This window comes from Hyla sarda, chromosome 1 (genome assembly GCF_029499605.1).
Source record: "Hyla sarda isolate aHylSar1 chromosome 1, aHylSar1.hap1, whole genome shotgun sequence".
NCBI classification, from domain to species: Eukaryota; Metazoa; Chordata; class Amphibia; order Anura; family Hylidae; genus Hyla; species Hyla sarda.
Window position 1 is genome coordinate 597,579,521 of NC_079189.1, and position 288,358 is coordinate 597,867,878.

The window sequence follows — 288,358 nt, forward strand, 5'->3', positions numbered from 1 at the left end:
GTTGTCACGGGATGCCTGCTGAATGACTTCAACAGGCATCCTGCTCCGCTCCTTGCACGTCACGCGGTGGGAACCAAAATTCCCATGGGCGTACAGGTATGCCCTGGGTCCTTAAGTACCACGGCATCAGGGCGTACCTGTATGCCCTTGGTCCCTAAATGGTTAAAGATCGTGGTTTATACACTGCAGCTCTATGTACGCATGCGCAGACACGGCGCAATACGTTACCATAGATACATAGAGAGGCTTCTTACTGCAAATGCGCTATGTGCTAATGCTGGGATATTGGATCACATCACTATGGTTACCAAGACTCTCCTACTCCCGTGTATTCAACTCGGTACGACGCACTTCCAGCGCGCATGCGCTGTATAACATACTCATGCTACTTTCCTCCATTACAGGTTCGGGGGAGTGATTACTCCCTTCTGACTGTAAGATATTGCTTTTATGTGTTTTTAATCACTGCACTGATGTCCTGAGTTATAATCAGGACCCTAGGAAGGGTGTTGGTTATTTTGTATGGGTATTGACTGTATTATATGTTTGATAATTATGCAAATGGACTGTTTATGTATAATGGAGTTTCGATTTACACTTTATTTGTTAATTGGATAGGAGATTGATACTCTTATCTAATGTTTGAAATTCACCATTTGTACTGAGCTTGAGAAAGACCCGGAGAGCTGGTGGAAACGTTGCTGTGCGACATTCACTTTTTTTGATGGAATAAATCTTGACGTTTTTTCATGTATTGGAGTGCTGCGGATATCCTACATTCTGTTAATATATGGACTCCTGACCCGGGTCTGGGCTCTGCGTGCACCTAGCATTAGTTTTTGGATTTTCTCTGGATAAAGTGAGTGCTGTTTTTTCTTGTCATTATACACTGCTCAAAAAAAATAAAGGGAACACTAAGATAACACATGAATGAATGAACTAATTGTATGAAATACTTTCGTCTTTACATAGTTGAATGTGCTGACAACAAAATCACACAAAAATTATCAATGGAAATCAAATGTATCAACCCATGGAGGTCTGGATATGGAGTCACACTCAAAATCAAAGTGGAAAACCGCACTACAGGCTGATCCAACTTTATGTAATGTCCTTATAACAAGACAAAATGAGGCTCAGTAGTGTGTGTGGCCTCCACGTGCCCGTATGACCTCCCTACAACGCCTGGGCATGCTCCTGATGAGGTGACGGATGGTCTCCTGAGGGATGTCCTCCCAGACCTGGACTAAAGCATCCGCCAACTCCTGGACAGTCTGTGGTGCAACGTGGCATTGGTGGATGGAGCGAGACATGATGTCCCAGATGTGCTCAATCGGATTCAGGTCTGGGGAACGAGCGGCCCAGACCATAGCACCAATGCCTTCCTCTTGTAGGAACTGCTGACACACTCCAGCTACAGGAGGTCTAGAATTGTATTGCATTAGGAGGAACCCAGGGCCAACCGCACCAGCATATGGTCTCACAAGGGGTCTGAGGATCTCATCTCGGTACCTAATGGCAGTCAGGCTACCTCTGGCAAGGACATGGAGGGCTGTGCGGACCCCAAAGAAATGCCACCCCACACCATTACAGACCCACCGCCAAACCGGTCATGCTGGAGCATGTTTCAGGCAGCAGATCATTCTCCACAGCGTCTCCAGACACTGTCACGTCTGTCACATGTGCTCAGTGTGAACCTGCACAGGACGCCAGTGGCGAATTTGCCAATCTTGTTGTTCTCTGGCAAAAACAACTAGGCAAAAACAAGGAGCTTTGAGATGTTCTCTGGCAAATGCCAAATGTGGATTTCGGGCCCTCAGACTCCCCTCATGAAGTCTGTTTCTGACTGTTTGAGTGGACACATGTACATTTGTGGCCTGCTGGAGGTCATTTTGCAGGGCTCTGCCAGTGCTCCTCCTTGCACAAAGGTGGAGGTAGCGGTCCTGCTGCTGGGTTGTTGCCCTCCTACCGCCTCCTCCACGTCTCCTGATGTACTGGCCTGTCTCCTGGTAGCACCTCCATACTCTGGACACTACGCTGACAGACACAGCAAACCTTCTTACCACAGCTGGCATTGATTTGCCATCCTGGATGAGCTGCACTACCTGAGCCACTTGTGTGGGTTGTAGACTCCATCTCATACTACCACTAGAGTGAAAGCACCGCCAGCATTCAAAAGTGACCAAAACATCAGCCAGGAAGCATAGGAACTAAAAAGTAGTCTGGGGTCAGCACCTGCAGAACCACTCCTTTATTAGGGGGTGTCTTGATAATTGCCTACAATTTCCACCTGTTGTCTGTTCCATTTGCACAACAGCATGTGACATTGAATGTCAATCAGTGTTCTTCCTGAGTGGACAGTGTGATTTCACAGAAGTGTCATTGACTTGGAGTTACATTGTGTTGTTTTAGTGTTCCCTTTATTATTTTGAGCAGTGTAGTCATATAGATAGATAGATAGATAGATGATAGATAGATATTAGATAGATAAATAGATAGATAGATAGATAGGAGATAGATAGATATGAGATAGATAGATGATAGATAGAGAGATATTAGATAGATAAATAGATACATATGAGATAGATAGATAGATAGATATGAGATAGATAGGAAATAGATAGATAAATAAATAGATATGAGAGATAGATAGATAGATAGATAGATAGGAGATAGATAGATAGATATGAGATACAGCAACAGAAGAATACAGCAGCACACTGCCAGCACAAGGATATAGGTGAAACATGAACATGCAGATAAAACATGAAGAGCTATACAGCTATGGTGTAATAGATGCAAATGTGAAACTATGAAATAGTGAGGCACTTAGCTCTCAAATTTGTCTCCGCCCAAGGAGGCTACCTTATCGCGGTGGGACGGTCCAAGCTATTTGACCGCCGGCGGAGACAAATTTGCGAGCTAAGTGCCTCACTATTTTATAGTTTCACATTTGCATCTATTACACCATAGCTGTATAGCTCTCCATGTTTTATCTGCATGTTCATGTTTCACCTATATCCTTGTGCTGGCAGTGTGCTGCTGTATTCTTCTGTTGCTGTATATCTAGCCTAGTAGCGTGCACCTGCAGGCCAGGTCCATATAATAGTTTGGTATCAACTAAAGTGCTGGCTGACTTATTCTTTGTCTGTATTGCACATACGGGGGAGTGGCTACCTCCATGTTGGCCTTGCACCCCACCCACCTCTATCAGGTGTATATAAGGTGTCTTGGATGTTCCAGATCCTGCCATGCTTACTGAACTGTTCACACAGAGGCATATTCACAGTGTAGGGTCCGTCCCAGGAGGCCACCTTATCGCGGTGGGACGGTCCAAGCTATTTGACCGCCGGCGGATACAAATTTGCGAGCTAAGTGCCTCACTATTTCATAGTTTCACATTTGCATCTATTACACCATAGCTGTATAGCTCTCCATGTTTTATCTGCATATTCATGTTTCACCTATATCCTTGTGCTGGCAGTGTGCTGCTGTATTCTTCTGTTGCTGTATACCTAGCCTAGTAGCGTGCACCTGTAGGCCAGGTCCATATAATAGTTTGGTATCAACTAAAGTGCTGGCTGACTTATTCTTTGTCTAGATATGAGATAGATAGATAAATAGATAGATATGAGATATATAGATGGATAGATATGAGATAGATAGATATGAGATAGATAAATAGATAGATATGAGATAGATGGATAGATATGAGATAGATAGATAGATAGATATGAGATAGATATGAGATAGATATGAGATAGATAGATATGAGATAGATAGATGGATAGATATGAGATAGATAGATAGATAGATATGAGATAGATAGATAGATAGATATGAGATAGATAGATAGATAGATGGATAGATATGAGATAGATAGATAGATGGATAGATATGAGATAGATAGATACCATAGACATTATATATTATATATAGAAGATACATATCAGATGGAAAGACTGACACCAGAGAAATGTACCATAGATAGATAGATATGAGATAGATAGATATGAGATAGATAGATGGATAGATATGAGATAGATAGATAGATGGATAGATATGAGATAGATAGATAGATAGAAAGATATGAGATAGATAGATAGATGGATAGATATGAGATAGATAGATAGATAGATAGATGGATAGATATGAGATAGATAGATAGATAGATAGATACCATAGACATTATATATTATATATAGAAGATACATATCAGATGGAAAGACTGACACCAGAGAAATGTACCACAGGTAAAGACCTTAGATGAGGTAAAATGTAGCAGAACTGAGAATGTCACCTGTTGCTGGGTTTGTCGGCTCTGCTCAGTTAGTCTCTAGTTGGACCCATTTCTGTTTGCTACCAATGTACTGTTCCATTGTTAACCCTTAGCGTTCATTCACACTTCACAGTTTTGTTTAAAAGAACTGGGCTTTTATTTATGTTGAATAAGGTTTCAGTCAGTAACTGCTCCACACTGCCCCTGTGTGACTGAGGCCTTACAATAGTGCCCCTGCCAGTCAGCACACCCTCCCATACTGAGTGTGCAATATAATCCAAGATAACAACATATTATACACTGGAATACACACGATACAGCTGTGCAGACAACATGCGTGAGAAATTACAAACTCAGCACTGCTACATCTGCAGAGAGGTATAGACAGCAGGGATCATACAGAGTGTGTGCTCAGGGCTGTCCATGGTGCTGAATCCAGGACTGTGACCACTGTATACTACAGACAGCTGCACATCACATACTGGGCCGGACTGGCCTACTGCGATAGCGGGAAAATTCCGGTAGGCTGCCCGTGCTTCGCTTCCCAATGCAAAAAATAGCCCAGGCTGGCCGCTGCCTGCTTCATTTCAACATACAAGGTCCTGACATTGGTATCAGGACCTTGTGTGCAGCGACCAGGGGCTGACTGAACTGCCGATCTGTTCAGACGTGGTCCGAGGGCAAAGGGTCCGACGCAACCGCCGCTGCTACTGAAGATCCAGGACACTTGTCCCGGATCCCCAGGCAGACAGCGCTTCCTCTCAGTGTGAGCCGCATCTGCAGCCTACACAAAGAGGAGACATGACCTCTGCCCCCCGTAGTGCAGGCGCTGATGATGTCACTCATTGATGCCTGCACTGTGAAGGATAGAAGACGCGGATCCCTGCTGCCTGAGATCGCTGCGTGGGACATCATCAGGCAGGGCCGGACTGGGGATAAAAACCAGTCCTTATTGCATTCCAGCCCCACAACATTGTGCCAGCCAATGGCCACTGAGCGCAGGCGTATCACTGTATGTCGCTATATGTATATATATATATATATATATATATATATATATATATATAAACAATATATACAAACACACACATACCTATATTACCTATATTAATGTATTTGAATATACATATATATATATATATATGTATATATATATATATATATATATTTAGATAGATAGATATATACATACAGGTATGTTATACCAAACTACCAATTAGTTTGGTAGTTTGTCCACATATTAGCTAGGCAGGACATAGTAGATAGTCCCTCACATTAGGTGTAGGCTGCAGAGTTCCTCCAAATTAGATGTACGCAGCAGAGTTCCCCCACATTTGGTGTAGGCAGTAGAGTTCCCCCCACAGTAGGTGTAGGCAGCAGAGTTCCCCCCCACGGTAGGTGTAGGCAACAGAGTTCCTCCCCAGTAGGTGTAGGCAGCAAAGTTTCCCCACATTAGCGAGGCAGCAATATAACTGCACATTAGGTGTAGGTAGCACAGTTCACAAGACATATGATACAGTATGGAGGTTACTGTGTATACATACAACCAATCCATTACTATATACAAGATACATGGTACAGTATGGAGGTTACTGTGTATACATACAACCAATCCATTACTATATACAAGATACATGGTACAGTATGGAGGTTACTGTGTATACATACAACCAATCCATTACTATATACAATATACATTGTACAGTATGGAGGTTACTGTGTATACATACAACCAATCCCTTACTATATACAATATACATGGTACAGTATGGAGGTTACTGTGTATACATACAACCAATCCCTTACTATATACAATATACATGGTACAGTATGGAGGTTACTGTGTATACATACAACCAATCCCTTACTATATACAATATACATGGTACAGTATGGAGGTTACTGTGTATACATCCAGACAATCCATTACAATACACAAGATACATGATACAGTATGGAGGTTACTGTGTATACATACAACCAATCCATTACTATATACAATATACATGGTACAGTGTGGAGGTTACTGTGTATACATCCAGACAATCCATTACAATATACAAGATACATGATACAGTATGGAGGTTACTGTGTATACATACAGACAAACCATTACTATATACAAGATACATGGTACAGTAAGGAGGTTATTGTGTATTCAGCCAATCCATTACTATATACAAAATACATGGTACAGTATGGAGGTTATTGTGTATACATACAGCCAGCAATGTTATACTATTATACAGGTTACATGGTGTTTACAGTGTAAATTTGCTGCCCGCAGTCTGTAATATACAAGCACTTGACCTGGTTACTAGAGGAATGACTGGGGGCGCCGCAGCCTCCTAAAGGAACATCTCCCATAAACAGGGAGAGGAGACACAAGGAATAGGAGGAGCCCTGACAATGACTGGAAAAGGTGGGGTGAGCCCGTAGAGGAGGAGGCTGTGAGGGAGGGGGAGCCCTGCAATATTGGTACTTTCCATCTAACGTCAACCAGCTTAACCCTTCCTATCATCAAGCAGGTTGAGGAACGTCTCCAAGTGCTCCTGCAGGTCTTCTGCTCCTGAAGGGGTTAATTGAGCACAAGGGATGGAGGGGGGGTCTGTAATGCATTGAAGAAGCAGCAGCTGGTACCAAAGCAGCCCCCGAGGGCACAGCAGTGGGCTCCATCATTAGCATCGGGCAGCATCCTTCTCCTTATCATTCAAGTGCCCGCTGCTACCAGGGATGGAGTAGAGAGGAGTTGGGTGGTAGTGGTGGTGGAGGGGGCATCGGCTGGAGACAAGAAGGTTGGCATCTTGGAAGGACAATCTAATGGCATTGAGAAGACTGAGCTGGTACAAGTAGTAGCTGCAGAAGTCAACAAGGGTGAGTGACTTGTGCCCGCATCACCACCACCTATGTCTTCTGCTGCACCTCTTGAATTTTGCAGAACTTGGTCTATAAACTGCGGTCCTCCAGCTGTTGCAAAACTACAACTCCCAGCATGCCCGGACAGCCGTTGGCTGTCCGGGCATGCTGGGAGTTGCAGTTCTGCAACAGCTGGAGGAAGTCCACCATTTGAAGACCACTGGTCTTTAGTGTCCAGATGTGGTTATAGGGTCTGAGATACCTGGATCTTCACTCTCCTGTCTCCGTTACATGCTGGGAGTTGTAGTGTTACAACAGCTGGAGGTCCTCAATTTTAAAACCACTTATTTATAATATGAAGATATGGAACCCTAAACCATTGGAATCTTCCTTCATGTAGTAGGAGTTATAGGGTTGGGTGCATGTGTGAGATACCAGGACGTTCCCTCTTCTGTCTCCGTTACATGCTGGGAGTTGTAGTGTTACAACAGCTGGAGGTCCTCAATTTGAAGACCACTTGTTTTTAGTATGAAGATATGGAACCCTAAACCATTGGAATCGCCCTTCATGTAATAGAGGTTGTAGGGTTTGGTGAAATGTGTAAGATGCCTGGATGTTCAGTTTCCTATATCCGTTACATGCTGGGAGTTGTAGTGCTGCAACAGCTGGAGGTCCACCATTTGAAGACCACTGGTCTATAGTATGAAGATATAGACCCTTAAACCATTGAAGTCTTGGTTATTGGGTTGGGTACATGTCTGAGATTCCTGGAGTTCCCTCTTCTATCTCCGTTACATGCTGGGAGTTGTAGTGTTACAACAGCTGGAGGTCCTCAATTTGAAGACCACTTGTTTTTAGTATGAAGATATGGAACCTTAAACCATTGGAATCGCCCTTCATGTAGTAGGAGTTATTTGGTTGGATGCATGTCTGAGGTACCTGGACATTTCCCCTTTTGGGTCTGTTACATGCTGGGAGTTGTAGTGCTGCAACAGCTGGAGGTCCACTATTTGAAAACCACTAGTCTATAGTATGAAGATGTGGGACCTTAATCCATTGAACTCTTCATTCATGTAGGAGAGGTTATAGGGTTTGAGATACTAGGACATTCCCTCTTCTGTCTCCGTTACATGCTGGGAGTTGTAGTGTTACAACAGCTGGAGGTCCTCAATTTGAAGACCACTTGTTTTTAGTATGAAGATATGGAACCCTAAACCATTGGAATCTTACATCATGTAGTAGGAGTTATATAGTTGGGTGCGTGTGTGAGATACCTAGACATTTCCCCTTTTGTCTCCGTTACATGCTGGGAGTGGTAGTGTTGCAACAGCTGGAGGTCCACAGTTTGAAGACCACTGTTCTATAATATCCATTTATAGAACCCTAAACCATTGGAATCTTCCTTCAAGTAGTAGGAGTTATAGGGTTGGGTGCATGTGTGAGATACTTGGACATTCAGTCTCCTGTCTCCTTTACATGCTGGGAGTTGTAGTGTTACAACAGCTGGAGGTCCTCAATTTGAAGACCCCTTTTTTTTAGTATGAAGATAGGGAACCCTAAATCATTGGAATTGTCCTTCGTGTAATAGAAGTTGTAGGGTTTGGTGAAATGTGTGAGATATCTGGACGTTCAGTCTCCTATATCCGTTACATGCTGGGAGTTGTAGTGCTGCAACAGCTGGAGGTCCACCATTTGAAAACCACTGGTCTATAGTATGAAGATATAGAACCTTAAACCATTGAAATCTTCCTTGATGCAGAAGAGGTTATTGGGTTGGGTACTTGTCTGAGATTCCTGGACGTTCCCTCTTCTGTCTCCGTTACATGCTGGGAGTTGTAGTGTTACAACAGCTGGAGGTCCACCATTTGAAGACCACTGGTCTATGGTATGAAGATATGGAACCCTAAATCATTGAAGCCCTCCTAGATATGTAGTAGGGGTTATTTGGTTTGGTGCATGCCTGAGATACCTGGACCTTCCCTCTTCTGTCTCCATTACATGCTGGGAGTTGTAGTTATACAACAGCTGGAGGAAGTCCACCATTTGGAGACAACTGGTCTTTAGTGTCCAGATGTGGAACCTTAAACCATTGAAGTCTTTCTTTATGTAGCGGGGTTATAGGGTTGGGTGCATGTCTGAGATACCAGGACCTTCCCTCTTCTGTCTCCATTACATGCTGGGAGTTGTAGTGTTACAACAGCTGGAGGTCCACCATTTGAAGACCACTTGTTTATAGTTTAAAGATAGGGAACCCTAAACCATTGGAATCTTCTCTCATGTAGTAGGAGTTATATGGATGGGTGCATGAGTGAGATATCTGGATGTTTTCTTTTCTGTCTCAGTTACATGCTGGGAGTTGTAGTGTTGCAACAGCTGGAGGTCCACAGTTTGAAGACCACTGGTCTATAGTATCCATATATGGAACCCTAAACCATTGAAGTCGTCCTTTATGTAGTAGGGGTTGTAGGGTTTGGCATATGTCTGAGATACCTGGACATTCAGTCTCCTGTCTCCGTTACATGCTGGGAGTTGTAGTGCTGCAACAGCTGGAGGTCCTCAATTTGAAGACTACTTGTTTATAGTATGAGAATATGGAAGCCTAAACCATTGGAATCACCCTTCATGTAGTAGGACTTATATGGTGGGGTGCATGTGTGAGATACCTGGACCTTCCCTCTTCTGTCTCTGTTACATGCTGGGAGTTGTAGTGTTTCAGCAGCTGGAGGTCCTCGATTTGAAGACCACTTGTTTTTATGACGATAGGTAACCCTAAACCATTGGAATTGTCCTTCATGTATTAGAAGTTGTTACATTTGGTGAAATGTGTGAGATACCTGGATGTTCAGTCTCCTGTCTCCATTACATGCTGGGAGTTACAGTGCTGCAACAGCTGGAGGTCCTCCATTTGAAGACCACTGGTCTATAGTATGAAGATATAGAACCATTCAAGCCTTATTTGGTGCAGTAGGAGTTATCGGGTTGGGCACATGTCTGAGATACCTGGACATTCCCTTTTCCTTCTTGGCTACATGCTAGGAGTTGTAGTGTTAAAACAGCTGGAGGTCTTCAATTTGAAGACCACTGGTCTATAGTATGAAGATATGGAAACACTAAATATGTAGTAGGGGTTATTTGGTTTGGTGCATGCCTGAGATACCTTTCCCCTTTTGTTTCTGTTACATGCTGGGAGTTGTAGTGTTGCAACAGCTGGAGGAGGTCCACCATTTGAAGACAACTGTCTATAGCAGTGGTCTTCAACTTGCAGACCTCCAGATGTTTCAAAACTACAACTCACAGCATGCCCGGACAGCCGATGGCTGTCCGGGCATGCTGGGAGTTGTAGTTTTGCAACATCTGGAGGTCTGCAAGTTGAAGACCACTGCTATAGACAGTTGTCTTCAAATGGTGGACCTCCTCCAGCTGTTGCAACACTACAACTCCCAGCATGTAACAGAAACAAAAGGGGAAAGGTATCCAGATGTGTGAACCTTAACCCATTGAAGTCTTTCTTTATGTAGTAGGGATTGTTGAATTGTGTTCATGTCTGAGATACCTGGACCTTCCCTTTTCTGTCTCTGTTACATTGTAGTGTCCAACAGCTGGAGGTCCTCAATTTGAAGACCCCTGATTTATAGTATCAAGATATGAAACCCTAAATCATAAAAGTCTTCCATCGTATGTAGTAAGGTTTGGTAAAGTAAAGGTTTGGCGCTTGTCTGAGTTATCTAGACGTTCCCTCTTCTGTCTCTGTTACATGCTGGGAGTTGTAGTGCTGCAACAGTTGGAGGTCCACCATTTGGTCTATAGTATCCAGATATGGAACCCAAAAACCATTGAAGTCCATTGAGGTTTATTAAGTTGGGTGCATCTCTGAGATACCTGGACGTTCCCTCTTTTGTCCCCTTACATTAAAGGGTTAAGTACCGTATGGACTCTATAAGTGCAGGGACTGCGGTCATTATTAGGATTTGGCGCACGTCCTTTCATAGGGGATTATTATTCTGATTGACGGGGAATTTACATTGTGAGCCCCAAAGATGGTTATGAAAAGCTGTAATGCGATGCTACAGTATATGTTGGTGATATACAAATGAGTGAGGCGTAGAGAAGTCACTGAGCTGTATGGGAGGGGGGGGGGGGGGGGGTTGTTAAAATGTGAAAAGTCTCAGCTACTCCCTGGACTTCTGACGGTGTCTTGTGATGGGAGAACGAGCAGGAATACTTGGTGCTGTAAAGATGGAAAAACTGCGCAACTAGATACTGTGGTCAATTGGCCAGAAGAGCTGACAATCTAATAGACGTCTACTGAAGTAATGAGATGGGGGCGGGCGGGTATTGTCTGCAACATGTTTTATTCTAGATGTTTGAAAGATGATAGATAAATAGATAGATATATATGAGATAGATAGAGAGATAGATAGATAGATGGATGGGAGATAGATAGATATTAGATAGATAGATATGAGATAGATAGATAGGAGATAGATAGGCGATAGATATATGATAGATAGATATGAAATAGATAGGAGATAGATAGATATGAGATAGATAGATATGAGATAGATAGATATGAGATAGATAGATAGAGAGATAGATAGATAGATAGATAGATAGATAGATATGAGATAGATAGATAGATATATGATAGATAGATATGAAATAGATAGGAGATAGATATGAGATAGATAGATATGAGATAGATAGATATGAGATAGATAGATAGATAGATAGATATGAGATAGATAGATAGATATGAGATAGATAGATAAATATATGATAGATAGATATGAGATAGATAGATATGAGATAGATAGATATGAGATAGATAGATATGAGATAGATAGATAGATAGATATGAGATAGATAGATAGATATGAGATAGATAGATAGATAGATATATGATACATAGATATGAAATAGATAGGAGATAGATATGAGATAGATAGATAGATAGATAGATAGATATGAGATAGATAGATATGAGATAGATAGATATGAGATAGATAGATAAATTTATGATAGATAGATAGATATGAGATAGATAGATATGAGATAGATATGAGATAGATAAATAGAAGATAGATAGATATGAGATAGATAGATATGAGATAGATAGATAGGGGATAGATAGATAGATGATAGATAGATAGATAGATAGATAGATAGGAGATAGATAGATATGAGATAGATATGAGATAGATAGATAGGAGATAGATAGATAGATATGAGATAGATATGAGATAGATAGATATGAGATAGATAAATAGAAGATAGATAGATATGAGATAGATAGATAGATAGATAGATAGATAGGGGATAGATAGATAGATAGATAGATAGATGATAGATAGATAGATATGAGATAGATAGATAGATAGATAGATAGATATGAGATAGATAGATATGAGATAGATAGGGGATAGATAGATAGATAGATAGATAGATAGATGATAGATAGATAGATAGATAGATATAAATTGAAAGGAGAGCAGCACCCGAGCAAACAGGAATTGGTGCACGCAGAGTCCAGACCCGGGTCAGGGATCCATATATAAACAAAAATTGGAAATATCCGCAGCACACTGAATGATAAAGTCCAAAAAAAGGTTTTATTCCATCACAGTGAGGGTGTCCAGAACAACGTTTCAACCAGCTCAACCAGCTGAGCTTGAAAAAGACCAGGGAGCTGGTTGAAACGTTGTTCTGGACACCCTCACTGTGATGGAATAAAACCTTTTTTTGGACTTTATCATTCAGTGTGCTGCGGATATTTCCAATTTTAGATAGATAGATAGATATGAGATAGATAGATATGAGATAGATAGATAGATATGAGATAGATAGATAGATAGATAGATAGATAGATAGGAGATAGATAGATATGAGATAGATAGATATGAGATAGATAGATAGATAGATAGATAGGAGATAGATAGATATGAGATAGATAGATATGAGATAGATAGATAGATAGATAGATAGATATGAGATAGATAGATAGATAGATAGACAGATAGATATTAGGTAGATAGATAGATATGAGATAGATAGATAGATAGATAGACAGATAGATATTAGGTAGATAGATAGATATGAGATAGATAGATAGACATAAGTTAGATAAATAGAAAAAGAAGGACAACCACAAAATATGAGTTTTGCCTGTGCTATCACATGATGCAGTGTTGAAGATTCTGTCCCCATTATAAATGTAGCAGAGCTGAGATTGTTGCTCAGATATTCACATGTTTTCATCCTGGTGCTGTATAATAGTGCAGATAAAGCTATTGTTCAATGACAAATTCAGCTCTGCTACATCTGTAGGTGAGGATTCTGGTGAAGATGAAGGAGGCAGCAGAGACATAGGGAGTAGTGTGGATTGTAAATCTCAGGGGGTGAGTGAGATCCTTCATACTGGGTGAATTATTGATGTCATCGCCTTTGTCGGTGGAGACATCAGTCCTATATTCTCCTGTAATATATGAGGGGGGTCTGGAGCGCCGTGATGTCATGAGCCGCACATGGATTCACTGGGGTGATGGACCCTGTAACCCCGGAGGGAAAAGAGAATCATTACAGGAGTTTATTCAGAAAAAAATATTTTATATCTATTTATCTATCTATCTCATATCCATCAATCTATCTATCTCATATCTATCTATCTATCTATCTATCTCTCTCATATCCATCAATCTATCTATCTCATATCTATCTATATATCTATCTATCTATCTCATATCTATCTATCTATCTCATATCTATCTCATATCTATCTATCTATCTATCTCATATTTATTTATCTATCTATCTATCTCATATCTATCTATCTATCTCATATCTATCTATCTCATATCTATCTATCTCATATCTATCTATCTCATATCTATCTATCTATCTATCTATCTCATATTTATTTATCTATCTATCTATCTCATATCTATCTATCTATCTATCTATCTCATATCTATCTATCTCATATCTATCTATCTCATATCTATCTATCTATCTATCTATCTATCTCATATTTATTTATCTATCTATCTATCTATCTCATATCTATCTATCTATCTATCTATCTCATATCTATCTATCTCATATCTATCTATCTATCTATCTCATATCTATTTATCTATCTATCTTTCTATCTATCTCATATCTATCTATCTCATATTTATTTATCTATCTATCTCATATCTATCTATCTATCTCATATCTATCTATCTCATATTTATTTATCTATCTATCTCATATCTATCTATCTATCTCATATCTATCTATCTCATATCTATACTTCTCGGCTCGGCAGTTGATGACTTATCCTGCATAAATTAGTTCAGCTTTCAGGTGCTCCGGTGGGCTGGAAAAGGTGGATACATTCCTAGGAAAGAGTCTCTTAGGAATGTATCCACCTTTTCCAGCCCACCGGAGCACCTGAAAGCTGAACTCATTTATGCAGGAAAAGACATCAACTGCCGAGCCGAGAAGTTCGTGACGAATCGAATTTACTGTAAGTTCGCTCATCTCTAGTGCTAATGTATTGGTCTAAGTGCATGATCGTAAGAAATGTACAGGCCCAGATATACCAAACTGTGTGAGAGACAAAATAGACTGATTTTCCCACAACAACCAATCACGGCTCAGCTAACTAGCTCTGCTAAAGTGAAAGCTGAGCTGTGATTGGTTGTTGTAGGGAAATCTCTCCACTTTTTCTCTCACACAGTTTGATAAATCTGGGCCATAGAATGTGTGTTAAATAAAACAATCCAGGTTATCTAGGTGCAGGGCTCAAGTCCTGCAGGAACGCGTGGGAACTGAGTTCCTGCACTTTTTCCGCAGCAGGAACACCATTCCCATTAGCAGGAGTCTTGCAGGACCAGCCCTTAAGTGGAAATCTTGGGTGAGTTCCCTCACTTTATTTCCCAGGACTTGACCCCTGTCTAGGTGTATGTATGAATGTATATGGACTAAGTAAAAGGGGTACTCTGGCCCTAAGACATCTTATCCCCAATCCAAAGGATGACCTCGGGGGTCCCGCCACTGGGGACCCCCGCAATCTTGCATTCGGCACCCACCTCTTTGAGCTGCACGCCACGCTGCCAGCTCACAAACTGCCGGGTGCCGACCACGGGGCCCCCCCGCACCAGCTATGCAAGTCTATGGGAGGGGGCGTGACGGCCGTCACGCCCCCTCCCATAGACTTGCATAGCGGGGGCGGGGCGTGACGTCACACGGCGGCGGGATAAACGGTGTAATGTGTGAAAGTAAAATGGAGACCTATGTCAAATAAATGAAACGTAGACAAATAACCACCAATGAGCTAATGTGAGTATTAGGTGCATGGGCACTAATCTACACCAAGGAATACAAGGACATGGAAATGTGATACAACTTGTTTTATTTAAAGGGGTACTCCGGCCCCAAGACATCTTATCCCCTATCCAAAGGATAGGGGATAAGATGTCTGATCACGGGGGTCCTGACGCTGGGGACCCGTGCAATCTAGCATGCAGCACCCACCAGTAAGTGCTGGAGGTTCTCACTGTTATGCCTCCCGACCACAGGGATGGAGTATCGTGACGTCACGCCTTGCCCCCTCAATGCAAGTCTATGGGAGGGGGCGTGGCGCCCCCTCCCATAGGCTTGAATTGAGGGGGTGGGGTGTGACATCACATGGGGGCAGAGTCGTGATGTCACGATACTCCACACTGAGAGTCTCCAGTGCTTCCTGCAGTGCTTACAGGTGGGTGCTGCATGCTAGATTGCAGGGGTCCCCAGCGGCGGGACCCCCGCAATCAGACATCTCATAAGATGTCTTGGGGCTGGAGTACCCTTTTAAATTGTACAAAAATAAAGCAAAATAGCGTGGTGAATGGTGAAGCTTGATCAAGGCCCCCACTACGAATCTGCATGAAAAAAAAACAATATCAGCATAGGTTGAGTTTACGTCACTTATAACATATACATAATAGTGAGATCACAGGATAAAATAATCAAATAAATTGATCTAAACAATTCATAAATCCCTGGTGTGACAGTGAAATCCACATTAAGCCCCTGTGGGCGATGGGAACCCAGTTTGTGGATCCATCTCAATTCGCATCGTTTGAGTTTGCTCACTCTATCGTCCCCCCCCCCCTCTTGGACATGGGAACATAGTCCAAGAGAGTAAATCTCAAGTCATGTTCATTGTGACCTACCTCTGAAAACAGTTTTGAAACTGGTAAATCCATCCGCTTCTTGCAGTTGGAGTACCGATGTTGGTTGAACCTCGTACGGAAATCCAATGTAGTTTCCCCTACATAGAGTTGGTTGAACCGATCTTGGTTGAACCTCGTACGGAAATCCAATGTAGTTTCCGCTACATAGAGTTTGTTGAACCGATCGATGTTGGTTGAACCCCGTACGGAAATCCAATGTAGTTTCCACTACATAGAGTTGGTTGAACCGATCGTTGTTGGTTGAACCCCGTACGGAAATCCTATGTAGTTTACTCCTACATAGAGTTGGTTGAACCGATGTTGGTTGAACCTCGTATGGAAATCCAATGTAATTTCCCCTACATAGAGTTGGTTGAACCGATGTTGGTTGAACCTCGTATGGAAATACAATGTAGTTTCCCCTACATAGAGTTGGTTGAACCGATGTTGGTTGAACCCCGTACGGAAATCCAATGTAGTTTCCCCTACATAGAGTTGGTTGAACCGATGGATGTTGGTTGAACCCCGTACGGAAATCCAATGTAGTTTCCCCTACATAGAGTTGGTTAAACCAATCAATGTTGGTTGAACCTCGTATGGAAATCCAATGTAGTTTCCCCTACATAGAGTTGGTTGAACCGATGTTGGTTGAACCTAGTACGGAAATCCAATGTAGTTTCCCCCACATAGAGTAGATGGCAAGGACAGGTAAGTACATAAACTACAAACTCAGATGTACAAGTCAGGTACCATCTAATCTTATACATTGTGTTTGTGGTAAAATGTTTGAAATTTGGACCATCAACAGGGCGCTCTAGGCGTCTACCTATTTTGCCTATAGGTAGCCTTTGGTGCTGGGACACCACGTTATTGTTTTCAATGGGATTCTGTTGCACTACCGAAAGAATTAACATATTCATTCTTTTGGCAGAATCCACTCGAAACTTCATTGCCGTCTATGGAGACTGCACATTTCCGAGCGGTCCTAGTGCAGGCAGAACATGCTATTTGCAGAATGTCCGCCCTACAGAAGAGGCAAATTACATCCATGACCCTGCTGTCTCCTACAGGCAGAGAGACGTTCAGACATCACGTTGTACAGTTTAGGGAACACGGCCTTACAACGTGACGCCGATCTCAACGCTTTCATGTTAAATGTCAGGAGACCCAGGCTACGACCACATAGAGCTGGAGACCTCCGGATGATTCACCGTCCTGGTGTCCATTGTCACATCGCTCGTGTCTCCTGTAGGGCTTTACCCTGTGGACACCATTAAAGCTTCGAGTCTTTAGATTCGCTTCCTTTCATGTTGTATCTGGCGGAGGCTGACGTGACAATGATGTGCGCCGCTCGTAAGGGACAAAGCTTCATGTCACCGACAATAATGTATCCACAGGACCTAACGTAACAACTGGGGGAGCAGGAGCACGCTTGGGGCTGAAACTGTTTTTAGTATTTTTTTTTTTACCTTTAATTTGTTTCACCAGTTTATGTTATTTACATCATTTCCATTTTGGTCTTGATATATTTTTTTAGAGGTGGTTAGAGGAACCTTTTATAGGGCTCGTAAACATGGCATTAATATAGCTCTATTATATATATTAAATATTATTAGATATTTATTTATAGTTTTTTAATTACCGTATTTTTCGCCATATAAGATGCTCCGGCATATAAGACACACCCAATTTTAAAGGGTGAAAATGTAGAAAAAAAAGATTCTGAACCTTCAACCTGCGGACCTCCAGATGTTGAAAAACTACAACTTCAGGCAAGCCCGGACAGCCGTTGGCTGTCCGGGCATGCCAGGAGTTGTAGTTTTGCAACATCTGGAGGTCCGCAGGTTGAAGACCACTGGTATAGGAGGTAATACTCACGTGTCCCCGCCGCTCCGGACCCGTCACCGCTGCCCTAAATGTCGCCCTCCATCGCTGACGCCGCTTCCCCGGGGTGTCCCCGTCTCTCCGTAACGTCTCTGCTGCCGGGTATCCTCGCTCTCTGTTGCTGCCATCACGTCGCTATGCACGCCACTACGCACGCCGCTCCTATTGGATGATGGGACGGCGTGCGTGACGACGTGATGACGACGAAGGAGAGCGTCGGCCATGCAGGGGATCCCGTCACGGAGCAGACACCGAGGAGGCAGGTAAGGTCCCTCCCAGTGTCCTGTAAGCTGTTCGGGACGCCGAGATTTCACCACGGTGGTCCCGAACAGCACAACTGAACAGCCGGGTTAGTGTCACTTTCGCTTCAGACGTGGTGGTCAGCTTTGATCGCCGCGTCTGAAGGGTTAATACAGGGCATCACCGCGATCGTTGATGTCCTGTATCAGCCATGGGTGCATGGCCGCAGGGACGGCTGCGATAGGACAGGTTTTAATGTGTATTTGCCGTATAAGATTGCCTATTAGTGTTGAGCGCGAATATTCGAAATATGTATTTTTACCACGAATATCGGCACTTCCCGATTTCTTGAATATTTAGAATATAGTGATAGTGACGAATATTCTTTTTTTTTCTTATGCAAATTTATGCAAATATCGGCACTTCCAGACTGGACACTGATCCCTCCCTTCTTTTAGGTGAAAGATATAATTGCGCATGCATTTAGATAGATCTCGCATTTCGCATGGATTAATAAACGCAAAACAAATAGATAATTATTATTTTTTTTATATGTTATTAAGAAATTAAAGGGGTACTCCGGCACTAAGACATCTTATCCCCTATCCAAATGATAGGGGATAAGATTCCTGATAGTGGGGGTCCCGCCGCTGGGGACCCCCCGTGATCTTTCACGCAGCACCCTGTTACCATCAACCCCTGGAGCATGTTCGCTCCGGGTCTGATGACTGCCAATCACGGGGCCGGAGTATTGTGATGTCACGGCTCCGCCCCCGTGTGACGTCACGCTCCGCCCCCTCAATGCAAGCCTAAGGGAGGGGGCGTGACAGCTGTGATCAGGCATCTTATCCCCTATCCTTTGGATAGGGGATAAGATGTCTTAGCGCCGGAGTACCCCTTTAAATACTTCTCTGTTTTTAATAAATGTATTAATGTCAAAATAATCTCTGCTCTTGCCCCATGCAAGTCTATGGGACTTCTTGTACATCTCCTGATCACAATACTCTTGGGCAGCGGAGATTGCCCGGGAATTTCAAACATCCTGCCGCTTGACCGTTGTCATGGCAAAGTATGATTTAACTGTCCGGCAGGCAGGTGCAGAGATCAGTTTGTGCGGGGGGGGGGGGGAGAGGGAGGGGAGAGGATGAATGGGGGAGAGAAGATTTATTGTGGCCTGAGAGAAGAGTGAGGGGGAAGGGAAGAGAAGACATCATTGTGGGGGCAGGAAGAGGGGATAGGACATATTGTACTGTGGCTACTTCTCAGCAATGTTTTATGGGGCAGCCGATACTTTTTGAAAGTGGTACTCAAACAGCAGTTAAAAAACATAAAAAAAATAAAAAAATATATATATATATTTACACCTCTTCCTGTCAGGAGAGAGGGAGGAGTCGGGGAGCTGCTGAGACAACACCACACTGACAGGACTATACTACTACTGCATTGTTGTTGCTTTCTTGCATTTTAAAGGCCGAAGAAATACACCAGAGATTTACGGTTATTTGCAAAACAGTTTAACCGATGAATCACATTTTATTTAAAAGACGGAATTGTCATTCGGTCTTTACTATTTTTTATTTGCTCACTTTCTAAACGCCTTCAGGGAAAACGAAGAAATAAAATGCAGAGCGTGAGTTCCGGGCAACCGTATCGATTCATCCTACAGCTGCTTCTGCATTAGACCCAGGAGTGTAGGCTCATCTGTATTACTTCCATCTATTGTGGACTGCGGCTTATGTTAATCTTTCGGGACATTCCCTAAAATTTAAGGGATCCAAGTACAAATGTTCTATAAGTGTTCTATATTGCACCAATATGTCAGCAGCATTGCCATCTATATTGTGTTTTTCAGTGGGATTCCGCTTCACAGTTCACACTGCGGAATTTCCGCCGACAACATTTTTAAAGGGGTATTCCACATCCCCAGAGTTCGGAATATTCCATTCCGAACGCTGGGTGCGGGCTACGAGGGTCGTGACGTCACCCCCCCCCCCCCCAATGCAAGTCTATGGGAGGGGGCGTGGCAGCCGCCACGACCCCTCCCATAGACTTGCATTGAGGGGGCGTGGCCGTGACATCACAACCCCCGCACCCATCGTTTGGAACAAAATGTTCCGAACGCCGGGGCAGTGGAGTACACCTTTAATTTGGACGTTCATTCTCTAAGTGGAATCCTATTTGGGACTTTTTTTTGGTCTTGATGCTCATTTCTGCTGTTAAAGAAACAGACAGGCTGTTTTTCCCGCTTATGCAATGCAGCATAGGCTATTATAGAAGAATAATGTAGAGGTTCTTGTGTATGTCTTGTGCTTACCTGTTTTAGCTAATGTATATAGAGATAAAGCTGGAGAAGAGGTATATAAATAATGTAAATCCTGATCCTGTACAGATAGCAGCAGTATACAGATAGAGCTGGAGGGAAGATGTATAACTACTATATATCCTGATCCCATAGAGATTGTAGCAGCAGTATACCGATAGAGCTAGAAGGGAAGGAGTATAACTACTATATAACCCGATCCCATAGAGATAGCAGCAGCAGTATACAGATAGAGCTGGAGGGGAGGTGTATAACTACTATATATCCTGATCCCATAGAGATTCCAGCAGCAGTATACCGATAGAGCTAGGAGGGGAGGTAGATAGCTACTATATATCCTGATCCCATAGAGACAGCAACAGCAGTATACAGATAGAGCTAGGAGAGGAGGTGTATAACTGCTATATAACCTTGATCCCATAGAGATAGCAGCTGTAGTATACAGATAGGGCTGGAGGGGAGGTATATAACTACTATAAATTCTGATCCCATTGAGATAGCAGCAGCAGTATACAGATAGAGCTGGAGGGGAGGTATATAACCACTATAAATTCTGATCCCATTGAGATAGCAGCAGCAGTATACAGATAGAGCTAGGAGGGGAGGTGTATAACTACTGTATATCCTGATCCCATAGAGATAGCAGCAGTAGTAGTATACTAATAGAGCTGGGAGGGGAGGTATATAACTACTGTATATCCTGATCCCATAGAGATAGCAGCAGTAGTAGTATACTAATAGAGCTGGGAGAGTAGGATCTGAGACCTAGTAGGAGGGGATCTGGTAAGTGATAATGCCATCCTGTAGTTTACAAGAAGTCAGAATCCAGGATTGACATCCTTCTCTCACTCATTAAGCACTGGAAGGTTTGGAGAGTTGGACTGGTGATCACATGACCCAGTTTCTGTAATGAAACACATGGATGCAGCTGTGCTGGAATAAAAAAGATAGGTCTGTATGCCTTGTTATAGTGAGTGTGCATGATATGGGAAAAAATAAAAAAAACACCAGAGCGCTCCTTTAAATTCCATTTGAAATAAGCGTCCATTTTGCAAGGATAACTCCATTCGGAATAAGTCAAAGTGAAAATTCCTTTGTATGAACAGGGCCCTGAGTGTGAAGACACAAGATCAGGTTATGATGTAATTGTACAATGATTAGTAAGTGCATCACGTCAGTAAGTAAAGGAAGCATTTCAGTGCAGTATAAAATCTCAATGCAACCTGCTTGTGCTTTATTACTGCAATATATCCATATTTCGGACTGTATTATGGGTGTTTACCAATACACTGGATGCTGAGCGATCACACAACTGAGACTCCTGAATTATAGCCAAATTCTGTCAGATCTTGCAGGTAGCATACTCTGGTTGTCATCCCTCCGGGTTCACTGAAGCGTTGAGACAATTAACGAGTGACAAGAACTGTCATTAATAATCATAGAAATGCCCTCAAATTAGCATCAGCTATACAGCATGTGATCTGCTCCAATGAGTTCAGTCTGCTCAGCATAATGTCCCCAGGAGCCATGTTGAAGTCCTGACAGCTTGAGAAAACACGTATTTCCCTAGATTTGCATTTTGTGCCGAGAGTCTGAGGTGTCACAGATGTGTTGTAGTAGACATGGTATCTGGGTGAACTGTCAGCTAGCTCACAGAGGATTGTCGACATGGTATCTGGGCGAACTGTCAGCTACCTCACAGAGGATTGTCGACATGGTATCTGGGCGAACTGTCAGCTACCTCAAAGATTATGACATGGTATCTGGGCGAACTGTCATCTACCTCACAGATGATTGTAGACATGGTATCTGGGCGAACTGTCAGCTACCTCAAAGATTATGACATGGTATCTGGGCGAACTGTCATCTACCTCACAGATGATTGTAGACATGGTATCTGGCGAACTGTCATCTACCTCACAGATGATTGTAGACATGGTATCTGGGCGAACTGTCAGCTACCTCAAAGATTATGACATGGTATCTGGGCGACCTGTCAGCTACCTCACAGATAGGCGAACTGTCATCATATCACAGATATGTTGTAGACATGGTATCTGGGTGAATTGTCATCTACCTCCAAGATGATTGTAGACATGGTATCTGGGCGAACTGTCAGCTACCTCCAAGATGGTTGTAGACATGGTAACCGGGGCAAACTGTCAGCTACCTTACAGATGGGCGAACTGTCATCATCTCACAGATATGTTGTAGACATGGTATCTGGGCGAACTGTCAGCTACCTCCAAGATGATTGTAGACATGGTATCTGGGCGAACTGTCAGCTACCTCCAAGATGATTGTAGACATGGTATCTGGGCGAACTTTCAGCTACCTCACAGATGGTTGTAGACATGATATCTGGGCAAGCTGCTTTCTTCCTCACAGATGGGCGAACTGTCATCATCTCACAGATCATTGGAGATATGGTGTCTGGGCGAACTGTCATCATGTTGCAGATAGGCGAACTTACATCAACTCGCAGATATGTTATAGACATGGTATCTGGGCGAACTGATATGATCTTACAGATATGCATACTGTCATCATCTCGCAGATACTGTATGTTGTAGACATGGTATCTGGACAAACTGTCATCTACCTCACAGATGGGCGAACTGTCATGATCTCGCAGATATGTTGCAGACATGCTTTCTGGGCAAACTGTCATCATCTCACCGATATGTTGTAGACATGGTATCTGGGCGAACTGTCATCATCTCACAGATATGTTGTAGACATGGTATCTGGGCGAACTGTCATCACCTCACCGATATGTTGTAGACATGTTATCTTGGTGAACTTTCATCATCTCACAGATATGTTGTAGACATGGTATCTGGGTGAACTGTCATCATCTCATGTTATAGACATGGTATCTGGGCGAACTGTCATCTACCTCAAAGATGATTGTAGACATGGTATCTGGGCAAACTGTCATCATCTTACAGATAGGCATACTGTCATCATCTCGCAGATATGTTGTAGACCTGGTTTCTGTGCGACCCGTCATCATTAGGGATGAGCTCATTGAATCTGACAAATCTTAATTTGTTACGAATGTCAGGAAAAATTTGCTTCGCAACAAATCAGAATATTGCCGCGATTCGATCGCACAAATCGCTTCATTAAAGGGGTACTCCGCTGTTAGACATATTATCCCCTATCCAAAGTATAGGGGGTAAGATGTCTGATCGTGGGGGACCCACTGCTGGGGACCCACGCAATCCCCCCTGCAGTAGCTCAGGAGCCCGGAGCTAAGTTTTTTCCGAGGCTTGTGACGAGCGTGGCAGGGGGCATCGGGACGTCAAGCTCCGCCCCTCATGACGTCATGCCATGCCCCTCAATACAACAAGTTTATGGGAGGGGGGTGATGCCCCTTCCATAGACTTGCATTGACGGGGGCGGACATGATGTCACAAAGGGGCGGGCCGTGACATCACGATGCCCTGTCCCCTGCACCGCCTGTCATCAGCCTCAGAACCTGAGGAGGACATCAGTGATGTGAAGACACAACTCGATTATGATGAAGCCGATCGCACTTGGGAGCTGGGTGCAGAAGGGGCTTTATCATCATCAGGAGAAGAGGGCTCTGAGAGGCAGGGGCTGGAACAGGCGGTAGCTCATCTTGTGGCAGACCGCCAGCTCGATGCTTACCAGAACGGGTCCTCAAAAAAGGATTTAAATATTTTTTTTATAAATTTAAATAAAATAAAATAAAAATTACATAAAAGAATCTTTTTAATCCCTTCAATTGTGACCCCATATGTTCTCCTGACCCTGTTGCCACATCCAGACGCTCTGCGGAAGTGATTTGCGATGCCTGTAATCTGCATGTCATACTGAATAACAGTATTATATCACTAACACAGTACACTCCCTATGCACGTTACGGCGAGGCAAAGTGTTCTGCACCCCTATTAAGGCTCTCTGTAGGCCAGAAATAGCTGTTTTTAGTAGCGATTCGCCACAAATAAATTCGGACCAAACCAAAATTTTTGGGAAAATTCGGCAAATCATCCTAATCGAATTTTTCAAAAATTCGCTCATCTCTAGTCATCATCTCACAGATATGTTGTAGACATGGTATCTGGGTGAACTGTCATCATCTCACAGATATGTTGTAGACATGGTATCTTGGCGAGCTGCCATCTACCTGAGCTTCTGCCCCTGACCCAGATCCTACAGTGCTAACCAAAACCAAAACCCTGGTGAGGAACATCAATTCTGGTTGTAGATGTCTTCTGAGGATTCCCACATGGTGAAGGCAGCGTAGCCCCTAGGCAAGGATTGTTCTTCAGAAAGCATCTTCTCTAGATACATCACTTGACTTTGGTCAATGACTCCGCATTATAGAAAGCGGCTGTAAATTCACAGTGAGGTTGTTCTTAGATCTGATCAGATACCAGCCAACAATGGTAGCACTGTCCCATCTAGATGCCCATCCTCTTCTCTGGGTGCAAGGACTGGGACCAGCGGGAGTTATGTCAGTGAGTCCCATACAGTCGCTGCTGCGAAAGATGGAAACAACAGAAACGCAAAGGGGGGAATTCATCGTGGCGCGCTTCTGCTAAATTGCGTGCATAATGAGTTGCAGGTTTTTATTGTGTTTGAGTGTCGGCACAACTGCGATGCTGGTCGTAGTAGGGGTACAGACAGTATACATTTCGGCGCAGCAGGCCTATGAGTAAAAAAATATCCATGTTTACACACTTTTTTATTATTGTGCTGCTTTAAAAAAAGTTTTTAACTAAATTATTATGTTGGAAATCGCACTATTCTGACCCCTAAAACTTTCTAAGTTCTCCGTATACGGGGTTGTGTGAGGGTCCTTTTTTGTGCGGTGATCTGTAGTTTTTATCGGTATCACTTTTGTGATGAGTTTTTCAGCACTCTTTGTTCCTCTTTTTGGCGTGTGATGAGACCAATGAGACCCGATCAGCGACTTGACATGCGACTTTCTGCGATCACCGACATGGGGGGGTCTCAGGACCCCCCTCGGCAATATGCCGGGATGCCTGCTGGGGGGGACCGGAATTCCCACGGGCATATACATACGCCCCACGTCCTTAAGGACATGGGATGCAGGACGTATGCATACGCCCGGCGTCCTGAAGAGGTTAAGGACCCACAGAGGACAAATTTATTGCAATCTTTAGATTGTTAATACTGTTCAGTGCTATACATAGGCATAGCAATGATCAGTTCAATCTGCAATCTACTTCTTTGGTCTGCCAGAAGACAGACCAGCGAAGAAGATTGCAGGAGCTTCTCCAGAGGCATGTAAGGAGACCATCAGATGCCATCTTGACTCATTGGACCCCAAGAATGCGCTGCGGGGGGTCCTATGAGTCTCTGTATGCCCTCTTAATACTTCAGGTGCCGTGATCGGTATTGATCATGACATCTCTAGCATAGGCGTGCGCAGCCTAGTGCATTAGGGTGTGCACCCTAAAGCACAAACTCACGCCGCGCGCGTGCATATATGTGTGTGTGTATATATATATATATATATATATATATATATATATATACGCACACATACACACAATTAGTATAGTTCCCCCACATTAGGTGCAGTATAAGTCCCCCCACATTAGGTGCAGTATAAGTCCTGCCACATTAGCTGCCGTAATTGACCACTGGCCCCTGTTCTGCTTATCAAGCACAGGTAGGATTAGCGTTGGGTCTCGCACCAATTTGAGAAACCTTGGTGTTGGTGTGCGGGCTCTGGTGTGTCCTTCATATAAGGATACACTGGATAATGTCTCAATTTTAACATCAGTGTTGAGGGATAAACAATGTCACTGTATACATCTACCACAGTAGTGCACCCATATTCCTGTATTGTATTCCTATTGTTACACATCCACACCGTTTATCTGGTGTAGGATTCTATTGTGGCACTTGTAGTCCGCTGCAGGCATCCTCCATTGTATGCATTTTTATGCTGGGGATCGCCCCTAGCAATGGACTACAAGGGCAGGATCTGCTCCCCCAGTATAAATGCACAACCGCATTTGGGGTTGAGCACCTCCAGCCATTTGAGACCACGTTTTTTGTTGTTTGTATATATATATATATATATATATATATATATATATATATATATATATATGTAATTAGTATAGTTCCCCCACATTAAGTGCAGTATAGTTCCCCCACATTAGGTGCAGTATAAGTCCCCCCACATTAGGTGCAGTATAAGTCCTGCCACATTAGGTGCAGTATAGTTCCCCCACATTAGGTGCAGTATAAGTCCCACCACATTAGGTTGGCAGTACAGTTCCCCCACATTAGGTTGGCAGTACAGTTCCCCCACATTAGGTTGGCAGTACAGTTCCCCCACATTAGGTGCAGTTCAGTTCCCCCACATTAGGTGCCACCTAATGTGGGGGAACTGTACTGCACCTAATGTGGGGGAACTGTACTGCACCTAATGTGGGGGAACTGTACTACACCTAATGAAGGGGAACTGTACTGCACCTAATGCGAGGGAACTGTACTGCACCTAATGCGGGGGAACTGTACTGCACCTAATGTGGGGGAACTGTACTGCACCAGTACAGTTCCCCCACATTAAGTGCAGTACAGTTCCCCCACATTAAGTGCAGTACAGTTACCCCACATTAAGTGCAGTACAGTTCCCCCACATTAGGTGCAGTACAGTTCCCCCACATTAGGTGCAGTACAGTTCCCCCACATTAGGTGCAGTACAGTTCCCCCACATTAGGTGCAGTACAGTTCCCCCACATTAGGTGCAGTATAGTTCCCCCACATTAGGTGCAGTATAGTTCCCCCACATTAGGTGCAGTATAGTTCCCCCACATTAGGTGCAGTATAGTTCCCCCACATTAGGTGCAGTATAGTTCCCCCACATTAGGTGCAGTATAGTTCCCCCACATTAGGTGCAGTATAGTTCCCCCACATTAGGTGCAGTATAGTTCCCCCACATTAGGTGCAGTATAGTTCCCCCACATTAGGTGCAGTATAGTTCCCCCACATTAGGTGCAGTATAGTTCCCCCACATTAGGTGCAGTATAGTTCCCCCACATTAGGTTCAGTATAGTTCCCCCACATTAGGTTCAGTATAGTTCCCCCACATTAGGTGCAGTATAGTTCCCCCACATTAGGTGCAGTATAGTTCCCCCACATTAGGTGCAGTATAGTTCCCCCACATTAAGTGCAGTATAGTTCCCCCACATTAGGTGCAGTATAGCTCCCCACAATAGGTGCAGTATAGTTCCCCACATTAGGTGCAGTATATCTTTCCACATTAGGTGCTGTACAGTTCCCCCACATTAGGTGCAGTATAGTTCCCCCACATTAGGTGCAGTATAGTTCTCCACATTAGGTACAGTATATCTTTCCACATTAGGTGCAGTACAGTTCCCCCACATTAGGTGCAGATAGTTCCCCCACATTTGGTGCAGTATAGTTCCCCCACATTAGGCGCAGTATAGTTCCCCCACATTAGGTGCAGTATAGTTTCCCCCACATTAGGTGCAGTATAGTTTCCCCCACATTAGGTGCAGTATAGTTTCCCTCACATTAGGTGCAGTATAGTTTCCCCCACATTAGGTGCAGTATAGTTTCCCCCACATTAGGTGCAGTACAGTTTCCCCCACATTAGGTGCAGTATAGTTTCCCCCACATTAGGTGCAGTATAGTTTCCCCCACATAGTTTCCCCCACATTAGGTGCAGTATAGTTTCCCCCACATTAGGTGCAGTATAGTTTCCCCCACATTAGGTGCAGTATAGTTTCCCCCACATTAGGTGCAGTATAGTTTCCCCTACATTAGGTGCAGTATAGTTCCCCCACATTAGGTGCAGTATAGTTTCCCCCACTTTAGGTGCAGTACAGTTCCCCCACATTAGGTGCAGTATAGTTTCCCCCACTTTAGGTGCAGTATAGTTTCCCCCACATTAGGTGCAGTATAGTTTCCCCCACATTAGGTGCAGTATAGTTTCCCCCACATTAGGTGCAGTATAGTTTCCCCCACATTAGGTGCAGTATAGTTTTCCCCACATTAGGTGCAGTATAGTTTCCCCCACATAGTTTCCCCCACACCAGCTCGTGTTGGTCACTTACTATTCCGGCCGGCGCGCGCATCCTCTTCCTGGAATCTCCGCTCCTCTGTTGCTATGGGCGCACGCACGGGACGTCAATGACGTCCCTGCGTGCGCTACTTCCCGGCGGCCCCTGTGTTTTGAAAGTTAACACGGGGGCCGCTGTAGAAAGGTTACTGGGACATCCTTGTGTCCCGAAAAGATCTTTCGGGACACAGGGATGTCCCGAATGTGACGGGGGGGGTCCTATGCGGGCTGCTCAGTGGTGGCGTCGGATGCCTTCCTGGGCTTGATTAGGGTTTGCCTGGGCACACCCGGCACACCCCGTGCGCACGCCTATGATCTCTAGACTTAATGATAGGCATCAATGTGATTGCTTATGTCCGCCATTACCAGCTCCTGTGCTCATTTTCATTTCATAGCCCGGACGGGACCCAGGATGTACATGTACGTCCTGGTGCGCAGGTACAAGGTAGCCGGGGCATCCAGGAAGATCCTATGTCCTCTAGATGTTATTTAAAGGGGTACTCTGCTGGAAAACTTTTTTTTTTATCAACTGTTGCCAGAAAGTTAAAAAGATTTGTAAATGACTTCTATTTAAACTTTTAAACAGGTTCAGATACTGTGGTATAAAGGTTAACACTGCAGGTTCACTTATATTTCATCGGCTTGTAAGCCTAAAACACGACAATACATATCAGTATCTGACCACAATTTTAATCACTTGGATTTTAACCTATCACAACAAAAGTGAAGTTTTAGTGGTGGGATTCAATAGGGTTTTTTTTGTACCCCGAGCTTCTGCCCGTAGGTTTGGTTGTATTCATATTGTCCCCTTACTCACCTAGGGGTTAAAAGTGTAATTGTGTTTAAATCCCCATAGCAAATCACTCCTGCTCTGGACAGTTCCTGACACGGACAGAGGTGTCAGCAGAGAGCACTGTGGTCAGACTGAAAAGAAATGCAGAAAGAAAAGAACTTCCTCTGTAGTTATTACATTATTTATATCAAGATTAGCCAATCATTGCTCACAGTACTAATATCCCACCTGTTGTGTCTGTATTGTTTGGCCGAGTCAGGGCATTAACCCCAGCAATCCCATGCTTATAAAAGCTGCCCTGACTCTGAGCTGATCATTTGTCTGTAGTGCACATGAGCAGGTCCGCCGGCCGGGCTCTTCCGGATCTGTATCCGACGGCCGGTCATGTGGTGTGGTCATGTGATAACGCCGTGTGACGCAGCCGGGGACGCAGGTTCGGAAGTAGTCTCGGCCGGACGTGTCCGAGCGGCAAGCGCCAAACAATACAGATGCAACAGGTGGGATATTAGTACTGTGAGCAATGATTGGTTACTCTTGTTATAAATAATGTGCTCTGCTGTGAGGACGCCACCCCCAGGACGAAGGACATCCCGAAACGTGCGTTGGGGTGGCGTCGCTCCAGCAGACCCTCAATATACTGATTGTTTTATACTTGGTATGTATATGTATCCTGGTACCAGCTCTATTGTAGTTATGTTATGGGAACGATCCATGGTCCCCACTATATATTGAGCATGTTTGTATGGATACTTACCTCCATTTATTTATAATAATCTTATGTGGGTCTGTGTTGGAGTGACGTCTATTCACTGTCCATCCAGTGGAAGTGTTTGTTTTCCCTCTATATACATATATACTTTTTCTAATAAATATTTTAATGTATATCAATAAAATTATATATTTTCTTCTTGTAACAAGTGTCTCCAATCTCATTTTTTTAACCTCTTAAGGACTCAGGGCGTACCTGTACGCCCTGAGCCCGGTCCCGGTGTGAAAAAGCATCACACCGGGTCGGTCTCGGCTGCTAATCATAGCCAGGACCCTGGGCTAACAGCGCGCGGCATCGATCGTTGTGCCGCGCGCTGTTAACCCTTCAGACACGGCGATCAAATTTGATCGCCGCGTCAGAAAACGAAAGTAAACGCTTTCCGGCAGCTCAGTCGGGCTTTCTGGCAGTTCCAATCAGCTGGGACGCAGGCGGAGGTCTCCTTACCTCTCTCCGCGGGCGTCCGATTGGGGTTTGATTGCTCCAAGCCTGAGCTACTACAGGCTTTAGCAATCGAGCCCCTATCTGACTGATCCGTGCAAAGCTATGGCTTTGCAGGGATCAGCATAAGAGATCAGTGTGTGCAGTGTTATAGGTCCCTATGGGAGCTATAACACTGCAAAAAAAAATTGAAAAAAAAAGTTAACATAGGTCATTTAACCCCTTCCCTATTAAAAGTTTGAATCACCCCCCTTTTCCCATAAAAAAAGAACTGTGTAAATAAAAATAAAAATGAACATATGTGGTATTGCCTCGTGCAAAAATGTCCGAACTATATAAATATATCATTCATTAAATCGCACGGTCAATGGCGTGCGCGCAAAAAAATTCCAAAGTCCAAAATAGTGTATTTTTGGTCACTTTTTATATCATGAAAAAATGAATAAAAAGCGATCAAAAAGTCCAATCAATACAAAAATGGTACCGATAAAAACTTCAGATCACGGTGCAAAAAAATGAGTCCTCATACCGGCCCGTACTCGGAAAAATAAAAAAGTTATAGGGGTCAGAAGATGAGAATTTTTAACATATACATTTTCCTGCATGTAGTTATGATTTTTTTTCCGAAGTACGACAAAATCAAACCTATATAAGTAGGGTATCATTTTAATCGTATGGACCTACAGAATAAATATAAGATGCACTGCGTAGAGACTGAAGCCCCCAAAAGTTACAAAATGAAATTTTTTCTTTAATTTTGTCACTGCAAAGTAGAAGTGGCGCAAAAAATAAGCCATCATATGGAATTTTAGGTGCAAAATTTAAAGCGTTATGGTTTTTAGAAGGTGATGAGGAAAAAATGAAAATGCAAAAACGGAAAAACGCTGAGTCCTTAAAGGGGTATTTCAGGCAAAACCTTTTTTTATATGTATCAACTGGCTCCGGAAAGTTAAACAGATTTGTAAATTACTTACTTACTTACTAGGAGCTGCACAGCTCCCGGGATGTGAGTCATCAGTGAGCAGTTAGACAGAAAACAACAACTCAACTTCAGAAGCTAATAACTATTGGAAGGATTTAAATTTTTTAATAGAAGTAATTTACAAATCTGTTTAACTTTCCGGAGCCAGTTGATATATAAAAAAAAGTTTTGGCCTGGAATTCCCCTTTAATTTTGTTTAGGAGTACACTTTATTAGGTCATTATGCCAGTATACACTTATTAATATAGGCAATTATTATTAATACTGAGCTTTATATCTTTTTTTATGTAGTAGTAAAAAAAAGGGAAAATATTTAATTTATTATTATTTTGTTTATTATTTTTTTTTATTCATTAATTTATTATTTTTTTTATTATTATTTTTATTTTCATTATTATTTAAAAAAAAAAAAAAAATGTTTAGATTCATTGCAGAACAACACCAAAGCCCCAGTTTTTGGAGGGGTGGGGTTGGGCAGGGCAGTCCCTGCAGGATCCCTTACCGATCCTTTCAATGCTATCTGTTACTTGGCTTTATAATATATTTTAGTATAACTTATTTTTATTAGTCCCCCAATAGCTGCTATTAGCATTAAGATGAGTTATGGAGTCAGTGCCCTCTATGGCAGACTAGTAACATAATTGTATGTAATTGGGTACATCTCGTAACATATCAATGGGAGCCTTTCATTCTGATTTGTGACAACGTTTCCCGCTTCTTTGACTTTCGATACAAAGCGTACGGGGCTGTTTTGTAATGTCTGTCACCGAAATCACATATGAGTGATGTAGACAATCCCGCATGTCTTCTACAAGGTCCAACTGGGAGGATTTATGGTCACAAAAAGCCTGTGGGAAAAAAAATTATAACTATTCTTCTAACAATCTGTTTCCGCTAAGGTATTTGGGTAATTTATATGTCCTTTTTTTTTTTTTTTTTTTTTTTTTAATGCTTCGGTGTTTAAAAAAAAAAGAAGTAACATGTAACAGTGATGAAATTCATTGTTCTGAAATAGGATAACGAAATGCGTTGAAATTTAGATGTAAACTGAGGATGGATGTGAATTGCTTGTCTAATAGTATATAGGATAATTCCGCTGGAGTTGAAATTATGGCAAAATAGGTAGATAATACCATGGTGCCCCCAGCTGTTGCAAAACTACAACTCCTAGCATGCCCGGACAGCCGACGGCTGTCCGGGCATGCTAGAAGTTGTAGTTTTGCAAAAGCTGTAGGCACACTGGTTGGGAAACACTGTTCTAGAAGCTAAATTGTTACTGTAATACTCATCTTTAGTATCCAGTAGGAAGCATTGGGGAAAAGTAACCAATAGCAGCTCATAGGGACCCATTTCAACCTTTAATTTGCCTAATTTCAAAGTGCATATCGTGGCGGTCGCATTTTCTCCACTCCCTGAGGTGAAATGAGTATCTCGCCTCAGGTGGCAGAATTCGGCTCCAAAGGACTACTCTTCTTCTGTACTGTTTGCTTCATTGACCCCATGACCTGCAAATGATGGCTGGACAGATGTGGAATGCTAAGTCATTATCACAACTCATTCCATATGAGTCCCAGGGTAATAGTCCAATTATCTTTAACCCTTTTGGAGGACCCCCCTCCCCTCTGGGAAAAAAAGCCCTATTGCTAGGGACTCACTAAAATATATCTTTTATTAGTGTGCATTAAAAACTCAATCATAGAACACACGTGAGGGGTTAAAAGGACCAATGATCTCTCTAATATTTCTTTAACTCTGAAATGGCTGTTATTCCCAGCTCTAGTAGGTGTCTAAGTAGTAAGATGATACAATAATCGCCTAGGTGGAGGTTTCTCACACAATCCTTTACCCTTGGCGGGTTTCTAACTCCATCTCCTATTGTTAGCGCCTTGTAAGCTTAACTACCTTCTATATATCTAATTTATTAGAGAGATCACTGCCTAAAACCAATCAACAGCCTCCCCGACGTTTCGCCAGATCCCTGGCTTTGTCAAGGGTTTGTGAGGCTAATGACCTCCAAGGGGTTATTGATAATTGGAATGCTGAGGCAGTCAGGAGTGGGGATGCAGTGTATATTTGGTAACTGTTTAACCAAATTTTATAGAGAATTTAAGCCTTTCTTACTTATGATTTTCATGGGGGCGGAGGAACACCATTTAAGCTTTTGCCTCAAACAGCAAAAAAATAAAATAAAACTAGAATTGCCCTTGTCTGACATCTGTGTTGGTGAAATATCCTTTCACAACCTGTGCAGAATACGTCTGCAGAATTGTCTATCCTTGAAGGGATGACAGGGTCTTTGGAACAAAGGCTTACAACAGTGGAATCAGAACTTTACAGTTGTATCATTCCCCCTACCAGCTGGAACCTACGGTAGAGGAGAGGTTTTCTTTATCAGGATACAATGGAGTGGCTTTCTTTATCTAAAGGCAGTGGAGTGCCCTGTTTTAAGGCAGTGGAGTGGTTTTCATAATCTGAAGGCAGTGGAGTGGCTTTCTTTATCTGAAGGCACTGGAGTGACTTTCTTTATCTGAAGCCAGTGGATTGGCTTTCTTTATCTGAAGGCACTGGAGTGACTTTGTTTATCTGAAGGCAGTGGAGTGGTTTTCTTTATCTGAAGGCAGTGGTGTGACTTTCTTTATCTGAAGGCAGTGGAGTGGCTTTCTTCATCTGAAGGCAGTGGAGTGGTTTTCTTTATCTGAAGGCAGTAGAGTGACTTTCCTTATCTGAAGACAGTAGAATGACTTTCCTTATCTGAAGGCAGTGGAGTGACTTTCTTTATCTGAAGGCAGTGGAGTGACTTTCTTCATCTGAAGGCAGTGGATTGGCGTTCTTTATCTGAAGGCAGTGGAGTGGTTTTCTTCATCTGAAGGCAGTGGATTGGCTTTCTTTATCTGAAGGCCGTGGAGTGGTTTTCTTCATCTGAAGGCAGTGGATTGGCTTTCTTCATATGAAGGCAGTGGAATGACTTTCTTTATCTGAAGCCAGTGGAGTGGTTTTCTTCATCTGAAGGCAGTGGAGTGGCTTTCTTTATCTGAAGGCAGTGGAGTGGCTTTCTTTTTTCTGAAGGCAGTGGACTGGCTTTTTTCATCTGAAGGCAGTGGATTGGCTTTTTTTTTAATCTGAAGGCAGTGGAGTGGTTTTCTTCATCTGGAGGCAGTGGAGTGGCTTTCTTCATCTGAAGGCAGTGGAATGTCTTTCTTCATCTGAAGGAAGTGGAATGGTTTTCTTCATCTGAAGGCAGTGGAGTGGCTTTCTTTATGTGAAGGCAGTGGAATGACTTTCTTTATCTGAAGGCAGTGGAGTGGCTTTCTTTATGTGAAGGCAGTGGAATGACTTCCTTTATCTGAAGGCAGTGGAGTGGCTTTTTATCTGAAGGCAGTGGAGTGGCTTTTTATCTGAAGGCAGTGGAGTGGCTTTCTTTATGTAAAGGCAGTGGAGTGGCTTTTTATCTGAAGGCAGTGGAATGTCTTTCTTCATCTGAAGGAAGTGGAATGGTTTTCTTCATCTGAAGGCAGTGGAGTGGCTTTCTTTATGTGAAAGCAGTGGAATGACTTTCTTTATCTGAAGGCAGTGGAGTGGCTTTCTTTATGTGAAAGCAGTGGAATGACTTTCTTTATCTGAAGGCAGTGGAGTGGCTTTTTATCTGAAGGCAGTGGAGTGGCTTTCTTCCCCCTGAGGCATTGCAGTGGCATAGTTTTCTTCACCTGGGGCATTGGAGTGGAGTAGCTGTTCTCCATACCCAGAACATTACTTATATCCAAAGATGAGGGATCTAACATGCAACTAGTGATGGGCGGCAGGAGCCATATTCGAATTTGTGATATTTCTTGAATATATGGACGAATATTCATCCTGTTTGCGAAATTTGCATATTCGCTATGTTCATTCCCTTTTTTCCAATGGGAAATTCTTAATGAAATTCGCATAGTGCGCATGAGCAATTATATCTTTCACCTAAAAGAAGGGAGGGATCAGTGTCCTGTGGAAGTGGCAATATTCACGGTAAAAATTTGCAATTGGAATATTCGTGCTTAACACTACATGCGACCCAACACAATCTGACACAACTAATCAGAATAATGAAGCCCCCATTGTGCTAATAGGCAACTATATCTCTGTTACCTCTCAATTCCTGTATTCTCTAGCAGGGGCATCTGTTGTTATCTCATTGTGTGATTTTCAGTATCACAATGTGTCGCTCCAAAGATAATCAAGATGTGACATTGTGTCAGTCCCTAATGATCTCTTCTTATCAGTTGGCAATGTATCATTGAGATGCCAGGGAACACCTGCTAATACATCCTCAATGGTGTGTTGTACCAGCTGATACTACAAGCTGGTGGATTTTATAGTCTGAGAAAAAAAATCAAATAACAATAGTTCACAAGGTCTACAGCATCAAGGGAATTGTCAGCGATGAGGAAAATTATTTTTCTATCTCTTCCGCAGACTAAGGTCATAACCAAGAACTGTCTTAGCTTGAAGCAGTTTTTTTGAGCTGATAAGAAATATAGAGAACTATCTATAGATGATGCCACCATGGATCAGAACTAGTTATTTTTATAATCTTGCTGTCAAGAACACGTTATGTAGGGCAGACAAGAAGTGCGCCCAGACTTTTCCTAAAGCTTCTTTCCCTTTCTATTGCACATCTGCCCTATGCGACGGGTCTACAACCACGAAAATGGTCCATACACTGCACTTATATGCTGGGGCGTCAGAGTCAAGATAATAAACGGAAACTGTACAAAGTTGGGGTCAATGTCAAGAACACAAGGGGTTAACACAATCACCAACAAACAGGAATATCAAGGCAAGATAAAGCATACGGACATTCAGTTTAGGAACCAGAGACAAGATAAAAGGTAGACATGAAAATATAAACAGGACTGAATAACAGAATAAATATAACACGGACTAAACAGGACCAGGATATGCAGGGGATGAAAGGGTTAACTGATGGTCAGACACCATACAGGTCAGAACACAATTCACACTAGACAGATATAAGAAAAGCTTCAAAAGCCAAACTCCATAACATGGAGGAATACAGATTAAGATATTAAACAGGAATACTAAATAATGATCAATGGACTGAGAACAAGAACTATACAGGACTGATACAATAACTAAAACAGATCTAACCACAGTACATTAAATATATACATAGCATAATACTAAAACACCAAGCAAAGTCCAAAACATAACAAGGCTTAGAGGGGTACTCTGGTGCTTACACATCTTATCCCCTATCCAAAGGATAGGGGATAAGATGCCTGATCGCGGGAGTCCCGCAGCTGGGGACGCCCGTGATCATGCATGCGGCACCCCGTTTGTAATCAGTCCCCGGAGCGTGTTCGCTCCGGGTCTGATTACGCTCGACCGCAGGCTGATTACGCTCGCCCCCTCCCGTAGGCTTGCATTGAGGGGCGGAGCGTGACGTTACACGGGGGCGGAGGCGTGACGTCACACGCCGCCGGCCCTGCGATTGAGCGAAATTAGACCCGGAGCAAACACGCTCCGGGGACTGATTACAAACGGGTTGCTGCGTGCATGATCGCGGGAGTCCCGCAGCTGGCTAGGGGATAAGATGTGTAAGCACCGGTGTACCCCTTTAAATCTAGATACACAGATACAAGATAAAAAGCCATTACTATACATGAACACAGACAAAGGTGCTATGTCAAACATTGGGCAAACATAGTGTAATTAGCAGCAAGCAATACCAGCAGAGCTGGGATCAATATAACCCCATCCGGGGGCCTATTGGCTGCAAACAATAACACTATCCTGACCAAATCACACAACATGAAAAAACTGGTCAGGCATAAAAAGCAGGTGTGAATTTAGTGTTTCTTCCATTTGGGAATAATCACACCACTTGTTGTTAACCTTTCACCAAGGTGTATGGCGATGGTCTTGTAGCCCATTCCAGCCTTCTGTAGTTCTACAGTCTTGTCCCTGACATCCTTGGACAGCTCTTTGGTCTTGGTCATGGTGAAGAGCTTGGAATCTGATGCATTATTTTTGTGGACAGGTGTCTATTATACAGGTAACAAGCTGAGATTAGGAGCACTTCCTTTAGGGAGTGCTCCTAATCTAAGCTTGTTACCTGTATTAAAGAAAGCTGAGAGCCAGAAATCTTGCTTATTGATAGGAGATTCTGTCTCTCACTGTTCAAATAAACCGACCATTAAAATTATAGACCGATCGTTTCTTAGTAAGTAGGAAAATGTGCAATAATAGCAGGGGATCAAATAATGTTTTCCTTCACGTTCCTAGTACTTTATATCAGCACAGGCTCCGGCTAATCAAAATTTTTGTGATGTCACACTGGATAATCGTATGGCTGTATGTGATAATATTATATACTTACCAATAATGGCTGCTTTATATACACAGATCATTATACAATCATTATATATCATCTAATCCTCTCCTCTGGTGTACACAGCATTTACCCAGAACTTGTAAAGGACTGATTTAATAGGACTATTAGACATCCTTTAGCCATTTCCCACTCACACACTATTGTATCCCTATAGGACAGCTGTAATTACAGTCTTATTCCTTTAATGAGAGGATTTCTTCTAATTGCTTTCCAGCTATTTTCCCCCTCGTGGTATTAATCTCAATGAGCCCCAGAGGATGTCTGCCGGGCCCGAGCCGCTCATGTCAGATACTAAAATAATTGTAAAAAACTCTCAGAATACAGGGCTCTATCTATCTATCTATCTATCTCATATCTATCTATCTATCTATCTATCTCATATCTATCTATCAATCTCATATCTATCTATCTATCTATCTATCTATCTCATATCTATCTCTCTATCTATCTCATATCTATCTATCTATCTATCTATCTCATATCTATCTCATATCTATCTATCTCATACCTATCTATCTCATATCTATCTATCTATCTATCTATCTATCTCATATCTATCTATCTCATATCTATCTATCTATCTATCTCATATCTATCTATCTATCTCTCTCATATCAATCTATCTATCTATCTATATCTGTCCCATTCTTATATAACACTCTGTTTATTATTATTATTATTATTATTATTATTTTTTTTTTTTTATTGTAAAAGTGAGTGTAAATTGAATCTTTTAATCTGCAGACACCATTGGATAGCATTTAGGGTATAAAAGCTAATTTTACTTATCCTGGAGCTGATGTTGGCTGAAAAACCTTTATAATCAATTTTTTTTCCAGCAAAGTGTCAAGGAGGTGGAGCTGAGCTGCTCAAGTGCCACAGCCTGCCCCGCCTCCTCACTCCTGATCACTTTTCAGTTCCTCCTTGATAAACCTTCCCAGCCTGAACTTCAGAAAAGGAGGTGCTGGGAAGTAAGTGGAAGCCAGGAGGCATGGCACCTGAACGGCTCAGCTCCACCTCCTTGACATCTCAGCTGAAGGAATCCCTTTAATGCTTGGCTCTATGCAGTTGGGGTGATAAGGAAGCTGAGGGGGCATGAATCGGTATTTCTGTCTCCCAGGTGTTTTTTATACACGAAACAAGCTGGGATTAGGAGCACTCTCTTAAAGGGAAAGATTCAGATGTTCATTAGCACACTTCAGTCGGGCCTGTACCGGTTTGTTCTTGAGCAGGGGGACCTTGCAGGATTTCCGTCCTTCACGGTGTAGCGTGTTACCAATTGTTTTCTTGGTGACTATGGTCCCAGCTGCCTTGAGATCATTGATAAGATCCTCCTGTGTAGTTCTGGGCTGATTATTCACAGTTTTTAATGGTTATTGACACTCCACAAGGTGAGATCCTAGATGGATCCCCCGACCGAGTCAGTTTTGTGTTTCTTCCATTTGCAAAATGACTCACCAACTATAGTAAACTTTTCCCAAAGCTGCTTGGCGATGGTCTTGTAGCCCATTCCGGCCTTGTGTAGGTCTAAAATTTTGTCCCTGACATCCTTGGACAGCTCTTTGGTCTTGGCCATGAAGGAGAGTTTGGATTCTGATCGATTGCTTCTGTCAACAGGTGTCTTTTATACAGGTAACAAGCTGAGATTAGGAGCACTCCCTTTAAACCAATGCTCCTAATCTCAGCTCGTTACCTGTATAAAAGACACCCGCGAGCCAGATATCTTGCTTATTGATAGCGGATCAAATACTTATTTCACTGAGTAAAATGCTAACAAATTCATAACTTATTTAAACTGCATTTTTCTGGATTCTTGTTTTTCTGTCTCTCACTGTCCAAATAAACCGACCATTAAAATTATAGACGGAACATTTCTCAGTCAGTAGGCAAATGTATAATAACAGCAGGGGATCAAATAATGTTTTCCTTCGCTGTAGAAGACTCTGAGGTCCCCAAGGACTGCGTCACCCCTTCTCCAGGGAATCGGAAGCACTCCTACTGTAGACTCGCTCCCCTCTGTTCTTTAGTCATCTACTGTAGCTTTGTACACATGGATATCCCTGGAAAATAACTATTTATAGAGCTGCGGATGATCACACTTCACGCTCTGAAAATATCCGTCCTGTGGCTTCCAGAGCGGTATTGGCTATGGGGAGGTTTATGTGGATGACTAATACGACTTTTGGACTGTGAATATATAGAGTCATCAGATTTTTTTTTTTTTATATATCCCAGTAAGCTCCACTACCCGAAATCCCTGCAGGGGGATATTAAAGAGGAAAAGTAATAAAATTGCACCCGTATTCGCTTTCCTCCATAACATAAATCCAAGATAAACACATTAACAAAATATAAGCAACCCAGCACATACTAGCAGCCGCTCATGCCATTATGGCATGAGCGGCTGCTAGTATGTGCTGGGTTGCTAACATCCTTCCTTAACATCTTTCCTCTGGTAACATCTCCATGTATACTTTTTGTACTTTTATAGGTATCATTCCCATGTGTCCCCTTTGTACTTTTCCCATCCGGTTAAGTATTGCTTAAAATTTATTGTCTTGTTCTTTTAAGTCCCCTGATGAAGCCTAACATCAGTTTTATGGGATGAAACACGTTGGGACGTATGTTTTCTTTGGCTAACAGGAACTTAACTCTGGGGGGGGGGGGGGGGGGGAAGCACAAAAAATTTGTAATTTAGATTGACCATATTTATCATATGGCATAACTGTCTACTTATTCCTTACTGTATATTCATTTACGGTATCTTCAAGTACAGTGTGGCACCTTTCTTTTATTTTTATTGTTTGGTTAATGTTGGATAATGAGATATGCACCTCTGTGTTTTAGGACTATTCTCTCTTGTATATCTAATGAATGTTAAAGGGGTACTCCGGAGGGGAAAAATGTTTTCAAATCAACCGATGCCAGAAAATTATACAGATTTTTAATTTGCTTCTTTATAAAAGTCTTAATCCTTCCAGTACTTATCAGCTGATGTATGTTCCAGAGGAAGTTGTGTAGTTCTTTCCAGTCTGACCACAGTGCTCTCGGCTGCCACCTCTGTCCGTGCCAGGAACTGTCCAGAACAAGAGCAAATCCCATAGTAAACCTCTCCTGCACTGGAAAGTTCCTGACAAGAACAGAGGTGGCAGCAGAGAGCACTGTGGTTAGACAGAAAAGAACTATGCAACTTCCTCTGGAGCATATAGCAGCTGATCAGTACTGGAAGGATTAAGATTTTTATATAGAAGTAATTTATAAATCTGTATAATTTTCTGGCATCGGTTGATTTGAAAAAAAAAATAAAAAATTCCCTCCAGAGTACCCCTTTAAGTTTTAAACTAATGGAGCTATTTGTCTGTGATACAATCCAGCACATAAAGTGCAAAGAAGAAATGAAGCAGAGCTGAGTGCGTTTTTTTTTGTATCAGGGATGTATCTATTATTGTGGATTTCACTCATTGATAGAGTCAGTGTTATTCATATATACGGAGGGCATCAAAGTGTCATCTGACACCACTAATGTTACGCCGAGCGCTCCGGGTCCCCGTTCCTCCCCGGAGCGCTCGCCTCATCCTCGTTGCTGCAGCGCCCCGGTCAGATCCACTGACCGGGTGCGCTGCGGTACCGCCTCCAGCCGGGATGCGATTCGCGATGCGGGTGGCGCCCGCTCGCGATGCGCACCCCGGCTCCCGTACCTGACTCGCTCTCCGTCGGTCCTGTCCCGGCGCGCGCGGCCCCGCTCCCTAGGGCGCGCGCGCGCCGGGTCTCTGCGATTTAAAGGGCCACTGCGCCGCTGATTGGCGCAGTGGTTCTAATTAGTGTGTTCACCTGTGCACTCCTTATATATACCTCACTTCCCCTGCACTCCCTCGCCGGATCTTGTTGCCCTTGTGCCTAGTGAAAGCGTTCCCTTGTTTGTTCCTAGCCTGTGTTCCAGACCTCCTGCCGTTGCCCCTGACTACGATCCTTGCTACCTGCCCCGACCTTCTGCTACGTCCGACCTTGCTTCTGTCTACTCCCTTGTACCGCGCCTATCTTCAGCAGTCAGAGAGGTTGAGCCGTTGCTAGTGGATACGACCTGGTCACTACCGCCGCAGCAAGACCATCCCGCTTTGCGGCGGGCTCTGGTGAATACCAGTAGTGACTTAGAACCGGTCCACTAGCACGGTCCACGCCAATCCCTCTCTGGCACAGAGGATCCACCTCCTGCCAGCCGGCATCGTGACAACTAATTTATATTCCATGATGAAAATAACAAGACCCATGAGAAGAATAGAAAACATCAAGTTAGATAATTACTATGTGCGAACAAGTTCACTTACTTATCCTAAGGCAGTGTAAAACTGTCATTAGGTGGTGATATCCTTTAACAGCACTCCATGTGGTTGGGTCTGGTATTGCAAGTTAGGAGCTGTTCACATCACGATTTTGCTATTTGTAAATGTCTTAACGAACCCATAAACTTGATTGCACACTTTAGATTTTGTTTTGTCTTGTTTGCACCTATGTTTTTCCTTTTGTATGATGAAATAACATACCGTGCTTTTAAAAGGAACGTAAAAACATGCATGCAAAAGTATAGAAAAATTGTTTGATATAGATTAAACTTATATGCAAAAAAAAAAAAAGCGGAACACGCATAAAGTTGCATATGTATGTATGTGTTTTTTTAAGGGGTTATCAAGGGCTAGAAAAAACAGCACCAAACCTATGCTCAGGTTGTATGTGGTATTACAATTGCCTCTATTCACTTTAATGCAACTGAGCAGCAGTTTTAAAAAGAGCGCTAAACCTGTCCTCAGGTTGTGTGCAGTATTACAACTTGGCTCCATTTACTTCCATGCAACTGAGCTGCAATACCACACACAACCTGAGGACAGGTGTGGTGCTGTTTTCTTTTTTTAAGAATTAAAGTGGTTATCCCGGATTACAATACCAGAATTGATTTTTATTTTTCAAAAACAGTGCCACCCCTGTCCTCAGGTTTTTGAGTGGTATTGCAGTTTAGTTCCATCCGACAATTTTTTTTCTCACACATATTTATCAATGTTTCGCACATGTCGGTAACATTCTGTATCATGATATAAAATGATGTTGCATGTGGAAATAAAAGTGTAAAGCAATTAAATGAAGCAAAGTAACTCCGCACCAGGACATAGCTTTACATTCATGGTTGTTAATGGGTTAACAAACAAAAAGTAAAAAAGAAAAAAAAAAAACAATGAAATGAAAGCCAAGATTTATAAAAAGAAAAAAGAAAAATTCCAAAAAATAAAATAAATGAATAAAATGTAATATAAAAAGCTACTAAGGGGACAAAATAACAGACAGCTCAGGGCAGTCGGGTTTTCAAGTTCAGTATTTCACTATTATTCTGGTGGGTTTTTAAATACAACTGTCGGGTTTTCAGGAAAATGTCGGGAACACGCCCCTAATTATGCAAACCACGCCCCTTTGGTCGGGTTAAAAGGGCCGTGTTTTTACCAGTAAAAGGTGTCGCACACAGTGTCGCAGAGGACGTGCGACACAAATTGCGTCACATTGAAAAACAACCCAATAAAAAGAGTCGGGATCAAGTTAGTAAATCAGGGCCACCATAGTCTGAGGACAGGGGGGGGTTCAGTTTTTTTTGGAAGAAATCAGCTCTAGTTTCCAAGCTCATCCGCTATCCACAGGATAGGGGAGAAAATGTCTGATTGCGGGGGTCCTGCCGCTGGGGCCCACCGCGATCTCGGCTGCGGCATCCCAGACATCCGGTGCACGGATCGAACTTTGATCCGTGCCAGTGTCTGGGGTGGAGGCTCATGATGGCACGGCCACGCCCCGCTCGTGACATCACGGCCACGCCCCCTGCAAGTCTATGGGAGGAGTCTGACAGCCGTCACACCCCTCTATAGGCTTGCATTGACTGGGCGTGGCCGTGACGTCACGGGCCTCCGATGCTGCACCCGGTGCTCTAAACAAACGTCGGGTGCAGCAGGGAGATCGGGGGGGGGGGGGGGGGGGGGTTAGAGGGGGAGGGGGGGTTGTCCCCATAGCAGGACCCTTCAATTCCTCAATAGACACCCCCACTCCTGTCTAAGGTTGTTAACGGTGAAGACGGGAGCAGTAGCAATCGGTTGTGTTTTAGCATGCCATGTGACTTTGCCTTGCAAGGGAAGGTGCCTATCATATGTCCTTTTTAGGTAATTTGATAAATAAAGTCTAAAAAAAAAAAAAAAACTTTTTGAATTTCCGTCATATGATATTGAAAGGGCAGCAAAAGTATGTCCATAAGGGGGAGAATTATCAAAACCTGTGCAAAGGAAAAGTGAAACGGTTGCCCATAGCAACCACTCAGATCGCTTCTTTCATTTTTCACAGGCCTTTTTTAAAAACGAAAGAAGCGATCTGATTGGTTGCTATGGGCAATTGCTCCACTTTTGCTCTTACCACAGAAGTGCTTAGGGAGTGACATCTAAATCGTCCGTCATCCTATACATGTTCAGGGGGCCCTTTTGGAGATGGGCCCCTTCCAATGCCGGCCTTGAGCACACCACATGGTGGAATTTGGTATTACAGTTATCAGCTATGTAAAGCACATATGACAGTGGTCTCCAAACTGTGGCCCTACAGCTGTTGCAGAACTACAACTCCCAGCATGCCCAGACATTCAAAGGCATTTTTTTTTGAAAGGCCTCTAAAAAATGAAAGAAGTAGTCTGATTGGTTGCTAAGGGCAACTGCTCTACATTTTCTCTCCCCAATTGTGCTTAAGGAGTGACATCTAAATCACCCGTGGTCCTATAGTTGTTGAAGGGGCCCTTTTGGAGTTGGGCTCCCACCAGCGCCAGCCTTGAGCACACCACATGGTTGGGTTTGGTATTGCAGTTATTCATGTGAATATGCAAGCTATGTGAAGCACATATGGCAGTGGTCAAAGGGTGTCTGGGCATGCTCAGAGTTGTATTTTTGCAACAGCTGGAGGGTTACAGTTTGGAGACCCCTGATGAACGATGACAAGAATTAACCCATAGGTCATAAAAGTCCATATAATACAACATAAAAGTAAATTGTACATTTCTCCCTATGCCGCATATGCTCCTCTGTATGCACCCATATACTGCTCCCTATGCCCCTTATATACTGCTTCCTATGCCCCTCTACACTACTAGTTATGCCCCTTATACTATATATTGCCCCCTAGCACCCCATATACTACTCTGTATGCCCCCTATATACTGCTCCCTATGCCCCCCATATACTGCTCCATATGTCCCCCATGTACTCATCCCAATGACCCCCTATTTATTTCTCCCTATGCCCCCCTATACTGCTCTCTTCCTCCCTATTTACTGTACCCCATACCCCCAACAGTTGTAGTTTTACAACAGCTGGGGGGCCACAGTTTGGAGACCACCAATGTACGATGACAAATAATAATCCAAAAGGTCAAAAAAGTCCATATAAAAACAACGCAAAAGTTTTTTTATGAAATGCATCAACAAAGGTGAACGGTATGAGAAAAATCAGAAACTTACGTGTTTGTGACGATAGAGACTGAAGGGGGATCTGGTAGATTGTGTCCCAGTGTTACAGGATACATTAGTGGGCAGCGCGGAGATGAATGACAGCCCACACTTAGGGGCCTCAATACATCTGCGGGGGACTTAATTAGTACATGAAGCACAATGGAGGGTTGGGAAATTGCGCAGATACCTGACTCTAATAGAAAGGATTGCTTACGCTTTTCCCCGTCTTCCTTTGTTAGGGAGTCACATGTGAAATGTCGACTCAAAGAGAAATATGTGAAAAACGAGAGGGTTCGTGTTATTGTGACGAGCGAAAAAGATGTGAAGGTCTGTGACATCAAGTGAAGCAGCTCTCCAAATTGTGTGTCCTATTCTGTCATCCTACAAAAGAGCCCACAGGGTTCACTGTGGGGTGAAGGACTGAGCTGTCCCTGGGAGTCAGAATCTGTTCTGTATTGTACATCCCTCCATATACTGCTCCGTATGCCCCCTATACATCTCATTCTATACTGCTCCATGTGCCCCCTATATACTGCTCCATATGCCCCCTATATACACTGCTCAAAAAAAATAAAGGGAACACTAAGATAATACATCCTAGATCTGAATGAACTAATGGTATGAAATACTTTCGTCTTTACATGGTTGAATGCGCTGTCAACAAAATCCCACAAAAATTATCAATGGAAATCACATTTATCAACCCATGGAGGTCTGGATATGGAGTCACACTCAAAATCACAGTGGAAAACCCGACTACAGGCCGATCCTACTTTATGTAATGTCCTTAAAACAAGACAAAATGAGGCTCAGAAGTGTGTGTGGCCTCCACGTGACCTCCCTACAATGTCTGGCCATGCTCCTGATGAGGTGGCGGATGGTCTCCTGAGGGATGTCCTCCCATACATGGACTAAAGCATCCGCCAACTCCCGGACAGTCTGTTGGTGAATGGAGCGAGACATGATGTCCCAGATGTGTTCAATTGGATTCAGGTCTGGGGAACAGGCGGGCTAGTCCATAGCATCAATGCCTTCCTCTTGCAGGAACTGCTGACACACTCCAGCCACATGAGGTCTAGCATTGTATTGCATTAGGAGGAACCCAGGGCCAACCGCACCAGCATATGGTCTCACAAGGGGCTGAGGATCTCATCTCGGTACCTAATGGCAGTCAGGCTACCTCTGGCAAGTACATGGAGGGCTGTGCGGTCCCCCAAAGAAATTCCCCCTCCCCCACACCATTACTGACCCACCGCCAAACCGGTCATGCTGGAGGATGTTGCAGGCAGCAGAACGTTCTCCACGGCATCTCCAGACTCTGTCACGTCTGTCACATGTGCTCAGTCATCTGTGAAGAGCACAGGGTGCCAGTGCCCTTGCCAATCTTGGTGTTCTCTGGCAAATGTTAAACGTCCTGCATGGTGTTGGGCTGTAAGCACAACCCCCATCTGTGGACGTCGGGCCCTCAAACCACCCTCATGGAGTCTGTTTCTGACAGTTTGAGTGGACAAATACACATTTGTGGCCTGCTGGAGGTAATTTTGCAGGGCTCTGGCAGTGCTCCTCCTGCTCCTCCTTGCACAAAGGCGGAGGTAGCGGTCCTGCTGCTGGGTTGTTGCCCTCCTACCGCCTCCTCCACGTCTCCTGATGTTCTGGCCTGTCTCCTGGTAGCACCTCCATGCTCCGGACACTACGCTGACAGACACAGCAAACCTTCTTGCCACAGCTCACATTGATGTACCATCCTGGATGAGCTGCACTACCTGAGCCACTTGTGTGGGTTGTAGACTCCATCTCATGCTACCACTAGAGTGAAAGCACTGCCAGCATTCAAAAGTGACCAAAACATCAGCAAGGAAACATAGGAACTGAGAAGTGGTCTGTGGTCACCACCTGAAGAATTACTCCTTTATTGGGGGTGTCTTGCTAATTGCCTATAATTTCCACCTGTTGTCTGTTCCATTTGCTCAACAGCATGTGAAATTGATTGTCAATCAGTGTTGTTTCCTGAGTGTGATTTCACAGAAGTGTCATTGACTTGGAGTTACATTGTGTTGTTTAAGTGTTCCCTTTATTATTTTGAGCAGTGTATCTCATTCTATACTGCTCCATATGCCTCCTATATACTGCGCCCTTTGCCGCCTAAATACTGCTCCCTTTTCCCCCTATAGATTGATGCCTATCCCCAGTACACTGCTCCATATGCCCCCATGTACTAATCCCCTATTGCTTCCTATACTCCCAATTTAAAGGGGTATTCCAGGAAAAACTTTTTTTTATATATATATATATCAACTGGTTCCAGAAAGTTAAACAGATTTGTAAATTACTTCTATTAAAAAATCTTAATCCTTTCAGTACTTATGAGCTTCTGAAGTTAAGGTTGTTCTTTTCTTTCTAAGTAATCTCTGATGACACGTGTCTCGGGAAACGCCCAGTTTAGAAGCAAATTCCCATAGCAAACCTCTTCTAAACTGGGCGTTTCCCGAGACACGTGTCATCAGAGATTACTTAGACAGAAAAGAACAACCTAAACTTCAGAAGCTCATAAGTACTGAAAGGATTAAGATTTTTTAATAGAAGTAATTTACAAATCTGTTTAACTTTCTGGAGCCAGTTGATGTATAAAAAAAAGTTTTTTTTTCCTGGATAACCCCTTTAACCCCTTAAGGACGCAGGACGTAAATGTACGTCCTGGTGAGGTGGTACTTAACGCACCAGGACGTACATTTACGTCCTAAGCATAACCGCGGGCATCGGAGCGATGCCCGTGTCATGCGCGGCTGATCCCGGCTGCTAATCGCAGCCAGGGACCCGCCGGCAATGGCCGACGCCCGCGATCTCGCGGGCGTCCGCCATTAACCCCTCAGGTGCCGGGATCAATACAGATCCCGGCATCTGCGGCGGTTCGCGATTTAAATGAACGATCGGATCGCCCGCAGCGCTGCTGCGGGGATCCGATCATTCATAACGCCGCACGGAGGTCCCCTCTCCTTCCTCCGTGCGGCTCCCGGCGTCTCCTGCTCTGGTCTGTGATCGAGCAGACCAGAGCAGGAGATGACCGATAATACTGATCTGTTCTATGTCCTATACATAGAACAGATCAGTATTAGCAATCATGGTATTGCTATGAATAGTCCCCTATGGGGACTATTCAAGTGTAAAAAAAAATGTAAAAAAATGTAAAAGTAAAAGTAAAAAAAAAGTGAAAAATCCCCTCCCCCGATAAAAAAGTAAAACGTCCGTTTTTTCCTATTTTACCCCCAAAAAGCGTAAAAAACTTTTTTTATAGACATATTTGGTATCGCCGCGTGCGTAAATGTCCGAACTATTAAAATAAAATGTTAATGATCCCGTACGGTGAACGGCGTGAACGAAAAAAAATTTAAAAAGTCCAAAATTCCTACTTTTTTAATACATTTTATTAAAAAAAAATTATAAAAAATGTATTAAAAGTTTTTTATATGCAAATGTGGTATCCAAAAAAATTACAGATCATGGCGCAAAAAATGAGCCCCCATACCGCCACTTATACGGAAAAATAAAAAAGTTAGAGGTCATCAAAATAAAGGGATTATAAACGTACTAATTTGGTTAAAAAGTTTGTGATTTTTTTTAAGCGCAACAATAATATAAAAGTATATAATAATGGGTATCATTTTAATCGTATTGACCCTCAGAATAAAGAACACACGCCATTTTTACCATAAATTGTACGGCGTGAAAACAAAACCTTCCAAAATTAGCAAAATTGCGTTTTTCGTTTTAATTTCCCCACAAAAATAGTGTTTTTTGGTTGCGCCATACATTTTATGATGAGTTATGTCATTACAAAGGACAACTGGTCGCGCAAAAAACAAGCCCTCATACTAGTCTGTGGATGAAAATATAAAAGAGTTATGATTTTTAGAAGGCGAGGAGGAAAAAATGAAAACGTAAAAATGTAATTGTCTGAGTCCTTAAGGCCAAAATGGGCTGAGTCCTTAAGGGGTTAATACTCTCTATGGGGGCATTTATCAATGTTGGTGTAAGGTAGAATAGATTTTACCCTTGTTTGCATAGTTGCTCAAAATTTACAAAAAAGTTGTACAGGACTTGATAAATTTTGCTCAACCATAGAAACTAGTGAGCTGCAGAGATTGGTTTAAGCTTAGTGATTTAGCATCTGACACTTTTGCACGTTTCCTATTAGATAGTGTACTAAACTAAAACACTTCTAAATTTATTTGCGCAAATAATAAATATAGCTCCACTGCATAAAGTGGGGTACGGTGCACCAAACAGTAGACAACTTTGAAAGATGTTCTACCAAAAATTGTGCAAAAAAAGTGTGCAAAAAATGCGACTGCGCAAAATTTGGAGGGACAAGCTTCTATGTTCCTGATGGCCGGAGAAACTGGTGGTGGGGGGAGTGGGGTTCCCAGTGGCGGGACCCCCGCGATCAGACGTCTTCTCCCCTATCCTTTGTATAGGGGATAAGATGTTTTTCGGCAGAGTACACCTTTAAGACAATAAAAAAAAAAAATATATATATATATATATATATATATTCCCCCTAAACATAGACATTTGTTGAAAAGCAATAGACATAATGCAGAACAGGAGTATAATGCATCATGCAGTGACATTCCTGAGATATTCAGAGATAAAATAAGTAACTCTCAAATCTATTAGAAAGAAGGAAACCATACCATTCCAATTATAATAGGGGGAGGTAGTTCCTAACTTCAGGTCAGATCCATACACTGCGGCGCCCAGAGATATCACCAGCTGCAGCAAGTGCTCTGCTGAGAACGTCAGGCGTGGATGTGACTGAGATACAGATGAGTATTGTAGGTCCAGTTGGTATCTCAGGAAGGCCGGAGTACCTGGGAGGGAGAAGACAGAGACAAGGTAAAGCCAAGGTGAATGTCAGAGAAACAGACCTGAGAAATCCGAAGCGTCATCTGATTTTTTTTTACGCAAAAAAAAAAAAACTCAGATGAAAATCTATAGGCATGCAGAGCTTCTACATAGCAGCAGATGTCTGGGTTCAAAGGATAGGGTATAAGATGTCTGATCGCGGGGGAACCCCCGCGATCTCCCTGATGCACCCGGCGTTCGTTTAGAGCAGAGACTCATGACGTCACGGCCACGGCCCCTCAATGCAAGTCGAAGGGAGGGGGCGTCACACCCCTCCCATAGACTTGCACTGAGGGGGCATGCCCGTGACTTCACAAGCGGGGCGTGACCGTGATGTAACGAGCCTCTGCCCTGCATCATCAGTCACCCGGCACGGAGTTCACTCCACGCACCTGATGTCCGGGGTGCCGCAGCCAAGATCTTTAGATGGGGATACGGTGTCTAGGGGCGGAGTACCCCTTTAACAGATTCCCTGCTAGCATAATAGGGTCTAAAGGGGAAATAAGACCTAAACGAGACCCTGCATTTTCGTGAGGGCCCATAGATGAACCTACACCTTCAACCCTCCTCTGATACAGGACCAATTCCCATAATAAGCATACTGTACATTCATTGTTTGCTGTGCAGAAGCCCAGATGTTGCAGCAGGGGAAACCTTTTGGGCCTATGCCCCTCAGGGTTACTGTCACGCTGATCACATTCGCATAAGGGCTTTTGGGCCTATGCCCCTCAGGGTTACTGTCACGCTGATCACATTGCCATAAGGGCTTTTGGGCCTATGCCCCTCAGGGTTACTGTCAAGCTGATCACATTGGCATAAGGGCTTTTGGGCCTATGCCCCTCAGGGTTACTGTCACGCTGATCACATTGGCATAAGGGCTTTTGGGCCTATGCCCCTCAGGGTTACTGTCACGCTGATCACATTGGCATAAGGGCTTTTGGGCCTATGCCCCTCAGGGTTACTGTCACGCTGATCACATTGGCATAAGGGCTTTTACAGGGTTGCCTCATTATTTGGACCAATTCTCTAAAAAAAATGTATAAAAAGTTTATTGTTTGGCCATATTAGTCCGATAATGGATGCCTTATTCGCCGGTTTGCGCCATCCTACACAACCGTTCTTTACGGGGTTCTTCGGAACTTCCACCACTGCTGTTCATACTGTACGTCTTAAAGGGGTGTCCCAGGATTTATGCTTCTTTGAATGTAGGACAGGGGCAGCAAACTTAGTCTAATTACTAATTTACTTCCCTTACCATATTTTTCGCCCTATAGGACGCACCGGCGTATAAGACGCACCCTATTTTTAGGTGCAAAATCAAAAAAATTTAAGATTTTGAACCCAATAGTGGTCTTTAACATGCGGACCTCCAGATGTTGCAAATCTACAACTCCCAGCATGCCCGTACAGCCGTTGGCTGTCCGGGCATACTGGGAGTTGTAGTTTTGCAACATCTGGAGATCCGCAGATTGAAGACCACTGCATAGGAGGTAATACTCACGTGTCCCTGCCGTTCCGGACCCGTCACGGCTGCCCTGGATGTCGCTCCATCGCGGTCGCCATGTCCCCATCGCTCTGCTGCCGGCCGGGTATCCTCGCTCTCCGTCGCCGTCATCACGTCTTTCCGCACGCCGACGCACGTACGCGACGACGTGATGACGAGGAAGGAGAGTGCCGGCCATACAGGGGAGCCCTGAATGGAGAAGACACTGAGGAGGCAGGTAAGGTCCCTCCCCGGTGTCCTGTAAGCACTAACCCGGCTATTCAGTCGGGCTGTTCGGGACCGCCGCGGTGAAATCGCGGCGGTCCCGAACAGCCCGACTGAACAGCCGGGTTAGTGTCACTTTCCCTTCAGACGCGGCGGTCAGCTTTGATCGCCGAGTCTGAAGAGTTAATACAGGGCATCACCGCGATCGGTGATGTCCTGTATTAGCCGCGGGTCCCGGACGTATTCGCCGTATAAGACGCACCGACTTTTTCCCCCCAGTTTTGAGGAAGAAAAAGTGCGTCTTATAAGGCGAAAAATACGGTACCTGTATTTGGTGGCTGGTATTGCATTTCTTTATTTTTCCAGGAAGTTCATTTTCTGCAGCCCACAAAATGAATGTTGCTCTGTGGCCCGAGACAATACATCACGAGTCAGGAGTTGAAAGGGGGCTTTGCTGTTTTGTCTGTTGTGTGTGAAGCCGCCTGATGATGTTACCAGTGCACATGTGCGTGCATTTATCATCACACAGATCCACAGCTTGTGTGTCTGGGGATGTGGGGCAAGTCATGGGATCAAAGGGAATGTGGCTGTGCTGCAATGAGTTGGGCGACCGATGTGTAAGAGAGAAATAAGCCACCTCCCAGCTTGAAACAAAGGATCCTGGGGATTGTATTCTGAGGGAGGCCACAGAAACAGGAAGTAGCCAGTTCCCAAAAACATGCCAGCAGCGTACTGGGGGATATAGGACACTGCCATTTACCCCAAACAAAAGCACAGATCCTTGGTAAGTATGTCCATTACTGTATGACATTTAACTACTAAAGTTGACTTATGTTGGATAACCCCTTTAACTAAGGTCTAAAAGTGACCCTACAGAACACAATCAAAGTTGGCTCAAAAGGTGGACCATTTTTTAACGTAAATGTTTGTATGAAATAACAAAAAACTCTATAATAATAAGACAGAAAGAAGACACACGCAGAGACTTGAAGCAGAAGCTGGTTGGCCAGATTGTCTTGTCATCCCGTAGACATCAGCGTCTGTCTGATCCAAGAGAGAAGTACAGATGCGCAATTCCATAATGATCAAATTAAAGTTGAGCCGCGCGCAGTAAGGTGGAGAAGACATTGTTTATTTATTGGACACTTTTCACAATATCTCATGGCTTGGCGGTGACAGGTCCTACTTCACCGGTCACAGAATGTAATTACAGGATAGAACACGTCTTTCTGTCTCATCCAGGATGACAATTCTGACAGCATTGGGGATTAGAGAACTACTACCGTGCGACATTGACAGACTCTAATATCTATGTATGAAGATGTGACGGGGACAATGAAAACCTTTCATGGAGTCCAAGTGCAAACGCTTGTCTGCCGATACAAGAGCTGCCATTTTAACAGGGCCCCCATCTGCCAGACCACGTTGTGTGGGAGGACTCTGGATGAAGTTTGCAGTTGGAAGTAGCAGAACCATCTGCTGATCTGACAGGATCTTGGCGCCGACATTCACTCAATCTTGGAAAATAAAGCGACACATGCAGAGGAGCTTGTCAAGGGTGTGTATTTATTCTGGGGTTAAAAATCACAATCAATAGGATCCTCCGGTGCTCTTCACTGTCTACACGGCATCTAGGACGGGAATGCTAAATAAGCATAGGTTTACAGAAAGAATACTAAGTATATGGAAGAATACTGTAGCATTCCTTCAGAATAGCTTTAAAGGGGTACTCCGCCCCTAGATAAAATGTATGATTGTGGGGTCCCACCGCTTGATCATGGGGGTCCCAAGTTCAATTAGAGCGTTGGGTGCAGCGCCGTAGGCTTGTGACGTCACGGCCGTGCCCCGCTGGTGATGTCACGGCCATGCCCCCTCAATGCAAGTCTATGGGAGGGGGTCATGCCCCCTCCCATAGACTTGCATTGAGAGGGCATGGCCGTGACGTCACGAGCAGGGTGTGACCGTGACACCACGAGCCTCTGCCCCGCATCGCCATTCATCCAGCACAGAGTGAAGTTTGCTCCGTGCACCGTATGCCTGGGTTCTGCAGCCAAGATTGCGGGGGTCCCCAATGGCGGTACCCCCTCGATCAGACATCTTATCCCCCATCCTTTGGATAGGGGTTAAGATGTCTAGACTCGGAGTACCCCTTTAAGATTAGTAGCAGCATACGCTGACTTGAAAGACTTAACTTGACTGACTGAAGTAGAGATTATCCTAAAGAGCTTTGCTTGCCGCCAGGCTTTGAAAATTCACTTGAGCGCCGGGGTCTTTTCCTGCAGCAGTGGGACCCCCGCGATCAGACATCTTATCCCCTATCCTTTGGATAGGGGATAAGATGTCTAGGGGCGGAGTACCCCTTTAAGGTTTTTTTTTTCTTAGAAAATTTTTAGAAGCCAACAAGAAGATGTAGTCTCCTCTGCCAAGTCCCAAATCCAAGATGTCGTGGAGCACTACATAACAAAGACTGGAAAAGAAAAATACAAGCCTAACGCTTAATAGAGGAATAGTAATGGTGTCGATACAACAGGTAGACAGTTATGTAAGGCTAACTTCATCACCTTGGCATCCCTTGTGGTGGAAGCTCTTGTGGTTTCTTAATATGGCGACGCCATTGCAGAAAATAAACATATATCAAGAAAAGCTTAAAAAATTTCTATTGGTTGACCTGATATCGGATGCAACGGACAATTTGCACTATAGATGTGTTCAACTGTAACTTCATGTGCAAACTATTTAAAAAACGATGACCTATTCCTTGAACAGCTTCTGTATTTGGCTGACTGTTCTGCTGCTCACTCATTCTGACATCCACTGCTCAGGAAAGGGCGTGTCTGAGGCAAGCACTGAGCCCGCCCTTACACGCCCTCACATGCATTCACTTCCACCCTGAATCTGCTGTGCTGGGTCTCTTCATCCAATCACTGCAGGCTGCTCTGTAAGCCCCTCCTCTCTGTTCTCATGCTGCAGTCTGACAGGACTTGAGTGAACACAGAGGAGTGCTAGTCCCCACCCTTACTTACTGGAATTCGTCCAGCCTGAGATTCCGCTGGGACAAAGATGATGCTGCAGCTGGACAGGATTATGTTCTGGATGGTATGGGGACCCCTAGTGGTCTTTGTTTATAAGCCATGATTTCTATAAAAAAGAGAAACATTTTTTTTATGACGTATATTAGAAAAGTTAATGTTTTGCCAAGATGTACAACATATAAAAAGTTTTGGATTCCAACAGTGACCATTTAGAAGCTTTGTCTATGTTTTATTTTTAATCTTAAAAAAGTCTGTTTTAAGAACTAATTCATATGAAGTAAGGAACTGAAAATATCAAAGGAAATTATCGAACATTAGTTTCTATGTTGAAATTATTAGCCAACAGTGTGTATTCTGTAAATGGGCTTTATGAAGAGTGCTGTATTGTGGAGCGGCACAGTTACCATATGGACCTCCCAGATGTCCTACTGTGACAGGGCTCATTGAGCATGTAGCGAAGCAATAACCTCCAGTGATACTTCACATTCTGCATTCAAGGGCATCATACTTAGACAAATATACAGTAAATGAAAAATGTATTTGCCCCCCACCCCCCCTGTTGGTTTTGTACATTTGCCCACTGTCTAAGAAATTATCCGTCTATAATTTCAATGGTCGGTTTATTTGAACAGTGAGAGACAGAAAAACAACAAAAATAAATAAAAAATCATTTCAAATAAGTCATTAATTGATTTGCATTTTACTCAGTGAAATAAGTATTTGACCCCCTATCAACCATATCAATTATATATAGGTGATTAGCTGAGATTAGGAGCACTCTCTTAACCTCTTAAGGATGTAGGGCGTACCTGTTTAAAACACTGGGTCGTTCCCGGCTGCTGTTTATAGCCGGGACCCTGGGATAACAACAACCGATCGTTGTGCCGCACGCTATTAACCCTTCAGACGCGGCGATCAAAGTTGACCGCCACATCTGAAAGTGAAAGTAAACACTTGCCGGCAGCTCAGTCGGGCTGATCGGGACATTGCGATAAAATCGCGATGTCCCGATCAGCTGGGACGCAGGCGGAGGTCTCCTTACCTGTCTCCGCGGCGTCTGATCTGGGTTTGATTGCTCCAAGCCTGAGCTACAGACTTGAGCAATGGAGCCCCTATCTAGCTGATCCATGCAAATCTATGTCTTTGCAGGGATCAGCAAAAGAGATCAGTGTGTGCAGTGTTATAGGTCCCTATGATAGCTATAACACTGCAAAAAAAAAAAAAGTGAACAAAAAAAGTTAACAAAGGTCATTTAACCCCTTCCCTAATAAAAGTTTGAATCACCCCCCTTTTCCCATAAAAAAAACAAAAAAAAAACTGTGTAAATAAAAATAAACATATGTGGTATCGCTGCGTGCGGAAATGTCCGGACTATAAAAATATATAATTAATTAATTTGCACGGTCAATGGTGTACGCGCAAAAAAATTCCAAAATAGCGTATTTTTGGTCACTTTTTATATCATGAAAAAATGAATAAAAAGCGATCAAAAAGTCTGATCAATACAAAAATGATACCGCTAAAAACTTCAGAACACGGCGCAAAAAATGCGTCCTCATACCGGCCCGTACGCGGAAAAATAAATAGTTATAGTGGTTAGAAGATGAGAATTTTTAACAAATAAATTTTCCTGCATGTAGTTATAATTTTTCCGAAGTACGACAATATCCAACCTATATAAGTAGGGTATAATTTTAACCGTATGGACCTACAGAATAAAGATAAGGTGTCATTTTTACCGAAAAATGCACTGCGTAGAAACGGAAGCCCTCAAAAGTTACAAAATAAAAAATTTTCTTACATTTTTTCCGTTTCGCCGTGGATTTTTGGGTAAAATGACTAATGTCACTGCAAAGTAGAATTGGTGGCGCAAAGAATAAGCCATCATATGGAATTTTATGTGCAAAATTGAAAAAGTTATGATTTTTATAAGGTGATGAGGAAAAAATGAATATTCAAAAACAGAAAAACCCTGCGTCTTTAAGGGGTTAAAGGGAATGATTTAGGCTGGGTTCACACAACGTTTTGGCTATACCATGGTTTTAGGTCTGGTCAGAAAACTGGGCAAAAATGAGCCGACCGGAGTCACTATCTGATCAAATGAATGAGATGGGGTCCGGGTCCAGCTGGGATAGGGGAGCGCCTGGTTTTCACTCCAGCCGAATCCAGTCCCCGTATAGCCAAAATGTAGTGTGAACCCAGCCTTAAATGTTCATTAGCAAACTTCAGACAGGCCTGTACATGCGATTTCTAGAACAGGGGGGACCTTGCGGACACTGCAAGCTTTTAGTCCTTTATGGTGTAGTGTGTTACCAATTGTTCTCTTGGTGACTATGTTCCCAGCTGCCTTGAGATCATTGACAAGATCCTCCTCTCGTGTAGTTCTGGGCTGATTCCTCACCGTTCTCATGACCATTAAAACTCCAAAAGGTGAGATCTTACATGGCGCCCTCGAACCGAGGAAGATTGACAGTCATTTTGTGTTTCATCCATCTGGGAATAATGGCACCAATTGTAGTAAACTTCTCACCAAGCTGCTTGGTGATGGTCTTGTAGCCCATTCCGGCCTTGTGTAGGTCTATAATCTTGTCCCTGACATCCTTGGACAGCTCTTTGGTCTTGGACATGGTGGAAAGTTCGGAATCTGATCGCTGAGATTGGGAGAGTTCTCTTTAAGAGAGTGCTCCTAATCTCAGCTTGTTACCTATATAACAGACACCTGGGAGCCAGAAATCTTTCTGATTAATAGGGGATCAAATACTTAGTAAAAAACAATCAATTCATAACTGATATGAAATGTGTTTTTCTGGGTTGTTTTGTTGTTATTTTGTCTCTCACTGTTCATATAAACCAGTGTTTCCCAACCAGGGTGCCTCCAGATGTTGCACAACTACATCTCCCAGCATGCCCGGACAGCCAAAGGCTGTCCGGGCATGCTGGGAGTTGTAGTTTTGCAACAGCTGGGGGCACCCTGGTTTGGAAACACTGATATAAACCGACCATTAAAATTATAGAAGCAAAAGAAAGTCAATATAGGAAAAAACAGCTCACCGCCATATGTAGACTTGTATAGGAAGACTTCAGTAGTTTGAAGGAAGCACGGAATAGACATCCAACTGCATGCTTGGAGTGAACAATACTTGACAAGAAAAAAAAGGAAAAAATCCAGCTCCCAAAAGGAAAAATTAAAAGTCCAAAATGTAATTCACATGTTTAAAAATAGGTGAAAACCAAAAAGATAAAAGCATAGCAGAAACGCCGACGTGTTTCAAACCATATGGTTCTTAATCATGGCAATGATTAAGAACCATATGGTTCGAAATGCGTCGGTGTTTCTGCTATGCTTTTATCTTTTTGGTTTTCACCTATTTTTAAACATGTGAATTAAATTTTGGACTTTTCATTTTTCCTTTTTTTTTTTTTGTCAAGTATTAAAATTATAGACTGATCATTTCTTTGGCAAATGTACAAAATCAGGGAGTCAAATACTTTTTTCCTTCACTGTATATTAGAGAGAATAGAAAATACTGTAGCAAACTAAGGGGTAAAGTTTTTTTTTCTTTTTAAAGGGGTATTCCAGGCAAAACCTTTATATATATATATATATATATATATATATATATATATATATATATATATATATATATATCAACCGGCTCTGGAAAGTTAAACAGATTTGTAAATTACTTCTATTAAAAAATCTTAATCCTTCCAATAGTTATAAGCTTCTGAAGTTTTCTGTCTAACTGCTCAGTGATGATGTCACGTCCCGGGAGCTGTGCATGATGGGAGAATATCCCCATAGGAACTGCACAGCTCCCGGGACGTGAGTCATCAGAGAGCAGTTAGATAGGAAACAACAACTCAACTTCAGAAGCTAATAACTATTGGAAGGATTAATATTTTTTAATAGAAGTAATTTACAAATCTGTTTAACTTTCCGGAGCCAGTTGATATATGAAAAAAACGTTTTGGCCTGGAATACCCCTTAAAACTCGACTCTAGTACAAAAAGCTTTGAAATTTCAAGGAAGCTTGAATTGAGGCTTCTTTAAAAAAATGAAAACATTTTCTAAAAAAAATAATATAAAATAAATAAATAAATAATAGAACAATCAAGACAAGTAGATAATAGAGCAGGAAGGGGATTTCTAGGTGGGTACGGAGAAGACATTACCGCGTTTCCCCGAAAATAGTACCTACCCCGAAAATAGGCCCTAGCCGGATTATCGGGGTGGGCTGCAATATAAGCCCTACCCCGATAATAAGACCTAGACCAGTGGTCTCCAACCTGCGGACCTCCAGATGTTGCAAATGTTTGCAACATCTGGAGGTCCGCAGGTTGAAGACCACTGACCTAGACAATGCCCGGGCTGCAAATATTAAAAAGCAATCTTTAACTTACCTTTGTCCTCCGTTCCCCCGTTGCTAAGGAACCGGCCTCACTGTCCTCCGCTGTTCTCGCTCGCCGGCCGGCTTCTTACATGACAGTCGGCTCAGCCTATCATCGGCAGAGGCGGGACATCGCTGCGGCCGGTGATAGGCTGAAGGCTCTGAGACGTCACAACACCAGGAAGCAGCAAGAACAGTGGAGGGACCATGAGGCCGGTGTCTTATCAACCGGGGAACGGAGGACGAAGGTAAGTTAAAGATTGCTTTTTAATATTTGCAGCCCGGGCACAGGAATAGATACAGCGCAGCGGCTGATAATTATTTGGCAGGGGGGCGAGAGAAGCTGCGCTCGCGGGTGACAAATGATCAGTACCCCGATGTGGGGATTGTGGGGTGCAGCGCTGGGCTGATAAACCGGTGGGGGTGGGGGGGTTAGGGACGTTGGGAGGCATTTACAACCCCCCCCATTATCATCATGTGATATGCGCATGATGATAATGGGGGGGGGGGGGGTAAATACCGTGGAACCGCCATGTTGTTCAATGTGCATACCATAGATAAATAAGCCCTACCCTGAAAATTAGCCCTAGTGTGTTTTTTGGGGCTAAAATTTATATAAGACCCGGTCCTATTTTTGGAGAAACACGGTACAGTATGAGCATAATGTCATATCTTTCCTCTGGAGCGCCATGCTGAGTTGGCATTTTGGTATGTAAATGTGATTAAAATAAAAGCTTCTGGTTGCACACGACGGCGTCGCTCAGAATAAAAGCTGTTTATGCCACGCATGGTTTTTACACGGTCTCGGGGATTGAGGCGGCCATCAGGGTAAATAGCAGAGATGCAGATATAATCTGTGGAGCATTAGACAATATCCCTGAGCCGATCTCATTCCGGAGTATTTATATGGAACAGGATATTGGTTCTTTAGGGTTTTTTTGTTCATTATCTCCTTGTAAATATCAGGTTCCGGGATTTAGCTTGATCTTTAGAGATGAGATTTATTTAGTCCGGGTAATAATATTCATGTGTAGGATCTTAATTATTGTAATGTTATTCACAATGGGAAAGTGAGGGGGAGGGGACATCAAGCAGCAAGTCCATAGGGGACCCTGACGTTGGATGTGATGGATTCCACAGTGCCATATTGTCAATGTGGTAGGGGTCAAATGGTGATTTCTAACAAGTTCCCTACAATATACGTGTAGGGTCTCTGTACCTTTGCACAGAAGGTTCAGTAAAGTTTTAAAATTGTTTCCAAGTCTCTGTCCCTCCCTCCACACTACAGGGACATCTTATTTGACACAGGGGAACATTTGGGTAAGCAATTTCACCCTGCTACTTTATATCACTTTCTACATTCCTGCACTGTAACCAACCCCCCCATGTGCTACATGATGTAAAGCACCCTAAGGGTGGGTTCACACGGAATAAATCAAGAGTAATTCACGCCGAAAAATTTACGGGCGGAAAAAAATATTTTATTTTCATGTGAAATTCACGTGCAATTTGCGCGGAATTGTGAGCGAAATTGGGCACGGAAATGGGGGAGAAAGAAGTGAAGGGTTTTTCAGCCATTTCTGCATGAGTTCCGCGCGAATTCCATGCAAATTGCACGCGAATTCTGCGTGAAAACAATGTCGGGCGGAATCTTTTTTTTACCATTGACTTCTATTGATTTCTGCTAGCGGATTCCGCTTGAAGACTGAACATGTTCTTTCTTCAAGAGGAACGGAATTCAGCGTCGGAATTCCGCTAGCAGAATTTCAACAGTGTGAACAGGAAAGCGGAAAAAACATTAAAGTCAATGGGCAGAGGAGATGGGCATTAATTTGGAGCGGAGAATTCAAGAGGAAATACTCAAGTAAATTCCTCTTGAATTGCTCCGTGTGAACGCACCTTAAAGGAGTAGTCCAGTGGTGATTCAGTGGTGAGCAACTTATCCCCTATCCTAAGGATAGGGGATAAGTTGCAGATCGCGGGGGGTCCGACCGCTGGGGCCCCCCGCGATCTCCTGTACGGAGCCCCGACAGCCCGCGGGAAGGGGGCGTGTCGACCTCCGCACGAGGCGGCGGCCGACACGCCCCCTCAATACAACTCTATGGCAGAGCCGAAGCGCTGCCTTCGGCAATCTCCGGCTCTGCCATAGAGATGTATTGAGGGGGCGTGTCGGCCACCGCCTCGTGCGGGGGTCGACACCCGCTATCTCGGCAGAGAGCCGGGGCCCCGTACAGAGAGATCGCAGGGGGCCCCAGCGGTCGGACCCCCCGCGATCTCAAACTTATCCCCTATCCTTAGGATAGGGGATAAGTTTTTCACCACTGGACTACCCCTTTAAGGCAGAGCAAAGTTATGACTAGTTTACCTTGTAACTTATAAATGGGTGAGGGTAGGCCACAGCATTTATTTAAATATTTATGTGGTATCCCGGTACATGACCTTGTCGTGTCCCTGTCTAAAGTCCCCTTAGCTAGAGTCCCTCCATTTCCACAGAGCTCTCCTGCAGGGCTTACCCCTTGTACGACTCAGGACCAGCAGCCACTAAAACCTACAAATCCTTTGTGACTACTATTCCACTAAAATCTTATAATTAGTAGCACAGTGGCCCGCATAAAGCTAAAAACAAGTCCCAGCAAAGCCTGTGAGGAACCTGCATCCCGGTTACCTCAAGAGAAACTGTACAGACTGCTTGCATAAAGTTCAAGTAAAAGTTTCCAGTTATCTCATAAAATCTGCTGTGGACATTATGTTTATTATCCCTGCCGTCTGTGTGCCGGTTGGCGGCAGGACCTTCAATACTAAGCAAACCTCACCCTGGCGTCACGACAAGTAAGGGTTAATACCACCAGACCCTGTTACACCATTGCCTCACCCAGCTCACCAGATATAAATAACTCGTATAAAGGCACTCAAAAACTGTAAACTCTCTATTGAATAGACGAAGGGTTATGCCTGAAACGCGTCCACACTGTCTTTCTGTTGCTATTTTAATGACTGCCCCTCGTATTCTGCGGTTTTTATTGGGATCCAAATAATGCATTCATCATCTACCATTGGCATTTCTGCATTTTGTCCATTTTCCTTTGGAGTCAAGCCGTGTTGGGATCGAGTGAGAGGACCTCCTTCCTTTAAAGGGTACCTCTCATCAAATAAACTTTTGATATATTTTAGATTAATGAATGTTGAATAACTTTCCAATAGCATGTTAATGAAAAATATGCTTCTTCCTATTGTATTTTTCCCGATCAGTCCTGTCAGCAAGCATTTTCGACTCATGCTGGAGTCCTAAATACTCAGAGCTGGCAGCCTGCTTTGTTCACAGCCAAACAGGCTGTGAACAGAGCAAGCTGGCAGCTCTGAGTGTTCTCCTTTGTGAACAAAGCAGACTGGCAGCTCGAAGTGTTTAGGACTCCAGCATGAGTCTGAAATGCTTGCTGCCAGGACTGGTAGGGAGACCCCTAGTGGTCATTTCTTCAAAGTGGAAAATTAAGTAGAAAGAAGCAGATTTTTTAATAACATGCAATTGTAAAGTTATTCTGCATACATTAATCTATAATATATCCAAAGTTTTTTTGATGAGAGGTACCCTTTAATTTACAAATCTGTATAACTTTCTGGCCCCAGTTGATTTAAGAAAAAAAAAATTCCCTTCAGGGTTCCCTTCAAAGTACCCTTTAGGTTTTTGTTTTTCACCAGAGTACCCCTTTTATGCACCAGAATTAAATTTTAATACATAAATACGGCAGAAGAGCCAAGTAGTACAGAGATCTACTGCAAAGCCAGGTTAACCCCTGCCATATAGGTCTGTACTGCATTAAACTCCATCTCCCACTATGATTTTAATCGAGAGTTGTTGTAGAAACAAGAATGCTACCACCCATCGTCATGACCGACTACATGAGAGGAAGGACTGGGATATGGCGGTGTACCGAGCACCATCGTACTGCAGGAAACAGAGTACCGTATTTTTCGCCGTATAAGCGAATACACCCCTATCGCGGCGGTCCCTGCGGCCATCAATGGCCGGGACCCACGGCTAATACGGGACATCACTGATCGCGGTGATGCCCTGTATTAACCCTTCAGACGCGGCGATCAAAGCTGACCGCCGCGTCTGAAGGGAAAGTGACACTAACCCGGCTGTTCAGTCGGGCTGTTCGGGACCGCCGTGATTTCACCGCGGCGTTCCCGAACAGCCCGACTGAATAGCCGGGTTAGTGCTTACAGGACACCGGGGGGGACCTTACCTGCCTCCTCAGTGTCTTCTCCGTTCAGGGATCCCCTGTATGCCGGCGCTCTCCTTCCTTGTCATCACGTCGTCGCGTACGTGCGTCGGCGTGCGTAACGACGTGATGGCGGCGACGGAGAGCGAGGATACCCGGCCGGCAGCAGAGACGTTCCGGAGCGACGGGGACAATGCAACAGCGATGGAGCAACATCCAGGGCAGCGGTGACGGGTCCGGAGCGGCGGGGACACGTGAGTATTACCTCCTATGCAGTGGTCTTCAACCTGCGGACCTCCAGATGTTGCAAAACTACAACTCCCAGCATGCCCGGACAGCCAACGGCTGTCCGGGCATGCTGGGAGTTGTAGTTTTGCAACATCTGGAGGTCCGCAGGTTGAAGACCACTAATGGGTTCAAAATCTTTATTTTTTTCGATTTTGCCCCTAAAAATTGGATGCGTCTTATACGCCGGTGCGTCCTATAGGACGAAAAATACGGTACCTACAGTTTCGCAGTACAGAGTCCCAGGGGAGCCATATGTCTTCATACAAGTCCTGTACATCTGGCGCTGCAGTGAGTATGAGGCCAATGTGTGGGTACATACAAGTGTCACATCTTTGCAGAGAATTGCATTTTCCTATCATCCGGTTTAATCAACATATGTCTGGAGTCTATTTCTACAGCAGCTGAGCTGGAAGAAAACAATTAAAGGACAAAACACCTGGGGACCCCCATAGCCCCCTCCCCGACACCCTCTAAGACATCCCCCGCCTTCGCCTCGCCATAATCAGGAGGCGCCAGATGCCTCTGCTGGAGGACGGAGCTTCATTATCAGGTGTTCATCCCAGATCCAGCTCTAATTGTTGCGCTAATTCTATATAGAGAATTTCCCACAATGCAACAAGTCTCTGACAATTTCTTTCTCCTGAGAGATGAGATCACTTCAATTTAGCAGAAGAAAAGGAGATAAAAAAAAAAAAAAATGAGCAAAAGACTTTACTTGAAAAGAGATTTCTGTATATACGCAGGGAGCGGGGGTGGGGGAAGCACTGGGTAAGGGGCACAAATTGGTTCACACACAGTCGGGGGGCCAAGAGGGGGATGGATTTTGGTGTTTTTGTGTCTGTGCTAAGAACCGGGAATGAATACATTGTTGGACAGAATGAGGCTCAGACGGGATAATGATGAAATGAGGCCAAAAAAAGCATCCAGGAAGGATTCCAGAACATACAAGAAGTTATAAGCATTTGTCTTCTACCAAGTTGGCTTCAAGGGTTTAGACATAGCTGGATTAAAGGGGTACTCCGCTGCTAGACATGTTATCCCCTATACAAAGATAACATGTCTGATGGTGGAGGTCCCGCTGCTGGGGCCCCCCGTAGCACCCGGCGTTCAAAACAAACGGCGGGTTCCTGCAGCAGTGGTCGTGACATCGCGGCCACGCCCCCTCCATTCATGTCTATGCGAGGGGGCGTGTCAGCCGACACGCCCCCTACCATAGACATGAATGGAGGGAGCGTGGTGTGAAGTCACGAGGGGGAGTGGCCATGACGACAAGATCTCGGCCTTAGGCTCCGAGTGTTCGGACCTAAATGTTCAGAACGCTGGAGCACCGGAGTACCCCTTTAAGATCGGTTGAAGAACCCATTGCTCCCACAGCTTTGGCTACTGCTGGAGATGTCTCTTGCTGGAGATGTCAGTCAGCGCCTCCAGTGCTGCACTTGACGCTCTAAACGAACGCCGGGTGCAGCAGGGAGATCACGGGGGTCCCCAGCGGTGGGACCCCTCACAATCAGACATCTTATCCCCTATCCTTTGGATAGGGGATAAGATGTCAAGGGGTGGAGTACCCATTTAAGTCTGTGTGGGCAGTCAGTGAGTGTGAACAGCAGTCTGGAAAACTTAGGCGTCAAGAGCACCCTGGGCCTATTTGGAGCTATACCCCAGGGAAGACCTGAAGTACCTCATCCTGTAGCCGAAAAGGCTATACGTTTTCTTGTCAAGAGAGTACTACATCTTCTTCAGCCAGTGAGAAGAAGATATACAAGTACCTTGATGCCATCTAGGACCTGTTAGGCTTTAGGCCAGGCCTAGTCAATCCTGAGAGAGCCACCCCCCAAGTGCCTGCACCCTACAGTGTTTAGTATTGTAGAGCATCGGGAATGCTACTAGTGTCAGGATACCCACCTGGAGCCAACCTGTGGGCAGTGACCCCCTTTGGTGAGGCAGAGTGAATGGACTGTGATTACTTGAATTTTCGGAGAAAGACAGGGACCCCCACCTCACATTCCAGTCTTTTCTCAGGGTACCCCCATGCTCTGTCCATCTAGCACCAATGAATTGGAATATATTGGCTCCATATATTGTAGCTGTCACATCATCAGAGCATCAAACCCTCCTTACTTACTCTCAACTCCATGTTCCTTAACATTTCTTCCTACTTCATCCTCTCTTTCTCGTTCCTTTTTAAAAGGGTATTCTGGCCGAAGACACCTTATAGGGCAGGCATAGGCAACCTTTGGCACTGCAGATATTTTGGACTACAACTCCCATGATGCTTTGTCAGCATTTTGGCTGTAAGAGAATCATGGGAGATGTAGTCCAAAACATCTGCAGTACTGAAGATTGCCTATGCCTATTATAGGGGATAAGATGTCTGATCGTAGGGGCCTGCCACTGGGACCCCCCGCGATCTCTGCGCAGCACCAGCATTCTATGCGGGGCTGCTGCTTCAGTCTCGGAAACCTGTGTTTCCGGGACTGGAGATGGGACATCACGCCACACCCCCTCCATTCATGTCTATGGGAGGGGGCGTGACGACAGTCACGCCCCCTCCCATAGACATGAATGGAGGGGGTGTTACATCACAAGGGGGCGTGGCATAATGTCAAGTCTCCAGTCCCGGAAACACAGAGGTTTCTGAGACTGGAGCAGAAGCCTGGCATAGAATGTGGGTGCTGCACAGAGATCGCAGGGGGTCCCAGCGGTGAGCCCCGCAATCAGACATTCTTCTAAACTGCAATGGATTTTTCCAGCCTTTATCAATTTCCAAGATATAGATTTAAAAAAATTATAGTTACAGTAAAATCGCTATTATTTTTGCCCAATTTCTATGTATATGCTTTATTTTTTGGGCTGCAAGAGACCTCTCTATTATTTCTTCTCAATCCTCTAATGATAATTTTCCATCCACAGATAAGGACAAAAGATTTGCTTATTCAGCATAACAGATTCTCCAAAACAAGAACAACTTTATATATTTCTTTCTAATAGTCCTGAGCATATTTCCTAATAAGGGTATGTTCACACTACGGAATTCCCGCGGGCGGAGTGCATTTAACATTAGTGTGAATGGGTCTCCGCAAGACCTGTTCACACTGCGGAATTTCAGCGGCGGACAATTCCGTCGCTGAAATAGTTCAGCGCAAAGAAAGTACATGTTCATTCTTTGCGCGGAAGTCCGCGAGAACTGCATAGCCGTCAATGGTGACGGCGCAGTGTCGTGTAGTCCTAACGCCGCCATCGGCTGCCAGACTGAATATCCGCTTGCGGAATTCTGCGAGCAGAAATTCCGTTCACACTCTGTAGTGCGAACATACCCTTAACAGGTTTGAATTGAGATTGCGCAAAGAGGATATGTATCCCGTACGGTATTCCGCACACATTCTTTTGGTGGAAGAATTTCAGAAGCAGTAAACTTTCTGCTGCTGAAATTCCGTAGTGTGCACTTTGAAGTGGAATCCCATAGACAGCAATAGGATTCTGCTGCACCAAAATTTCCAAGCAAATTTTCAAAGCTAAATTCCGCTCTGAATTTTCATAGTGTGAACCCCACCTTACCCTCGGCCGCCTCCACCTGACCAAAGAGCACCCATGTAACATTTTAGTGCATGGACCAAACAAATAAAATCCTGGGGTCCAGAACCACCACCAGGAGGCCCACTCAAGCTGGTAAATAACTGCCCCTCCATTTAGTTTCCATACTTCTAATACCTCCAAGGACTCTTTTACCTGCCAAAACACACCCCAACAACCCCACGGCCAAAAGGACCACCCATCAAGGAAAACCAAAAATACTCCAACCCACAAATAAGGTAGGGTAGGAGGGATTTTCCTGGATTGCTACACCTCCCCTGCCATAGCGTAGCATTGTTCAGTGGTATCGCCACTCTGCTTCTCCAGCCAGCCTGACATGGAGGAAGGTGAGGGCCCTCCGGCCATCATGTCAGCTGATTGGGAACCCCATGATCGCACTGTGTATGTCATGATCAGCCACATTGTCCATGTCCTGCATTAGCGGTGAGTCCTGGCCAGTTCTCAACGGCTTTGAAGCGAGCTCGGCTCCTGAGCTCGCTTCAAAGTCCCATTGCAGGAACAGTTAGGTCCCGGGAGTTAAAGGGGTACTCCGCCCACAGACATCTTTTCCCCTATCCCTGATCTCCGTGCAGCACCTGGCATTTTAAACAGTATGTTTAGAGTGCTGGGTTTTGGTGACCGGAGACGTGATGCCACACCCCCGCCATTCATGTCATATGGGATGGCCTTCACGCTCCCTCTCATAGACATGAATGTAGGGGGCATGGTGTGGCATTATGAGGGGGCATGGAGTGACGTTACATCTCTGGCCGCCCAAACCGGTGTTCTAAACATGCTGTTTAGAATGCCGGGTGCGGGATGGGTGCTGCACGGAGATCGCGAGTACCCATTTAAGAGTTAAAGGGCCCGGGCCTAAACAACTCTGCTTAGCACCCAAAAAGGGGACCTGTTGCCTCTTTGCACTATGGGGTCCCGCTACTCCACTAGGATTCCCTGTTGGCTCTCCTTCTAGCGAAGTCCAATGATACTCCTCAATGTCACATCACATTATCAGAACCATTTTTCCCTTCTCTAATTCCAACGGCCATCATTGGCATCTAAAGGAAAGTAATTTCCCTCTGGCAATATATCATCTCTTCCTTTAAACGCCATCAGGTTTCCTATTACCTGATCTTTCTGTATGGCCTCAATTACCGGGGGTGATTGGCACCGGCTGTAAACCTACCGCCGGTAAGTGCTATCAGGGGAAATACTGCGGTAATACAGCTCAGGTAGGAGGTGAGGCTCAACTATATTACAGTAATATGATGTTATTGCTGCTCTTTCCTGCCTTTAGTTCTCCATTAAGAATTGGAATATTTATTTGATAACTAGTTGCCATATATTTATTTTTCTTCATTATCTCAGAGCGACAAATTGAAAATAAGGATTAGAGCCGGTCCCGGTAGAAATGTCTCCGTGCGGCTCGGGAAGATAATAAAAGTGTTTTATTGTATCGGTTTTCGATGGTTTCACCAGGCGAATACCTTGTTCCATGCAGATTTCCAATGACTTCAGCGCATTATAAACAGTTGTGCTAAAGCTGATGGAGCCCGCGTGTAAAAGCTCCTGTATTATTTATGTAGATGCCCTGGATTTCTATTTATTTTGTCTGCGAAATAAAACTAGAAGAGATGGGAAAAACCACAGCTCCAAACCTACAGCACAGCGTCTGGGCGGAGGAGGAGGGATATATATATATATATATATATATATATATATATATACATACATACAGCTGGTATAAGTTATATGTACAGCTGGTATAAGTTATATATCTCCTGTATATAATGATATAGACCATGCTGGTATAACCTGGTATATACTGTATATAATATATATATGTACAACTGGTATAAGTTATATATCTCCTGTATGTAGTGATATGGACCATGCTGGTATAAACTGGGTATATTCTGTATATAATATATATGTACAGCTGGTATAAGTTATCTATCTCCTGTATATAGGGATATGGACCAAGCTGGTATAACCTGAGTATATACAGTGTATAATTATATATGTACAGCTGGTATAAGTTATATATCTCCTGTATATAGTGATATGGACCATGCTGATATAACCTGTGTATATACTGTATATAATTATATATGTACAGCTGGTATAAGTTATATATCTCCTGTATATAGTGATATGGACCATGCTGGTATAACCTGGGTATATACTGTATATAATTATATATGTACAGCTGGTATAAGTTATATATCTCCTGTATATAATGATATGGACCATGCTGGTATAACCTGGGTATATACTGTATATAATTATATATGTACAGCTGGTATAAGTTATATATCTCCTGTATATAGTGATATGGACCATGCTGATATAACCTGGGTATATACTGTATATAATTATATATGTACAGCTGGTATAAGTTATATATCTTCTTGTATATAGTGATATGGACCATGCTGGTATAACCTGGGTATATACTGTATATAATTATATATGTACAGCTGGTATAAGTTATATATCTCCTGTATATAGTGATATTTACCATGCTGGTATAACCTGGGTATATTCTGTATATAATATATATGCACAGCTGGTATAAGTTATATATCTCCTGTATATAGTGATATAGACCATGCTGGTATAACCTGGGTATATACTTTATATAATATATATATATGTACAACTGGTATAAGTTATATATCTCCTGTATATAGTGATATGGACCATGCTGGTACAACCTGTGTATATCATGTATATAATTAGATATGTATGTGGTAGGCCTCAGGGGTAGGGGTAGTACAGTCAGGGTATTGCTTTGGTAAATCAGGGGTTAAGGTTAACCCTATAGTTCGTGATGCCAGGCTGAGGGCTAGTATGCTGAGGTAATTCTCCGGCCTATCGCCGCCCTTCCCAGTAACGATAGGTGCATGCATAAAATGACTGAAGGTCCACAAGGTACTTGAACTTGAATAAACTTTACTTAAAGGCTTGCGGTACATCCAATGAATAATAACAGTCTCTTAAATACAGTCTCTATACACTTCAGAGACTGACAGTTGTTGCGGACCTTGACTTTAGATATAAGTCTTTGAATTTAGGGTAATTTGCGAAGATCCGTCCGGATTTAGGGGATAGATAAGTTCCGGTGATCATAGGGATTGTTACACTCATGGTTTGGTAATGATCAGCCGTTGCCGCAAGGCTCAGGCCTAAACTCACTGATGACAGCAGCGCAGATCCTTCTATCACAACAGCCCAGGAGGAAAGAGAGTGAGCAATGGCCGCCGCTCCCTTTTATGGGTAGGGGCAGGGCCGCCTTGATTGGTCCGAATAACTGTCACTCACCATTACAAGGAACGATGGGTGAAAAACGTCATAGGGACCTCCAAAGGTCCTCTAGCAAAAACCATAGAGTTTACCTGACCACGTGACCCGCAGGTCCTGCTACGCTCCCTACAGGTAATAAACCACTTATATACATTTGTACAATTAGTTCTATAGAAATCTTGAGTAAACTGTTAGTTTAATGACTATCTAGATGAGAGGTGACCAGGGGTGGACTAAATATGAAGGACCCCGACGTCCTAGGGACTCTGGCTATGGGGACCTATATACAGGTACCGTATAGGATGCGGTACCGGGACACCACAAAGCCCCTTACTTAAGATAAGTCAACCTCGATGTCTGTCCCCTAAGACAGAGGGACTAGGACTAGAACAGGATGATCTACAAATTTGCTATACAGCCTAAGTAGACATTGAACACATTTACATTTCTCTGATACTCTTACTAGTATCTGAACTAGACAATAGAAATCTATCTAGACATTGGTACTATCTAGACATTAATGCTATCTAGACATTAATGCTATCTAGACATTAACAAAGCTATCTAACTTTTAGTTTCTAGCTTCTAAGACATTTTATTAAAATTACTATACAATTAGGCAGCTATCTGATATCTAGTTATTAGCTCCCAAGACATTTTATTAGCTCTCTACACATCTTTATGAGGCTAACTAGGCATTAGTACAGCTCTATATACCTTTAGCTTCAAGCTGACTAAACTTTTTTATTATCTCACACATTTTATTCTTTTTGCCAACAATGAGTTACCTGTTAGTACACGAAAGTTATACTGGCTAGCCGGAAGCTAGGTCACAGTAAGGTTGGCTGCTAGGGTCTATCGGCTACACGCTACTTACCCCTAGAGCACTTCACATAACCTAACTAGGTTACTTTAAGAATTATGTGTCTAATTCTATATTTGCAAGAGCACCTACTGGCCAGGCAGAGCATCTCACACACGCAAAGAAGGAGAAGAAGTATGAGTGTACCTAACAGTGGCAGGAATTGGGAATCAATATGCTACAATTCCTAAGTGTTACTTGAATATGAGAAGTATTTTGTTTTGGTGTATGTACTGGAGAAACTTGAGGTAGTACATTTAAGTCAGTAATCTAGAGTACTGAAAAGTTATAGGCAGAGCATTGAAGTGGGTTATCAAAGGTACTATGTGTGCAGGTACTAAATGTGAGTCTTGGTACCTTATGGGTAGTTTGCCCTGGGTAGTCCTTTGAGACCGCCGCAACACCACCTCCGAGTCGTCAGGAGTCCCCTCATTTGGAGATTCTTCAAGAACTTCAGTCCCCGAGGGACCAGCTGGAGGGCTGGAAACAGAAGCAACATCTTCGATTGGACTGGGGGGTTCTCTGAAGACCGATGGAGTAGGGGCATCAAGAACTGGAGCAGTCACAAGAACAGGACTGATGTTTGGTGTAGCAACCAATGGTAGTTGACAGGGAGCAACAGCTATTGGCAACTGGTTAGGTGGAACGGCTACTGGCAACTGTCTGGATGGAGCAACCAGTGGCAGATGGCTGGATGGAGCTGGAAACGGTATACCCCAATACATAGTAAGCTGTTGAGATGGGAATCAAGGAACGTCCATAGTGGGATGGATCCCTTCTCCCGGCACATATTCTCTCACTGGCCTTGTTAGAGGTGGAGCAGGAGCAGCAGGAGGAGTAGAAGGAGATGGGCCAAGCATATCTTCTTTCAGGCACACTTTTATCCTATTTCTGTAGCCCACCTGTGGCTCAAACCTGTCTTTCTGTACCTCGTACATGTCCGTTTCAGGATAAGGGACTGCAGTAATGGTGTACGGTTCCGTTTCCCACAATGAGTCCAATTTATGGGTCCTAGGGAATTTTCGGAGCCACACTTTATCTCCAAGCTGCAAGGGCTGAGCCGAAGCATGTCGATTATAATCTTTCTGCTGGCACTCATGAACTTTACCCATCTTCTTTTCAACAATGTCTTTGGCTTCCTTAATTCTTCGTTGATGCTCTGACACCCAAACTTGGGAAGCCTGAAGGGAATTGTTGAAAGGTGCCTGTAGCCCGAAGGTCCGATCCTCTGGCAATTGGCCGTGTTGGCCCATCATCAGGAAAAAAGGCGTATACCCCGTATAGCAGTGGACAGTGTTGTTGTAAATTTCTCGGAGTTTGGGCAACAGCTCACTCTTTGCGCTTTGAGACAGAGGCAGCTCTTAGCATTTGGATGAACACTTGATTGATCCTCTCGCAAGCCCATTCCCTTGGGGATGGTAGGCCGTCGTCTGGAGCTTCTTGCAGTCATGCAACCGGCAAAGTTCTTGGAACAACTGGGCTTTAAAGGCGGTTCCCCGATCTGTGAGGACCGATTCGGGACACCCCAAAGGTTGGATCCAATGATGATAGAAGAGCTGAGCAGCAGTCTTGGCGGTAAGATCCTTGACAGGGACCACGACCACCCACTTGGAATAATGATCCACCTTGGTTAGACAATAGCCAGATCGAGTGGGGGCCAGCTTCTGGTTCGGCCTCTCTGTACAGATGGGATGTAAAGGGGCTCTTGCGTCCCTTCGGGGATTCTTGATCACATTGCACACGGAGCATTCGGCACACCATTTCTCGATGTCTCCCCGCATCCCAATCCAGTAAAATCTCCTTCTCCTTCTGTCTTATGGACCCCGAAGTGTCCAGATTGATCATGATAAGCATTCAGGACCATGGCTGTATCTCTTCTGGGAACCACAATCTGGTGTATGCGGTCTCTGGAGACTGGGTCCAGGGAATTTCAGTAGACCAACCCCTTGTGCAGGAACAGGCAATTCCTCTGTTGCCACAGCCGCTTCAATTCAAAGTCCCCTTGTGTCTTGTGCACCCGAGTGGGCACTTTCTTGTGAAGGTGTCTAGGAGGTCCCCGATAACCCGGCTTTCATCCAGAAGTATCTTCCATGTAGACAAATCTTCAGGGACTTTGGGAGATTCAGGTCCGTCACCCGCCTGGGCAGTTAGAGCACTCTGGCTCACCAACCTTTGGTAGAAGGGAGGCATTTCCACATCTTCCCACACATCTTCAGCAGGAGGCACTTCTCCCAGGGCCATGCGAGAAAGTACATCCGCATTGACATTGGTTTTCCCGCTGCGGTACTTAATATTGAAATCATAGTTAGCCAACCGAGAGGCCCAGCGCTGTTCGAGAGCTCCCAACTTAGCAGTGTTCAAATGAGCCAAGGGGTTGTTATCAGTGTAGACCGTGAAGGGAGTAGCAGCCAGATAGTCTTTAAACTTCTCAGTAATGGCCCAGACCAGGGCCAGGAGCTCCAGTTTGAAGGAGCTATAATTGGCGTCATTCTTTTCAGCACCTCGGACATGTCAACTGGCATAGGCAATCACCCTTTCCTTGCCATCTTGCACCTGAGATAAGACTGCCCCCAGACCTTCGAAGCTAGCGTCTGCGTATAAACGGAACGGCAGGCTGTAGTCAGGATTAGTGTTGAGCGGCATAGGCCATATTCGAATTTGCGATATTTCGCGAATATATGGACGAATATTCGTCATATACTCGCAAAATTCGCATAGTCGTAATATTCGCGGTTTATTTTCGCATATGCGAAAATTCGCGTATGCCAAAATTTGCATATGCTAATTTACGCATATGCGAAAATTCTAACGCCAGTCACACACAGTAGTATTAGAGCCTTCTTTACACCACACAAGCTGGAAGCAGAGAGGGGTGATCACTGTGATGTGTACAGGCATCTTCTTGTTCTTCAGCCCACTGTATGGGGAGCCTCCCCTTATAATTGTCCCGGGCAGTCCCTCTCAGTAATTCGGTTGAGGGTCCAGCAATTTGAGCAAAATGGGGGATAAAGCGTCGGTAATAACCAGCAAATCCCAGGAAACTTCGGACATCCCGTACCGTCCTGGGTGTAGGCCACTCTTTCACAGCACTCACTTTGTCTAGATCAGGTTGGACTCCTTGAGCACTGACGACATGTCCCAGATAGTGTACTTGTGGCTTTAGCAAGTGACATTTGGAAGGTTTAACCTTGAGTCCATGTTGGATAAGGACTTGGAAAACTTCTTTCAGGTGATCCAGTTGTTCCTGATATGTTCGGGAATAGACGATGACGTCATCTAAATACAACAGAACACTCTGGAAGTTAAGATGCCCCAAACATCGCTCCATTAAGCGTTGGAAAGTAGCCGGTGCATTGCATAGTCCAAAGGGCCTGCTTTTGAACTCGAAGAGACCCATGGGGGTCACAAATGCGGTCTTCTCTCGGTCTTCTTCCGCCATTGGCACCTGCCAGTAACCGCTCGTCAGATCCAGTGTGGAAAAGTAGGCGGCAGACCCCAATGCAGTCAAGGATTCTTCAATACGGGGGAGAGGATAGGCATCCTTATGAGTTATGCCGTTCAACTTCCGGTAGTCCACGCAGAAGCGGATAGTTCCATCTTTTTTTTTCACCAGGACCAAAGGTGCAGCCCAAGGACTCTGGCTTTCCTGGATGACATCAGCTTCTTTCATCTCCCTGAGCATCTTCTTTATGGTCTGATACATCCCAGGAGCCAGGGGGCGATGTCTCTCCTTAATGGGTGGATTGTCCCCAGTGAGAATCCTATGTTTGATCATGGTGGTCCTGCCAAAGTCTGTAGGGAACTTGCTGAAAGCTTCTTGATATTTCTTAGCTATCTGGATGACTCCTTCCACCTGTTCCTTGGGGGTATCTTCGCCTCCTATTTGTAGTTGGCTCCACCAAGATTCCGCAGGATTCTGGTCAGGTCCTCGTTTAACCACTTGTGACTTCGAGACCACATCTCTGACATCTAAATGGTGCAGGGTAGCCACCGGGGTATACTTGGGTAGTCGGACGGCAACTTGAGAGAGATTAATAAGTCTCATCGGGACTTTTCCATTGCATACTGTTACCAGGCTTCTAGCAGCTCGCGCCAAGGGGCAATCTTCCAGTAGGATGGGTTCCAAGAGTGCTTGATAATCTTGATTTTTCACCCCGGGTCAGGCACGACACCAAATAACCGTCTCTGTCTGTGACTGTAGACTAACGGCTCGTATATCTTGAATCCTTACTCGACAGATTTCTCCTTGATGAGTCACGAACTTCTGTTCTGCTTGGAGTATTTTGAGGTGGTGTTGGGCAACTCGCCGGCTTGGGGGTGACAAGTGAGGGAGAGATGCATGCAGTGCACAGACAATATCATCAAAACAGTGCCTCATAATATTCATGCCTAAGATGAAATCAGCTGCTCCTTCATCACTAACATTGGTGACAATCACACCCTGCCTTTCTAACACATGCTTTCCCACCTGCACCGTGGGCTCCCAGTAGCCATGCCTGGGTACTGTTTTCCCATTCCCCGCAATTACTCTAAACTCCGCTTCCTGAGGTTCACACAACCTTTCTGGGCCCCAATACTTATAGAAAATCCCCTGTGGAATAGTGGACACCTTAGACCCCGTATCTATCAGAGCTTGTAACCGGACACCTTCAACTATCACCTGTACGTCTGACCACTGTCACTTTAAACATTAATAACTCTGGGATGCTTTTACCTTTCATTCTGATTCCGAGATTGTTTCTTCGGGACATATTCTACTTTATGTTAGTGGCAAAATTTTGTCGATACTTGCATCATTTCTTGGTGAAAAATTCCAAAATGTGATGAAAAAATTGAAAATTGTGAATTTTTTTTTACTTTGAAGCTCTCTGCTTATAAGGAAAACGAATATTCCAAATAAATTATATATTGATTCACATATACAATATGTCTACTTTATGTTTCCATCATAAAGTTGACATGTTTTTACTTTTGGAAGACATGAGAGGGCTTCAAATTATAGCAGCAATTTTCCAATTTTTTGCAAAATTTTCAAAATCAAAATTTTTCAGGGACCAGTTCTGTTTTAAAGTGGATTTAAAAGGCCTTCTTATTAGAAATACCCCACAAATGACCCCATTATAAAAACTGCACCCCTCAAAGTATTCAAAATGACATTCAAAAGGTTTGTTAACCCTTTAGGTGTTTCACAGGAATAGCAGCAAATTGAAGGAGAAAATTCAAAATCTTCATTTTTTACACTCGCATGTTCTTGTAGACTCAGTTATTGAATTTTTACAAGGGGTAAAAGGAGAGAAATCTTCCTAAAATGTGTAACCCAATTTCTCTCGAGTAAGAAAATACCTCATATGTGTATGTCAAGTGTTCGGCGGGCGCAGTAGAGGGCTCAGAAGCGAAGGAGCGACAGTGGGATTTTGGAGAGTGAGTTTTTCTGAAATGGTTTTTGGGGGCATGTCACATTTCGGAAACCCCTATGGTGCCAGAACAGCAAAAAAAAAAAACACATGGCATACTATTTTCGACGACTATTGACGACTTTTCGTTAAAGTTGGATGTGAAAATGATTTTTTTTTTCACTAAAATGCTAGTTTTCCCTCAAATTTTAAAGGGATAATAGGACAAAATGACCCCCATAATTTGTAACCCCATCTCTTCTGAGTATAGAAATACCCCATTTTAGGACATAAAATGCTTTGCGGGCGAACTACAATGCTCAGAAGAGAAGGAGCGCCATTGAGCTTTTGGGAAAAAAACTGTTTGGAATGGAAGTCAGGGGCCATGTGCATTTACAAAGCCCCACGTGGTGCCAGAACAGTGGACCCCCCCACATGTGACCCTATTTTGGAAACTACACCCCTCACAGAATTTAATAAGGGGTGCAGTGAGTATTTACACCCCACTGGCGTTTGTCAGATCTTTGGAACAGTGGGCAGTGCAAATGAAAAATAAAATTTTTCATTTTCACAGACCACTGTTCCAAAAATCTGCCAGACCCCTGTGGGGCGTAAATACTCACTGTACCCCTTACATTACGTGAGGGGTGTAGTTTCCAAAATGGGTCACATGTGGGTATTTATTTTTTTGCGTTTATGTCAGAACCGCTTTAAAATCGGCCACCCCTGTGCAAATCACCAATTTAGGCCTCAAATGTACATAGTGCACTCTCACTCTTGAGCCTTGTTGTGCGCCCACAGAGCATTTTACGCCCACATATGGGGTATTCCCGTACTCAGGAGAAATTGCGTTACAAATTTTGGGGGTCTTTTTTTCCTTTTAACGCTTGTGAAAATAAAAAGTATGGGGCAACACCAGCATGTTAGTGTACATTTTTTTATTTTTTTACACTAACAAGCTGGTGTAGACCCCAACTTTTCCTTTTCATGAGGGGTAAAAGGAGAAAAAGCCCCCCAAAATTTGTAGTGCAATTTCTCCCGAGTACGGAGATACCCCATATGTGGCCCTAAACTGTTTCCTTCAAATACGACAGGGCTCTGAAGTGAGAGAGCGCCATGCGCATTTGAGGACTAAATTAGGGATTGCATAGGGGTGGACATAGGAGTATTCTACGCCAGTGATTCCCAAACAGGTTGCCTCCAGCTGTTGCTAAATTCCCAGCATGCCTGGACAGTCAGTGGCTGTCCGGAAATGCTGGGAGTTGTTGTTTTGCAAAAGCTGGAGGCTCCGTTTTGGAAACACTGCCATACAATACGTTTTTCCTTTTTATTGGGGGGACAGTGTAAGGGGGTGTATATGTAGTGTTTTACCATTTATTATGTGTTAGTGGAGTGTAGTGTTTTTAGGGTACATTCGCACTGGCGTGTTACGGTGAGTTTCCTGCTAGGAGTTTGCGCTGCGGTGAAAAATTTGCCGCAGCCCAAACTTGAAGCAGGAATCTTACTGTAAGCCTGCCCCTGTGAATGTACCCTCCAGCTGTTTCAAAACTACAACTCCCAGCATGTACTGACAGACCGTGCTTGCTGGGAGTTGTACTTTTGCAACAGCTGGAGACACACTGGTTGGGAAACCTTCAGTTAGGTTCTGTTACCTAACTCAGTATTTTCCAACCAGTGTGCCTCCAGCTGTTGCAAAACTACAAATTCCAGCATGCCCTGACAGCAAACAGTTTTTTGGGCATGCTAGGAGTTGTTGTTTTGCAAGATCTGGAGGGCTACAGTTTAGGGACCACTATATAGTGGTCTCAAACTGTAGCCCTCCAGCTGTTGCGAAACTACAACTCCCAGCATGCCCAAACAGCTGTCTGGGCATGCTGGGAGTCGTAGTTTTGCAACATCTGGAGGGCTACAGTTAGAGACCACTGTATAAGGGTCTCAAACTGTACCCTCCAGATGTTGCAAGGCAACTCACCGGCCTCCGTCGGATCCAGCCGCACGTCATCGCCGCCCGCCGATCTCCGTCGCCTGCAGCCTCCGTCGCCCGCCCGGATCGGTAAGTGGATCTTCGCCGCCGATCCACGTTGTTTCCCATCCTGCCAGCCTTTTGTGGGTGGGCAGGATGGGGAAAACGAAAGTTAACCCCCCCCGCCCCCGATCTGCTATTGGTGGTCGCGTCTAGACCCCCAATAGCAGGGATAGGAGGGGTGGCACCCCTGCCACCTCACTCCTATGCCTTCAGGGGGATCGTGGGTGTCTTAGACAACCGCAATCCCCCTTATATTCCAGGTCACCGGGTCACTTTAGACCCGTAATGACCCGGAATCACACAAATCGCAAATGTGAATTCACTTGCAATTTGCCGCAATCGCCGACATGGGGGGGTCTGATGACCCCCCTGGGGTGTGCGGCGGGGGCCGGAATTCTCCATGACGTATGCGTACGTCATGGGTCCTTAAGTACCAGGGTGTCATGACGTACGCGTACGTCAAGGGTCCTTAAGGGGTTAAAGGCCTTGGCTAACTGCTCAATGTCCTGTTTAATATCTTGTAGGTCAGCTGTCCAAGGACTAGAAGAAGGTGTTGGCGGGGCAGACTGAGAAGGGACAGGTGGCTGGGGTGAGGGCCCGGCGTTTCTGTAGCGGGAACATTAGCCTCCTCCGCCTGAGGTCCGGATTCTGTCACTTTAACCGCTAGTCTCTTTAAAGCTGGGAAAGCCATATTGGGATTTTGCACAGTCAGCATCCCAAGTTGGGCCTTGTCCCATTTGTTCAGTGCCCCTTCTATAAAACGGTCCATCAGTACTCGATTGCCCTGATTGGGCGTGATGCCATCCAACTTCTGTACCGCCTCTAATGCACTCTGTAAAGCTACTGCATATGCTCTGAGAGTCTCACCTGGCTTCTGGCGCCGTTCATACAGTCGGAGGCGTACCTCCGAGGGAGAATGAGATTCAAACACTTGAGAAAGTCCTTCAAAAATCTGTCCCACTGTGGCTTTATCAGCTGCCGGCCAGGTGCGAAGTTCTTGCAAGGCGGGTCCCTGGAGCTGTCCCAGAAGCAGCTGTATCTGTTGATGAGGGGGTAATGCATAAAATCCAAAGAGGATGTAGAACTTTTCTTTAAAGTCTCTCAATGTAAAAGCTTCACCATTGTAGGTGGGAAGCACAGGATTCCCCAAGAAGACAGGTGCAGCAACAGGAGCTCCCAACACATAGGGAGAGACTGAAGGTGGACTTGCTGGGTCCTGCTCCGCCGGTGATGGAGGTCTTGCTGGAATCGCAGGTAGAGCACGTCTTTGTGAGGTAGAAAGTGTTGGTGAAGGCGGCAACACCCTTCTGACTTGGGGTGGAGACCCCATTGGTGGGGCCACCGGAGCATCGCCCCCTTGCTGTTCAGATGGGGACTGTGGGGCTGCAGGTTCTGACATCTCTGTATTTGGTATGCTGGCCCTTTAAATAGATCTTGAATTCCTAGGTCCCAAGAAGATACGCAGTTGTTCTCTAATCTGGAACTTGAGGGCGTAGATTTCAAATTTGAGAGCGGTGAGTCGAAACTCAATAGCTTTTAATAGAAATTTGAGCGCATTGATCGGCAGCTGAAGTGACTCTATATAGGACTTCAATTCGGCAATCTGGTGTCTCAGACTCCCGTTCTGTTCCGGCTCCTTACAGCTTCCAACCCGTTGTCGAACTCTGCGCCTTTTCCCGCACTGAACCGTCTCTCTTCGTTGGTTTCTGGAACTAGATGCCAACAAAATGGCCGCCGCGGCACCGAGGGCTTCGGTGGGTGGGGTCTCTGGAACACGTGCGGAGGGAGGTCCCGCGCTAACTTCAGTTCTTCCTTTCACAGTTTGTAGCTCCGCTGTACTGTTCGCCTCCCCTCTTACTTTACATGCGCACTTCCTCCACACAGCACAGTGTGCGCAACCCCTTACTCCGGAGTATAAGTCACAGTACATGAATAAAGTTCGTTTTCTGGGGGGGAGTACACTTTCACTAGTGGCGACTGTAGTAGGCACACACCTGAATCCTGTTTGTGCGACGCCAAAAAGGCTTTGTGGTAGGCCTCAGGGGTAGGGGTAGTACAGTCAGGGTATTGCTTTGGTAAATCAGGGGTAAAGGTTAACCCTATAGTTTGTGACGCCAGGCTGAGGGCTAGTATGCTGAGGTAATTCTCTGGCCTATCGCCGCCCTTCCCAGTAACGATAGGTGCGTGCATAAAATGACTGAAGGTCCACAAGGTACTTGAACTTGAATAAACTTTACTTAAAGGCTTGCGGTACATCCAATGAATAATAACAGTCTCTTAAATACAGTCTCTATACACTTCAGTGACTGACAGTTGTTGCGGACCTTGACTTTTGATATAAGTCTTTGAATTTAGGGTAATTTGCGAAGATCCGTCCGGATTTAGGGGATAGATAAGGTCCGGTGATCTTAGGGATTGATACACTCACGGTTTGGTAATGATCAGCCGTTGCCGCAAGGCTCAGGCCTAAACTCACTGATGACAGCAGCGCAGATCCTTCTCTCACAACAGCCCATGAGGAAAGAGAGTGAGCAATGGCTGCAGCTCCCTTATATGGGCAGGGGCAGGGACGCCCCGATTGGTCCGAACAACCGTCACTCACCGTTACAAGGAACGATGGGTGAAAAACGTCATAGGGACCTCCAAAGGTCCTCAAGCAAAAACCACAGAGTTCACCTGACCACGTGACCCACAGGTCCTGCCACGCTCCGCACAGGCAATCAACCACCTATATACACCTGCACAATCAGTTCCACAGAAATCCCGAGCAAACTGTTAGTTTAATGACTATCTAGATGAGAGGTGACCAGGGGTGGACTAAACAAGAAGGACCCCGACGTCCCAGGGACTCTGGCTATGGGGACCTATATACAGGTACCGTATAGGATGCGGTATTGGGACACCACATATATATATATATATATATATATATATATATATATATGATGTAGCAGCAGTTATAGTAAGTTTTCTCTCAGACCAAATAATAGGGAATTTTACATCTAGATCTTTGAAGGAAAAAATTGTAACAGAGAAATGATCTAAAGCAGTAGAATATGTTATGATAGAATTGCACAGAATCTCTTATAATGTCATGCAGAACACTTAGGAGCATTTCTCCGGATGATGAATGAGTCATTAGACATAAGCACTAAACATCTCCGCCATATTGACTAGAAACAAGCAGTCAGATTGCATGAATTTCCTTCATTTGCATTCGATATTTTAAAATGTTAGATAAAAATAGATGTATCAAAGCAGATAAGGAACTGTGGCTCGTCCAAGGTGGAAGCGGCAGCTGAATAGTAACCAATGAGTCCAAAACTGAGCCCACGGCACCACTATTGTCCATAGTGTCCTTGGGGCGGTCCTCTGCCTAGTCTTAGTAGAGTCCAAATAATACTAGAATTACCAAATGGCTTGACAGAATTTTAGATGTGCAATAAATGCAACGTTTTACACCATTACGGGGACTTGGATTCTCATGTTAGTCAAAAATAAGACACTGTTCATCAATGTGATTTGCACTTAACCCTTCATTTGGATATATTGGTTAAACAACTAGAAGTTGGCTTGGTTAGTTTCTTGCTGGCAGTCTGGTGGACCACATGAATAGAAATATTGAATATAGAAATGTTTTTATGTACCTAAGAAAGTTCTAATAGAATTCCGAATGTTTGACTACTGCATTGGTCCTTTTGTTTACAAGAACTCATTCCCTGATGCTTGTTGAGCTGCAATTTTAGAGCTCAGTGGATCTTTTCTGCTTGTGGAGCTGGCGGTTCAGGGCTTAGTGGGTTTTCTCTGCTTGTGGAGCTTGTGCCCCTAGACATCTTATCCCCTATCCAATGGATAGGGGATAAGATGCCTGATTGTGGGGGTCCCGCCGCTGGGGACCCCGCGATCTCGGCCGTGGAACCCCAGATATACGGTGCACGGAGCGAACTTCGCTCCATGCCGGCTGACAGGCGATGCGAGGTGGAAGCACGAGTGGGGTGCGGCCGTGACATTACGTGCTCCGGTGCTGCACCCAATACTCTAAACGAACACCGGGTGCAGCAGGGAGATCGTGGGGGACCCCGGCAAGCGAGACATATTAGCCCATATCCTTTGGTAAGGGGATAAGATGTCTAGGGGTGGAGTACCCCTTTAAGTTTGTTCTCTGTGCTTGTGGTTCAGTGAATATTCTGAGCTTTTGGTACTGCTGGTTCAGAGCTCAGTGAATGCTCTCTGTTTGTGGAGCTCCTGGTTCACACCTAAGTGGATGTTCCCTGCTTGTGGAGCTGCAGGTGCAAAACTCAATGGATATAATGGGTATTTCCTGCTTTTGGTGCTACAGTTTCAGAGTGGATGTCCCCTGCATGGAGAATCAAAGGTTTAGAGCTCAGTGGGTGTTCCCTGTTTGTGGAGATGCAGGTTCAGAACTCAGTGGATGTTATCTGTTTGTGGAGCTGCAGGTTCAGCGCTCAGTGTGTGTTTCCTGCTTGTGGAGCTGTAGGTTCAGAGCTCAGTGTGTGTTCCTTGCTTGTGGAGCTGCAGGTTCAGAGCTCAGTGGGTGTCCCCTGCTTGTGGAGCTGCAGGATCAGAGCTCAGTGGGTGCTCTCTGCTTGTGGAGCTGCAGGATCAGGGCTCAGTGGGTTTTCCCTGCTTGTGGAGCTGCAGGATCAGAGCTAAGTGGATGTTCTCTGCTTGTGGAGCTGCAGGTTCATAGCTCAGTGGATGTTCTCTGCTTGTGGAACTTCAGGTCCAGAGCTCAGTTTTCTGCTTTTGGAGCTATAATGTCTGACCTCAGTGGGTATTCTCCAAATGTTTTTTTGCAATCTCTCTCTTCCTTCAATGCTCTATGTCTGTCTCAAGCTGGCATGGATGTGAAAGCTCTTATTCTGACAGCTCTGACTCCTCAGGCTTACATAACTTGTGTGTGACTAATGCTGACTTGCTTTATTCATAGAGGCTTCTCTGCTGCTCAGCAGGAGGTTACAAGGTTTACTCATAGTTTAAACCCATAAGGCAGCAGTTGCATGGACCTAGTCTGCATAAGGGCTGAATACATAAAACAACAGATTTTTAATCGAGAATATTTGCAGTTATTCCTCATTCAGATTTTCATATTTGCCTCTGAATTCTGTCCATATGTCAGTGTTAGCCTATTCAGTGTTTCACTTCCGTAGTTTGTTTACACGCTTTGTGTTCTTCATAGAAACACAGTAGAAATATTGTGCATTATACAATAAAACTATTCTAACTGCAATACAATGCACAAACATTTCAAGTACAAATGTGAATGATGCCTTACTTAATTTTAGCATTGGAAAAACAAAGAGATCACAACGCTCCAAAAGATCCGGTGAACAAATGTGTACTTATGGATCGAGGATTCACCTTGCTGGCACACATCTTCTGGTTCTTTGTATGTATTATTTTGTATAATATACCGTATTTATCGGGGTATACCACGCACCGGCCTATAACACGCACCCTCATTTTACCAAGGATATTTGGGTAAAAAAAGTTTTTTACCCAAATATCCATGGTAAAATGAGGGTGCGTGTGTGTGCGCGTGTATACCCCAATACACCCCCAGAAAAGGCAGGGGGAAAGAGGCCGTCGCCACCCGCTTCTCTCCCCCTGCCTTTCCTGGGGTCTAGAGCCCTGCTGCCGACCCTTCTCTCCCCCTGGCTATCGGCGCCGCTGCCCGTTCTGTCCCCCTGACTATCGGTGCCGGCGCCAACAGCCAGGGGGAGAGAAGGGGCAGCGGCACCCATTGCCGGCGCCGCTGCCCCGTTGCCTCCCCCCATCCCCGGTGGCATAATTACCTGTTGCCGGGGTCGGGTCCGCGCTGCTGCAGGCCTCCGGCGTGCGTCCCCTGCGTCGTTGCTATGCACGGCGCGGCGCACTGACATCATGCGCCGTGCCGTGCAGCGCATAGCAACGGCAATGGGGCGCCGGCACAGATAGTCAGGGGGACAGAACGGGCAGCGGCGCCGATAGCCAGGGGGAGAGAAGGGCCAGCAGCAGGGCTCTAGACCCCAGGAAAGGCAGGGGGAGAGAAGCGGGCAGCGACGGCCTCTCTCCCCCTGCCTTTCCTGGGGGTGTATCGGCGTATAACACGCACATAGACTTTAGGCTAAAAATTTTAGCCTAAAAAGTGCGTGTTATACGCTGATAAATACGGTATGTGTAGGAGGGTGGATTTTGCTCTTTTGCCAAATGCTGTTTCTATGTACAACATTCCGTATGGTGTGCTGCATCGAGTTTTAATGTGTTATAATGGTTGTAATGTTTTGTCATTGGTTCTGTTTCACCCTTGATTCCAATGTCTGTAGGATCTGCTGACTAGTGTTGGGCGTGAATATTCGCATTTCGAATTTTTATCGCGAATATCGCATATTCGTGAATATTGCGACTATATTCGCTATATATTCGAAATTGTGAATATTCGCTTTTTTCCGCATATGCGCATATTCCTTCTTTTCACTTGTGGGCCAATTAGAATGATGCAAATACACTTGTCAGAGGTTATCAACAACATCCCTAGCAACCAATAGTAATGTTGCCCATCCCCTCACTGTTTTCTTCATCCAATACTCGAATATGCAAATATTCATATATGTGAATATAACGAATATGCGAAATTCGCGAATATAGGACGAATATTCATCTATATATTCACGACATATCGCGAATTCCAATATGGGCAATGCCGCTCATCATTACTGCTGACTGCCAGTTGGTGCTGCTTCAGCTACCTGCTTTGGAAGGGCAGTGAGAGTGCAGCTCTTTTTTGATTAGTGATTTTCCTAGGGCGGGATGCCTTGGAACCAAGTCTACATCATAGGAAATGATGCAGTGCTTCTTTGGTACCACGGGTGGTGTAGGTAAATACCTTATCACTTTGTGACGCCAGGGCACCGTTATCCTATACACGGTCCGAGGTTATAGACAGCTTCTTCTGGGCCAGACACGGAGAGTAAATGAGCACACCAACATCAGGTTACGGATAACTGTCTTTACTGAGCAGGGTGCAGATGGTAAAACACTGACAGTATAGTGCAGAGTGAGAGTATGCAAACTAACCCTTTGGGTGCCCTGTTGCCTTGCTGGGACTTGTGGTGCTTTCACCCAATAAATTGATACTGACTTGAAAGAATTGAAGATTGATCCAGGACGCTAGGGTTCTGTCAAGGTCTTGTAGCTTTATCTGCCAGGGCATGAATTTCCACCGTGCGGGTGATCCTTGCAGAATGACTGGATGAAGTAGATTTTTAAGTCTTAAACCAAGAGAGAAAAAAAGGAGAGAGGAGAATCCCTTCTTTAGAAGCACAGCGTGAACTGAAACTACTGGGAACAAGAGGCCTTTTGTAGGGTATGAAACACAACTTGTGTCCTGTGGACATCCTAGTGTTGTTGAACTCTGCAAGAGGTGGTATCTCTGAAAGAGTACCACATAGTACAGGACCTCAGACTGGCCTGGAGCCAATTGCTGACCAAAGCCCTTAACCTTGGAGGTGGACAATACCTATGGGAAGGACCCTGACAGAAAGCACCGCCCCTGAGGATGAGGAAAAAACTGTCCAAATGCCAAACCTGTAAGAGAAACCAAGGTGTTGGTTGTGCAGAAGAGTCAAGTTCACAACTTGTATTTGAGGGAGAAGAGGAGACTATCCTTGCTTCTATTGACTCAGGTCAGGAGCTAGAGAAGTCACTTTGGCCCTCTTAATATATACACAAAAAAATGAGAAGCAATAATGATTTTAACAGTGGGCACTGAGGGTCATTTTCTGTGCTGTGATCTGTAGTTTTTAATGGTTCCACAATTGGGTATAGGTGACTTTTTTTTTTATATAACTTTTTATTTTACTTGTTTTTTTTATTTATTTATTTTTTTTTTTCATGTGGTGTGACCAAATATCAACTATTTTTGGAATTTGATATTGCTTTGTTTTTAAGCCATTCACTGTACAGGACCATTAACACCATTTTTTTAATAGTTTGAACAGTCTTGCATGCGGCTAATGTTTGTGTTTTTTTTTTTTTTTGCTTTAAAAAAACTAAATGGCAAAATGTGGTAATTTTAAATAGGGGAGGGGTTTTTTTTATTTTTATTTTTACACTTTTTAAGTCCCCATAGGAGACTATTGTATGCAATTGTTAGATTGCCAACACTGATAATCCTATACTATTGTATAGCATTGATCAGTGTGATCGGCGATCTACTGATAGAGTCTTGCATGGGCAGACTATCAGCCATGGGACCAGATAGGATAAGGCGAGAGCTCCTTCTGCCAGGAAACGGATCGGACCCCCTATATGATGACGAGGGTAATGATTGGGGGAGGGGACAATTATCGATGCTCTTAAGTGCCATGATAAATATTGATCACTTAAGAGATTATGGCGGACAGTGACTGTGTGCCCATACTAGATGAACCCTCACAGTTTCTCCTCAGCCATCAGTGCTGGTTTTTAGACCTCTCAGTGATGGTTTACAGACCTTTCAGTGATGGTTTATAGACCACTCAGTGATGGTTTATAGACCTCTCAGTGATGGTTTATAGACCTCTCAGTGATGGTTTATAGACCTCTCAGTGATGGTTTTTAGACCTCTCAGTGATGGTTAGTAGACCTCTCAGTGATGGTTTATAGACCTCTCAGTGATGGTTTATAGACCTCTCAGTGATGGTTAGTAGACCTCTCAGTGATGGTTTATAGACCTCTCAGTGATGGTTAATAGATCTCTCAGTGATTGTTCATAGACCACTCAGTGATGGTTTTAAGACCTCTCAGTGATGATTAATAGATCTCTCAGTGATGGTTAGTAGACCTCTCAGTGTTGGTTTTTAGACCTCTCATTGATGGTTTAAAGACCTCTCAGTGATGGTTTATAGACCTCTCAGTGATAGTTAGTAGACCTCTCAGTGATGGATTATAAACCTCTCAGTCATAGTTAGTAGACCTCTCAGTTATGGATTATAGACCTCTCTGTGATGGATTATAGACCTCTCAGTGATTGTTAGTAGACCTCTCAGTGATGGTCTATAGACCTCTCAGTGATGGTTTACAGACCTTTACAGACCTCTCAGTGATGGTTTACAGACCTTTCAGTGATGGTTTATAGACCTCTCAGTGATGGCTTATAGACCTCTCATTTATGGTTTATAGACCTCTCAGTCAGGGTTTATTGACCTCTCAGTGATGGCTTATAGATCTCTCTGTGATCATTTATAGACCTCTCAGTGATGGTTTATAGATCTCTCAGTGATGGTTTACTGACCCCTCAGTGATGGATTACAGACCTATCAGTGATGGTTTATAGACCTCTCAGTGATGGTTTACAGACCTCTCAGTTATGGTTTATAGACCTCTCAGTGATGGTTAGTAGACCTCTCAGTGATGGTTTTTAGACCTCTCAGTGTTGGTTTATAGACCTCTCAGTGGTGGTTAGTAGATCTCTCAGTGATGGTTAGTAGACCTCTCAGTGATGGTTAGTAGACCTCTCAGTGATGGTCTAGAGAGCTCTCAGTGATGGTTTATAGACCTCTTAGTGATGGTTTATAGACCTCTCAGTGATGGTTAGTAGACCTCTCAGTGATGGTCTAGAGAGCTCTCAGTGATGGTTTATAGACCTCTTAGTGATGGTTTATAGACCTCTCAGTGATGGTAGTAGATCTCTCAGTGATGGTTTATAGACCTCTCAGTGATGGTTTATAGACCTATCAGTGATGGTTTATAGACTACTCCAGGCTCTTCACAAATAGTATATCTTTCCTTGTTGACAGGACGTCTGCTGCTCCACATTGTGACACAGACGCTTGAAGTCTCTCCCGCCTTCGCTCATACAAGATTCATCCCTTTCTTCTGAATAAGCTTTGAAGCCTACAGGCCATTAGTGAAGACAGATCTTCTGAGAGGATTATTCTTCAGTGTCTGTGTTTATGTGTCACAGTCTTATCCATCATTCTGTCCGTCCTCCTCATCTGTCCTCCCCCCGTCCATTGTTATTTCTATGGGGAGGCATATGAGGGTGTCTTCCTGACAGGTCCTATTTATGTAAAGGTCCCCGATTCTCGTCTTTTTCTGATATCATCTTCAAGGAAACAAACATCACAAATTCCTTTCTTTTATAGTATTTTTCGGAGCACGAAATCCTGTCAGCTTAACAAGATGCTGTCAGCTTTGCTGGTGCCCATGATTTTATTTTTAGGTATTTTAAAAGAAATAAGATTTTTTAAGATATTGAGGTTATTGTTCAGGATCTTCATCTCTCGGTCATCATAAAGAACACCTACAAAGATCATCTCTGTCCCTGAAGGACTTATTCTTTCCTTCATTACACAGACAACTAATACCTGCAGTCCTATGTAACACCACAGATAACACAGTGATCACTCCCTGAGTACAGATAATGTAGTAGATGTTACCTGCAGTCCTATGTAACAACACAGATAACACAGGGGTCACTTTCTGAGTACAGATATTATAGTAGATGTTACCTGCAGTCCTATGTAACACCACAGATAACACAGGGGTCACTTTCTGAGTACAGATAATATAGTAGATGTTACATGCAGTCCTATGTAACACCACAGATAACACAGGGATCACTTTCTGAGTACAGATAATGTTGTAAATTTGACCTGAAGTCCTATGTAACACCACAGATAACACACAGTGATCACTCTCTCAGTACAAATAATGTAGTAGAGGTGACCTGCAGTCCTATGTAACACCACAGGTGACAAGTAGTGATAACTTTCTGAGTACAGATAATGTAACAGGTGTTACGTGCAGTCCTATGTAACACCAAAGATAACGCTGTGGGAACTCCGAGAACAGATGATGTAGTAGATGTTACCTGCAGTCCTATGTAACACCACAGATAACACAGTGATAACTCTATAAATACAAATAATGTAGTAGATGTTACTTGCAGTCCTATGTAACACGACAGATAACAGTGATAACACACGAATAATATAGTAGATGGTTTCTTCAGTGATAAGTCTCTAAGTAAATAGATAATCTTGTAAAACTTGGTTGCAGTCCTATGTAAAGTGACATATTACCATAAACGGTGCCAAATGAAAAACTCATCTCTGCTACATCTATATATCTCAATTATACTTGTCCTGAGCGGAGAGTTCAGCTGACATACAATAATTCCGTGTAATAGGATCATAGTCAGAACTTCTTCTCCCCGTCTCTTCCTTATTCTCTGTAATGGATTTTGGCTGGCGGCAGGACGCTTAGTAGTTATAAATTAAGGAAACAATGTAATAGTTCTTGGCATAATCGTTCATCATTTTAAACGACTGTGAGTTGGATCATCTCACCAGGAGACGACTGACTGAACACCTGACTAATGGCTCGGGAAGCCATGTCTTCGGCAAATCATTGTCCCAGGTAAACTCAGCAGGAGAAACTTCTCCCTAGTATTGTGCATCTCGCCCCGGGGTACTGACCACCCAACTAGACCTGTGAACAGCCCTGGGAATACAAGTGTGGGCACTCACCCAAGATTTCCACTCAAGGGCTGGTCCTGCCGGACTCCTGCTAATGGGAATGGTTTTCCTGCTGTGAAAAAAGTGCAGGAACTCAGTCCCCATGCGTTCCAGAACCCTGGTTGCCACCTTTCTTGAAAAAAAAATACCGAACCAGGTGACACCAACCCTAGCTACACCACTGGCCATGCTAATTGTCATTATTAATTACATATGCATGACATCACAGGAAGTGACATACAACACATATGCCGGTGAAATCTTGTCCTCTTCTGACCCCTATAACTCTTATTTTTCTGTATACAGGGCTGTACAAGGGTCATTTTTTTTTTGCGCTGTGATCTGTAGTTTTTAACGGTATCATTTTTTTTTTTTTATGGGATTATTTGATTGCTTATTGTTAAATTTGGGAGTTGCAGTTAGCTACGAAGTACAACTCCCAGCATGCCCTGGCACAGCCTATGGCTCTGCAGCTCTTTAGTGATATTCTTAAGGTAATAATAGCGGTTCCCTTTAGTGACTCCCTGTATGTAGTAATAGCAGTTCCCTTTAGTGACCCCCTGTAGGTAGTAATAGCAGTTCCCTTTAGTGACCCCCTGTAGGTAGTAATAGCAGTTCTCTTTAGTGACCCCCTGTAGGTAGTAATAGCGGTTCCCTTTAGTGACCCCCTGTAGGTAGTAATAGCAGTTCTCTTTAGTGACCCCCTGTAGGTAGTAATAGCGGTTCCCTTTAGTGACCCCCTGTAGGTAGTAATAGCAGTTCTCTTTAGTGACCCCCTGTAGGTAGTAATAGCAGTTCCCTTTAGTGACCCCCTGAAGGTAGTAATAGCAGTTCCCTTTAGTGACCCCCTGTAGGTAGTAATAGCAGTTCCCTTTAGTGACCCCCTGTAGGTAGTAATAGCAGTTCCCTTTAGTGACCCCCTGTACGTAGTAATAGCAGTTCCCTTTAGTGACCCCCTGTAGGTAGTAATAGCAGTTCCCTTATAGTGACCCCCTGTAGGTAGTAATAGCAGTTCCCTTTAGTGACCCCCTGTAGGTAGTAATAGCAGTTCCCTTTAGTGACCCCTTGTAGGTAGTAATAGCAGTTCTCTTTAGTGACCCCCTGTAGGTAGTAATAGCAGTTCCCTTTAGTGACCCCCTGTATGTAGTAATAGCAGTTCCCTTTAGTGACCCCCTGTAGGTAGTAATAGCAGTTCCCTTATAGTGACCCCCTGTATGTAGTAATAGCAGTTCCCTTTAGTGACCCCCTGTAGGTAATAATAGCAGTTCCCTTTAGTGACCCCCTGTAGGTAATAATAGCAGTTCTCTTTAGTGACCCCCTGTAGGTAGTAATAGCAGTTCTCTTTAGTGACCCCTGTAGGTAGTAATAGCAGTTCTCTTTAGTGACCCCCTGTAGGTAATAATAGCGGTTCCCTTTAGTGACCCCCTGTAGGTAGTAATAGCAGTTCTCTTTAGTGACCCCCTGTAGGTAGTAATAGCAGTTCCCTTTAGTGACCCCCTGTAGGTAGTAATAGCAGTTCCCTTTAGTGACCCCCTGTAGGTAGTAATAGCAGTTCCCTTTAGTGACCCCCTGTAGGTAGTAATAGCAGTTCCCTTTAGTGACCCCCTGCATGTAGTAATAGCAGTTCCCTTTAGTGACCCCCTGTAGGTAGTAATAGCAGTTCTCTTTAGTGACCCCCCTGTAGGTAATAATAGCAGTTCTCTTTAGTGACCCCCTGTAGGTAGTAATAGCAGTTCTCTTTAGTGACCCCCTGTAGGTAATAATAGCAGTTCCCTTTAGTGACCCCCTGTAGGTAGTAATAGCAGTTCCCTTTAGTGACTCCCTGTAGGTAGTAATAGCAGTTCCCTTTAGTGACCCCCTGTAGGTAATAATAGCAGTTCCCTTTAGTGACCCCCTGTAGGTAATAATAGCAGTTCTCTTTAGTGACTCCCTGTAGGTAGTAATAGCAGTTCTCTTTAGTGACTCCCTGTAGGTAGTAATAGCAGTTCCCTTTAGTGACCCCCTGTAGGTAATAATAGCAGTTCTCTTTAGTGACCCCCTGTAGGTAGTAATAGCAGTTCTCTTTAGTGACCCCCTGTAGGTAGTAATAGCAGTTCCCTTTAGTGACCCCCTGTAGGTAATAATAGCAGTTCTCTTTAGTGACCCCCTGTAGGTAGTAATAGCAGTTCTCTTTAGTGACCCCCTGTAGGTAGTAATAGCAGTTCTCTTTAGTGACCCCCTGTAGGTAATAATAGCAGTTCTCTTTAGTGACCCCCTGTAGGTAATAATAGCAGTTCTCTTTAGTGACCCCCTGTAGGTAGTAATAGCAGTTCCCTTTAGTGACCCCCTGTATGTAGTAATAGCAGTTCCCTTTAGTGACCCCCTGTATGTAGTAATAGCAGTTCCCTTTAGTGACCCCCTGTAGGTAATAATAGCAGTTCTCTTTAGTGACCCCCTGTAGGTAGTAATAGCAGTTCCCTTTAGTGACCCCCTGTAGGTAGTAATAGCAGTTCCCTTTAGTGACCCCCTGTATGTAGTAATAGCAGTTCCCTTTAGTAACCCCCTGTATGTAGTAATAGCAGTTCCCTTTAGTGACCCCCTGTAGGTAATAATAGCAGTTCCCTTTAGTGACCCCCTGTAGGTAATAATAGCAGTTCTCTTTAGTGACCCCCTGTAGGTAATAATAGCAGTTCCCTTTAGTAACCCCCTGTATGTAGTAATAGCAGTTCTCTTTAGTGACCCCCTGTAGGTAGTAATAGCAGTTCCCTTTAGTGACCCCCTGTAGGTAGTAATAGCAGTTCCCTTTAGTGACCCCCTTTAGGTAGTAATATCAGTTCCCTTTAGTGACCCCTTTTAGGTAGTTATAGCAGTTCCCTTTACTGACCCCCTTTGGGTAGTATTAGCAGTTTCTTTTAGTGACAGCCTATAGGTAATAATAACAGATCCCCTTTAGTGACCCCCTTTAGGTAATAATAGAATTGCCCTTTAGTGACCTCTTTTAGATAGTAATAGAATTACCCTTTAGTGACCCCCTTTAGAGAGTAATAGCAGTTCAGGTAGTAATAGCAGTTCCCTTATAGTGCCCCCCCCCCCTCTATAGGTAAAAATAGCAGTTCACCTTTAGTGACCCCCTTTGGGAAGTAATAGAATATCCCTTTAGTGACCCCCTTTAGGTGGCAATAGAATTGCCCTTTAGTGACCCCCTTTGGGTAGTAATAGAATTGCCCTTTAGTGACCCCCTTTAGGTAGTAATAGCAGTTCAGGTAGTGAAAGCGGTTCCCCTTTAGTGGCCCCTATAGGTAATAATATCAATTTCCCTTTAGTGACCCCTTTAGGTGGTACAGTAATAGAATTGCCTTTTAGTGACCCCTTTAGATACTCCTTTTAAGGGTATCTGGCACAAAGATGTTGGCAGTGGGTCTGGTAAGTTATGAGGTGTGGTCTCCATGGATCAAGCACCTCCCATAAGGTGCCTTTTGCCGTCCAATTTGTCTCCTTGCCATAGTGCCGTGGTCTCAAACTGTGGCCCTCCAGATATTGCAAAACTTCAACTCTCAGCATGCCCGGACAGCCAACGGCTGTCCGGGCATGTTGGGAGTTGAAGTTCTGCGACATCTGCAGGGCCACAGTTTGTGACGACCGCCATAGTGCATTCTGGTGCCATCTCTTCCCCAGACAAGTCATGCCCACCAGCCGCCTACATGACGTGAAAGAAAAATATGAAGTTAGTGGGTATCCATCTTTCTGACACTCCTCCAGATGACTTATCAGAAGGAGAAGGACTCGCTCTCTTTTTACACTCTTTTACTAGTGCCAACATCACAGAGAGTCACAGAGCATAGTGATGTGGCGGCCTGACGAAGGTCTAAGTGGGGACCAGCTAGGGACCGGCCTGGTGAGAATAAGATTTGGTAGGCCTTGGTTTAAGTGGAGAGGCCTGGGTTGGTGGGGTTAATTGAGTTAGCAGAAGGAGGAGCTAACTATGCTGGTGGGGAGATAGGGGGAGAGGTTAACTTGGAGAAGGGAGGAGCCTCACATTTGGTTAGAGAGCGGTGAGGATTCTTATATTTGATGTGACAGAGGGAAAGAGCCTGATATCTTGTGAAAGAGCAGCGCAGAGCTTCACAATCAGCCAAGAGTCTCTCATTTGGAGAGAAAGTATCCAGAATCTCTGTAGGTCCCGTACTACAATACTGTATATAGAAGAGAAGGAAAAAATCTATAAAAAAAATCTTTTCCATCTTGCACAACTAACAAGAGTCTCTCCATGGGTGGCATGGCCTGGTTACTTCTCGCCCTTCCTCTGTTGGCATAAACTTATCAGATTCATAGATTTCTTGTACTGAAGGATCAGAGGTATATCTTTAGCCACTAAAAGTCTAGCCACAAAAAATACATTTCTGTGGGCCATTGCAGCTTTCGTTACTGGGGGTCTGCACATTAGGTGGTAGTCCTTGCCTCAACAATGCACTTTGATGTGGTGTCTGGGAGTGTTCCCGTGGTGGTGTGCGCTAGGTAACTACTCGAGACAAGGGGTTATTTGGGAGGAGAAAAGGGGATATGTGTCTGATCTTGGGTGTCCGACTTCTAAGACCCCCTATGATCTCCAGTACGGGGACGGATCTCCCTGAGAACTCCAGCCCCAGAGATGAGCAGTACAGCTCAGCAGAACATACATTTGGTCACTGTCCCTTTTACTGAATGCTTCTTTAGTAGATATACGGAAGGAATAAATCTTTAGTGCTTTCTTAGTATATGTATGTAAGAATCAAGGCTTTCTAGCTGTAAAGTTATCAAGCCCACTATAGCTACTAGACAAGGATGTCCCCTTCACTCTTTGGTGGCAATCTGTGACACGAGACTCAGAGAAGCATATTCAGTGAAGTCATCCCTGACTTTGACAGACAGGCTGGCACTGGTACCACCAGAAGTCCAAAATAAGCCAGTGAATTTCAGAAAGGTCCTTGTTTAGCTCAATCCTTTCTGGAAATATTCTTCTCTTGGAGGCTTAAGCAATGTACAAGTGAATCTAGGCTTAAAGGGGTACTCCGGTGAAATTTTTATGTTTTTTAAATCAACTGGTGCCAGAAGGTTGAACAGATTTGTAAATGACTTCTATTTAAAATTATTAACCCTTCCAGTATTTATCAGCTGCTGTATGCTCCAGAGGAAGTTCTTTTCTTTTTACATTTCTAGTCTAAGCACAGTGCTCTCTGCTGACTTCTCTGTCTATCTCGAGAACTGTCAAGAGCAGGAGCAAATCCCCATAGCAAACCTCTCCTGCTCTGGACAGTTCCTGAGACAGACAGAGGTGTCAGCAGAGAACACTGTGGTCAGACAGAAAATAAATTAGAAAATAACTTCCTCTAAACTATACAGCAGTTGCTAAGTACTGGAATGATTAAGATTTTTAAATAGAAGTAATTTACAAAACTGTTTAACATTCTGGCACCAGTTGATCTAAAAAAAATAGTTTTTCACCAGAGTACTCCTTTAACCATTTAGAGACATTAGGTGTACATATTCACACTACCCCCTCTTCCACTGCTGCTGAGCATGCTGCATACCCAGTGGGTCTTAACTGCTATTTGCAGCCAGGACCCACGGCTAATGTCGGACATTGCCAATCATGGCGATTTCCAAGAATAACCCCTCAGATGCAAAGATCACAGTTGCCTGCGGCATCTGAACGACATCAGGATAAAACACTGCCAGCTAGCTCAGGGAGCTGATTGGGACCACTGCGTTGAAATCACGGGGTCCCAATCAGCTGAGAGGATGGACGAAGGGTCCCAACCTGCCTCTATCCTGTCCGATTGGTGCTCCAATGCTCCAGGAAGCCATGACGGCCTACACTAATGGAGTGCTGATAACACTGATCAAGGCTGTGCAATTACCCAGCATATACAATCGCAATACCCTCCTATGGGGGCAGGCGTTAGCTGTGCGGGGATGAAGTTTTGCTGGGGGATGAAGGGATGCTGGGGGATGAAGTTTTGCAACCTCAGGAGTTTGAGACCACTGACATAGACCTTGTTTTATTCAAAAGCAATATAATTTGTTAAACTATAAAACCCATAACTTCCATCTTTAGATCAAGTAAACCCTTTGTCTCTTTTCTTGACAGGAAGATGGGTGTGCTAATGTCCAAGAGGCAGACCGTGGAGCAAGTACAAAAGGTTAGCATTGCCGTCTCCGCGTTCAAGGATGGACTGAAGGACAGACCGCCCAGTAAAAGGAAATCTGAGGCCTGCATCAGAAAAGGGAGTAAAGCAGATGTGCTGGACCAAGTGCTGGAGGAAGAGAAAGATGAGAACGAATCCAGGCCCGATTCACCTTGTCAGTCTCAGCCACGGCAAGAAAACCCTACAAACCGGGCAGCTTGGGAAAGACTAAGAGACGGGAAAGGAGTAGAACCTGATGAGTTTTATAAGTCCAAACGTTTCGCCCCTCCGGCCTTTATCAGGCCAACCCGTGCTCTCAATGATGATGAACCTATGGAGATGAAGCTGGACCAGCGGGAAGAAGTGGGTAAAGTCAACAATAAAGTTAAAGGGGGTTATCCAGGAATCGGAAAACAGATAATTTCTTTCAAAAACAGCTTCCTGTGTGTCCCCAGGTTGTGTGCGGTATTACAACTTGGCTCCATTCACTTCAATGGAACTGAGCTGCAGAACCACACCCAACCTGGAGACGGACAAGGAGCGGTTTTTGAAAGAAATTAGCTGTGTTTTTTTAAATTCCTGGATGACCCCTTTAGGCTGTCAAATTTTAAAGAAAAATTTAGGTTATAATAGAGTTCTAAAATTCTGGTAAATCCAAAGCCCCATAACTATGAGTGAATCCACAAAATCCAGAAAAACGCATTTCAAATAAGTTATGAATTGATTTGCCTTTTGCCCAATGAAATAAGTATTTCATCACTTTGCCAAACATCACTTGGTGGCAAAACCCTTGTTGGCAATCACAGAGGTCAGACGCTTCTTGTAGTTAGCCACCAGGGTGGCAGACATCTCAGGAGGGATTTTGTCCCACTCTTCTATGCAGTTCCTCTCCAAGCCTTTAAAGGGGTACTCTGCCCCTAGATATCTAATCCGCTATCCAAAGTATAAAGGAAAAAATGTCTGATTGTGGGGATCCCGCTGTTGGGAACCCCCGTGGTCTCCCTGATGCACTTGGCGTCACAGCCCCTCCCATACACTTGCATTGAGGGGGCATGGCAGCGACGTCACAAGCGGGGCGTTACCGTGACATCACGAGCCTCCACCCCGCATCATCATTCATCCGGCATGGAGCGAAGTTTGCTCCATGCACCGGATGTCTGGGATGCAGCAGCTGAGAACGAGTCCCCAGCGGCGGGACCCCCACGATCAGACATCCTATCCCCTATTTGGATAGGGGATAAGATGTCTAGGGGTGGAGTACCCCTTTAAGGCTTTGAGGCTGATGTTGCCACTTCAGCACCATAATGTACTCCTTCTTGAGTCACTCCTTTGTTGCTTTGGCCATGTGTTTTGAGTCATTGTCATGCTATAATACCCATACGTGATCCATTCCCAATGCCCTGGCTGAGGAAAGGAGGTTCTCACCCACTATTTGATGGTACATGGCCCCCTCTATCGTCCCTTTGATGTGTAAAGTTGTCCTGTCCCCTTAGTAGAAAAACATCCCCAAAACAAAATGTTTCCACCTCCATGTTTGACAGTGGGATGGTGTTTTTGGGGTCATAGGCTACATTCTTCCTCTTCCAAATACTAAGAGTTGAGCTGATGCCAAAGAGCAAGATATTGGTCTCATATGACTACAACACTTTCACCCAGTTCTCCTCTGAATGATTCAGATGTTCATTGATTAATTTCAGACAGGCCTGTTCATGAGTTTACCTGAGCAGGGGGGCCTTGCAGACACTGCAGGATTTCAGTCCTTCTTGGTGTAGTGTGCTACCAATGGTTTTCTTGGTGATTATGGTCCCAGCTGCCTTGAGATCATTGATAAGATCCTTCTGTGTAGTTCTGGGGTGATTCCTCATTGTTCTCATGATCATTGAGACTCGACGAGGTGAGATCTTACATGGAGCCCCTGACCGAGGGAGATTGACAGATATTTTTCTTCAGTTTCTTTGGGGAATTGGGGAATAATGGCACCGACTGTTGTAAAATTCTCCCCAAGCTGCCTGGCAATGGTTATGTAGCCCATTCCAGCCTTGTGTTGGTCTACAGTCTTGTCCCTGACATCCTTGGACAGCTCTTTGGTTTTGGCCATAGTGGAGAGTTTGGAATCTGATTGAAGCTTCTGTTGACAGGTGTCTTTTATACAGGTAACTAGCTGAGATTAGGAGCACTCCCATTAGGAGAGTGCTCCTAATCTGAGCCTGTTATCTATAAGACACTTGAGAGACGGAAATCTTGCTGATTGAAGTTAATCAAAAAGGCAATGCTAATAGATATTGGTTTTGGTCTAATTCATCAACCCCTGCCACCAAGTGTCATGCATACACTGATCGGTGACGCATACAGTGAGTACATGTCTACTCACTTCACATTTGCTCGGGCAGTTGGTCTCGAAAGCACTTTGCTATACCGGTGATTGGTGACCCATACAGTGTATGCATCACTGATCACTACAGTACATGAGCTGGGACTACAGGCATATGCAGGAGTATGTGCTCTTGTACATACTTTCCACAGTGCACTACGCTCAAAGGGTAATGCTTCATGGAAACAAAGCAGTGTGCAGCCTATCAAGTTGGCAGACACTATGTAGGAAAAGATTTTACATGGATTTTCTACGTCAAGGGGTTGCCAAGTCCGAAACCCCTGCAATGTGAAAAGGTTAAGTGTACCATCATACAGTGACCAAGTAGCACCTATATACATAGTAATCTGATAGCAGTGTTGTACAAGTGCTGTGCCAAGATAGCTGTGACGCTCACGAGGGCAACTGTGGAGCTACAATGCCGACAGAATGCACTAGAGCAGTGGTCTTCAACCTATGGCTCTCCATATTTTCCAGTATGCCTTAGCAGTTACATGTTCTAGCTTCAAAAAACCAAGTGAGCCCCAGATTGAAGACCACTGACCCAAAAGAAGTAGATTAAAGGGGTAGTTCGGTGGAAATTTTTTTTTTTTTTTTATCAACTGGTGCCAGAAAGTTAAAAAGATTTGTAAATTACTTTACTATTAAAATATCTTAATCCTTCCAGTACTTTTCAGCTGCTGTATGCTCCACAGGAAGTTGTGAATTTCTTTTCAGTCTGACCACAATGCTATCTGCTTACACCTCTGCCCATGTCAGGAACTGTCGAGAAGAGAAGCAAATCCCCATAGAAAACCTTTCCTGCTCTGGACAGTTCCTGATACGGACAGAGGTGGCAGCAGAGAGCACTGTGGTCAGACTAGAAAGAACAACTCAACTTCCTGTGGAGCATACAGCAGCTGAAAAGTACTGGAAGGATAAAGATTTTTCAATAGAAGTAATTTACAAATCTGTTTGACTTTCTGGCACCAGTTGATTTAAAAAAAAAAATGTTTCCCATTGGAGTACCCCTTTAAGCTTTACCACTAGAAAGAGGATATCTCTAGGCCTGAGCAGACACTTACATAGCAAAGCAAGTATATTACCATATGATATGTGAGGCCAGGGAGTATATTATTTCATTCTGGTGCATTTTTAACTCTAGAAACAGGGTGACATATACCAGCTGCCATGGTGCCCCTATTGTTTGCCATGCTGATTTTTCCTGAATTGCTGTTTAATGTATGTGAGTTCCTGAGGCCTTAAATCTCTGCTCCAGTGATTCCTTTATTCTTTTTGTTCCGCTGTAGAGAGGTTCTTGAAATGCATCATACCCCGGAAAGTAATTCGGTTTTTCAAATTCTTGATTTGGGTGATAGCAAAGAGCCAATAAATCAGCACATGACCGCTGCAGCACGCCGCCTCTCCAAATATATTATCCATAGCCCAGCACTTAGCTGTCGGAGACTGCCGGGATCAATACCATAACAATTTGGATCAGTATTTCAAAGCTCAATACATCAGCTCAACTCTACAGACCTGGCAGAACTAGAATGTTGAATGTTGATTCTTTAACCCCATTCTTCACTCAAGGTCCTATCTGAATGAAGAGTTTTATGTCGTGTAGAGCAGAGGTGCCCAACCTAGTCCTCATGGCCCAGCGACAGTCCTGATTTTTAAGTTACTCCATTGGAATAGAACAGGAAAAATAAGGACGACAGAAATGATCTGTCTTCCTAATTTTTGACTTGATCCAGCGTTGCTAAAACACTAGTATTATTAGGATTCCATAAAATCAATGTACATGAAGGTGATCAAGGGCGTGCACACGCTCAAAACATGTCCGTCTAGTCTGGTGATCAAGGGCGTACACACGCTCAAAACATGTCCATCTAGTCTGGTAATCAAGGGCTTGCACACGCTCAAAACATGTCCACTTAGTCTGGTGATCAAGGGCGTGCACATGCTCAAAACATGTCCGCCTAGTCTGGTAATCAAGGGCGTGCACATGCTCAAAACATGTCCGCCTAGTCTGGTGATCAAGGGCATGCACACGCTCAAAAGATGTCCATCTAGTCTGGTGATCAAGGGCATACACATGCCCAAAACAAGTCCGTGTAGTCTGGTGATCAAGGGCGTGCACACGCTCAAAACATGTCCGTCTAGTAAGGTGATCAAGGGTGTGCACACGCTCAAAACATGTCCGTGTAGTCTGGTGATCAAGGGTGTGCACACGCTCAAAAGATGTCCATCTAGTCTGTTAATCAAGGGCGTACACATGCTCGAAACATGTCCGTCTAGTCTGATGTTTGTGCAGCATGGTGGTGTGTCGTAGTGATGAGCAGCATAGGCCATATTCGAATTCGCGATATTTTGCAAATATTTGGACAAATATTCATTCTATATTGGTGAATTTTGCATAATCGCTATGTTTGTTCTGTTTTTTTTTTCATGAGAAAATTTGTAATGAAATTCGCAAAGTGTGCATGCACAATTATATCTTTCACTTAAAAAAAGGTAGGGATCAGTGTCCAGTCTGGAAGTGCCAATATTTGCATAAATATTCACATAAACGTTGGCATAAATTCACATAAAAAAACAAAATAAAATTAATATTCGTCACTACAAATATATATCACTATATTCTAAATATTCACAAAATCGCGAAGTGCCGATATTCGCGGTAAAAATTTGCACAACACTGTGTTGTCCTTCGTTTACATGGATTTCATGGAATCCAATAAAGACTATTGTTTTAACCTAATGTTTTAACCTGGACTGTTGGTGAATCCTTGTAGAGTGGGTTGGGGACCTCTACTCTACACAACATCAAACTCTTAAATGGACACTCTCATTAAAATTAATTGTTGCTATTGCACTCCTTATGGTAAATAAAACATTTTTCTAATGTACTTTGCTTAAATTTTTATAGTTTTCTATGTTTTATTTGTGTTTAAAAAAGCTGCCACTAGGTGTCTCCCTACTTGTCCAGAGCACATTCCCTCCTCCCCCCCCCCCCCCCCCCCCCCATCTTTTGCACAGACTTTGGACTCCTGCTGGCCTGGCAGAAGTCCAAAATCAGGAAATGCAGTTTGGAGTGCTGAAGGCGGATGTGTGCAGCCTTAGCCAATCATAGCTCGTCTCACACTGAACTGCTCTGGGCTGTATGTAGCAGAGTGATAACGCGGTGACGCAGCAGCGATCCCGGGGCTCCCCAGCAGCGGGACCCCAACGATCTGACATCTTATCCCCTATCCTTTGGATAGGGGATAAGATGTCTAGGGGCGGAGTACCCCTTTAAAGCTAGGGGCGGAGTACACCTTTAAAGAACTAACAATTGTAATGGGAAAACATGGTGCTTAAAGTACACTCTGGTAATTTTGGGTGGAAAGATTGTCCACCCTAGTGACCATTGTTTTTTTACTTGACTTGTACCCAAGAAATGATCCTGTGGTGAGCAGGAGAAATTTCCAAGAGATGGAGCTAACATGATTCCGGCGCCTCCCTCCTTATAGATGAACCTCAGAATCCCTAGGCATGGCTTCATGGCATTCATCCCCGTGATAGTAAAGATGTATGTTATTGGGTGTAATCTATTGTTTAATCTCTGCAGATCACCAATGATGAGATGTGTGAGATCTGCGAGGTCTGGACAGCGGAGAGCCTCTACCCATGCAGAATTTGTTTCCGTGTTTTCCATGATGGCTGCCTTCACCGTATGGGATACCTGCACGATGACAATGCACTGGAGGTGACAGAAATGGCTCATACAGAAACAGGCTGGAGCTGTTATTACTGTGTAAGTGAACCATATTTCACTGTTGGGTGCCTGCTAGGGTTCTGATGAAATCTCAGGGCGCCAATGGGTTGCTGTGGCAGCTGGTGGCCTTCTCTGTGACTCCAGTGTAACAAAGTTTAAAATACATTTTTATGTTCATCCAGCACTGAGTGCACTTCTGGGACCCACAGCTAATGCTGGACATTACCGATCAGGCTGATGTCGGGCATTAACCCTATAGATGCTGTGATAAAACGTGGTCAACCACTATTTTCCATCCGACAAAAAAATGAAAACGTGAATTGACCAAAACGGGTGAAAGTGTTGGATACAATTTGTGAATGTAAATTGGATATGTCTTGTTATACGATTCTAAATGATTGGTAAATAGAATTCAATGGATACATCTAGATATACAATTCTATATGATTTATGTATAGAAGTCAATGGATACAACTAGATATACAATTCTATGTGATTTATGACTAGAAGTCAATGGATACGACTAGATATAAAATTCTATGTGATTTATGAATAGAAGTCAATGGATGCGACTAGATATACAATTCTAGGTGATTTATGAATAGAGGTCAATGGATACGACTAGATATACAATTCTATGTGATTTATGAATAGAAGTCAATGGATACGACTAGATATACAATTCTGTGTGATTTATGAATAGAAGTCAATGAATACGACTAGATATACAATTCTATGTGATTTATGAATAGAGGTCAATGGATACATCTAGTTATACACTTCTATATGATTTGTGAGTAGAAGTCAATGGACACGTCTAGATGTAAAATTCAATACGATTTGTGAATAGAAGTCAATGGATACATCTAGATATACAATTCTATTCGATTTGTGCAGAGAAGTCAATGGATATGTCTCGATATATGATTCTATAATATAGAATCTATATGATATAGAATCTATATATAATATAATATAGAATCTATATGATTTTTGTATAGAAGTCATTGGATGTGTCTCGATATAGGATCCTGTATGATTTGTGAATAGAAGTCAATGGATATGTCTAGATATACAGTTCTCAATCAATTTAGGATAAAATCATATGAACTCGACGGATGTATGTGAATGCATTCTTATTTAAACATCAGATTTACAATTCCTACTGTAAACTACAAACCTGTGAAAATGTAAATGAGTGATCATAGATACCGAACCAGCAGGGATTGCCGGTTGCTAAGAAGAACCAACATGAATTGTGACTTCATCCCTCCCTGTCGGTGACTATTATTCAGTGTTATATATAGACATTACACGTAAAGCCATCTTTAAAGTTAAAACTAGTTTAATCATTATGATGGATGTTGGATTTCTCAGTCAAAGTAACCGCAGGGGGAAAAAAGGAGAAAAAATGATCACTAAAGTGTAATGTATGAAAGCAACAATTGTTATTTCCATCACAAACAGCCAATAAAAGAGGATTAACTACAAAGGCCCCCATTGATCACCTACATGAGATGCCGAGATCCAGGCCTCCGCTTTCAAGTCTTATAAAAAGATACCGTATGTTCTCTGCCTATTTTTATATTCCCCAAAGCGTCTGATAAGATAAGAGAGAATAGACCGATAGAGAGAGAATCAGCTGGGATTCCTCCCGGGGAAGAGCCGCTCATCTAGGGCAGCGGAGGGTAATGTGCAGAAAGACGGTGAAAGAAAACTCCTCTGCAGGTCACCGAGCCAAGGAACTGAGGCCTCAGCAAAAACATTCATTAAAGGAGAATTGCGGTGAAAAAAAAGGTATACCCTATCCCCAGGATAGGGGATAAGTGGCTGGTGGGACCCCTGCACTCTCACTGAGGAGCACGTCAAGTCTACTGGAAGACGCCACGCCCTCCATTCATTCCTATGGGAGCGCCGATGATTCCCCAGTGCTGTACGCGGGGAGCTCCCATAGATATTTGAGTGCGTGCTGGCTGAAGCGCGCCTCTCACTGAGTGCGGGGTCCCGTCCCAGTGATCACGGGGGGGGGGGGTCCCAGCACTCAGACGTCCGAGCGCTGGTAATTTGGTAATATTGTGACAGGGTTGTCTGTCCAGGGCTCTGTACCTATAGGCAAAATAGGCAGCCGCCTAGGGCGCCCTCTTGATGGGGGGCGCCGCTCTGCCTGCCACAAGAAAGTTAAACAACCAACATCTGAACCACTCCCTCAGCCAGCAGCATAAGGAGGAAGTTTGTTTCAGTGTGTCACCCCAGTAGTAAGAAGATTACACGAGGAGGGGGCTTGTTACAGTGTGTCACACCAGATGTAAGGTTGGGCGTGTCAAAGTGTGGTCCAATGGGTGGAGTCAAGGGGGAGGCAAAATGGCAAAATTAGCTTTTGCCTAGGGTGGCAAAAATCCTTGCAGCGGACCTGGTCAGGGAGCTAAAGTTAGTCGGTGTGTATTGGCAGGTGTCATTTCTGAGGCCCGCTGTAAGAGTTATTGTCGGGGGAAGCGTCCCGCCATGCGTTTCACTCCTCAACGGCTGCCTGATCTAACTGAAAGCGGGAGACAGGCTTCAATCATAGCCCATTATTGTCTGTGTCTGTATTCTGATATCAGTTAAAGGGGTACTCTGCTGCTTAGCATTTGGAACAAACTGTTCCGAACGCTGGAGAGAGCACCATGCCCCCTCATGACGTCACCCCCCGCCCCCTCAATACAAGTCTATGGGAGAGGATGTGATGGCTATCACGCCCCCTCCCACAAACTTGCATTGAGGGGGCGGGGCTATGACATCACGAGCTCCCGATGCCGGCTCCAGCACGTTTTCTTCCAAACGTTGAGCAGCGGAGTACTCCTTTAAGTTGGAAGTCCAGCCCTGAAGTGAAGTGCGTTGCTGTGTGCTTTACCCTGCTATACCATATGATTGCAGCCGGTCTCAGGACCAAATGACAAAAAAGCATCTCTGATGCTCTCATTTTCTGGTTGCTGGGGGTAAATGCATCAATTGCCACTGACTGGCAACAGCAAGGTCCCATTGACATTTTGGGCCCAGCCCTATTCTCAGCCACATTCCTCTTTATAGCACTGGGGCTCAATATGTACCATTAACACTCAGCCAATCACTGAGTGGGGGGGGGGGGGGGCAAAGCTGTAGCCAGTGATTGGTTGATTGGTTGAGCAGCAGTTGACGTGTTAACCCCTAGCACCTGAAAGAGGAGAGCACCTGGGACCAGGAGCAGTGAATAAATTTGGATTCTGTAAAAATTTCACAAAAAATTGGATTAGTTAAAATACTGTACGGTCATGCTGGGAGTGTTCATGATCACTGAGGGGCTCAGAGGTTAGCGGCAATGCTGTAGGCATCTCAGCTCCAACTCACTACATTCTCTAAACTGGAGCTAAGCACCTGGCCCAGCCACACAGTGTATTGCACAAGAGCGGGGACTCCCAACATTGACAAATGTCCTTTTTCCTCTACATACTTCACAATTGTGACACTCCCCGATCTGAATCCGAAACAAATCTAGACAGTCGAAATGAAACTCGGAAGACTTGCTTATCTCTAATTCGGACAATTAAGGAACAAGTGTGTGTGATGTCCCAGTATGGGATATAGTCCCCTACAGTACTTAGGCCCTGTCAGGTTGAGTCCCCCTGTGTTCTAGGGGCTCTCCTGCAGCGTCTCCCCCATAGTAATATATATATTATGTATAAAGGACCTTTGAGTTAATCACATGATACTTTTGTCACATGTTCAAGTCACATGTTTTGTTACCCAGAGAGCACCAGCTAACCAGGTGACCTGTAGCTAGCCAATGGGCTCCTTGTTCAGCTCCCCTTTATAAGGAAGAGAGGAGCTGCAATCTGCCTCTTTTGCTCTTGCGATTCATTCTCTGCTGAGGTCCAGTCCAGTCCAGACATCTTAGAGCCAGTGTCCAGCACATCTGGAGGACTCAAGCCTAAATTAAAACCACATGTCAGTAAGTCAAGTCATCTCTGTCTGTCGTCACTATCTTCAGTCAAGTAAAGCGTGGCTGTGCCAAAGTCTGTCAAAGTCACTGTAAGTCCTAGCAAGCTGTGAGGTTCCCTGTGTAACTGGTCACCTCTCTGGGATCCTGGCCTAGGTGTAAAGACTGTACCATCTGTCTACCTCAGTAAAGCTACCGTTAACCCTGAGCTGGCCTTGGACTCTTATTTGCCCTGCCTAACTAGGACTAGCGGAGCTACCTTCGGGTGGTTATATAGGCAAACACACACATTGGCGTCACAAACATTTAGGGGTGAATACCATCTGCCCCTAGGCTACAACATCTGCCCCATACACCTCACATCGCACCCCCTTGGCACACCACATGTGGTCCTCATAAATCTTGGTTGTTTTGGGTACTGTCAGTGTCATGTTGTAAAGAGCTGTGAGATGAAGACAGTACTGAGAGCTATAAGCTCGGGATCACATGGCTAAAAATGTCTCCAATGTCCGCCCGGCTCCGGTGGATGCTAGTGCTGCTAGGAAATGCATTGTCTCATAGAAACCGCAGAAAGAATTGGGATTTTTGTGGCAGAAACATGCTGCAGAAATTACACTGTGTTCACAGTGCAGCAGAATCCTATTAAAATCAGTGGGACTCTGCTGCAGAATGTCCGTGCGGAAATTCCGCCATGTGAACATACCCTAAGGGTCCGTATATGAAATGCCGCCATTGTTCTAGTAGTGATTTCTACAAACTGCCTGCGTGCAGCAGAACCATCAACATGAGGCCGTGGTCCCGCTCACTCCCGATTTTTTTTTTTACCAATCCCGCCCACTTCCGTAGGGTGTTTGCTCCCGCAACATTTGTGTCCAATCCCGCCCGATCCCGCTAAAATGTTTATCCAATCCCTCCAACTCCCGCTAACATAGGAATGTACAGACACTAGGGTGCAATGCTCTGCACATACTCCTCATTCATAGCAGTACTCCCATAGGGGGAGATTAATCAAAACCTGTCCAGAGGAAAAGTTGCTGAGTTGCCCATAGCAACCAATCAGATCGCTTCTTTCATCTTTCAGAGGCCTTGTTAAAAATGAAAGAAGCGATCTGATTGGTTGCTATGGGCAACTCAGCAACTTTTCCTTCCTCTCGACAGGTTTTGATAACTCTCCCCCATAGGGTATAATCTCATAGGGTATGTGCAGACTGCAGAGCATTGCACTCTAGGGTCTGTAGAAGACCCTACAAAATGGCGGGGGGAGCGGTGGCATGGGGAGGAGACAGTACTGGGAGGGGCACTGTGAGTGTCAGACAGTCAGTCACTGTCTCATTTCGAGTTATATTGAGGCTGATGTGTGATATTGTGGGACCCACAGGCATAGTGCCTGACTGCCCGCGCCCACCCGCCCACAGCAGCCTGCTGACCACCGACGCCCGCACGTTTTCGGTTTGGTCCCGCAGTTCCCGCGGGATCCCAATCCCAATGCAGGCCTCTAGTCCAGAGGACTAGAGACATCAGACATCAGTGGCGCTGATACAGGTCCTGAATTGGGGCTTGGACCTTAACCTTTAAGGGGTTGGAGCCACCCCCTTATAAGTGTGGGGGGGGGGGGGTATAATGTAGATGGTTAGCGAGTTTCTCCTCTTACCCGCTTCCCCTTTTACAGTGATTGCAGTCTGCATAACAAAGAGCTAAATTCACATCTGCATTTTCCGAGTAGACATGATGATGATGAGGAAGAGGAAGTTGAAGATGATGATAAGGATTATGATGATGATTATAATTATCCTTTATTAATATAAAACATACTCAATGTTTTCCAGTGTTGCACATGAAGTGAGAGAAAAAAAATCATTAATTCAAGTAACTTTGAAAGCGAATTAGTGCATGCGACACTGCTCAAAAAAATAAGTGAACACTTAAACACCACAATGTAACTCCAAGTCAATGACACTTCTGTGAAATCACACTGTCCACTCAGGAAGCAACACTGATTGACAATCAATTTCACATGCTATTGTGCAAATGGAACAGACAACAGGTGGAAATTATAGGCAATTATAAAGACACCCCCAATAAAGGAGTGGTTCTGCCGGTGGTGACCACAGACCACTTCTCGCTTCCTATGCTTCCTGGCTGATGTTTTGGTCACTTTTGAATGCTGGCGGTGCTATCACTCTAGTGGTAGCATGAAATGGAGTCTACAACCCACACAAGTGGCTCAGGTAGTGCAGCTCATCCAGGATGGTACATCAACGCGAGCTGTGGCAAGAAGGTTTGCTGTGTCTGTCAGCGTAGTGTCCGGAGCATGGAGGTGCTACCAGGAGACAGGCCAGTACATCAGGAGATGTGGAGGAGGCTGTAGGAGGGCAACAACCCAGCAGCAGGACCGCTACCTCTGCCTTTGTGCAAGGAGGAGCAGGAGGAGCACTGCCAGAGCCATGCAAAATGACCTCCAGCAGGCCACAAATGTGCATGTATCCACTCAAACGGTCAGAAACAGACTCCATGAGGGTGGTATCCACAGGTGGGGGTTGTGCTTACAGCCCAACAGCGTGCAGGACATTTGCCATTTGCCAGAGAACACCAAAATTGGCAAATTTGCCACTGGCATCCTGTGCTCTTCACAGATGAAAGCAGGTTCACACTGAGCACATGTGACAGATGTGACAGAGTCTGAAGATGCTGTGGAAAACATTCTACTGCCTGCAACATCCTCCAGCATGACCGGTTTGGCGGTGGGTCAGTAATGCTGTGGGGTGGCATTTCTTTGGGGGGGCCGCACAGCCCTCCATGTGCTTGCCAGAGGTAGCCTGACTGCCATTAGGTACAGAGATGAGATCCTCAGACCCCTTGTGAGACCATGTGCTGGTGCGGTTGGCCCTGGGTTCCTCCTAATGCAAGACAATGCTAGACCTCATGTGGCTGCAGTGTGTCAGCAGTTCCTGTAAGAGGAAGGCATTGATGCTATGGACTGGCCCGCCGGTTCCCCAGACCTGAATCCGATCGAGCACATCTGGGACATCATGTCTCACTCCATCCACCAACACCACGTTGCACCACAGACTGTCCAGGAGTTGGCAGATGCTTTAGTCCAGGTCTGGGAGGACATCCCTCAGGAGACCATCCACCACCTCATCAGGAGCATGCCCAGGCATTGTAGGGAGGTCATACAGGCACGTGAAGGCCACACACACTACTGAGCCTCATTGTGACTTGTTTTAAGGACATTACACCGTAAAGTTGTATCAGCCTGTAGGGTGGTTCTCCACTTTGATTTTGAGTGTGACTCCATATCCAGACCTCCATGGGTTGATAAATTATATTTTTATTGATAATTTTTGTGTGATTTTGTTGTCAGCACATTCAACTATGTAAAGACGAAAGTATTTCATACGATTAGACCATTTACACAGATCCAGGGTGTGTTATCTTAGTGTTCCCTTTATTTTTTCGAGCAGTGTATAATGGAGTTCTACACTAGGGGGATGGGAGTAGTAGTTATCCCCTATCCTCTGGAATTGGTGTCTAATCATGGAGGTCCCTCTGTGGGCCCCTGTTATCTCCCGCAGCACCTGGCGTTCTAAACAAACACAGTGGTTGAGGGGGCAGTGGTCGAGGGGGCATCACGATCATGGCCTCCGGCTCCGAGCTTTCTGAACAAAATGTTCAGAATGCTGGAGCACCAAAGTACCCCTTTAAAGACACAGTACATCCTGAGCTTGCTCCCACAGTTAAAAGCATGCTGACATAAGGGAGTGTCAAAGCAATGTGGTGTCGGGTGAGGGTATTGTGTGAATTAACCTTTTTGTGGTGCCAGGGCGTGGTTGACCTATACACCAACCGAGGTAGACCAGCTTCTCCTGTGCCAGGCACAGGTAAATAATTACTCTGACGCAAGGTTACGGATAACTGGATTTACTGAGGTTGGAAAGATGGTACAATGCATTACAGCTCAGAGTAGTATGCAGGAGATGCAGGGTGAACTTTGGGAAGCTTATCGGCTTGCTGGGACTTATAGCTGATTGTGCTGTATATGACTGACTTGACTTGTATGCAGCCCACGCTAGACTTTTGTTTCTTGGACTTTACTAGCTTGACTGACTTAAATTGATCCCCGGACTGTAGTGCTTACCGCAAGGCTTTGACTTTCACCTGGGTACTTTGGTTAAATGGTAGTGGATGTGTGGTTGCTGCACTAGGCCTCAGGCCTCCTTCAGGATCACCTCACAGACAGTCTCCACACTTCTCTCAACTGTACCTCAGCAACTCTACTGAACTGAACTCTGACCCCACTATATATGGGAGCAATTTAGGGAGATCCCATTGACCGAATAAGTCACCTGGTTCACCTTTGCATACTCTCCAAACAACAAGATTAAAATAACAAGTGCATCGAAAATACCAATACATTAACCATTGCATAGCTTTGTATTATTACTGAGTTCTTACTGAGTTCTGAGCATAGTGAGCCCAAGACGGACACACCAGATGGGCGGGAGTACAGGAGAACACGTGGTTCTGTACTGGGTCACCACAGCAATACAGCATGTTACTCACGATTAACTCACATACCCAGGCAGGAATAAACTGGCAGGAGTCTACAGCTGCACTGCAACCTATATCCTTCAGCAGCTTACAGATGGGAACCAGGACACTGCAGTAGAACACCCTGAGATGTGGCATGACCTATCAAGAGGGGAGTCGGAAAGCCAGAGAGCCCTATCCATTTCCCTATTGGGGAGATAAATCTGTGTAGAGATGAACCAGGGAGTGGAGATTCAGTAGGGTTAAACCTTATGATCCATGTTCATTTTGCCTCTTACCTTGTGAGAAGAGGAGCAGTATGTTATCATTTTTATGGAGTATGGTCAAGAAGGGTTAACCTCAAAGACGTCATCATTGGTGACTGACATACTATTGAAGAGCAGCACATCTGTGTGTGTCGGGGGTGATGATCCATGGCGTTCTGTCTCTAGCTGCCATCTGTCAACCGCAATGTCACAAAATCTATATCTATAGAAAACCTGTGCTGCAAAGTCCCAACAGCTGAGGTCTTCAGAGGGGCATTCATATGATACTGCTTGTTAAAATACGGCTGCTGGTCCTCCACATTCCAGTTAATTAGAAACTCATAATATCCTCATAGAACAAAGTAGCTCATGCAGATCAAGTTCCTATGCTGGCAACCTGCAAAACCATACACCCTGATATAGGGGACCATAGTGTTTATCATAAGGTAGACAGTGTTATCTCTTCTCCATTCATATTTACAGTGCCTCGTTGATTTATTCACCCCCTTGGACTTTTTACCCATTTTGGAATCCAAATAGATTTGAATAGACTTATACTATGTGATCAACACAACCGAGTCAATACTTGGTAGAACCAACTTTTGCTGCAATTACAGCTGTAAGTCTTTTGGGGGTATGTCTCTACCAGCTTTGCACATCTAGAGATGAAATGCTTTTCCATTCTTCTTGTGAAAAAGACTGAAGCTTGGTCAGATTGGATGGCGACCATCTGTGAACAGCAATTTTTGAGTCTTGCCATAGATTGTCAATTGGATTCAGGTCTGGGCTGTGACTGGGTCATTTTAAGATATTATCATGCATTGATCAAAACCATACCATTGTAGCTCTGGCTGTATGTTTTTGGTCATTGTCCTACTAAAAGATGAACCTCCGTCCAAGGCTCAAGTCTTTTGCAGATGGGATCAGATTTTCTTCAAGAATGACCCTGTTTTTTGCTCCATCCATCTTTCCATCAATTATGACCAGTTTCCCTGTACCTACTGAAGAGCACCACCGCATGGTGCTACCATGACCATGTGTTACTGTGGGGATGGTGTGCTCAAGGTTATGGGCAGTGTTGGGTTATGATGGTGTGCTCAGGGTGATGGGCAGTGTTGTGTTATGAAGGTGTGTTTAGGGTGATGGGCAGTGTTGGGTGTGATGGTGTGCTCAGGGTGATGGGCAGTGTTGGGTGTGATGGTGTGCTCAGGGTGATGGGCAGTATTGGGTTATGATGGTGAGCTCAGGGTAATGGGCAGGGTTGGGTTATAATGGTGTGCTCATGGTGATGGGCAGTGTTGGGTTAGGATGGTATGATCAGGGTGATGGGCAGTGTTGGGTTAGGATGGTATGCTCAGGATGATGGGCAGTGTTGGGTGTGATGGTTTGCTTAGGGTGAAGGGCAGGGTTGGGTGTGATGTGGGCTCAGGGTGATGGGCAGTATTGGGTTATGATGATGAGCTCAGGGTAATGGGCAGTGCTGGGTGTGATGGTGTGCTCAGGGTGATGGGCAGGGTTGGGTGTGATGGTGAGCTCAGGGTGATGAGCAGTGTTGGGTTATGATCGTGAGTTCAGGGTGATGGGCAAGGTTGTGTGTGATGGTGTGCTCAGGGTGATGGGCAGTGTTAGGTGTGATGGTGTGCTCAGGATGATGGGCAGTGTTGGGTGTGATGGCGAGCTCAGGGTGATGGGCAGTGTTGGGTTATGATGGTGAGTTCAGGGTGATGGGCAGTCTTGGGTGTGATGGTGAGCTCAGGGTGATGGGCAGTCTTGGGTGTGATGGTGTGCTCAGGGTAATGGACAGTGTTGGGTTATGATCGTGAGTTCAGGGTGATGGGCAAGGTTGTGTGTGATGGTATGCTCAGGGTGATGGGCAGTGTTGGGATATGATGGTGAGCTCAGGGTGATGGGCAGTGCTGGGTGTGATGGTGTGCTCTGGGAGATGGGCAGTGCTGGGTGTGATGGTGTGCTCAGGGTGATGGGCAGTGTTGGGTGTGATGGTGTACTCAGATTGATAGGTAGTGTTAGGTGTGATGATGTGCTCAGGGTGAAGGGCAGTGCTGGGTGTGATGGCGTGCTCAGGGAGATGGGCAGTGCTGGGTGTGATGGTGTGCTCAGGGTGATGGGTAGTGTTGGGTGTGATGATGAGCTCAGGGTGATGTGCAGTGTTAGGTGTGATGGTGTGCTCAGGATGATGGGCAGTGTTGGGTGTGATGTGAGCTCAGGGTGATGGGAAGTCTTGGGTGTGATGGTGTGCTCAGGGTGATGGGCAGTGTTGGGTTATGATGGTGAGCTCAGGGTGATGGGCAGTCTTAGGTGTGATGGTGTGCTCAGGGTGATGGGCAGTGTTGGCATATGATGGTGAGCTCAGGGTGATGGGTAGTGTTGGGTGTGATGGTGAGCTCAGGGTGATGGTCAGTGTTGGGTGTGATGGTGTACTCAGGGTGATGGGCAGGGTTGGGTGTGATGGTGTGCTCAGGGTGATGGGCAGGGTTGGGTGTGATGGTGTACTCAGGGTGATGGGCAGGGTTGGGTGTGATGGTGTGCTCAGGGTGATGGGCAGTGTTGGGTGTGATGGTGTGATCAGGGTGATGGGCAGGGTTGGGTGTGATGGTGTGCTCAGGATGATGGGCAGTGTTGGGTGTGATGGTGTGCTCAGGGTGATGGGCAGTGTTGGGTGTGATGGAGTGCTCAGGTGATGGGCAGTGTTGGATGTGGTTTCCTCAGGGTGAGGGGCAGGGCTGGGTGTGATGGTGTGCTCATGGTGATGGGCGGTGTTGGGTTTCTGCCACACATAGCATTTTGCACCAAGGTCAAAAAGTTACCTTTTAGTCACATCTGACCAGAGCACCTTGTTCCACATTTTTACCGTGCTTCCCACATGGCTTGTAGAAAAAGGTCAACAATTGTTAAATTGTTCTACCAGATTCTTTCCATTTTCTGATTATAGATTCTCAAAGCTTGGGATATTTTTTTTTCTACACCCTAACTCTGCTTTGTACTTTATCCCTGACCTGTTTGGTGAGCTCCTTGGTCTTCGTGCTGCTGTTTGTTCAATAATGCTCTCTAACAAGCTCTGAGGCATTCACAGAGCAGGTATATTTGTACTGAGATTAATTTGCAGACAAGTGAGCCCTATTTACGATTTGCGAAGGTAATTGGTGGCACCAGATCATTGTTGGGGTGGGGTGACAACATATGTACCCAATACTTTTCACATTTTTTACTTTTAACAAATTTTGAAATCGCTATAAAAAAAACAGAGGTCCTGATGTTAGAAAGATAAAATATTAAGAATATTAATCAACGCAGAATGTTAGACCGATAAAACCTGATGGTGGTAAAAGGGGGCCATTCTCTTTAAAGGGGTACTCTGCCCCTAGACATCTTATCCCCTATGCAAAGGATAGGGGATAAGATGTCGCCGCTGGGAACCCCTCCAATCTCGGCTTCCGCACCCCATACATCCGGTGCACAGAGAGAACGTTGCTCTGTGCCGGATGACTGGTGATGCCTGGCGGAAGTTTGAAACGTCACTGTCATGCCGCGGTCGTGACGTCACGGCCACACCACCTCAATGCAAGTCTATGGGAGGGGGCGTGATGGCCCTCACGCCCCCTCCCATAGACTTGCATTGAGGGGGCGTGACCATGACATCACGAGCGGGGCATGGCCGTAACATCACCAGCCTCCGGAGCTATACTCGACGCTCTAAACGAACGCCGGGTGCAGTAGGGAGATCGCAGGGGTCCTCAGCGGTAGAAGCCCCGAGATCAGACATCTTATCCCCTATCCTTTAGAGGCAGAGTACCCCTTTAAGCAATGGACGCCAATATTGACTTTTGTTGGGGGTGGTCGACCATGTGCGGTGCAGTCAGCTCATTGGAAAGTAAAGCCAGCTCAAGTGCTGATGTTTTCTCTTTTTAAATATTTCCAAGAAAGTCTTATTTGTTGTATGAATCTTCTATGTGACAGAATCCATACATCTTTAATGGCTTTGCAGCTGCATTCGCCGTGTCCCCCCCATGGAGGACTACAATGTAAGTAATGGGAAATCTTAATAGCCCTGGATGCTCTCCAGGACAATGTACTGGATTCATTATTAATGGCCCATTATTGTGTCTAGATTGTAGATCTCTGCTTTAAAGGCTATAGTTGACAAGCAATGGAATAATCAATGCTGCGAGTTGGCGGAGTAGACGCACAGCCAGGCACCGGTCCAAAGTTAATCTGAGCATCCCACGCTCAATCAGACTCTCCGTAGGAACTGGAGGTGGGTGGTACTGTCATCCACCGAGAGACGTGCATCCCCTCCCCCCCAACCCTAATACTTCCATTGGCTTGGAGGGGATTTACAGCATAAGTTAGTTACATGTGTTTGTGGTTTGTTGGGTTTAGCAGCTGGAGTGGGGATGGCTTAGGGCTTAGTTAATTTGGAAAGAGCTTAGGACATTGGAACACAGTGTGAAGATCCTAATCATTTTGATCCGTCACATCAGTGGGATTTAGTGGTCCGAGCGGCGCTGCTGCATCTGCTCCTATGTGACTGGTAATGGGCAAATACAACAGCATCGATAGGATTGAATATAAACTCTGAAATATATATATATATATATATATATATATATATATATATATATTGTAACAATTCACATACAGAGGAACAGTTCCACTTGCAGCATGCAGCTTAACAGAAACTTAAAGGGGTACTTCGGTGGAAAATAATTATTTTAAAATCAACTGGTGCCAGAAAGTAAAACAGATTTGTAAATTACTTCTATTAAAAAATCTTACTCTTTCCAGTACTCATCAGCTGCTGTATGCTCCAGAGGAAGTTCTATTCTTTTAAAATGTAATTCCAGTCTGACCACAGTGCTCTCTGCTGACACCTCTGTCCATGTCAGGAACTGTCCGGAGCAAGAGAGGTTTGCTATGGGGATTTTCTCCTACTCTGGACAGTTCATGTCACTGAGGCGAGAAGCTTACGGTTTTATTAGCTGCTTGCTTACTATATATATATATATATATATATATATATATATATATATATATATATATATATGTGTGTGTGTGGGTAAGGTAAATATATCTTTGGGTCTTGTTGTCAGGAATGACTATATTATGATGTTTACATTTTTGTCTTATATTGCATTAGCACAATGCCACTTTATTAAAGGGGCATTCTGGCCAAAGTCATAGGGGATAAGATGTCTGGTCCCGCCGCTGGGACCCCCCGCGATCTTTGTGCAGCACCCGCATTCTATGATGTACTGCTGCTCCAGTTGGGAAACCCCTGTTTCCAGGACTGGAGATGTGATGTCACGCCCCCTCTATACATGTCTATGGGAGGGGGAATGACGGCTGTCATGCCCCTCCCATAGACATGAATGGAGGGGGCATGGCATGATGTCACAAGGGGGCTTTGGCCTGAATACCCCATTAAGATGCTTCACTGCTCTAGTTTAGCACAATTGTTTTGCTTATTCAACCGTGTGTGTTTATACTATGTAATATGTATACCGTCCTATTGGTCCTATCCTTGCGTATAACACTGCCACATTTTAATCCCTGTACATATTTTTAAACATCTGCATGACAAAATAAAGATATATACACTTTCTGAGCACTTTTTTAGGTACACCTTGTTAGTACCAGGTCAAACTTCCTACACGGTGCTCGAAACATTCCTCAGAGATTTTTCTTCATATGGACATGATGACATAACGCAGTTGCTGCTGGTTTGTCATTTGATGACCAAATAGCCAATTACAAAGTAGAAACAATTTTAAAAAAATCAGCCCACCCCCTCCCATAAAGTGGGAGATCCACCTTAGTCCACTGTGTTCTATTACTAGAAGAAGAAAAAATGATAATAATAATAGAGGGGAGTTATGTTTGTGTGCTGCTGTTAGTACTAAGGGAAAACAAATTATCCTTAGAAATTGACGATTCCCTTACGTCCTACCAGCAGCACCGATGGGGACTTAGCAAGTAGTAGACCCCACCAGAGGACTCTCATGCCTGGCAGAACTTAGCATAGTTAACCCAAATGTAGAATAATTGGAAATTCTAACCTATAATCTATACATATATGTAAAACTCAATGGGGGACATTTATCAATGATTTTACCCCTTTTTGATGTTTATTTTTTTGACGCATAATTTTGCGCAGTGTCACTTAATGCGTCTTTTTTGGTGGAACATTTTCAGATGTTGTGTATTGTTCTTGCAACATGGAGCAATCAAACTTTGAGCACACATACCAAAGTGGCAGATGCTTCTGCCACCCGTCAGATTATCTTTGGGATACTTAAAACCTTTTCCATATACCTTTTAAAAAGAATGCAATGTTTATGGACCACTTGTAATATTTCCTCAAAGGAGAACAGTCACCCGTTCACCCGCACTATAACCCTATACACCGGGTTATACTGTAGTGCGGGTGAACAGGAGACCGATGCGGGGTCTCGGACTTCTATACCTACCTGCAGTCTGAGCCCCGATCCCCCGAAGGTCCCCCTCTTCCAGCGCTGACTTGCACTTTGAGAAGGGCCCGCCGGCTAGATATAAATATTCATAAGCGCTGGTAACCCCGCCTAATAGCTGTAATGTCCCAGCACTTTGGAGAGGATTTGACCCCTGGCTAATACCGGACCTCACCGTTCGCGGTGATGCCCGGTATAAACCCATAAGACACGGCAATCAAATCTTATCACCTTGTTCAAAATATCCAGAAATACTTCCCGGCAACTCAGCGGAGCTCAGCTATGAGGTCATGAGAAGGTAGAAATTATTCCTGTTCAAACTTTGAACTGTGTAAAATTCAAACTCCTGCTGTTCTTGATGAGTGCTGGAGATTGCACCTGTTTAGAGTGTAACCATGGTGACCGTACAGCTAAGAATACCAGTGTATGTGTAGGGAGGGAGAAGGAGGTATGGCTTTTAGGTCTATGTATATGTGGGATCATGTGTATACAGCAGAGATGAGTGTTTGATTGTGTGTATGCAGCAGAGCTGAGTGTGTGATTGTGTGTATGCAGCAGAGCTGAGTGTGTGATTGTGTGTAGGCAGCAGAGCTGAGTGTGTGATTGCGTGTATGCAGCAGAGCTGAGTGTGTGATTGTGTGTAGGCAGCAGAGCTCAGTGTATGATTGTGATGTGCAGCAGAGCTGAGTGTGTGATTGTGTGTATGCAGCAGAGCTGAGTGTGTGATTGTGTGTAGGCAGCAGAGCTGAGTGTGTGATTGTGTGTATGCAGCAGGGCTGAGTGTGTGATTGTGTGTATGCAGCAGAGCTGAGTGTGTGATTGTCTGTATGCAACAGAGCTGAGTGTATGATTATGTGTATTCAGCAGAGGTGAGTGTGTGATGTGTGTGTGCAGTAGAGCTGAATGTTTGAATGTGTATGCAGCAGAGCTGAGTGTGTGGTTGTGTGTAAGCAGCAGAGCTGTGTGTGATCATGTGTATGTAGCAGAGCTGAGTGTGTGATCATGTGTATGCAGCAGTGCTGAGTGAGTGATTGTGTGCATGCAGCAGAGCTGAGTGTGTGATCATGTGTATGCAGCAGAGCTGAGTGTGTGAATGTGTGTATGTAGCAGATTTAAGTGTGTGCGTGGTCATGCTTACACATAATCACACATTCAGCTCTGCTCCATACACATGCCGCACACTAATTTCTGCTACATGTACCTGATTACACACTCAACTCTGGTAAATGTACACAGTGTTTACCAACCAGGGTGCCTTCATGCCAAGTTTTGCAACACTTGGAGGCATTCTCGTTGGTAAACACTGATATAGAGGTAAGGGGACAGATTGTTCAGCAAAATTACATACTGATTACAAAATTACATACAAAATTAAACACTGATGCTCTGGCACTTCTAGCTATGTGAGCAGTGTACTGCGGGAAAATGCTACAGGTCTGTGAAGTTTGCGGTATAGAAGGAGTGCGGGGGGGGGGCGATTCTATATTTGCGCAATATTTAACAAAGGACGTGTGAACTTTTGAAAAATTTGAGCATAAGTGTAAATTAGACAATCAGTGTAAAGGGGTAGATCTGTGTCTACAATAGACACCTAATGATAAATGTTCCCCAATGTGTGTGTGATGTTCCAGCATCACTTCCAAATGGCTGAAGATATTAACATGAAACTTGGCACACATATTACCTATATGTCAACAACAAACATAGGATAGATAAATTAACCCTAACCCACCCACATTTGCTTGGGTCAGGGTTTTTGTTTAAAGTCCCATACAAGTCTATGGGAAATGTATGTTCCAGCATAACTTCCAAGTAGCTGGAGATGTTTTGATGAAACTTAGTGCACATGTTACTTTTATATCAAATAAAAATATATGATAGTTAAATTAACCCTTACCTACCCCCTTACGTGAAAGATGGGGTCCTATGCAAGTCATGTCTTAAGTCCCATGCAAATATATAGGACTCCCAGTATCTTACTCCAAGCTCTTCTCTGTATGTCGGTGAGTGCGTCAGTCCGGCCACACCCCTCCCGCAAAGCCACACCCCATCCTGCTAAACCACACCCACCATTTAAGCCACACCTCTTTTATTTTCTACCCTTTTTGTGCATTGGTCTGGCTTGCAAGTCATGCCTACTTTCACAAAACCACACCTCCTTCTATTTTTGGCCTACAATCTCTTCAACACAACTCAACCCCACCTGAGGATGGGATATAAGGATGACACATGAGGTCAGGATATGAATGTGGGATGTGAGGTCAGGATATGATTTCGGGATATGAGGTCGGGATATGAGGAAAGGATATGAGGTCAGGATATGAGAACGGGATATGAGGTCGGGATATAAGGACAGGATATGAGGATGGGATATGAGATGGGGATATGAGGACTGGATATGAGGACCAGATATGAGGTCGGGATATGAGGATGGTATATGAGGTCAGGATATGAGGACGGGATATGAGGTCGGGAAATGAGGATGGGATATGAGGAAAGGTATATGAGGACAGGATATGAGGACCTGATATCAGGTTGGGATATGAGGTCAGGATATGAGGACCGGATATTAGGTTGGGATATGAGGACGGGATATGAGGAAAGGGATATTAGAACTGGATATGAGGTCAGGATATGAGGATGGGAAATGAGGACAAGTACTTGTTGCTCCAACCCCCCCCCCCCCCCCTCCCCACAAGGATTGGGTAGGAATACTTAGATAGTGGGTTATAAAGGTCAACTGAGAACTTCAGGAATCTGACAAATAACATCCAAAGGAATAAGGCTTCTTTTCGCAAAGGCCTTTAAAAAGGGGGAAGACATTTCAAGGTCTCTCCAAAGATGTTCCACTGGGTTCAGGCTTTGGAAGGGTCACCATCAGTCCAATCTGAGTGTTCTGGATCAGGTTTTAATTATGAACATCTCTGCTCCATTTAGCTTTCCCTTAACCCTGACCAGTCCTTCTGTCCCAACACATGATGCTGCCCCCACCATGATCATTGGGCAGGTGATGGGGAGGGCCTGGTTTCCTCCAGACTTACAACTTTGCAACTGATACTCTACTAAATGCCGTGGTGGTATCTAAGTACTTAGGACCATTGTTAGGTCCCAGGAGAAGCACTCGCTTAAAGGTTTACTGCGCCCCAGACATCTTATCCCCTATCCAAAGGATACGGGACAAGATGTCTGATTGCGAGAGTCTGGCCGCTGGGGACCCCCGCGATCTTTGCAGCGCCTCCCCGCAATCATCACTACAGAGCACACTGGCTCTGAGCGTGATGATGGGCAGGGGACAGAGCATCGTGACATCACGGCTCCGCCTCCCGCCCACTCAATACAAGTCAATGGGAGGAGGCATGGCGATCGTCATGCTCCCTCCCATAGACTTGTATTGAGGGGGTGGGGCGTGATGTCATGGGGCGGGGCCGTGACATCCCAATGCTCCGTCCCCGGAACCCCCCCATATCACGCACAGAGCCAGTTTGCTCTGTAGTGATGACGGCGGGGTGGCGCTGCAGAAATCGCGGGGGTCCTGCTGCTGGGACATCTTATCCCCTAACCTTTTGATAGGGGATAAGATTTCTGGGGTGTGGTACCCCTTTAAGATGAAGGACCCTTCAGAGTCATGTCTGAGTAGAATTTATAACATAGTTGGTAGAGGAGGACATCCCAAGGACTTTACTACAGATTGTCATTCCTTGTTGGTCCCAGTATGTGATATTGATGGCTCTGTCCATAGCTGGAATCAGTTGTAGGATCATTGAATGTATTTTCCTTTTGAAGCTCCTCTGCGGTAGGCGCGGGCGGCTGTTTGCTTTCCTTGCAGTTTTCCGCTGCTTGCTCCTTGTGTATTATTATTCCTCTCCTGCAGTGGGATCTTGCGTCTGCTTTAATCTCCTCCGTCGCCTGTGGAGAAGTGTCAGACACCGCGTGCTTCTATCATCGTCACACAGGACAGATGCAAAAAGGCCTGGTCTAGTGACGGAGAAGATTTCTATAGCCGGTTTCACACAAACGTAATATGGACGCATTTCCGTGTCTGTATTACAGCCGTAAGTCCTAGACCATCTGTAATCTGAGACCATCATGGATCCCTATAATACAATCATTTCAGGTAAGTAGAATGGGACTTGCTATAATATGGATGCAGAAATACAGCAATATTGGCCCTGCTTTACTTAGAGTGGATTGTAGTTTTCTTTGTGGGTTTTAAAGGGGTATTACAGGAAAAAACTTTTTTTTATATCAACTGGCTCCAGAAAGTTAAACAGATTTGTAAATTACTTCTATTAAAAAATTGTAATACTTCCAATAACTATCAGCTCCTGAAGTTGAGTTGTTCTTTTCTGTCTGGCAACAGTGCTTACATCTCTGCTTGTCTCAGGAACTGCACAGAGTAGAAGAGGTTTGCTATGGGGATTTGCTTCTAAACTGACGGTTCCCGAGACACATGTCATCAGAGAGCACTTAGACAGAAAAGAACAACTCAACTTCAGCAGCTCATAAGTACTGAAATGATTAATATTTTTTAATAGAAGTAATTTACAAATCTAAAATACCAGAAACGGAGAGGGCACTTTAAAGTGTTACTGCACCTGTTGCACGACTATTGCATAACATCAGTGGCCCGTGCAAGGTCTCCTGCGGGGTGCACATACGAAAAAGATGAAGTATCAATAAATATAACAACAAAGGCACGTACGTGCACTCACCGCTCAGCGGAGACTGCTCGGCTTGAAGGTCCGGTCTGCGGAAGGCTGGATCACAGCATCGGTGCAGGTAAGTGGGCGCTCGGAGGCTACGTCGGCTGTTTAAAACGTGTATGCGTGGTTCTTCCGGCCGGAAGAACTTACCTGCACCGATGCTGTGATCCAGCCTTCCGTAGACCGGACCTTCAAGCCGAGCAGTCTCCGATGAGCGGTGAGTGCACGTACGTGCCTGTGTTGTTATAATTTACAAATCTGTTTAAAGGGGTAGTCCAGTGGTGAAAAACTTATCCCCTATCCTAAGGATAGGGGATAAGTTTGAGATCGCGGGGGGTCCGACCGCTGGGGCCCCCTGCTATCTCCTGTACGGGGGCCAGGCTCTCCGGCCAGATAGCGGGTGTCCACCTCCGCACGAAGCTATGACAGAGCCGGAGATTGCCGAAGGTAGCGCTTCGGCTCTGCCCTAGAGTTGTATTGAGGGGGCGTGTCGGCCGCCTCTTCGTGCGGAGGTCGACACCCGATATCTGGCCGGAGAGCCTGGCCCCCATACAGAGAGATGGCAGGGGGCCCAAGCGGTCGGACCCCCCGCGATCTCAAACCTATCCCCTATCCTTAGGATAGGGGATAAGTTGTTCACCACTGGACTACTCCTTTAACTTTCTAGAGCTAGTTGATATATATACCATTTTTCCTGGATAACCCCTTTAAATCCCTACAATTTAGCTTTTTTTTTTTACACATGCTCTGATCTGTTGGGTTTTTCTCAGCTCAAATCCACCTCATTTTATGTAGAAACCTTAGTAAATATGTTGGGTTTTTGTGAAACATGTTTGGGACATGCCCCTTTTTGGTGGCCACGCCCATTTTCCTGATGGCCACACCCCTTTTTAGTGTTTTTCTTTACAAAGACATCAAGCCTTATTCTGGAGATCACGGTGGGTCCCAGCAGTCAGATCACCCCCCAATCTGACACTTTTAACTCGGAATACCCCTTTAATGGGAGTTGCAATGCTTAACTCCCATTGAATCCAAAGCTTGGCTATTTTTGGCTTCCCGACCATCTACGGCCATTGCGAACTGGACGTCTGGACCCCTTGATCTGGAGATACAGATGCAGCCTGCGTTAACAGCTGTTGGCTGTCCGGGCATGCTGGAAGTTGTAGTTTTGTCAACAGCTGGAGGGCCACCGTTTGAAGACCACTGTGATAAATGTATGTAAATGCCACATGTCAGCGTGTGACATATGTTCTTGCCGTACCAGTATTCTGTATGACCCGGCCTAGAAGTGTGCACAGTATATTGGTGATTTCAGATCTATACCATGATTTATCGGCGTATTACATGCTCTTTGCCCCGCCAGGGTTTAATACAGAGGGAGTAGAATGTGAGTGGAGAATAATGGCTGTAATTACTTTGTCGTTTCTGTATATTAATATTGTTCTTGATTTTATTGGAGAGACCAAAGCATTGATTTACCGTCATCATAAATGCATAGCGCATTTCCCGGTGAAGGGAAAACTGCAGAGGACACGGATATTACATTTGTCAGGTCAGAAAAAGTGACAATTTTGGCTAAGGGGAAAAAATATGAGCAAATAAGGATTTCATGCCAAATAAAAAAAAAAAAGGTACCATGGCCTGGATCTGAATTCAACAGAACCTTGAAAGCCTTAAAGGGGTACTCCGCCCTTAGACATCTTATCCCCAATCCAAAGGATAGGGGATAAGTTGTCAGATTGTGGGGGTCCTGCCGCTGGGGACCCCACGATCTCCCTGCTGCACCAGAGGCTCGTGACGTCACTGCTACACCTGCTCATGACATCACAGCGACACCCCCTCAATGCAAGTCTATGGGAGGGGCATGACGGCCATCACGCCCCTCTCATAGACTTGCATTGAGGGGGCGTGGTTGTCACATCACGAACTGGGCGTGACCGTGACGTCACGAGCCTCCAACCCTGCATCGTCAGTCACCCGGCACGGAGCGATGTTCACTCTGTGCACCAGATGTCTGGGGTGTCGCAGCCGAGATCCTGGGGGTCCCGGGTGGCGGGATCCCCGTGATCAGAGATCTTATCTCCTATCCTTTGAATAGGGGATAAGATGTCTAGGGGTGGAATATCCCTTTAAGAAGAATTCCCACAAGCTGATTTTTTGCAGAAATTTCAACATAGGTACTGCCGCAGTCCTCTGTTTGGCATACCTGGCAGCTTCTCCCATCGTCTTGACACCAGCTTTGCACATTCGTCAATGAGTGGCATGGCCAGTCGACCAATCAGAAGGTGGCCCGTCAGCACTGGTGCTCACCCCTACCAGAGGTGGAAAATTTTAACTTTGCAGCTGCACTGAGGTTCTTACCCTTTCACTAGGGTTCCTAGTTTCTTATTATGTTGTGATCAGACCTGAGTATCCTGACTTTTGCATGTGACCTGACTACTCTTGGCCTGCTGACGTTGTACTACGCTGCTATTTGACCCATTGTTTATCCTGACTCTGATGACCTCTGATTTGTGATTTTGTACTTTGCTGTCCTCTTGGTTACTGACTTCTGGCCTGTCCCTGGTTTACCCTGTGCCTGTTGATTTTGTACTGTTTCACCCATTTGTTGCCAACCTTGTTTGTCTGATATTTCTGACAGTACTGGGACTATCGCCCAGTTCAAAGCTGCTGTATAGGGCAATGCGTCAGAATAGGTAGGGACAGTAGTTGGGGTGAGATCCAGGTTTGCATGTGACAACTGCCACCACAAAAATCTAAATTATATAAATGGAACTGCAAAATTCTACAACTATTCTACTATCCCATATATATATATATATATATATATATATATATATATATATATATATATTACAGACCAAAAGTTTGAGTTTTTTTTATTTTCATGACTATGAAAATTGTAGATTCACATTGAAGGCATCAAAACTATGAATTAACACAAGTGGAATTATAGACATAACAAAAAAGTGTGAAACAACTGAAAATATGTCATATTATAGGTTCTACAAAGTAGCCACCTTTTGCTATGATTACTGCTTTGCACACTCTTGGCATTCTCTTGATGAGCTTCAAGAGGTAGTCACCTGAAATGGTTTTCACTTCACAGGTGTGCTGGTGTGGGGGAGGAGGTGTGATGGGGAGGGGGTGCTTTGCTGGTGACACTGTTGGGGATTTTTTCAAAATTAAAGGCATACTGAACCAGCATGTCTACCACAGCATCTTGCAGCGGCTGCTATTCCATCCGGTTTGCGTTTAGTTGGACCATCATTTATTTTTCAACAGGACAATGACCCCAAACACACCTCTAGGCTGTGTAAGGGATATTTGACCAAGAAGGAGAGTGATGGGGTGCTGCGCCAGATGACCTGGCCTCCACAGTCACCAGACCTGAACCCAATGAAGGCAAAAGGGCCAACAAGTGCTAAGCATCTCTGGGAACTCCTTCAAGACTGTAGGAAGACCATTTCAGGTGACTACCTCTTGAAGCTCATCAAGAGAATGAGTGTGCAAAGCAGTAATCAAAGAAAATGGTGGCTAGAACCTAGAATGTGACATATTTTCACACTTTTTGTTATGTATATAATTCCACATGTGTTAATTCATAGTTTTGATGCCTTCAGTGTGAATCTACAATTTTCATAGTCATGAAAATAAAGAAAACTCTGAATGAGAAGGGGTGTCCAAACTTCTGGTCTGTACTATATATATATATATATATATATATATATATATATATATATATCCAACAATCCAATCCAACAAGCCCAATCCTCTTCTTTATCGATATCTATCGGAAGAGAGTAAGAAGGCCCCTATACACAGGAAGTCAAAGTTATGAATGAATATTTGGTCACTGCCCCTTTTAAAGGTTGCCTATTCAGAATATTTACTGAATGGAGTCTCTAGTTTGCATCTGTTGTTGCAGATGTATACAGAATACAGATGTTACATAGTTTAATGAGCTCATGAGGTGCTACAGAGGTTGGCTCATTGTGATTCAATGCTTGTACTTTTTACTCACAAACTCTGGTTGATACCTGGATGGATGTACCTAGAAAACTTTCTGATGATGCAATAGGCACCTGGCACAAACTCTGACGGTAGGTCACTGAAGAGATTGGTGTATTGCAGAGGGGTCCTTGTTCAGCTTTCACTTCTTCTAACTAAGACAAAACTCCTTCTTGGAGCTGGAGACTTTAATCACCTTATCCCCACAGCGTGGACGGGAACAGAACACTGACTTGCTTGTAGAAAAGGATTCTACCTAGAAATAACACTTGAGACTAGGTGTAGGTATGCCTAGTAAGAGCAGGGTTAGGAGGTTTCACATTTTTCTGGCCTGGGCCAGACTGCACTAAGTACCAGACCTGGGCCAGTACCAGACTTGAGTCAACCCCTTCTCCTGGGACTAGGGACTCCTCCCATATCCATAGGGTAAGGGGTTGTTATGTTACCAAGGCATCATTCATCTGATACAACAATAATTCAGATTTTAACATGTCCCCCAGTTTATTCTATAAATTTAGTTTAATACATAAAAACTATTTTGCGAGTAACTTCACAATACCCCACACTCATTTATGTAGTTTGCAGAAAGTTTTCCCACAGCCACAAGACAAGGTCTTAGGGATAAGTTCATAAGGCTAAAACAAGACAAGAGTCCATCAAGTTTGACCTATATTGTATCCCTACTGTGTTGTGTTGATCCAGAGGAAGTAAAAAAAATCATTATGAGGCTGATGCAAATTGCCCCATACCAGGGGTAAAAAATGATTTCCCATCGTCAATATGGCATCAAAATAAATCCCTGGATCAATGTTCTATCCCCATAAACCTGGAAAATGGTTCTCGGACAGTACAGAGTGAGGTATAACATGCACAGTTGGAGGAGGTACATTTACTATGATTAATGATGTCCTGAAGAAGAGGACACAGTTGTGCATAAAGTGGTCCCTCCAGTTACAATATGAATTGGTTTCAGGACGACCATTGTATGTTGAAACCATTGTATGTTGAGACCATAACTCTATGGAAACCTGGTAATTGGTTCTGAAGCCCCAAAATTTTATCAAAATTAGGAAAAGCTGAGGATTAAAAGTAATAAAGTAATAAAGATCTGCTGGGAGCTGTAAATTACTGTCTATGGAAAAGACAGGAGCTTCTTCAGGGTCCTGTACAGTACTCAAAGTGTCCTAAAAAGTAACATGGAGCCACCCTCACCTGGTGTCCAAAGGAGCAGATAACACTGGCAAAAAGGTAAAAAGTAGTACAGAACATGTAATACCTCCCTGTACTGTAGGGGGCGCTACAAGAAACCAGTCAGTGCATACACTTCAGTAATACAGGTAAAGAGTACAGAACATGTAATACCTCCCTGTACTGTAGGGGGCGCTACCAGACACCAGTCAGTGCATACACTTCAGTAATACAGGTAAAGAGTAGTAAAGAACATGTAATACCTCCCTGTACTGTAGGGGGCGCTACCAGACAGCCAGTCAGTGCATACACTTCAGTAATACAGGTAAAGAGTAGTACAGAACATGTAATACCTCCCTGTACTGTAGGGGGCGCTACAAGAAACCAGTCAGTGCATACACTTCAGTAATACAGGTAAAGAGTAGTACAGAACATGTAATATCTCCCTGTACTGTAGGGGGCGCTACCAGACACCAGTCAGTGCATACACTTCAGTAATACAGGTACAGAGTAGTACAGAACATGTAATACTTCCCTGTACTATAGGGGGCACTACCAGACACCAGTCAGTGCATGCACTTCAGTAATACAGGTAAAGAGTAGTACAGAACATGTAATACCTCCCTGTACTGTAGGGGGCACTACCAGACACCAGTCAGTGCATGTTCTTCAGTAATACAGGTAAAGAGTAGTACAGAACATGTAATACCTCCCTGTACTGTAGGAGGCGCTACCAGACACCAGTCAGTTCATGTTCTTCAGTAATACAGGTAAAGAGTAGTACAGAACATGTAATACCTCCCTGTACTGTAGGGGGTGCTATCAGACACCAGTCAGTGCATACACTTCAGTAATACAGGTAAAGAGTAGTACATAACATGTAATACCTCCCTGTACTGTAGGGGGCGCTACCAGACACCTGACACTTCAGTAATACAGGTAAAGAGTAGTACAGAACATGTAATACCTCCCTGTACTGTAGGGGGCGCTACCAGACACCAGTCAGTGCATGCACTTCAGTAATATAGGTAAAGAGTAGTACAGAACATGTAATACCTCCCTGTACTGTAGGGGGCGCTACCAGACACCAGTCAGTGCATACACTTCAGTAATACAGGTAAAGAGTAGTATAGAACATGTAATACCTCCCTGTACTGTAGGGGGCACTACCAGACAGCCAGTCAGTGCATGTACTTCAGTAATACAGGTAAAGAATACAGAACATGTAATACCTCCCAGTACTGTAGGGGGCGCTACCAGACACCAGTCACTGCATACACTTCAGTAATACAGGAGTGTTACCAATGAAATGCCCATTCTGATTGGTCAGATCTTCCAGCCATTGACATGTTTTGCAGATTTGGGGTATATTCTCACACGGCGTATTTGCTGCGTATTTGCTGCTGCGTATTTTATTTTCTCTGTTGAAGTCAATGGGTAGGAAAATACGCAGCACCAAATACGCAGCAAATACGCAGCAAAATACGCCGTGTGGGAACGTACCCTTGGACTGTGTGTAGTATTGTATGGTTGGTCTGGTTTCAAGTTACAATGGTCCAGAAAAGACCGAATATATTGTAACCTGAGGCCATTGAGTTGAGGGAGTGTAGTCAAGCAGGAGGCACCATGTATGAGGTATAAATATGGCAGACAGCATTGGCGCGCAGACAGGTATTGTATGTTTGTGATAAGGGATAAAAGGAATTTCCCTCAAACACAACATTTTTCTTTTCTACCTTGTAACGTAGATCCTGAGTGTTACACTTGTTCAGTGTCTACAGAATGACAACTTTCCTCCCATCATCTGGAGGATCAGTAGACTCCATAAGACGTTTTCTTCTCCTGACATTTCATTATCAGACCTCACATCTGTCTCTATATAACTCCTTGTGTGTTTTCCCGCAGGACAATCTGAACCTGTTGCTCACGGAGGAGGAGATGTACAGCCTGATGGAGACATTCAGTCAATGTAAAGTGATCCCAGGTGAGGAGCAGATGATTTAGTCTTAATAACTGCGGCGTAGAGACATTGACTCCTCGGCATGTTCTGCGGCGACCCTTGTTATCTGGCAAACCGGATAATAAAGTCTCTGTATACCCTCCGGGGCTTTACCACTGAGGGAACATTTACATCAAAGATTTTCTTTGTTGTCACACGTAGTATGAGGAGCATTTCCACTGTAAAGCTGAATGTGGCGGCCAATGGCTTTGTCATTTTGTTGGTAAAACTGCTGTATTACTCGAAAAAAATTGTGTGACCATATGGGGGCATGGGCTCTAAAAATAAAATAAATTGATCCATGAACAGAAGTGGGTCTTTAAAAGGGTACTCCACCCCTAGACATCTTATCCCCTATCCAGGGCTGGTTTTAGGTTTAGCATGGCCCTAGGCAAAATCAAAAGAGGTGCCCAAAAGGCGTAATAGTGCACTAACCAGATTTGCACATTTTTGGTCACTTCAATTACCATAAAAAATATCTAAAAAGCAATTGAAAAGTCCCATCAAATAAAAAATTCCCCCACATTAGGTGCAGTATAGTTCCCCCACATTAGGTGCAGTATAGATCCCCCACATTAAGTGCAGTATAGTTCCCCCACATTTGGTTGGCAGTACAGTTCCCCCACATTAGGTTGGCAGTACAGTTCCCCCACATTAGGTGCAGTACAGATCCCCCACATTAGGTTGGCTGTATAGTTCCCCCAAATTAGGTGCAGTACATTTCCCCCCACATTAGGTGCAGTTCAGTTCCCCCCACATTAGGTGCAGTACAGTTCCCCCACATTAGGTGCAGTACAGTTCCCCCACATTAGGTTGGCTGTATAGTTCCCCCACATTAGGTGCAGTACAGTTCCCCCCACAATAGGTGCAGTACAGTTCCCCCCACATTAGGTGCAGTACAGTTCCCCCACATTAGGTGCAGTACAGTTCCCCCACATTAGGTTGGCTGTATAGTTCCCCCACATTAGGTGCAGTATAGTTCCCCACATTAGGTGCAGTACAGTTCCCCCACATTAGGTGCAGTACAGTTCCCCCACATTAGGTGCAATACAGTTCCCCCTACATTAGGTGCAGTACAGTTCCCCCCACAATAGGTGCAGTACAGTTCCCCCCACATTAGGTGCAGTACAGTTCCCCCACATTAGGTTGGCTGTATAGTTCCCCCACATTAGGTGCAGTACAGTTCCCCCACATTAGGTGCAGTACAGTTCCCCCCACATTAGGTGCAGTACAGTTCCCCCACACTAGGTGCAGTACAGTTCCTCCACATTAGGTGCAATACAGTTCCTACACATTAGGTGCAGTACAGTTCCCCCACATTAGGTGCAGTACAGTTCCCCCACATTAAGTGCAGTACATTTCCCCCACATTAGGTGCAGTACAGTTCCCACACATTAGGTGCAGTATAGCTCCCCACATTAGGTGTAGTATAGTTCCCCACATTAGGTGCAGTATAGTTCTCCCCACATTAGGTGCAGTATAGTTCCCCACATTAGGTGCAGTATAGTTCTCCCCACATTAGGTGCAGTATAGTTCTCCCCACATTAGGTGCAGTATAGTTCCTCCACATTAGGTGCAGTATAGTTCCCCCACATTAGGTGCAGCATTGTTCCCCCACATTAGGTGCAGTATAGTTCCCCCACATTAGGTGCAGTACAGTTCCCCCACATTAGGTGCAGTACAGTTCCCCCACATTAGGTGCAGTATGGTCCCCCCCACATTAGGTGCAGTATAGTTCCCCACATTAGGTGCAGTATAGTTCTCCCCACATTAAGTGCAGTATAGTTCCCCCACATTAGGTGCAGTATAGTTCTCCACATTAGGTGCAGTATAGCTCCGAGCTATACTGCACCTAATGTGGAGAACTATACTGCACCTAATGTGGGGGAACTATACTACACCTAATGTGGGGAACTATACTGCACCTAATGTGAGGAGCTATTAGCTCCCCACATTAGGTGCAGTATAGTTCCCCACATTAGGTGCAGTATAGTTCCCCACATTAGGTGCAGTATTGTTCCCCCACAGACATACAGCCTTTGGCCATATACAGTGTATGGCTGGAGGCTGTATGTCTGTGTACTGCCCCCCACTTCAGTGTTCCGACCACCGGTCCTCCGGTCCGGGGTCACGATCTACTGCTATGGCCTATAGACAATAGCAGTAGGTCCCAGGACCGGAGGAGTGGTGGTCGGAGCACCGAAGATGACGTGCTGCCAGCTGGTGCTGGTGATTTACCATGCTGGCGCGCATCCTCCTTGATGCTCCACTCCTCCATTGCTATGGGCGCAGGCACGGGACGTCAGTGACGTCCCTGCGTGCACTACCTCCCGTTGCCCCCTGCGTTTTTAAAGTTAACGCGGGGGCCGCCGCAGAAAGGTAACAGAGACATCCAGAGATGTCCAGAATTTGACGGGGCCCCCTGCGGGCTGCTCAGTGGCTGCCGCGGATCCACCACTGGGCTTGATTAGGGTGTGCCAAGGCACACTTGGCACACCCTGTGCGCACACCTATGCTGGGGTATGGGGGCCCTAGGCAATTGCCTTGTTTGCCCCGCCCTAATGCTGGCCCTGCCCCTATGCAAAGGATAGGGAATAAAATGTCTGACCACTGGGGTCCCCTGCGATCTCGGCGGCACCCCAGACAGCCGGTGCATGGAGCAAACTTTGCTCCATGCCGGATGACTGGTGATTCCGGGCGGAGGCTTGGGATGTCACGGCCATGCCCCCTCAATGCAAGTCTATGGGAGGGGGCATGATGGCCACCACACCCCCTTCCATAGACTTGCATTGAGCGGGGCGTGACCGTGACGTCACGAGCCCCCGGAGCTGCACCGGACACTTTAAACGAACGCCGGGTGCAGCATGGAGATCGCGGGGGTCCCCAGCGGTGGGAGCCCCACAATCGGACATCTTATAAGATGTCTAGGGGGGGGGGTACCCCTTTAAAGGGAACATGCCATCAAAATTTAAATATAACCACTGGGTGCGCATTATATTTGTTCTGTCCTCCTTATGTGTGAGGTTACATAACTTGACAGACAGCTAAACCTTCCCTGGAAATTCATTGACAAAGGAGCAATGTCCAATTTAACTTTTATTGCAAGGATATATGTGGTTAAACTGAGGATCAGAAAATGACCCCACTTACTAATGTACACAGACATATGACAACGTGTATAATACATTACTGTACAAGGCAGTGCAGATACAAATATGTGCTTTAATGTAAGTTACATAAAACACAAACATATGGGGCGATGATAAGCATCCATACACACAGTACACACAGATATGCGCCCAGGAGCTTGCTATCCTATCTGAATGACAAGCATGGTCCCTAGCTGCTAACTATAAACTGTTATAAAACAGCAGGAAAACATGAAAACACAATATGCATACAGATGTAAACAATATTGTTATATGGTTGTGAGAACATATAGGTGATGCTGCCATGAGCTTGGATGAAGAGAATTGCTCAGGATCCTACTAGTCATGTGGTTACCTCTGGAATGTTGGCTGTAAAATGAGAAAATGGCTGCTATGGGCGGAGCTGATGATGTCATCAGAGTTCATAGGCTACAGGCTACAGAAGCTGAAATGGGTAAAACGTCTAGCATGAAGAGCTATAGTGTATGCAAACAGCCACTAGATGGTGCTGTTACAACATGAATAGAGAATTACATACTATAAATACAAAGCATAGTAACCCATAGTAACCCATGCATGCTGAGGGCATGACAATAGTTGTGATTAAAAGCTTACCTACCGTGTCTTGTAGGGTAGTTTCCATTATCCAAAATGGCCGAAATTATAGTTTTTTATATGCGACATATGCAATTAAGCCACAGGGAGAGGTCATCGAGGAGCTATTATGGTGTGATTGACAGGAAAAGAGGCCTCTGTGTCCCCACAGTGAGTGACGTATAAGCCTTTATGCCTGTCAATCACCTGTCAGTGCGTCATTACAAACTAGTTGGCATGACTAGTTATGTCCTGCTCCCATTCCAAATGACTACTTGGGACTACTTTGCATATGGCACACCCATAAATAAAACTATAATTTTGGGCATTTTGGATAACTGAAACTACCAAACAAAACATGGTATGGAAGCTTGAACAGCTATAATTTACTCCCAGCAGTTATATATTCTAAATTTTTCACAGGTTCCCTTTAAATAGATTAAATGGGCACTGTCACTTAAAACAAAAAAAAAAACTTTGGCCATGTTGTAGAGAGATGTCAAACACATGATCAAACAGCTGGACCGATCGCTAGAACAAGCTAGGAAAAGAAGTCACCACGCGTGTTCTCTCTTGGCTCTAAGTCACGTGACCGAGAAAAACGTACAATGCAAGTCTATGGAATTGTCACCAGCACAGAGAGCGGGGAGAGAAATGCTCAGCCGCATTCTTCTCTCCCTGCTCCTTCTAGCAAATAGTCTGGGTCTTAAAACCCAGAATCTAACTTCTCAAAACTTTTGATGTGTCTCTAGGACATGTCAAAAGTTTTTAAAAGTGACAGGTACACTTTAAAGGGAATCTATCAGCTCTATATCATGCTCAGAGCTGAAGATATGTGCAAATTGTTGATAGGTAGATAAAACAAATGATCCCTGTCTCTTAGCAAATAGCTGTTTGCAAAGTTATAAAGTGATGTGTTACTTCTAAGCTGAAGAGCTGCAGCATGCATGCCTCCTGCCTCCCCCACTCCTTCCTTCACAACATGATTGATGTACAAGGCTCAATGCTGGAAGACAAACCCTTAGAGCAGTGTTTCTCAACCAGAGTTCCTCCGGCTGTTAAAAAAAACTACAACTACCAGCATGCATTCTTGGAGTTGTAGTTCTGCTACAGCTGGAGGCACACTGACTGGGAAACACTACTGTTAGGGTTTTCCTTCCAGTACTGAGCTTTGTACACCAATCACACAGGGCAGGAAGTAGTGGGGGAGGGAGGAGGCATGCATGCTGCAGCTCTGCCTGGCCTTAGAGCTTAGGAGAAAAGCAGTTTCATAACTTTGCAAAGAGCCATCAGCTAAGAGACAGGTATCATCAGCTATCTGCCCATGTCTGCCACTCTGTGCATGATATAGAGCTGACAGATTTTCTTTAAAAAAATTTCAGAATAATCCTCATAAAAGGTGAGAAAAACATGGCAGTTTCCTCTGCAAAAAACGACCACTGAAGTCAGTAAGGGCTGAGCTGCAAGAACCTGTTGTCAGATGTGTTGCTGTTTTTGGAAGAAATCATTCATAATTTTCAAATCCCGCAAAGGACTTTATTATCAATATATTATCTTTTTTTACCATTGAGGTCATTGGGTATCAGATGCCTGAGATGAATGAGTTTTTGGCCCTTTTTTATGACTTACTCACCATTGCCGTAAAAAACAACAGATCAGCTTATTTCAGCTCATCTGCTTTAACGATACTGAAATACAGTATGGATTGTGGGAGAGGGAGACATATCATTTTTAACATATTTTTTTATTTAATTATTTTTTATTTATTTATTTTTAATGGAAATCACATGTCAAGTTTCCTTTCTCTCTAAATTGCTCCAAAAATATAACAGTGATGGGATGGTGAGAGTACGAGTCGGTTTTACATCAACCTTTCCCCGGCATCTTCAGCGCGCTGATTACCCGCATGTCATGAGGACTCTCAGCCGTAATTACATTCCCTATTTGTTTATTGCTACACATACAATTTTTCAGTTTGTAATTGCCTAATTAAAGCCAGTGCGGCATGTTGGAGTTGGGTTTGTTACAAGAAGCAATCATTTCATTAGCAATCAATCCTATATAACATCTGCTGCTCCGAGCGCTTCGAGAAATAATGGGAGCGAAACGGAACGGGTATACAATGCCTGCTGGAACGGGTATATGATGCCTGCCGGAGGGGGTTCATGGCCAGAAAAGGCAACCCTGGCACAAAGGCTTGATTACTTACCGGGAACAAGTCATTGAGGAGCTTCTTGTCTTGTCTAAACCGAAGGTTGCCATTGGTATTAGACTGGGGTAGCTTAGTTACGTGGGAGGAAATAATTCCCATAGAAAGAAGAGAAAAACTAGCTCACCTGCTCCCAACTTAGATTCACACCCGGCTCAGTGAGTCTCTGGATACTTGTAGAAAATATGGACAATTCAGCACTTAAAGGGGTTATCCACCATAAGGTGACTTTAGTACTTACCTGCCAGACAGTAATGGACATGCATAGGAAGGATCCGCAATTGTCTTGGGGCTAAATGGCTGTGCTATGAGTCCACCATAATGCTGCTGCTTTCGTTTGTGAAATGGTTATTTCCTGTTGGAGTTCCCTCCCTCCCATACATCAGCCAGTCTACCCATTAAAGCACATCTGGGAAAATATCCTTTAACCCTGCAGAGAATAATCTCCCTCTCACCCATTGGTCACTCCAACCATTGAAGCACAGACAGGCTCCCTTTCAACACCTGACTAGTGATGTAATGTCTCGGGCCGCACTGCAACCTGGGAAAACCTGAGACAATACTCATTTTGTATGCTGTTAACAATAAACATCGGGGCAAAGATCACATAAGAATATTATAAATGATGAACTTCAGTAACTTTACAGCCCCTCTAGTACAGGCAAATACAAAGAAAATAGCTGGAACACCCCTTTTAATGAATTCAGCTTTATTCCAAGTTAGCAGAAGGTACACTAAATCACACTGTACAGACCATCCACACCTGCACAGACCACCCTTTCACATCTCAATGCATTTCAGGCTCATGGCTGTGTACTAGCCGTCACCAACACAGAAGCCCCAAGCTTCTGTGTGCAGGGACAGAGTACCCCTTCAAATGGGCACTGTCACTTTAAATGTTTTTTTTTTACATGTGATAGAGACAGGTGAAAAGTTTTAATGGTCAGGGTCTCAGTGCTGAGATTCCACAGATCAGGAGAACGAGTGGAAGCGGTTTGTCTCACTGCTCCATTATAAGCTCGTTCTCCTGATTGTCTCTGCACTGAAACCCTGACCTATAAAACTTTACACATCTCTATAACATCTCAAAAGGTTTTTGAAATGAAAGGTACATGTCAACATTTTTGATTGGTTGGGGTGTTTAAACCAGAGAAGGAGATGGGTGAAGTGCTCTGCTAAGCTCTTCTCTACGCTCACTGTAGGAGATGGATTTTATAGAAGCCAATGAAGCCCATATTATGCAGTGGGCAGCAGGACAGAGCGAAGCGCTTAGTCGAGTGCTTCTTCCAGCTAGCAATCGGTGGGGGTCTGAACACTCAGACCCTGACCAATCAAAAATTTTGACATGTCATAATGATATGACAGTTACACTTTTCTAATTTGTCATGAAATCAGTGCAACAGAGACAAGTCAAAAGTTTCTACTCATCGGGATCTCAGTCCTAAGACCCCAACAGTAGAATGATCAGTAGAATGATCAGGAAAAAGTGAGCGATTTACACCCTGGCTCTCAGCAATCTTTGTATCGCTTCTCCCTCATACTGTTGTTCTCCTGATCAGTGGTATCTAAGACCCCGACCGATAAAAACTTTTCATATGTCCGTCACATGTGAATTTTTTTTTTTTTTTAATGACAGGGACACAAACCCTTGACGTCATAGAGACATGTCAAAGTTTTTGAATGGTTGGGGTGTTCAAACCCCAAGCGATCAGTAGAACGAGACAGGAGAAGTACCCTGCTAAGCCCTTCTCATACAATGGGCAGCAAGAAAGGGAATGAGAGGCTTAGCCAGGCACTTCTCACAGCTCTTTCTAGCAATCATTGGGGGTCTGAACACTCAGATACTGACCGATCAAATCTTTTGACAAGTCCCTATGGCAGCGATGCTTCTCTAATTTCTCATTTAACATGACAAATATTTTTAGCGACCATGGTTTCAGTGCTGAGACCCCCTCCGATCGGGAGAACAAGCAGAGTGAAGCACATGGTCGTCTCATCGTACGTTGTCTCGTTGCTCCATCACAATCCCATTCTCCTGATTGGTGGGGATCTCAGCACTGAGACCCTGAATCATAAAAACTTTTGGCTTGTCTCTGTCACATGTCAAATTATCATTGTGTTCAGACCCCAATTGATCAATAGAACGAAAAATACTCTGCTAAGCCCTTCTCTAAACCCCCCCCCCCCCCCCCCCCCCGCTGTAGGAGATGGATTCTATAGAAGTCTAGGAAGCCCTTCTTATACAACCGGCTCTTTTTATCGATCAGTCAAGGTCAAAACCTTTGACATGTCAAAGGTTATTTCTTTTTAGTGACAGTGACACTTCTCTAATTTTTAAATGAAACCAAATCAACATTTGATATTGTGTTATTGTGAAAAGCTCGAAATCTCATACCATAGATTTCAGAAAATGTTAAATTCACAGATAAGTTAAAGTGTTCCTGATGGTGGGACAGGTCAAAAGTTTTGATTCGTAGGTGCCTGAGTGAGAGCAAAGACAACCTACCGATCTCTAGATATAGCCGAAGGAAGCGTTCAGCTGAGGACTTACCTGAGATCTCTTTCTTACTGCATGACATGTCTCCTCTATAAGTCTGTAGGGCTCGTCTTGTTGAGTGGGATGGAGATGGGGAGTCGGGGAGTGAAGCGCGCAATTGTGTACTTCTCTCGCCTATATCTAGAGATTAATGGGGTACTGCGGCGCTAAGACATCTTATCCCCTATCCAAAGGTATTGCATCCTCAGTTCCATTAAAGTGAAAGGAGCTGAGTTGTAATACCACTCACAACCTGAGAATAAGAATGGCGCTGTTTGTGGAAGAAAGCAAATATGTTGAATAACCCCAATACAGTAACTGTTACGTCTGCAGACCTTCTAGACCTATATATATATATATATATTTCTGCTTTTTTAAGAAAAAATTGTCAATGTCTCTATATAATACGTATATTAATAAGCTTTCTGTAAATGACTGTTCATACACACAGAATGTACGCTCACCCTGGATGACTTCCTCCATTACAAGCACCTGGTGAACCGGCGAATGCAGGAGAAACAGTTGAGCGATGAGCTGGAGGAACAAGCCAGTCTTCAGTTCTCCTCCATGGACCCGGAGAAGAAAGGGCAGATAGAGTGGGCTGACTTTCTCTCCCATGAGTCTATCTGCTTACTGCAAAAGCTGCGCTCGCAGGTCAGTCGTGTTCGCTCTGTTGCATACGAATGATGAGATTACTGCTGGTTTCTTAGTTCCGTATTATTATTTTTTTATATATACATTTATATATATCTGTGCTACATAGGCTGTACAGTTAGTGTGTTTCATATTATAGTGTCTGTACCGGTGTTTGATGGTGGTCTCGCAATTCTTATGTGATCTTTGCCCCAATGTTTATTTTTCACAGCATACAAAATGAGTGTCGTCTTGACACTACATCGCTAGTCAGGTGTTGAAAGGTGTTGTCTGTGTGACAATAGGTGAAGCGACCCCTGGGTGGAAGGGAGATCACTCTTCACTGGGCTGCAGGGAATTGTAGTTTCAATCACAGCACAGCATGGAAGGAAGCCTAGCTGTGCTTCAATGGGTGGGGTAACTGATGTGTGGGAGGGAGAAAAGTCACCTTACACTTACAAACAAGGGATCCTGGAACTTGTAGTTGGAGGGAGGGAACTCAAACAGGAAATAGCCATTTCACAAAAGGAAAGCAGCAGTGGTGGACTCACAACACAACTTTTTAGCCCAAAGACAAGCAGGTTGGTTGCCAACCCCTGGGTGTCAGGCTCCCACTGATAAGAAAAGGCCCGGAAAACCCTTTCGACTATGGAGAAATCTCTTGGCTTCTTCATGTATTGGGTAGACTAGATGGTCTGAATGGTTCTTATCTGCTGATGTTTTCTATGCTTTTATATCTTCCTTCAAATTCTGTGGCCATTTTGAAGTTCCCAACAGAAATCCAAACAAACCCAGGGAAAGTTAATAAATTATATTAGGAAGACCAAGCCCCAGGGCTATGATGCCACCATGTAGGAATAGTACGTTCATCTTTATTTGCATTCTGTCGTAATTTGGTGTAATTTCCCGTAATTAGTATTCCCTGCTGAGGCTCTTATCAGTGAAGGAGCGGGAGCGAGCCCGTGCCACGTTTCTTACTCTGGACCAGGATAATGATGGATTGATCACCGGCAGCGAGTGTAGAAGAGCCCAACATGGATGGTTCCGGAAGCAGTCTAAGGAGACCGTGTCCTGTAATGTCAGGTTAGATAATGTGTTACTATCATTACACAAAATTATTGACACGCACGTGTACAGGCATTTTGAGGGGCAAGGGCTCAAGCCCAAAAAAATGGGCACTTCTTATTATAAAAAAAAAGTATGTAAAAACCTTACATATGTTAACACAACACAATTCCTGAGGTAAGGGACCTCCGGCAGTCTTGTCAGCTGAATGGGGACAGCATCACCCATCAGAGGTTCCAATCAGTGAAAGCATCATAGGGCAGGTGCTTATAAAGGGCAGGAGCTTAAAGGGGTACTCTGCCTTAGGGGATAAGATGTCTGATGGCAGGGGTCCTGCCGCTGGGGACCCATGCCATCTCCCTGCTGCACCCAGCCTTCGTTTAGAGTGTCGGGTGCAGCGCCGGAGGCTCATGACATCAAGGCCACGCCCACTTGTGCCGTCATGGCCACTCCCCCCACAATGCAAGTCTATGGGACGGGGTGTGGCAGTGATGTCACGAGTGGGCGTGACCTTGACGTCATGAGCCTCCGCCCCGCATCGCCAGTCATCTGGCACAGAGCGAAGTTTGCTCTGTGCACCGGATGTCTGGGGTGCCAGAGCCGAGATCGCGGGGGTCCCCAGCGGTGGGACCCCCGCGATCAGCTATCTTATCCCCCTTTTGAGTCTATGGGTGCACGTGCCTGTTGACACGTCATAGAGACACAGCAGCATTTAAAGGGGTACTCCGCCCCTAGATATCTTATTCCCTATCCAAAGGAACTTCGCTCTGTGCCGGATGACTGGCGATGCGGGGCAGAGGCTCGTGAGGTCACGGCCACGCTTGTTACATCACGGCCACGCCCCCTCAATGCATGTCTATGGGAGGGGGCGTGACGTCACGAGCCTCCAGTGCTGCACCTGAATGCCGGGGTGCAGCAGGGAGATCGAGGGGGTCCTCAGCGGCGGGACCCCCGCAATCAAACATCTTTTCCCCTATCCTTTGCGAGTTTGAAAGGGGCGGGCTATCCACAGATTTCAGCAGCGGAGAATCTCCGCTGCTAAAAATCCACCGCAGATCCTATTGACTTCATTGGGGTCTGCAACGGATTTCCGGCAGCTGAGATTTTGCCACGGACAGTCCACAGAGATCCCGCCCCGTTCAGAAGCAAAATACACTTGTGTAAATGCACCCTTAGGGCTCATGAACTTCACAACTGTCTATGCATAGTCATTGTAGGGTGAAACAAAGATAACCAGAGGCACCTGGGCCCCAATACACCACCTGTAACAGTGCCCCAACCTACCTTGTGCCATATACTCTTCAATTGCTTGTCAACACTAATGGTTGATCAGTCAATCACACGACAGCAACTAAGTGCATTTAGGCATGTAGACATGGTCAAGACAAATTGTTAAAACTCAAACCAAGCATCAGACTGGGAAAGAAAAGGGATTTAGCTGACTTTGAACGGCATGGTTATTGGTGCCAGATGGGCCTATCTGAGTATTTCAGAACCAGATGATCTACCATGAAAACCATCTCTAGAGCTTACAGAGAATGGTGTAAAAAAGAGAAAATATCCAATGAGCAGCAGTTGTGTGGATGAAAAAGCCTTGTAGGTGTCAACGAAGAATGGGCAGACTGGTTTGAGAAAGGTAACAGTAACTCAAATGACCACTGGTTACATCCAAGGTCTGCAGAATACCATCTCTGACACACAACATGTCCAACCTTGAAGCAGATAGGCTACAGCAGCAGATGACCACACCGGGTGCCACTCCTGTCAGCTAAGAATAGGAAACAGACTACAATTTACACAGGCACCAAAACTAGACAATTAAAGATGGAAGAACGTTTTCTGGTCTGAGGAGTCTTGATCTAAGCTGTGAAATTCAGATATCCAGGTCAGAATTTGGTGTAAACACCATGAAAGCATAGATCCATTCTGCCTGGTATCAGCTGGTGGTGGCGGTGTAATGGTTTCGGGGACACAATCTGGGCACACGTTGGGCCCAATAAGACCAATTGAGCATGGTGTAAACATGGCATGCACAGGGACAAACCAAAACTTCTATGAGCCGCCATATAAAATCCTCTTTCCATTACATAGTGCTCATTTTAATGGATGGACAATGATATAATAGAGATGGAGGCTGATAGGGTAGGGGTCCCAAGTCATTTAGCCCCCCGGGAGGTACGAATAAGGCATACAGGCTTTTGTTGTTGTTTTAACATAATTTTTGCATGAAAATTAACTCAGCATGATCCTTATAGCTCTAAGATATAGCGTCCTGCATTGTGGGATATTGGGTTTTAATTCATCTAATTTAAATATGCAGAACATATTGTCCCTAATGGTCTTGTTAATAAAAGATAATGACTCTCTTGTGCCTTTTATTTTCTCCAACAATAAAATATGATATTTTCTCGAGCAATAGGACGATAATCAGATTAAGGAGATGTGAAGATTCCATTATTGGCCTCATCGTATTCATAGTGCTTCTTATTCGATTATCCTGCCCTCACGATTAATATGGGAATTAATAGACAGGCCTTAATGTTAAGTACAAAATGTGGATACACAAGGCTTATGAATACGGAGATAAGTATTTCAGCCATGGTCTGATCGCTTTCTTTTTTGTCTGGCAGATGGCGGAGGTGATACAGCTTTACCAAAGGGCAGGACTATTTCTGGGCTTCTGTTGTAGATGGAGGAGGTGGGGGAGGGCTCCTTCCCCAGTCAGTTGCCTTACAGCCAAAACTAGACCCTCAACCCCGTGATTTAAAAAAAAAATATTTAGCAATGTTTGTGGGAACCACAAGAGACTTGACTGTAATCCTAAAAATGTGCATGCGAACTCCAGTCTAAGGGTCTGGGGGTGGGGGGGGGGGGGGGAGTTTCATCAATGTAGCAGGAAAATATCAAGAAGAATTGGAGAGGAAGTTGCTTCTCAGATATGATATCTCCGAGGAGGAAGCTTTAAGGGGACATTGGTGTATGTTTCTGTAATATAGCTCCTGAGAGTCCTCTCCATAGTGCACAGCTATTTCATATTCTCTCCATTTCAGGGGGTGGGTATCAATGCTGGGCTGTTTTCTAGTAATGCACACATAGTTACTTCCTCCCATAGTTGCCTGGTCAATCACAGTCCACCAACACCCTTACTACCATGCCATGACAGTGCTGATGAAAGTGCACTGGACTAAACAGGCCTGCACTGTACTGATGGATGATTTATAGTTCATAACTATAGATGGCATGTGAAGAGAGAAGGGGTTAACAATGCACTGGCTTTACATCATACTGTGGGGACAGGAAGCTGAATGAAGCAAAGTACAGAGATATTATTAATGGAATCCTGATCCAGAGTGCTCTGAACCTCAGACTGAGCTAAAAGTTCACCTTCCAACAAGACAATGACACTAAGCACACAGCCAAGACAACTCAGGAGTCTGGAACAGAAGTTGCTTCTTGGATATGGCGTCTCTGATGCTAAAACATTTATATGGGACATTCATATGTGTTTATATTGGTTTTATTAGATTAACCCCTTAACGACGCAGGACGTAAATGTACGTCCTGGTGCGGTGGTATTTAACGCACCAGGATGTACATTTACGTCCTGTATTTAACGCACCAGGATGTACATTTACGTCCTGTATTTAACGCACCAGGATGTACATTTACGTCCTGTACATGACTACCAGCATCGGACCGATGCTCGGGTCATGCGTGGCCGGTCCTGGCTGCTATCAGTGATCGTGCTGATGTGTGCCATTAACCCCTTGAGGACGGAGGGTTTTTCCATTTTTGCACTTTAATTTTTTCCTCCTTACCTTTTAAAAATCATAACCCTTTCAATTTTGCACCAAAAAATCCATATGAGGCTTATTTTTTGCGACACCAATTCTACTTTGTAAAGACATCAGTCATTTTACACAAAAATCTACGGCGAAACGGGAAAAAAATCATTGCGTGACAAATTTGAAGAAAAAATGCCATTTTGTAATTTTGGGGGCTTCCGTTTCTACGCAGTGCATATTTCAGTACAAATGACACCTTATCATTATTCTGTAGGTCCTTACGATTAAAATGATACTTTACTTATATAGGTTTGATTTTGTTGTACATGCAGGAAAATTTATATGTTTAAAATTGTCACCTTCTGACCCCTATAACTTTTTTATTTTTCCGCGTATGGGGCGGTATGAGGGCTAAGTTTTTGCGCCGTGATCTGACGTTTTTAGCAGTACCAGTTATTTTTTTCATGATACGCTATTTTGGACTTTTTTTGCGCAAACGCCATTGACCGTGCGGTTTAATTAACAATATATTTTTATAATTCGGACATTTCCACACATGGCGATACCACATATGTTTATTTTTATTTACACCGTTTTTTTTTTTTTAAATGGGAAAAGGGGGGTGATTCAAACTTTTATTAGGGAAGGAGTTAAATGATCTTATTAACTTTTTTTTTTTTTTCACTTTTTTTTTTTGCAATGTTTTAGCTCCCATACGGGGCTATAACACTGCACACACTGATCTTTTACATTGATCAATGGTTTCTCATAGGAAACCAGTGATCAATGATTCTGCCGCTTGACTGCTCATGCCTGGATCTCAGGCACTGAGCAGTCATTCGGCGATCGGACAGCGAGGAGGCAGGTAGGGACCCTCCTGCTGTCCTGTAAGCTGTTCGGGATGCCGTGATTTAATCACGGCGATCCCGAACAGCCCCCTGAGCTAACCAGCAATGCTTTACTTTCACGTTAGATGTGGCGTTCAACTTTGAACGCCGCGTCTAAAGGGTTAATAGCGCACGGCACCATGATCAGTGACGCGCTATTAGGGCCCGACCCACTATGACACAGCGTGGCCCCTCATTATAGACAGGGAGCGGGCTGAGGGCGTACAGGTATGCCCCCCGTCCCCAACAGGATAACCCCTCAGATGCCGTGATCAATACAGATCACGGCATCTGCGGCAGTGCGGTCACTAAAATTTATGATTTGATCACAGGCAGCGCTGCTGCGGGGATCTGATCATCCATAATGGTGGATGGAGGTCCCCTCACCTGCCCCCGGCCATCTCCAGGGGTCTTCTGCTCTGGTCTGAGATCGAGCAGACCAGAGCAGAAGATCGCCGATAATACTGATCAGTGCTATGCCCTATGCATAGCACTGAACAGTTTTAGCAATCAAGTGATTGCTATAAATAATCCCCTATGGGGACTATTAAAGTGTAAAAATAAAAGTAAAATAAAAGTATTAAAAAAAAAGTTTTAAAAAATGTGAAAAATCCCCTCCCCTATTTTACCCCCCAAAAGTATAAAATCTTAAAATAAAAAATGTATAAACATATTTGGTACTGCCGCGTGCGTAAATATCCGAACTATTAAAATATAATGTTAATGATCCCGTACCGTGAATGCTGTGAACGTTAAAAGACTCCAAAATTGCAGCTTTTTTTCTTATTTAAAACAAAGTTTATTAAGGGTATAAGACAATGGGGTACAGGAAATAATAAAAGAAACAGGGAGGGGTAAACAGGAAAAAGCAAAAAAAACAAAAAAAAAACAAAGGTGAATGGGGGAAAGGGATCAATGCATAAAAGGAACAGCTTAGATATAGCGTCAATACAAATGTGAATTTAGCTGAATCCGACCATTTTTTTTTGCAACATTTTATTCCCCCCAAAAATTTTTATAATGTATTAAAAGTTTTATATATGCAAATGTGGTATCAATAAAAAGTACAGATCGTGGTGCAAAAAAATGAGCTCTCATACTGCCTCATATGGAAAAATGAAAAAGTTATAGGTCAGCAAAATAGAGGGATTTTAAACGTACTAATTTGGTTAAAAAGTTTGCGATTTTTTAAAAGTGGTACAAGAATAGAAAAGTATGTTATCATGGATATCATTTTAATTGTATTGACCCACAGAATAAAGAAAACATTTCATTTTTACCGTAACTTGTACAGTGGGAAAACGAAACCTTCCAAAATTTGCAAAATTGCAGTTTTTCTTTCAATTTCCCCACACAAATAGTATTTTTTTTTTTTTGGTTGTGCCATACATTTTATGGTAAAATTAGTGATGTCATTACAAAGGACAACTGGTCCTCATACTCATTTGTGGATGAAAATATAAAACAGTTCTTAAGGCCAAAATGGGTTAGCCCACCTTGATGCATGGCAAGGTGACACTGGTTTTCCAAGAAATGAAATTAAAAGAAAGAAAGCCTTGATTTACCTCTCAGTGACAGTTATGTTCTTCTGGAGGAGGCAGACAGGCTCACAAATTTTAGCTCCCTGCTCTCCTGCACAAAGCAGTAGCTAAGCTCCGGCCCCCACTTCCTGTGTTCCCTCTTGGTCTGTCTAGACTAGAGAAGGAATTCTCCTAACAACAGGCAGTGGACAGCAGATTGCAGGGAGTGAGTCACCTAGTGGCCAAGATTTTATAACTCTTTTTCTGGGGGTAAGGAATCATTTTGGTAAATGAATCAAATTACATAAATGTAGGTAATCGTCTAGGCTATCACATGAAGGGAAGTTGTTTTAGATGACAGTGCCCTTTTTAATTATGACAGTGCCCATATTAATTAGCAAAACCTTTTACAGGCTTCTAGCAAGTAATGTGATATTTGTGGTGGTAAAAGATCAGTTCTACACCTACATATGTCTTTTAATATATCTTAAATAGAATAACATTAGTAGAGATTATTAGATATAAAAGACATCTTCAGAAATAGGGGGGTGGGTCAGTTGATATGTCTGTCAGCTTATGTAAATGTCCCTTCCCTCATATACATAGCTTTCCTCACATCATTTATATTATGTGTATTAAAGTCATTTATGATTTTTATAATTCTAGTATAAGCCATGTTGGGCCCATGTCTGAGAGTAGCCCAACCAGCAGCACAAGTGGAAAAAGCCAAGAAAAAATGCCACTAGCCACAGATCCAGATGAGAACAGGTGAGTGTATCCTTGTCAATCTCTGTATACTGCATGTAGATGGAGCAGCTTTTAAAGGGGTTTTCCCATCTCCTTAACTATGTCTTAATGTGTAGAGCAGGGCAGCATAAACACCTTGTTATTTGGCTTCATTTAGCAAACTTGCCTGGTTCTGTAGGTATCTCTTCTTATCTCATCTCTTGTTCGCAGCTGATAGTCATGGTTCCCATCCACCAGCTCTGCTTTAGCTGCAGTGGTGACATCACTGTGTAGAGTAGCCAGGAGCTCTTGAAATGAGCGCACATCAGGCTTTCTGTTCCCGCTGCTCAGCTTATCTTAGCACATTCATCATGTCTGACATTTGCAGGCATAGTGCTTTAGCTGACCCAGCCCCGTCTACCAGAAACCCAGAAGTGTGAACTGACAGCAGAAGCAGAGAGAGGTAATCAGCCAGATGAGACTACCCCTTTTATACTGTATAAGCACTTTGGAGTTGCTGCACCAAGTATTCTTGAGAGACTTGAAAGATGTAAAACTACTAGGGAAATGTTTTGGTTCCGGTCATATATGGTGTTAAAGAGTTTCTTAAAGGGGTATTCCAGGAAAAAACTTTTTTTTATATATATATCAACTGGTTCCAGAAAATGTATATTTATATATATATATATATATATATATATATATATATATATATATATATATATATATCAGCTAGTTCCAGAAAGTTAAACAGATTTGTAAATTACTTCTATTAAAAAATCATAATCCTTCCAATAATTATCAGCTGCTGAAGTTGAGTCGTTCTTTTCTGTCGGGCAATAGTGCTCTCTGCTGACATCTCTGCTTTTCTTGGGAACTGCACAGAGTAGAAGAGGTTTGCTATGGGGATTTGCTTGTACTCTGGACAGTTCTCAAGACAGGTGTCATCAGACAGCACTCAGACAAAAAAGAACAACTCAACTTCAGCAGCTCATAAGTACTGAAATGATTTTTTAATAGAAGTAATTAACAAATCTGTTTGACTTTATGGTGCCAGTTGATATATAAAAAAAAGTTTTTTCCTGGATAACCCCTTTAAGGTTACAAAAGTAGGTGTTGGTGGAACATAAGGCATGGAACAAACAAGACAGAAGATACTTGCATACACCATCAGAATCACATGGCATGTAGGCAGCAGAGGAGAGATGGACAACATTGCAGTTCTTTATTTTGAACAATTCTGGGTCTAAACTTGAATGACTCTGCTCTTCCTCCCCCTATCACAGCAAAAAGTCCCAGCACAATCTCCTTAGCAATACAGATAATCATGTGACCTGTTAATATTATGGAGTTAGTGAATGTGGAGGATGACAAGTGACATTGTCATATTACTTGTCTTCTCATCATGTTCCCAATATGGTGGGAGTCATTTATATGGAGGAATCTTGCAGATCATTTTCTTCAGAGCCCATAAATCACAGAACAAGTCCCTGCCGTGTCCCCGTTCATTATTTCTGAGGATCCAGTATCATTAAATGGCATTTAACATCTCATTCCCCCCCCCCCCCCCCCCCCCATTTTGTTACTTCTGACTGTAATTACTATGTCTGGTTGCGGTGTACGGCTCAGCCTTAATTTATTACTGTGTGTTAAAACGTTTAAAGACCTTACTACGCCTAAATTATACATCTAATAAAGATCCGCCTGACGGAAATTACAACTTGAACTGAGAACATTGCCAGATTTGGCAGCCGAAATAAAACCATAAAATAAAATGATAATTGTCAACACGAGGAAAGAAAAGATGAAAGAATAAGAAATAAAGCTGTTTCGGTAGATGCGCCGAAACAATATGATAGATGTTTCCATTGACCTTGTGAGTCCTTTTGACCTTGCAGGCTGTTTCTGTTTATATACAGTGGTCCCTCAATTTACAATGTTAAAGGGGTATTCCAGTAAGAACCATTTTTTTTTTATATATATATCAACTGGCTCCAGAAAGTTAAACAGATTTGTAAATGACTCCTATTAAAAAAAATCTTAATCACCCAGTACTTATTAGCTGCAGAAGTTGAGTTGTTCTTTTCTGTCTGACCACAGTGCTCTCTGCTGACATCTCTGTCCATGTCAGGAACTGTCCAGAGCAGGAAAGGTTTGCTATGGGGATTTTCTCCTGCTCTGGACAGTTCCTGCGAGAGACAGATATGTCAGCAGAGAGCACTGTTGTCAGACAGAAAAGAACAACTCAACTTCAGCAGCTGATAAGTACTGGTAGGATTACGTTTTTTTACATAGAAGTAATTTACAAATCTGTTTAACTTTCTAGAGCCAGTTGATATGAAAAAAAAATGTTTTTCACTGGAAGACCCCTTGGTTTCAGGACGATCATTGTATGTTGAGACCATAACTCTACGGAAACCTGGTAATTGGTTCTGAAGCCCCAAAATGTCACCCAAAAATAGGAAAAAGGGAGGATTAAAGAAAAATAAATAGATAACTAATATAGATAAAGCAAATCCTTACATATAAAAGTAAGAAAGATCTGCACGGGTCCGTGCAACTTTTTCTGCGAAAATCATTATAGAAAGGTTTTTTTTTCTTAACCTATATAGAGCACTTTGTGCAGTGGGCACTCATTTACTAAGTGCGACTTTTTTGCGAATGTTGCAAAATTGTCACATGGTCCCAGAAATAGACAGTTTGTCAGGTCTGCCCTGCCCTATGTATTTCTGTGCGACTTTTTAGTCAGGGTATATGCGACTTTTCGCACAAGAAGTCGCACGTCCCCACAAAATCTGAGACTTTTTTAGAAGTTGCATCAGTGAACTTTATCAAAGTCCATGCACCTTTTGATAAATGTGGCACACGTAGGCAACTATCACCGCAACTTTTGTGCTCTAAAATAGGTAAGACTTCACACCACTCTTTGTAAATGTCCCTCAATGTCCCAATAAATTAGAATGGAGCAGCCCTTACCTGGTGTCCAAAGGAGCAGCTAACCCTGGTACAGGTAAAGAGTACCGAACATGTAATACCTCCCTATACTGTAGGGGGTGCTACCAGACACCAGTCAGTGCATACACTTCAGTAATACAGGTAAAGAGTAGTACAGTACATGTAATACCTCCCTGTACTGTAGGGGGCACTACCAGACACCAGTCAGTGCATACACTTCAGTAATACAGGTAAAGAGTAGTACAGAACATGTAATACCTCCCTGTACTGTAGGGGGCACTACCAGACACCAGTCAGTGCATGCACTTCAGTAATACAGGTAAAGAGTAGTACAGAACATGTAATACCTCCCTGTACTGTAGGGGGCACTACCAGACACCAGTCAGTGCATACACTTCAGTAATACAGGTAAAGAGGGGTACAGAATATGTAATACCTCCCTGTACTGTAGGGGGCACTACCAGACACAAGTCAGTGCATACACTTCAGTAATACACGTAAAGAGTAGTACAGAACATGTAATACCTCCCTGTACTGTAGGGGGTGCTACCAGACACCAGTCAGTGCATACACTTCAGTAATACAGGTAAAGAGTAGTACAGAACATGTATTACCTCCCTGTACTGTAGGGGGCGCTACCAGACACCAGTCAGTGCATACACTTCAGTAATACAGGTAAAGAGTAGTACAGAACATGTAATACCTCCCTGTACTGTAGGGGGCTGTACCAGACACCAGTCAGTGCATTCACTTCAGTAATACAGGTAAAGAGTAGTACAGAACATGTAATACCTCCCTGTACTGTAGGGGGCACTACCAGACACCTGACACTTCAGTAATACAGGTAAAGAGTAGTACAGAACATGTAATACCTCCCTGTACTGTAGGGGGCACTTTCAGACACAAGTAAGTGCATGTACTTCAGTAATACAGGGGTTTAACCAGTGAATGTACATTCTGATTGGTTGGTTCTTCAAGTCATTGACACATTTCACAGATCTAGACTGTCTGTACATTGTATGTTGTGTCTGGTTTCAAGTTAGAATGCTCCAGAAGAGACCATTGTATGCTGAAAATATTGTATTTTGAGGCCATTGTAAGTTGAGGGATCACTGTACTTTATTTCCACTATAAGAAATCATTTCTAGACTCATGTATATGATTATATATTTTGTACATGGCATACAGTTGTATAGTGCAGAGGTACATACACATAGGATGGGTATGTGGAAACAGAACGTCCATGCCTAGTTATTGGGAGAGATTAGGTCCGTATAACAAGTCAAATAGCAGCAAAATAGCATTGATCAGTGTTATCGTCACTCTGCTATTCCAGCCTGCCAAAGCAGAGCAACAAGTTGGGGGCACCGAGGCGGGTGAGGGCCCTCCAGCAGTCATGTCAACTGATTGGGACCCTATGATTGGGCTCAGGAGGTCCCGATTTGCCCCCTAGCCTACACAGCCTAAAGACTTCTAATCTCCATAAAACACCTCAATAGTCATAGTTGGTCAAATTACTCTCACCATAAGGAGAGAATAATTTGACCAACTATCATTATTGAGGTGTTTGATGAAGATTAGAAGTCTTTAGGCTTTGTAGGCTAGGGGTCAAATCGGGACCTTCTGGGCCCAATCATAGGATCCCAATCAGCTGACATGATGGTTGAAAGGCCCTCACCCGCCTCTGTCCCGCCAACTTGTTGCTCTGCTTGAGCAAAAGGGTATTATGGGCAATATAAGAAAACACATCAAAACTGCCTATGGTGTGAACTGACCCTCACATACTCCTTAGTCTCAGCTGCTGGAGTTTATCCAGGTAACTAGATCACCAGGCTCCACGCCCTTTCTTAGCAAAGCCATAGACTTCATGGGAAAGGCAGCATTCGGAAATCATTTCTGTTATACTGTGCGCAATGAACATGGCTGAAAACCTGTGCCTGCCACATCTGCTAAAACAGATAAGGTCAGAGCACAAGAACCTCTACATTTTACTATAATAATAACCAATGCTGCACTAGATAAGCAAAAAACATTCACTGAGGTTCTTCTTTACTTGACATGTGCTCCGGTTGTACAGAATAAGTGTATTTGGATTAATAGAAATGTCTCTCTCAGACAGGTGAACTGGGATACCTTCCTGAAGGAGAATGTTCTTTATATCCTTGCTGCTCGACCAAACAGTTCTGCAATTCACCTGAAGCCATCGCTCTAAACAAGCTGCCGGGGTCAACCGAATCCACCATGACCCGACCACTTGCGTCTGCATGGGTCACAGAGAGGATATCAACACAATGAACCCCCACAGTAAGGGGAAGCAGGAATTCCAATTGAGAACAATTCACAAAAACCCAGAGCACAAAGCCCGGGACACTAAATTCCCTTATTAAAACTTACCTTTTATTACTTATCTATTAAAAATATAATAGGTGACCAAACAAAAGATTAAAAGAATAATGCTGTCACCGTGCTTTCACTTTCAAGGATTGAAATGTTCCATATCATAGTATATAATCTGCAGTACTCATAGTGACCATTTGCAATATGGAAATTTGGGAACTTATTCCCAAATTTCCATATTGCACTTCCACTGGATAGACTGACGTCACCCTGGGAAGTTTCTCGTGGCATCGGTCCGGCAGTTTTTTTCTCTACAGACGCTACTGTTGGTGTTGTGCCCTGAGCGCAACACCTAAGGGTAAGAACCCATGTTTGTTTCATCCATTACATCCATTAAACGGTCCTCACTAGGGGTGCACCTCTTGTTGCTTTGTTTTCTCTCCTTTCCATAATAGTGACCATTTGCACAGTGGCAGCAATCTTAATAACGCAGATATTGCCCCCCTCTGCATGTTTCAGTGCATCAGCACCATCATCAGGGGGAACATGAGGCAAACACCCTCCAAAAATGGTGACCGATGTTATTTATAACCTTTAGTGTTCAGTCTGTTCTGTCTGTGCCTACTGATCTGACCTATCATGTGTGTGCAAACCTCATCCAATCATTTGTCCCACTCAGGGACTCATTGTTGTCCAATCAACAGTTCTTTATCATAGACTGCCACCATCCACATGGCAGACTCACCTATCATCAGGCGTTTAGATGTTCCAATTGATAACCTCATAAACCGCCGATCATTCATCATCAGTGGAGCGCCGCCGCCGGCACACCGTCACTGCTGCGCAGGCGCGCAGACTTAGGCCCAAATCTAGGTAATTCCTGTCAGTGGGCATGTGCTAACCTTAAGGTAGGCGCAGCCACACTGGTCGGATCTTCTGTGATACCGGGCAGTGGCTAATATAGATGCATTGAATACTATTACAGTGAACTTAATTGCTTACAGACAAAATTAACAGGCGACACTAAAAAAATGATTATTAACCTCTTCAGCCACTCAAATATTAGGATTCACACATTGTTTTTATTGCTTCAAAGAACAAATAATAACATATTCCCTCATTATCCCCAATAACTTGGAGTATAAATCCATGTGAAGTGATTATAATTATGTGTGTAATTAGAGTGATAGTTACCAGGTAAGTATAGTATTATAGCTATTATATCCATTTCAATGGTAAGCTAATCTTCTGTAAATCTAATAACTCCACATCCAGCCAATTGGAATGCTTTTCTTTAGCGATTCCAGATGCCAACTTTGCCAATTAAAAGGTACCTCTCATAAAATAAACTTTTGATATATTTTAGATTAATGAATGTTGAATAACTTTCCAATAGCATGTTAATGAAAAATATGCTTCTTTCTATTGTATTTTTCCCGATCAGTCCTGTCAGCAAGCATTTCTGAGTCATGCTGGAGTCCTAAACACTCAGAGCTGCCAGCCTGCTTTGTTCACAGCCAAACAGGCTGTGAACAAAGCAGGCTGGCAGCTCTGAGTGTTCTCCTTTGTGAACAAAGCAGACTGGCAGCTCGTAGTGTTTAGGACTCCAGCATGAGTCTGAAATGCTTGCTGCCAGGACTGGTAGGGAGACCCCTAGTGGTAATTTCTTCAAAGTGGAAAATTAAATAGAAAGAAGCATATTTTTTAATAACATGCAATTGTAAAGTTATTCTGCAGACATTAATCTATAATATATCAAAAGTTTTTTTGATGAGAGGTACCCTTTAAGTAAAGCATTGGCAGAAGTTGGTTTTCTGAAAATTTGAGTTTGTATCCTGTAATGCTCATCAATATAAATGTGAAGATCTATAAAATGTATGGACCTACCACCCACCTCTAAGGTGAATAGCATACCTAGGTCATTAGAATTCAAAAGATTATCAAAAGAAAGAAAAAAAAGTGAAGCATCTCCATCCCAAAAAGTCTAGTGTGACATTTAGGAGAGGTCCTAATCTGAAAGACCAATTAGTCCACATTCATCTTGACACTGGCCAAAAAGCTAGCTCTTGGTTAACTAGTAGAACTGTTGGCTCATTCCCTTGCGGGCACTGTTCCTTCTGCCCTTACATAAAAAAAATCGAGAGTATTTACTAATTCACGGATGTATGAAATCGGGCAGTTTATCAACTACAGCAGTAAGAACTTGATTTATGTGGTCATATGTACTTGCCCAAGCATCTATGTGGGACCACGCAGGAGCTGAGACGGGAGAGAATTTCTCAGCATCTCAGCACTATCCGAACTCAAAAAGACACTTTTTTTATCCCGCCATGTCCATTTGAAGCATTGTGGGAATTTGAAAGAGTTACAGTTTATAGGTTTGTGTCAATTCCGTGTGGGACCTAGACTGGGCAACATTGATTCCAATCTTGTTAAAGAAGAGACAAGATGGATACATAGGCTCAAATATATGGCTCCATCGGGTATAAATGAAGGTTTTTCTTTTCCAGCTTTCTTGTGAATAGATTTGTTTTCTATGGGCGTATTTAGGTGACAAATTTACCCTCCAATTAAATGACGAATTAGGTTTATTTATTGTGATAGCCCTCGTATCGTCTATGATAACAAAATGTGTCTGTCAATATAACATCAATGTCTTTATGCTGTTATGTGTTGTAACACTAGAGGAATTGACTATATTTGTAGTCACATAGGTTAAGGCACGTATCACTTGGCATACATGATGCAACTATTATGTCCTAGGATAATGACTATTGAGTGGATGTGGAGTTATTAGATTTACAGAAGATTAACCTACTATTGAAATGGATATAATAGCTATAATACTATACTTACCTGGTAACTATCACTCTAATTACACACATAATTATAATCACTTCACATGGATTTATACTCCAACTTATTGGGGATAATAAGGGAACATGTTATTATTTGTTCTTTGAAACAATAAAAACTATTTGTGAATCCTAATATTTGAGTGGCTGAAGAGGTTAATAATCATTATTTTAGTGTCGCCTGTTAATTTTGTCTGTAAGCGATTAAGTTCACTGTAATAGTATTCAATGTGTCTATATTAGCCACTGCCCTGTATCACAGAAGATCTGACCAGTGCGGCTGCGCCTACCTTAAGGTTAGCGCATGCCCACTGACAGGAATGATCTAGATTTGGGCCTAAATCTGCGTGCCTGCGCAGCAGTGACGGTGTGTCGGCAGCCTTGCTCCACTGATGATGAACGGTCGGCGGTTTATGAGGTCATCTATTGGAAAATCTAAACGCCTGATGATAGGTGAGTCTGCCATGTGGATGGTGGCAGTCTATGATACAGAACTGTTGATTGGACAACAATGAGCTCCTGAGTGGGACAAATGATTGGATGAGGTTTGCACACACATGATAGGTCAGATCAGTAGGCGCAGACTGAAGATGGCAACACTAAAGGTTATAAATAAGATTGGTCACCATTTTCAAGGGTGTTTGTCTCATGTTCCCCCTGATGACGGTGCTAATGCACTGAAACATGTAGAGGGGGGCAATATCTGAGTTTTTAAGATTGCTGCCACTGGGGAAAGGATCACTGTGAGTACTGCAGACTATATACTATGATATGGAACATTTCAATCCTTAAAAGTGAAATACAGCAAAGCACAGTGACAACATCATTCTTTCAATCTTTTGTTTGGTCACCTATTATATTTTTAATAGATAAGTAATAAAAGATAAGTTTTAGAGGGTAGGTCTAATAAGGGAATTTAGTGCCCCGGGCTTTGTGCTCTGGGATTATGTGAATTGTTTACAGAGAGGATGTCATGGGGGCATCTGGAAGAAGCTGCAATGTAGCCGAGCTAACACTAAAGTTACATAAGCCCTATACATAGATGTCTTCCCCTGATAAGTCCTTTTACAAATGACTTTATATTTTTAATAGTGGACCACCGAAAATGTTCCTAGTGTAGATATCGGTTCAACACCCTGAAGGATCTCTTGCAGCATCGTCACCCATACCAAGGCATGGAAAATCTAAATCCCCTACCAAGGCTTGGACATCTAGACACCTACCAAGGATTGGACACCTAGACCCCTACCAATGCTTGGACATCTAGACGCCTACCAAGGATTGGACATCCAGAGCCCTACCATGGCTTAGACATTTAGAGCCCTAACAAGGCTTGGACATCTAGACCCCTACCATGGCTTAGACATCTAGAGCCCTAACAAGGATTGGACATCTAGACCAATGCATCTCATAAATTATTTATTTCCTCATGAGAGAACGGACGCAGAGGTCCCGAGGGCTTTATTTACCAGAGACCTATGTTGAGAATGTACCAATGGAGGCTGCTTCATAACCTTCGGGTCTATCTCCTGCATTGTAAAGTCCTTTGTCCATGAATTGCTAATGTTTTGGGTAACGTCCAGTTGAGTTCACAGTAGTTTTGCCACTTTCAGATAAGTTAGAGGTTGTAAGATTTTACATGAATCACTTGGGATCTGGTTAGCTTACCTGTATTCACGTCAACGCCTAACCAGAACAATAGGAGACGTAGTCCTATTCTGCATTTTATCATCTTATATCAGAGCTGAGAGACTACTCAGATGCAGAAAGGCTATATCATCATTGGTTTAATCACTGTAGTGGCCCTGTCATTTGGCATCTCAAATCATAGAATTATTGATATAAACAGATATATGAAGATTTAAGCCATCGAAGGGATTCTGTCACTTTTTTTCATTCACTTATAATGATAGTGCTATTGATAAATGATAAAGTTTCACACTTGAGCTGTTCTTCCTGCAATACTATGCCTGGCCACAGGGAGTGCTGTTACCCTATAGTACTATTTAGTGGTGGATATATTAAGTGTGGTGAGCTGCATTTTATTGACACAGTGATTTTATTTTTTTAGTGTGTCAGAACATAGAAATGGTGACAATCAGATTTATAAATATGGTGAATGACAAAAATGTTAGGTAAGAGGGTATCAGTATCATGTTACAGGTGAACCCTACATTGGTGCATTCTTGCTAATGGCAGATGTTCTTTACTGTTTATATTTTACTTTCTTATCAAACATTGTTGGAATTACATGGCACTCACCAGTCTGCAGGGTATTTTCTTTATTCATGGACAAACAGCTTTATTGGGGTAACAAGGTCCAACAAAGTTATGGCACAAAACAGTTATTGCCTTACAACACCCCTGCCCGGCCTGTTACCTGTTTGTATATGAGTTAAAAAGATACTGCAGATTGGTGAGTGCTGTGTTATTCTTTCTATGACGTTTGATGGCTACAGTCGTATACACTCACTGCAGATGACAAACACTATGGCCCTCATTTACTAAGATTGTAGGTTATTAGTTTTTCGGGGTATTTTTTTTGTCCTCTGTTGCTTTCCGTTGCTTATTTTCTATTTTGTTGCACGGGGTGGATTTTTTTTGTTGGCGCACGAGTGTGTTTTTTTTTGTCCACATCGGAAGGGACAAAAAATAGAGTGAATAAAAAGCAGTGGTCTGTGAACCGGGGAAAGAGACCACACCTCCCAAACCAGCCATGCGTAAGGAACATGCAAGGAACAGGCATGCCTTATTTTTTATAGTACAAACCCGTAGTTTTGGTAATGAATTGAAAAATAATTTGGGTACACTTAAGGCATAGCTCCAATTTCAGATAAAAAAAAAAGTAATTAAAGTTGTACTCTCGTGGGAAACGATTTTTGGGCTAATCACCTGGTGACAAAAAGTTAAAGAGATTGGTAAATTGCTTCTCTAAAAAAAATGTATCCTTCCATGATTTATTGGCTTATGTATGCTGCAGAGTGAGTTGAGTTTTTGTTTCCTGTCTGACCACAGTGCTCTCTGCTGACACCTTTGTCCATGTCAGGAAATGTCCAGATCAGGGGTTAATCCTGATTTTGACATTTCTGAACACAGACAGAGGTGTCAGCAGAGAGCACTGTGGTCAGACAGAAAAAGAACTACTGTAATCTTGCGCTGTAGGATTGAACAGCTGATAAGTCCTGGATGTCTAAAGATTTGTAAATAGAGGTAATTTTTAAATCTATTTAAATATATGAAGGCAGTTGATCTTAAAAAATTGTGTTCAACTGGAGTACATCTTTAAAATTTTGCAGAAAATTGTTGTCTAACAAACATGTTGATTTTATGAAGAAATAACACATTTAATCAATAAATATTTTAAAAAGTTTAAAGCATTAATTTGGACACTGAGGCTGCCAGCAATAGCGACAATATTCTAGATACCAGATTAACAAAAAGGATGAACGTTGATTATGTTAGCAATGCAACTAATAAAGTTGGACAATAGATATTGAATAAATCATTAAGAGATGACATTAAAAAATTTATAACATGAAACAATGCAAACATCAAAGCAAACTCTATTATAAAAATACATCTATTTTTAATTTCAACACATTAATATGAAGTCAGGAATATAAGTCCCGATGATAGGTGAGTTAAGTGAACCAGTCTTTTTAATTTTGATTTACATAGTTTAGGCATATTGCCCATGATAACCATGGTTTGGGAAAAACCAACCATTTTAGCTGTTTTTGCACCAGCCTCTGGCACTCGGTTATTGGGACCCATTCGAATGGTAGCGTAACTCGCAGTGGGTTTCCCGCAGCGGGAAACTCGCTGCTAGTAATAGCGTGTGAATGCACCCTCAGAGTGATTTTTGAAAATTGTCGGGTTACGCCCATTTTTTGATAAGCCACGCCCCTCCAAGTGATGTGTGAGAAAATAGAAATTTTTTTGTCCAAACAGGGGTGCGCCAACATTTAGTTCACAAAAAACAATAAAAAATCTGTAGGGTTTGGCTTAGTAAATGAGGGCCTATAGGTCTGTGAGCGGTATACCGATTTGTTGAGATATCTTATGTGAATAGAACACGTGCCGTTAGCGTTACTGCATTGCAGGAATATTTCACTTTCTTACCCATAAGGCTTTAGGGTAAGGGCCAAAAATGCTTCATATTTTATTTGGTTGACTGACTTGAGCAACTTTAACAAGGTACACATGGGTATTACTGTTGAATTTTTATTTTATTCTATATTGCATATTATAGATTTAGAACACAAAGGGGGCAATTTATCAAGACCCGCATTTCACATGTTGGTCTTAAATGGCTACTCCGGCAGTAAGACAAACAAGTCTAGGGAACAAAATAAACATGTACATACCTCCTCCACTGCCTTGATATTGCTGCTCCCGATAACGGCATAATCTTCTTTTTGGTGCTGGGGGTTGATCCATTTCAGTACTGCTCCGCCAATCCCTGATTGCCAAACCAGGATGCCACTATGGCCAGTAATTGGGTAAGTGACACTATAACATAATATTGACCCCCAACACCAGAATGAAGAGCTCAGGTGAGACTGGGGCTAGAAGTTTAGCTGTCACTGTGTTGCTCAGCCAATCACTGGCTTAGGGGTGACACCATGTGGACATTCCCCTAACAGCGGAGCACCGGCAGAAGAGGCCGGTGCCAGAAGGTGCCTTCTCACAAATGACAATGCATTTCTGTTCTGACTCCGCAGAAAGATTAGATGTCTATTCTTTCTGCGGACCCCGGATTTAGAATTTTAGTGCCAGTTTCTGGCGTGGAAATTTTGCCATCTGTACAGTGCAGCAGAATCCCATTGATATTAAAGGAACCCTCCTGCTGCGGAATCTCCATGAGAAATTCTAATTCGGAATTCCCACGGGAATTCCAATGTGTGAACATAGCCTTAACGTGAAAGCACGCTGCTTTCTGCTTCCTTAAGTTATCAAGAGATGGATGCCTCTCAAAGTGTAACTCTAGCGCTTCTTCTCCAGCCTGTTCAGCAAAGTGTGTCATGAAGAGACGTTGGAAGTGCTGGGGCAATCGCACCACGCCAAGAGGGTCTCATGCACAAGTGCTTTTCTACTTAATAGGACTTGTGCATGGAACTCACTGGGAATGGTGTATTTGCATCGGCAGCCTGACTGCCCAATGCGTGCAGCGTCTTTCCATGCCGAACTTTGCAGAACGGGCAGGAGAGCATCACTGGAGTTATGCTTTAAAGGGGTACTCCACTGCCTCAACGTTCGGAACATTTTGTTCCGAATGCTGGGTGAAGGCTGTGGGGGTCGTGACATCACAGCTACGCCCCTCGTGACATCACGCCACACCTCTTCAATGCAAGTCTATGGGTGGCAACCGCCACCCCTCTTCACATAGACTTGCATTGAGGTGGTGTGACATGACGACCCCCGCAGCCCATACCATCCTGCGTTCGGAACAAAATGTTCTGAATGCTGGGGCAGTGGAGTACCCATTTAATAAGTCAGGAAGGATTTCTGAAATCTACACAATCTCCAAGATAGCATAGATTTTAGCTACAATTTACCCCTACAGCATAAATTGGGATAAATCCAAAGGCCACATTGCCTTTCACGAGAAATGTTCAAAAAGTCTCAAAACATGTGTGTGGAAACTTGCGCAAAACATGAGAAATTTCTTCCAAAATGTAAAAAAAATTAAAATACCCCAAAACATTCAACTGATTAAACAGACACACACGTACATTTTTCTATAAGGATAATCTACTTGAATACCAAATCCAATAAAGATATAAATCAATGCGCCGATCATAAGTGACCACAAAATAGGAGGACGTGTTCAGACTTATGATCTACATCTATTATCAAAACTATATTTGCATTGTGTGCGTTTGTGTCTTATTTATGCATCCATGGATTTGATAAGCCTTTTGTAGCAGCTGCCTGGCATTGACCTCTCTATTAGCATTAAAAGGGCCATTTTCAGATTTCACAATTCTTGCTTTAGTGTTTGTTGATCATCTGAATTTTTCTTACTAAGTTAAAATGAATAAACGAATAATAAACTCTGCATTCACATCCAGATTGGAAATCCACCTATGAACCCGGATCTACAGTTTATATACAGAAGTCTAGCTCTATTCACATTGCATGTACGTTTGATGAGTGCCACTAAACGTAAGCTCTAGAGGTATAAACCTATACAGTTCCAATTTTTTGTCCTAGACTGTTATTGTAAAAACAAAAGGATGTGTTTGTATTGAATTGCATAGTAATTCATGGTTTATAGACATTGATATAGTTGTAAGAAGTTTTACCAACAAACAGATGTGGGCAAAATTGTTGGTACCCTTCTGTGAAAGGCAGAAAAACCCACAATGCTCCCTGAAATACCTTGAAACAAAAAAAATTATAAAAAAACGGAGATGAATATAAAAAATTTTTACTAAATAATGAAACTGTCCTGGACAAAAATGGTGGTTCCCTGAATGTAATATTTTGCTGCACATTTTTTTGAGACAGTGACTGCAATCCAGAGATTTCTGTAACTCTCAAGAAACTTCTGCACTTGTCTCCGGGTATCTTGGCCCATTCCTCATAAGTGATGCTCCAGCTGTTCAGGTGTAATGGTGTCTTCTCCAGACTGTAGGTATCTTGGCCCACTCCTCATAAGATCCTGCTCCAGCTGTTTCAGGTGTGAAGGTGTCTCCTCCAGACTGCAGATTTCTTGGCCCACTCCTCATAAGATCCTGCTCCAGGTGTCTCAGGTGTGAAGGTGTCTTCTCCAGACTGCAGATTTCTTGGCCCACTCCTCATAAGATCCTGCTCCAGGTGTCTCAGGTGTGAAGGTGTCTTCTCCAGACTGCAGATTTCTTGGCCCACTCCTCATGAGATCCTGCTCCAGATGTCTCAGGTGTGAAGGTGTCTTCTCCACACTGCAGGTATCTTAGCCCAGTCCTCATAAGATCCTGTCTTCTCCAGACTGCAGGTATCTTGTCCTACTCCTTATAAGATCCTGCTCCAGCTGTCTCAGGTGTGAAGGTGTCTTCTCCAGACTGCAGGTATATTGGCCCACTCCTCATAAGATCCTGCTTCAGCTGTCTCAGGTGTGAAGATGTCTTCTCCATACTGTAGGTATCTTGGCCCGCTCCTCATAAGATCCTGCTCCTGATGTCTCAGGTATGAAGGTGTCTTCTCCAGACTGCAGGTATCTTGGCTCACTCCTCATAAGATCCTGCTCCAGCTGTCTCAGGTGTGAAGGTGTCTTCTCCAGACTGCAGGTATCTTGGCCCACCTCTCATAAGACCCTGCTCCAGCTGTCTCAGAAGTGACGGTGTCTTCTCCAGACTGCAGGTATCTTGGCCCGCTCCTCATAAGATCCTGCTCCAGATGTCTCAGGTGTGAAGGTGTCTTCTCCAGACTGCAGGTATCTTGGCCCACTCCTCATAAGATCCTGCTCCAGCTGTTTCAGGTGTGAAGGTGTCTCCTCCAGACTGCAGGTATATTGGCCCACTCCTCATAAGATCCTGCTCCAGCTGTCTCAGGTGTGAAGGTGTCTTCTCCAGACTGTAGGTATCTTGCCCCGCTCCTCATAAGATCCTGCTCCAGCTGTCTCAGGTGTGAAGTTGTCTTCTCCAGACTGTAGGTATCTTGCCCCGCTCCTCATAAGATCCTGCTTCAGCTGTTTCAGGTGAGAAGGTGTATTCTCCAGACTGCAGATTTCTTGGCCCACTCGTCATAAGATCCTGCTCTAGGTGTCTCAGGTGTAAAGGTGTCTTCTCCAGACTGCAGGTATCTTGGCCCACTCCTCATGAGATCCTACTCCAGATGTCTCAGGTGTGAAGGTGTCTTCTCCACACTGCAGGTATCTTGGCCCACTCCACATAAGATCCTGTCTTCTCCAGACTGCAGGTATCTTGTCCCACTCCTTATAAGATCCTGCTCCAGCTGTCTCAGGTGTGAAGGTGTCTTCTCCAGACTGTAGGTATCTTGCCCGGCTCCTCATAAGATCCTGCTTCAGCTGTTTCAGGTGAGAAGGTGTATTCTCCAGACTGCAGATTTCTTGCCCACTCGTCATAAGATCCTGCTCCAGGTGTCTCAGGTGTAAAGGTGTCTTCTCCAGACTGCAGGTATCTTGGCCCACTCCTCATGAGATCCTGCTCCAGATGTCTCAGGTGTGAAGGTGTCTTCTCCACACTGCACGTATCTTGGCCCGCTCCTCATAAGATCCTGCTCCTGATGTCTCAGGTATGAAGGTGCCTTCTCCAGACTGCAGGTATCTTGGCTCACTCCTCATAAGATCCTGCTCCAGCTGTCTCAGGTGTGAAGGTGTTTTCTCCAGACTGCAGGTATCTTGGCCCACCTCTCATAAGATCCTGCTCCAGCTGTCTCAGGTGTAATGGTGTCTTCTCCAGACTGCAGGTATACTGGCCCACTCCTCATAAAATCCTGCTCCAGCTGTCTCAGGTGTGAAGGTGTCTTCTCCACACTGCAGGTATCTTGGCCCACTCCTCATAAGATCCTGCTCCAGCTGTCTCAGGTGTGAAGGTGTCTTCTCCATACTGTAGGTATCTTGGCCCACTCCTCATAAGATCCTCCTCCAGCTGTCTCAGGGGTGAAGGTGTCTTCTCCAGATGACAGGTATCTTGGCCCGCACCTCATAAGATCCTTCTCCAGCTGTTTCAGGTGTGAAGGTGTCTTCTCCAGACTGCAGGTATCTTGGCCCACTCCTCATAAGATCCTGCTCCAGCTGTCTCAGGGGTGATTGTGTTTTCTCCATACTGCAGGTATCTTGGCCCAATCCTCATAAGATCCTGCTCCAGCTGTCTCAGGTGTGAAGGTGTCTTCTCCAGACTGCAGGTATCTTGGCCCAATCCTCATAAGATCCTGCTCCAGCTGTTTCAGGTGTGAAGGTGTATTCTCCAGACTGCAGATATCTTGGCCCACTCCTCATGAGATCCTGCTCCAGATGTCTCAGGTGTGAAATTGTCTTCTCCAGACTGCAGGTATCTTGGCCCGCTCCTCATGAGATCCTGCTCCAGATGTCTCAGGTGTGAAGGTGTCTTCTCCATACTGCAGGTATCTTGTCCCACTCCTTATGAGATCCTACTCCAGCTGCCTCAGGTGTGAAGGTGTCTTCTCCAGACTGCAGGTATATTGGCCCACTCCTTATAAGATCCTTCTCCAGCTGTCTCAGGTATAAAGGTGTCTTCTCCAGACTGCAGGTATATTGGCCCACTCCTCATAAGATCCTTCTCCAGCTGTCTCAGGTGTGAAGGTGTCTTCTCCAGACTGTAGGTATCTTGGCCCGCTCCTCATAAGATCCTGCTCCAGCTGTCTCAGGTTTGAAGGTGTCTTCTCCAAACTGCAGGTATCTTGGCCCACTCCTCATAAGATCCTGCTCCAGCTGTTTCAGGTGTGAAGGTGTCTTCTCCAGACTGTAGGTATCTTGGCCCGCTCCTCATAAGATCCTGCTCCAGCTGTCTCAGGTGTGAAGGTGTCTTCTCCATACTGTAGGTATCTTGGCCCGCTCCTCATAAGATCCTTCTCCAGCTGTCTCAGGTGTGAAGGTGTCTTCTCCAGATTGCAGGTATCTTGGCCCACTCCTCATAAGATCCTGCTCCAGCTGTCTCAGGTGTGAAGGTGTCTTCTCCAGACTGTAATTATCTCGGCCCGCTCCTCATAAGATCCTGCTCCAGCTGTTTCAGGTGTGAAGGTGTCTTCTCCAGACTGCAGGTATCTTGGCCCACTCCTCATAAGATCCTGCTCCTGATGTCTCAGGTATGAAGGTGTCTTCTCCAGACTGCAGGTATCTTGGCCCACTCCTCATAAGATCCTGCTCCAGCTGTCTCAAGTGTAATGGTGTCTTCTCCAGACTGCAGGTATCTTGGCCCACTCCTCATAAGATCCTGCTCCAGCTGTCTCAGGTGTAATGGTGTCTTCTCCAGACTGCAGGTATCTTGGCCCACCTCTCATAAGATCCTGCTCCAGCTGTTTCAGGTGTGAAGGTGTCTTCTCCAGACTGCAGGTATCTTGGCCCACTCCTCATAAGATCCTCCTCCAACTGTCTCAGGGGTGAAGGTGTCTTCTCCAGATGGCAGGTATCTTGGCCAGCTCCTCATAAGATCCTGCTCCAGCTGTTTCAGGTGTGAAGGTGTCTTCTCCAGACTGCAGGTATCTTGGCCCACTCCTCATAAGATCCTGCTCCAGCTGTCTCAGGGGTGATTGTGTCTTCTCCATACTGCAGGTATCTTGGCCCAATCCTCATAAGATCCTGCTCCAGCTGTCTCAGGTGTGAAGGTGTCTTCTCCAGACTGCAGGGTTCAGCTTCTTTCCCATGTTCTAAAGGATGCAGAAGCCACTTATAGAAGCCACATCACAATAGTCCCATGTTTTGCTCTTAGTTTTTTGCTCTGTGTTTTCGGTCATTATCCTGGTGAAGGACCCATAACCTGTGACCAGGGCCGGATTAAGAGCATCATGGGCCTGGTGCTGAAGATTGTGATGGGCCTTTTTTTTAAATCAAAGTATATATATGTTCCCCTCACATATAATGCCCCATGTCCTGCCCCCTCAGGGGGCATTATATGGGAGGGGCAAATGTCAGGGGGGCCTTATAGGTGCATTTTATGCGTACATGCCCATATGGGTACGTGCCCCTCACATATAATGCCCCCTGACATGTGACCTTCACAAATAATGCCCCCTGTCCTGTGCCCATCACATATAATTCCCCCTGTCCTGTGCCCCTCACATATAATGCCCCCCTGTGATGTACCCCTCATATAAAATACCCCCGGTTATGTGCCCCTCACATATAATGCCCCATGTCCTGTGCCCCTCATATATAATACCCCTTGTCCTGTGCCCCTCACACATAATGCCCCCCTGTCCCGTGCCCCTCACATATAATGCCCCCTGTCCTGTGCCCCTCACATATAATGCCCCCCTGTTATGTGCCCCTCACTAATAATTTGCCCTTTTCTGTGCATGCACACCCCCCCCCCCCAAGTTTTAATAATTCCCCTGTACCATATGGCGCCCGAGCACCTCTCTCCAGCTGTCACATTTCTCACACGCTGCTCCGTTCTTGCAGTGTGAGATCTGCAGGGAGGGGATCTCCGGGCGCCAGCGCGATGATGTGATGTCATTGCGCCGGTCTGCCGTGGATGGTGTCCCCGCGGCTCACACTGCAAGAATGCAGCAGTGCGTGAGAAATGTGAGGGAATGGTGGAGCGGGACAGCTGGGGCAGCAATCTCAGGGGCAATTGCCCCATTGCCTCCTCCCCCCCTGCATCTATCACGGAGATGATAGCGTAGGGGTCTCAAACTCAAATTATCTGGGGGCCACTGGAGGTAGCAGCTGGGTGAGGCTGGGTCCCATGCGCCCCTTACATATAATGCCCCATCATGCGCCCCTCATCATTCACCAGCAACACCCCCCACCAGAAGTAGCAACACCATCATCTACCAGCAACCCCCCCCCCCCCCCATTCCCCTACCCCTGTGTGGTAATAGCAGGAGCTTATGAATGATGGGGGTGCTACTTCTGGGGGGGGGAGCATTAGGCAGGCAGCAGTTTCCCCACATTAGGAAGGTAGCGGCTTCCCCACATTAGGAAGGTAGCGGTTTCCCCACATTAGGAAGGTAGCGGTTTCCCCACATTAGGTAGGTAGCATGTTCCCCACATTAGGTAGGTAGCAGTTTCCCCACATTAGGTAGGTAGCAGTTTCCCCATATTAGGTAGTAGGAGGCTCTCCACATTAGGTAGTAGCAAGCTCCCCACATTAGGTAGTAGCAGGTTCCCCACATTAGGCAGTGGCAGGTTCCCCACATTAGGTAGTGGCAGGCTCCCCACATTAGGTAGTGGCAGGCTCCCCACATTAGGTAGTGGCAGGATCCCCACATTAGGTAGTAGCAGGTTACCCACATTATGTAGTAGCAGGTTCTCCACATTAGGTAGAAGCAGGTTCCCCACATTAGGTAGAAGCATGTTCCCCACACTAGGTAGAAGCAGGTTCCCCACATTAGGTAGTAGCAGGTTCCCCACATTCGGTAGTAGCAGGCTCCCCACATTAGGTAGAAGCAGGTTCCCCACATTAGGTAGTAGCAGGTTCCCCACATTAGGTAGTAGCAGGTTCCCCACATTAGGTATAAGCAGGCTCCCCACAATAGGTAGAAGCAGGTTCCCCACATTAGGTAGTAGCAGGTTCCCCATATTAGATAGTTAGAAGGCTCCCCACATGTCCCAAGATGGGACGTGCCAAAAAAACTCCAGATTTGTCTCCATTCTACTAGAAGCTTTGTGGCTTGTCAATATGCATTTTGGTATATTCCAGTCTTGCTTTCTATAATTTTCTTTTAGCAGTAGTGTCTTCCTTGGTCTTCTTCCATTAAGTCCACTTTGGCTTAAAAGGCGACAAACAGGCGATCTGACACTGATGGACCTTGACTTTGGAGTTCACCTCTAATGTCTTTGAAAGTTGTTCTGGGTCTTTTGTCACCATTCCTATTATCCATTTCTTCGATTTTTCATCAATTTTCCTATTGTGGTCCTCAAACTCAAAGTCCTCAAGCTCCAATGCCCCAAAGTTCGGAAGATATTGTTCCGAATGCTGAGTGCAGGCTTGCTATTAAGTCATGCCCCCTCAATTCACGTCTATGAGAGGGGGGGGGGGTGGCAGCCACCACGCTCCCTCCCATAGACTTCCATTGAGGGGGTGTGGTGTGACGTCACAACCCCCTCAGCCCGCACCCAGCGTTCGGAACAAAATATTACGAAGGTTGGGGCAGTGGAGTACCCCTTTAAACCTTAAACTTCTGAATATTATGTGACACTGTAGTCACAGGAACATCAAGCTGCCTGGAGATGGTCTTATAGCCTTCACCTATAGCATGCTTATCTATCATTTTCTGTCTAATTTCCTAAGACATCTTCTTGGCTTTCTTTGGTCCATGATCAATGTGGTTGACACCATGATACCAAACAGCACAGTGACTACTATCACCCTATAAATAGGCGACTGACTGATGACAAGTTTGGAGACAACTTTGATGCTAATTGTAGGACCTACCTTAGGATAACATGTCCCTATTCTCACATTATTTTCTAACTTTTCTAGGGAACCTTCATTTTTGTCCAGACCAGTTTCATAATTTTAGTTTTTCAAAACGTTTCTACTAAACCACACTTCTAAAGCAATGTCTGGTTTTCGTCAGATATTTTTTAGTAAATTTATATTCTTTATTATTTTTGTCATTTTACATTAGGACCATTGTGGTTTTTTCTGTCTTTAACAGAAGGTATCAACAATTTTGTCCACATCTGTATAATGCCCGAGGACATTCTCCAAGGCTAAGTTCACATCAGCTACGGAAGCTCTAAACATAGTCCACAAGTCCAACACTACCGGAGCCTGATGGTCCCTATTGACTGTAATGGTTCCAATGGGTTTCCGGCTGGTGTCCGTCAATTCACTAGATTTTAACCAGACAAAATGTATTTAAACATAATTTGCAGCTGAGGCCACAAATAAAATCTGATGTGAACCTACCCATATAGAAGTACATGGGCATGTCATGTGAGTATATGTTCGGAGTGAATAGAGCCCAATTTTCATCAAAATTTGAGTAAATCTATCAGTGCGTTATGTTACTTATTTTGTGCTCATTTCGAGTTACAATCTGTATTATACTCCGGAGCTGCATTTGTAATTCTACTCTACTACTCTACTCTCACTCTACTGGAGATTTGACAACTGTCAACTTCACACAAGATACTAAAACAATATATTCAGACCTTAGTGTAATAATTGCACCAATTTTTACCAAGTTGTGTGCAGAATATGGTGGTGCGAAAAACACACAATTTTGAAGATGCACGTGGTCAAATTAAGTCTAGATTACAGGACATTTTTGGAGGTTTATATTTGAGTGATTTGGGGGGGGGGTTCTGATTTTTTTTTTAAATAAACTTAATTAAAAAAAATGTAAATACAATCTTAAAATTACAATTGGATTTTTTAAGAAACCCTCCCTTTCCCATTCCATGCCCCCCGCTTACAATACAGTTTTACCTTTGGTTGGGGTCTCGTCTTTCCTAGGCGCCGCATTTTTGGGATATCTGCCACTGCAGTTTTTGAGCCAATTCCAGAAATGGATTCAAAAGAAATGGGAAATAGAAAAAAAAGGCTGTACGAGATTTGGGGGTTCGCGGCTCGCCAAACTTTCTAACATTTCCAGGTTCAGCATGTGCGAATCAAGCAATGTCGGGGCTAAGCTGTGCTTGCAGCTGACAGCGCTAGTTAACTCCTTAGGGGAAGGAGGTGTATACATTATACAGCCATCTTTATGGCTGTATAATGTATACAGTGAAGAGAGGGATACTTACCAAATGATTGCTGGTCCATGCATCTATTTCTGTTGCCCTGCCTCTGCAGATGCCTAGACCCTGCTCCTTGAGTCTCCTTTCATAGTTATGAAAAGGCTATATATGCAGCTCCTCATCCATGACAACCTTGGAGTGAAAGGCTTGAAGGTTTTATAGGTTCGCGGCTGGCCAAACTTTCTAAAATGTCCAGGTTCAGCATGTGCGAATCAAGCAATGTCAGGGCTAAGCTGTGCTTGCAGCTGACAGCCGCAAGTACAGCTAAGCGCAGCAAGTGAGGCATTAATTAGGGCTGCTGAGCAGCGCTAGTTAACTCCTTATGGGAAGGAGGTGTATACATTATACAGCCATCTATATGGCTGTATAATGTATACAGTGAAGAGAGTGATACTTACCATATGATTGCTGGTCCATGCATCTACTTCTGTTGCCCTGCCTCTGCAGATGCCTAGACCCTGCTCCTTGAGTCTCCTTTCATAGTTATGAAAAAAGGCTATATATGCAGCTCCTCATCCTTGACAACCTTGGAGTGTAAGGCTTGAAGGTTTTATAGAAACAGCTAGAGATCATGTTCAATGTCTTCCTGGCTGTTCGTCCATCACCAAGCGGGAAAGTTCTAAGATCTAAGAATTTTCTCTTCCTGGCTCTTGGTTCATTCAAGGAAAGCAACCCAGAAGCCACCGGTATTACCAAGCTGTCCGAAAGTTCAGAGATCTCAGGATTTTCTTTGCTTATTTTCCACCTTGCTCATTAATTCACAGTTGTCGCTGCGCATTAAGTGTTTGAGAGAATTAACTTCATATCCAAAGAGGTAATTGACCGGTAATTGAAGGTTCAATGTCTCCAGTGGCCAGTAAAATGAATGGCCGGCTGAAGATCTGTAAGATTACTGTGCTCGACACCTACTCGACAGATGAAACACGAGGGGTAGGAAACGGTTCAAGTATCGGCTCTTCAAGTAATTAACCAAAAGAAAAAAAGAAAAGAAAATCACTATAAAAAATTGAAGACTATGCAGATATAATCTAAGTGTTACTTTTAGCAGATTTGCAAAACCTTTGCCCTTTACTTCACCTAGTAAGTTACATTATGCACCACCATGTGCAATCACACTATCATATGTGCAGAGCCTTTGTTAGTGGTTCCATCATATTCAATGGGAAGAGGCATATACTGCACTGTATTTCCTGTAACACCATAGAGTTCTCAGAGATGATGGAGGTATCAAAGATGGTGGAGGTCTCAACGAAGGTGGGGGTCTCTAAAATGGTGGAGTTCTCAAAGATGATGGAGGTATCAAAGATGGTGGAGGCCTCAAAGAAGGTGAGGGTCTCAAAGATGGTGGAGTTCTCAAAGATGGTGGAGGTCTCATAGAGGGCAGGGGTCTCAAAGATGGTGGAGTTATCAGAGATGATGAAGGTCTTAAAGATAGTGAAGGGCTCAAAGATGAAGAAAGTCTCAAAGATGGTGAAGGTCTCAAACATGGTGGAGGTCTTAAAGATGGTAAAGGCCCTGGGGCATGTTCCCACTGTGTTATCGCTATAATCCATCCAAGATAATGGGAAATTTAAAATTGAGTGCAGCTCTGGAGCATAATACAGGATGTAAAGGTCACTGAAGGCTTCCATTCTTATTTCTTACCACCCATAAAAATCTTGGCCACTGTCCTTTGTGAAAATGCTATTGTTTCTACCATGTGCTGCATCCTGAATGTAATTCTCCCTCTAGTCAGTATCAGCAGCAGCAGTAGTAGCAGTCCACTGCTTAAAGCAGGGATGCTTTTGTGATAAAAATCTCCACTCAACTCTTGCTGTGATTTTCAGGACCCTTTCCTGTTTGCCTCTTTTCAGCTCTACCTGCACCTTGTAAAACCAATACATTAATAACTCTCCCCAATGACATGTTGACAGTTTTTATTTTAACTGATAGAGACACTTTAAAAGGGCACTGTCATTTACATATATATATATATATATATATATATATATATATATATATACTGTATATAATTTGTTATTTTTTGACAGGTACCTATCTTCCTGGCCAGCATAAAACTGGTGCAGGCAGAGCAATGTCAGGACACTATGAATTAATATGATACACTCGGGTGTTTCAGAGTAGTCAGAATTTGAAAATTCTGCTGGACTACTGTAAGCAGTCATGGTGGCGGGTCTAGATGACAGCTCTCCACCCTGCCACTACTGAGTGATGCATCTGTCCCTATACACAGATATATTATACACAGATAGGAAGAGATGCTTCATTCAGCTTGGTGGAAAGCAGCCACCAATTAATACTTACCCGGGTCCCATCTACAGTTTTAAACAATGGTTACTCTGAAATGCCAAAGCCTGTGCTTGGGGCAGAATAAAACTGATGACTGGTTCCCCTTTAGTAAGTGATCATTTACACAGTCCTGTATTCATCGTCACTCAGTATATACAGGAGCAGGGAGTCCAGTGAAAAACAGGTCTTCCTGTTCCTATATGTGCCTTCCATGGGGCGCTACAGCGATACTCCAATCTCTGTATATAAAGAACAAATGTATACACAACAATTACATGACAACAGTCTTACAAAATACACATGGAACATCATACATAGGTAAAAGGCAGAAAATAAAGAGATTTGATGGAGTATGAGGGCAACATGCCAAATAGGGTGCCATAACCTCACACTGTGCCCCTGTACTTACTTTCATTTACTCGATGTAGCACAATATGGATTTTTTTAGAAGAATTAGAAGGGTCTTGTCATTTTGCTGGGTTACTCACCCACTCAGGTGCTTGACCGTATTTTTCTCGCATTTTGTCACAGTTCAGACAAATTATTCTGCGGGTGCTAATGATCTCTGAAGTTCTTGAAGAGAACCTTGTGTCCTCCTCCTCTCCGTGTCTTTTGTACGGGCTTATTAGCTAATATTGTGGACGGTCTGGTTGCTATTATGTAACATCTGAAGCTTATTAGCTGCTGGTCTTACCAGCTGTTGGCACAGAGGAACATCTTGTCCAGGATTAACCACTTCCCTTCTGGAAACAGGGAACGAAGATGAGAATACTGCACAATGCAATAATGAGTTGTTAAAGGGGTACTCCGCCTCTAGACATCTCATCCTGTGGTGGCTTAACTCATCGTTCTTGTACATAATGTATATACAGAAGCATAGAGAAATAAATCAGACAGAGCCATTGTGCTTTAGCATTCTGTGTGCTGTTCATTTCAAATCATTCAAGCTTATATCACCTTTGTCATTAACATAAGTTCCCACCCCCTGCTAGGGGATGTTCTAGCATATGGGGAGGGAGCAAATATCATGAGGAATGTGCCTTGTCCTCATGGCATTTCACTTCCTCTACATGATGGGAGGGGTCCAGAGCCGATACCGGAAGGAGCAGAGGGGGAAAACAGATGAGGAAGGGGGGCCTCCTACATGAATCATTTTTTACATGGAAGGAAACCATAGAAACATCTATTACAAGCCCCCCTAAAAAAATGATCATTTTACCTTTCCCTAATTTCCATCATCCTAAGTCATCTGCCCCAATGTGTTTTCTTGAACGTTTCACTGTACTTTAGACGACCCATGGCTTATCCATGGACCCCCTTAGCCTCAGACTTTACACATATGGAGTCAGATGCTGTCCCTATGGGTCACTGGTGTTATAGATGGCCTTGAAGCTCTGTAATGGGATATAGGCTTCATCTGTAATCTCAAAGTCCACATTTGTCATCACTGGCGTGGCATTCTCGACGGTCGTCTCACACTTCTTCTTCTTTAGGCAAAGCAAAACACAACACACAACAAAGCAAGATTATTAGAATTCTGAGTATGATTATTTCACCGGTTCTATATTGGCTGAGATGTATGTGCAACAAGTCTCCTAAACATCTTGTATACCCCCCTTTTTCCTTTTACACCATACATCATATCTAATACCGTACCATTTTGGAATATTATAGCGGATGTGACTCTTAGTTGTTCAGTCTAACCTTGAAGAGCATTTACAAAGAAATGTATTAATCTTTGTTGGTTATAATAGATATAATTAATTTTAATCATGGAAATCTGGGATATTATTGACTCAACTCTGTCTTTTTATTTGACCTCTAGCTATAAAACTCATCTGGGACCCCCCTTGGGACTCCTTTAACATCAATATTCACAAAGGGATCAAAACTCCCAGCAGGGGCTGCACGTTTACCTCTAAAGTGTGCTTTAGATTTCTTTGTAGGTTCGTTAATGGAAGTGTGTATAGGCAGACGTGTCTTGACTAATGTGTTTTCCCCAGTTTAATTCCTTTCTAATTTAACTCTAAACTTCATATCCCCAAGTATCCCATACTTAACGATAGTTACCATTTACTCATCCCACTAGCTAGGTCTATCCATTCTATGATCTTACACCAAGTACTCCTTTCCTTTATAACATTATCACTCACTGAAGTACAGTGAGCACCCCGCTATTTGTACATGTTCACCTACTGATTCTCCTCATACAACGTCACATCCTAACAATCCGTTGTGATTATCTTTCCCTTTGGAACAACCATGGTTATGTACAGACATAGATTTAACAGTTATCAGAGATACATCTATACGGGATCATCATATGCAATCTTCTCTTTCCTCACTTTCCTGCATAGGTTTTGAAGAAATAATGGGTGACAATTACAGAATCTGAACAAGGTACAGTTTTACAAAAGGTTCTTAATTGTATACTTTACTGTATCTATGGTTAGAGATCAGTACAATTAGACTAGGAGATACTGATATTGACCTACCCCAGGCACTTAGATGAAGTCTACTCATATTCTCTGAAACAGGTAAGATGTTTATGGAGCGTGTTGGTCAGGTACCTTTATTGTTTTTACCTAGGTCATTTGTCAGATGTAAATGATGACGTCTGTACAAACCTTCTTTCTGCATTGTTGAATCCTGAGGCGACCCAACATACTGACATCACTATGCACATAGCTCCCCTCTGCTTAGTGTATGGGGTCATATATGTTACCATGGGGTACAAGATTGCTGGCACATACATTTTCTTACCAACTCTTTCCGGATGCCGTCTTTGCCCTGTACCACCTCTTTCTTCTTCCATTGTCTCTCAGCATGCATAGCTGGTTCCTGCAAGAGACCTAACCAGAAAATTCCACATTGCCCATCCACCTGTACACTTTGTACCATCATTGTGGGGGAACAGGAGCGCTGCAGCCTTGGCAGCCTCCTTCACCATTCAGTCCCCTTGGATTCTGGGGCTGTTTCCTTCATGTGTCTCTGATCTTTACGATGGCCACTTTCTCTTGCAGCTCTCAGACTTTGAACACTTGAATTACAAATTTACAGATTGGTTCGCTCAAGGATTCAACAACACTCTTACTTCAATAGGCCCATACTTGTGGGCGTTAATTAAAGTGTACCCGTACTCATTGTGTCATACCTTTAGATATCTTATACATCTCAGTGAATACCTTCAACTCTACTTCTCTGAACCACCAGCTCAGATCGAGTGGTTTATTGCAGTAGAACTTCATTCTGCGTGTGGTCACCATATATCCTGTCTTATGTATTAAATCTTTACATTACTTAGAACAAACTTACATTTATAACTCAGCATTAACCATGGATTCTCCGATATCCTATCATGGCTCTTGAATTTTTTTTTTTTTTATAAGTTCAAGACAATCAGCATCTTCATATTACATTAACCCCTTAAGCACCAAGGGCGTACAGGTACGCCTTTGCTCCCTGGTACTTAAGGACCAAGGGCGTACCTGTACGCCCCTGGGAATTTCGGTCCCCGCCACGCGCCGGGCGGGGACCGGACCGGGGTGACTGCTGATATCTATCAGTAGGCACCCCGCGCAAATGCCCAGGGGGGGTCATCAGACCCCCCATGTCGTCGATTGGCAAAAATCGCAAGTGAATTCACACTTGCGATTTGCGCGATTCCGGGTCATTACGGGTCTATGGTGACCCGGAATATAAGGGGGATCGTGGTTGTCTAAGACACCCACAATCCCCCTGAAGAGATAGGAGTGAGGTGGCAGGGGTGCCACCCCTCCTGTTCCTGCTATTGGTGGTCTAGACGTGACCACCAATAGCAGATAATGGGCGGGGGGGTTAACATTAGTTTTCCCCGTCCTGCCCACCCACAATAGGCGGGGCAGAATGTGAAAACGACAGAGGACCGGCGCCGGAGTCCACTTACCGATCTGCGGAGGCTGCGGGCGACGATCAGCGTCGGAGATCGGCGGGCGGCGATGTCGTGCAACAAGCTCCCTGGATCCGATGGAAGCCGGTAAGTTGCCTAGCAACATCTGGAGGGCTGCAGTCCAAGACCACTATATAGTGGTCTCTATACTGTAGCACTCCAGATGTTGCAAAACTACAACTCCCAGCATGCCAAGACAGCTGTTTGGGCATGCAGGGAGTTGTAGTTTTGCAACAGCTGGAGGGCTACAGTTTGAGACCACTATATGGTAGTCTCTGAACTATAGCCCTCCAGAGCTTGCAAAACTACAACTCCTAGCATGCCCACACAACTGTTTGCTGTCTGGGCATGCTGAGATTTGTAGGTTTGCAGCATCTGGAGGGCCACAGTTTGCAGTGGTCTCTATACTGTAGCTCTCCAGATGTTGCAAAACTGCAAATCCCAGCATGCTGGGAGTTGTAGTTGCGATCCCTCCAGCTGTTGCATAACTACATCTCCCAGCATGCCCTTCGGTGATCAGTACATGCTGGGAGTTGTAGTTTTGCAACAGCTGGAGGCACACTGGTTGGAAAATATTGAGTTAGATAACAGAACCTAACTGAAGGTTTTCCAACCAGTGTGCCTCCAGCTGTTGCAAAAGTACAACTCTCAGCATGCACGGTCTGTCAGTACATGCTGGGAGTTGTAGTTTTGAAACAGCTGGAGGTTTGCCCCCCCATGTGAACGTACAGGGTACATTCACACAGGCAGGCTTACAGTAAGTTTTCTGCTTCAAGTATGAGCTGCGTCAAATTTTTCGCTGCAGCACAAACTGCTAGCAGGGAACTCACTGTAAAACTCTGCCAGTGTGAATGTACCCTAAAAACACTACACTACACTACACTAACACATAATAAAGGGTAAAACACTACATATACACCCCCTTACACTGTCCCCCCCTCCCCAATAAAAATTAAAAACGTATTTTACAGCAGTGTCTGACTGTCCAGGCATGCTGGGAGTTTAGCAACAGCTGGAGGCACCCTGTTTGGGAATCACTGGCGTAGAATACCCCTATGTCCACCCCTATGCAATCCCTAATTTAGTCCTCAAATGTGAATGGCGCTCTCTCACTTCGGAGCCCTGTCGTATTTCAAGGAAACAGTTTAGGGCCACATATGGGGTATCTCCGTACTCGGGAGAAATTACACTACAAATTTTGGGGGGCTTTTTCTCCTTTTACCCCTTATGAAAAGGAAAAGTTGGGGTCTACACCAGCCTGTTAATGTAAAAAAAAAATTGTTTACACTAACATGCTGGTGTTGCCCTTTACTTTTTATTTTCATAAGAGGTAAAAGGAAAAAAAGACCCCCAAAATTTGTAATGCAATTTCTCCTGAGTACAGAAATACCACATATGTGGGCGTAAAATGCTCTGCGGACGCACAACAAGGCTCAGGAGTGAGAGCGCATTATGTACATTTGAAGCCTAAATTGTTGATTTGCACAGGGGTGGCTAATTTTACAGCGGTTCTGACATAAACGCAAAAAAATAAATACAGACATGTGACCCCATTTTGGAAACTACACCCCTCACGGAATGTAACAAGGGGTATAGTGAGCATTAACACCCCACAGATGTCTGACAAATTTTCGTTAAAGTTGGATGGGAAAATGAAAAAAAAAAACATTTTTCACTAAAATGCTGGTGTTACCCTAAATTTTTCATTTTCACAAGGGAAAATAGGAAAAAAGCCCCCCAAAATTTGTAACCCTATTTCTTCTGAGTAAGAAAATACCCCAAATGTGAATGTAAAGTGCTCGGCGGGCGAACTACAATGCTCAGAACAGAAGGAGCGCCGTTGGGATTTTGAAGAGAAAATGTGTCCGGAATTGAAGGCCACATGTGTTTACAAAGCCCCCATAGTGCCAGAACAATTGACCCCACAACATGTGACCCCATTTTGGAAACTACACCCCTCACGTAATGTACTAAGGGGTGCAGTGGGCACTTACGCCCCGCAGGTGTCTGACAGATTTTTGGAACAGTGGTCCGTGAAAATGAAAAATTTAATTTTTCATTTGCTCAGCCCACTGTTCCAAAGATCTGTCAAATGCCAGTGGGGTGTAAATACTCCCTTTTTAAATTCTGTAAGGGGTGTACTTTCCAAAATGGGGTCACATGTGGGGGGTCCACTATTCTGGCACCACGGGGGGCTTTGTAAACACACATGGCCCCTGACTACCATTCGAAACAAATTCACTCTTCAAAAGCTCAATGGCGCTCCTCCTCTTCTGAGCATTGTAGTTCGACCGCAGGGCACTTGACGTCCACACATGGGGTATTTCCATACTCAGAAGAAATGGGGTTACAAATTATGGGGGGTATTTTCTGCTATAAACCCTTGCAAAAGTTGTGAAACCCCTGTGGGGTATTAAGGCTCACTTTATTCCTTTTTACGTTCCTCAAGGGGTATAGTTTCCAAAATGGTATGCCATGTGTTTTTTTTTTGCTGTTCTGGCACCATAGGGGCTTCCTAAATGCGACATGCCCCCCGACCAAAATTTGCTCTCAAAAAGCCAAATATGACTCCTTCTCTTCTGAGCATTGTAGTTCGCCCGTAGTGCACTTCAGGTCAACTTATGGGGTACCTCCATACTCAGAAGAGATGGGGTTACAAATTTTGGGGGTATTTTCTGCTATTAACCCTTGCAAAAATGTGAACTTTGGGGGGAAACACACATTTTAGTGAAAATTTTCTTTTTTTTTACATATGCAAAAGTTGTGAAACACCTGTGGGGTATTAAGGCTCACTTAATTCCTTGTTACGTTCCTCAAGGGGTCCAGTTTCCAAAATGGTATGCCATGTGGTTTTTTTTTGCTGTTCTGGCACCATAGGGGCTTCCTAAATGCAACATGCCCCCCAAAAACCATTTCAGAAAAACATAGTCTCCAAAATCCACTTGTCGCTCCTTCGCTTCTGAGCCCTCTAATGCGCCCGCTGAACACTTTACATAGACATATGAGGTATGTGCTTACTCGAGAGAAATTGGGCTAAAAATACAAGTATTTTCTCCTTTTACCCCTTGTAAAAATTAAAAAATTGGGTCTACAAGAACATGCGAGTGTAAAAAATGAAGATTGTGAATTTTCTCCTTCACTTTGCTGCTATTCCTGTGAAACACCTAAAGGGTTAAAACGCTGACTGAATGTAATTTTTAATACTTTTGGGGGTGCAGTTTTTATAATGGGGTCTTTTATGATCCAATTGGTATAGGTCACAGCAAAAAGTATGCAGACTCCCAATTTCAAAAAAGGCTGTGGTCTTTATTTAGGTCATCAGCAATGCAACGTTTCGGCTATAGTGTAGCCTTTATCAAGCATGAATACAAAGTGAATAAAGTGCATATATATAGATCTCAAAAACAATCTGATTGGTACAACATCAGGTGCAAATGTTCACAATTAAACATAGTTACCACCCATAGAGTTTTTCATTGGTTAATAAAAACATGTGACCATGTTGTCATGGTAATCAACAAGTAAACAAATGTGAAAAGTGTTATAAACATATATAAAGTGCATATTCTCATATTCCCTTAAAAGTGTTGGGCTCAGATGAAACTAATCAAAGTACGGATGCTGACCTGTATCCCCGATCCTGCCAAACAGCGCCTTATTGTATACCAGCCTCTCGAGCGTGTAAACTCCGTTTGTACACAGACCTATTGTGCCTGCGTGTATCCCTGTACACCACTCCTCCTTTGTTTAATTGGCTACATGCTGCCCTTACCCTTTTTGATCTAGTTTCCACTATTGCGCATGCGCCGGATCGCCGCGCAAGCGCATCGCTATCTAATTCTCCGTCCGTGCGTGTCAATCATAGACCTCCGCTACAGACCACGGAGAAGTTTGTGTGCAGGCGTGGGAGCCAACAGACGAGGGCTGGAAAAACCATCACCCGTCCGCGATCCCCACGGCCGCGCACCAACTCTAAGATATGAATACTAATAAAAAATGGGGGAGGTGCCTGTGCATAGAATATAATGTCATAACTGTGCTTACATGAGGCTGGTGGACCAATAAGGCACTGTTTGTGTACCAATATTTACTACAAGTATAATTTATTGACATAGGAGTGTCACGATGCCGGCTGGCAGGAGGTGGATCCTCTGTGCCAGAGAGGGATTGGCGTGGACCGTGCTAGTGGACCGGTTCTAAGTCACTACTGGTTTTCACCAGAGCCCGCCGCAAAGCGGGATGGTCTTGCTGCGGCGGTAGTGACCAGGTCGTATCCACTAGCAACGGCTCAACCTCTCTGGCTGCTGAAGATAGGCGCGGTACAAGGGAGTAGACAGAAGCAAGGTCGGACGTAGCAGAAGGTCGGGGCAGGCAGCAAGGATCGTAGTCAGGGGCAACGGCAGGAGGTCTGGAACACAGGCTAGGAACACACAAGGAAACGCTTTCACTGGCACAATGGCAACAAGATCCGGCGAGGGAGTGAAGGGGAAGTGAGGTATAAATAAGGAGTGCACAGGTGAACACACTAATTGGAACCACTGCGCCAATCAGCGGCGCAGTGGCCCTTTAAATCGCAGAGACCCGGCGCGCGCGCGCCCTAGGGAGCGGGGCCGCGCGCGCCGGGACAGGACAGACGGAGAGCGAGTCAGGTACGGGAGCCGGGATGCGCATCGCGAGCGGGCGCCACCCGCATCGCGAATCGCATCCCGGCTGGAGACGGTATCGCAGCGCACCGGGTCAGTGGAGCTGCCCGGAGCGCTGCGGTAGCGAGAGTGAAGCGAGCGCTCTGGGGAGGAGCGGGGACCCGGAGCGCTCGGCGTAACAGTACCCCCCCCCTTGGGTCTCCCCCTCTTCTTAGAGCCTGAGAACCTGAGGAGCAGACTTTTGTCTAGGATATTGTCCTCAGGTTCCCAGGATCTCTCTTCAGGACCACAACCCTCCCAATCGACCAGGAAAAAGGTTTTCCCTCTGACCTTCTTGGAGGCCAGTATCTCTTTAACGGAGAAGATGTCAGAGGAGCCGGAAACAGGAGTGGGAGAAACAAACTTAGGAGAGAAACGGTTGATGATAAGTGGTTTAAGAAGAGAAACGTGAAAGGCATTAGGAATTCGAAGAGAAGGAGGAAGAAGAAGTTTGTAAGAGACAGGATTAATCTGGCACAAGATTTTGAAAGGACCAAGATAGCGTGGTCCCAATTTGTAGCTAGGGACACGGAAGCGGACATATTTAGCGGAGAGCCATACCTTGTCTCCAGGAGAAAAAATGGGGGGAGCTCTTCTTTTTCTATCAGCAAACTTCTTCATGCGTGATGAGGCCTGTAAAAGAGAATTTTGGGTCTCTTTCCATATGGTGGAAAGATCACGAGATATTTCATCCACAGCGGGCAAACCAGAGGGCAAGGGAGTAGGGAGGGGGGGGAAGAGGGTGACGGCCGTACACCACAAAAAATGGGGATTTGGAGGAGGATTCAGAGACTCTGAAGTTATACGAAAATTCGGCCCATGGTAGAAGATCTGCCCAGTCATCCTGGCGGGAGGAAACAAAATGCCGTAAATAATCACCCAGGACCTGGTTAATTCTTTCTACTTGCCCATTGGATTGAGGATGATATGCAGAGGAAAAGTTTAATTTAATCTTGAGTTGTTTACAGAGAGCCCTCCAGAATTTTGACACGAATTGGACGCCTCTATCCGAGACGATCTGCGTGGGCAACCCGTGAAGACGAAAAATGTGTACAAAAAATTGTTTTGCCAACTGAGGCGCTGAAGGAAGACCAGGAAGAGGGATGAAATGTGCCATCTTGGAGAATCGATCAACGACCACCCAAACAACAGTGTTGCCACGGGATGGGGGTAAGTCCGTAATAAAGTCCATACCAATCAGAGACCAAGGCTGTTCGGGGACAGGCAGAGGATGAAGAAGACCAGCGGGCTTCTGGCGAGGAGTCTTATCCCGGGCACAAACAGTGCAGGCTCGTACAAAATCCACAACATCCGTCTCCAGAGTCGGCCACCAATAGAAACGAGAGATGAGTTGCACGGATTTCTTGATACCCGCATGACCTGCGAGATGGGAGGAGTGACCCCATTTGAGGATTCCGAGGCGTTGGCGTGGAGAAACGAAGGTCTTCCCTGGAGGAGTTTGCCTGATGGAGGCTGGAGAAGTGGAGATCAGGCAGTCAGGGGGGATGATGTGTTGCGGAGAGAGCTCTACTTCCGAGGCATCCGAGGAACGAGAAAGAGCATCGGCCCTAATGTTCTTATCGGCAGGCCGAAAGTGAATTTCAAAATTAAATCGGGCAAAGAACAGAGACCACCTGGCCTGGCGAGGATTCAGCCGTTGGGCAGACTGGAGATAGGAGAGGTTCTTGTGATCGGTGTAAATAATAACTGGAAATCTTGATCCCTCCAACAGATGCCTCCATTCCTCAAGAGCTAATTTAATGGCTAGAAGCTCTCGGTCCCCGATGGAGTAGTTCCTCTCAGCTGGAGAGAAGGTCCTAGAAAAAAAAACCACAAGTAACAGCATGCCCGGAAGAATTTTTCTGTAGAAGGACCGCTCCAGCTCCTACAGAGGAGGCATCAACCTCCAATAGGAAGGGTTTAGATGGGTCAGGTCTGGAGAGCACGGGAGCCGAAGAAAAGGCAGACTTGAGCTGTTTAAAGGCGTCTTCCGCTTGAGGAGGCCATGACTTAGGATTGGCATTCTTTTTGGTTAAAGCCACGATAGGAGCCACAATGGTGGAAAAATGTGGAATGAATTGTCTGTAATAATTGGCGAACCCCAAAAAACGTTGGATAGCACGAAGTCCGGAGGGGTGTGGCCAATCTAAGACGGCAGAGAGTTTGTCTGGATCCATTTGTAGTCCCTGGCCAGAGACCAAGTATCCTAGGAAAGGAAGAGATTGACATTCAAACAGACATTTCTCCATTTTGGCATACAGTTGATTGTCACGAAGTCTCTGAAGAACCATGCGGACATGCTGGCGGTGTTCTTCTAGGTTGGCAGAAAAAAATCAGGATATCGTCCAGATATACAACAACACAGGAATATAAGAGATCACGAAAGATTTCATTAACAAAGTCTTGGAAGACGGCAGGGGCGTTGCACAGGCCAAAGGGCATGACCAGATACTCAAAGTGTCCATCTCTAGTGTTAAATGCCGTTTTCCATTCATCCCCCTCTCTGATGCGAATGAGATTATAGGCACCTCTTAAGTCCAGTTTGGTAAAGATGTGGGCACCTTGGAGGCGATCAAAGAGTTCAGAGATGAGAGGTAGGGGGTAGCGTTTTTTTACAGTGATTTTATTAAGACCGCGGTAGTCAATGCAAGGACGTAGAGAGCCATCTTTTTTGGACACAAAGAAAAATCCGGCTCCGGCAGGAGAGGAAGATTTGCGGATAAAGCCCTTCTTTAAATTTTCCTGGATATACTCAGACATAGCAAGAGTCTCTGGGACAGAGAGAGGATAAATTCTGCCCCGGGGTGGAGTAGTACCCGGGAGGAGGTCAATGGGACAGTCATAAGGCCTGTGAGGAGGTAAAGTCTCAGCTTGTTTTTTGCAAAAAACATCCGCAAAGTCCATATAGGCCTTAGGGAGACCGGTTACAGGAGGCACCACAGGGTCACGGCAGGGAGTACTGGGAACCGGTTTAAGACAGTCCTTGGAACAAGAGGGGCCCCAACTCTTGATCTCCCCAGTGGACCAATCCAGGGTAGGGGAGTGGTGTTGAAGCCAGGGTAGTCCAAGGAGAATTTCGGAAGTGCAATTGGGGAGGACCAAAAACTCAATTTTTTCATGGTGAGATCCGATGCACATTAGGAGGGGCTCCGTGCGGAAACGTATGGTACAGTCCAATCTTTCATTGTTAACACAATTGATGTAGAGAGGTCTGGCGAGACTGGTCAGCGGGATGTTGAACCTGTTGGTGAGAGAGGCCAAAATAAAATTTCCTGCAGATCCGGAATCCAAGAAGGCCATAGTAGAGAAGGAGAAGGTAGAGGGGGATACCCGCACAGGCACAGTAAGACGCGGAGAAGCAGAGTTGACATCAAGGGCTGTCTCACCTTTGTGCGGGGTCAGCGTACGTCTTTCCAGGCGGGGAGGACGGATAGGACAATCCTTCAGGAAGTGTTCGGTACCGGCACAGTACAGGCAGAGATTCTCCATGCGGCGTCGTGTCCTCTCTTGAGGTGTCAGGCGAGACCGGTCAACCTGCATAGCCTCCACGGCGGGAGGCACAGGAACGGATTGCAGGGGACCAGAGGAGAGAGGAGCCGGGGAGAAAAAACGCCTCGTGCGAACAAAGTCCATATCCTGGCGGAGCTCCTGACGCCTTTCGGAAAAACGCATGTCAATGCGAGTGGCTAGATGAATGAGTTCATGTAGGTTAGCAGGGATTTCTCGTGCGGCCAGAACATCTTTAATGTTGCTGGATAGGCCTTTTTTAAAGGTCGCGCAGAGGGCCTCATTATTCCAGGATAGTTCTGAAGCAAGAGTACGGAATTGTACGGCGTACTCGCCAACGGAAGAATTACCCTGGACCAGGTTCAACGGGGCAGTCTCAGCAGAAGAGGCTCGGGCAGGTTCCTCAAAGACACTTCGAATTTCCGAGAAGAAGGAGTGTACAGAGGCAGTGACGGGGTCATTGCGGTCCCAGAGCGGTGTAGCCCACGACAGAGCTTTTCCAGACAGAAGGCTGACTACGAAAGCCACCTTAGACCTTTCAGTGGGAAACTGGTCCGACATCATCTCCAAGTGCAGGGAACATTGAGAAAGGAAGCCACGGCAAAATTTAGAGTCCCCATCAAATTTATCCGGCAAGGATAGTCGTAGGCCTGAAGCGGCCACTCGCTGCGGAGGAGGTGCAGGAGCTGGCGGAGGAGATGATTGCTGAAGCTGTGGTAGTAGCTGCTGTAGCATCACGGTCAGTTGAGACAGCTGGTGGCCTTGTTGCGCTATCTGTTGTGACTGCTGGGCGACCACCGTGGTGAGGTCGGCGACAACTGGCAGAGGAACTTCAGCGGGATCCATGGCCGGATCTGCTGTCACGATGCCGGCTGGCAGGAGGTGGATCCTCTGTGCCAGAGAGGGATTGGCGTGGACCGTGCTAGTGGACCGGTTCTAAGTCACTACTGGTTTTCACCAGAGCCCGCCGCAAAGCGGGATGGTCTTGCTGCGGCGGTAGTGACCAGGTCGTATCCACTAGCAACGGCTCAACCTCTCTGGCTGCTGAAGATAGGCGCGGTACAAGGGAGTAGACAGAAGCAAGGTCGGACGTAGCAGAAGGTCGGGGCAGGCAGCAAGGATCGTAGTCAGGGGCAACGGCAGGAGGTCTGGAACACAGGCTAGGAACACACAAGGAAACGCTTTCACTGGCACAATGGCAACAAGATCCGGCGAGGGAGTGAAGGGGAAGTGAGGTATAAATAAGGAGTGCACAGGTGAACACACTAATTGGAACCACTGCGCCAATCAGCGGCGCAGTGGCCCTTTAAATCGCAGAGACCCGGCGCGCGCGCGCCCTAGGGAGCGGGGCCGCGCGCGCCGGGACAGGACAGACGGAGAGCAAGTCAGGTACGGGAGCCGGGATGCGCATCGCGAGCGCGCGCCACCCGCATCGCGAATCGCATCCCGGCTGGAGACGGTATCGCAGCGCACCGGGTCAGTGGAGCTGCCCGGAGCGCTGCGGTAGCGAGAGTGAAGCGAGCGCTCCGGGGAGGAGCGGGGACCCGGAGCGCTCGGCGTAACAAGGAGTTTATTAATATTAATCCATATATAAAGCAGTAATTTAACATAGGGGTTAGGTCAATGCATCCAGGAATCCATCATCTGAGCCATAAAGTGAAATAGTGACGAGTATCTAAAAACAAATAGAAAAACAGAGTACCATTATAAAATTGTAATAATCCCACTGAGCAGGTGTAGAATAAAAGAGAAAAAAGTAGAAAACTAAGGAAAAGAAGGAAAAAAAAGGGAAAAAAGGGAAAAAAAGGGGGAGGGTAAAGAGGGAAAAGAAAAAGGAAAAAAAAGGAAAAAAAAGGGGGGGGGGGAAGGGGGGGAAACCAAAAACGGGGGACAAACAAAAAGGGGGACAAAAAAGAAAAGAAAGAAAAAAGGGGGAGGGGGAAGAAAGAGGGGGAGGGAAAAGCGGGAGGAAAAATTGGAATTGGAGGGGAGAAAAAAGAAAAAAAGAGAGAAAATTAAAACTAAACTCAAAAAACAACAAGAAAGGAAAAGGAAAACAATAAGAGATGGATACAGTAAAGTCCACGGAAAAGAAGGGGATAAGCAGTCCAAAATATGTAATTACATGCACGGTTTCAGATTAAAATCTACATTCAATCCTCTTGGATACAATGTTCCCAACCTGTGAATCCATCTGAGTTGTCTTAATACTTTTTCTCTCTCACCTCCCAACCTCATCGGGGGCACATGATCTATTACCCTGAATCTAAGTTGGCTTATGCTGTGCCCAACTTCGAGAAAGTGTTTGGGTAATGGTAAGTCAGTTTTATGGGTCCTAATGGATGATTTATGTCCATTAAGCCTAATTCTTATTTCATTAGTAGTCTCACCTACATAATACAGGCCGCAAGGGCACTGTATCATGTAGATGACAAAACTGGAACGGCAAGTATATCTTCCGTTAATCTTAATTGGCTGACCTGTATGTGGATGGCTAAAAGTATCACCCTTTAAAAGGCTGTTACAATGACTACACCCCAAACATGGAAAATTACCTGGTCTAAGGGGTGCCAATACTGTTTGACCCTGTTTGCTTTTCATGCTCCCCACATCTGACCTAGTAAGTCTATCCTTGAAGCTCCTTCCCTTTCTGTAGGCCATAACTGGAAAATCTTGTATATCAGTGGTCTTCTTTATTAGATCCCAGTTTTTTCGTATGATTTTCGCAATCCCTTGACTATTGGTGCTATATGTACTCACAAAGGGTATCCTATTAGAGGATCTCTTAAGTTTAGTGGTGAGTAAGGAGGCCCTATCCACAGTATCCAATCTCGCTCTATGATGTTTAAGTAGAGACTGTGGATATCCCCTTCTTTTGAATTTCTCATCCATCTCTCCAAGACGTTTGTCCAACTATTCTGGACTCGAGACTATCCGTTTCACTCTTAGCATCTGACTCCATGGTAAGGATTTTAACATTGGTTTGGGATGGAAGCTATCATATGTCAATATGCTATTCCGATCCGTCTGTTTGGAATATAAATCCACGGATAGTCTCGAGTCCGTCAGCTGTCTTTTATGAGGTATTTCTAAAAAGAAGACCCTTCAAATTCACTTCAAACCTGAACTGGTCCCTGAAAAATAGTGAGTTTGAAAATTTTGTGAAAAATTGGAAAATTGATGCTGAACTTTGAAGCCCTCTGGTGTCTTCCAAACCTAAAAACTTGTCAATTTTATGATGCAAACATAAAGTAGACATATTGTATATGTGAATAAAAAAAATGTATTTGGAATATCCATTTTCCTTACAAGCAGAGAGCTTCAAAGTTCGAAAAATGCTACATTTTCTATTTTTTCATCAAATTTGGGGATTTTTCACCAAGAAAGGATGCAAGTTACCACAAACATTTTCCACCATGTTAAAGTAAAATATGTCACGAAAAAACTATCTTGGAATCAGAATGATAACTAAAAGCATTCCAGAGTTATTAATGTTTAAAGTGACAGTGGTCAGATGTTCAAAAAATGCTCTGGTCCTAAGGTGTAAAATGGCCTGGTCCTTAAGGGGTTAAATATCATTATAAAGTTATCCACTTAAAATTGATGTTATTCAAATAAATACAATGTAGAATGTATAGGTATATCACGTTGTGTATGCAGGTACTATAACACATTTAAGTTTAAACAGTAGATTTATAGTTCCTTCAATTTAATTTGACTGTGTTTCCTTAGACCAAGGCTGTTCTGTCAATCTTCCTATAAGCCTTTCTCCTCCCACTCCTCTATGTCACTGGTTACCACCCCTTTGAGTCTGGCTTTTTTTCTCATTTTGGGTTGGTCGGTTGGTCATTTAAAAAAAATTCTTGAGCAATCAGTGCCTACATGGAGACATACCATACACATGTAACATGTAACAATACCAACATTTACAAATACTCAACATACAACACTCACAGACAGGGACCACATTCTCACCAAAAACAAAATGTAAAAGAATAAAAAATATATACAGAGCTCTTTCAAAAATTGGGGAAAAAATAATCTTCAATGCGCATTATTTTTAATCAATAAACCATTAGCTGATTTTAAATGCTTAAAGTAATATTCATTAATTAAACAGTGATCACTTTTTCATTTATTTTACATTTTATTTTTATTCTCCTTGGCCAAACTTCTCTCGTTACTCCTATATAATCAGACAGTTAATTGCATTTCCTTATAAATTTCCTTTTTTTTTATCCATCTTGCACTCCTGCGAAAACAAACTTATTAAGAGATTAATAAAATATAATCAAGTAGTTTAATTATGACATAATCATGTACATACACAGTTTCACCCAAATCCATTCACTGGTCATACTCCGTGTATTCCTAATTTATCATATATGTTTTACTTGATTAGGTGTGTTAACCCCTTAAGGACCGGAGGTTTTTCCGTTTTTGCATTTTCGTTTTTTGCTCCTTGCCTTTAAAAAATCATAACTCTTTCAAATTTACACCTAAAAATCCATATGATGGCTTATTTTTTGCGCCACCAATTCTACTTTGTAATGACGTCAGTCATTTTGCCCAAAAATCTATGGTGAAGCGGGAAAAAAAATCATTGTGCGACAAAATTTTAAAAAAAACGCTGTTTTGTAACTTTTGGGGGCTTCCGTTTCTACGTAGTAAATTTTTCGGTAAAAATGACACCTGATATGTATTCTGTAGGTCCATACGATTAAAATGATACCCTACTTATATAGGTTTGATTTTGTCGGACTTCTGGAAAAAATCATAACTACATGCAGGAAAATTAATACGTTTAAAATTGTCATCTTCTGACCCCTATAACTTTTTTATTTTTCCGTGTATGGGGCGGTGTGAGGGCTCATTTTTTGCGCCGTGATCTGAAGTTTTTAATGGTACCATTTTTGCATTGATAGGACTTATTGATCGCTTTTTATTCATTTTTTCATGATATAAAAAGTGACCAAAAATGCACTATTTTGGACTTTGGAATTTTTTTGCGCGCACGCCATTGACCGTGCGGTTTAATTAACGATATATTTTTATAATTCGGACATTTCCGCATGCGGCGATACCATTTATGTTTATTTTTATTTTTATTTACACTGTGTTTTTTCTTTTATGGGAAAAGGGGGGTGATTCAAACTTTTAATAGGGAAGGGGTTAAATGATGTTTATTCACTTTTTTTTTGCACTTTTTTTTTGCAGTGTTATAGCTCCCATAGGGACCTATAACACTGCACACACTGATCTTTTACATTGATCACTGGTTTCTCATAAGAAACCAGTGATCGATGATTCTGCCGCATGACTGCTCATGCCTGGATCTCAGGCACTGAGCAGTCATTCGGCGATCGGACAGCGAGGAGGCAGGTAGGGGCCCTCCCGCTGTCCTGTCAGCTGTTCGGGATGCCGCGATTTCACCGCGGCTATCCCGAACAGCCCACTGAGCTAGCCGGCATGGTTTCGGTTTCACTTTAGACGCGGCGTTCAACTTTGAACGCCGCGTCTAAAGGGTTAATAGCGCGCGGCACAGCGATCAATGCCGCGCGCTATTAGCCACGGGTCCCGGCCGTTGTTAGAGGCCGGGCCCGACCCGCTATGACGCGGGGCCACGCCGTGGCCCCGCGTTATAGATCGGGAGTGGACACATGACGTTCCAGTACGTCATGTGTCCTTAAGGGGTTAAAATGGCTGCAGGGGAGTGGAGGTGAGAACTAATTGCAGGAGCCAAAATGGCTGCTGGGGGAGGAACTTCACTTCTGGGAGTGGTAACATGGCTGCCCCGCATAGGAGTAAGCACGTGGCAGAGACTAGTAGCCTAGAAGGAGAGAGAGAGAGAGAAAAAGGGAGAAAGAGAAAGAAACATGGAATAAAGAGAGGTAAAATCGGGGTTATGATCTTAAGGTGTCACTCCATAAGGGATTCTTAACTCCATAATAATAATAATATTATACAGACCAATCTTCACACTCCCCCCGCCTGCTTAATACAAAGACTCTCTTAACTGAAAATATGATAATTCTCACCATCCTGTCACCAGTTTATAAACAAATGTATGTCTGTACATCGGTGTTAACTTCAATACCTAAATATTTGCATCATACTTTCAGCCAACACCTTATGCCTATCTATTCACCTCACATTCTTTTTCCTATCTATATCCATTCAGAGAACTACAACATAACTAAGTCAAATCACAATTGTTCTCAAGAATCACATTGTTATATATAACTGTATATTACACTGCCATATATATAAACCTTCTTATTCTGTCAACCATCAATATATTTCAAACTTGCAACTGCCTTAATATCTATAATTTATCAGTTCCATTTTAAACTCACCACAGGCTTTCAATCAAAACTCCATTTTTTTTTCTATACAACTCTGTGTAATTTCCTTCTCCCACTTCCTCTCCATATGCAATTCTATCAATGAGATCAAATTACTTCTGCACATTCCAAAGCCCTGCAACTCTCTTCAGCCCCCTCTGTCTCCTCCAAACAGCCCACAAACCCTAGGGTGCCTCCAGCTGTTGCCAACTAAAGCCCTCTCAAAAACCTCTTACTTTTTAGGAGATGTCCTTAAAACACTAATACATTAGATCTAGTATTAGAAGGGAAGTTATTTCCCCCTCTTCGTCTGAATTAGCTAATTTAACAATTAATCCATGGACACATCAAAAAAACAAAACATAACACATATTCAATCAGTTATAATGGGACAAGTTCCAGAAGTCTGCTATTGCCGGGAAAATCCCTTGTACCCCCAGTCCTAAATAAGCTCTAATTATGACGTTATACCAGGCGACCAGCACCTATCCGTCCTGGATCACTTATCTATTCATGACTCTGTCCTAACCATTCTGATGATGCCTTAACATCCCAATGATTAATTACGACAACGTACTCCGCAACGCAACTCCCCAATGAACAGTCTCAATTCAACTTATTCACTCACACACACTTCATACACACTCGGGCAGTAAGATAGATACATTATGATATCTTATACATGGGTAAACGGCTGGACGAGAATTTATCTGTCTTTCTCTGTTAGGTCACATGCAAGTCAGCTAGATCAGCATGACAAAACAAAGGGGAAACATGGGTGCTTTTGGCTAGGTACAAGTATGTCCTACCGTACACCTGGAGTTGATCAAATCTCATCTGCATCCGTCTTTGTTCCATCGTCTGGTCTGAATACTGCGACCTGCACATGAGACCTATAATCCAGCCCCACTAAATTGGGCGACATTTGTGGTGGCTTAACTCATTGTTCTTGTACATAATGTATATACCGAAGCATAGAGAAATAAATCAGACAGAGCCATTGTGCTTTTAGCGTTCTGTGTGCTTTCCACTGGCTTTATTTCAAATCATTCAAGCTTATATCACCTTTGTCATTAACATAAGTTCCCACCCCCTGCTAGGGGACGTTCTAACATATGGGGAGTGAGCAAATATCATGAGGAATGTGCCTTGTCCTCATGGCATTTCACTTCCTCTACATGATGGGAGGGGTCCAGAGCAGATACCGGAAGGAGCAGAGGGGGAAAACAGATGAGGAAGGGGGGACTCCTACATGAATAATTTTTTTTCATGGAAGAAAACCATAGAAACATCTATTACAATCCTAAAGGATAGGGGATAAAATCTCTGATCGTGGGGGTCCCGCCGCTGGGGACCCCCTGTGATTTCGGCTGCGGCACCCCAGACATCCGGTGCACACGGCGAACTTCGCTCCAAGCCAGATGACTGGCGATGTGGGTCGGAGGCTCGTGACGTCATGGCCACATCCCCTCAATGCAAGTCTATGGGAGGGGGCGTGATGTCCACCACGCCCCCTCCCATAGACTTGCATTGAGGGTGCGTGGCCATGACATCATGAACAGGGTGTGGCCGCAACATCACGAGCCTCTGGTGCTGCACCTGACACTCAAAACGAATGCAGGGTACAGCAGGGAGATCGCAGGGTCCCCAGTGGCGGGACCTCCAAGATCAGACACCTTAACTCCTATCCTTTGGATAGGGGATAAGATGTCTATGGCAGAGTATCCCTTTAATGGATGGTCATATTTCCATGAGATAGAAAAAATGGGACAGGGTTATGTATACTGTAGTTGTAGGCCTTCATACTGCCCCCATATATAGTTGAGATGATGTCATGTGACGTGGAGCATTATCTTGCTGGAAGTATCATCAGGGTCCACTGTGGTCATAAATGGATGGTCAGTAACAAAACTCAGGTAAGCTGAGTACTAAGGGGCCCAAAGTGTGCCCAGAAAATGTCCCCCCCCCCCCCACACCATTACACCACCACCAGCCTGAACCTGAAACAAGGCAGGATGGATCCATGCTTTCATGTTGTTTACACCAAATTCTGACCCTGCCATCTGGATGTCACATCTGGAACCAAGACTAATCAGACCAGACAACGTTCTTCCATCTTCCATTGTCCAGTTTAGGTGACCTGTGTGAATTGTAGCCTCAGTTTCCTTTCCTTAGCTGACAGGAGTGGCCTCCGGTGTGGTCTTCTGCTGCTGTAGCCCATCTGCTTCAAGGTGGGACGGGTTTTGTGTTAACAGATGGTGTTCTTTAAAAACTAGGGCCAGAGGGTTCTATTCAGGAGTATTCTCAATAATTAGACATAGATCATTCTAGATCTCCAATATTCACACACCTTCACTACCAGGAACATTTACAAGATGGGAACATGTTGTCTTCAATTATTAAAATGATTAACGTGTATTTGAACAAATAACTATATGGCACCTTATGGCTGGAAGACATACGCAACAATATTTTGTGTCACCTCTTATGACACCTCTTAGATACACACTTTTTTGTCACGTACCTTTAGCTTTTACCTACATTTTGCTTAGTGTGACCTATCTGGATCTATGTTAATGGTACAATGCAGGTAACAAGTAGGGTTATAACTTGAAGCTCCTGAACCATCTATTGTACCATTAATAATAATGGTTTGTTCTAAGGTGCCAGAGGCTGAGCCCCTTCAGGAACCAGCCCTAGGTCAGAGACCAACATCAAATAAAAAAAAAATACATATCAATATGTACTAATCCTTGTTATATTCAACAAATATAAACATTGGCGTAAACATCAAGACAGATTATGACCTACCCCCCCAAAATCACCTTGGCATCATGTAACTTTCCAAAATATTAACATTAATACTTACAGTGTCACCTGGAGAAGGCTGAACTCTTAAAATGTCTGTTACCAGACCTCAAGGCCTTTAATCTGTATATATCTATACCCTGTCGTGGGCCAGGGAAAAAGAGCTTCAGTCTTACCCTTTCACCACTCATAACTAGGTCAGTTTAGCTGTAGTTTCTTCTACTGCCCACAGGGGCTGTAGTGGAATCAGTTCTGGATCTCTCCAAACCGCCAGCAGGCCTCTTTCAGCTGCAGCAGCACTCTTAGGGTAGATCCTGGTAACCTCCTCCCTCTGTGTCCTATCACTTTTCCTTGCTGGACAAAGCATCCAAGATGGCGACAAGCATATGTTGCCAAACGCCACCTCCCAGCTTTAGTCACTGCTCAGCTCATTTGTCAGTGCATTCCGCAATCTACTGGGCACTTCAGATAATGCAACAATAACCCCAGAGGCACTACCAACAAAATAGAACCAGATCATGTAAAATGTCTTTTATTAACACATATGCAAAAAATACATACAATAAAAATAAGAAGAGAATAAAATAAGGCACTACAATGACAGTCACAGAAGATGGGAGCAGTCAAGTGATGTGGCCCTACATGGAGTACAGGGAATAGCTGGTGTACCATAGAAAATGCAAATGTAAACATGGAAGAGGTCACTGGATATTATTACAAGATGGCTATAAACATATGGGTAACAAATAATGTAACAGTGACACATCAAAGAATGTCCTAAATGGGAAAGAATACAATAAACAGAGAGTAACCAAGGGAGAAATGAATGAGACACCATAAAGTCCTCCTGCCATTCAGCCACACACCTACCTCCTCCTACCCCAACGTACGTTTCGCCTGTGCTTCGCCCCCTGATGAAGCACAGGCGAAACGTACGTTGGGGTAGGAGTAGGTAGGTGTGTGGCTGCATGTAGTTGAAAGGCATGTTGCCTATTTATAGGAGCACGAGCTTCAGGTAATAATAAACAATTATATAAAATCTGGCATGGATTCTCTAGGACTCATGGCTTAATATCCCGGTCCATCATTATATGGTATCAGTTTGTACCTAGTAAAATATATCTTATCTATAGATTCAGATATCTTTATAATAAACCTACATCTCTACAGAAAAAAGAGTAACTTTGATTAAAGATAAAATAAAATGAGATGAGTAAAAAATAAAAAATATAAATAAAGAGAGAAAGCAGGAAAAGGAACAAAGATAAGGATGAAATAATAATTGAAAAAAAATTAAGAATGAAAATAAAAATAGTGAAATAAAAATGTAAATAATATATTTCAATATTTAAGACTAAAGCAATAAAATAAAACAAATAAAAAAAAATACATAAAATGCAAATATTCAAATAGTAATAATAAAACTGTAAAAAAAATTTGATAAACTAGAGGTAGAAATCATGACCAGAAAAACAAAAAGCTATTGTGGCAAACGGTAAAAAAAACTGCTAGACCACAAACAGGTAAAGCAGAAGGGTCATACACGATTACCACTTACAATAGATATGCCCCATTGGGTGACAAACATCACAAGGACCCCCCAACAACACAAAAATACAACCCCTATGGAGGAAAGAAAAATGTAACATATACACCACACCAAAAGTCCTACCAAACCAACTATGCATATCACAATCGACCATATCAAAAAATTAATTACAATCCATCTCCCTATAGGGCAACATTTGTGCCCAACCAAACAGTCAAAATGACAACAACATCAGTGCCTACACAAAAAATACAGACAGTACCAGTGGAAATTCATCCAGCACCAACACATCTGAACATACAGGAGACATTAGGGACTCCCCAAAAAAGAGGACACGTAGAAGAAATTGAAATTGAAATACAATCCCAGCCTCCATTAAAAATGGGAAAAATTAAATTAAATACACCTATCTCATCAATTATTAATCTAAGTAGCCATCTTCTCACTTCTGCCTAAGAATCATTATTAAATAAGGGCTTACAATTTGCACCCTCACATAATAAATTTTAAACTTAGGTGGGCATTTAGAAATTTGTTCGTGGTGTATGCCTGAAAAAATATTTCCTTAGGCACTGTAAGGATTTCACCCTGTGGTTAGCTCTAGGATCATCCTTGGCACAGCCACAGGACACGTTTCTACTTCATTCAGCAGGCAAACGACAGTTCTTAATGCAGTCTGGCTCCTCGCCAGCTTTATTAGACAGGTTGCAGGATAAACAAAAACATAACACAGGAACAAACAAAATCCTAGACCGTCCAGTCACTGACTACACAACCCAGCATACCCTGACTATCAACTGGTAAGCTAGTCTCCAGCAGCTTAAAACACAAGTTTCCTGCAACCTTTTACTCACTGTTCACGCACAGCGTTTGCAGCCTCTTGCTGTGTGTTCTACCACCTCACTGTTGGGGCGGGGGGGGGGGGGGGTGAGGTAACTCACAGTGACTGGCTGTGTGCTCCTCACAAGGAGCCCTTCCGCATAAAAAAATAGAAAGAATAATAATAATAAAAAAAAACATTGGCATTTGGTGAGACGGGACAAGGACATTGGATGGATGGTTCCCAATCATCCACCATAAGTGTACATGAAAGCACCCAACCTGGGGATTTCTGTGGCCCCTTCCATTAAATCTCCAGTTGTGAAAGATAAGGTGGGAACCTGGTTAAATTCAAAGGGCTTTGTGAGATGTGGCACTTGTTGAAATTTTACTAAAACAAAAGGGATTAAAAAGACCATGGAAGTAGTCTCCGGAACAAATTCTTTCTGATGGAAAATTGAAGAACTAATCACTTGGAAAGGGGTCCTATACATAATAGAACGTGGGTATATAGGACGCACTAAAAGGCCACTAAAAATTTGAATAGTCAAACATTTGAATAATATAAATAATGGAAACCTTAAACATCCCCTTTCGGCACATTTCACAACAATACATAATAATGATTTAAACAATTTATCCTTCGTAGGTTTCCAAGTTATTAAGAAGGACTGGAGAGGAGGCAGCTATATGATTAGGATATCCAAAGTAGAAAGTAAGAAGATATACAAATTTGAGTCTCTAGATCCTAGGGGGCTGAATGTTAATTTTGAATAGTTTGGTTTCTTGTAGGAGACAGACTTCGCACCAGAGGTTGCTCATAATATACAAATTGACCACTTTCTTGGACTGACTCTGTCTCCTTTTAGTTGCTTCGTCACCACTCCTGTTACTAAATATTGATTTGCAGATGTCACAAGGTAGAATACAGTTTTATTATTACTATTTTAATATTTGCATTTTATATATTTTTTGTAATTTTGATTAGATTTTATTGATTTAGTATTATTATTGAAATATATTATTTACATTTTTATTTCACTATTTTTATTTTCATTCTTCATTTGTTTTATTATTATTTCATCTTTATCTTTGTTCCTTTTCCTGCTTTCTCTCTTTATTTAAATTTTTTACTCATCTCGTTTTTTTTTTTTCCAAAGTAAGTTTTATTGTTTTTCAATAAAAGATACAGGAAAACAAAAGTATAGCAAGTAAGAAAGCAACTCTCTCCTTACAAATATAGGAGGCCCTTCCAGGTACATAGAGGGGACAAGAAGGATTAGTTAAAGAGGAGAAGACACAGCATAGGAAAGAGAAAGGACAGGGCAGTGGGGGCAGGCAGGAAGAAAAATTACACACCTCGCGGTCTGAGCTAGTACCAGTAACCTCCAGACCTGGAACGATACTGAGTATGAGGGAAAGATCGAGAGGGAGGGCCAAACTCTCATTGCTAAATCTCCAAATGTAAGGAATCAAAATCTGCTGATGACATACAAGTAAGCCTTGGGTCCCATATAGATTGGAATTTGTCAATCTTACGTTTCAAGTCAGCAAGTAACTCCTCCATTCTGCATATATGGTAAAGTTCCAGAAGCAAGGACGAGAAGGTATGGAGTTGGGGCATCTAATGTTATTTTAACTTTATTCAATGTAACTCTTTTTTCTGTAGAGATGTAGGTTTATTATAGATATATCTGAATCTATAGATAAGATATATTTTATTAGGTACAAACTGATACCATATAATGATGGACCGGATTATTAATAGTGTTGCTCGCGAATATTCGCAATTCGAATATTATTCGCGAATATCGCATATTCGCGAATTCGCGAATTTCGCGAATATAGCGCTATATATTCGTAATTACGAATATTCGTTTTTTTTTTTTTTTTTTCTTCACAGTACACATCACAGTGATCACCCCTCTCTGCTTCCAGCTTGTGTGGTGTAAAGAAGGCTGTAATACAACTGTGTGAGACTGGCGCGCAAAAATTCGCATATACGAAAATTAGCATATGCTAAGTTTCGCATATGCGCATTTTCGCACATGTAAAATGTTGTATATGCTAATATTCGTATATGTTAATTTTCGCATATGCGAAAATAAACGAGAATATGACGAATATGCGAATATTCGCGAATATATGACGAATATTCGTCCATATATTCGCGAATATTCGCGAATTCGAATATGGCCTATGCCGCTCAACACTAATTATTAAGCCATGAGTCCTAGAGAATCCATGCCAGATTTTATATAATTGTTTATTATTACCTGAAGCTCGTGCTCCTATAAATAGGCAACATGCCTTTCAGCTAGAGCATGTCTACTGAGGAAGGGGTCGAATTATAGATTAGTACCCAGAAACGTGTTTAGATGCATTGAAAAGATGCACTACTGCCATATGAATTACCTACCTATGCAGAAAGTAGTCCGTAATCCATTCTCAACAATAGCAGCCTCCACGTACCCAGCCCACTGCCTCAGACGTCAGACGCCAAGCTCCACCAGGTCCGGACATCTGCGGGTGGTCACTTGTCTTCAGTGGAAGTCGTGCGGCTTACATCGGGTCTGTATTAGCCAGTCCAGCCACAACAGTGCCTGCCAGCGCTTCTTTAGTCCACGCCAACCTCGCTATTGCGAAGTGCTTGCCGGCTCTTGCATCTGTACCAAAGACGGAGCAAACATCAAAGCACCAGTGTGGCTGGTAAATATTCTTCTACTTTCACAGGTGGAAAGTTCTGCTTTGCCATAGACTTTGCTATAAGCACAGACTCAGGCATATAATGTCCTGCTACTAAAGATCTAGGACTGCTAGTTTGGGTTCGGAATTCCGGATTACCGAATGCCGGTTGTATTGTATACCCTCTCACAAGGGCCCTGTGAGAGGGCGATTAAAGGGGTACTCCGCTGCTCAGCATTTGAAACAAACTGTTTTGAATGCTAGAGCTGAAGGAACTGTGGTCTGCATTGCAGCAGAAAATGCCGGTGCGTTTAGGCGCTCTCCTCGCAAGTGTAGATCAATCCAAACAATCTATAATTCCAAGAGGAGTGCCTGTCGTCCGATCCCGGCTCACTTCCAGTTGTTGACGGACCTGGGGGCTCTGCTGCCAGGAAATGGTTGTATTTAAGGGGGTGTCCTCCGCTGGGTCTGGGGAGGGCAGCTCACACACACCGGGATCCCCAGTAATCAGGCTGCTCAGGCGCGGTGTCCCTGGTATATATAGAGAGGCAGGGCTCCGGCAGCTGACAAGTGTACATCCCGTGAGGAGGAGCTGTGCACCGACCTCCTCTCCCGACACCTCGCTAGAGCTGGCACCGGGAGCTCATGCTGTCACGCCCCGCCCTGCCCCCTCAATCAATGCAAGTCCATAGACTTGCTTAGAGGGGGCGGGGTGTAACATCATGAGGGGGTGGGGTTATGGTGTCACGAGCTCCCGGTGCCAGCTCCAGCGTTCAGAACAGTTTGTTCCAAACGCTGAGCAGCGGAGTACCCCTTTAATTATATTTATGCAATCATTTATATGTGATTATTTTAAATAAAACATTTCGTATGATATTGAAGCACGGTTTCTTCCAATTATTTTTCATGCACCAGTGACAACTGGAACTGCCCTAGAGGTTTGGGTGCTTGTCATATATATATATAATGTATATGAAGCAACACGGTAAATGGCGTAAATGTTAAAAAAATATAAGAATTTTAGATTTTTAGTCATTCATATACCAGAAAAAAATTTATGAAAAGTGCTCAAAATGTCTGCTCAAAACAAAAATAAAAACCAATAAAAGCTACAGGTCAGAATGTATAACTGAATAAAATACATGGTTCCTTTAAAACCTTGAATTGGACAGAATTCTTGTAATTCCTGCTCCCTGGCGAGTAGAATAAGCGGTTTTATCTTAATTATAGCTTGGCGGTGAACGCGCCTTTGTTTGCTTCTTTACTGCCTGATTGAATTGTACATATTGGATTGCTCGGCATGCTGAATGGACGTAAGCAGAAAAAACACTTATTCAGCATCGGAGATCAAGATTTACTTTTCTAGACATTCTCTTTGGTGACAACCTTCGCATTGATTTAAAGCTACATCTTCTTCTCGCACATTTTGAGCGCGGTTAACACAATTCGCATAGACATAAATGTATTAAAGGGTAATTTCGCCCCTAGACATCTTATCCCCTATCCCCTTGTGACGTCACGCCACACCCCCTCCATTCATGTCTATGGGAGGGGGCGTGACATCCGTCACGCCCCCTCCCATAGACATGAATGGAGGGGGCGTGGTGTGACGTCACAAGGGGGCGTGGTGTGGTATCACGTCTCTTTCTGCGGGCACCCAGCATTCTAAGCATACTGTTTAGAATGCCGGGTGCTGCACTGAGAAAGTGGGGAGTCCTAGAAGCAGAACCCCGCAATCAGACATCATATCCCCTATCCTTTAAGTAGAGGATAAGATGTCTAGGGGCAGAGTACCCCTTTAATGGTTTAGTCCACCTACTCTGTGAGGGGGGGGGGGGAGATTTATCAAAACCTGTCCAGAGGAAATGATGCGGAGTTGCCCATAGCATCCAATCAGATCGCTTCTTTCATTTTTTAGAAATGAAAGAAGCGATCTGATTGGTTGCTATCGGCAACTGGTCAACTCTTCCTCTGGACGCGGTTTTGATAAATCTCCCCCTATATTTCTATCTATATATGTCTATGGGTGGAGTCCAAGGGTAGCAGAGGTTAGTAATCCCTCAGGTAGTTTCTTTACTATAGTCGCAGATGACTTTGTGACTGGTTAACTCTCTAGGGCCCACTGTGAACCCTTCCAACCTTTGTAACTGAGGATCTGCTCAATAGGTGGTAGTCCTGGACCCAGTCCACGTGGTATGTGTAAAAGGAATACTCTACCAGTGGTCTCCAGTGGTCTTCATACTGTGGACCATCAGATGTTGCAAAACTACAACTCCCAGCATGAAAAAACAGCTGTGAAGGGTTAATCCTGGATATCAGTGACTTCACCGATGCCCGGCATGAGTGCTATGTCCTGGCCGCTGATAGCAGCTGGGACTCACCGGGTATGAAGCACACTCAGTTTGTGAGTGAACTATATACACTCCAACAGCTACCAGGGCATGACCCAGCATACCCTGTGTCATCTAAGGGTTAAATACAAGTTCCTACTGTGTTCACATGTATAAATTTGTACAATTTGCAGCCATTTAACTGGGATTATCAAGGTGATTCTAGTAACAGGAAGTAACAAACATCCCTGGAGGCAACAGGGCATCACGTACAAGTGGCTGCTTGTGAACAATGTGTGGTGTAGGGCAGATGTTGTTACCCTAGGGGCAGATGACATTAACCCCTTATATTTGTGACGCCAGGTCATGGTTTAGCCTATAATCACCCGAAGGTATACTGCTGGATCCTGGGCTAGGCACAGGGGCAATAAAGACTCTGATGCCAAGTTACGGACAATGCTAGCTTTACTGAGGGTAGACAGTTGGTAAAGTCAGTTCAGCTGGGCCCAAGGAGGTGACCAGCGACACAGAGACCTTAAGGGCTTGCTGGGACTTGTAGTAGGACTGGACAATTGAATGCAGACCACGCTGACTTGACAGATGACAGGGACTGACTTGACTTGACTCATAAAGCAGTGACTGTAGCTTACGTGACTTGATGGTGGCTGCAGGACTGGACTTTGAGGTCTCCAACACTCTGGACACACACACTAGACAAGACTGCACTGGACCTCAGCAGGAAGCAAGAGCAGAGCTCAAAGAGAGAGAAGCTCCGCCCAGGACTTATATGGAGGAGACCAGCAGGGAGCCCATAGGTCACTCTTGGGATCACCTGGTCACTGGTACCTTCTGGGTAACAATCACATGACATATCACATGGTGTAACTCTTAAAGCAACATTACATTTTATAACACTTTACATGGTAAAACTTAATAACAATGAGGAAACAAGTGCAGGGGGCACTGATGGAGGCTGCCTGACAGGACAGCAGGAGCATGGAGTAACACCTCCTGTACTGGGTCACCACAAATGTCTATGTAGGCCATGCTGTTGTGGGCCGGGAGGATAGCCTACCTTGGGCCCATAGAGAGAGATTTATCAAAACCTGTCCAGAGGAAAAGTTGCTGAGTTGCCGATAGCAACCAAACCGAACTTCTTTCATTTAACGGAGGCCTTTTCAAAAATGAAAGAAGCGATCTGGTTGCTATAGGCAACTCAGCAATTTTTGCTCTGAAAAGGTTTTGATAAATCTCCCCCATAGTAGCAAGTAGAAAAAAAGTTTTTTTAAATCAATTGGTGACATAAAGTTAAACAGATTTGTAAATTACTTCTATTAAAAAATCTTAATCCTTCCAGCACTTATCAGCTGTTGTATGCTCAACAGGAAGTTCTTTTCTTTTTGAATTTCCTTTCTGTCTGACCACGGTGCTCTCTGCTGACACCTCTGTCCACGTCAGGAACTATCCAGAGTAGGACTGGTTTGCTATGGGGATTTGCTCCTGCTCTGGACAGTTCCTAAAATGGGCAGAGGTGTCATCAGAGAGCACTGTGGTCAGACAGAAAATAAATTCAATAAGAAAGAAACTGATAAGTACTGGAAGGATTAAAATTTTTAAATAGAAGTAATTTACAAATCTGGTTTAACTTTCGGCACCTGTTGATTTAAAAAAAAAAAAAAAAAAAAAAATTTTCCCACCAGAGTAACCCTTTAAGGGAAAAACAGTCGGCCATCTTGGAGTGCCACCAGACCCTGAGGCATCTACTTTAGAAGCAACTGCAACCATTCTCCGGTTTTACTGTTCCAAAGACCGTGCCTACCATATGTGGAAGGGGAAATTTTCAAATCGTGCGTCTCTTCCAGAGACTATGTACAGTGGCAATGACTGCAAAGCGTGTTGTGCCTCTAAGTGAAAAAATGTTTCCTGTTTTGCACCATAAAGAGTCACTGTGGCATTCAAGCTGGGCAGATGCTTCCTTCACAACATGCAACTGAACAAGAATGGAAAAATTGTGGGCATGAAGGAAAAGCACAAGGGATCATGTGTACATGCGTGACCACCAGCAATGACACGAGGTGGACAATCAATGAGGGAATCTAAAGAACACCAGAGGGCACCATAACACGTGTGAACCAGAATTATATGGATATAGATGTTACGCCGAGCGCTCCGGGTTCCCGCTCCTCCCCGGAGCGCTCGCTACACTCTCGCTCCCGCAGCGCCCCGGTCAGATCCACTGACCGGGTGCGCTGCGATACCGCCTCCAGCCGGGATGCGATTCGCGATGCGGGTGGCGCCCGCTCGCGATGCGCACCCCGGCTCCCGTACCTGACTCGCTCTCCGTCGGTCCTGTCCCGGCGCGCGCGGCCCCGCTCCCTAGGGTGCGCGCGCGCCGGGTCTCTGCGATTTAAAGGGCCACTGCGCCGCTGATTGGCGCAGTGGTTCTAATCAGTGTGTTCACCTGTGCACTCCCTATGTATACCTCACTTCCCCTGCACTCCCTCGCCGGATCTTGTTGCCATTGTGCCAGTGAAAGCATTCCCTTGTGTGTTCCTAGCCTGTGTTCCAGACCTCCTGCCGTTGCCCCTGACTACGATCCTTGCTGCCTGCCCCGACCTTCTGCTACGTCCGACCTTGCTTCTGTCTACTCCCTTGTACCGCGCCTATCTTCAGCAGTCAGAGAGGTTGAGCCGTTGCTAGTGGATACGACCTGGTCACTACCGCCGCAGCAAGACCATCCCGCTTTGCGGCGGGCTCTGGTGAATACCAGTAGTGACTTAGAACCGGTCCACTAGCACGGTCCACGCCAATCCCTCTCTGGCACAGAGGATCCACCTCCTGCCAGCCGGCATCGTGACAATAGAAACATTTTAAAAATGGTTCAAACCAAAAAACTCTAATTTTTTACATGATTTAACAGAGAAAATTCATATGTATTAATGGGCAACCCCTTTAAAGGGCTACTCCACTGGAAAAAAATAAATAAACTGGTGCCAGAATGTTAAACAGATTTGTAAATTACTTCTATAATTTTTTTTAATCCTTCCAGTACTTATCAGCTGCTGTATGATCCAGAGGAAGTTCTTTTCTTTTCGAATTTCCTTTCTGCCTGACCACAGTGCTCTCTGTTGACACCTCTGTCCATTTTAGGAACTGTCCAGAGTAGGAGCAAATCCCCATAGAAAACCTATCCTGCTCTGGACAGTTCCTGAAATGGACAGAGGTGTCAGCAGAGAGCACTGTGGTCAGGCAGAAAGGAAATTCAAAAAGAAAAGATCTTCCTGTGGAGCATACAGCAGCTGATAAGTACTGGAAGGATTAGGATTTTTTTAATAGAAGTTATTTACAAATCTGTTTAGCTTTCTGGCACCAGTTGATTTAAAAATAAAAATAAAATGTTTTCCTCCGGAGTACCACTTTAAAGGGGTACTCAGTCCCTTGAATTCTTACCCCCTATACTTTGGATAGGGGATAAGATGTCTGATCCCTTGGTATCACTGCGGGGATCCCTCGCTATCTCAGTGCAGCACCCCACATTCTAAACAGTATGTTTAGAACGCCGGGTTCCCGCAGCGGGAGATTTGACTCCACAGCATGCCCCCTCGTGTCTTCATGCCATGCCCCCTCCATTCATGTCTATGGGAGGGGGCGTCACGCCCCCTCCCATAGACATGAATGGAGGGGGTGTGGCATGACTTCACGAGGGGATAGGGGATAAGATGTCTAGGGGCGGAGTACCCCTTTCATAAATTTTCCCCAATATATAGCGCTCAGTGCAGATGTTGTTCCTTTTGTTTTTTTAAGTGGAAAGTTTTGCTGTCTTCACCCAAGCGGCACAAAAACCTGCTTATTTAGACGCGGTCCATAGCATGCTCTGACCAATTTCTTGACTTTCCGATCCTCTGGGCCCAAAGAGGAGTGAAGTGGCCTTGAGCAGAATTTATGTGACAAGAGCAGTACGAACATATTAATGCAAATCAAGTCTGAAGATTTTATTAGATTTTTAGTTTATTTTTGTGATAGTATTATAGTCCATATAGTTTATATAGACCCTGTCACTTTTTCAAAATTTGTCATGTTGCTCCTTGTGCTAAAATGAAAAAAAAATTCAGTTTCCTCCATCATTCTGCCCTCAGTTCCCCATAATGACAATTTGATAACAAAATGTTAAACATCTTTACTAATTTATTAAAAAGGAAAAACTGAAATCCTACAGTGACATAAGTATTTAGACCCTTTACTTTACTTGGGGAAGAGGCCACAAGGTTTACACACCTGGATTTGGGGAATTTCTGCTATTCTTCTCTGCAGATCCTCTCAATCTCTGTCAGGTTGGATGGGGACCATCGGTTAAAGCCATTTTCAGATCTCTCCACAGATCTTACAGCTCTGGCTGGGACACTCAACGACATTTACAGAGTTGTCCCTATGCCGTTCCTGTGTTGTCTTGGTCGTGTGCTTAGGGTCATTGTCTTGTTGGAAGGTGAAGCTTCACCCCAGTCTGAGGGCCAGAGCTCTGGAGGAGGTTTACATTAAGAACATCTCTGTACTTTGCTTAATTCAGCTCTCCTTCAACCCTGATCAGTCTCCCTGTCCTTGCTGTATTATTTTGCTCCCACCATGCTTCACTGTAGAGATGGTATTGGTCATGGGCAGCACCTGGTTTCCTCCAGACATGATGCTGCCCCCACCATGATCACTGTAGGGATGGTATTGGGCAGGTGATGGGCTGTGCCTGGTTTCCCCCAGACATGATGCTGCTCCCACCATACTTTACTATAGGGATGGTATTGGGCAGGTGATGGGCAGTGTCTGGTTTCCTCTAGACATGATGCTTCCCCCACCATGATCACTGTAATGATGGTATTGGATAGGTGATGGGCAGTGCTTGGTTTCCTCCAGACATGATGCTGCCCCCACCATGATCACTGTAGGGATGGTATTGGATAGGTGATGGGCAGTGCTTGGTTTCCTCCAGACATGATGCTGCCCCCACCATGATCACTGTAGGGATGGTATTGGGCAGGTGAGGGGCAGTGCCTGATTTCCTCCAGACATGATGCTGCCCCCACCATGATCACTGTAGGGATGGTATTGGGCAGGTGAGGGGCAGTGCCTGATTTCCTCCAGACATGATGCTGCCCCCACCATGATCACTGTAGGGATGGTATTGGGCAGGTGATGAGCAGTGTCTGGTTTCCTCCAGACATGATGCTGCCCCCACCATGATCACTGTAGGGATGGTATTGGGCAGGGGATGGGCAGTGCCTGGTTTCCTCCAGACATGATGCTGCCCCCACCATGATCACTGTAGGGATGGTATTGGGCAGGGGATGGGCAGTGCCTGGTTTCCTCCAGACATGACACTTGGAATTGAAGCCAAAAAGTTTGAACTTGGATTCATCAGACCAGAGAATCTTAATCCTCACAGGGTTTTTAGATGCTTTATTGCAAACTCCAGGTGACTTTCATGTGTCAGTTACAGAGGAGGCTTTTTTTCTGGTCACTCTGCCAGATTGGTGGATCCTGCAGTGATGGTTCTGGACCTTCTGGAAGTTTCTTCCAATTGCACACAGGATCTTTGGCGCTCAGCCACAATTACCATTGGGTCCTTTGTCACCTCTCTTATGGTGGGGTAGCAGCTCTTGGAAGAGTCCTGGTTGTTCCAAACTTCTTTTATGTTATAATATTGGAAACCATTGTGTTCTTGGAAACTTTTGGTGAATAAGAAATGTTTTTATTACCTTCTTCAGATCTATGGTTCCACACAATCCTGTCTCTGAGCTCTACAGGCAGTTCTTCCCACCTCATGGCTTGCTTTTTGCTCTGAGATACATTGTCAGCTGTGAGACCTTATAAAGACAGGGCTGTATCTTGTCCAATCAGCTGAATTTACCACAGGTGACTCCAACCAAGGTGCAGAAACATCTCAGAGATGATCTAGAGAAATGGGAGGAGCCAGAGCTAAATATCACGTGACATAGTAAAGGGTCTAAAAATCTTAGTCCATGCAACATTCTTTTTTTATTGTTTTTTTACAATAAATTTCCCAAAAAAATCTAGAATTCTGTTTTCACATTGAGAGTTATAGAGTAACAAGCGCAGAATGATGAAGGAAAACATAAGAATTGTTTTTTATGTAAGCACAAGGAGCAACAAAATGATAAAAAAGTGAAAGGTTCAGGCATTTCTCATGCAGCGACTACTGACCTTGTCATATGAGGATGGCCTACAGTACATGCTGTATTATCCTCCTGAGCAGGCCCCGTGCAACCGAGCGGCAATACTGATCAATGATCAACATATATGAGGTAGGTAACCTCCATATTTTACTAGTTACTTCTTCTAGACTAGAACATTATGCTAGAAATCAGGGGTGTAACTTTAGGGGGAGCAGAGGTAACAGTTGTACCAGGGCCCTGGTTCCTAAGGGCCATAAGATACCAGTATTATAAATGCCACCTCCTGCATTTCTGCTTCCCCCTCCTAGACAATATTTAGCAGTCTACACATGTCCTGGAAAATCTGTGGGAATCCAACGTGGCCTTTTCCAATATGTCCTCCCTTTTTTTCTGAAACAAAGTGTTTCCATGGAGGCCCGGTTCCTTTTTGTTTAGTCTACAGTTCTCAAATTCTTTACTATGACCCTGTAAACCATCGTGACATCCATCTCAATGATCTCCCCTCCTCGTATACTTCCCAGATTTGGCCAAGTAATGAAGTCTAACTACAATCCTGAAAACATTATTAGGAATAAGACATCTTATGGATTGAAAATATTGTTTAGAGAACGATGGGCACTCACCCTTTAAAAAAGTTTTTATTTCTTCATATTAAAACCGCTCTCATGACAAGGGAAACAGAACGGACACTGGCAGCCATGGCTGCCGGTGTCCGTTCTGTTTCCCTTGTCATGAGGACGGTTTTAAAAGGAAATCTGTCATCAGTGTCACCTGCACTAACCTTTCGGTAAAGACAGGTGACACTGATGACAACGATACTTACCTGGTCCCGTTCCGTGCTGTGGTTTTCCCGCAATTTTCCACCATATCTTCCGTTCCGGAGCCGACTTGGAGCATGGGCAGAGCTTAGTGAGATCCCCGCTGCTGTTCTCTGCTAGGTCCAGCTGTTAGCAAACAGCAGCAGTGACGTCACTAAGCTCCGCCCATGCTCCAAGTCGGCCCTGGGAACAGGAGATAAAGCGGAAGATTGCGGGAGAACATCAGCACAGAACAGGACCAGGTAAGAATCATTGTCATCATTGACACCTGCACTACCTGTCTGTACCGACAGGTTAGTTCAGGTGACACTGATGACAGATTTCCTTTAATATGAAGAAATAAAAGCTACACGGTGAGTGCCCATTTTTCTCTATGCAATATTTTAGTGTGGACTTTTCTGGGCTATGTTTACATGTGAGAACCACCCACTGTGTTTTCTTGCCCCTTTTATACTCGGTGGCCCATATTTTTTCCTTGTCCCTAGAACACCAGTGCCACCCATATATTCTTCTGTGCCTAATCTTATGTATGGAACCTTCTTGGAGTAGTAACTACCCTACTCTTTTGTCTCTGGTTCTGACATGGTACTATTGTGGAAGTAAAGTAGAAAAAACCCTTGGAGTACGGTGCTGCAGACTCTTGTGGAAGGATTAGGCGGATGTCAGAAGTAGTAGAAAAATCCTCAGCAGTACATTTTATTAGATAAATTAATAAACAGACAAGATCACGGGTTTTGGGAGGAACCCCCCCCCCCCCCTTCCTCTGATAAGGGTAAAGGAATGTCAATGGTAACAGGTTTATATAGCCTAGAAATGGGCACCAAAACAAAGGGGAGGGGTGTACAGTATGATGTTAAAATCAGGTAAAATATACAAAACAACAGAAGCATATAATACACAGCATAAGTATAATACAGGAATTTAGGTGCACTACTGTGGTAAATGTGAACAATGACATTGACCAACCCTCAACACTGATGTTAAAATTGAGACATTAACCAGTATATCCTTGTATGAAGGACATACCTGAGCCCGCACACCAACGCCAAGGTTTCTCAAGTGGCACGGGACCTAACACTAACCTACCTGTGCGTGATAAGCAAAACCAGGGGCCAGTGGGCAATTATGGCAGCATTAGGCCGACTCACAGCCTACCCCCCAGGTACCCTCCAGTGTGGCTGAGCACACATACAATGGGAGGAGGGAGGCAGACTATAAGCCCCACCTAAGTTGGCTGATATTGTTGCTGGCCTCACATGTGCACGCACAGGTAGGTTAGTGTTAGGTCCTGTGCCACTTGAGAAACCTTAGCGTTGGTGTGCGGGCTCAGGTATGACTTTCATATAAGGATATACTGGCTAAGATCTCAATTTTAACATCAGTGTTGAGGGTTGGTCAATGTCATTGTTCACATCTACCACAGTAGTGCACCCATATTCCTGTATTATTCTAATTGTTACACATCCACACCGTCTATCTGGTGTAGGATTCTATTGTGGCACTTGTAGTCCGCTGCAGGCATCCTCCATTGTATGCATTTTATGTTGGGGATCACCCTAGCAACGGACTACAATGGCAGGATCTGCTCCCCCAGCATAAATGCACAATTGTACAACTGCATTTGGGGATGAGCACCTCCAGCCATTAGAGACCACAGCATAAGTATACATTAAAAGACCGGGCAGGAAGTGGCCCGCTGAGGCGTGTGAATAGTGTAAACAATGTGATCCCTGTGTGGAGCGCAGATCACTGTATACAAGCACAGCAGCGTCGGGCTTGTTGCTCAGGACACGTTGCTACGCTGTGCGGTCACGTGATCGGCCCTCGGCCAATCAGCTGATCACACGGTCCGAACTCGCTTGTCAGTGCGAGTTACTTGTGGATAGCACTGTCAGTGTCGTGATCGCGCTGCAGGGCACTTAATCAAGTGTCTAGGAGGGGAAAAACCATATAAATTAGATAGCATATCATCCAAGCAGATAGGGACAGGAGCGGGTTAAGCTTAGGGCTGCATTGTTCCCTGCCTGAGGTGACACCTATACACAGAAAATTCTGAAATGAATCACAAATCCACAACATGGTGCTGAACACAGCAGTCACCACAGTTAGCAAAAAATTATAGAATCTGCACACTGCACCCTGGACTAAGAGACTGTATGGACACAGGTACAAGATAGGTTTCCATCCACGTGGTGCTCAAATCCCATAGCATACAGCAGTATCTCCAAAGTCCATCAAAAAAGATATTTGGGAGGCACTCCAAGACACTTTCCTCTTTAGTAGCGGTTAGCAAACATCACAGCTACTGGGATATGACCCAGATGCCATAACACACAGAGGAAGTTACAGCCGTTTCACACCTGTATACATGCTTTGTCAGACCCCAATACACCAATATAGGTGTGAAACAGCTGTAACCTCACCTCTGTGTGTAATGGTGCCTGGGTTGTAACCCAGTATCTGTGATGTTTGCTAACGGCTTATAAAGAGAAAAGTTTCTTGGAATTCCCGGTGAGTGTCTCCCAAATATAGAGAATTTTTGTTTACTCAATGAAGTCCTGCCCACCACAGCACTGCCGCCCTAGGCACAGGCCCACAGGTCCCTAATTGTAATACAGCCCTATATGCAATACTAAGGAAATCCTTCACTTAAAACCTGTTGGGGAGACCTGAGGTCTGATACACAGCTCTACATGATGCAGAGATGCTGTGACACATTGTTAATACGTGTCTGCAGATAATGAGCGAATGGCCAGGGCCGCTGAATCATCTTATTCTGGAAATTGCCTGACAGGAAAGACAGGAGGATCTTCTAAAGCAATTACTTACTAATTAAAGAGGAAATGAAATTTTTGTCATTAAGAATAATGAGGGTCCAGAGAGGACAACCAACGAGGAGGAGACGGGCCACGAGGAAGAGATGGGGGCTGCGAGGAGGAGATGGGGGCTGCGAGCAGGAGATGGAGATTGCGAGGAGGAGATGGGGGCTGCAAGAAAACACTGACAACTTAATGAGATTAAAATATTAATTACAAACTATAAAATCATAAAGGATAAATTATATCACAGCTAAAGCTTCATTATTGAGCGTAAGTCTTCTGTGGCATCATGCTGTCATACTGGAAGGCTCCATTAGTGGTAAGGGCATGGGAGGTGTAGGGATCCAATGCCAAACCTTGTGTCCTGCCTTCTGCTCCTCAGATGACACTTCCCTATTGTCAAGCATTTAGTATTTTATGGCCATGGACCCATCGGTGGTCAGCAGTTTAGATTTGTGGACATGTGCTTGTAGACATCATGAATTTTTCAATTCCAACAAAGCAAGCAGAGAGGAAGGACACAGATTGATATACCGAGATGGATCCTGGTTCAAAGAGTGCCTGCAGCAGCTGAAAGGAATCTGTTAGCAAGTTAAAAATGTTACAGTGCTGATAGCCCGAAAGCCTCACTGAGCAGTAAAGAGAACTTGAAGCTGGGCTGATCAGATTTACAGCCTGTGTATGGGTAAGCCCAAAACCTTTCTCCCCTGTATCACAACAGGGCACCATGAACTCACATACAGATAAAAGACCTTGAGAACCTATTGAGAATTTCAACCTACTCCAAGTCACACTGTGGAGCAGGACTTTGTATGGGCCCCATGTCTTCAATGTGCACTAACTGAAGGTACCCAATGGCTGCTATGGTGGAAATTAGGGAAGGTGCAGGTGTGTTTGTGGGTGGGTGAGACCTATATATACCTCGCTTCAGTAAAGAGCCAATGAAAGGCAGCCACCATTTCTGAGCATTCTCATTGGCCGATGCTCTTGTCCTTTACATATCACATACATGCTGTTTGGATGAATCTCATTATGAGGATAGAGAAGAGAGGATAGGTAAGTCATCCATGTTTAGAGGGGCACAAATGTGTGCTGCCATCCTGGCTGTCAGGCAGCTGTATGCGCACAAGTCGCAGGACTGACAAACATCTAGATGCCTGGGTGAAATTCTCAGTCACCATGGTGACCTGGCACCTGGGATTTGTCAAGTCCTGCTTTAAAGGAAAGCACGCGCAGAAAACCTGAGCATACGTGCCATACTCAGTCAACCTGATAGGATACATGAATGACCTATCAGCCAAATACATATTAACGTACCATCTCATTTATGTATGGGTGCCTCAGAGGCTATACAGGGGTGGAGACCCCTGAAGTGGTAAGGAGGAGAAATGGAGCAGTGAGAAGAAGTAGAAGAAAATGGAGGAGACATGGACTGTTGTGAGTGGAGATGGAACAAACATGTTGGATTCTGACTTCCCAGCCTTTTGTTCTCAGGAAGATAAGCCACATTCAGAGGTGTCTGGTAGCAACTTTCAGTCTTTTAAGAGTACATGCTTGCTCGGCCAAGCGTACATACTCTATGTATGGGAGGATCGGGAAATCGGGAAAGATAGCTGTTGGCTAAATGAGCATTCTTATGTGAATAACCAGCTTTAATAACCCCCCCCCCCCCCATTCCTCAAAGGAGAAGTTACATTATCTACAGAAGTCATCTGTAGTCATTCTTAAGGAAAATCACCAAACATGGGATGACAAATGAAGTAAGGCTGGGTTCACACTACGTTTTGATAATATCGTCACCGGATCCAGCTGGGGGGAGTAAAAACAGGGCGCTCCCGTATCCCAGCTAAACCCGCCCCTGATCTCATTCTTGCCTCGTATCCGGTTTTCTGACCGGACCTAAAACCGCCCCAGCCAGATCCGGTGACCGTATCATCAAAATGTAGTGTCAACCCAGCCCAAGTCTGGATGATACGGATTTGCTTTAGAGTTGGACTTTTCATACAGAAGTGCACCTGATATTTGTGTCGAGGAGCCGTGTTCAGGGCAGGAATGTGTGGGTGTCCCGTATATACAGAAGAAGAGGAATTAGATGGTAAAGCTTGTCTCCTAGTAACGTGTCTGCCCATACATGCAGCCTTGTTAGATTCTCCTCACATCCCTTAGAGAGCCCGGCTCAGAGATATTTAACCAAATTTCTTCAGGGTTAAAGACAAGGGTCGCATTTCTCTAATTTATTTTCTAAAAAAAAATCGTCATGAATTCCCGGAGCTGCTTCTTCAAAGTCGGCTGAACCTGGCGGCATCATTACCAAGAAAGATCTGGAGTAATGAGGAGCGACTCTGCCTTTTCTGTCATGTAAGATGAAGCTATGGTGGTTGGGAGGATACTCGGAATATCAGGGTCTGGGCCTTTGCTGTCATATATGATTAAAGGTGTATTCCAGGATTTTTTTTTTTTTATTTGGCTATGCTACAGGAGCTGTAAAGTTAAGGTAGTCCATAGAGTATTATAGTGTCTGTACCTGTGTTTGATGGCTGGTCTTGCAATTCTTATGTGATCTTTTTCCCAGATGTTCATTTTTAGCACTCATTACAAAATGAGTGTTGTCTCAGGTTTTCCCAGGTTGCATTGTGGCCTGAGACATTACATCACTAGTTAGTTGTTGAAAGGGAGCATGGCAGTACTTCAATGGGTCAAGCGCCGGCTGGGTGGGAGGTAAATCATTTTCCACAAGGCTGCAGGAAATGGTAGTTTGTGGCTAGTAACTCGTGTAGGTGTGATATATAGACCACCCGGCCAAGTTAAAGAATTAGTGGTGGATATAATCCAGGAAAAATAGGAATTACCATCGGGCGCTTCTCCTACTAGGACATACATAGGAAGCAGTCCATGTAGGGTTAACAGAGTATCTTTATTTGCAACTCCTCCGAGTTGCAAATAAAGATACTCTGTTAACCCTACATGGACTGCTGCCTATGTCTGTCCTAGGAGGAGAAGCGCCCGAAGGTAATTCCTATTTTTCCTGGATTATATCAACCACTGGTCATCAATTATCCAGCTGACCGAGAGGGACCTGGAAACGAAACCGTGGCTGCTGACCTCCACTTCATTTGCGATTCTATATGCCTGCAGAGGTGTTGTGCTCTAAGCACAACATTATCCGGTAAGCCTCCCATTTTTTGCGCACATTGAAGCCTAAACGATAAAACTGTCTGCACTAGGAGCGCACCTGTCTTTTTGTCTTTTTATATTAAGTTAAAGAATTAGATGATCTACTAGTTGAAGAAATAGCTAAAATGACAATAAAAGGAGAAGTTATCATTATGGGAGACTTCAATCTTCCGGATATAAACTGGAAAACCAAAATAGCTAGTTATGCCAGGAGTACAGATATTCTAAATTCCCTACTGGGATTATATCTACAACAAGTGGTTGAGGAGCCAACGAGGAAGGAGGCCATTTTGGATTTGGTATTCACAAATGGGGATTTGGCATATGATGTTACTGTAGACGAAAGCTTAGGATCTAGTGAATACCAGTCAGTGTGGTGTAATATAAGAACAGTGAAGGAGTCACACCACACAAAAACAAAAGTTTTAGATTTTAGAAAAACAGACTTTTTAAAAAGACTGGAACGGATTACATGGAGTCCAGGAGAAATGGAACTACTTAAAAGACGCATTATTGAAGGCAACAGAAAATTGCATTAGACTTGTCAGTAAAAGCAGGAAAAGGAAGAGACCACTGTGGTACTCAACAGAAGTAGCCAAAATCATAAAAAACTAAAAGCTAGCATTTAATAATTATAAAACAACCCAGAAATCTTGGGTGAGTTCCCACACTTTTTTTTTCCAGGACTTGACCCCTGGTTGAGTGGATTAGACAGTGGCCTAGTGACACACAACAGAGGGTTGTAGTCAATGGAGATTATTCAGAGCAAGGTCTTGTTACCAGTGGGGACCTCAGAGATCTGTACTGGGACCAATTTTGTTTAATATTTTCATTAGTGATATCGCAAAAGGTCTCGATGGTTCAGTATAGGTCTTTTTGCTGATGACACAAAGATATGTAACAGGGTTGATGTTCCTGGAGGGATATGCCGAATGGAAAAGGATTTAGGCAAACTAGAAGAATGGTCAGAACTCTGGCAACTGAAATTTAATGTGGATAAGTGCAAGATAATGCACCTAGGGCGTAAAAACCCTCGGGCAGAATATAGAATATTTGACACAGTCCTGACCTCAGTATCTGAGGAAAGGGAATTAGGAGTAATTATTCCAGAAGACTTAAAGGTAGGAAGACAATGTAATAGAGCAGCAGGAAATGCTAGCAGAATGCTTGGATGTATAGGGAGAGGTATAAGCAGTAGAAAGAGAGAAGTGCTCATGCCGCTGTACAGAACACTGGTGAGACCTCACTTGGAGTATTGTGCGCAGTACTGGAGGCCATATCTCCAGACGGATATAGATACTCTAGAGAGAGTTCAGAGAAGATACTAAACTAGTACATGGATTGCAGGATAAAACTTACCAGGAAAGATTAAAGGATCTTAACATGTATAGAGGAGACAGAGGGGATATGATAGAGACTTTTATATCCATAAAGGGAATTAACATGGTAAAGGAGGAGAGGAGATTTATATAGGAGAAAAACTACCACAAGAGGACATAGTTTTAAATTAGAGGGGAAAAGGTTTCTGCAGTAATATCAAGAAGTATTACTTTACTGAGAGAGTAGTGGATGCATGGAATAGCCTTCCTGCAGACGTGGCCACTGCAAATACAGTGAAGGAGTTTAAACATGCATGGGATAAGCATAAGGCTATCCTTCATATTAGATAGGGCCAGGGACAATTTATAGGAATCAGATTATTGGGCAGACTAGATGAGCCAAATGGTTCATATCTGCCGACACATTCCATGTTTGTAAGTACAACACTCACAGAAGGCAACCTAGCTGTACTGCAATGGGTGGGGTGGCTGATGTGTGGGAGGGAGAAAAGTGACCTCACACTTACAAACAAGGGATCCTAGGATTTGTAATTGGAGGGAAGGAATTCATACAGGAAATTTAACAAGCCCAATGAACAAAAGCGACACTACACAGGAGCTGTCCCATTGAATGAGAGAGGTTTCTGGGCATGCTCTGTGTGGTCATTCCATGGGGAGGGAGACTCTGAGCCTTGAACATCATCTACTGTCTTATCTAGATACAGGTGTCACCTCTCACTGTAATCCTGACTGTTTTAAGGAGGGAACTCCTGGGAAGTGATCTGTACAAAACAGGAAGTCTCTGTTTAATATTAGGCCTGGTGGCCTAAAATATTATAAAATATATAAAGTAACATGGAAAATTGGAAACAAGACATCATAAAAATCTAGAACAATATGTTTAACATAAAATTTGATTTAAACAATAGGTATTCTTTTGATGCTAGATTCCCTTCAAAATTATTAGCAGCCAAACAACATTAACAGATCTTGTTTGGTATGTCGATCTGACAGCCCCCCCCCCCTCCCCTAATAAAATAAAGAGGTTTGAAGCCTCCTTTAGAATCTGCAGAATCCAATTATGTGTCAAAAGTTCTGCTACGGAATTCCTGTAGTGTGAACTGAGCATCAGAATCCCATTGAGATAAATGGGATTGTGCTGCGTAGTGTGAACAGGCCTTAAGGTGTGTTAGGTTGTCGTGGTGACCAACTCTCCCTAATGATGTTGGCTATAAACTGGGTTTTGTGGTATGGGGTGTGATGCAGGACAGATGGAATTAACCCCTTGTATTCGTGACACCAGGGTGGGGTTTATCCTCAATACCACCCGAAGGTATACCGCTGGATCCTGGGCTAGGCACGGGGGCAATAATGACTCCAATGCCAAGTTATGGACAACAGTAGCTTTACTGGGGTTAGACAGGGGAAAAGTCTTTACAGTTCAGCCAGGACCCACAGAGGTGACCAGTGACTTCAGAGACTTTAAGGGCTTGCTTGGACTTGCAGTGGTTTTGGACAATTTAGTGCAGGCCATATTGACTTGGCAATAGATGACTGTGACTGACGACTTGACTGAAGATGGACTAAGCTGTGACTTTATCTTCCTTGTAGACTTATAGCTTGTGGCTGCAGACTTGACTTGAGCCTCCTATGACTCCAGACACACTCCTAGACTGCACCTCAGCAAAGACTCAGGAACTAAGAGAGAGAAGAGACTCCTCCCAGGGCTTTTATGGGGGAGACTCTGGTTGGGTCCCATTGGTCACCCTTAAGTCACCTGGTCACTGATACCTCCTGGGCAACAATCACATGACAACTCACATGACAACTGGTGATCACATGTTAACCTTTCTTAAAGATACAACATTCTTATATAGATATGTGGTGTCCCGGTACCGTATTGCATACCGTACCTTCTATGGTGGTCCCCAAAGTCAGAGTTACTACACCCAGGTAGGGTCCCCCAGGTGGAACAGCCCCTAGTCGCCTCTATTCTACTCTAATTTTGTAGTGTTTCTATGTACATATTTGGGAAGACCAATGTCAACGCGGATGTGCTCTCCCGTATGGCTCCCGGTGAGGAACCACCCATGGAAAATGTGTGGGAGGATGTAGAGATGCCGCCCTTTTACCAGAGGTTCGTGAGTCAGAGTACTCTGATGACTCAAGAAGGTGACGACCCTAGGCCTCCTAAGGTTCCCAAAGATCTGTATACCTGGAATATCTTGCAAGATGAGAGTTGGGTCATGGGGGATCTCTTGGACTATCTATTGCAGAAGAGAGTTCCGAATAGGCGCAAGGGGACTTGGAGTTGAAGCAGTTGTGGCGACAGAGGAATCGCCTGTTCCACCACAAGAGACTGCTATGCAGAAATTCCTTGGATCCGGTCTCAGGAGAATGCCTGCATCAGATCTTAGTCCCTCGAAGGGACGCAGCCATGGTTCTTAATGCCTATCACGACCAGTCGGGACACTTTGGGGTCCACAAGACTGAGGCTACCATCAGAAGAAGGTTCTATTGGGTGGGAATGCGTGGAAATATTGAGAAGTGGTGTGCCGAATGCACTGTCTGCAATGTCACCAAGAATCCTCGTAAGGATGCAAGAGCACGCAAGAGCACCTCTACACCCCATCCATACTGAGAGGCCAAACCAACTGGTTGCTCTGGACCACGTGAAGTTATCCCCTACCCAATCGGGGTATGCCTATGTCCTGACCATGGTGGACCATTATTCCAAGTGGGTGGTCGTTGTGCCCGTCAAGGATCTTACTGCCAGAACTACTGCCCAGGTCTTCTACAGCCATTGGGTCCAACCTTTAGGGTGTCCTGAATCGGTCCTCACTGATCAAAGGACTGCGTTCGAGGCTCAGTTATTTCAAGAACTCTGCAAGTTCCATGATTGCAACCACAAGTGGTCCACCAAAATAGGATAAAATTGTGTCTGAAGGACTACTTGCCAGGGCCACCTCCTCCTGCTTCTCCAGAAGCAAGGCCAATGAGAGAGTATGTTCCAGGAGACGGAATCCATCCTACAATGGATGTTCCACTGTTCTCCCCTCATCAGCCTGCAATGTTCTATGGCGTACCGTGTCCAGCTTTAGCACAACCTTCCTTGATCTCCTCACCTAGCATCAGTTGCACTCCAAGTACTCTAGTGACAGCTCCAAGTACTCCAAGACTCTCCTCTAACCAGGCCTCATGGGTCACACCAGTCCTGCAGAAGATATGACTTCTGTTTCCAGCTCTCAAGTTGGTCCCTCAGGGACTGAAGTTTCTAGAGAATTGTCTTTTGATGAGGTTCCTGAGAGTCAAGAAGTGGTGTTGCGTCGGTCTCAAAGGTCTACACAAGCAAAACTACCCTTAAGGTACCAAGACTGACCTCTCAAGTAGTACTGTACACATAGTACCTCAAACTAATCACTCAAGTGTACTTACCTTACTTAAGCTTAGTACACCAAACAACAAAAATATTTCACACTCAAGTAAATGCTTTAGGAATTGTAGCCTATGTCATTTTCCAATTCCTGCCACTGTTATGTACACTAACTGTTCTCTTCTTTCTCTTACGTGTGTGAGATGCCCTGCCCGGCCAGTAGGTGCTCTTGCGAGCTAAAAATAATACACGTAATCAAAAAGGTAACCTAGGTAAGGTTTATCTGTTGTGTTCTAGGGATAAGAGCGTGTAGCCAAGGGTCCCTAGTAGCCAGTTTATTGGTAGAAAACCTCAGGCAAGCCAGTAAAACCCTCAGTGTACTAAACAGGTAGCTAGTGTGGAAAAAATGTCTAGTGAGATTCAAAAATGTCTAGTGAGATTCAAAAATGTCAAGTAGGATGTATCTCATGTAAATAATATCCTCCTGTTACTAAATTCATGAACCAAGTAATCCTGTTCATGAGTTTACCCATGCATATGTTTGTACCTGATCTTATAGTGTTTATGCAGCCTGACTAATGGACATTTGAAAAGTTATGCCCAGGTGTGTTATAAAGCAACCTTCACTTCGTCGCTCTGTCTTAGGGGACAGAGGTCGAGGCCGACTTATTTTAAGTAAGGGGGTTTGTGGTGTCCCGGTACCATATTGCATACCGTACCTTGTATGGTGGTCCCCAAAGTCAGAGTTACTACACTCAGGTAGAGTCCTCCAGGTGGGACAGCCCCTAGTCACCTCTCTTATACTCTTGTAGAAGAGATTTTGTAGTGTTTCTATGTACATATTTAATAATGTATAATATAATGCATATTAGTGCTTACCTTGTTGGCGTCGCAGGACCTTCGGTCATGTGACCATGTTAATTCCTCTATGGTATGTTAGAGGACCTTTGGAGGTCCTTGGGTCACATGCTACCCATAATTCTATGTGAAGGTGATTGACAGAAGTATTGAACCAATTAGCTCTAGTCCAGCCCCTGCCCATATAAGGGAGCTGTAGCCAATTATCGCTCTCTTGGGTTGCTGCTCTCGTGGATGCCGGACTAGCAGGAAAGATCTGCGCAACTTTCAAAGACACGCTAGGCCAGAAAACCTACCGGCCTCACCCTAAACTAAACCGTGAGTTCTAAACTAATCCCCACTAAAGCTAGCGTGACTACTGGACCGCAACTAAATCCCCTAAATCCAGTGGAACAGCGCATATAAGTCTACGGACTATAGAACGCTTAAGGTCCCAACCACTGTCAATCTCTAAGAGACTTTGCATGTATAGAGACTGTTCCGGTTATGAAGCTTGCATGAAATCTTCAGTAATCTTTCAGCAAACTCTCCGGTTGTGGACATTCAATTATTCTATACCTCCCTATCGCTCTTGGGAAGGGTGGCGGTAGGACAAGCATTACAGAGGAGCCCTCACCCTGGCATCACGAATAGAAAGGGTTAACCAGACACCCTTTAGTCACCGCACAGCTACACTCCATATACCCTACTCCCCCAGCTATCACATAGCACATAGGAGATAATATACAATAATAGTAGAACAGATGCAGGGGGGGCCCAGGGGACACTGCAGGGAGGCTGCCTGACAGGGCAGCAAGGGTACGCGGTAACAAATCCCATACTGGGCTACCACAGTTCATTTAATTGAGATAGCGTTGATTCTGGATTCAGCCTTCAACTTGCTTCTTCAGAATTGTCACGCAGTACTTGATGTTCAATGTCCCGTTGTTGTCCCTTGACCTGCCTTCTGACTATATCTTCTCTTATTCTCTGGTTTCTCTCATCCTGACGGATCTAATTTTGCCTCTGCTTCTGTTCCAGATGCCCCGGTTGTGTACCTGCTGTTATGGGGGACTACTCTAGGGACCTGGAAGTGGGAAACTGGAAGTGGTGCGACTTGCCCATGGCAACCTATCAGAGTACAGCTTTCATTTTACCAGAGCTTTAAAGGGGTACTCCGCCCCTAGACATCCTTTGGATAGGGGATGTCTGATCGTGGGGGTTATGCCACTGGAGACTGCGGCACCTCAGACATCCGGTGCAGGGAGCGAACTTCGCTCTGTACCGGATGACTGCCAATGCGGAGCGGAGGCTCGTGATGTTACAGCCATGCCCTGCTTGTGACAACATGGCCACATCCCCTCAATGCAAGTCTATTGGAGGGGGCGTGATGGCTGTAACGCCCCCTGCCGTAGACTTGCATTGAGGGGGCCTGGCCATTACATTACGAGCAGGGCATGACCATGACGTCATGAGCTTCCGGCGCTGCATCCGACACTCTAAATGAATGCTGGTTGCAGCAGGGAGCCCCGCGGGACCCCCGCGATCAGACATCTTATCCCCTATCCAAGGGTATAAGATGTCAAGGGGCGGGGTACCCCTTTAAGGTATGAAGGCTGAGCTGTGATTGGTTCCTATGGGAAAAACCAGATAGATAAGTCTGGGCCTATATCACTTGTATGAGTATGAGTAGAGTTTGTTATAGAGAGTCTTGGTTACCTGGACCTAACCCCAAGAAAAGAGAACGAATACCCTGTCCAAGTGGATCCTACCTACATTTATTCTTTAAGTGGTCAAAACGACCAATTTATTAAGTAAGTAAGAATAGGTTTACAAAGTGCCTGCATTCACGGCATTCCAGGAACTAAAAGGGCTTAAAGGATAGCGGATAAGATGTCTGATCTCGGGGATCCTGCAGCTGGAACCCCCGCGATCTCTGTGCAGCACCCGGCATTCGTTTAGAGAACTGGGTGTGGGCGGCAGGGGGTTGTGAAGTTATGGCCATGCCCCTCATGATGTCATGCCACACCCCCTCAATGCTAGTCCATGAGAGTGAGCGTGGCGTCATGCCTCCTCCCATAGACTTGAATTGAGGGGGCATGGCGTCACGTCACGAGGGGGATGGCCGTGATGTCATGACCCCCACCGCCCGATCCAAGCATCCAAGCAGCGGAGTACCCCTTTAAGGTCAAGCTTAATAATCAAAAGTGGTTAAAGGGGTACTCCGGTGAAAACCTTTTTTCTTTTAAATCAACTGGTGGCAGAAAGTTAAACATATTTGTAAATTACTTCTAATAAAAAAATCTTAATCATTCCAGTACTTATTAGCTGCTGAATGCTACAGAGGAAATTCCTTTCTTTTTGGAACACTGATGACATCACGAGCACAGTGCTCTCTGCTGACATCTCTGTCCATTATAGCAATCATGCATAGCAGATGTATGCTAAGGGCAGCATGGTGGCTCAGTGGTTAGCACTGCTGCCTTGCAGTGCTGGGGACTTGGGTTCAAATCCCACTAAGGACAACAATAAATAAAGTGTTATTATTATTATTATTATTATAACGTCAGCAAAGAGAACTGTGCTCGTGATGTCATCAGAGAGCATTCCAAAAAGAAAAGAATTTCCTCTGTAGTATTCAGCAGCTAATAAGTACAGGAAGGATTAAGATTTTTTTTATAGAAGTAATTTACAAATATGTTTAACTTTCTGTCACCAGTTGATTTAAAAGAAAAAAGGTTTTCACCGGAGTACCCCTTTAAAGTGGCTACATCTCACTGCCCACACCTTGCAGTTGGGCATTGCATAGAATCTGTGGAATTACAAATAAAAGGAGGATCTGCCAGGAGCCAACCAGTGTAAAGACTGTGCCCCATGGAATAGAATAACTTTGGGACTGTGAGTACCTTTAAAGGGGTATTTCAGGATTTTTTTTATTTAACTATAATATAGTGTCTGTGTGGTGACCCACGGGTGTATGGCGGGATCACGCGTGTAGCGGTGTGAGTGGTGGAATTAGATGGTATTGATCCCAGTGGCAAGATGTTGTTAACCCTTAGTGCTCGTGACACCAGTGTTGTTTTAGGGTTCCGGAACACCACACGCCCGTTTTCTCCGCAATCCCAGTTGCTAGTAGTCAAATGAGAGTCCACAAACAGTTATGGTTAAACGGAGGCTTTACTGAGAATACGACAGATGGAATTATCTTCACAGCTAAGGCCAGATTTCAAAGAGAGGTGGCTAGGACCCAGAAGGACCTCGCAGCTTGCTGGACCAATATACTTGTAATTGTGGTAGCCCTTGGGGGGTGTTGGTAGTGGAGGTATTGTTTCGGTAGATGAGGGGTTAATGTTAACCCTATAGTTTGTGACGCCAGGCTGAGGGCTAGTATGCTGAGGTAATCCTCCGGCCTATCGCCGCCCTTCCCAGAAACGACAGGTGCATGTAATGAAATGACTGAAGGTCCACACTGTACTTGAACTTGGGTAACTTTACTTAAAAGCTTGCGGTACATCCAATGAACTATGACAGCCTCAGGAATACAGTCTTTATATAGCTCAATGACTGACAATTGTTGCGGACCTTGAAATAAATTAAAGTCTCTGAATTTAGGGTAATTATTGCAGATCCGTCCGGATTTAGGGGATAGATAAGGTCCGGTGATCTTGCAGAGTGCGTGGGGATTGATACACTCAGAATTTAGAAGTTATCGGCCGTCGCCGCAAGGTTCAGGCCTAGACTCACAGATCTCAGCAGCGCAGGTGCTTCTTGCACAGGAACACGAGCCCAAGAGAGCGAGAAGATGGCTGCCACTCCCTTATATGGGCAGGGGGCGGGGCTAATCTGATTGGTCCGAACATCCGTCATTCACTGTTACAATGAGTGATGGGATTGACTACGTCACAAGGACCTCCAAAGGTCCTAAAGCAGAAATACCATAGAATTCACTTAACCACATGACCCGCAGGTCCTGCTACGCTATAGACAGGTAATTAACTATTTATAGGGCATTGATATAATATTTACATGCTTCCTAAATAGACTATTAGTACAATAACTATCTGGATGAGAGGTGACTAGGGGTGAACTAGACAATGGGGACCCCGACGTCCTAGGGACTCTGGCTAAGGGGACCCACAATAGAAGGTACCGGATAGGATATGGTACCGGGACACCTCATAATTAACTTGACTCGAGATTGAACTTGACTTGGCTATATGCAGGATTTGACTAGTTTCAGTGACAGCAGACATAGACTTGAGACTTACTGGAATGACTGTAGCTTTTGGGGTCTTCCAGATGCTGAACACTTGCACTGAGATCTGTACTAGCTGGTTCTCAGTAAAGGAAGAGAGTGAATTGTAATGGTCGCCCCTTTATATAGTGGGGGGCTGGTCTAAAGCCCATTGGTCAAGCTGCTGGTCATGGTGCTCTCTGGGAGAACATGTGAAAACAAATCATGTGACTGTATAACATAACATGTGACAGACTTACACAGGTCCTTGAGACCTCCCACAGGTCCTTTGTACTACCTACACATAAGGATACTGTCTAGTAACTGTTTAGTAACTAACTGTTTTGTGTACTGTTGCAATAGTTGCCTTTCCTCAAAGGGCAACAGCTTAGGCCCATACCTATGTAACTTTGGGCCCGCAGTTCCTCCATGATGGAGGCCATCTCTATGTCTCTCTTAGCCCTTTCGGACTGGGCTGGGGGAACTGGGGGTAAGGGCTTCCCGGGCAAGGGAAGTAGGTGCTCCCGCATATACTTAATGAGACTTAGCTCGTCGCCGAACAGCCACTTAGGGAGCGGTGGTGACCGTGCATGTGCTGAGGGCTGTGGTGACTGAGGGCGTACTGTGGGCTGTGGTGACTGAGGGCATACTGTGGGCTGTGGGGCCTGGGGTGCTGGCTTAATGCTCGAAGAGGAGAGAGTAGAAAAATCGGCCTCAGCCGGGGTACTCACATTAGACTCCTCCATCGGGATCTCAGCCCAGGAACCTCAGCTGCGGTGGTGAGGCGGCAATCACACGGGTGATGGACCTCTGGAATCTTCCGGTGTCTCCTCCACTGGAGTTGTAGCCCTCTCACCATCATCCTCGGGTAGCGGCACCTCTATGCAGGCGATGTCGGCCCCGAGGACAGTTGATGCAGATGCTCAGATAACTCGTGGAACATCTTTGACACCTCAGTGGCAATCATCCGATCCTCCGGCTCCATCTTGGGACTCCTTGGACATGTTGATCCCTGGGACTTTGCCCTCTTGCACTTCCTGTAGACTGAAGAGGTCTCGCTCCGCTTCACCTTTTATATCGGTCTCCGACAAGATGGCCACCGGCCGGAGGGACGTCATCAGTGGGGCCTGGGACCGGAAGTAACTCAGCGGTGCATCCTCTTCATCCGCCCCCCTGGAAACAAGGGGCGAACCTTTCAAGTTCCATTTTGGGCGGGACCACGGGTGTAGCAGTGGTAGTGGTGGGATCAGATGGTATTAACCCCACTGTACCTGTGTTTGATGGCTGGTCTCACAATTCCTATGTGATCTTTGACCCGATGTTTATTTTTAACAGCATGCAAAATTAGTGTTGTGGGTGTACTGTGGCCCGAGACAGTACATTACCATTCAGGTGTTGAAAGTGAGCATGGCAATGCTTCATTGGGTTGTCCCAGGAGTACTGCAATGGGTGGGGTGGCTGATGTGTGGGAAGGAGAAGATTTATCTCACACTTATAAACAAGGTATCCTGAGACTTGTAGTTGGAGGGAGGGAACTCTAACAGGAAAAAGCCAGTTCACAAAAAGATAGCAGTAGCGCTATGTTGGACTCAGAACACAGCCATTTAGCCCCAAGACAAGCACGGATCTGTCCTAAGCATGTCCGTTACTGTCTGGAAGGTAAGTACTAAAGTCACCTTTTGGGGGATAACCCTTTTTTGTGATCAGGGTCCTCACTCCTCTTGTCTCCTCCTCATAGATTGTAAACTCTTGTGATCAGGATCCTCACTCCTCTTGTCTCCTATTTCCTCATAGATTGTAAGCTCTTGTGATCAGGATCCTCACTCCTCTTGTCTCCTCCTCATAGATTGTAAGCTCTTGTGTTCAGGATCCTCACTCCTCTTGTCTCCTCCTCATAGATTGTAAGCTCTTGTGATCAGGATCCTCACTCCTCTTGTCTCCTCCTCATAGATTGTAAGCTCTTGTGACCAGGATCCTCACTCCTCTTGTCTCCTCCTCATAGATTGTAAGCTCTTGTGATCAGGATCCTCACTCCTCTTGTGTCCTCCTCATAGATTGTAAGCTCTTGTGATCAGGATCCTCACTCCTCTTGTCTCCTCCTCATAGATTGTAAGCTCTTGTGATCAGGATCCTCACTCCTCTTGTCTCTTCCTCATAGATTGTAAGCTCTTGTGATCAGGATCCTCACTCCTCTTGTCTCCTCCTCATAGATTGTAAGCTCTTGTGATCAGGATCCTCACTCCTCTTGTCTCCTCATAGATTGTAAGCTCTTGTGATCAGGATCCTCACTCCTCTTGTCTCCTCCTCCTCATAGATTGTAAGCTCTTGTGATCAGGGTCCTCACTCCTCTTGTCTCCTCCTCATAGATTGTAAGCTCGTGTGATCAGGGTCCTCACTCCTCTTGTCTCCTCCCCCTCATAGATTGTAAGCTCTTGTGATCAGGATCCTCACTCCTCTTGTCTCCTTCTCCTCATAGATTGTAAGCTCTTGTGATCAGGGTCCTCACTCCTCTTGTCTCCTCCTCATAGATTGTAAGCTCTTGTGATCAGGGTCCTCACTCCTCTTGTCTCCTCCTCATAGATTGTAAGCTCTTGTGATCAGGGTCCTCACTCCTCTTGTCTCCTCCTCATAGATTGTAAGCTCTTGTGATTAGGATCCTCACTCCTCTTGTCTCCTCCTCCTCATAGATTGTAAGCTCTTGTGATCAGGGTCCTCACTCCTCTTGTCTCCTCCTCATAGATTGTAAGCTCTTGTGATCAGGGTCCTCACTCCTCTTGTCTCCTCCTCCTCATAGATTGTAAGCTCTTGTGATCAGGATCCTCACTCCTCTTGTCTCCTCATAGATTGTAAGCTCTTGTGATCAGGATCCTCACTCCCCTTGTCTCCTCCTCATAGATTGTAAGCTCTTGTGATCAGGATCCTCACTCCTCTTGTCTCCTCCTCATAGATTGTAAGCTCTTGTGATCAGGGTCCTCACTCCTCTTGTCTCCTCATAGATTGTAAGCTCTTGTGATCAGGATCCTCACTCCTCTTGTCTCCTCCTCATAGATTGTAAGCTCTTGTGATCAGGTTCCTCATTCCTCTTGTCTCCTCCTCCTCATAGATTGTAAGCTCTTGTGATCAGGGTCCTCACTCCTCTTGTCTCCTCCTCATAGATTGTAAGCTCTTGTGATCAGGATCCTCACTCCTCTTGTCTCCTCTTCATAGATTGTAAGCTCTTGTGATCAGGATCCTCACTCCTCTTGTCTCCTCTTCATAGATTGTAAGCTCTTGTGATCAGGATCCTCACTCCTCTTGTCTCCTCCTCATAGATTGTAAGCTCTTGTGATCAGGATCCTCACTCCTCTTGTCTCCTCCTCATAGATTGTAAGCTCTTGTGATCAGGATCCTCACTCCTCTTGTCTCCTCCTCATAGATTGTAAGCTCTTGTGATCAGGATCCTCACTCCTCTTGTCTCCTCCTCCTCATAGATTGTAAGCTCTTGTGATCAGGATCCTTACTCCTCTTGTCTCCTCCTCATAGATTGTAAGCTCTTGTGATCAGGATCCTTACTCCTCTTGTCTCCTCCTCATAGATTGTAAGCTCTTGTGATCAGGATCCTCACTCCTCTTGTCTCCTCCTCATAGATTGTAAGCTCTTGTGATCAGGATCCTCACTCCTCTTGTCTCCTCCTCCTCATAGATTGTAAGCTCTTGTGATCAGGATCCTCACTCCTCTTGTCTCCTCCTCATAGATTGTAAGCTCTTGTGATCAGGATCCTCACTCCTCTTGTCTCCTCCTCATAGATTGTAAGCTCTTGTGATCAGGATCCTCACTCCTCTTGTCTCCTTCTCCTCATAGATTGTAAGCTCTTGTGATCAGGGTCCTCACTCCTCTTGTCTCCTCATAGATTGTAAGCTCTTGTGATCAGGATCCTCACTCCTCTTGTCTCATCCTCCTCCTCATAGATTGTAAGCTCTTGTGATCAGGGTCCTCACTCCTCTTGTCTCCTCATAGATTGTAAGCTCTTGTGATCAGGATCCTCACTCCTCTTGTCTCCTCCTCCTCCTCATAGATTGTAAGCTCTTGTGATCAGGATCCTCACTCCTCTTGTCTCCTCCTCCTCATAGATTGTAAGCTCTTGTGATCAGGATCCTGACTCCTCTTGTCTCCTCCTCATAGATTGTAAGCTCTAGTGATCAGGGTCCTCACTCCTCTTGTCTCCTCCTCATAGATTGTAAGCTCTTGTGATCAGGATCCTCACTCCTCTTGTCTCCTCCTCATAGATTGTAAGCTCTTGTGATCAGGATCCTCACTCCTCTTGTCTCCTCCTCATAGATTGTAAGCTCTTGTGATCAGGATCCTCACTCCTCTTGTCTCCTCCTCATAGATTGTAAGCTCTTGTGATCAGGATCCTCACTCCTCTTGTCTCCTCCTCATAGATTGTAAGCTCTTGTGATCAGGATCCTCACTCCTCTTGTCTCCTCCTCATAGATTGTAAGCTCTTGTGATCAGGGTCCTCACTCCTCTTGTCTCCTCCTCATAGATTGTAAGCTCTTGTGATCAGGGTCCTCACTCCTCTTGTCTCCTCCTCATAGATTGTAAGCTCTTGTGATCAGGATCCTCACTCCTCTTGTCTCCTCCTCCTCATAGATTGTAAGCTCTTGTGCTCAGGATCCTCACTCCTCTTGTCTCCTCCTCATAGATTGTAAGCTCTTGTGATCAGGATCCTCACTCCTCTTGTCTCCTCCTCCTCATAGATTGTAAGCTCTTGTGATCAGGATCCTCACTCCTCTTGTCTCCTCCTCATAGATTGTAAGCTCTTGTGATCAGGATCCTCACTCCTCTTGTCTCCTCCTCATAGATTGTAAGCTCTTGTGATCAGGATCCTCACTCCTCTTGTCTCCTCATAGATTGTAAGCTCTTGTGATCAGGATCCTCACTCCTCTTGTCTCCTCCTCATAGATTGTAAGCTCTTGTGATCAGGGTCCTCACTCCTCTTGTCTCCTCCTCATAGATTGTAAGCTCTTGTGATCAGGATCCTCACTCCTCTTGTCTCCTCCTCCTCATAGATTGTAAGCTCTTGTGATCAGGATCCTCACTCCTCTTGTCTCCTCCTCATAGATTGTAAGCTCTTGTGATCAGGGTCCTCACTCCTCTTGTCTCCTCCTCATAGATTGTAAGCTCTTGTGATCAGGATCCTCACTCCTCTTGTCTCCTCCTCATAGATTGTAAGCTCTTGTGATCAGGATCCTCACTCCTCTTGTCTCCTCCTCCTCATAGATTGTAAGCTCTTGTGATCAGGGTCCTCACTCCTCTTGTCTCCTCCTCCTCATAGATTGTAAGCTCTTGTGATCAGGATCCTCACTCCTCTTGTCTCCTCATAGATTGTAAGCTCTTGTGATCAGGATCCTCACTCCTCTTGTCTCCTCCTCCTCATAGATTGTAAGCTTTTGTGATCAGGATCCTCACTCCTCTTGTCTCCTCCTCATAGATTGTAAGCTCTTGTGATCAGGATCCTCACTCCTCTTGTCTCCTCCTCATAGATTGTAAGCTCTTGTGATCAGGATCCTCACTCCTCTTGTCTCCTCCTCATAGATTGTAAGCTCTTGTGATCAGGATCCTCACTCCTCTTGTCTCCTCCTCATAGATTGTAAGCTCTTGTGATCAGGATCCTCACTCCTCTTGTCTCCTCCTCATAGATTGTAAGCTCTTGTGATCAGGATCCTCACTCCTCTTGTCTCCTCCTCATAGATTGTAAGCTCTTGTGATCAGGGTCCTCACTCCTCTTGTCTCCTCCTCATAGATTGTAAGCTCTTGTGATCAGGATCCTCACTCCTCTTGTCTCCTCCTCCTCATAGATTGTAAGCTCTTGTGATCAGGATCCTCACTCCTCTTGTCTCCTCCTCCTCATTAGTGTTGCTCGCGAATATTCGCAATTTGAATTTTATTCGCGAATATCGCATATTCGCGAATTCGCGAATATTCGCGAATATAGCGCTATATATTCGTAATTACGAATATTCGTTTTTTTATTTTTATTTATTATTATTTTTTTTTTTCACTGTACACATCACAGTGATCATCCCTCTCTGCTTCCAGCTTATGTGGTGTAAGAAGGCTCTAATACTACTGTGTGAGACTGGCGCGCATATTTTCGCATATGCGAAAATATACATATAAGAATGTGCGCATATGCAAAAATGTGCATATAAGAATTTTCGTATAAAAGAATTTTCGCTTGTGTTAATTTTGTACATGTAAATTTTCGCACACGCGAATATTCGCATATGTGAATATTCGCATATGCGAAAATAAAACGAGAACATTACGAATATGCGAATATTCGCGAATATGACGAATATTCGTCCATATATTCGCGAATATTCGCGAATTCGAATATGGCCTATGCCGCTCAACACTACTCCTCATAGATTGTAAGCTCTTGTGATCAGGATCCTCACTCCTCTTGTCTCCTCCTCATAGATTGTAAGCTCTTGTGATCAGGATCCTCACTCCTCTTGTCTCCTCCTCCTCATAGATTGTAAGCTCTTGTGATCAGGATCCTCACTCCTCTTGTCTCCTCCTCATAGATTGTAAGCTCTTGTGATCAGGATCCTCACTCCTCTTGTCTCCTCCTCATAGATTGTAAGCTCTTGTGATCAGGATCCTCACTCCTCTTGTCTCCTCATAGATTGTAAGCTCTTGTGATCAGGATCCTCACTCCTCTTGTCTCCTCCTCCTCATAGATTGTAAGCTCTTGTGATCAGGATCCTCACTCCTCTTGTCTCCTCCTCCTCATAGATTGTAAGCTCTTGTGATCAGGATCCTCACTCCTCTTGTCTCCTCCTCATAGATTGTAAGCTCTTGTGATCAGGATCCTCACTCCTCTTGTCTCCTCATAGATTGTAAGCTCTTGTGATCAGGATCCTCACTCCTCTTGTCTCCTCCTCCTCATAGATTGTAAGCTTTTGTGATCAGGATCCTCACTCCTCTTGTCTCCTCCTCATAGATTGTAAGCTCTTGTGATCAGGATCCTCACTCCTCTTGTCTCCTCCTCCTCATAGATTGTAAGCTCTTGTGATCAGGATCCTCACTCCTCTTGTCTCCTCCTCATAGATTGTAAGCTCTTGTGATCAGGGTCCTCACTCCTCTTGTCTCCTCCTCATAGATTGTAAGCTCTTGTGATCAGGATCCTCACTCCTCTTGTCTCCTCCTCCTCATAGATTGTAAGCTCTTGTGATCAGGATCCTCACTCCTCTTGTCTCCTCCTCCTCATAGATTGTAAGCTCTTGTGATCAGGATCCTCACTCCTCTTGTCTCCTCCTCATAGATTGTAAGCTCTTGTGATCAGGATCCTCACTCCTCTTGTCTCCTCCTCATAGATTGTAAGCTCTTGTGATCAGGATCCTCACTCCTCTTGTCTCCTCCTCATAGATTGTAAGCTCTTGTGATCAGGGTCCTCACTCCTCTTGTCTCCTCCTCATAGATTGTAAGCTCTTGTGATCAGGATCCTCACTCCTCTTGTCTCCTCCTCATAGATTGTAAGCTCTTGTGATCAGGGTCCTCACTCCTCTTGTCTCCTCCTCATAGATTGTAAGCTCTTGTGATCAGGATCCTCACTCCTCTTGTCTCCTCCTCCTCATAGATTGTAAGCTCTTGTGATCAGGATCCTCACTCCTCTTGTCTCCTCCTCCTCATAGATTGTAAGCTCTTGTGATCAGGATCCTCACTCCTCTTGTCTCCTCCTCATAGATTGTAAGCTCTTGTGATCAGGATCCTCACTCCTCTTGTCTCCTCCTCCTCATAGATTGTAAGCTCTTGTGATCAGGATCCTCACTCCTCTTGTCTCCTCCTCATAGATTGTAAGCTCTTGTGATCAGGATCCTCACTCCTCTTGTCTCCTCCTCATAGATTGTAAGCTCTTGTGATCAGGATCCTCACTCCTCTTGTCTCCTCATAGATTGTAAGCTCTTGTGATCAGGATCCTCACTCCTCTTGTCTCCTCCTCATAGATTGCAAGCTCTTGTGATCAGGGTCCTCACTCCTCTTGTCTCCTCCTCATAGATTGTAAGCTCTTGTGATCAGGATCCTCACTCCTCTTGTCTCCTCCTCATAGATTGTAAGCTCTTGTGATCAGGGTCCTCACTCCTCTTGTCTCCTCCTCATAGATTGTAAGCTCTTGTGATCAGGATCCTCACTCCTCTTGTCTCCTCCTCATAGATTGTAAGCTCTTGTGATCAGGGTCCTCACTCCTCTTGTCTCCTCCTCATAGATTGTAAGCTCTTGTGATCAGGATCCTCACTCCTCTTGTCTCCTCATAGATTGTAAGCTCTTGTGATCAGGATCCTCACTCCTCTTGTCTCCTCATAGATTGTAAGCTCTTGTGATCAGGATCCTCACTCCTCTTGTGTGAATTAGTTTGTTACATCTGATTTTGTCTGTGCTGTGGGATATGTCAGTGTTAGGCTGGGTTCACATCACGTTTTTACCAATACGGGAGCGCATAAGGCTGGGGGGAGCTAAAACATTGCGCTCCTGTATCCCTACCGTATGCCGCCCGTATGTAATTCATTTCAATGAACCGACCGGAGTCAAACGCTGACTCCGGTCGGCTCATTTTTTCCACCGGACCTCAAACCTTGGTCAACTATGGTTTTCGGTGCGGTGGGAAAACATACGGGGCAAAAATGAGCCAACCGGAGTCAGCGTTTCACTGCGGTCGCCTCATTAAAATGAATTACATATGGGCGGCATACAGCAGGGATACGGGAGCGCAAGGTTTTAGCTCCCCCCAGCCGTATGCGCTCCCGGATTGGTAAAAACGTGATGTGAACCAAGCCTTACATAATGATTATTATTCTATCCATCTTTGTGTTTATAAGTATAATTCTACTAAAATAAATATTTATCACAAAATAGAAGTTACTAGATTTTTTGCTTGTCTCTACTCCAGTTTGTTACCTCTCTTATAATATTTCGGGTGTTTTCGTAATACATAATGTGCCCCCATCAAACATAGCATTATCTAGATCCATAACATATTGTCTATAATAAAAATGAATAATATCATGAGAATTAAAAACTGTACAATAGGTATAGACAGGAAATACAGGGTGTTTGTCGCCATCTAGTGCTAATCAAGTAAACTGCAGGGTTTTGTCCCTAATTTTATTCCTCCACCATGTTCATTTAGATCAACGGTCTCCAAACAAGATGTTAAAAAACTACAACTTGGGCATGCTGGGAGTTGTAGTTTTTCCATAGATGCTGCCTATACAGGTTTAGGATGCAAATTTTTTAATCAGGAGAGGGCATTGAAATAGTCCACTCTCCCAATATAGTTAGTGTGGACCTGAGGAACATGAGAAAAGTGGTGAATTGAGGTTTCACCCCCTAATTTAACTCCTACACGACCCACCTGATTTTGATTTCTGGCTTATATTTTCTTTCTCCTCACCTTCTAAGACTCCTATTTTTTTTACTTTTCCACTGACAAAATTGTATTCAGGCTTATTTTTTGTCGGACAAGTTGTCCTTTTCACTTTTTGTACTTTATTTGATCATATAAATGTATTACGGAGCCAGAAATTATTTGTATTTTTCTTTTTTTTTAGTGCAATAATTTTTTTTGTATAAAATACAGTAAAACTGATATGCAACCCTTATTCCATGGGTCAGTACGATTCCAATGATGGTAAACTTGGATCATTAAGGGTGCGTTCACACGCTAGTAACTAACAGCGGTTTCCTGCTGCGGGAAACCCACTGCGAGTAACGCTACCATTCATTTGAATGGGTCCCCGGACAGTCCGCAAATCTGAAACTATTGCGGACTGTCTGTGGATTGATTTAAATCAATGGTAGTGTAACTCACAGCGGGATTCCCGCAGCAGGAAACCCGCTGCTAGTAATAGCGTGTGAACCCACCCTTAGGCTGAATTTCCACTTGGTTTTTTTACTGGCAGTTTTTTACCCCTTTACGATGCAGCCCTTTTTCACCTTAAGGACTGAGCCCTTTTTCGCTATTCTGACCACCGTCACTTTACGCATTAATAACTCTAAAACACTTTTACCGAATATTCTAATTCTGAGATAGTTTTTTTCGTGACATATTCTACTTTATTTTGGTGGTAAATTTTCGGCGTTACTTGCATCTTTTTTTGGTGAAAAATCCCCAAATTTCATGAAAATTTCTTACTTTGAAGCTCTCTAATTGTAAGGAAAATGGATATTCACAATAAATTTTATTTTTATTCACAAATACAATATGTCCACTTTATGTTGGCATCATAAAATGGACATATTTTTACTTTTTGAAAAAATTAGAGGGCTTCAAAGTAGAGCAGCAATTTTCAAACATTTCATGAAAATTGCAAAATCTGAAGGGACAGATGTTACAGAACTACAACTCCCAGCATGCCTGGGCAGTCTAGGCATGCTGGGAGTTGAAGTTTGGCAACATCTGGAGGGCTACGGTTTGGGCACCACTGTAACAGTGGTCTCCAAACTGTGACCCTCCAGATGTTGCAAAACTACAACTCCTAGCATGCCCAGAGAGCCTTTGACTGTCTGGGCATGCTGGGAGTTGAAGTTTGGCACTTACTAGAAGGGCAGCAGTAAAGATCACTTTACTGCCCCCTTCCTTTCCAACCAACCCCCCCCCCCACCATCGTTTCCCTACCTGCGCCGTGATCTCCGCAGTCTCCAGCAACGATCGGTGGTCCCCACGGATCTTCTCCTCCAGGTACCGGCCTCCATCTTCTCCCCCCGTTCTGCCCGACATCCAGGGGTGGGCAGAACGGGGGGTTGCCATGGCAACCCACTGTCCTGCGCTGCCTTTGGTCAGAATTCAGTTCTGACTAATGGCAGGGGATAGGAGGAGATAGCAGCACTGCGACCTCGCTCCTATCCCTCAGGATGATCGGGGCTGTCACTGACAGCTCTGATCATCCCTATTTTCCGGGTGATCGGGTCACAAGAGACTCGATCAGCCCGGAATAGCAGAAAATCGCATGTCTGAATTGACATGCGATTTTCTGCGATCGCCGACATGGGGGGTCTCAGGAACCCCCTCGGCGATGTGCCGGGATGCCTGCTGAATGATTCCAGCAGGCATCCTGGTCCGGTTCCCAATCGGCTAGCGGCAGGGACCGTAATTTCCACGGGCGTATGCATACGCCCTACGTCCTTAAGGACTCGGTATGAAGGGCGTTTGCATACGCCCTACATCCTTAATGCCTAAGTCAGAAGTGGATCCATAAGTATAAGTCCTTCCTTTATATTTCCTATTCCTTTTGAATACACTTCTGGCTTTGGCTCAAAAACTGGCAGAAAAGAAACCAAGTGGAAACTTAGCCTTATGCTTCAATTAATAATCTTGGGAAAACAAAATTCTTGTCATTACTTTTTTCTGACCCATTTTATGACTTTTACATTTATTCCACTGACTGTGTAGGAACAGAAATGTAATAATTGAATTGTTCTGACAATTACACATGATTATTTTTATTTATTTATTGATTTAGAGTGTTTTATTTGGAAAAAGGGAAAAGGGTGATTTAAATTAAGGGTGTTTTTTATATTTAAAAAAAACATTTGTACTTTTTTTTTATCATAGTCCTATGGGACTATTATAAGAACGAAGGCAATGGGAGTTGTAGTTCTGCAATACCTAGCGTGATCCATGCAGGCGGGTGACCAGGGAGCAGAGCTTTACATAAAGTCAAATATTTCCAGGGCAGACCTGTGATTGGTCCAGACCTCCTGGCCAATCACAGCTCCCAGGGGGAAATATGAAATTACAGTGCCGTAACTTCATTTTCGACTGCTGGGAAGCCAGGGAGCGGAGCACAAGCCACCCGCTTTCCTGGCTTCTCTGTCACCCGCCCGCGCCCCTGTAAGGGCATGCTGGGAGTTGTAGTGGTGCAGGGCGGGCGGAAGATGTGCTGGCGGGTGACATGATTGTCAGCTGCCCGTGCAGCACAACTACAACTCCCAGCATGTCCTTACTGCAAGAACATGCTGGGAATTGTACTGTAGTCATGCAGCAGGGGATGGTGAGTCAAGCTTATCTCTCGCCCCCGCTGCACGACTACAACTCCCAGCATGCCCTTGCAGTAAAGACATTCTGGGAATTGTAGTCCTGCGGCGGGGGGCGGGAGATGTTCTTGTCACTCGCCCCTGCTGCACGACTACAACTCCCAGCATGCCCTTGCAGTAAAGACATTCTGGGAATTGTAGTCCTGCGGCAGGGGAGGGAGATGTTCTTGTCACCCGCCCCTGCCGCACGACTACAACTCCCAGCATGCCCTTGCAGTAAAGACATTCTGGGAATTGTAGTCCTGCGGAGGGGGCGGGAGATGTTCTTGTCACCCGCCCCTGCCGCACGACTACAACTCCCAGCATGCCCTTGCAGTAAGGGCATGTTGGGAGTTGTGGTCCTGCGGCGGAGGCAGGTGACAAGCACACTTCCTGCCTGCCGTGTCACTCAACTACAACTCCCAGCATGTCCTTACTGTAAGAGCATGCTGGAAGTAGTATTCCTGCGGAGGGGGCAGGTGACAAGCTTGTCACCCGCCCGCACATCTCCCGTCTGTGCTGCATGACTCCAACTCCCAGCATGTCCTTACTGCAAGGGCATGCTGGGAGTTGTAGTCATGCAGCGCAGGTGGTAGGAGATGTGTGAGCAGGTGACAAGCTTCTCTGGCTTGCTTGTCACCCGCCTGCCATGTATCCTATGGTGTAGGCCAGTGGTCTTCAACCTGCGGACCTGCGGCCAACGGCTGTCCGGGCATGCTGGGAGTTGTAGTTTTGCAACATCTGGAGGTCCGCAGGTTGGAGACCACTGGTGTAGGCTGTTTATTACCTATTATATGCACCTTCTCCCCAATGACTTTCATCTATAAACTACTTGTGATAGAAATATTGGTTCTAATACAGCACTATTGCTTCTACCAACTGCTATAAAACGCTAACCAGTATACGGGACTGCCCAATTATATTCAGCCTAACCGCTAAGATCATATGTGGAGATAGTACTCTCACTATATATCTTTTTTATTACACTTTTTATTATATTCTTCTTTTATGCATAGTAACATAAGAAGCTGCAAGGGCCCTGCAGCTACTTGGCTATTAATTTATTCCATATTTAACTTTTTAATGCAATACATTTTATGCTATAAATATCTATGTAATACATTAATACTTTATACATTCTTACTTTATATATTTCTACTTTTCACAATATATTTATTGTATACGGCTAGTAGAGTATATGACCGGACCCCCCATTTCCATACAAGTAGTATAGAATATACCTAGCAGGACAGTTTTTTCCCATATATATAATATTTTTACTGTTTTAGGCACATTGGGTTTGTGCAACACAGATACCTCGGTATATTCTAACAGTGTAGTGTGAGCCTCACAAACTTTATTCGCATTTAAAGGGGTACTACAGTGAAAACCTTTTTTCTTTTAAATTAACTGGTGGCAGAAAGTTAAACATATTTGTAAATTACTTCTATTAAAAAAATCTTAATCCTTCCTGTACTTATTAGCTGCTGAATACTACATACTTCTTTTTGGAATGCTCTCTGATGACATCACGAGCACAGTTCTCTCTGCTGACATTGTTATAATAATAATAACACTTTATTTATTGTTGTCCTTAGTGGGATTTGAACCCAAGTCCCCAGCACTGCAAGGCAGCAGTGCTAACCACTGAGCCACCATGCTGCCCTTAGCATACATCTGCTATGCATGGTTGCTAAAATGGACAGAGATGTCAGCAGAGAGCACTGTGCTCGTGATGTCATCAGTGTTCCAAAAAGAAAGGAATTTCCTCTGTAGCATTCAGCAGCTAATAAGTACTGGAAGGATTACGATTTTTTAATGGAAGTAATTTACAAATATGTTTAACTTTCTGCCACCAGTTGATTTAAAAGAAAAAAGGTTTTCACCGGCGTACCCCTTTAAGATCCGATTTTCCCCAACAACCCATCAGCATCCCACCATTACATTGGGGGAGACTGATGAGGCCACTAGACAACAGGGATGACCAGCATTTAATGTTTAAATGTCTCAATCGCTATTGATTGTGGTATGTAAATAGTTAAATTAGAAATATCGGAGTGATATCCGATGTCTGTCATCACCAGCAGATGTCAGCTGCTGAGAGTCGGTTATGGCGCAGAATCAACTTCCAAGCTTGTGCCGTAACTCCCGAGCTCGCCCCATGATGTTGTGGTGAGCTGGGTGAGGCAATGATGTAGCAGGGTCTGGTGGTATTAACCCTTGGTTTGTCGTGACGCCAGGGTGGGGTTGTTATGTATAGAAGGCCCTGCCGACAACCGGTCCACAAACGGCAGGATAATAAACGGAATGTCCACAGCAGAATTTATGAGATAACTGGAACTTTTACTGAACTTCTTATGCAAACAGTCTTTATAAACATACAGTCTCTCTTGAGGTAACCGGGATGCAGGTTCCTCACAGGCTTTGCTGGGACTAATAGTCTTTAGCTTTAAAGCAGTACTCCGGTGCTTACACATCTTATCCCTTATTCAAAGGATAGGGGATAAGATGCCTGATCGTGGGAGTCCCGCCGCTGGGGACGCCCGTGATCATGCACGCGGCACCCCGTTTGTAATCAGTCCCCAGAGCGTGTTCGCTCCAGGTCTGATTATGGTGGACCGCACGGCCGGCGGCGTGTGACATCACGCTCCGCCCCTCAATGCAAGCTTACAGGAGGGGGCGTGATAGCTATCACGCCCCCTCCCATAGGCTTGCATTGAGGGGCGGAGCGTGACGTCACACGGGGGCGAAGGCGTGACGTCACACGCCGCCGGCCCTGCGGTCACCGGTAATCAGACCCGGAGCAAACACGCTCTGGGGACTGATTACAAACGGGGTGCCGCGGGCATGATCACGGGCGTCCCCAGCTGTGGGACTCCCGCGACCAGGCATCTTATCCCCTATCCTTTGGATAGGGGATAAGATGTGTAAGCACCGGAGTACCCCTTTAAGCAGGCCACTGTGCTACTAATTGTATGAGTTGAGTTGAATAGTAGTCAAAAGGATTTAGGAAACAGAGCTTTATAACTCACGGTTTTAGTGGCTGCTGGTTCTTTAGGCTTTGGCCTAGTTGAGATGAATTGATATATGCTGATTGTGCTTGCTTGAGATCCAGGAGATAAGAGAGAACTAAGAGAGTGAATTTACAGCCTACAGCCCCTTATATACCAGGGGGGCTGGACTAAAGCCCATTGGTGCAAAGCCTGGAGGTCCTGAACCCAGAGAACTCTGGGTATATCACATGACAGTATCACATGACCCCGGAAGGTCCTAAATATCTGTACAACCGTTATAATATATCACGTGACCTAGGTAGGTCCTATACATTTGTACACTATACAGAAATACATTTACATGAGGCGACCAAGGGGCAAGCCCTGTAGGAGAGCCCTGTGGAATGGAGGGACTCTAGCTGAGGGGACTTTAGACAGGGACAGGACAATGTCCTTTACTGGGACACAACAATGTCATGAGTCAGTAATGAAGGAAGATATCTAAGTTGTCAAACATTGGTGTTATTGAGAGGTCCTAAAGGGGTTGTCCAGCCCCAGCAAAAGTTTTACAATTACCCCTAGAAGACATTAAAATAAAAACTCAAATACTAACCTTCCCTGATCTGACACTGCAGAGTCTACAGAGCTCCAACTATAGAGGAGAAGGAGGCCCAGTCCACAATTAAGACGTCTTCCAGACATAAATCTAAAACATCTGGAAAAACATCTCAGGGTCCTCACTAGTGTTGAGCGGCATAGGCCATATTTGAATTCGCAATATTTCGTGAATATATGGACGAATATTCATCATATATTCGCTAAATTCGCATATTCGTAATCCTCGCATTTTATTTTCGTATATGCGAAATGTTCGCATATGCGAAAATTCGCACGCCAGTCTCCCACAGTAGTATTAGAGCCTTCTTTACACCACACAAGCTGGAATCAGAGAGGGATGATCACTGTGATGTTTACTGTGGGAAAAAAATGAATATTCGTAATTGTGAATATATAGTGCTATATTCGCGAATATTCGCAAACTCGTGAATATGCGATATTCGCAAATAAAATTCGCTTTGCGAATATTCGCAAGCAAAAACTCGAAAAACTCCTCCTCATAGTGCCCCAGATTGTAATAACGGCCCACACAGTAATAGTGCCCCCAGAACTAGCCCCATATGTGCCACCACACTAAAGTTAGGTAACTATTGTGCCCTGACACTGTAGATAAGCCCCTTTCTGTGCCCCTATTCTATAGTTAAAGGGGTTGTCCATGGAAAATAAAGATTTTCTCCACGGCCAGGGGTGTTATACAAATTATACTCCCTGTTCTCTTCTGATCTCTCCTTCCCCCTTAGCCAATCAGTGATTGAGGCGGGACAACACTGAGGCCACTGATTGGCTGAGCGGATGGCTCCTGTGGGGACAGTACACAACCTGGAAGAGACCAGCAAAGACAAGGAGCATTGGTGCGGCAGCTCTTGGGTGCTGGAGGAGGCGAGTATAGGATGTTTATTATTGTTACATCTCACTTCGTAACCCTATTCTGTAGGCAGGCACCATCTTTTCTGTGCCCCCACACTGTTATTATGTCCCCTTTTATGCCCCTACATCCCCCCCCCCCCCTTTGCTGATAGTAATAGTTCCTCTTACTTGGGTTCCCCTTTGTAGTTTTGGCCCCATACTGTGATCATCAAAATATTTCATTTTACATAAAGGTAAATGTATTGCCTCGAGAAACCAAATATTACTGCAGCGAGGGGCATGTAGTGGGAAGAAAAGCAATGAGGTTTCATGGTTTATACCAGTGTTTCCCAACCAGGGTTCCTGCAGCTGTGGCAAAACTACAACTCGAGATACCAAAAGAAAAAATTCCCACACAGTAGGTCCTACGCCATAAGACATAGATTAAATTCATAAAGAAAGAGGCGTCAAACAGGACATAAATATCACAAAGTATACTTTATTAACATGAATCCAAAATGACAAAACATTTAAAATGATTTAAAAGAATACATATATAGTAATAAACATAAATCCAAAAAGTGCTGAGAGAGAAACGGGGGCTATGCTTGTCTGCCAGGGGAAGGGTTAAATAGTTGGTACACAAGAAGTATTGACTCCCGTGGATTAATGAGGGAGGCTACTGCTCATAGGTTGTGGATTAAATATTGGAGTCGGATCCGGCAAATATGCTCGGATCGCGAGTAAGTACAAAAAAGTCAAAGAGCAGACAAAAAAGCCTCAGGGGATCAATAACACATTATGAGTGGGGCAAAGCCTGAACTAGACAGAAATAACAAAATACTTTACCAAGTGGAGCAAGGAGTACAGCGCTACAGCCACCCGCCACCCAACGTTTCACCAATGAAGGCTTCTTCCGGGGTGTGGTCAGTAGAGTGTGGGGTATGTATATATGCAGAGACTTAGCCAATTAAAACCAAGGGCTAGAACACGTGGTATAATTAAGGCGTCATAGTCGCCCATAGATCACTGCTACCAAGCCTCGCACTCATAGCGAGGTCCGGGAGCAGATACACCTGTCAGTGCGCATCACGTGACATCGTGGAGCCGCGCCAGAAGGCTCCACAACGTCACGGAACAACCAAGCCTCGTTTTCAAAGCGAGACTCGGATGTAAGGGCCAATCGTATACCAGGGTTGTCCCACTATCAGGTAGAAGGCCAAGCCTCGCTATCAAAGCGAGGCGTGGAGGTAACTCTAGTGCGAGAATCCCGACTATTGCGGGAATTCATCGGGCTAGATAGTTAGTTATAGTTATATACAGGCACGGTTTATTAGTCAATTCAAACATAATATATCCATTTCTATATCAAAGCACCATGTTAAAAATTGCAATCGGGGACTAAATACAACAAGTCATAATGGGTACACATTTTAGATAAATACATAATAAGTGCACAATTCAGGTAAGTACATATATTACCCATACTAGGGTCACATGTTATGCAAAAGCAAGTGCAATATATTTTCTAGATATCCATGATGCTGCACTGCACAATGGCAGTACAGCAACATGAAAATCCAAAATAAAAGTAAAATGCATAGCGTGCAAAAGAAAAGGGAAAAAGGGGGGGGGAAGGGGAAGAGGGGGGGGGAAACGGAAGGAAAAGAAGGGATGAGGAGGGGGGGAGGGGAGAAGGGGGAAAGGGAAGAGGGGAGGAGGGAAGGAAAAAGAAAGGGAGAAAGGGGGGGGAAAGGGGGGAGAGGGGAGAAAGAGAAAAAGGAGGGGAGAAGGAGGGGGGGGAAAGGGGGGAGGGATAAATTATTGCGGAAAACAACTGTGAAAAAATGCAAGTGCAAGGTGAACACACAGTGCCAAAGTGAAGGTGACATGCGAAAAAGGGGGGAGGGAAAAAGGAGCATATGTAAATGTCTACCTAGTGAACAGAGGGGACCGGAATGTCAATTAAATATGAAGAAATGTAGGAAGTGAAAAAATATGAAGTATAGCTTAATAATTGATGCCACTCTCACAGTTAAATAAGTAAATAAGTAGCTATCAGTGTTAAATATGATTTAAACAAATTTATTAAAACCCCAAAAGTGGTATGAATAAAAAGAGTGGATAATGAGTGGATAATGGGGTATGGGAGTGTAGTGTGAGATTAGTGTATAAGGTGTATGATGGGATAAAAAGGTTGGTGATGTGAGTGTGAACATGTGTACGAGTTTAAAAAAAAAAAAAAAAACTTAAGTGTGATAAGGTAATGTGAAGTAAAGTGAATATGAACGTTTATAGAAAACATTGGATACATAAAGTGAGAATAAAATGTCACGTCAAGAGATATATATTAGAATTTAAAAAAATAAATATATATTAAAAATGTATATAGAATTGTGACCCTGTATGTGTACATAAAATAATAATATATTAGAGTTGATGAGAAAAAGAGAGTCCCAAAAATGATTCCAATGGTAGGGTCGCTCCAACGATGGAGAGAGGCTAGAAATAGTCACGTGATGGCCCTGAATGGTAAGTCTCATAACACATCTAGATAGACAACCAGATAAAAAAGAAGAGATAGATTAATAAACATACAATTAAAACAAGTAGAAGCTGCTAAAAATCACTTAAAACCCATTAAATTACACACACTAAAAAATCCGAGCTCAGAAGCCAACCAATACTCCTCACAAAAATGGGACATAGCTGTTTACCTCATTTAAACCGTGAGGTACAAGTGTGTCCAACCTGAAGATCCATCGCGTTTCTCTTTGTGCGACCAATTTCTTCCATTGGCCGCCTCTGATACCCACCGGAACGTGGTCGATACCTATAAATTTGAGGAGAGTGGCATCACTGTTATGTTTAAGTTTAAAGTGTCTTGGTAGAGTTTTCAAAGACTGAAAGTTTATTTCATTGACTGCCGCATTGATGTCCAAAACATGTTCTCTGACCCGTCGGCGGAGCTCCCTGGTGGTCATGCCCACGTATAGCAAATCACATGGACATTGTGCAACATATACCACCCCTTTAGTTACACAGTTTATTTTCTGCCTGATTTCATATGATTTAGTACAGGATGAATTGCGAAACACATCTGTCCGTAATATATTACTGCATGCGAGGCATTTACCACATGGGGAGCAACCGTTTTTGGGGCCCTTGGAACCAAATAAATATGGTTCCTCAGTCTCATAGTGGCTCCTCACGAAAAGATCCTTCAAATTTCTATTCCGTCTATATGCAATCGCTGGTCTCGGAGGTATCATACCATTTAATGTCTCATCCACCTGTAAAACAGGCCAGTGCTGTTCAAGTATCTGTCTAATCTCATGGCTACGAGAGTTGTAATCTAAGATGCACCTCAACCAGGTGAGGTGCATCTTAGATTACAACTCTCGTAGCCATGAGATTAGACAGATACTTGAACAGCACTGGCCTGTTTTACAGGTGGATGAGACATTAAATGGTATGATACCTCCGAGACCAGCGATTGCATATAGACGGAATAGAAATTTGAAGGATCTTTTGATGAGGAACCACTATGAGACTGAGGAACCATATTTATTTGGTTCCAAGGGCCCCAAAAACGGTTGCTCCCCATGTGGTAAATGCCTCGCATGCAGTAATATATTACGGACAGATGTGTTTCGCAATTCATCCTGTACTAAATCATATGAAATCAGGCAGAAAATAAACTGTGTAACTAAAGGGGTGGTATATGTTGCACAATGTCCATGTGATTTGCTATACGTGGGCATGACCACCAGGGAGCTCCGCCGACGGGTCAGAGAACATGTTTTGGACATCAATGCGGCAGTCAATGAAATAAACTTTCAGTCTTTGAAAACTCTACCAAGACACTTTAAACTTAAACATAACAGTGATGCCACTCTCCTCAAATTTATAGGTATCGACCACGTTCCGGTGGGTATCAGAGGCGGCCAATGGAAGAAATTGGTCGCACAAAGAGAAACGCGATGGATCTTCAGGTTGGACACACTTGTACCTCACGGTTTAAATGAGGTAAACAGCTATGTCCCATTTTTGTGAGGAGTATTGGTTGGCTTCTGAGCTCGGATTTTTTAGTGTGTGTAATTTAATGGGTTTTAAGTGATTTTTAGCAGCTTCTACTTGTTTTAATTGTATGTTTATTAATCTATCTCTTCTTTTTTATCTGGTTGTCTATCTAGATGTGTTATGAGACTTACCATCCAGGGCCATCACGTGACTATTTCTAGCCTCTCTCCATCGTTGGAGCGACCCTACCATTGGAATCATTTTTGGGACTCTCTTTTTCTCATCAACTCTAATATATTATTCTTTTATGTACACATACAGGGTCACAATTCTATATACATTTTTAATATATATTTATTTTTTTTAATTCTAATATATATCTCTTGACATGACATTTTATTCTCACTTTATGTATCCAATGTTTTCTATAAACGTTCATATTCACTTTACTTCACATTACCTTATCACACTTAAGTTTTTTTTTTTTTTTTTAAACTCGTACACATGTTCACACTCACATCACCAACCTTTTTATCCCATCATACACCTTATACACTAATCTCACACTACACTCCCATACCCCATTATCCACTCATTATCCACTCTTTTTATTCATACCACTTTTGGGGTTTTAATAAATTTGTTTAAATCATATTTAACACTGATAGCTACTTATTTACTTATTTAACTGTGAGAGTGGCATCAATTATTAAGCTATACTTCATATTTTTTCACTTCCTACATTTCTACATATTTAATTGACATTCCGGTCCCCTCTGTTCACTAGGTAGACATTTACATATGCTCCTTTTTCCCTCCCCCCTTTTTCGCATGTCACCTTCACTTTGGCACTGTGTGTTCACCTTGCACTTGCATTTTTTCACAGTTGTTTTCCGCAATAATTTATCCCTCCCCCCTTTCCCCCCCCCTCCTTCTCCCCTCCTTTTTCTCTTTCTCCCCTCTCCCCCCTTTCCCCCCCCTTTCTCCCTTTCTTTTTCCTTCCCTCCTCCCCTCTTCCCTTTCCCCCTTCTCCCCTCCCCCCCTCCTCATCCCTTCTTTTCCTTCCGTTTCCCCCCCCCCTCTTCCCCTTCCCCCCCCCCCTTTTTCCCTTTTCTTTTGCACGCTATGCATTTTACTTTTATTTTGGATTTTCATGTTGCTGTACTGCCATTGTGCAGTGCAGCATCATGGATATCTAGAAAATATATTGCACTTGCTTTTGCATAACATGTGACCCTAGTATGGGTAATATATGTACTTACCTGAATTGTGCACTTATTATGTATTTATCTAAAATGTGTACCCATTATGACTTGTTGTATTTAGTCCCCGATTGCAATTTTTAACATGGTGCTTTGATATAGAAATGGATATATTATGTTTGAATTGACTAATAAACCGTGCCTGTATATAACTATAACTAACTATCTAGCCCGATGAATTCCCGCAATAGTCGGGATTCTCGCACTAGAGTTACCTCCACGCCTCGCTTTGATAGCGAGGCTTGGCCTTCTACCTGATAGTGGGACAACCCTGGTATACGATTGGCCCTTACATCCGAGTCTCGCTTTGAAAACGAGGCTTGGTTGTTCCGTGACGTTGTGGAGCCTTCTGGCGCGGCTCCACGATGTCACGTGATGCGCACTGACAGGTGTATCTGCTCCCGGACCTCGCTATGAGTGCGAGGCTTGGTAGCAGTGATCTATGGGCGACTATGACGCCTTAATTATACCACGTGTTCTAGCCCTTGGTTTTAATTGGCTAAGTCTCTGCATATATACATACCCCACACTCTACTGACCACACCCCGGAAGAAGCCTTCATTGGTGAAATGTTGGGTGGCGGGTGGCTGTAGCGCTGTACTCCTTGCTCCACTTGGTAAAGTATTTTGTTATTTCTGTCTAGTTCAGGCTTTGCCCCACTCATAATGTGTTATTGATCCCCTGAGGCTTTTTTGTCTGCTCTTTGACTTTTTTGTACTTACTCGCGATCCGAGCATATTTGCCGGATCCGACTCCAATATTTAATCCACAACCTATGAGCAGTAGCCTCCCTCATTAATCCACGGGAGTCAATACTTATTGTGTACCAACTATTTAACCCTTCCCCTGGCAGACAAGCATAGCCCCCGTTTCTCTCTCAGCACTTTTTGGATTTATGTTTATTACTATATATGTATTCTTTTAAATCATTTTTAATGTTTTGCCATTTTGGATTCATGTTACTAAAGTATACTTTGTGATATTTATGTCCTGTTTGACGCCTCTTTCTTTATGAATTAAAACTACAACTCTCAGCATGCCCGGACAGCCTTTGGCTTACACTAGTGATTGCTAAGGGCAGTGTTTTCTCAATCAGGGTGCCTCCAGCTGTTTCAAAACTACAACTCCTTCAGCTGTCCGGGCATGCTGGGAGTTGTAGTTTTGCCACAGCTGGAGGCACTCTGGTTGGGAAACACTGGTTTACACTGTTAGGCTATGTTGACACTATGGAATATCTGCATAAAAATATCTCAGTGTGGAACTTCCAGACACCGTGGGGCGCCGGCAAAATCTAGGACCGCTAGGACCACTAGGACTGCATGGAACGGATATGCGTTCCGTGCGGACTCCGCACAAATAATGAACGTGTTCATTCTTTGTGTGGACACGGAAAATGGAATTACTAGGCTGCAAACATCTGGCACAGAAATTCCACCGTGTGCACAGCACAGCAGAATCCCTCTAAATTCAACGAGACTCTGCTGCAGCGGAATCTCCATGCCGGATTACAATGCGGAATTTCTGCCGCGTGAACCGGGCTTTAGAAAGTTCACAACTGCGCCCTCAATCCAGCAGGTTCTGATCTGCTGGCTGTTAATTACCTTTTGTCCACTAGATGTCAGAAGTGTACAGCCAGTAACCACACAGCTGCTGTCCAAGTAGACACATTGGGGGAGATTCATCAAGACCTGTTCAGAGGAAAAGTTCACCAGTTGCCCATAGCAACCAATCAGATCGCTTCTTTCACTTTTCAGAGGACTTTTCAAAAATAATAACAAGCAACCTGATTGGTTGCTATGGGCAACTGGTCAACTTTTCCTCTGCACAAGTTTTGATAAATCTCCCCCAGTATGATGAAATATCAGGAGGGACATAACATATTGGGGGGGTTGTTTTTCACCGATAACTGGCGCAGTTTAGCGGTTGCGCTTTTTCAATGTGCCATTTGGTGTAGGCATTTTCCAAAACTCATCTGTAGTACTTTATGGCCAAATCGATATGAATTTATCATTTGCACCTTTTTGCATTTAGGCTCAAAAAGCGCATTTATTGCAAATAGGTGAAAATCTACACCATTATTGGGCAGGCTTAGAAAAGTTCTTTCTACAACATTTTTGCATGACAACTGTGGACGTCCATTAACTACAACTACAAACCGTGCAGAAAATCTTCAGCCACACCAACATAATAAACGCCCCCAATGTGTACAGCTAAGTTCACACAATATTTTGAGGTGATAAAGGGGTTATCCAGGAATTGAAAAAACTGAGCTAATTTCTTTCAAAAACAGCTCCACGTCTGTTCCCAGGTTGTGTGTTGTTTTACACTGGAACTGAGCTGCAGAACCACACCAAACCTGGAAACAGACGGGGAGAGGTTTTTGAAAAAAATTTGCTCTGTTTTTCTATTCTGGATAACCCATTTAAAAGGCTGAAATACACCTAAAACTTCATTTATTTTATCTCTATATTTATTTAATTGAATTACAATGAATTAATTGGATTAAAAAAAATGCATGCTAAACATAGTTCATTTATTTTTTGCACATAACCATAAAAAGATATGAGACAGATATATATGTGGTAGCCCTTGGGGGGTGTATGGTAGTGGTGATATGGTATCGTTATAGGAGGGGTTAATGTTAACCCTATAGTTCGTGACGCTAGGCTGAGGGTTGGTATGCTGAGTCAATGCTCAGGCCTATCGCTGCCCTTCCCAGTAACGATAGGTGCATGAAATGACTGAAGGTCCACAAGAAGATTTAACTTGAACTTGAACAACTTTACTTAAGTGCTTGCAGTATCCAAGGCACAGTAACAGTCTCATATGAACAGTCCTTATCTTGCTTAGTGACTTGCAGTTGTTGTGGACCTTGAGCTAGTCATACAGTCTCTGAATTTAGGGTAAATATTGCAGATCCGTCCGGATTTAGGGGTATTATTATGTCCGGTGATGCTGCAGAGTGTCTGGGGATTGATACACTCTAGACTTAGAATTGTTCAGCCGTTGCCGCAAGCCTCGGGCCTAACTCACTGCGTTAGTTGCTGCGCAGATCCTTCTCTCATGACAGCCCACTAGGTAAGAGAGCGAAACATGGCCGCCGCTCCCTTATATGGGCAGGGGACAGGGCAAATCCGATTGGTCCGAACATCTGCCATTCACCATTACAGAGAGTAATGGGATTGCTTACGTCACAGGGCCTCCAAAGGTCCTTAAGCTTAATACCATAGAGTTCATCTAGTCACATGACCCGCAGGTCCTGCAACGCTATGGCACAGGTAATTAACCTGCTGGCCGGATGACAGCAGGAATATGTTGGCTGACGGGGGGACCTTAGTCCTGCCCCACCTTCTGCTTCGGAGGACTCCGGGTCAGATTCCCCATCGGCACAGGTGACAGCCGATCCCTCAGGGCCTGCCAACCTGCCTGCTTCTTCTGGTGACTCCTTCATTTCAGCGCAGAGGACTGGAGCTGGCGGTTCCGGTGTGCGGACGTCAGGACTCGCAGCTGCTGGGTCGGCGGGCTCAGGTCGGCCTGGTGAGTGCACTTTATCTGGGGTTATTGGGGGTGGGGATGCTCCAGTCAGGGATTTATTAGTTTAATTGTTGGGGGTTCTGACGCAGCGGGTAGGGGGGGCAGGTCCTTCGGGGTCCCCGGTGTCGGTATGGGGGGCGGCGGGGTCAGGGCCCGGTCCAGGGGTTGGGGTGCTGGCTCCAGTGGGTGCTGTTGCGAGTGCTTCGGGTGAGCCTGTGTCGGTGGTGAATGCGGACGGTGGGTCTGTGGCGCCTGCGGGCGGGTCTGCGGCAGTGGCTCTCGCGGGCGGTGGGTCTGGGGCTACTGTGGTTGCTTCTAAGGAGGTTGATGAAGTGCGGTTGGCTGACGCGGCTAAAGGGGAGGTTTATATGTGCTTTGAGGACCCCTTGGGTGCGCATTTGAAGCCTGAAGTTAAAGAAAAAATTTGGAAAGACGAATATGTCTAAATTTTTTCTTTGCTTCCGTTGGAGAAATTCAACCTAGATAGGAAAAAGCCGGATGAGGGTAAGAAGGAGGAAAAGTGCCAGTATCATTTGATCCCATGCACTTTTTCTAATTGGATGCAGGCTTTTTCAATTTTGGCCAGTGTGATAGGTGAAAAGGCGCCTGAACATTGTTCGGCTCTTTTTTGTTATTTTGACTCTGTTGGGGAAGCTTATAGGGTGTATGGGGGAGTTGCGTGGTTGAGGTATGACGAACAGTTTCATCAACGCAAGGCGGTGCGTCCGTCACTGCGCTGGGACCACAAGGATATTAGCTTGTGGATGCGTTTGATGTCGGCGCCACGTGGTGGGTCGTAGCCATTTCATGGGGCGGCTGGCGGCTCTTCAACAGCTGGGCAGTCGGGGCTGTTGCTGGCAGTACAATGAGGGATACTGCAAGTTTCTCTCCGACTGTAAATTTAAACATGAGTGCTCTGGGTGTGGGGGCGCCCATAGTCTCTCACGTTGTTTTAAGCGGGACAAGGTAAGTTGTCCGATTCTTCGCAATCACGGAGTGACGCCGGTGAAAGTGGCCGAGATGCTCCTGTTTCTAAGGCTGTATCCAGATAGGGCAGCGGCAGGTTTGTTGGAGTTGGGTTTTGGGGAAGGGTTTCGTATCCCTAGTGAGGCTGTAGCGTTGGGGGTTCGGAATTTGGTGTCGGCCTACCGTTATCCTCAGATTGTGATGGAGTTGTCGGGTGAGGTCGCTTTGGGTCACATGGTGGGCCCATTTGAGAGCCCCCCTTTTGGTGATCTGGTGATTTCGCCTCTGGGGTTGGTTCCCAAAAAGGAGCCGGGTAAATTTAGGCTTATCCATCATTTGTCGTACCCGGCTGGGTCGTCTGTTAACGATGGCATTGATGCGTAGGTTTGTTCGGTTTCAAACACGTCCTTTGATGCGGCAGTGCGGTGGGTGCGGAAGTTTGGTCAAGGGGCTTTGTTGGCTAAGACGGATATTGAATCGGTATTTCGTTTGTTGCCGGTTCATCCGGTTAGTTTTCGTTTGTTGGGGATACATTGGGGTGGGCAGTATTATGTGGATTGTTGTTTGCCCATGGGTTGTTCTATTTCATGTGCTTACTTTGAGACGTTTAGTTGTTTTTTGGAGTGGGTGGTGAAGCGTGAGGCCGGCTGGTCTTCCGTGCTTCACTATCTGGATGATTTTTTGTTTTTGGGTCCTGCGGGTTCGCAGGTTTGTTCCGTTTTGTTACACACTATGGAGGCGATGGCTAGGCGTTTTGGGGTGCCGTTGGCAGCCGACAAGACGGAAGGTCCGGTGTCGGTGGTTAAAATTTTGGGTATCATCATTACTCTGATCTCATGGAGTGCCGGCTTCCAGACGATAAGTTGGCGGATCTTCGCCAGTCCGTGGCTCAGTGTCGACAGCGTAGGAAAGTGCAGCTGCGTGAGGTGCAATCTTAGCTGGGCAAGTTGAATTTTGCTTGTCGGATTTTACACATGGGGCGGGTTTTTTGCCGACGCTTGGCAATGGCTACAGCTGGAGTTACAGTGCCGCACCATTTTGTGCGCTTATCGATGGAAGTGAGGGAGGATCTGTTGGTGTGGGAGTCCTTTTTGTCAGTTTATAATGGTAGGTCGATTTGGATGGCTGAGGTGGTGGAGACAGATGAGTTGGAGTTGTTCACTGATGCCTCGGGGTCAGTGGGCTTTGGGGCATTTTTTCAGGGGCAGTGGAGTGCGGGCGTCTGGCCTGCTTCCTGGAGGTTGGCGGGTTTGTTGGTGAACTTGGTTTTGCTTGAATTATTTCCGATAGTTTTGGCTGCTGAGATTTGGGGTGACCGTTTGAAGGATCGGCGGGTTCACTTCCGGTGTGATAACATGGGGGTTGTGCATGCATTAATAATCAAACATCCAGCTCGCCTCCTGTGTTGCGCTTGCTGCGGCATTTGGTGCTGCGTGGTCTGCTTTTAAATTCTCAGTTTGTGGCGGTGCATGTTCCTGGAGTGGTCAACTCGGTTGCTGATTCTCTTTTTCGTTCACAGTGGGACAGGTTTCGAGGACTGGCGCCGGATGCGGAGCGGTGCGGGACTCCTTGTCCCGAGTGGCTGGGGAGCGTGGTCTGGGATCAGCGGCGGAGTTGATTCGTAGGTTGTTGTCTGACCGCACATGGGATGCATATTCTAAGGTTTGGTGTGAGTGGGAGCGGCTGTTGGCTGGAGTGGGCACAGGTGTGTCTGAAGAGGATTGGGTTTCGATGGTATTGTATTTTGTGGGCAGGTCGTATGAGTTGGGGGTCTCTGTGTCTGGAATTACGGTGCGCATTTCTGCTTTGGCCTTCTGGTTTGCCTCGAGGGGGTTGGTGGATGTGACCAAGCATTTTTTAGTTAAGCGGGCTTTGCGGGGCTATCGGGCAGGGGGGGTGAGGCCGGATACTCGGCGTCCGGTGTCTTTTGACCTCTTGTTTTTTTTAGCAGGGTGGATTTGGAATGTAGGGATGCTTACGAGGCTTCTTTGTTCCGCTTGGCTTTTTCTTTGGCATTTTTTGGTGCATTTCTGGTGTCTGAATTGGTGGCGCGCAGTTGGTCATCTGTGGGTGGTTTGTTCTATGGGGATGTGGTGCTGGGGGTGGATGAAGTGCGGTGTCGGATCTGTCGGTCTAAAACGGATCAGTCTGGACGGGGTCGTTGGGTGGTGTTGAGGGAGATGGAAGGTTCGAGGGTTTGTCCTGTGGGGTGTTTGAGGGACTTTTTGGAGGTGTGTCCGGTGGGTCCGGTTGTGTTGTTGGTGCATAGGGATGGGTCCTTCCTGTCCCGGTATCAGTTTGTGGCTGTTTTTCGGCAGTGTCTGGCAGCACAGGGTTTGGTGCCAAGGGATTATAGTTCCCATTCCTTCAGGATTGGCGCTGCTATGGAAGCGGCAAGATGGGGTTTGGGGGCTGATTGCATCAGGCAGATAGGGAGGTGGGAATCTGATCGGTTTCGCTTGTATGTACGTCCTCACCTGCTGTAGGGGGGGGGGGTTGTTTCTTTGCTGGGATTTGTGTGACCTGGGGTAATTTTGGGTAGCTTGAATTTTCTTTGCTTTTTGTGTTTTACAGATCCTTTGCCTTCTTTGGTGTGGATTGTGGGCCATTCATATGTGCACCGGGGGGTACGGCGGACAGCAGTTCGCCCTGACGGAAAGCAGCTGGGGTTTGACAGGTTGGTGGCTGTGTTGCGTTGGAGTGGGGGGTATGTTATGGAGTCAGTTGTTGAGGGAGGTGCAGTTTCATGCTGCACTTGATCGTGCTCCCAATGTGCTTGTGGTACATGCTGGGGGAAACGATATGGGTTTACGCCCCTCTTGCGAGATTATTCGCGATATTAAGATGGACCTTCTTCGTTTGTGGTCCACTTTCCCAGGTTTGGTGGTGGTGTGGTCAGATATGGTGGCTAGGAGGGTGTGGCGTTGCGCCAGATCGGTGGTCCGCTTGAACAAAGCCCGGGTGAAGTTGAATAAGGAGGTGGGCCGTTCAATGGGGGGATTGTGGTCCGGCATGTGGAGTTGGAGGGCAAGCCGGGTGAGTTTTTGGTGGATGATGGTGTGCATCTGAGTGAGATTGGTTCGGATCTGTGGGCCCTGGCACTGCAAGAGGGCATTGAAACGGCTGTTCGGGTGTGGCGGGATGAAAGTTCGTGAGGTGTCTCTCTCTTTCATCTGTGGCAGGTATATGGGTCCTTGGAGGTGTGTAAGGTTTTACAAATATTGTTAAGTTGAGTATGGAAATGGTGGAGAGTTGGCCAGTTGTTATGGTACAGCTGGACTGGGCCTCCTGGTGGTGTGTAGGGGCCCCAGGAGTTTTGGATGGAAACAGGCACTGAGCGGTGTGGGTGCCCTTCGGTCATGGAGTTGCGGCAAAGGGTAAAAGGAACATTTAGTGCCTTCGGTTTGGTAACATTTTGGAATACAGTTGAGACCTCCAGGGACCCATCCTGTTAATTTTTGGTCATGTTATGTATAGTATGTTGATACTGTTTATACTGTAGGGGAATTTGCCCACAACTTTAATAGATCAACCAGGGAGTAAATGAACCAAAAAAAAAATGTACATATGAAATAAAAGAAATAATTATGAAAAAAAAAAAAAAAAATATAAGAAAAATAAATAAATAAATAAATATGTAAAAAAGTATATAAAAAAGAACGACCATATGTGGTTCCCATGGCAAATGGGTGCAAACACTTCATGGGTCCAGAGCAATTAGCACATTGCACAATTTTAGGTGTGTATGGAGGCTAATACCAAGCTTTATTGGCCAAGAATAAGTCACCCATGCACCGGGACCATGTCTGGGCTCCATCAGTCAGACGGTTGCCCAGGGAGATCTCAATGCAAACACCATACCTCCTTTTCAGGATATAGTATAGGACATAAGGTCACTGCAAAATCAAGAGAGAAAAATAAGAGTATTAATACATGCACTCAATACCAGAGACAACAAGACTAATATTGTACTGATGTTACACTGTATGTGGTCACTCCACGCATAAGGGCTATGTCAAGATTAGGCCTATCTTCCCATAACCCTTGAAGACACCTTAAATTCAACGTTCATCCCATTGGGTTTTAAAGAATTCAAAATAAAAATCCAGTAAAGTTCCCTTCTTTTCAAGATCCCCTGTCTGCCCTCACCAGTCTGTCTTTCAGGCTTGTAGCCCTCCTATATGACATAAGAGGGGGGGAAACAAACTCCGGGATATTGTTATGCCCACTCAACAGGTGCCAATGTTGACGCAAAATCTTACCAATCTCAGGTGACAAATCATTATATGTGCTGTTTAGATGGCCCTGTTGTCCCCTGTCTCCTATCCATCTCTACATGTCCACCAGTGACCCTCATTCTCTGTCTTTGTATTAGATAGTCTGGGTACCCCCGTCATTTAAAGTTGGTTACCATGTCAAGGGCTGTCAAGGGCTCTATCCCTCTTGTCTACAGTATCCGTAATCCTTCCTGCCCGTAGCATTTGGCTAAAGGGCAGGGAGTTCACCATAGGTCTAGGGTGGCAGCTGTCATAACTCAACAAGGTGTTTCTGTCCGTCTCTTTTTTGTATAGATCCGTTGTAAGTCTTCCTCCATCCACAGTCACTAAAACATCCAAGAAGGTTACTGCATATATGTTTTTAACTTGCACAGGTTGTGGTTATTTAATTAATCATGACCCCTAAAGATGTTTTATACACTTGTGTGAAGACCTGGGATTAGCTGTAGACAATTTTGATCTTATATGTTTTTCTGCACTGCCTGTGTATTTATGATTTATATGCACATTGTGTATATTTTTCACTTATATTTTGTTTTATTCTCACTGAATTGACATGTTTGTAACACAATTGGTACTGATTGGGTACCCCTATATATAGAGTGTATTTGCACTGTTGTACTGAGCTGAAACGTTGCTACTGACACTTATTTTTTCATGGAATAAAACCTTGGATTGCTTTTGAGAAAACGTGTGCTGTGTATATCAGTTTTTTCTGCATTTTATATGGACCCCTGACCCAGGTCCGGACTATGCGTGCACCGCCATTTTTTTCATGCTGACGTGCTGCTTTCCTCTTTCTAGATAGATAGATAGATATGAGATAGATATGAGATAGATAGATATGAGATAGATAGATAGATATGAGATAGATAGATATGAGATAGATAGATAGATAGATAGGAGATAGATAGGAGATAGATATATATGAGATAGATATATATGAGATAGATAGATGATAGATAGAGAGACATGAGATAGATAGATAGATAGATTGATAGATTTGGGATAGATAGATAGATATGGGATAGATAGATAGATATGGGATAGATAGATAGATGATAGATAGATAGATGGATAGATAGATATGAGATAGATAGATATGAGATAGATTATAGATAGATATGAGATAGATAGGTATGAGACAGATAGATATATAGATAGATATTAGATAAAAAGATATGCGATAGATAGATAGATAGATATTAGATAGATAGATTATAGATAGATATTAGATAGATAGATATTAGACAGATAGATTAGAGATAGATATAAGATAGAAAGATAGATAGATAGAAGATAGTGGGCACTAACTATCATATAATGGAATGGAGTACTAATACTGGTGAAAAAGGGCAACGACTATCTGCAAAAAAGAGATTTACTTTATTGCATCAAGGAAATAGACAACACAATAAAAACAAAGAATCTCTATCCAGGGGAAGCCTCTGGCGTCAGAGTATACAGGAATAGTATGGAAGAGCATTTCTTTTTTGCAGCTAGAAATATTTTGTTGCACTGTATCGCTACTATTGTAATAAATATGTAAATTCGTCTGAGATTCTTCGCTATAAGTAGGGATCAGCGAATCGAATCTGATGAATCCGAATTTGTTACGAATTTCAATTAATAACAAATGTGAATATCTTCATTAAACTCCATTTAGCGCAGACCAGGCTCCAGGGCATCTAAAATGGCGGATCTACATGTGAATGTGAGGACATGGGGCAAGGAATTCTGGGACGGCGGGAACAAGGGTAGGCGGGATGACCCTAAATCACATGCAGGATGCAGCCTATCAGCAGCCAGTCACCCCTGTGATATCACAGCCCTACATTATCGGCAGCCATCTTGCGGACAGTCACATCAGCGTTCTGTTGCAGAGAGAGAGAGGGACAGACAGCAGTGTGTGTTTCACAGAAAAGCATTTTTACAGCAGCGATTCACCTCCCAGTCACATCAGCGTTCTACTACATAGAGGAACAGAGAGCAGTGTGTTGCACAGAACAGCAGCGATTCAACCCAAGCACAAATCCAGCCTAGAAGCACTGATAGGGAAGGGAGTGAGATTGAGAAAGTGCAATTTTGGGTGTAGTACACAGCCACTGTGTGCTGCAGCACTGGTGTGTACTGCTGGTGTTGTACACAAATACTTTTTTAAGCATACTGGAGCGCATTGTCCTCCCCTGATAAGTGCATACCACATACATACATCTAAGTGGTGTACTAGTTTGTTCCTGTCAAAGTCTCAAGGGCCTAGATACTGTGAAAGGCCAGCCAAAAGTACACACTGGCTGGGGTTGTACACAAATACTTTTTTAATCGTACTGTAGTGCATTGTCCTCCCATCATAAGTGCATACCACATATACGTACATCTAAGTGGTGTACTATTTTGTTCCTGTTAAAGTCTCAAGGGCCTACATACTGTGAGAGGCCAGGGAAAAGTACACACCGGCTGGGGTTGTACACAAATACTTTTTTAATCGTACTGTAGTGCATTGTCCTCCCATCATAAGTGCATACCACATATACGTACATCTAAGTGGTGTACTATTTTGTTCCTGTTAAAGTCTCAAGGGCCTACATACTGTGAAAGGCCAGCCAAAAGTACACACCTGCTGGTGTTGTAGACAAATACTGTTTTAAGCGTACTGGAGCACATTGTCCTCAGAGTTCCCCTCACTCAGGTTTATGGAACAGACTGTTACAGAAATTTCTCCAACTTAAACTGCCCCCCTTTTAAATCCACCCCTGATGACCTTGTCATATATAATACTACCTCTTTTTTCATAGCACTTTTATCACAGATTTTAGTGTTTTTTGAAGTTTGTTTTTTTTGCACTTGTATGTTCTGTAATCAGGGCTGTAGCTCTGATGAGGCGAGTGAGGCGGTTGTCTCAGGTGCGTTGTTGCAAGGGGGAGCAAGGGGGGTCCAGCACACATTACACTGAGGCATTGATTCCCAACCAGGGTGTGTGTAGACTCTGGTGGGAAACATGGCGCTAACATTTTTTAATTTTTCTGCCCAGGCCTGCACACCTGTGAGTCACAGGCGTGCAGGCCAGGCGGGAGGGAAGTCTGTGTGCAGTGCCGGGATGGGCGATGCTGCAGCTCCAGTCCTCGTGTATCCTCCCTCTCCTGTGTGGCAACTCTGGACTCTGGATTCTCCCTGGTCCCTCAGCAGAATGATGTGGATGGAGCGAAGGAGCAGGGGCAGTGCTGACAGAGGCCTACTCAGCTTTAGGTAATGCACCCCCACCCTTCTTTCACTCCTCTACACCTCTCTTTCACCACTCATAGCCTCTCTGTAACCCTGGACACCCCTCTGTTATCCCGTACACCAGGGGTCAAGTGTGGGAACTCACCCAAGATTTCCACTCAAGGGCTGGTTCTGCTAATGGGAACTGTGTTCCTGCTGTGGAAAAAGTGCAGGAACTCAGTTCCTATGCGTTCCTGCAGGACTTGAGCCCTGCCATACACTCTTCTGTCACCCCTCTAAACCCTTCTGTCACCCCTGCATACCCCACGGTTACCCAGTATACCTCTCACCTCTCTGTCACCCCTCTACACCCCTCTGTCACCCCTGTATGCCCCTCTGTCACCCATATACACCCCTGTCTCCCATGTACACCCCTCTGTCACTGTGTGGGGTAAGGCAGGAGGCATTGTGTGTGCTTGTGGGGGGGGGGAGGCTGGAGGCATTTGAGTGAGGCTGGAAACATTGGGGGAGATTTATCAAAACCTGTGCAAAGGAAAAGTTGCCCATAGCAACCAATCAGATTTCTTATTTCATTTTGCAGAGGCCTTGTTAAAAATGAAAGAAGCGATCTGATTGGTTGCTATGGGCAACTGGGCAACCTTTGCTCTGCACAGGTTTTGATAAATCTCTCCCCCCCTTGTGCATTGTGGGAAGGCTGGTGGCATTGTGTTTGGAGGAGGTTGGAGTCATTTGTATGGAAAAGGGGAGGATACTGCTGGAAAAGTGCAGAGCCTAATACTAATATGTTTGTGTTGCAGGTTCCATGATGTCCTGTGCCAGATGGAGCAAAAACAAGCTAGCTACAGGTCTGTCTGTAATGTGCATGTAACAATGTTTAGCACTTGTCTGGTCGCCTTGCAGTTTGCAGACTTTGTTTAAAGACTTTTTATAATTTATACATTTTGAAATAAAATTTAATGGAATTTAAATAAGTAATTTTGATCCATAAAAGCCAGGTAAGAAGTCCAAAATGGAAGGTAACTCTTGTCACTACATTCTCATGGCATGAAGGACATTTCAGAATCTGCATATCATACTGAATAACAGCATTATTTCACTAACCCAGCACTCTCCCTATGCATGTTACAGCAAGGCAAAGTGTTATACACCCCCATTGAGGCTTTCTGTTGCCCGGAAATAGCCGTTTTTAATAATGATTCGCCGCAAAAAAATTCAAATCAAACCTAATTTTTTCAGAAAATTTGGTGAATCGGCCAAATCGAATTTTTCTAAAATTTGCTAATCTCTAACTATAAGGTTCATCACAAGTGTCAGGGGCTAAAAAAAAAAAAACATGAATATCTGTATCTTATGTGACCTCTGACCTGAATGTAAAATCCCCTCTACTAGGGACACAGACTTTTACAGACTATTTATCAGCTGAACATTTCAGTAAGAGAAAGGACAGAATTCCAGTTGTTACAGAGACATTTTAAAGCCAAACAATACTCCGAATGTACAGGACATCATAAAAAAATCACATCGTCCAGAGGTGAGATGACACAGAGCACCTGAGCGTCAGCGAAACAGTCTGTTGCCTCCACTCCCCCTTTACACCCCTACCCTCCCGCTGCATGCAGCGAAAGATGATCTAGATGACCAAGCATGAGACTAGAGACAGTTTTATTTTAACATTATGGCTAATTGGTGAATAGTGTTGAGCGGCATAGGCCATATTCGAATTCGCGAATATTCGCGAATATATGGACGAATATTCGTCATATATTCTCGAATATTCGCATATTCGTTATATTCTCGTTTTATTTTCACATATCCGAAAAAACGCGTATGCGAAAATTAACATATGTGAAACTTCGCATATGCGAAAATTAGCATATGCTAATTTTCGCATATGCGAATTTTCGCACGCCAGTCTCTCACAGTAGTATTACAGCCTTCTTTACACCACACAAGCTGGAAGCAGAGAGGGGTGATCACTGTGATGTGTACTGTGAAGAAAAAAAAAACAAAAAAAACACGAATATTCGTAATTACGAATATATTCGCGAATAATATTCGAATTGCGAATATTCGCGAGCAACACTATTGGTGAAGTAGCAAAAAAATTATAATTTTACATGAAAGGGAACATTTAGTGGATACACTTACCTGTATTTCAGCTTCTTCTCCTTCGCCCGCGGCCTCAAAACCATTTGTCTCTTTGATGAATTAAATCCAGCATCATTGCCCTTAGACTATAACATGATTTAATACAGATTACGGTGCATGATCTAATAGAGATTACGGTGCATGTTCTGCATTTCCAGGACAAGTTGAAGCTCAGGATTTACAGGCCTTGAGGGGGGGGGGGGGGTAAAAGATATAAATCGTGTGGAGTGTAATCACAGGTGACAGATCAGATTTCCCATCAACCTCCCATAATGCCCTGACCTGAAGTACACATCACTGTCCTGTGTGCCGCCATCCCTACCATAAACTACTCACACGCCGCCAACAGATCTGCAGTACATTTCTTCATCCTAAGGCAGAAAATGAAATGTTCTCTGAGCATGTTATTTGTAGGGGGGTTGGAAAAAACCTTACCATTTTTCATTTTTGACGTCATGCGCCGCGCCGTGCAGCGCATAGCAACGACGCAGGGGACGCACAACGGAGGCATGAAGCAGCGCGGACCCGACCCCGGCAACAGGTAATTATGCAATCGGGGATGGGGGGAGGCAACGGGGCAGCGGCGCCGGCAATGGGTGCCGCTGCCCCTTCTCTCCCCCTGGCTGTCGGCGCCGCTGCCCCATTGCCGGCGCCGCTTCTCTCCCCCTGGCTATCGGCACCGGCACCGATAGTCAGGGGGAGAGAACGGGCAGCGGCGCCGATAGCCTGGGGGAGAGAAGGGCCGGCAGCAGCGCTCTAGACCCCAGGGCAGGCAGGGGCAGAGAAGCCGGCAGCGCTGGCTGTCTCTGCACCTGCAAAGCCGCTGCAGTTCATTGATTTAAAGCGCCCGCTTTAAATCATTGAACTGCAGCGGCTTATCGGCGTATAACATGCACATAGACTTTAGGCTAAAAAGTTTTGCCTAAAAAGTGCGTGTTATACGCCGATAAATACGGTATTCTTAAAATTGTCCTCTTTTCACCCCTATCACTTTTTTATTTTTCGGTATACCAGGCTGTATGATGGCTAATTTTTGTGCTGTGATCTGTAGTTTTTATCACTCTTGTTTAGATTTTTTTTCTAAAATTTTTTAAGGGGGGGGAGGGGTTGCATTAGGGGGGTCCTATGAGCACCCTGAACCCACCGAGACTTTCATTTTCCTCCTATAGATGCCATGATGGGCATTGATCACTGTATCTTAAATGGGCACTGTCAGATACAAAAACTTTTGATATGTTGTAAAGCATGTATAACCAATAGGTTTTGCAATTGCTTTCATTAGAAAATTTTATGTATTTCATACTGAAAAATCCAGTCCCCCCTGCCTGCTTGGACGCATACTAGTCCTGCTGTGTCCATGAGTCATCACCTATGTCATGGACACACTTCCTTGATTGACAGCTGTGAGCGCAAGGCTCACAGCTGGAGGAAAAATCCTCCCACTGTCATCTTGTGTCCCGCTACTGTCAGTGAGGACAAGCTGGGAGTTGTAGTTTTGCTAATGTTAGGGGAGATGTGAGCAGACAGCATACTGAGAGAGGGGGCGGAGAGCTTCACAGTGAGGCCACGCCCCCTCCCTTTGAGAGGAATTCAGACTAGTGAGCTAAATTAAAAGTGCAATAAAAAAATAAAAAAAAGGTGCTAGACACATAAAAATTAGTCAGGATTAGGTACTGAGTGATATATTAAAAAAAAAAAATTGTTGGATCTGACGCGTACACTTTAACGACGCAGGACGTATATTTACGTCCTGCGCCGGCTCCCGCGATATGAAGCGGGGTCGCGCTGCGACCCTGCATCACATCGCGTCGGTCCCGGCACTCATCAACGGCCGGGACCCGCGGCTAATACCACACATTGCCGATCGCGGCGATGTGTGGTATTAACCCTTTAGAAGCGGCGGTCAAAGCTGACCGCCGCTTCTAAAGCGAAAGTGAATGTATCCCGGCTAGTCAGTCGGGCTGTTCGGGACCGCCACGGTGAAATCGCGGCGTCCCGAACAGCTTGCAGGACACCGGGAGGGCCGTTACCAGCCTCCTCGGTGTCCGATCGACGAATGACTGCTCCGTGCCTGAGATCCAGGCAGGAGCAGTCAAGCAACGATAACGCTGATAACAGGCGTGTTAATACATGCCAGTGATCAGCATAGGAGATCAGTGTGTGCAGTGTTATAGGTCCCTATGGGACCTATAACACTGCAAAAAAAAAGTTAAAAATAAGTTTGAATCACCCCCCTTTTCCCATAAAAAAAATAAAACAGTGTAAATAAAAATAAACATATGTGGTATCGCCGCGTGCGTAAATGTCCGAACTATAAAAATATATCATTAATTAAACCGCACGGTCAATGGCTTACGCGCAAAAAAATTCCAAAGTCCAAAAAAGCGTATTTTGGTCACTTTTTATACCATTAAAAAATGAATAAAAAGTGATCAAAAAGTCCGATCAAAACAAAAATCATACCAATAAAAACTTCAGATCACGGCGCAAAAAATTAGCCCCCATACCGCCCTGTACGTGGAAAAAAAAAAAAGTTATAGGGGTCAGAACATGACATTTTTAAACGTATAAATTTTCCTGCATGTAGTTATGATTTTTTCCAGAAGTGCGACAAAATCAAACCTATATAAGTAGGGTATCATTTTAACCGTATGGACCTACAGAATAATGATAAGGTGTCATTTTTACCGAAATATGCACTGCGTAGAAACGGAAGCCCTCAAAAGTTACAAAATGGCGTTTTTTCTTCGATTTTGTCGCACAATTATTTTTTTTCCGTTTCGTCGTGAATTTTTGGGTAAAATGACTGATGTCACTGCAAAGTAGAATTGGTGACGCAAAAAATAAGCCATAATATGGATTTTTAGGTGGAAAATTGAAAGGGTTATGATTTTTAAAAGGTAAGGAGGAAAAAACGAATGTTACGCCGAGCGCTCTGGGTCCCTGCTCCTCCCCGGAGCGCTCGCGGCGTTCTACTCTCTGCAGCGCCCCGGTCAGACCCGCTGACCGGGAGCGCTGCACTGACACTGCCGGCGCCCGCTTGCGGTTCGCATCCCAATCTCCTTACCTGTCCCGGTCCCCGGCTGTCACGTCCTGGCGCGCGCGGCTCCGCTCTCTAGGGCGCACGCGCGCCAGCTCTCTAAGATTTAAAGGGCCAGTGCACCACTAATTGGTGCCTGGCCCAATCAGTGTAATTAGCTCCCACCTGCTTCACGCCTTTATAACCTCACTTCCCCTTCCCAGCATTGCCGGATCTTGTTGCCCTTGTGCCTAGTGAAAGCGTTTCCTGTGATTGCCTTACCAGTGTTTCCTGACCTTCTGCCGTTACCATTGACTACGAACCTTGCCGCCTGCCCTGACCTTCTGCTACGTCTGACCTCGCCTCTGTCTAGTCCTTCTGTCCCACGTCTTCTCAGCAGTCAGCGAGGTTGAGACGTTACCAGTGGATACAACCTGGTTGCTACCGCCGCAGCAAGACCATCCCGGTTTGCGGCGGGCTCTGGTGAATACCAGTAGCAGCTTAGACCCGGTCCACCGGTACGGTCCACGCCAATCCCTCGCTGACACAGAAGATCCACATCCAGCCTGCGGAATCCTAACAACGAAAGTGCAAAAACGGAAAAACCCTGAGTCCTTAAGGGGTTAAAGGGTAACTCTCATTAAAACAAATTTTTGCTATTGCACTCCTTATGGTAAATAAGTCATATTTCTAATATACTTTGTTAAAAAAAAAAAGAAATTTTCTATGTTTTATTTGTGCTTAATAAAGCTCAAGAGCACATTTTCCTCCATCTTATACACAGACTTTGGACCAAAGTCCAAACACAGGAAGTGCAGCCTGGAGTGCTGAGGGGGGGGGGTGTCCAACCTCATCCAATCATAGCTCCTCTCACACTTAACTGCCATATGCTGTTGGTTGGACACACACTCCTCAGCACTCCAGGCTGCACTTCCTGTGTTTGGACCTCGGTCCTAAGTCTGTGTATAAGATGGGGGAGAATGTGCTCTTGAGCTTTTTTAAGCACAAACAAAACATAGAAAACTTAATTTTTTTTTAAAACAAAGTATATTGGAAATATTTTTTTTATTTACCATAAGGAGTGCAATAGCAAAAATCAGTATAACCTGCTAGGATTGGGGGAAAAAGGGGAAAAAATCTAAGTAACTATCCCTGGTCCCTTGCAGCTTTTGTTTAGGTCTGTCTGGTATGCTTCTGAGACAGGCTCAATCCAGGACCTGCCGACTCAGCCAATCACTGTCCGAGATGGGATACTACTGCAATCAGTGAGCTGGCAGGTCCTGCACCAAGCTCTTATCTTGGAAGCAAGAAGAAGAGAAAAGATCGGGGGACCAGACAGAGCCGAATACGAGCTGTCTACGGGCTAGGTAAGGATAGCTAGATAGCTGGCTTAAACATAAAAAAATAAATGATACTTATCTTTCCAATGTCTCATGACAGAACCACTGAGAAGTGCTTTTTGGTCTATATCTCAACAAACAGGAAATGCCCCCCAAGTCAATCACTAGGTGAGGTGGGTCCAACTGGGGCCAATGATTGGCTGATTAGGCATTTCCTGTGTGTCAAAACATCACCAGGAAGTTCTGAGCAGAAAGGGCCAGTCTGAGCAATTAAAATGTTTTTGTGCTAGTCCACCCCTTTATTTAGCATAACACCCCAATAGTTGTGGACCCACTGTGCCACTTTTTGGTTTAGTTATGGGACAAACTTGACAGTGGAGTCCAAGTGTTCCCCTGCTCTTTTTTTATCTTGCTCCAGGATGTTGAAGCTGGACTTCTGCTGATATCAGGTTGGTCATGGTTAGGTGGCAGCTGACCAGACAGGCCAGGCACCGGGGATACAGGTAGGAGGGGTGCGCTGTAGATCGTAATAGCATATCAAGCAGAGCAGAGAAAGATGGTGTTTATGGCAGAGCTGAGTAGCTCAGAAGCAGTCAGGTGGTGCTTGCTAGCTCAGAAATCAGAGGCATGGTCAACAGTTCAGGTCATACACAGGATAGCAATAGGAGGATGAGGCGGAGACGGGTTAGGAAATACGTGTCAGGAAACAGGCTTAGGTCAAAACACAAGAGCAATGAAGACAGGAAGCTTCGCTGTAGAAAACTACAATGTTGCTCAGTCACCTGAGAACAGGTGGAGTAGGGTTATATAGGCAGTTCCTGACAGGGATTGGAGGAGGGCATGAATCAGGAGTGTGCACAAACCCTTAAAATTACATTACGTGCACTCACATGGCCCCTACTGGGTGCACCAGAAACAGTCGTCACCTGCGACAGTACAAAGGAGGAAGTCCGAAGCTATCAGCAAGGAGGAGAGATGAGAATGTGGCACGACCAAGGTAAGCAGAAGGATGCGCTACACGCTGGGGGCTGCCAACCGCCAGTGTTACGTTTAATCACAATCATTGTTAGGTCACATTTTAGATTGCTAGTTATTAATAGCCACAAAAAGTAGTACTTAGTTCCATACGTGTTCACACCTTATCTGCTGTAATGTAGATCAGACCCATTGACATAAATAGAGCGTAGTAGCAATACTGGACACACCTATGGACAGGTGTGGCGCTGTTCCTAGGGGAAAAAATGCTTTTTTTTCTTTTAGCCCTAAAAAATCCCTTCAGATTTGTTCTCCAAATCTACTTTTCAAACCTTTGTGCTTTTGTAAACAACACAGTGGATTGAGTACTTTATTGCCGTAAAAGGTCATACCCTCACTGATCAAGTATTGACAGCTTATCCTTACAATAAGCCAGAACCCGGTATAGGGTGGGTCATTCTACTATCCTACTGAGGTGAAATGGCACCGTCGCTGCACGAGCTCAGCTGAGCCCCCTCTTCCCTCTCCCTGCCCTCTTCAATGTACTGCAGTGATTTTCTAAATAAAGACCAATGATACTTCAACGCATAACAGGTGAGTGCTGGCTTCATTTTTTCTTTGCGCAATTTTTTCTTTGCGCAGATCCTACTGAACTATGATTCCTTTATGGACAATACTACATTTTTCTGGATGTGTCTGAGTGTTTATGTGCGCAAGAATCTGTAGGATTCCAAAATTTTGCCCCCTTCCTTTCTCTTTACATTTCAATCGCCAGATGTTCTTTAGAAACCCCCACATTTCTTCCATACCTTAACAGCAGCAGGAAACCCCCGTAACTTTCTTTATAGTTCTACCACGTCCACCCCCAGGGCAAAATCAGCAAAACAAATGTTTATTTTATATATATTTATTTACCTTGCACAGGAATTTGTCCTGCATTCCATTTCGGTTATATTAGTGTCATGTATATAGACGGCCATATTGTCCAGTGTGAAAAGATATTTTTAAGTAGATTGTCAAATACAAAATAGATATATTCCTTATCATTGATATTGTAACACCAAGAAGGACGAGCCGTAAATTTGCACAAAAAAAGGCAGTGTATAGGAAAGCCTGTGTATTAGGGGAAAAGTATATATAATGAATGTAACCCTGGGCTATATATCTAGTCCTTACATGCATAGAGCTGCTATATGCAACAACAAAAAAAAACACTAAACTATGAAGCAAATGGTGCGGCAGACAGAAATTACTCCTTAAACAATCATTTATATATATTAAAAACATGACAGTGTATATATAGATATATCATATGAAAGACAGCATCAGAAACAAATTAAAGTGCAACATACAAAATTAGTGTTGCCTCGGGCCTTTCCTTTGTTGCAGTGCGGCCCAAGACAACGCCACTAGTTAGGTGTTGAAAGGAAGCGTGTATGCGCTTCAATGGGTGGAGCAACCACTGGGTGGGAAGGAGATCATTCTCCACAGGGCTGCAGGGAATTGCAGTTTCAAGCGAAGCACACATGGAAGGGAGCCTAGAAGGAGGGGCACAGAAATGGGAAATAGCCAGTTCACACAAACAAGCCAGCAGCATTATGGGGGACTCAGGACATGGCCATTTACCACCAACACAAGCACAGTTCCTTGGTCCATTACTGGCTGACAGGTAATGTCACCTAATCTTGGATGACACTTATAAGAACAACATTCATAGGACATCTTACTTACGAAAATAATGCTAGTACTATGAAGTGCAATATAGGACAAAAAAAATGAACAACTATCCTCGTCTCGAGATCCCCTGCTGTCTGCACAGGGGGGTGATGGAATGGCACAAGGGGTGATGAAATGGCACAAGGGGTTAATAAAATGGCACAAGGGATTTATGAAATGGCACAAGGGGGTAATGAAATGGCACAGAGGGTGATGAAATGATACACAGGATAATAAGGATTGCACATGGGGGTAATGGAATGGCACAAGGGGTGAAGAAATGGAACAAGAAGGTAATATGAACAGCACAAGGGGGTGACGGAATGGCATAAGGAAGTCATGACTAAGGCCAAAGAACTGTCCTAAACTCATCAGATGTTTTATCTGTCTGCATTGATGCACTGTTAAGATTTTATCTTGACGAAATAAAGAAGGATTATTTTTACTTGGAAGTCAATGCTGGAGGACTTGTATTTATGTGTTCGTATTATGTTACTCACCGAGAGCCATGCATGGGCTCAGGTATTGCAGCATAGGAGTTGGCTGCTTTTTCCACCTGCCGGTGTGGTTTTGTCCGATGCACTTTTTTCGATAGTTGTAAAGTAAGAATAGTCCAGGTCACCTCGATGTTCACCTCCATGTGCCTGTATGAGATATCTGCTGACACCAGGAGCATTGAGTTGGCCTCTTTGGATATAACTCATATGCTCAGAGAGAGATCTGAGAGTTTCCAATTGACATGACGTCAACCTCCTATAAATCAAACTACATGAAATACACAAAATGTGATAAATGATGCGGTCGATGCCATGGTCTGCAAACGAATGAATAATAAACAGTTTATAGAAGCATATGTGAGTCTATATACGGCTTATCTCTGAGCCATTACAGGATCCTACAGGGATGGGGGGGGGGATGCTCACTCTAAAGGGTAGACAATGTCCTTCAATGAAAGCGTAAAGAAATAAAGGCAATCTCACCGTATTCTGGAATCTTCATGTGTATTTTAAATTCGTGCATACACCCAAAGCGGGACAGGTCACATCCAAACTGTCGTAAGGTATTGCTCCCGCAGTTCAGACGTGACCTGTCCCACTTTGCATGTATGCACGAGTTTGAAATAAACTTGAAGATTCCACCATATGGGAGCGACACTAATGAGGGACACTACCTTTATTCCTCTACACTTTCATGGAAAGATAGAATAATAAACATTTAAGCTTGAAAAGAAGAACAAGAATATTTCAACACATGGTATAGCCGTTACATCGACGACCTCCTAACTGTTTGGGGCCGCAATGTGATGTCCGTTCCAAGCTTTGTAGAGCCCATTGATAATAGTGAGTAAAATCATATTGCTTCTTTCATTTTTAAAGAGGCCAGTGAAAAATGAAAGAAGCGATCTGATTGGTTGCCATGGGCAATTGCTCCTCTCTTCCACTACACAGGTTTTCATAACTCTCCCCCATGATGTTTATGATCCCCTATGGTGAACAGCATAAACATAAAAATATACCAAAGTCCAACATTGCTGATTTTTAGTCACTTGACATCACAGAAAGCAGCTTATTTGGAAAAATAAGAAAGTTATAGGGAGAGCTTTATCAAAATCTGTCCAGAGACAAAATTGCTGAGTGCCCATAGAAACCAATCAGATCACTTCTTTCATTTTTCAGAAGCAAATAAGATTGCTTCTTTCATTTTGTTCCAAAGGATAGGGGATAACATGTCTGATCGCGGGGTCCGGCCGCTGAGTGCCAAAGCCCCAGCCTGGGGATTGTGGGGGTCCCAGCGGATGGAACCCCTGTTATCAGACATGTTATCCCCTATCCGTTGGAAAGGGGATAACATGTTAAGGGGCGAAGTACCCCTTTAATGTTTATTTCAATTTTAATAAAAGCAATATTGAGTTTAAAAAAAAAAAAAAAACAGATCAGGCAACCCAATTTTGGAAGTCTTTCGGTGGAATTAATTAGATTTAATGGGGAATTCAAGTACCTAAAAATATATCCCCTAGTGTCTGATTGTGGGAAGGGGGAATGGGGGCAAGGGGGGGGGGGGGGTTCTGACTCCTGGGATCCCTCACAATGTTCTGCCCAGCACCCCAGCTCTCGCACAGAGCAGCCACTCTACACGCACCCACCATGCATTTCTATGGGAGAACAGAAGCACTGTACTCGTGTATCTCCAGCTTTCCCACAGAGATGCATGTAGGGGGTGACTGCTGAGCATAGGGTATAGGTTTTTAAGTACCGGAGTACACCTTTAAGCATGCTTGTTCAAGTAAAAAAATGTACAAATTGGCCTCTTATTAAGTTTGTAAGAATTTAAAACAAAGGGAACTTAAGAACTGGATGATATGCCGGGCTATGTATACAGCTGAAAACAGGTGGTGTCACACTATGTTGCAGTATGTAATAAACCTAATGATGACCACCCATTTGTGGTGTCCCAGTACGGGAGGTGTTACCCTGTACCCTTGCTGCCCTGTCAGGCAGCCTCCTGCAGTTTCCCCCTCCCCCCCCCCCATCCGCATCTGTTTATTGTAATTGTATATAATCCCTATATTATATATGTAAGAGTGTTGTGTCTTTAAGACTGTTTACCATGGGATTTGTCATGTGATTGTTACCCAGAAGGTATAAGTGACCAGGTGACCTAGGAGTGACCAATGGGACCCCACCAGAGCCTCCCCCATATAAGCCCTGGGTGGAGACTCTGCACACTCTCTTAGTCTTTGCTGAGGACCAGTCAAGTTGTGCCTAAGTGTGTCCGGAGTCATAGGAGCCTCAAGTCCAGTCTGCAGCCACAAGCTACAAACCTGCAAGTAACCACAGTCACAGTCTTGTCAGTCACAAGTCAGTCAAGTCACAGTCATCCGTCTAGTCAACGTGGCCTGCACTAAATTGTCCACCTCAAGTCCCAGCAAGCCCTTAAGGTCTTTGAGGTCACTGGTCACCTCCTTGGGCCCTGGCTGAACTGTATAGACTTTACCACCTGTTTAACCTCAGTAAAGCTACAATTGTCCATAACTTGGCTTTGGAGTCATTATTGTCCCCCGTGCCTAGCCGAGGATCCAGCGGTATACCTTGGTATTGAGGATAAACCATGCTCTGGCATCACGAATACAAGGGGTTAATGCTATCTGCCTCTAGGGTAATTCCATCTGCCCTTTGCATCACACCCCATACCACACATGTCCCCTAGAAAACATAGTAATGGCTGCTCGCTTCTGTTCTCTATGGCTTTTTGTAGAGAATTCTACCTGATTAGATCTTTTTTTTTTATATATTTAAAATTAATTCTGAATAAGTAAATGAAATTGGCTTTTATTCTGGAATAGATTGTGAATGGGTAATATACTCATCCATGGTTATCAGGGAGGAGCTTCCTTCCATGTGGTTCCATGACATTGCTGCAAATTTTTTAGATAGGATGTTAAAACTAAGTCTTTTTGTTTTCTTCTCAACATTAAATGTTTATTATTCATTTGCATCAACCGTGTCATTTATCACATTGTGTGTATTTCATGCATTTTGATTTATAAGGGGTGGACGTCATGTACAGTGAAAGCTCTCAGATCTCTGAGCATATGAATTATATCCAAAAAGGCCGACTCAATGCTCTCGGTGCCGGCAGACATGTCATACAGACACATGGAGGTGAACATGGACTATTCTTCCTTTACAGCCATTGAAAAAGAGTATGGCCTCCCTAGGGGGGAAAGGCTTTCTGGAACTGAACTGGAGAAGGGATTTATTGTACAGTAAAAATTTTAATATAATAAAAACTGTATATTTACAGTATATGTGTGAATGTGTGCTGTATATGGGTTTCTTTGTTCTTTGCCCCTTAATTTGGAATACATTTGGTATATTTTGTATATGTGGTAACGGGGTGTGATGAGGGCAGATGTTGTTACCCTAGGGGTAGATTAAATCAACCCCTTATATTCGTGACGCCAGGGCACGGTTTAGCCTAAAACCACCCAAAGGTATACCGCTGGATCCTGGGCTAGGCACGGGGGCAATAAAGACTCCGACACCAAGTTACGAACAATGGTAGCTTTACAGTTCAGCCAGGGCCCTAGGAGGTGGCCAGTGACGCAGAGACCTTAAGGGCTTGCTGGGACTTGTAGTAGGACTGGACAGTTGAATGCAGACCACGCTGACTTGACAGATGACAGGGACTGACTTGACTTGGCTCATAAAGCAGTGACTATAGCTTACGTGACTTGATGGTGGTTGCATGACTTGACTTTGAGGTCTCCAACACTCTGGACACACACACTAGACACGACTGCACTGGACATCAGCAGGAAGCAAGAGCAGAGCTCAAAGAGAGAGAAGCTCCGCCCAGGACTTATATGGAGGAGACCAGCAGGGAGCCCATAGGTCACTTTTGGGATCACCTGGTCTCTGGAACTGTGATGTCCCAGTACGGGATATGCTCTTACAGTCCTGTCAGGTTGAGTCCCTGTACGTCTTCAGGGCTCTCCTGCAGTGTTCCCCCATATTGTGGATAGGTTGTATATTTAGTGAAAAGGACCTTTGATATGGTCACATGACTGTTAGTCACCTGATAATGGTTGTCACATGTTTAAGTCATATGTTTTGTTATCCAGAGAACACCTGGTGACCAGATGACCCGCAGCTAGCCTATGGGCTCCTTGCTCAGCCCCCCTTTATAAGAGGGGGAGGTACTACAATAACTTTCTTAGATCCTGAGGTCAAGTCCAGTCCAGACGTCTCAGAGCTAGTGTCCAGCACATCTGGAGGCCTCAAGCCTAAATTGCAGCCACAAGTTAGTAAGTCAAGTCATCTTTGTCTGCTGTTACTATCTTCAGTCAAGTCAGTTATAGTCAGCGTGGCTGCGCTAAAGTCTGTCAAGTCACTGCAAGTCCCAGCAAGCTGCGAGGTCCCCTGTGTTAGTGGTCACCTTTCTGGGATCCTGGCTTAGCTGTGAAGACTGTACCATTTGTCTACCTCAGTAAAAGCTACCGATAACCCTAACCTGGCCTTGCACTATTATTTGCCCTGCCTATCCTAGGACTAGCGGTGCTACCTTCGAGTGGTTACATAGGCAAACCACGCCTTGGCATCAAGAACACTAAAGGGTTAACACCATCTACCACTGGGCAACACCATCTGCCCCTATACCTCACATTGCACCCCGTCACCACAACTCTTTTGGCATCACAAACAGGATTCGGGTGTGTGCCATATGCCACAAAGCCACAAGTCCTCCTCCCTAGTCTGAACTGTGTCCGAGAAAAATCACATGCCGATGCGAAAAAGTTTGCACCAGAAAACCGTACGGGACTTTGTCATTGTAATGTGTTTCTACTGTGGCGCTGATAAAGTAAAGGGGGAGGTGAAGAAAACTGTGCTGTCTATTGTTGAAAAGTCTGTAAAAGTTGTGGCGATAATGTGTAAAATCAGGACTGAGGCCATGCTACACCATTCTGCTAAATCGGTACCTGAAAGGGTTAAGGAGGAGCCCGAGAAGCGCGCGAAAATGTCCTGCGCTGGTCAACGTCCCGCCCTTGGGCGTGGAAATCAAGTTGCAGTGCCTAGTCCTAAGTGGAACTTATAAGATCTGCCCCTTGTTGCCAAGGGGGGGGGGGGGGTCAAAGAAGAGGATGCGCTGCTGAGTCACTTCCGGCCCCAGGCTCCGCTGATGACGCAGTTTCGGCTGGAGCCTGTTGCCGAGGCAGTTTTACTGGAGCCTGTTGCCGAGGCGTTGATAACAGGAAGTTCCCGGGGTGCAGCGGTACTGCGAATCACGGTGGCTGCGTCCGGTTCCACGAATTCTGTCCAAGAGACCGCTGCAGCGCAGACTCTGCAGACACCAACGATCGCAAGTGTGGTAGCCTGGTGGGGGTGTAGGGTAGTTGGGGTGTTGCTGTAGTATATGAGGGGTTAATTTAACCCTTGTCACTCATGATGCCAGGGTGAGAGTTAAAACTCTGTAGTGATGCTGGGCCTATCGCCACCCTTCCCAAGAGCGATAGGTGAGTGTAAAATAAATGGATTGTCCACAGCAGTGCTGAACTTAAAACTTACTGTACATGCAGTATTGGTAACAGTCCAGATAACAGAGTCTATATAGATAGCACAGCAGTGACTGACAGTTACTTAGGACCGGAAAGTTCTCTTAAGATTAGGAGGATTGAATTTGCATAGATCCGCTGGATTTAAGGGTTGGATTAGGTCCAGAGATCTTGCAGAGATAGCGGGGAATTGTAAGAACTATCCGTCTCTAGCGCAGGGCTAGGCCGCAAGGCTTTGGCCTAGTAATTGTCTTGAAAGCTGCGGAGGTCCTACCTCGTCCAGAGTCAGCAACCCAAGAAAGCGACAAAATGGCGCAGCTCCCTTATATGGGCAGGGGCTGGTCGTTTTGGATTGGTCCATATCAGCTGTCACTCACCGTTACAATGGATTGTGGGTGATCACCTGACTAGAACCACCAAAGGTCCTTTAGCAAACCATAGAGTTCTGTGAACCAGGTCACATGACCCGCAGGTCCTGTGACGCTAAAACAAGTGAGTAACACCATATACATATATTTATATAGATAATATTTATGAATATCAAGTTACTAAGGGGTTAATTAGGAAGCGAACCCCGACAGTCCTAGGGACTCTAACTTTGGGGACTAATAACTTTGGCAAAGTTTGAAATACAGTGCTGGGACACCACAAACCCCCTTACTTAAAACAAGTCGACCCCGACGCCTGTCCCCTAAGGTAGAGGGACTAGGACAAGGACAGAATTATAAACATTCTATATACATTCTGTTAGTCTGACTTGTATCCTTAGTAGGCAATTATGAAGCTTACTAGACATTATGAAGCTATCTAGACATTAGTACAGCTCTCTATACCTTTAGTTTCACCACATTTACTTTTGTTTTGCCCCGATGAGTCACCTGTTAGTACACAAAAAGGGTATATTGGCTTGCCTGAGGCTATCTACCAATAAGGTTAGCTACTAGGGTCTATCGGCTACACCCTACTTACCCCTAGAACACAACAGTATAACCTTACCTAGGTTACCTTTAGAAATACGTGTTTAATTTTAAGCTCGCAAGAGCATCTACTGGCCAGGTAGAACATCTCACACACGTAATAAAGAGAAGAAAGAAAATGAGTGTACCTAACAGTGGCAGGAATTGGATATCAATAAGCTACAATTCCTAAAGTGTTTCTTGAGTGTGAGACATTTTTATTTTGTGTATGTACTGAAGAAGACTGAGGTAGTGCATTTAAGTGAGCAATTTTAGGTACTATGAGGGACATTTATCAATGTTTGCTTATGTATTCTTTTTTTTTAGTAATTTTTTCCTTACTTTTTTTTTTACTTATGTGTGACTTATTTATCAACTGGTTTCAGCCTGTTGATAATTTTCTTTCATGTAAGCAATTTTTCCTTTTTTACTTTGGTAGTAGCTTTTTCTGCTCCTTGTTTGAGCTGGAGTAAATTTAGTAAATTTTTTACCTTTTTGTGACTTTTTTTTGCGCAGTTGCGACTGTCGCAGTTGATAAATACCCGACTAAAGCACATCCATTTTGAAAAATTTACTACGTAAGCAAGTTTGAACTTTCTTGCTTTTCTTGTTCTTCATGCAAATTGTCGCACGAAAACACACGTAGTCGCAGTTGTGACAATTTTGCAACAATTATAGTAAAGAAAACCTGACTAAACCCGTTGATAAATGTCCATCTATGTGTGCAAGTACTGCTTAAAAGTTAGTCTTGGTATCTTAAGGGTAGTTTACCCTGAGTAGTCTCTTCACCTAACGATTCCGAAGAAATTTCAGTCCCCGAGGGACCAGCATGAGGACTGGAAACAGAAGCAACATCTTCGGTTGGACAGGGAGATTCTCTCAAGTCAGGTGGGGAAGGTGCAGCAAAACTTGGAGCAGCCACAGGAACAGGACTGGTACTGGGTGTAACAACCAACGGCAGTTGGCTGGGTGGAGCAACCAGTGGCGGTTGGCGGGGTAGAGCTGGACATGGCATACCCCAATACATGGCAGGCTGATGAGGGGAGAATAAAGGAATGTCCATGGTAGGATGAATCCCTGGCGTCCCTCCGGGGATTCTTAATGACGTTACACACGGAGCATTCAGCGCACCACTTCTCAATGTCTTCCCGCATCCCTATCCAGTAAAACCTTCTTCGGACCATGGATTCAGTCTTATGGACCCCGAAATGTCCTGACTGGTCGTGGTATGCATTCAGGACCATGGCCGCATCCCTTCGAGGGACTAAGATCTGGTGCAGGCGGTCTCCGGAAACTGGGTTCAAGGAGTTTCGATATAGCAACCCTTTGTGCAGGAACAGGCGATTCCTCTGTCGCCACAGCCGCTTTAACTCAAAGTCCCCATGTGACTTGTGAAGCCGAGTGGGTATTTTCTTGTGAAGACAATAGTCCAAGAGATCCCCGATAATCCGTCTCTCGTCCTGAAGTGTCTTCCATGTAGATAAATCTTCAGGCCCAGGCTCGTCACCCTCCTTGGCAGTTAGAGCAATCTGGCTCACGAACCTTCGGTAGAAGGGGGGCATCTCTACATCTTCCCACACATCTTCGGCGGGGGGTTCTTCACCCGGGGCCATGCGAGAAAGAACATCCGCATTAACGTTGTTTTTTCTGCTGCGGTACTTAATGTTGAAATCGTAATTGGCCAACCGGGAGGCCCAGCGTTGTTCAAGAGCCCCCAACTTAGCAGTGTTCAAATGAGCCAAGGGATTGTTATTGGTATACATGGAGTAGCGGCCAGATAGTCTTTAAATTTCTCAGTGATGGCCCAGACTAAGGCCAGAAGCTCTAGTTTGAAAGAGCTGTAGTTGACATCATTCCGTTTTGTCGCCACGGAGGTGTCGGCTGGCGTAGGCGATGACTCTTTCTTTACCGTTCTGTACCTGAGATAGGACTGCTTCCAGACCTTCGAAGCTGGTACAGACGGAACGGCAGGCTGTAATCAGGATACGCCAGAATAGGGGGTCCCGTAAGGAGGTATTTCAAGGCTCGGAAGGCATTTTCCTTATCTTCCGCTCACTGTATTCTTAACCTTCCATTGTAATTCTCCCGGGCAGTGCCTCTCAGTAGCTCAGTCAAGGACCCGGCAATTTGAGCAAAATGTGGGATGAACCGCCGGTAATAGCCAGCAAATCCCAAGAAATTTTGGACGTCTCGCAATGTCTTGGGGGTAGGCCAACCCCTCACGGCACTCACTTTATCCGGATCGGGCTGGACACCTTTGGCACTGACTACATGCCCCCAATAGTGTACTTGCGGCTTCAGCAGATGACACTTGGAGGGTTTAACCTTGAGTCCATGTTGAACAAGGACTTGGAAGACTTCTTTCAAGTGGTCCAGATGTTCCTGATATGTCCGGGAATAGACAATGACATCATCTAGGTACAAGAGAACACTCTGGAAGTTGAGATGCCCTAAACATCGCTCCCTTAAGCGTTGGAAAGTAGCAGGTGCGTTGCACAGTCCAAAGGGCATACTTTTGAACTCAAAGAGTTACATGGGGGTCACAAATGCTGTCTTCTCTCTGTCTTCCTCCGCCATCGATACTTGCCAGTATCCACTTGTCAAGTCCAGCGTAGAGAAGTAGGCAGCGGACCCCAAAGCAGTCAAAGATTCCTCAATACGGGGTAGGCGTCTTTGTGGGTTATTACATTCAGTTTTCTGTAGTCTACACAAAAACGGATAGTCCCGTCCTTCTTCTTCACAAGGACCAAAGGTGCCGCCCAAGGACTCTGGCTCTCCTGGATAAAGTCAGCTTCCTTCATTTCCCTTCATTTTTACAAGCATTTTCTTTATACATCCCTGGAGCCACTGGGCGATGCCTCTCTTTAATGGGGGACTGTCCACAGTGAGGATCCGGTGCTGCCAAAGTCAGTAGGGAACTTGCTGAAAGCTTCCTGGTATTGCTTAGCTACCTGGATGACTCCTCCCACCTGTTCCTTTGGGGTGTCTTCATCCTCAATTTGTAGTTGGGTCCACCAGGGTTCTGCAGGGCTTTCCCGTTTCGGACTGTCACCAGACTTCTAGCTGCTCGCACCAAGGGGTAGTCATCCAATATGATGAGCTCTAAGAGTGCTTGGTAATCCCGATTCTTCACCCCAGGATGGGCACAACACCAAACAACTTTCTGCCTGGGGCTGTAGGACAACAGCACGTATGTCTTGGATCCTGACTCGACAGATTTCTCCCTGATGATTCACAAACTTATATTAAGGTGGTGCTGCGCGGCTCACCGGCCTGGAGGTGACATGTGAGGGAGAGATGCATGCAATGAATTAACAATGTCATCAAAACAGTGCCTCATGATGTTCATGCCTAAAATGAATTCAGCTGCCCATTCATCTCTAACACTGGTGACAATTACACCCTGCGCTTCTAAAACATGCTCACCCACCTGCACCGTGGGCTCCCAGTAGCCATGCCTTGGTACTGGTTTCCCGTTCCCTGCAATCACTCTAAACTTTGCCTCCTTAGGTTCACATAACCTTTCTGGACCCCAATACTTATAGAAAACTCCCGGAGGAGTTGCAACCGGATACCTTCAACTATCACCTGTACATAAGGGCAAGGAGCAACATACATAGACAGTCCTTTCTTGGTGCTGGTTGGTTCTGGACCTTCAGCAGCTAAAGCCCAGCATTGGCTCTGCCAGTGTCCATTGTTGTTACAATAACTACAAACAGGTCTCTGACTCCCAGGCGGTCTCACAGGAGGGGTATCAGGTGGATTGGCAGGGCGGGGGTCATGTTTCCTAGGTGGGAGTGTCACAGGTCTAGGGGGATTGGGCCGGACGGCCATTTCTTTAAAGGCCTGGGCTAACTGTTCAATGTCCTGTTTAATGTCTTGTAAATCAGCTGTTCAAGGGCTAGGGGGAGGTGTTGCCAGGGAATTCTGAGAAGGGACAGGTGACTGGGTGAGGGTCCTGATTCAATCACCTTAACCGCTAGTCTCTTATAAGCTGGGAAGGCCATGTTGGGATTTTGCACAGCTAGCATCCTAAGTTGGGCCTTGTCCCATTTATTCTGTGCCCCCTCTATGAATCGGTCCATCAGCACTCGGTTACCCTTATTGGGCGTGATGTCATCCAGCTTCTGCACCGCCTCTAATGCATTCTGCAAAGCTACCGCATATGCTCTGAGAGTCTCACCTGGTTTCTGACGTCGCTCATATAGTCTGAGGCGTACCTCAGAGGGGGAATGGGATTCAAACACTTGAGAGAGTCCCTCGAAAATCTGTCCCACTGTGGCTTTGTCAGTCGCTGGCCAGGTGCGGAGCTCCTCCATGGCAGGTCCCTGGAGCTGTCCTAGAAGCAACTGTACCTGCTGATGAGGAGGAAGTGCATAAAACCCGAAGATGCTGTAAATCTTCTCCCTAAAGTCTTTCAACATGAAGGGATCTCCGCTGTACGTGGGAAGAATGGGGTTTCCCAGGAAGACAGGTGCCGCAACAGGGGCTCCCAACATGTAGGGAACAGCTGGGGATGAAGGTCTTGCCGTTGGTGTCGCAGGAAGACTACGTAGTTGTCGGTCAGGCAGCATCGGTGTGGGTGGCAGCATTCTTACTTGCGGTGGGGACCTCATTGGCGGGGTCCCGGGAGCACCACCTTCCTGTTGGTCAAGTGGAGGTGATGGTGTTGCAGGCTCTGACATTCTTTTATTGAGTGTGCTGGCCCTTTAAATGAAGCTTGGATCTATATGTCTCAGACTTTGGGCTCCGGCAAGATGTCCGCCGCCACACCGCAGACTTCAGTGGGCGGAGTTTCTCGTGCCGGTTTTAACTCTTTTCAACGCGGATTGCAGCTCCGCTGTACTCTTCGCCTCCCCCCTTACTTTTCGCATGGCCCCCTTGTATTGAGCACCACACGCGCCGCTCTTGTACACAATAATGCGGTTTACAGCACATGAATAAAGTCTGTTATATAGGGGGGGAGTACAATTTCACTAGTGGCAACAGCAGCAGGCACACACCCGAATCCTGTTCGTGAGACGCCAAAAAGGCTTTGTGGTAGCCTGGTGGGGGTGTAGGGTAGTTGGGGTGTTGCTGTAGTATATCAGGGGTTAATTTATACTCTGTAGTGATGTTGGGCCTATCGCCACCCTTCCCAAGAGCGATAGGTGAGTGTAAAATAAATGGATTATCCACAGCAGTGCTGAACTTAAAACTTGCAGGAACTTTACTGAAGATTTTCTGTACATGCAGTAATGGTAACAGTCCAGATAACAGAGTCTATACAGACAGCACAGCAGTGACTGACAGTTGCTTAGGACCGGAAAGTTCTCTTAAGATTAGGAGGATTGAATTTGCATAGATCCGCTGGATTTAGGGTTTGGATTAGGTCCAGAAATCTTGCGGAGTTAGCGGGGAATTGTAAGAACTATCCGTCTCTAGCGCAGGCTTAGGCCGCAAGGCTTTGGCCTAGTAATTATCTTGAAAGCTGCGGAGGTCCTACCTTGTCCAGAGTCAGCAACCCAAGAGAGTGACAAAATGGCGCAGCTCCCTTATATGGGCAGGGGCTGGCTGTTTTGGATTGGTCCATATCAGCTGTAACTCACCGTTACAATGGATTGTGGGTGATCACCTGACTAGAACCACCAAAGGTCCTTTAGCAAACCATAGAGTTCTGTGAACCAAGTCACATGACCCGCAGGTCCTGCGACACTAAAACAAGTGAGTAACACCATATACATATATTTATATAGATAATATTTATGAATATCAAGTTATTAAGGGGTGACTAGGGGTTAATTAGGGAAGCGAAGCCTGACAGTCCTAGGGACTCTAACTTTGGGGACTAATAACTGAGGCACAGTATGAAATATGGTGCCGGGACACCACACAAGTAAGTCTCCGGTACCTGTGGCTAGTCACATTAACCCCTTAGTGCCCAGCAGTGTTCCATGGTACTTGCCATTATGTGAGGAATCGCCACCCGAGGTATGTCAGTCAGGTCAGACTTAGCTGCTGCAGCACCTACCGAAGCATCTTAAAGGGCCAGTACTCCCCAGGTTGTAGGGGGGCCTAGTTGTAAAAAAACAAAGGACTCAAATTAAAGTGCAGGTGGATGGGAAGACTACAGACGGCTACCTTCTCAGTCTCTTCTGAGTTGGTTACATCAAGGCGCACAACAATCATCAGAAAGTCATCCTATGCCCAGCATCAACAAGTCCGTCCACCAAGATGATGGAAATTATGACCGAAAAGGTGCAAACAAATGACTTGAAGGAAGTTGTTAGCAAACTGATCCCAGACAACATAGGCCAAGACATTGAAATGGCCTGCTACTCTATCTATCCTCTCCATGATGTCTATGTCCAAAAAGCCAAGATGCTGAAAAATTCTAAATTAAAATTGTCTGAAAAAATGACCCAGCCCACTCTTGCTGCCACAGAGGTTTGACCGGGTCAGCAGGCGTCTACAGATGTGCTCAGGCCTACTCCTGTTGTTCAGGAGGTTTGGCCTGACCATCGGGCACCAACAAAAGTGCCTCGGACTACTCCAGCTGTTCTGGAGGTTTGGCCAGCCCAACAACTGTCATTCCACCAGTGGCGCAAGCTGCTGCTGTACAAGTGGTGGTCACTGTGAGTCCGACCATCACTGAATCCTGTTTGTCCCATGTCTCATGGAACACACATTTCAACCCCATGGAGGCGGCCCAGTCTCGCGGTCCTAGGTATATGCCCCAGCCTAGAAAACAGTCTATGGAACACACATTTCAACCCCATGGAGGCGGCCCAGTCTCGCGGTCCTAGGTATATGTCCCAGCCTAGAAAACAGTCTGACCGACAAGGTTGGAAAGGAAGAGTGCATACGTAAAAGAAACGTTCTATTTGTGTACTCGTGTACAGTAACTTTACCTAACTTAGTCTTATGACTAACTGACTTCACAATATTTTGTTGTTCCAGGTTTACAGGCAACATTTAAACACAGTGCTTGACAAACTAGTCAAGAAAGTTTTGTGGTACCCAGTCTCGTAAGTGTTGTGCCCGGCTACGGCTGAGAGTTTCCTCAGGAACCTGACAGAGCCTTAACTCTATAGTGTTTCTGGACTACTGAGCGATACATGGACACCTGTGTACATATTGTCGTAGTAATATATATTTTTGTTCACCATTATGCGCAAGGGATATATTTGTGTATACCAAAACGGTTGTAGTATAATAAAATGTATATAATTTGCTGTACACCAAATGTCCTGGTGTACCGTGTTTTCTGGTATCTGGCAGCTTTCTTTGCAGGGGTATCCTTTTTATCAAATCTGTTTTTATTAGATTTGCAATGAACAACAAATAACATAGGGCGTCAAACAATAGCCCATAACTTGACAATTTAAGCATAAAAGGACAGTAGTCAACAAGGACAACATGGTATGAGGAAATGGGAGAATAAACTATACAAAACCACCATCAAGAGGTTAGGGATCAGCAGGGCCGCCATCAGGAATTTCGGGGCCCCATAAAGTCATAGTGTCTGGACCCCCCACCCCCACTCACCAAAAGTAATAGCCCCAAAAAATACCGCATACCACTGTTTAAGGTCTGGTCAGAAAACTGGATACAGGGCAAAAAATGAGCCGACCGGAGTTGACTCATTCAAATGAATTAGATACGGGCCCAACCTTAGTGTGAAGGGCGGTGGCAGGGAGAGAACACAGCTTCCATACTCCATGAAAAGTAAAGGGAGGACAAGCAGTCCATCACTTTTGGGACTTCAGGAGACTTGGAAAGCTGGGTGACATTACACAGTGCAGGGCCCACATTACTTTCCTAGCTTTACGTACTGCCTGTCACCCAGCTTTCCTAGAGAATATACGTCTGGTGAAGAATCTATATTGAAGACATTAAATACCAGATGTCCCACTAGTATTCTGCTATTCAGGAGTCTTATAAAGCTGGGGAAGTACTGTAAGTCTTGCACTAAGACTCCTTTAATGCAGAGTCCTATTGTGACATCTGTTATTTCCCTCCATGTCATATCTCTAATATGCCTGCTTTACCAGACAGATATTCCCTTCAGGAGAGTGGGAAAGCTGGGTGACAGGCAGTACACACAGCTTTCCCAGTCTCCTGAAGAAAGCCCGCATATACCCAAGTAGTGCCCCACACTGTGAACACACATAAATTCATTCAAAGACAAACAATGCACAGATACAAACAAATGCACTTTACATACATAATGCTTAGGTATACACACGATTAGGCTCAAGATACTCACACATATTTACACACACACACACATATTTACACACATATTTACACACAAACACACACACACACACATATTTACACACACACACACATATTTACACACATATTTACACACAAACACACACACACACACATATTTACACACACACACACATATTTACACACATATTTACACACAAACACACACACACACACATATTTACACACACACACACATATTTACACACACACACATATTTACACACATATTTACACACAAACACACACACACACACATATTTACACACACACACACATATTTACACACATATTTACACACAAACACACACACACACACATATTTACACACACACACACATATTTACACACACACACACATATTTACACACACACACACATATTTACACACACACACACACATATTTACACACACATATTTACACACACACACACACACACATATTTACACACACACATATTTACACACACACACCTACTTTTAGGCAGAATTGAGCAGCTCCAGGGGGGTCCACATCTTGTGACTTTTAGTTTCAGTTTCACTTTAGTTTCAGGCTTCAGACTGTGCACCTTGCAGCCCCTTATATTCCCCCACTGCAGAGGTGTATACAACAAGAGGCCTGTGTGGGGGAGCGGCCCAGGAGAGAGGAGAGGGGCCCGGGTACAGGCAGGTCATGGGGGAGGGGAAAGGATGGGCTCCCCTGATTTTAGCTCAGTAAGGAGCTTGTTCTTTTTACTGACATTAGGTGTGGAGTGCGAGAGGAGGGTGAAAGTGTCGGCAGCTGCGGGCCCCTCTACACAGTGCTTCTGCTCCGGGCCCCTGGCGGCTGTACTGCCCAGATGGCGGCCCTGGGGATCAGAGAGGGAAGGGGGGGGGGGGGGTTACATTATGCAGCTGTCAATAATCGAACAAGGCCCATTGAGAGGTCATTTTCATTTGAATATTTGTAGGGGTATCCTGAACAGTCGAGAGAAGCAACATTTCACCCCCTCGCTAACACCATGTACAGTAAAAGCTTAATAAAGAGTAAAGTCGTGTACTACACATCTGCCCCTACACCTCACATCGCACCCCATCACCACAATACCTCCTGGGTAACAATCACATGACATAACTCTTAAAGATACAACACATTTTATAATACAATACATTGCAGAACATATGTACAGGGGGGGGGGGGGGGGCACTGAAAGAGGCTGCCCGACAGGGCAGCAAGGGTACCGGGTAACATCTCCCGTACTGGGCCACCAAATACACTATATGATGCAGATGGGGGTATGTGCTCCTTTTAATGAACACTGATATCCTATTCATTGTCCCCAATGATTGGTCAGTGGTTCTTTTACATACTATATCCTGAAGATGTAGACTATGGGTAAGAGTGTGTAATGCTGAAAATGTGTCAGTCTCTGGTGATACTATCCACCTAAATTTCATATGTTTTTTCAATAAACCTAAATAATTTAATGGGACTACTCTTCTTTTATTCTGTGTATAATACTGCCTTCTATATACAAGCATATGACAACTATAATATTTCTCCTATATGAAAGAATATAACTATTATAATACTGCCTCCTATATACAAGAATATAAGTACTATAATACTGCTCCTATATACCAGAATATAACTATTATAATACTGCCTCCTCTATATAAGAATATAAGCCCAACCCTATATAAGTAGTAGTTAGCTACACATGGGTCATTCCTTTCCTAGCAGCCTCCCAGTCTGACTGGGAGAGCATGGTAAGTGAGCCATTACACCTTGTTCACACTGGTGTGCTGCTGTGCGGTGTCCGTTGCTGCCGTGGCGCCGTGTCTGCGGGGGAGTGCGTCCCATAGACTGGTTTGAGTGGCATTGGGGCCGCTCTGCCGGTGGGTCATGCCCCCCTGTGGGCATTGGTGTCGCGGCGGTGGTGGTCGCCGCCCGGTGCTACACCATTTTATGCTAGGGATGTTAGGGACCCACTCTGGATAGGTGGCCTTGACGTGGCGAGTGGGCTTGTACTTTTTGATCAAAAATGTATACTAACAACCTGTTAGTTTTTGATATTATGCTGAGAAGCAATCAGATCATTATACAAGATTGTAGATGTGCACCATGTCTGTTTTTCTACCCGAATTCACACTGTGATTTCTATCCCCTCCTTTTTCTTTGTTTTAACATGTGCTGCACTCTTCCCCACCCCCTCAGCCCAACCCTATATAAGTAGTAGTTAGCTACACATGGGTCATTTCTTTCCTAGCAGCCTTCCAGTCTGACTGGGAGAGCATGGTAAGTGAGCCATTACACCCTGTTCACACTGGTGTGGTGCTGTGCGGTGTCCGTTGCTGCCGTGGCGCCGTGTCTGCGGGGGAGTGCGTCCCATAGACTGGTTTGAGTGGCATTGGGGCCGCTCTGCCGGTGGGTCGTGCCCCCCTGTGGGCATTGGTGTCGCGGCGGTGGTGGTCGCCGCCCTGTGCTGCGCCATTTTATGCTAGGGACGTTAGGGACCCACTCTGGATAGGTGGCCTTGACGTGGCGAGTGGGCTTGTACTTTTTGATCAAAAATGTATACTAACAACCTGTTAGTTTTTGATATTATGCTGAGAAGCAATCAGATCATTATACAAGATTGTAGATGTGCACCATGTCTGTTTTTCTACCCGAATTCATAAGTACTATAATACTGCTCCTATATACAGGAATATAACTACTATAATACTGCCTCCTATATACAAGAATATAAGTACTATAATACTGCTCCTATATACAAGAATATAACTACTATAATACTGCCTCCTATATACAAGAATATAACTACTATAATACTGCCCCTATATACAAGAATATAACTACTATAATACTGCTCCTATATACAAGAATATAACTACTATAATACTGCCTCCTATATACAAGAATATAACTACTATAATACTGCCTCCTATATACAAGAATATAACTACTATAATACTGCTCCTATATACATGAATATAACTATTATAATACTGCCTCCTATATACAAGAATATAAGTACTATAATACTGCTCCTATATACATGAATATAACTATTATAATACTGCCTCCTATATACAAGAATATAAGTACTATAATACTGCTCCTATATACAAGAATATAACTACTGTAAGTGAAATATAGAAGGAAATGGCACTGTCCGGATGTATTAGATAGGTTTTGGTGGTGATAGTACTTCCAGGAGATCGGGTAAGCAGACAATCGATGGGGGTGCAGGTTTAACAGGAAAAGTCCAATAATAAGTGCAAGTGTAGAAGGAAAAAAACCGCACTCACCCATTTTAAATGTGCTGCAAACGAGGAGATTTTTATTCAGCTGGGGGTCAAAGTCCGGAACAGGTGGAGGACGTGGAGGAGATAAATGCAACTAGTTTTGCTCACAGAGGAGCTTTATCCAGCTAATGTGCCACGCATTTGGTGGCACATTAGCTGGATAAAGCTCCTCTGTGAGCAAAACTAGTTGCATTTTTCTCCTCCACGTCCTCCACCTGTTCCGGACTTTGACCCCCAGCTGAATAAAAATCTCCTCGTTTGCAGCACATTTAAAGTGGGTGAGTGCGGTTTTTTCCTTCTACACTTGCACATATAACTACTATAATACTGCCTCCTATGTACAAGAATATAACTACTATAATACTGTCTCCTATATACAAGTATATAACTACTATAATACTGCTCCTATATACAAGAATATATCTACTATAATACTGCTCCTATATACAAGTATATAACTACTATAATACTACCTCCTATATACAAGAATATAACTACTATAATACTGCTCCTATCTACAAGAATATAAGTACTATAATACTGCTCCTATGTAGAAGAATATAATTATTATAATACTGCTCCTATATACAAGAATATAACTACTATAATACTGTCTCCTATATACAAGTATATAACTACTATAATACTGCTCCTATATACAAGAATATATCTACTATAATACTGTCCTCTATGTACAAGAATAGAACTACTATAATACTGCCTCCCATATACAAGAATATAACTACTATAATACTGCTCCTATACACAAGAATATAACTACTATTATATTGCCTCCTATATGCAAGAATATAACTACTATAATACTGTCCTCTATGTACAAGAATATAACTACTATAATACTTCATCCTATATACAAGAATATAACTACTATAATACTTCATCCTATATACAAGAATATAACTACTATAATACTGCCTCATATATACAAGAATATAACTACTATAATACTGCTCCTATATACTAGAATATGACTACTATAATACTGCCTCCTATATACAAGAATATAACTACTATAATACTGCTTCTATATACTAGAATATAACTACTATAATACTGCCTCCTATATACAAGAATATAACTACTATAATACTACTCCCATATACAGAATATAACTACTATAATACTGTCCTATATACAAGAATATAACTATAATACTGTCTCCTATATACAAGAATATAACTACTATAATACTGCTCCTATATACAAGAATATAACTACTATAATACTGCTCCTTTATACTACAATATAACTACTGTAATATTGCTCCTATATACAAGAATATAACTACTATAATACTGCTCCTTTATACTAGAATATAACTACTGTAATACTGCTCCTATATACAAGAATATAACTACTATAATACTGCTCCTTTATACTAGAATATAACTACTGTAATACTGCTCCTATATACAAGAATATAACTACTATAATACTGCTCCTATATACAAGAATATAACTACTAGAATACTGCTCCTTTATACTAGAATATAACTACTGTAATACTGCTCCGCATGAACAAAACTTAATTACGGGTCGATGTTTCATTAGTAAATATTATTGTTCTTTACACCAATAAAAAGTTAAAGACATTTGCCATAAAATACAAGCGCCATGTCCTGTGGCTATACCGTATCCCACGCTGTGCTTATCTTGCTGGACGTTGTCTATCTAACATCTCCAGGAATCCTGCAGATGTGAACCATTAGGGAGCACCCGCACAGCGCCTGCTTTACGGCCAGTAGTTCCTAGTAAATTATGGGTCTCTAACAATTTATGCTTCTTTGAGAACCAATCTAAATATATAATAGGAATGTATCAACATTCTAATCCATCTGGACGGCGTTCATCTGCTTAGTAAACATTCGGATTTACAACGTTCCTAGAGATTAGTTTATGGGGAAATTATTAACAACACAAACGTTATTACTTTGTACTATTGCGCAATTCTGATATGGACGTGCAATTCCTTCTTTTTTCCCGCAGCTAGACTACTCGTTCGGTGATCTGAAGCGAGGAACGTTGTGTAAAGCTTGTGGCCCGTGGCCACTCTTCCTAGTACACTACTAAGAATAGGATCAAAGCAAATAATGCCTGGTGTTAGTTTTTCGGCAATCGAATCATAAAATGATTTGAGGACTCTATGACAGGATGTTTTTGGTCCTGTGTGGTGTTATTGTGGAGGAGAGCGTTAGATATATGCTTAGTGTGTACACGGGTTTATTAATAATATTATTATTTTTTATCTCGATCACCCGTTGTGTATCTTTATAGCATCGGACTAAAACACAAGTGGGTCTATATTTATTTATTTTATATTAATCCGCAATAAGCAAAAAGGTGTTTTTATGGTATTTGTTTGGCTTGCATTGAGGGGCGGAGCGTGACGTCACACGCCGCCGGCCCTGCGGTCGACCGTAATCAGACCCGGAGCGAACACGCTCCGGGCACTGATTACAGAAAGGGGTGCCGCGTGCAAGATCACGGGCGTCCCCAGCTGCGGGACCCCCACAATCAGGCATCTTATCCCCTACTGGAGTACCCCTTACATAATATTTTCAAAAACTTCACACCTGCTATTTGCTAGTGTAGAAATCACAAAAAATGGTTGTTGTTTTTTCTTTTTTCTTTTCTTTTTTTTTTGTGGGGGGGGGGGGGTAACAAAGTTATCAAAATATAAATATTCATTATTGCCAAATGTAAAAAAAAAAAATTGAATCTATAAAATACAACTTAGATTTTCCCAGAAGATCCTTACACTCAGCTAATCCTCTGTCAATATCGGTCTAGAATGTATGAACTTATATTCATGTTCCCGCACAAGTAACTACTGGTTATCCTGAATTCTTCTCGGTCCTCTGACAGGTACTTTCCGCGGCTTGTAATATGACCAGAAATGTTACGGCTTTGATGGTTACTTTGCGCTGGATCCATGTTTACAGTCATCGCTGGAAGCCAATTATATTGATGGATTTACTTCTCTGTAGGGCGGCCAGGACAGGTGGAGTGGGGGGGGGGGGGGGGGGTGCCAGATCAGGAAGATTAGGGGAAACAAGATTGTCATGTATGTAAGGGAAGAAAAACATCTAGAATAGTGACCCATCAGTC

At 44.3% G+C, this 288,358-nt stretch overlaps 1 protein-coding gene across 2 annotated transcripts; it reads left to right on the forward strand.

Annotated features, from left to right (window-relative positions):
• The first annotated feature begins 6,754 nt into the window (after positions 1–6,754).
• Positions 6,755–153,267, forward strand: PHF24 (PHD finger protein 24). 2 transcript variants are annotated; one of them, XM_056547404.1, is made up of 8 exons: positions 6,755–7,153; positions 97,073–97,468; positions 103,069–103,254; positions 130,256–130,334; positions 139,289–139,491; positions 140,387–140,553; positions 147,394–147,495; positions 152,524–153,267. In XM_056547404.1, exons 2-8 carry the CDS (start codon positions 97,073–97,075, stop codon positions 152,618–152,620), a joined length of 1,230 nt encoding a protein of 409 aa, XP_056403379.1. In that variant the 5' UTR covers positions 6,755–7,153; the 3' UTR covers positions 152,621–153,267. The 2 variants fall into 2 exon arrangements, with proteins under 2 accessions (XP_056403379.1, XP_056403378.1); XM_056547403.1 differs by having other exon boundaries at positions 6,759–7,153; positions 97,069–97,468.
• The last annotated feature ends 135,091 nt before the right edge of the window (positions 153,268–288,358 follow it).

Excerpts from the sequence above, each read along its gene's own strand:
- PHF24 (XM_056547404.1), top strand. The coding sequence starts at position 97,073 with ATGGGTGTGCTAATGTCCAAGAGGCAGACCGTGGAGCAAGTACAAAAG. Across the intron at positions 103,255-130,255 it reads GCTGGAGCTGTTATTACTGT|GACAATCTGAACCTGTTGCT; the intron begins GTAAGTGAACCA and ends GTTTTCCCGCAG. Across the intron at positions 140,554-147,393 it reads ACCGTGTCCTGTAATGTCAG|TATAAGCCATGTTGGGCCCA; the intron begins GTTAGATAATGT and ends TTATAATTCTAG.